Here is a 281,206-nt window from a genome sequence, read left to right on the forward strand (position 1 = left end):
CTCACAATAGCGATTTAAGTACAAAAACCAGACGAATCCCTTTAAATATATAATCGGATGTCTTGAGTTGTGGTAACCATAGTATAAGCGGAATAATTGACTCCGGGCCGTTGAATTATTTAAGATGCCCTAGAATGAAAAATGTAATTAATCTTGCCATAGTTAAATAAAAAGAGTTCAGTACATGGACATCACATACTGTGAATCTTAAACACTATTGCCTCCTCCTTCAGATGTAAACCTTGTTTGTGAAAAAACTGCATGGAAAAACGTACTCGGTTACTTTCGTAACCTCGGTTCCCTGAGAGAGAGGAATGAGTATTACGTATGGGAAAAACTCCTTTTCTCGAGAATGTGAAGCAAAACTTTTAATAAAGGTATCTATGTAAAGCGCAGTGAGCTGCACGGCCATAGCCCAGCGCGAGGAGCGCTCTGATTGGCCGGGCTGCGGCAACTGCAGGAACCTATGGTGAGGCGGCTGAGAGGAACGAACCAATGGGGGGCGTTCCAGAAGCCCGCCGAAAAAGGTGCTTATATTTGCATACAGGAGGCTATATAAGACCCTAATTCGCCATAGGTGTCAGGTTTTAAGATCGACTGAAGCGATACCTGAGAAGCATAAACACGGCACGGAACGTAATACTCGTTCCTCTCTCTCAGGGAACCGAGGTTACGAAAGTAACCGAGTACGTTCCCTTTCGAGAGAGGTTCCTCGTATTACGTATGGGAACACAATGTAAAGCGCCGTGTGTGCTGACTGACCCAGTATACCCAAAGCACATGTTATAAACCCCCGAGACACCGACAGAGGCGGCTTATAAGGGGAATGAAGAACCGGAAGAGTCGGTTCGTTTGAACAGCTGATCGGACATAGTCGGATCTTATGATGAATGAATAGTGCTTAAGGACTAATGTGTACAGGCCAAAATGTAAGGCAATCTGTTTGCCAGGGTCAAGATAGAGCCTAGATGGAGAGAAGCCCTGCTTGTAGAGCTGGAACCTCCAACTTGTAGAATCTGATAAAAGTGGACGGAGAGGCCCAGCCTGCCGCCGCACAGATATCTTCCAAAGAAATGTCACACGACCAAGCCCAAGATGAGGCCATGCCTCTAGAGGAGTGGGCTTAAATGCCTGTAGGACAGGTTAGGTCCTGGACCTATATGCTAGTGGGACTGCATCCACTATCCAGTGTGAGAGACTGTTTCATGACAGCACAAACTTTAGTGCGGCCACCGAAGCAATGAAGAGCTGATCCGACTGCCTGAAGGGGGCGGAGCGCTCTAAATACAATCTCAATGCTCTGACTGGGCAGAATAGGTTTGCGTCTTATTCTCTCTGAGACGCGGGTTAAGCAGTGCAAAGACCTGCATACTGAAGGGGTTGATAGCACTTTCAGCATAAAACCATGCCTCGGTTTGAGCACAACCTTGAAGTTGCTGGACCCAAACTCAAGACAGGAAGGGCTCACGGAGAGTGCAGGTAAGCCACCCACTCGGTTAACCGAGGCCACAGCCAGCAGAAAAACGGTTTTGAGTGATATGTGCTTCAAGCTCGTGTTCTGAAGTGGTTAGGAGGGGGAACCCTTCACGGCCTCCAAAACCATGGCGAGGTCCCAAATAGGGACCGAGGTAGGGGCAAGGCGGGCTGAATCTCCTGGCCCCTTTAAGAAAACACACAATAAGATCACTTTTCCCTAGTGAATGTGCCGCGATCGGAGCGTGGCTAGCTGCTATGGCGGAGACACACACCCCGAGTATGGAGGGGGGACGGCCCGCATCCATTAGCTCTTGGAGAAAGCGAGCGGTTCCGCCAGTTCGCATGAGTGTGCGTCGATGTTTCGCGTGGCACATTGGTTAGAAAACCACTGACCACTTCAAAGCAGAGCTGCCAGATAGCAGGGGCTCTAGCTTCCGAAATAGTGTTCATAACTTGTCAGAGAGGTTCCCGGATACCGTTGATGGGCCATACGTGGAGGGCCCACAGCTCGGGATTGGGATGCCAGACCTTCCCTTTCATTGGCAGAATAGGCATGGGGCTGTGTCTGACAGCTGAAACAGTATGGAGAACCATGTGCGGTTCTTCCAAAGTGGGGCTATTAAAAAGCACAGGCTGCAGCTGGATCGCGATCGGAGGGAACATATAGAGGGAGTCTGGGCCAACATGGGCCAGGGCATCCCTGCGTTTGCAGAAAAAATATTGGGCAGCGTGTGCTGTGCGAGCTGAATTGTTTGCGGGTAAAGGGACCATCCCCCTGGGGACATGGGTCCTCTGGATAACATGTCCGGACCCTGATTCAGAATACCTGGCACGTAAGCCGCCCTTAGGGAGCTCAGATTGTGCTCTGCCCATAAAATGAGATGCTTAGCCATGCAGTGAACAGAGTCTGATCTCGGCTGCCCTAGCGATTTTATGTACATTATCAAGACGTGGTGGTTCTTATGCCGTGAGTCTTGAGTCTATGACAATGACTGTACTGATAAGCCTGCCCCTCGAAGGCGAATCTCAAGAATGGCTTGTAGTGGGGGTGGGGGGTTATCGTAACGTGAAGTATGCGTTTTTCAGATCTATTGAGAAAACCCAATCCCCGGGGCGAATGTGCGCGAGGATTTGTTTCACCGTCAGCACCTTGAAACGAGCGTGTCATAAGTGCTTTGTTCAGATGCCTGGAAAATGGGCCTGAGACCGCCACCCATTTTCGGCATGAGGAATTAGCGACAGTAAAAACCTGACTCGCTAGCGTCGGGTGTACTGTTTTCGCCGCTCTCTCCTTTAACAGTCTCAATGCCTCAGCGAGAAGCACGTGACTGACACTGCTTCTTACAGAGGGCTCGACCACGGCTTGAATCGCGGGGTCTGCGAGCAAAACTGTAGCGAGAACCTCGTTTTATATGTTCAACACCCAATATTATATACCAGGAATGGCCTGCCAGGCCTGGGCTCGTAAAGCCAGGGGTTGAATTAGATTCGGGGGCTGGCCGCTTAGTAATAGGGGCCTGTTAGCCGGGTTGCTTGTGCTGTAACACTGCTTGTAACACTGTGGGGATAGTGTTAGTTTTGGCGGTGCAGGCTTTGCAGTGGGCGCACGCCTCACATTTATATTGTGTGTGCGAGAGTGAACTTTGTGAAAAGTGCTTGGGTGCAGGAGTGCAGACTGTAAAGTGGGCACATTTCCTACATAGAAAGCTCTTTTGTGTGTAGTGTAAACAATGTGCAGTGGCGCACAACCTACGTAGAATACCCACGGTGCAAACCAGTGAGCAAATCCACAGGGGTAAACGCACACAGCATTAGTGTGCAGACGAGCGTGTTTAACACAGGCTAGTTGACTGCAATATTTCATCTCCAGTCACTTAACTTAAGGGAACTGGGAGAATGTAAGGAAGTGCGGGTGGTATGTGAGCCATTCCACAATGCCGTTATGCTCTAGTCTAGACTGAAAGCGCGCATGCAGACAAGCGTGTTTGACCACAGGCTAGTTGACTGCAATAAGGCTAGTTGACTTTATATGGTGTAATCCGGCCGCGGCGGGATTTATTTGTGATTTTGTGAGGCTGAATTAACAGTGCTTATGTAGGGGTGCACACTGTGTAGTGGACACTTTGTCTACAGTGTAAAAACCTTTCCAGCCGCCTGAATAAAGGGGACTGGAAGTGATAGAGTGAAAAAAGGGCTTAGCTTGGCAGCCATTTTCCGACGCCCTTATGCTCTGACAGTGAGCGCGTGCTATGACGTAAGCCGCGCTCTAGTCAGCAACGCGCTGTGGAAGGGGCGCGCGCTATCATGACAAGGCAGCCATTACAACTTCCTTGGCAGTAAGCGCGCGCTGCAGCGACATTGTTCTTGACATACCCAACAGCCCGAGCTCGCTCGTCTAACTTACTCTAGTATTCTCTGTCCGCAGCGCTTCAGCACGGCGGCGGTAGAATGAGCACGGCGAGAGCTTCGGCTCGAGTTTGTTTATTCACTCTAGTATTCTCTGTCCGCGGCGATAGAGCGACAGGACGAGAGAATTGGAAGCGTGAGGTAAAACTCTGTCCGCGGCGCTTCCAGCACGGCGAGAGCTTCGGCTCGAGTTTGTTTATTCACTCTAGTATTCTCTGTCCGCGGCGATAGAGCGACAGGACGAGAGAATTGGAAGCGTGAGGTAAAACTCTGTCCGCGGCGCTTCTAGCACGGCGAGAGCTTCGGCTCGAGTTTGTTTATTCACTCTAGTATTCTCTGTCCGCGGCGATAGAGCGACAGGACGAGAGAATTGGAAGCGTGAGGTAAAACTCTGTCCGCGGCGCTTCTAGCACGGCGAGAGCTTCGGCTCGAGTTTGTTTATTCACTCTAGTATTCTCTGTCCGCGGCGATAGAGCGACAGGACGAGAGAATTGGAAGCGTGAGGTAAAACTCTGTCCGCGGCGCTTCTAGCACGGCGAGAGCTTCGGCTCGAGTTTGTTTATTCACTCTAGTATTCTCTGTCCGCGGCGATAGAGCGACAGGACGAGAGAATTGGAAGCGTGAGGTAAAACTCTGTCCGCGGCGCTTCTAGCACGGCGAGAGCTTCGGCTCGAGTTTGTTTATTCACTCTAGTATTCTCCGTCCGCGGCGATAGAGCGACAGGACGAGAGAATTGGAAGCGTGAGGTAAAACTCTGTCCGCGGCGCTTCTAGCACGGCGAGAGCTTCGGCTCGAGTTTGTTTATTCACTCTAGTATTCTCTGTCCGCGGCGATAGAGCGACAGGACGAGAGAATTGGAAGCGTGAGGTAAAACTCTGTCCGCGGCGCTTCTAGCACGGCGAGAGCTTCGGCTCGAGTTTGTTTATTCACTCTAGTATTCTCTGTCCGCGGCGATAGAGCGACAGGACGAGAGAATTGGAAGCGTGAGGTAAAACTCTGTCCGCGGCGCTTCTAGCACGGCGAGAGCTTCGGCTCGAGTTTGTTTATTCACTCTAGTATTCTCCGTCCGCGGCGATAGAGCGACAGGACGAGAGAATTGGAAGCGTGAGGTAAAACTCTGTCCGCGGCGCTTCTAGCACGGCGAGAGCTTCGGCTCGAGTTTGTTTATTCACTCTAGTATTCTCTGTCCGCGGCGATAGAGCGACAGGACGAGAGAATTGGAAGCGTGAGGTAAAACTCTGTCCGCGGCGCTTCTAGCACGGCGAGAGCTTCGGCTCGAGTTTGTTTATTCACTCTAGTATTCTCTGTCCGCGGCGATATCGCGACTGAAACAGAGAAGAGGAAGACTGAGGAAAAACTCCGTCTGTCCGCGGCGCCTCCTCAGCGCGACGGTATAGTGACGAGAGCTTCGGCTCGAGTTCGCCTATTCACTCTAGTATTCTCTGTCCGCGGCTGTAGCGCGACGGAATGAGAGAAGAGTGGGAACAACTCTGTGGCAGCGGCGGAAGAAGAGCCGCGGCGGCGGCAGAGTGAAGAGAGCTTCGGCTTGAGTGTGCTCATGTCCTCTAACATTCTCTCTTTCCGCGGCGCTATTCAGCGCGACGGGACGAGAGCAGAGGGAGAGTGAGAAGAGCTCCGTCTTTCCGCGGCGCTTAACGACGCGGCGGAACGAGAGAGTCCTCGAGTAGAACAAGCCTGTAAGCTCTAGAAGTGGCGTTGCAGCGGCAACACACACACAAACACATATAACACTCAACATAGACACAGTTTAAAGGATATATAACGCCGGATGGCGTAGCTGGAACGGCAGAGAAGGCGGAGAGGGAGAGTCCGTCGTCCTCAGCTGCAGGTTCCGCTGGTGCCTTTTCAACGGCGGTGCTTCTTCCGGAGACCAGCGAAGGTATCGCTGAAGGAGATAAAATCTGACACCTATGGCGAATTAGGGTCTTATATAGCCTCCTGTATGCAAATATAAGCACCTTTTTCGGCGGGCTTCTGGAACGCCCCCCATTGGTTCGTTCCTCTCAGCCGCCTCACCATAGGTTCCTGCAGTTGCCGCAGCCCGGCCAATCAGAGCGCTCCTCGCGCTGGGCTATGGCCGTGCAGCTCACTGCGCTTTACATAGATACCTTTATTAAAAGTTTTGCTTCACATTCTCGAGAAAAGGAGTTTTTCCCATACGTAATACGAGGAACCTCTCTCGAAAGGGAACAAGTGATTCTCATATAACGCCAACTGTGACGCAATCGCTGGGGTCATTAATATATACGCCCCTAACATTTCAATCAATCAATCAGTCAACTTTATTTCTATAGCCCTTTTAAAATGGCGATTGTTTCAAAGCAGCTTCACAGTATTAAACAGGACAATATTGCAACAAAATTTGATTTGGCTGTACAGTCGTTCTGGAGAAAACAGTGATGTTATCAGCTTATTTTAATTTATCATATAGCGACAATGTTAGCAGATCAGTATTATAGTTTATAGACTTAAATAAGACCTAATTCATTAGTTTTATTTGTATATTTAGCGTGTCAGCCCATGTTCAATGTCAGGCGGAACTGCACAGCCGAATAATCGGGACTGCAGGTAAACAAGCATCACATGAGGATATCGAAAACGGCAGATCATGGAAATGAATGTCATGATCCAGGCTGTGCAGGGGACGTGACGACTTTTCATAGCATTCCCACAAATAAAAAATGTCAACAGTCATGGTTTTGATGTTTATTTACAATCGGATACCGCAACAATTTAATTCAAAGTTGTTTGTTTTCTCTGCCCATTTCACCACGGACAGTTTTTCTAACAGGGACAATATAGCAGGATTCGCTTCAGCATCTAAAACTGAAGAAAGGGCCGATTCCAACCATATTCCTGCAAACAGTAAGTAATGATTTTATCTTCTTGACTGTCTAACCCATTTCTGATTAAATTGAAAGTTTCTTAGTAAGACAACATTAACCATAATAGCCTCTGTTTTGTCTAGATCAGGGGTGCCCAAACTTTTTCCTATGAAGGGCCAAAAATCAAACTTGATTGAGAGACGTGGGCCGAAAGTAATTAAAAAAAAAAATCATAAATCAAACTGTATTAGGCCTACATTAAAGTTGCTATGGGTTTATTCATTTCATAATGTTTACAATAAATATAAAACAAATGTAATCTGATTAACTAATGCAGTTTTATTTGTAAAGTGTTGCATTTTAATGACCAATTAAATGGGCAACAATCCCCAAGTGTTCAATGTAAAATACGGTTCAATGTCAAATACACAATGATCCAGATTCATAATGTTGACGGATATTTTACTCTTTTAAAAAAGGAACAGACTGTTTGCAAATAGGGTTGGGCGATATCCCCTAAATTGGCAGTTGACAATGTTTACAGTAAAACATCGCAATGGACGATGATATCGTCGTTTATTTTTATTTTTATAAAAAGATAAAATACAGAGTATAGTAAATTATATCTCTTTACATAAATACTATTTTCTACTTAAAAACTATAATTTCATTATTTTATTAACCCAAATAAGGACTCACCCGCACAAGTTTCCACGTGATGGGGAAAAAAGGTAGCTTCCTTCCACTTAAGAAGAGTTGTGCACTTTTTATTTTAATTTATCTCTTTACATAAAAACTATTTTCTACTTAAAGCTCTATCTTCGTCATTAACCCAGTGTTTGGTATGTGAATGCTGTTTTACGTGAATATTACCACAGGAGTAAAAGCACAAAACTTTGTTTAAAAAGGAAATAAATTCGCAGATGTAACATTGCAGCCCTGGATGAGAGAGGTGGGCTGAGCCCAATTTAAGATCTGCCAGCTTTTTAATTCTGTTTTGCGTTCTGGTCACCCGATTTGATGGACATCTGGTTTCTTTTCTCAAATCTTCACTCGCGTCGCACTCATTTTCACAGGAAAATATTAATGCTTCTTCCTTTCGTTTGCGTATAATTAAGTATATTATACCCATTCACATCTATGGTAAAGACTGTAGGACGAATACCTTTTGACAAATTTTATTTTATTAAATTTTATGTTTGTGCTTGTTATTAGATTTGAGGCGCGTCAAGTTTATTTGAATAGCGCAGTTCACGTGCACCCAGCGGTTTTACTTTCGCTTTTTCTAGCGGTGCATAATCAAACATAGCCTAAATGTCTTGGCCCTGTGGAAAATAAAATTCACTCTTCAGCCCTTTTACAACAAGTGTTGCTTTGCAACATCATGAAGACAAAGATATTAGAAAAGGTGTCTATCCAGCTCATGTCCCACATTCATCTCAAAGCGCAGACCGGCATAGGACGCATCTTTAAGGGGGAAAAGGCTAGGAATCTATCTACAAATCTTTTTTTAACTAATAATTAATTTTCTTATACTCTTTGGGTTACCATTATTTACTGATAATTGTTTAATTGTTTTACAGGCTGCAGTGAGTTGTTTCACTGACGGAAAATAAACATGCATGCTTATTATAATGTTTGAGCGTTTATCATTTCAAAATGTAGGCTCTCTCTCTCGGACCTCGGTGGGCCAAATCAAAGGTTACCACGGGCCAACTTTGGCCCGCGGGCCCTAGTTTGGGCATCTCTGGTCTAGATCTAACGCAAGTTGCTAATAAAGTAACAATTGGAAACTCCAAGTAGCACACATAACAGTTTGTCAAATGACAAAGGTTTATATTATTTCCTGCCAGTGTTGTCATAAAATACAACAGTAGATACTTATGTCGATCCCTTTTGACGGATTAAATCTAAATGAGCCTATATTTCATCATTAACACATAACTCAGAAACTAACTACGTTTACTACTACTGTTTAGTTGCTTACAGATCGCTCAGTCGATTCTTGTAGCTAACGTCACCTGCTCCACCATCTAAGTTGAAACGATAGTCATTTGACAAGGCTTAGTCAACTTGTTAAATAAATATACATTTTTGAGAACTGAAGTATGATTATTTTGCAGTAAGTGAGTAGTAAACATGACACTGACTATTTTGAGTGGCTTCTACATTACTTTGTTTGGCTAAATAAATCGACTTTTAAATCAGTACTCTACTGTCAAACTGTAATGTTACTGTACAAACAACATACGCGCTACCTAGTTCAGTTTGTGATTCAAAGTTAAGAAGCTATCATTGTAAAATCATTGCCATGACAGATGGTATCGATGTGTTAGCTATGCACTGAAACAGCCAATCAGAGCAGAACTCTGCATTAATATTCATGACTCTTCCAAATATGGCAAAAACAGAGCATTACATCCCAGGAACAATTTCTAGGGTTGAAAATGGACCTGTAAAAGCCACATACCCTCTTTTTAGATATCAGAGAACAATGTAAAATATTGTAATATCCTTCTAGGGCACCTTTAAAAAAAAATATTACGCACACCTGAGGTGTAACGACCGCATCACCACTACCTCTGGAGTGCATTGTTTTTCTAAAAATTGAACGGCCCATTGTCAATTACTCCTTACGTATATATTTTATCAGGTTGTTGTGCATTTTTACATTTATTCTGAAATGAGAAAGTTCCCCTCTTTCCACAAAGAAACGCTCCCTGACTAAGGCCCTTCTGCCCTGATTGCTCAGTTTGGCGGGGCGGTCAGCTCTAGGAAGAGTCATGGTGGACCTTCAATGCTGCAGAAATGTTTCTGTACCCTTCCCCAGGTCTGTGTCTTGATATAATCCTGTCTCGGAGGTCTACAGACAATTCTTTGGACTTCATGGCTTGGTTTGTGCTCTGACATGGGTCTTGGTTTGTTTCATGTTTTTAAGTTTGTCATGTTTTCCTGGTTTGTCATGTGTTTGTCCCATTATTTGATCAATGTTCACAGGTGTGTCTTGTCTTGTCATTATGCTGCCTTCACGTGCTTATCAGAATTATCGTAAATACGAGTTTCCGAGGTAAAAATTGCACATGAACGCCCTCTGATGTCGTGTTTACCACTGGGAAGTTCAGAAATAATTTTGATACCCAAGTTCCCAAGATGGGCATGGCATAACTGTTAAAAATGGCAGATGGGAGACGAATTTCTGCTGTGGCAGGTGTTTTATTAGTTTTTTTTCCACAACAATTTCATTGTCTTGTCTTGTCGTTAAAGTAGTACACACACTGTAAAAATGTTTTGGCGTTTTTTGTTGGTTTAACTTAAAAAAGTAAGTAACCTGGTTGCCTTAAAATTTTGAGTTTATTGAAATCAAAAATTTGAGTTAATACAATGAAGGAAATTAGTTTAATAAATAGAAACTGAAAATATTTTTGTATCTGAACCACATAAAAAAATTGATAAATCATGAAAATAGCACTATTTGGCATGTTTCACTGCGTCATCAGAAATAACACACACACAATTACCCAATATGCTTACAAAATCTTTTAATAATATTTTAATAAAGGTTCATTGTATTAACTTAAAAATTTTTTTTAATAATTTCAATGAACTCAAAAGGCAACCAGGTAACTTTTTTTCTAAATAATTTTTTACAGTGCATTTACATAAATTAATAATCATTTGAAGCATATTGTATATTTTAAACACATCGAAAATTGCGTCTAGTTGACCATCATTCCAGAATAGTGAGCAAGCTGACTATCTAGATAGTGTGGTAAAAGTAGCCATACAATAGGATCATGTATGGCTGAAAACTATTACCATTTTAGTCTTTAAGTAGCCTTTATTGTCTACATTATGCATTTATTGTGAATGTGATTATAAACAATATGCGTTCGTGTTGTGCTGCTATATGTTTGCCAGTGATTCTATGATTTTCTGGGACCGGGAAATAACTGAAATGGTAATAGTGTTAAAATAACATTTTCCAGAGACGCATAAAAGTATGAACCTGGCGTCCTCCATTCTTTCCGACAACAAAGCACCTAAAAACAACATGCTCGTAATCATGACTTCTAAAGCGGGAAGTAGGAAACTTCCGATAGCACGTGAAGGCAGCAATAGTCCTTGTGTATCTGAGCCACTATGTATGCCTGGTTCCATTGTCGCTGCTGGTTGAGTTTTTGTTAAGCCATGCTATGTTTGCCAAGTCTTTGCTTCCCGTTTAAGCCAAGTCAAGTCTTTGATTTATGTTTGGATTTTTGATTAAAACGGCACTTGGATTCTACAACTTGCCTTCAGTGGATTAATTGTTACACACTGTTAACTGTGGGGCCTTATATAGACAGGTGTGTGCCTTTCCAAATCATGTCCAATCAACTGAATTTACCACAGGTGGACTCAAGGATGATTGTCCTGGCAAATATTTATAAATATTTATGTACATGTTTTTTTTTTTCTTTCAGTTTTTTTATTTTTAATAAATGTTTCAAAGATTTCAAACACGCTTCTTTCACGTTGTCATTATGGGGTATTGTTTGTAGAATTTTGAGGAAAATAATTAATTTAATCCATTTTGAAATGGATTGAGAGTTCTTGCAGCTTGTTCTCGACACAGCCTGAGCAGATCCTTTTCTTGCGGGTGTCCGAGAACTATTGTGTGATTGGTCATACATTTAACGTGGGCGTGGTTAATGCTGATGTTCGGCACCTGCTTTTTTTGTGAAGTATGGAATGTACTGACCAGAACCAACTTTGTTCTTGTTCTTGCCACCTCGAGAAAACGAACACATTTCTTGCTGTTCTTGCAGAGTATGTCCCAAGCTTAAGACGCACATTTAGAATTGCGTATGCGCATTAGCTTTGTCCAGGTTGAAAAATGCAGTTGAATCCAGCGTTTATAAACAAAATTTGTTTAGAACAGTTGTTGTCAGATTAAATTTGTGATTTCTAATATGAAATGTATTTTTAAGCTCAGTGAACAGTTTTGGAGAGTTTGACGTTTCCACATTCAAAGAGATGGGACCAACAACTGCATATCTGAGAGGCCTTTCAAAGATGGCCGCTGCATAAAATGACGCATTAATAATGATGCATAACATCGGTTAATGGAGACAGTCATTTCGCAAAAGTTTTGTGAAAAACTGTAATAGAAACGAGGCTAATGTAACACGTTTTTATTCTGCTTGACCAGTAGAGGCAAATAATCGGTTCTGAAGAAACAGAAAAGTTCTGAAGAGAGAAAGACCAATAAATCTGAAAAACAAGGGTGAACATCAGTAGAAGCGAGGAGGAAATATGTAATGACTGAGAAAATCCTAAGTAACCCTTCTTCTTGCGAGTTGCATCATTTTTGTTGGACAGGTAAGGGAATGAATTATTGTGTAGATTAATTTACATTAAACTCACCACACCACCATTGTGGTATTGAACGACAACAACTGAATGCACTTTTAATCTGTCAGCCTTATTATATGCATTGTAAGGTCCAGAGCATTCTATCAACTGGCTGGCAACCACCCATCATAAGTGTTCAATCTACCTTCAAAACCTTTTGAGGCAGTAATAATTTTGTTGACACTTTCCTTTCCTAGTTGTCATTCTACTACATCTTTAGCATGGCATGTTCCATCACACTGTAGAGGATAAGTTATGCCAAGCAGACTGTATATTTCCAAATGTGTTTGGTGGAACGCTTTTGCTTTGCACAGATTGTTTGAATGTCAGAGAAGAAGCAATGTAGATGTGATTGACATCTGGAGGATAGATCTTATGAGAACAAGTGTTACCTGCTGTCTGCTGCTCTACCTGACTGTAAAGTACAGTTATATACAAAACGGCAGTCAAGAATATAATGTGCTATAAATGCTCTACTGTAGACAAGCCTCATTAGCTTCATGCAGACAAGCTGCAATGCTCTCCAATGGGGAGCTTTAATAAGATCTCCTTCAGAATGATGACGGATGCCATGTACCAGCACAAACGGTTTCAATTGATCGTTTTGGAGCATGAAAATGATTTTCATACCAAATGTAATGTCACAAATCGTTCACGCCGCCACCGATGCAGTGAAATGCATGACATTTGGAGGGATGTAAATGACTTTAATGTTGAATTTCTAATCGTTCTAAACAAAGAACATAAAGGCTGACTTTAATTAGAGCTGTCGAGCAGCTTCATTAGCAGAAATCCACACATCTAATGCTGCCGTTTCTCCCCTCCCACTAGGTTTATTTATAGACGTTGTCAATAAACCTCATTTACAAACCCAGCTTTTGTCTCCCAGGCTCCACTGGAGAGCCTCGGTGCTTCATTTTCTTAGCCTAAAACATTTTCCTGCTAAATCGCTCATCTTAATGCAAAAATATGCAGCTCACTGGTGATGGGAGCATGTTTAGTTTTTGCACTTTCTTCTGTGAAATGAGGAAAACTCTTTCGAGAAAATGACTAGCTGTGCGGGTCGTTTAGTCTGACTTCGGGCTCCTGCAATGCAGTGCAATATCTCCGTGCCTCAGGCTTGACCAATCAGGGTGAAGAGCTGCTATGTCACATCACCTGGTTTCCATTAATGCGGAGACAATAGACATGCTGATGGCACCCACAGGACAATTACGACATCTCTGTCTCTTCAACGGTGATGTGAGTAGCAGACAGATGGGATTGGGAACAAAAGAACAAGCTCTGGCTAACGGTTTGGGAGGGATCCAAAATAGGAGGGAAAGACAAGCGTTCAATCTGAGCATGTAAACAGGCCGCTGTGTGTGTTGGTGCCTCGCTGGTCATCCATCACTTAAAGGACGTTGATCGCAGGTAGTATAGATTTCATGGATGAAAATCAAAATGGCCCGGGAAGGAAAGCTGTAAAAATACGCATGTGCTTAATGCAGCTGCCGCGTGAAACCGCAACAAGAGAGTCTCGTTCATTTTCATTTGCTGGCAAAGCAGTTAAAACAAAGCAATCCGTCACATAGGGAAGTGAGGCTGTAATATGGGCTGTTTGGCAGGCCTCATTTCATTGGCCAGCATTATTGCAGCAGCACTATTTTTGTTTGTTGCCTCAGTCAATAAAAATAGCTTGGCCAGACAATGCAAGTCTGTCCCATGCAGCTGTCGACATCAACAACAACTCCTTTTATTATTTTTGTGCAAGCACAAAATACATAATCTCCGGAGAATGAGTTTTGTAACCAGTCCAGCTGTCTTGTTTGCTATTCAGAATGTGAAAATGTCCATACGTTCATTTTTGAACATTAATGAAGCTGTAAGGGTCTAGTAGAATATTAGTTTTATCAGCAGTCCAGTCCAGTGTTGAGTGACCATTTTTTTAAACACTTGCTGCAAATAGTGGGGGCTATTGGGACTACTATAATTGTCCATGAAATGTATGAAAAGTTATATTTTCAGAATATCTGGATGGTATAGATAGGTGGATGGATATGTGGGTGGATGGGTGGGTGGATGAATGTATGATATGGATGGATGGATGGATGGATGGATGGATGGATGGATGGATGGATGGATGGATGGATGGATGGATGGATGGATGAATGTATGAGATGGATGGATGGATGGATGGATGGATGGATGGATGGATGGATGGATGGATGGATGGATGGATGGATGGATGGATGGATGGATGGATGGATAGATAGATAGATAGATAGATAGATAGATAGATAGATAGATAGATAGATAGATAGATAGATAGATAGATAGATAGATAGATAGATAGATAGATAGATAGATAGATAGATAGATAGATAGATAGATAGCATACCATGAAGGATATACTGTTTGATAATAAGAGCTTTAGATTCAGAAGAGCAAACTTTAAATAAAAAACACTTGAGAGCTCAACTGCGCCTAATTCATTTTCCAAGGAAATGTCAGTTTGATCTGATGCAGGAAATCTAAATATACTCCAGGAGGTATTACTGTCTCTTCTCGTTTATTTGTTGTCTGTATAGTTCCAATTTCCTCTCCCACCACCGTGTGTGCTCTTGAAAACTGCTCCGCTGAATATCGAGCCATCATCCTCATTTCTAAACCGAGGCCGATTAAAAGGCCGTGGTTTAGAAATGAAAAGTTGACCTCTGCTTCCTTCACTGTGATCTTATTAACATTTCATTGCAGTTAGTCGGTTTCATTCTCTCTACTGAGGAAATGCAGATGTTACATTCAGAAGAGTAATATCTGAAGTACGCCTGTTTTCAGAACTGATCATAGCACTTTGTTCAATTGTTCAGTTCATGATCTTGACTGGTTAAGATGTTTATGTCTATCCCTTGGATCACACTGACCTTGAACACATTGCTGCTTTGATGTTGTACACTATGATGTACATTGTACATGTTTTTTACTGTATTACGTACATGGACATCGTTTGTTTATAACGACAAGTCTATAAGTCACTTAAATATAAAAATTTTAGCACTTTATAATAAGTAAATGTACATGCAGAACAGGACTGTAAAATAGTTACAATAAGTAGTGAATAACTAGGTACTAACCCTGAACCTAACCTTAACCCATATAGTTTTCACCATATTACCCAGTACTTTTTTAGGTAAGTACACTGTAAGTACAAATACTGTAAAATACTGTGTGTGCAGCCATAAAAGGAATACAAATTTATAGTACAAATTATTAATGCTGAAAATGTAAATTATTTTTCAAATCAACTATATATGTTTGGTTTGCACTTTGCATTCAAGCACTGGCCAACAGTTTTGTCACATCTGTTCAGTGTCTGGCACGCTGTGGGACTTTTATGTTGAAGGTATCGTGTATTGTTCTGTGTCCTGTTTCCAGTGGAGTTTGTAGTTCAATGCTGCGTCCCAATTCGCCTACTTATACTACGTCCTAAAAGTATGTACTCTTTTTGTGAAGAAAAGGTATATACTTTTGAGTGTGTAGCAGAAAAGTATGCAAGCTTCGGGACATACTACTTCGCCATCTTTAACGGACTCTGTCGCTTAGTTAAGTGCATCCAGGTCACCGTTTATCTGCCCTGTCAATCATCGTCAGATTCGTCACAGTTGAAATCCTCCACATTCAATTGAATCTCCTACCGTATCGGAGAGAAATGTAGCCGCTCGTTGATCTGCCATGTGTGGGTGTTTGTGGTCAGAGACTCTCCTCATGTGTTTGCAGTTTAAATATAATGATGCATTTAAAAGTTAATGGCCAAACGTGTCATTAAAAAAGTTCACAATGCTGTAGGTGAAATATAATGTGGACAACACTGAATAAATATATTTTTGACGGGTAAAATATTGCTAGTTGGTCAAGGCAAGACAAGGCAAGTTTATTTGTATAGCACATTTCATACCCAATGGCAATTCAAAGTGCTTTACATAGAAATTAATTAAAACAGTGGTAACAAATGCATGAGAAAAAAAAAAAGAATACCATATGGACGAATAAAAAATTAAAAACAAGCATAGTTAAAACAGTCGTAAAGATAATAATAGAAATTAAAAAAAATATAATAATTAAAAAAAAAATAAGATAAAATAAAATAAAATGGTCAGATCCACGATAATGGTCTGATATAAAAACAAACATTCTTCAGTTTACAGCCTACATACATGTACCATCTTAATTAGAACACCTCTCATTCATTGGTGGTCACTCAAACCCCTTTATCTAAACTTCTCTACTTAACCGTCGAACTGGCACAGCCGCCATGTTTGTAGTTTTTTAACGTTTTTTATCCGCGTTTGTAGTTCTGATCGAATCCTCGTCAAACTCGCAATGGGTTGTGGGCAATATCAGCCGTTAGAGTGCCCATCGATCCATACTACGAATTCGGACCGGAAATAGTAAACCATCCGGGAATCTTTGGAATACTCTTTTCAACATACTATGATTTGGGACATACTAATTCTATTTTCGAATACTATTTAGGATGGATAGTATGCGAATTGGGACGCAGGGCTTGTAATTTTTTATGTTGATTTGTTTTCGCAGGTGTTTCCCATTTACCACTCCCCTTGTTATCTTGTTAGCCTTGTTCCCTGGTGTGTATTTATACCTCTGTGATTCAGTTGTTATCTGTCGGTCATTGTTTGCTGTTATGCAGGTATTTCTCAGTTCTCTGTTCCCCGTGGTTTCTTTTTGTTTGCTCAGTGTTATTTTGTTCCTGATGTTTGATGGTTTTGGTTATTAAATTTCCCCTGCATTTGGATCCTGCTTCTCTGCCTGCCGTCTGTTTATTTCCCGTTCCGTGACAGCTTTCTGATAACTGTTTTTTTTTGTTTTTTTTTAAATGCTATTGGACATGGGAGCAGCCTAGAATTTCCAACTAACTTTCAGACACTGCTGCTTTTTGCAGCAATGCCATTTTGGGTTCCACTAAGGGTTGCACAGACTAGTCGGCTCTAATGCTCTGTCATGAGGCTTTAAGCTTAATGCTGTCTAGTCGCTGATCATCTGACACTAACAACAGAAGACCTTCAGACTGATCAGACTTAAGGTCCACTCACACCAACAATGATAACTATAAAGATAATTATCTTAATGTCCAAACCAGCGGATGATATTGTTCTGTTTATTCTAAGCGCATGCTTGTTTGCCGCTTTAAATGCACAAGATTGTTACATCAGATTTGATTCTGATTGGCTGTCAAGGTTTTTTGTTCATCAGCTGGATAAAATCAATGAAAGTGATTCCAATGATATAATTTTTATCAATTCTTTAATATAAAGAAAGATTTTCAGAACTGTATTTTTATCGTCATCTTTATAGTTATCATCCTTGGTGTGAACGGGCCTTTAATGTGCTAATATCTTTTCTAACTGATTGTACTTGTGGTTTTCGACTTATTATTAAGGCCAATAGTCCCCCAAAATAAATACATCTCAGAGCGCTTTCCTCAAGGTATTTTTGTTTATACTATCTGGATCTGGTAGGTTAAGTCAAGTCAAGTCACCTTTATTTATATAGTGCTTTTTACAATGGCGATTGTGCATTATTTTCCGGTGTTAAACATAAAAAAAAAATTCAACAAAATTTGATTCGGCTGTACAGACGCTCTGGAGAAAACGGTGATGTCATCCAGCTTATTTCAATTATCTGAACGGTGCTGTCTAAAATGTGTCTGCTTCCTGAACAATACTAGGTAGACTGTTCCAGAGTTAGGGTGCTGAAAAGGATCGACCGCCTGCAGTTGATTTAGATATTCTAGGTATTATCAACTGGCCAGAGTTTTGAGACCGCAATAGACGTGATGGAGTATAATGTGTTAAAAGCTTGCTTAAGTACTGGGGAGCTAAACCATTTAGTGCTTTGTAAGTAATAAGCAAGAGTTTAAAATGTATACAATGTCTAATATGGTCATTCTTCCTGGTTCTAGTAAGAATTCGAGCTGCCGCGTTTTGGACCAGTTGGAGTTTGTTTATTAAAGTTAGGATAGGTAGGAATTGGTTAAAAAAAATTTTTTTCCAAATTTGTTTAAACTTTCTTTATATATCAATACATAAATAAAATGTAAGTACTCTGAAAAAGAAAGTATAAAAATTGAGTGTCTGTAGACCTCTCACGACGGTTTTACAGACAGCTCATTATTTCCATTCACTCCACCTTCTCCCTTCTGGGCTCTTTCCAAAGCCACGCCCCCAAAACACATGAACGTGCTACACCGACCAATCAGCTGGAAGAAGCATTATTTACCTCAGAAGAGCAGTGAGTGTGCATGTAGAGACATCATGTACGAATCACATCCAATAAAAAAATCGAACTTTAACACTAATAATATAAACAAATAAGATGACTTTTAGTACTCACTATCAAGCTAGAATACCGGTACTGGTAAAGTTTAAAATATATTTTTGTTTGATTTGGTAAACAAGCTAGTTATATTTATAAGGCAAAGAAAATGGGTAGCATGATGTTTTTTCAATAACATCAGTTATACTGTGATGAAGATAAATTTCATGTAAAATTCATAACATACACTGTGTTTTGCATGTATGAGTTTCCATGATGAAAGCATTGTTGATTAGCAGTAGCTAAAGCTAACTTAGTTCTAAAAAAAAGTTCCTGGATGTGGTGTACTAGCTTTTACACATGCATTTTGTTATCTAAAGTTACATTTTGTGAAATTCAACACAACAGCGATCAACTTGAGCTAGGCATATTGAGTATTTATCATCTCTACTAATGGCTAAGTGTATAACATTGTAACTTTATGCTAAGTAATGTTATGTTAGCTATATTAGACAGCTTTGTGTGCTCTTGATACATGCTTCATGAAAACATAAACCAAAAAAATGTATAATAAAAATGAAAGATTACCTGTCCAGCAGAAATAACCTACAGCCAGCAATGAGTCGTTTTTCAGGTCCCTCAGTTCTCAACATCGTTGAAAAGCCACGTAGATATTTACTCGTTTGATTTCTTTGTTTATCCAAAGACTTTCTGTGCATTGCCTTTTCTCGTACTGTCTTCCTTTTTTGCATTGTTTGCCTTGGCTGACCGTAAAACCCTGCACTGTGAATTATGAATGCTCTTTCTCTGCCATTATTTTGCCTAGGTTTCTTGCCTCTTGAACTGCTCAAATCAAACAAGCGCGCGCATGTGGGCAGATCCTGTAGCAAAAGCGGTGGTCGCCATGGTAGCGAGAGAGAGTGACAGTCGCCCAAGCCAATCATTTGTTTCGTCCCCTAACGAAAATAATGAGCGGTGTTTATTGCAGATTAAAAAGTCTAGAGTCACTTGATTTTTATACTTCTTTTCAGAGTACTTACATTTTAATTATGTATAGACTTATAAAGAAGGTTTAAACAAATTTGGACAAAAGTGTTTTAGATCAGTCCTACCTATCCCACCTTTAAGTGAGCAGGACAACCACCCAGTAGAGCATTACAGTAATCTAGCCTTGAGCTCATGAACGCATTAACTAACTGTTCAGCATTTTGCACTGAAAGCTTATGCCGTAATTTAGATATATTTCTAAGATGGTAGAATGCAGTTTTACAGATGCTAGAAACGTGGCTTTAAAATGAAAGATTGGTATCAAAGAGCACACCCAGGTTCCTCTGACGACGAGGGCTTGACAGAGCAGCCATTGAGTGTTAGACAGTATTCTAGCTTACTACTTGTGGAGTTTTTTTGTCCAATAATTTAAAAATCAGTTTTTCTGATGTTTTTAATAAGTAACAGTGTGTGCAGTTGACACTGTAGTAACAAAACAGGATCAGCAAGGATCAGCAAGTTATGTTTACCACAGACCTTTTTTACTCATACATTGAAAAAAAACTGCCTTATAAAAACCCATAGGAATATCTTGAGGGAACCGGTGGTGAATTAGACCCTGTGACAAATGGCACACCCCTTGGCGGTTGATATGCAGTATCGATGCACACTTTTAGTAGTGCACACTCGTTTAGGGTGCCATTTGGGACAGGGATTTGCTAACATCCCTGCAGAACTCTATATAGAAACTTTATTTTTAAGAGTGCAGTGCACATGAAGTGTTCATTTTTGTACTTTGTGACAATATATCTCAGAATTTTACAACATATTTATTGTTTGTTTGAATTACACATTGCAAATGCAACCAACGGGGTTCACTAAAGATGCAGGTGCTTTAGGTCTTGCATCACCATAATCCTTGATCTTTGTGCATTAACTATTCATGATTCTAACAACCTCAAATAATGCCAGTGCTGGTACAAACAACAATGCAAATGGCTTAGATGGTCTCAGTGGCTGATGTAAATAGCAAATAGATCACATTAAACACACACAGAGCAGCATTCTCCTCCCCTCTCATTCATTATTCACAGCTTGTTATATTCTGGGTGATTAGGGAAGTTCTGCTCCACATTCATGGCAGATAGTTCAGTTGTTTATCCCAGACATGCATCAAAAAACATGTCAGACACAACACTACCAGGCAGCTTTGACACATTCAAAGACAGGGTTGGGCAAGATCCAGAATTTAAGAACTGGCTTCAGTTCACGAGGGTGAATTTAAATTCGCCACAGCTCAAAAGATGTTAAACTGGAATGGCATATATGGAATTTCAGTAGTCGAAAACAACAAAATTCTTAAATGTTCTGTTTTTAATTTTGCTTTCAATACTAAATGTCACCCAAAGCTGGCTTTGATTTCTCCAAGTACAACTGCATTCGATTTTGGATAAATAGTTTAATTGATAAAAAAAAAAAAAACATAATTTACATAAGCAGACCGTTAACAACAGTGCATCAACACATGAAGAGCATGTTACATACATCGTCTACACAACATGGATCGCCTGAAACACAGCAAACTGTCCAAAGAGTGTCAGCTGTGCAACTGTTGTCTATCAGCTCCAGCACTTTGGCCTTGTATTAAATCATTTTTCAAAGCAGAAATCATCTTCACACACACTCTGGCTTTGATAGCGCATAGGGCCGCAATCACACATCTGTGTCCCACATTCAACATTCCGTATTTTCAACCGAGAGGCGTGATATTCCTGGATATCGCCCAGCCTTCAGGGACGACGCCACTGACAGATAAGTTACGCAATCGGCACAGAAGTCTAGAAGGAGCTTTTTCAAGTAAATACATCTGATACTGCGCCACACGTAGACTCTTGCTTCCTCTAGAAAGTCTGCAAGAAAGAGCGACAGTCGTCTGATCTGATCCGAGGCGGTATACGTGGCTGTAGAGCCTGTTGTTTGTCTATGAGGCTCTGGTCCTTCTCGCTGAACCTGGATCAGTCTTCCAGGGGTCCAGCAGCCTCAGCGTCAGTGTATGTGGCTTTGCGAGTCACGCCGACTTGAGAGCCTCAAACCCGCAGAACTTCCAGCGTTTTTCCAACGTCGCTCCAACGCCACTGAACTCCTGCTTGAACATGTTGGGCAGCCGGACCATTAATCTTTCAAGCTCACTGGCCGAAATCTGAAGAATGAGACATGAGCGAAGCAAAGTGACATTTAGATCCATGTTAAACGTTCAGTGCATAAACTGACACAGTTTGTGACCTCGTCTATGCTTGCTTAGAAATTAATCAAAGGCACTAATGTGTTTGCAAGTATATTTGTCATTTGCTTCCTGCAAACAGTTACTGTCATACTGCACTGCTCATTTTTTATATAAAAGATTATATAAACATTTTTATTCAGTTTCACAATACTGCTGGTTTTCTCTTCTCTTAGTTGAAGTAAATGACTATTTAGATTGGGATAAGATAAATCAAACTAAGCTGATCTTATATTAAAGACTCTATGAAATGAGAGCAGGTTTCTTTTCCTTCAATTGAATTAAGACATTTTCAGAAACAAATCCCAGCCACTTCCGTCACAAATGTTTTCATTTAAGTCAGGCTGTTCTTTTTACTTTTCAATTTCTTTTGTTTATTCAAAGATATTAAAGGGTAACTAAACCCTAAAACTACTTTTTTTTTGTTAATGATCTGCAAGACTGGGGCTTTATTAGTGCTGTTCATTGATTTGAGTAAATGTTTTGACATTTGGGTAATTAAATAAAAAATAAAAAGTGTTTTAATTCTACAATATATCATCTAAAAACGAGTCAGGGACGTCGTTAGGCCTATTTTAGGGGGGCTGAACCCCAAAATGTTCCTAAGCCCCCCCAAATTATAATAATCACAATAATAACAATTAGATTTGTCAATAACCGTATCCTCATTCATAAGAAGCAACAAATTATATATATCCAGCTACCAAAAGTAGCTGACATGTCGGAAGTTGGACAGAAGTACAAAGAGTTGTTGTGCTATAAACATGATGCACCGCACCGTCTCGTTGCATTGGTGTGACCTGTGGCAGCTTTCAGAGCGTAAAGACCGGAGCGCTGCTGCATCGTTTGCAGTGCGTATGTGATGCATATTTTTTCCCGTACCGATGTTAAAGGGGGGGTGAAACACTCAGTTTAAGTCAATCTCATGTCAATCTTAAGTACCTATAGAGTAGTATTGCATCCTTCATATCTCCAAAAAGTCTTTAGTTGTATTATATTTATAAAAGAAATATAGGCTGTACCGAGTCTTTCCGGAAAAAACAGAGCGCCTGGAGGCGTATCGTGTGGGCGGAGCTAAAGAATGATGAGTGCAAAGCGCTGACGTCCTCAAGCGTGGAGAGACCCATGGCTATCTCATCTAATAGATATGATCCAGGCTGAAATAAATTGAACAGAGAAACAGCAACACAGGACGTCTGTCTCTGTGGTATGTACTGTATGTAAATGTCAACATTTGTGTGTGTTTATTCGCAGTTTATGAGGACATGATTCGGTTTATGGACAATTGTATGCGACTAACGTTAAACCTTAGCAGTAGCAAGCAAAACGGTTTTGCACGTCAGACTAGTGTAACATACAGAGAACAACAATGGAGTAACGTTAGCGCATTTGAATGATGAAGCACGCGATCGTGTCGTTTAATGATGTTTACTCACACACTTCTTTGGTATGATTTGGTGAAGTCCTGACAGCAGTGAAAGGTGGAGATCCACTTTTAGACGTGACTGACGCGATGTTGTGAAGCTTCCCGTCATTTCTGCGTTCAAATCGATTCAAATGCAGCGCTGCCTTCCCGGAATGCTGTGCTGAAGCGTTGAAGTCGCTCTACGTCACTCATTGGAATAAAGTGGAGCGCGGCGCGACCGTAGGGCCCGTCAGAAGGGTTCACTGGATTTGCACCTGAAAGAGTGTTTATGGGGCGTGCATTTCCTCTCTCACTCTAGTCACGCGCGCGCGCGCACCCTACCGGTAGAAGAGCCCATATGGCCCATACAAGGACCTTCCGATCTATTAATGTCAAACCGACCCATACTCGAAAAAAACTCTCCGAAACTTGTGAGAAACAGGAAGGAGTATTTTTAACACATAAATACTCCATCAAACATCGAACATTAGTTTTTGAAACTTTGTCCATGTTTAGAATGGGAATCCAAGTCTTTAACAGTGTACAAAGCTCAGTATGCATGAAACAGCATTTCACCCACCCTTTAACGGATTACTGCTTTCACACTACAAGTGGACGTTGTCTGTCGAACCGTTCCAGGAGCGGTGCGTATAGAGCAGTGAGGCGATCGTTTCCGCACCCGAGTCTATTTTTTTGCTGTGCTGGATGCGCTGAATTAAAGTGACAGCACAATGTTCACATTAAAGGGTTAGTTCACCCAAAACAGAAATTTATGTCATTAATGACTCACTCTAATGTCGTTCCACACCTGTAAGACCTCCGTTCAACTTCGAACTGGACTACTTTGATGATGTTTTTATTCCCTTTCTGGACATGGACAGTATAGTGTGCATACACTTGGATACGCTCTCGGACTAAATATAAAATATCTTAAACTGTGTTCTGAAGAAGAACGGAGTTCTTACGGGTGTGGAACGACATTAGGGTGAGGAGTTAATGACATCAATTTCATTGTTGGGTGAATTAACCCTTTAAAATAAACATGTGTTGACACAAAAATCTAGTAATTTCATCACAGGCGCATATAATTTGAATACAATTTATAATTCTACTCAGTTTCAAAGTCATCATGAGATGTTTTGTGTATTAGTGATAGGCCTACATGTCATCTAAAGAGTGTATAAAAATTGCAATGATGACAATTAAGCCTTGTTCAGTAGCCTAACTTTTAAATTTGAAATAAAAATAATGAATAAATGCTGTGTTTGTGGTATACAGTCGTGGATCAGTTGCGCTCTGCAAACGCAGCAAATGTGAAAACACAACATCGCGCAACAGGAGATTTTCTTTAGTTTGGTCTGAACTCGCTATTGGTGAAAGGAAGATTGTGTCGTAAATCGTGATAGAGTCAAATTGTAAGTTGTTTTTAATTACCTGCTTACCTTTAGCTACGTTTTCCTGAGGTAAAGGAAAGGGAATATTTTGGTTTTCTATGGAAAACTGTAGCTAGAGTGAACAAGCAATATACAAGATTTTGCAAACGCGTTACAAATCCCTCTTATATTTCATGGGGTATTTAAGGGTCAAAGAGTTAACGAACACATGGCTCATATTACATATTCACCCAAATGAGATTGTTTCTAATCTTTTGTTAATCCTGCATGCACACTCATTGCCATAATGTGTAAATGAATTAAAACTATAGTTCATCCAAAATGAAACACACCCTCAAATTTTTCCAAACCCGTAAGACATCAGTTAATATTCGAAACCTGAAGAGACAATCACTTTAAAAGATGAACAGATTTAATTTAGGCCTTTATTTACATCTAAATGATGGACACACATACGAGCACATCACATATGGTAAATGGAAGCTCAACCGTGCTTTTATGACGCATGAGAACCGACGAGGTTTGTTCTATATGACACATACGCAAGCTTCTGTGTTTACCATATGTTATGCGCTCTATGTAGCCTATGCGGGTTTATATGTGAATAAAAGCCTTAATTAAATCTGTTCATCATATAAATCGGATCACAATATCGCTTCACAATACTTGTGTTACACTGCTAGCTTCATAAGGATTCGTTTTACGATGTCATTATGACCTTAATGGAAGTTTTGGTTACCTGGAGTATTAATGGACCGACAGAAACAATCAGGTTTTGAAGATGACCAAATTCTTATGGGTTTATTGGAACGACATGAGAGTAACGGATTACCGAATTTTAATTTCTGGGTGAAATATTTAACAAAAATAATCACCTTTGTATCAAGTCTCTGGATGTAAGACCACAGATATTCGATGTTGGCTCCAAATGGGTGTACATGGAGAAAGGTTGAAATGATTCCTGTGTAGAGAGACAGACAACAGAACAGGGTTGTAAATGAACGGACTGTATGTTGTCTCTGACTAGTAGTGAAGAAGACAAGAGCCGCAGCCGCATGGTCATAAATATGCCGCCTGAAGCAGAAGTTCCGTCCCTCCCCCACTTAAGCTGATTGCTTTAGAGAGGTCCTGCAAAGGTAAAGCACTGATGCAGAGGCACAGGATATAGTGCCTTGCCTGAAGGGCCCGAGCCAATATTTATTTCCTTGATTTATATGCCGTAACGTAGCCAATTACGAATGAACCTCATTCAATTCCCTCCGTAAGACCTACTTTCACAGAGCCACACTTGGGGAGGGAAGGGGAGTCTCAAGATGTCCATTCCGATTTTAAAATTCAATGCAGAACAGCTGAGGCTGCACCATACGTCTCTGTTCTGCTACAGTGCGTCGTACTTACCGAGATAAACATATCTGTTTTCGCATACTCGTACGAGGAATCTAACCAAACAAACTCATTTGAATGGCCTAACAGCGGAAGCTTATACAAAATTATGTTTACAGAGCAAACTAATCCAATAACTGCATTAGACGGTCTCTTCAGAGCTAACAGTCTAGAACAGGAGCGCCTGGAGACTTAAACAATTTGTTTTCTTCAGTCCGTCCCTTCACTTTGTTCAGCTCAAATGAGTTTGGCTTTTCTGCCGTTCTGGCTCAGGGCCTCAGAGCCTGGCTGACGTTCCCTACTCCATCAATGCGGTATATGTGTCCTCTTTGCGAGCAGCAGTGTTGTGCAGCCATTAGATAGAGCGAAGGCTGTGTGGTCTTCTCTGGACTAGAGCCAATGAAGCGCCTGCGAAAAAAGAAGAACGGCTCCCCTGAGCTGCTCCTAAGGATCATCATCCAAAAACATGACAGAGAGAGGCTGAGTTGTTGCGGAGTGTCCGGCCTCTCTTCCCTCACCTTTCCTGGTCATTGTTATCGTAGAGGTTCAAACATGGGTTGGACAGCCTTGCATTCAACTGCTTGGCTGCTCCTGCACCTGCACGCCCTTCCTGTGCTTTTAAGCTAGGACTCAATCCTCCAAGCCCATCTGGTATTCAACACCCTCAGCACACGGCTCAAGATGTTTTATAGATCAAAACGGCATGAAGCGGAGTTGGAATAATTACCGAGCAAGAGAGCCTCTTTCTCTGATCTCAAAGGACCCCAAATGACCGCGTCGTTATTCTTCTCTCGATGGTGGTAGAGTGCAGCAGTGCCGTTGACTCCCTGTACACACACACATACAAAGGGAAGAGGAAAAAAACACATCAGGATGCAGCGCAACCTCCACGGAGCAGATAAAAGAGTGATGGGATCATACTAACTGTTGAGTTGGATGGGTATGCCTGTTAATCTTTACTGAAAATGCACTGCATTCTGCTGTCTTCGAAGAAATCAATGCCTATTGACATTTAAGTGGCTCTTCTTCCAAGATTCTGCCCAAGATGGCAGGCCATAAGTCACATAGAGGTTGAACCAAATTATAGCAAACATGCTTGCACAGTGCATTTTTGGACACCCTCGGGGACAAACTGTAAATGGAGGCAGCATGTGTCTAAAGCCATATATGACCTATGAAAAATTCCAGTTCAGTAACTTTTTGAAAGAAAACTTCCCAATATGTACACGTATGTCCTCAGACAGAACATTGCTTATTGTTTCTGGAAAAAAACATCACTCCAGTGCACTTATAGAGCACTACTTCCAATCCTTGTTTCAGTGCATGGGGATTGCTGACCGGAGATTGAATGAATGAATAAATGAATGAGGTATTTATGAAATAACCAAGCAGACCTACAGTTTCTTTCTTATCAAATCACATTTTTAAAATGTGGGTTCAGTTTGTTTTGACAAGTAAATAATTAAAAACAGAATGAGATTTGTTTTTAAAAGTTCCTGTCATTGGTCAGAATGTTTTTCTGCCAGGGTTTATGCGTCAGAAATTTCATAATTACAATGTTCAGAGCCTGGGTGACTGAGCAAAGTCATATTCTAGAATCTAGATGATACACACGTTGTGAAGCTGGAAAGGGCATGTAGCTTTGATACGACAGAAACACTGATCTATGATATAGATAACACATATCTGTAATCTGTATATTGTGATCAGAGAGCAGAAAGCAGACAAGTATCAAAATTGTGTAATAATCACTCGACTTTATGTTCCAGTTCACTTCACATTTCGGTGTGATACCATGTGTACATATGTGACAGAAATGCATATTTTCACCTTTTTGAATTCATATGCATGTTTCTATGTAGGACATCTGTGCTGACCCAAACAATTTGTCTCCAAAGATCAGATACTCTCATGGTTGTTATCCATTTTTATATAACATCTATTTTTATCTCCTCACCTGGAATCGATTGGAATATCGGTTTCTTTGGTCTGCTCGGTTGGATTGACTTCTCATTACAAGCAGTCAGTTATAGAGTTGACAGGACCACTTTTTGGTGTGAGTGTGGTTGCTGTATTCATATAGACCTATTTTGTTTTTGTAAACAGCGATGTCAAGTTTTGTGGGTGGAGCCTACCTGGTGGCAGAAAAGGACAGTTCTGCAGTACCTCTACATTGAAGCCACGTAATAAAACAATAAAAAGGCCATGTCCAAGTTTTTATTTCACAATTCTAAGAAATATCAAAATTGCAAGATGATACTCGATATTCTGTCTTTTTCTTTTCAGAATTGTGAGTTTATATCCTTCATTTCTTATTGTGATATCAACTTAATATTGCAAGAAAGGAGATAGGCCTATAACCTTTGTTTAAATGTTATCTATATAAAACGTAATAGGTTTAAATATTATTTCATGCTGGCAACTGTAAATCTATTATGAACTGCATATGTGATTATTATGAAGATCTATTGTTTACATCACATCCATGCTTTAATAGTAGAATAACCAATGCAGGTCTCAGGTTTCATCAGTTCATTCTGTGGCTTGCAAACATAAATGTTAGCTTCTCAGAGTGTCTTCGACAACTAAACTCTCTAAATAAGATTGATTTATTATTATTTTTTTACATCCAAAGCCGCAAGAAGATATTTTTTCACTTATTTTGTAGATTTGGCCAATTTTCCTCCACTTGTTACCACTTGTTTTCCGCCACTGCAATGTACGTGCAGCTGCAAATGATATAAACATGACAAATTGGTTTATACTTTATATTAACATGAACCAATTGCTCCAAATGAACAGAGTGTGAAAATGTCCTTGAAGTGACAGAAATGCAACTGAATAATTTGTGTATCTAATATGTTTTTTTTTGTTGTTTTTTTAAATGTTCTTTTGTTTGATATTTAACAGATTTAACTGTCATCATTGTCACTTATTTCAATTGCAGATATATTTTGCACTGTTAGAAAAAAAATTTGCTAGAAATTCAATTCAGTAATTCCAATATTGCACCTTAATAAAAAGTTAATTTCTGACACTGCAGCTGACACTCTCGGTGGAACTGGTTCAGATTGGAAGACTTTGTATGCAGAAAAGCAGAGGGATGCCATATACTCACTGAACATACAGATCAGTAGGCTAAAATTAACTCCTGCCAGAGAATTCATGGTGTGAAGAGAAATGAAGGGATGATGCAATGTTAGCGGTTCGCATGCGTCTTTTGAAGTGTTCTGATATTTGCAGACTAATCTCGCTGGTGAGTGTGTCAGTGCATCAGTGACGTGCTGAGTGACTTACCTTTTCATGGCCTTCAGAGTTGTGGTTCATCAAGTCTACTGATTCCATGGCATTCAACAACTGTCAAGACAGGACAGAAATACTCACTTACAGACCCAATCCTGTTTTGAAATGCAGCTGTAAAGGAGCCATGCAGACAGTAGCTATGTTTTCATCCAAAGTTGCGAATTTAACTTGTGCACAAAATTGGAATATTGCTTAAAACATTTGGGAATAAAGTACTGTTTCCATCCAGTGAGTCAAAGAGAACAAAATCAAAACTTCCTGATAAACTGTCTCCAAATATCACCAATAAAAGTAGGAGAAGCCACTGTATATAATTTACTTGCGCCTCAAAGTGCAGACGTAACGCAGTAAACGTGGTCGTGTTATCCTTCTTTCAGAGGCGAATGCCTGCTGTTTGGAATTTTTCAAGAAATGTATCCAGTAAATGTGTTTCCATCGTAGTTTATGCGCGTCTTCTTATCTGATAAAATCTGATGTTTGCATTCGTCACGCATGTACATATTGCCGTTTCCATCCAGTGTATTTTTTATGTGATATCCCAAAATGAGAATAAAAATGGCTGGGCGGAATCATAGATAATGTTACTCCTGGGACAGGCTTTGAGTGTGCCAAGTTGATGCTACATTTTTAATGGATGCTTGTGGGAGAAATGAAGTAATGAAACACATTTGTGATCCCACACATTACGGCCAGGGTGTCTCTAGAAGGTCACAGCAGTTTCTTATTTATGAAATATGAAAGCAAGCCCCCCTCTGGTTCTAAAAATACCGTACACACGTCTCCTATCTGCTAGCGGGTTCGGTTAGGAGCGCTAATACAGTATGGGCTCCACAGGACCTCCACGACTATTGATGTTCCTATTATCTCAGTCAAATAACATTCATGCAAACCAATGTCTGCTGTTAGGAAAATAGAGTAAACAAGGCTGGTCATTATTCCCTGCGTCTGGGCAAACCACTTTATGATGAGGTATCATGTTGTTCTGTTCATCAACAGAGAGAACATATCATCTGTTCTCAGACAATAGCTCTATAGACCTTAATCAAGGCAGAAAACACATTTCAATTGAGATGGATGAAGAAGCTGTGGGATGTACAGTCTGTTATATAGTTATGCCTTAAGGCCAAAAGTCACATCTTCTTTCACAACTCGTGACTCTAATTTTTATAAAGATCTATTTTCAGTTGTTCTCATCCGAAATTTGGTGAAATGCCTGCAGAAACAGAACGTTAAGGCAGCCCTTGTGAAAAAGAAGAAGCTTAACTTAAGAGTGTTTTAAAATCAGATATACACTTAACTATTGATTGTGCACCTAGGGCCAGATTTGCTAAACAGGGCAAATTAGCATGAGAGCGCAATTCCATAAAAGCGCCGATGGGAGAGGAAAGTTATGCGTGCGATCAGAGATAGATAGCAACGAAGTTGAACTACTTCAGTACTGTACTTAAGTACTAAAAGGCAGTATCTGTATTTTACTAGAGTATAATTATTTCTCCTACTTCAACTTTTACTTTAGTAGCCTACATATTTTCGATAAGTTTAATACTTTTACTCTTTTTTTTTGTACTGCATAGTTACTCGTTACAATTATAAAAATGCTACGAATCATTTCATTCCATTCCAAATCCACATTACCACTGCCAGAACGGTAGATAACAGGTTTGATGAAGGGTTTTTTAGCCGCCAAAGCCTTATTTGTTCGGTGAGTGATGTAGAATAGAATAACTGCTGCGCTTGTCAGGGCACATATGCGAGAGAGAGCGTGAGAGAGAACGCGAGAACGCCCGGCATGCATTCACTGTCCAACAACACTAGCTCTGCCTTTGTTTTACATAGCTAATGTGCGCTGGGAAGTAACATACAAACAATGAACAGCTGTATTTTTATTTACTAAGATTAACAAAGATTAATAAATACAGCAACGTATTGCTCATGGTTAGTTCATGTTAGTTATTAGTCAAATGCATTAACGAATGTTATGTTAACTAATCAAACCATATTGTAAAGTGTTACAAACAAATATTTTACTGAGAACCCGTCTGAAATAAGAATATAAGTGTGCTTGTATTTGTTTTAAGTAAGATTCATTAATCTTAATAAACTACAGTATTTTCAGGTTATTTATGACAATGTGTAGAAAAATTACCTTAAAAAAATAATTTAGCCTAGTTTAGACTGGAGTGAGGTGAAAATACACAAAAAAGTGCAAAGCAAGTTATCTAGCTGTTCATTTTATTAAATTGTATATGGTAGGAAATTAGACTATTAGTCAAAATAAACTTTTTGGTAATGAAATATGATGTTCAAACTTTCTTTAAAAACTACATACCGCAATACTTGTACTTTTTCTTTCAGTACTTGAGTAGTACATTTTTAAATAAAATACTTGCAATAGTTAAGTACAAAAAATGTTGAATACTTTTGTACTTCAGAATTTTGCGCCTGAAAGGGAAACTCCTACAAATGCATATGCAATAAGGTCAGCCCCAAAAATAACCCTGTGTGTCTTTAGTAAATTGTGACAGTAGTTTTTTTAACACAAAAAGAGGGTTTGTGCTGGCAATATATAGTACTTTTAAAAGGATCGTGTTCTAATTTTTTGTCATGCTTTAAAGAAACACACTTATGATGTTTTGACTACCATCCTAAAGCACATGTAAAGTGCTTGCTTATAATTTTAACTGTTGTGTTATTCAATATTACATTTGAAGTTAATATATTTTAAATGCACTAAACTGCAACTTTATCATGGCAAATATTTGATTACATCAAATATATTTAAATATATGACATGCAAGTTTGACAAAGTATTTTTTAGTTAACCATAAATGCTGTACATGCAGCCATATATTTTAACCTAATTTCAATTCTGGAATTCCATATAGGTCTGGTTTCTACAGACAGAGCTTATATTAAGCCAGGATTAGGCCTTAGATAAATTAAGACATTTAAGTAGCTTTTATAAACATGAAAAATCCTTACTGGTTTGTATCTTGAGACAAATCAAAGGCACTGACACTTGCTTGGAGTTAAAACAGCTCAAACATGCATTTTAGTCTGGGACTAGGCTTGAGGCTTGTCTGTGAATTTTGTTCACATGCAGGTAGATATATGTGTATCACATAGACTGGGCCTATATGTGTGTCTAGTGTAGAAATGAAAAACAACCCGGCTCTCCAGCGTAACCTTGTTTCTCTTCCCCAGCCATAACAAAACATATTCATCTTGAGACGAAAAACTGTCCTACTCTTTTTTGTGTTTCTGCTTACATGTCTCTGTTTTCAGGTGTGTGTGTGTGTGTGTGTGTGTGTGTGTGTGTGTGTGCACCCTGTGCTCCTGCTGCCATGTTGAGTTGTGTTTCTTGCTGAATGCACAGGGGGAGTGAGGACAGTAAGTGACCCCAGGCTGCAGAGCTTCCCGCTGTCACATGAGGAGGCAGACACTGCCAAAACGCAGTATATCTGAAGCGAACAGTGCTCTTAATGGCTTATATAAGGCTTTGTGCACCTCAACAAACTAACTCCCTACCAGTGCTGGGAAGTAACTGAATGCTACGCACTTAACTATATGACACTGCCAAAAGTAGTGACACAATTATGTATTGCATGTGAATTTGTACAGCAGAGTGAGCTAATCAGACAAGCTTGCCTAAAATTTCTTTCAAATAAAGCAGTTAGATATGGAAGCTTCTTTCTACTGCAGAATAAAATATTTAAAAATGGGTACTTTTACTCTTACTCAAGTACATTTCTTGTGAAAAAACTGTACTTTTACTTTGTTACATTCGGTGGTGTTCCTCCGCTACTGTCAAATGGAACTAATTCATTTTTAAGTTAATATGACTTGTTCGCAAGTCTCGCGAAACGTTGGAGAGGCTGCTTTGCGAGAGCTGGCTACACATCACTCGCTTATAATTAGTATGAATTTAGTTGGAAGATGATGACCAAAGCAGAGGAAGATGTGTGTGAGCTACGGCAGGCAGATCACCGTGGACTCAAGTTCAGTCTATGTTTTTTACTCCAAGATGTCAAAAAGAATGCGATGCATGCTGTGTGGACCAAAACGAACTGACATCTCGGCATACAAGACTTCCAGCTCCAACCTGAAAAAACATTTAGCGGTGTCACAATGATGCCCATATTTGACCACTATTAATGGTAATTTGTAGCCTGACAAGCCAGACCCACATCAAGATGTTTGGTATGGAAACTCACCATTGACAAAACTCAATCCGAGCGGCGGGATAAACGGTTGTCTTTCAAACTCCCTCTGTACACAATAGGACAGCTACAACCAACCAGAGCAATGAAGGTCAAGCGGAGCTAGTTGACAGATTAAACATTCGCCGTATTCGGTCAGCAAAACTCTGAACACATCTTCCCTTTTTAAGAATGACTTCAGTGCCGTTCTTTGTTCTTTTCTCAGAGAAAAGCTTAACTCCAAGTCTTTCAGAGTCGCGGTCAAAGCTGATTCGAAAGACCGCCGTTCTCCTGCCTCTGTGTTTACTAGTAGCACGCAACTCTGCTGTCACTATGTTAAGCCCCGCCCACCGACTCTATACACAATATGATTGGCCAGACCAGAGTTTGGTGTTTACAGCTCAGACGTGTATTAAGAGTTGCTAGACGACACTCGCGGCAGATTAGATTTGCTGCCGCTTAAGTGTGTCTAGATTTCTAGGCTAGGCAATTGTTAACTATGGGCACTTTTCACTTATTGTAATACTATTTCAAACACTGTCCGAGTGTTTTCCTCATATGCGCTCTTGTGCAAGCAATGACAAACCATTTGAATCCTCCTAACAACACACAAATGTCCACATCAGCACATTTACATATCTTTTTTTCACATAATGAAACAAATTGAATGTGACATCTTGCATTTATACACAAAATCCGGATGTAGATAATACATACAAATAAAAACGGGATTGTATTTTTGTCCTACCTAAAGAATGGATATACTTATAAAAATATAAGAACAAAGTATGCTACTCCGGTTAGTCCAGCACACCATTAATTTACACTGTTTAACCATTAATCACTCACACACACACACACACACACACACACTGACACACACATATTTGTAGAGGTCAACCTTTCAAGCAGAGGTGTGTGAAAGCTCTCCAAGTCTTTTTGCTTCTTATCAATCAGATCAAAAGTAACCAGGGCTGGACTGGGGCTAAAATTTGGCTCTGGCATACCCAGCACATCCGGCCCATGAGTTCCCCGTGAATGTTTTTGCTGGGTTTGGGGCCTTAAATTAGAGTATATAAATAAAACTAGGACAAGGACAAATAATGATAGATATTATCGAATTTGCTGCAAATGCAGATAAACTTAATATTGCTTTTTTGTCACACAGAAATGCCCTTGACAGTAAAGCACTGATGATTTTGAGCTAGGATCCAGTAAAGTAAATGTGCTTCTTTTAAATGATGTCATCATTTTCTCACTCTCGTGTCGTTCCAAACCTGTATGTCTTCTGTGAAACACGAAATAAGATTTTTAGTGCAGCATTTAAACGCAGCGTACGTTCGTCAGCGGCTGCGTTGTGCAGATATTCACCTTTGCAGTTCCATGCGCTCAAATACTAATAAATAAATACATAAATAGAAAAAAGTGACTAATATTGAGGGGAGGTCTCTCTCGCTTCGGCTTGTCAATTCAGAAGACAAACCAATGGGCCGCTGTCGCTGCATGTTGTCAGGGGTACAAAAAATAAATAAAAATGAAAAAACACTACCGGCCCCAGTGCGTCGGCCCAGCAGACAAATGCCCGGTATGCCAGATTACCAGTCCAGCCCTGAAAGTATAGTAATTAAGTACTTAAATAGTTTTCATCGAATACTTTTCTTACTCTTACTCAAGTAACTATTACAATTGTTACTTTTACTTAAATATTTCCAAAAGTTCTTGTACTTTTACTTGAGTACAGATTTTGGCTACTCTACCCACCTCTGTGGGTGTGTTTTGAATGTAATGTGCAATAAACCAATCAGAGTCTCCTTTCCCATTCCCTTAAAAAGCCAGTTGCGTTTGCACCATGGCAGATTCTCTATTTACATGGCGGAATTTGCGAGCAGAAACACTGAACACTTCTCCAGAGAGGAATCCTTTTATTTTTAATATTTAAAAATGTTTATGTGCTGGTGCGTGTCCCTGTGTGTGTAATAAACTGAGTGTACACGCGTTGCCCTTTTAAATAACACAAAAATTACTGACTTTAGAGAAGGTTTTCATTGGTCAATAGTGCAGTCGTTTTTAGTTGCCTCAAAATAGTAATGCACCTGAACACACCTCGTTTTCAGACAACACGCAAACCATGGGTGAACGGATGGACGAGAGTACATTTGCTATTTAAACATCGTGGCGCTGGATGTGAAACCGATAACTGCGTCTGGCTGAAACGAACAAAAAATACTTGCGTCAATCAATTAAATTAACTAATTAATCGCAATTAAAAACATTAGAGTTTTTATATTTCACAGTTAATTAATCTCTAAATTAATGTTGAAACAACTTAAAGTATTTGTTTGAATATTTGTTTAATGCCATATTTTTATGAATGAAGGCCACTAATACTGCCACTGAATTTTTTTTTAAACATTAATGATAGATCATATAATGTAATGCCAAAGGATGCCAAAGGATGACAGAAAAACAGATGCTGTGTTAATTGCGTCGAAGTGTTCCTCTTGCACAGTGAAGTTTGTTGGTTGAACATAATTTCATTAGAGAACTCAAAAAGATTGATGTAAACTTATTTTTGACCCCATTATTTTTACTATATTTTTACCACTAAAATTTCTGCTCAGTTATATTATGTAAATTATGTTTTAGTTTTTTGTTTTGTTTTTTTCTTTTCATTTTAATGGTGATATTTATAGATAAATGCAGTAGAATAATGTCACCTTAATTGGAATCCTCATTATTTTCTCCCATATAAATGTTGTGATTACAACAACATAATGATCTTGCTGTGTAGCTAAAAGGGTACATTTAAACTGAGTAGCTGCAGCTTCTCGAAGTCAACAAGAATCTGCACACTGCCACTGCTGCTCCCAAAGATTTATTTAAAAAGAAACAACAAAGGGTCGAAGGGTCTTCGTCAGGGTCTTTGGGTCGAAACGTTGTTTCTTTTTAAATAAATCTTTGGGAGCAGCGGTGGCAGTGTGCAGATTCTTGTTTACTTATATGAGTTAAATGCTTCATTTAATCTAGCGGATGTGCACACAATTCTTCTTTGAATTCACAAAGCTGTAGCTTTTCCTCGTAATCATTGTTTGTGCCCTCAAATAAAACTATTATGTATATGGAAATTCAGATTATTCAGCAAAACGGCCAAGAAATCTGTCCAACCTTTTCCCTGAGGCTGAGGACCTCTCCCTCCAAGTAGCGCTGTTCGTCTCTGGCCTGTTCCAGCTCCAGCTCCTTCCCTTTCAGCTCTTCCTGGAGCCGAAGCAGTTGCTGTGGAGACAAACAGCACCGTGAGCAACAGAAAGCAGATGGCTGGAACAATGAGCAGCGTGTGGGGCTGCATGGTGCCCTCATAAACAAACACCACATAAATATTATTGAACGGCAAAGATGATAAACAGGGGTGAAGTGGTGGGTAAGCAATGTTGACTGAGTCAGACCTTTAAGCCTGTTCAGAAGTTCATGCGCTCAGCTTTTTGTTGAAAAGAAAGAGGTAACACTTTAGTTTCGGGTCCGGTTCTCACTATTAAATAGTTTCTTATTTGCATGCATATTGCTGCGATATTGGCTCTTTATTAGTACTTATAGAGCACAAAAATACCTAAACTTAACTACCTTAATAACTATTAAGAAGTAATAATTAGGAGTTTATTGAGGCAAAAGTCATAATTAATAGTTAGTTAATTGGACCATAATCTAAAGTGTGACCGGATAATAATTGTTTATTAATAATATTTTTATAATATAATATAATATATTTATAATATAATATAATTAATAATTTTATAATAATTCATTTTTAAATGTTAATCTACCTCTAGTCCACCAATGGGGATGTATCATATGATAAAGATATGCAATACTGACAAACAATATTCACAATCCAATCAATTCCAGATAATAATTAATAAAACCAAATCTTGTTCTATGATTGGCTTGTTTAGTGTCCTGTGTCACTAAATGTTTTGGAATAGTCTCTTATGCTCGCCAAGGCTGCATTTATTTGTTCAAAATACAGTAAAAATGTAATTATTAATACAATATAAAATAATTGTTTTCTATTTTCATTTATTTAAAAATGCTATTTATGCCTGTAATTTCAAGGCTGCATTTTCAGCACCATTTCTCCAGTCTTCAGTGTCACATGATCCCATAGGCGGAGATTTTTTTTTGGGGGGGGGGGGGGGGGGGGGGGGGGTTAGGGTGCAAGAGCGCTGCCCCCTAGACCAAAGCCAATGATTTTGTCTGAGCTATAAATAATAATAATAATAAACAACTTATTTCATGTTTTATTTGTCTTTTTATTTGTTTTTTTTCTCTAAGCTGTTTTTAGGATGACAAAAAAATGTAAAAGTTAGATTTTTAGACTGATTAAATTTTTAGGCAGCTCTACCTTAGTGGTCTAACGAGTGCTTGTCAATGTCAAAAATTATTAAAAGGGCCAATCAAATAAAGAAGGCGAGTCTTATTGTCACTATTATATTGTCACTCTCACAACGCTACGAGAGTTTGTGGAAAGATGTAAGTAGACAACTGTTTTATGATTTTATGAAATGTTCAACTACGGACAGTAATGAACTAGTGATGCAAACTACTCTACTATACTACTCTACTCAACTACTACTAAAATTGTTATGAAATTTCGCCTTTTTGAATAAATGCGATCATGATTCAGAAAATTCATAAATGAATGTGAGGACGAGGCAAACAAGCTTATCTTCAATGTTGTGCTGCTCAATACTTTTGTGGAAAACATGATACATTTTTTCAGGATTCTTCAATTAATAGAAACTCAAATTTGTATTAAATATTTTATTGCATATTTTATTTTTTATATAAATGTAAACTTTTTTTTATTATTAAATGATGACAGTTCTCTGCTCTCTCTCTATATATATCTGAATATCATCTTTCTGATTCAACAAAAAGGATACTCATTTCTTACATTAGTATTGATCTTGTACATAAAAGCCATTAAAGCAACTGCACAATGTAAAATGATAGTGAGAGAGAGAGAGAGAGAGAGAGAGAGAGAGAGAGAGAGAGAGAGAGAGAGAGAGAGAGAGAGAGAGAGAGAGAGAGAGAGAGAGAGAGAGAGAGAGAGAGAAGCTCACTAGGGCCTGCATTAGTGGCTGCACTATGACAGCTTGCGTCATGAAGAACACTGTATCCAATCATCGTTTAAGCTGATTTGACAGCTAATTAATGGAGGTGTGAGTGTTTGCGTTCCAGATGGAGCACTGACGTGTGCGAGCATGCTGAACACTTATGCATAACTGATGCTTTGAGTATGTTTGAATGTGTCAAATGTGTTTCACTATTTAGGAGGGTCAGTCTCAGCTGTGATGATGTGATCTTTCGCCAGCATCAACTGAGATTGAGTGGACTGTGTAAGATGTTACTTTGCAGACTCTTCAGACATAGGACAAGCATGTCCCACAAGTTTACCAGCGATTTTTAAGCCTTTACGCCTACTGTATCATATAGAAGCAAAATTTCAAGGCCTCTAAATTCATGATCAAAACTTTGCTGAAAAACCTGTTCTTGTAAATGCCTTCGATCGTCTGACAGAACTACAGAGCTTTGATCATAAAAATAAAAAAACGCATCAAATTGAATATTATTATTCAGTTTGGGCCTCTGGATAAAATTTCGTTTTTTGCTCTACTCCATTTTGAGCTTCATATTCTCTCTATATTATAATATGAGCCATAAAAGCTTGATGTATCAAATATGACTGAATAAACACAACATTAATAACATGTTTTTTTAACCTATTTTTACCTAAATGTTTAACTACACACCAATCAGGCATAACATTATGAGCACAGACAGGTGAAGTGAATAACACTGATTATCTTTTCATCACGGAACCTGTTAGTGGGTGGCATATATTAGGCAGCAAGTGAACATTCTGTCTTTAAAGTTGATGTGTTAGGCAAGTGTAAGGATTTGTGTGAGTATGACATGGGCCAAGTTGTGATGGCTAGACAACTATGTCAGAGTATCTCCAAAACTGCAGCTCTTGTGTGGTGTTCCCGGTCTGCAGTGGTCAGTATCTGTGACAACAGTGGTGAACCGGTGACAGGGTCATGGGTGGCCAAGGCTCATTGATGCACGTATGGAGTGAAGGCTGGCCTGTGTGGTCCAATCAAACAGATGAGCTACTGTAGCTCAAATTACTCAAGAGTTTAATGCTGGTTCTGATAGTATGGTTTCAGAATACACATTGCATCACATTTTGTTGCATATGGGGCTTCATAGCCACAGACTAGACAAGGGTGCCCATGCTGACTCCTGTCCTCCGCCAAAAGCGCCAACACAGTGGGCACTTGAGCATCAGAACTGGACCATGGAGCAATGGAAGAAGGTGGCCTGGTCTGATGAATCACTTTTTCTTTTACATCATGTGGATGGCTGGGAACACATGGCAACAGAATGCACCGAGGAACGAAGGCAAGCTGGCAGTGGGATGTTTTGCGCAATGTCCTGCTGGGAAACCTTGGTTCCTGCCATCCATGTGGATGTTACTTAGACACGTACCACCTACCTAAGCAATGTTGCATAAAGGAAAACATTTGAGGAGCACAACAACGAGTTTGTTGACTTGGCCTCCAATTTCCCCAGATCTCAATCCAATCGAACACTTCTGAGAAGTCCGATCCCTGGAGGTCCGACCTTGCAACTTACAGGTCTTAAAGGATCTGCTGCTAACATCCTGGTGCCAGATACCACAGCACGCCTTCAGGGATCTAGTGGAGTCCATGCCTCCATGGGTCAGGGCTGTTTGGTAGCATAAGGGGGACCAACACAATATAAGGATGATGTATCTGATCGATGTATATACGGACTATTTTTTAATTTATCAGGCTTTTACAGGGTTAAATAACAGCACAAAGAAAAGTTATAGAGCAGGATGGCATGCCCGTTCTTAAGTGTGATATAATTGGTCACTCTGTGATTCATGAGTCCGGCCTAATGACTGGACAATAATATCAAACACACTAGCTGGCAGTGTCAGCAGGAAGTTGAGTCGCCGAGGCTGTTAATGCACACCCGCTGAGACACCAATGAGCATGTACATCTGATTCACTTACAACAATAAAAAATATACACTACTGATCAAATGTTTAGGGTCAGTAGTTTTTTTGTGTTAAAAAAAAAAATTAATAGTTTTAATCAGCAGTGATGCATTAAATTGATCAAAAGTGACAATAAATACATTATACTGTTACAAAACATTTAAAATAAAATACTGATCCTTTGAACTTTCGATCCAAATTGAAAAAATGTATCAAGGTTTCCAAAAATGTATTAAGCAGCACAACTGTTTTCAACATTGATAATTATAAGAAATGTTTCTTGAAACTGGTGTAATGGCTGCTGCAAATTCAGCCTTATCAATGAAATAAAGTACATTTTAAAGAGAACCTATAACGCAAAATTTAGTTTTACATGGTGTTTAAACATAAATGTGAGTCGGCAGTAGGGGTTGCACATATACTAGTCGACTTAGTCGACGTTAAAGGGGTGATGAATTGAGGAATTAACTTTTCCTTGAGCTTTTGATATATAAAAGGTCATGGTAATATACAACCCCAAATCAAAAAAAAGTTGGGACAGTTTGGAAAACGCAAATAAAAAAGAAAGTAGTGATTTCTAAATTTACTTTGACTTGTATTTCATTGCAGACAATATGAACACAAAATATTTCATGTTTTGTCTGGTCAACTTCATGTCATTTGTAAATATGCATCCTTTGCTGTCATTCAGACCTGCAACACATTTCAAAAAAAGTTGGGACCGGAGCAATTTAGGGCTAGTAATGAGGTAAAAGGGTTAAATAATGATGTGATTTGAAACAGGTGATGTCAACAGGTGATTGAAATTATGATTTGGTACAAAAGCAGCATCCAAGAAAGATCTAATCCTTTAGGAGCAAAGATGGGCCGAGGATCGCCAGTTTGCCAACAAATACGTGAGAAAATTATTGAAATGTTTAAAAACAATGTTCCTCAAAGAAAGATAGGAAGAGATTTGGATATTTCACATTCAACAGTGCATAACATAATTATAAGATTCAAGGAATCTGGAGGAATTTCAGTGCGTAAAGGACAAGGCCGCAAGCCTAAGCTGAACAACCGTGGTCTCCGATCCCTCAGGCGGCACTGCATCAAGAATCATCATTCATCTATAAGCGATATCACCACATGGGCTCAGGACTACTTTGGCAAACCTTTGTTAAGTACCACAATACGTAGTTACATCCACAAATGCCAGTTAAAATTGTACTGTGCCAAAAGGAAGCCTTATGTTAACAGTGTCCAGAAGCGCCGTCGACTTCTCTGGGCTCGGAGGCATCTGGGATGGACCATCACACAGTGGAAATGTGTACTGTGGTCAGATGAATCAGTATTTCAGGTATTTTTTGGGAGGAATGGACGCCGTGTGCTCCGGACCAAAGAAGAAAAGGATCATCCAGACTGTTACCAGCAACAAGTCCAAAAGCCAGGGTCTGTCATGGTATGGGGTTGTGTCAGTGCCCTTGGCAAAGGTAACTTGCACTTCTGTGAAGGCACCATTAATGCTGAAAAGTACATAGAGATTTTGGAGCATAATATGCTGCCTTCAAGAAGATATCTTTTCCAGGACCTCCATGCATATTTCAACAAGACAATGCAAAACCACATTCTGCACACATTACAAAGTCCTGGCTGCGGAGGAAGATGGTACGGGTACTTGACTGGCCTGCCTGCAGTCCCGACCTGTCCCCAATAGAGAATGTGTGGCGCATTTTGAAGAGCAAAATGCGACAACGAAGACCCCATACTGTTGCCCACCTTAAGACTTGTTTGCAGGAAGAATGGGACAAAATTACACCTGAAACACTTCATCACTTGGTGTCTTCAGTCCCTAAACGTCTTTTAAGTGTTGTGAAAAGGAATGGCAACATTACAAAGTGGTAAATGCTTTACTGTCCCAACTTTTTTTGAAATGTGTTGCAGGTCTGAATGACAGGAAAGGATGCATATTTACAAATGACATGAAGTTGACCAGACAAAACATGAAATATTTTGTGTTCATATTGTCTGCAATGAAATACAAGTCAAAGTAATTTTAGAAATCACTTCTTTTTTGTTTTATTTGCACATTCCATACTGTCCCAACTTTTTCTGATTTGGGGTTGTAAGAATATCCTCTAAGTTTCAGAGCTGAAAACTTTCTTGTTAGTCAAAGAACAGCTTTTATAGACACCAGGCTCAGCAAACAGTCCTGTGCTTTATACTTTATAGACGTCAGTGCACAACGAAACACCACCTCTACAGAATCTACAGCGCCTCTAATCCAGTAGCCCGCCCACCGACTCATGGAGGTGATCGGCTTGCGCTGGTCAACAACAATAAACATACCAAGGAAGATTAAGATATTGCGCAATTCCTAGTTGTGGAAGAACACAGTCGCTCCACTAGCTTCCTTAATAATAATAATAATAATAATAATAATAATAATAATAATAATAATAATAATAATAATAATAATAATAATTCATTACATTTATATAGCGCTTTTCTAGACACCCAAAGTGCTTTACATATAGAAGGAGGGAATCTCCTCAGCCACCACCAGTGTGCAGCATCCACCTGGATGATGCGACAGCAGCCATATTTCGCCAGAACGCTCACCACACACCAGCTGATTGGTGGAGAGGAGGCCGAGTGATGAAGCCAATCAGGATATGGGGATGATTAGGAGGCCATGATGGTCAGTGGCCAATGGGCAAATTTGGCCAGGATGCCGGGGTTACACCCCTACTCTTTATCGAAGGACATCCTGGGATTTTTAACGACCACAGAGAGTCGGGACCTCGGTTTAACGTCTCATCCGAAGGACGAAATCCTTCTGATCCTAATATTAGGAATAAGTGGTTGAACTTTATTTTTAATAATTAATAATAATAATTCATTACATTTATATAGCGCTTTTCTAGGCACTCAAAGCGCTTTACATAGAAGGGGGAATCTCCTCAACCACCACCAATGAAGTTCCAGCTCACGTGGGGAAGACATGTTCACTTCAGTTCACTGCGGGATCGTTTGTAAGCAAATCTCCGGCCGATGCTGGATTTGGATCTGACAGGAATGGTGCAACACACCGATGTGAGTAAAATGTGTTTTATATGTGATAGTACTGCTTTGTTAGAGATCGTTTTGCTTATGTGTACGGGTCTAACAGAGCATACCTTTAGCACACTGGACTCGGCAGGCCAATCAATCTCATTATATACTCGTAATTTGGGTCCATATTTTGTTTTTGTGAGGGCCTTTAATCCCACTCTTTAAACTCCCAAATAAAACCATTTCGTTTTTTCCCAATCCCTGGTGATGGTCTTGATGGGTGCGTCGACTAGTTCAGTAGTCAGGGCACTGATCAGGGAGTCAGCCCATTAACTTATGTCCTAATCAGTGTGCCCTGACTAGTGAACTAGTGAGATGATTGAGACGCACCTGTTCTCCACGTCTGAGAAGTTTTGCTTCTTTGCCGTCTTCCGTGTGTCCATGGCGTAAAATGATAGTGTGGGGGAGGCGGAGACTTGAATATATAGGGGCATGTTATTTTAATGACGATCCTTTTCTGCCGCGGCATTTATCAAGGGCAGGTATTGCGTGCACCTGGATTGCAGAGGTGCGCACAACTTCATAAATCAAGCGGTGAGAGGAGTGTAAGCGTAATCTTACGCTAACATATACACCCGTTTCTACGCAAGATTGATAAATGAGGGCCATTGTCTCTATATGATAAATTGAAAAATGAGCTGATGACAAAATGAGCTGATTTCCTCCAGAACGACTCTACAGCCGAATCAAATTTGTTTGCAGTATTGTCCTGTTTAACACTGTGAAGCTGCTTTGAAACAATCGTCATTGTAAAAGTGCTACATAAATAAAGTTGACTTGACTATAAAATAGCTTAGAAACTTAAAAGTTCTAGCATATATTTCTTGATAACTAAAACCCACAGCTGTATTATTAGTAGAGAAGCCTTCGAGTAAAAATGTATTCACATGCAATTGCTCCCTACCTATTTCATTAATTTATAGATGTAACCTTTATTCCGACTGCTGACAGACTCTGCCCAATTAGCATAGATCCTGCCCTAAATGAGCTGTACACTGTTTTTCTGTTTTTCTTTTGCTGTTTGATTCATTAACATATATAGCAGTAGGTACTGTATATTATGCTGCTTTCACTTTAATACACAGATCTAATATACACATGCACTTTCTTCACCTGCTGTTTACGTTCACAGACATAACTGGCTGTTTATGTGATCTTTTTTTTTTTTTTTGACAACCTTGTGATTATGTGTGTATTACCTGCTGCATGTTTTGCATGGTCTGTTGCAGAAAGTGCAGTTGCTGTTCTTGCGTGTGGTCCTCTTCGGTACGGTACGCCTTGCCCTGCTCCTTCTTCAGCAGCTCTACCTCGTTCCTGTAGGCGTCCAGCTGCCAGCGCAGACTGTCATTTTCCTCCCGCAGAGCACACGTTTGCGCAGACAGCACTGCTCTCAGACAGGAAGGAATAGACAGAGATAGAAATTGAGCTTGGAAGTAGGTTTTCAATTTACAGCTTCCCTAACCTGTTGCACAGATGGGATGCATTCACACTTTGTGCCTGGTAGACCTTGACTCAGCTGGTGAGACCTGATTGAGTTGGTTAACTGTTTCTTAACATGTCACATGTGGTCTTCACCATCTTTACCAACTTAAAGTCAGCATGAAACAGACGTTGTGATAGTCATATCTTCCCTATTGTGACACATATCAAAATGAAACGGCTTCTTGAACAGGAAAAAATGCATGAAGGAACTTGATTTTGTCTGTGGGGAATTGACTGGATCATTAGATGGTTGTGGTTTGCTATTGGTGGATCTCATGGAGTGACACGTTGTTCCACTCTCAGTAAACATCACCAGAAAAGAGATGTCCCTGTAAAAGGGAAGGGAAGTTTCCCCCCAGAAAAATGTCCACATCCAGAAAATAAATCAATATTGTCTTTCATTAATCGCATCCAATCACAGTTTTTTATGACATCTTTTTATGAAAGAAGGCCAGTATCCCTGATACCAATACTGCTTCTGATGTTATGAATGTCTATGAAACAGATTTTTTCCGAGCCATTTGAGCCATTATAGTCATTCAGCATGACATTATAATTGAAAGCTATCAATTTGAACTTTTATTAAGCTTTCAAAAAATACAACGACGTTTAATTTAAGTGAACTTCAAACAATCTTCACCAAAAACCATTATAATAAATGTCCCTATTACCTGCCCTTTCAGGGCTCAATTTTTTCATTTCGCTCAGTCAGATTCTTACTTGCCCAGTCAAAACTCACAAAAGGTTATTGTTTTCATTTTTGGGTGGCCATGTAACCTTGTTAACCGTGCTTTAAGATTTTTTAGGTAGGTCTAACAGGTAGCAAATACACAGAAATTTGAATACAGTTATTAAACACTTCAGTATTCACTGCATAAATATAGGTTAATCCAAGAGCAGTGAGTGATTTGCTTTCTTTTGTTCATTGGTTATCCTGAATGACAGACAGCAGCAGGTTTATTAGGCTGCTGTCACTTTAAGACCTGCTGCTGCATATGTCGCAGATTTTGACACGCATACCTTTTTTTTCTCTCTTTGCATTTATTTAAGACTTAATTTCACTCACTTTAAGGTCCACTATGCAACTTTCCATCCACTGGAGGGTGTCTATTCTAAACAAAGGTGTAGTTTGATGACGCAAAGTTTGAGCGCAGCATCTTGGGACATGTGGTCTTCACCTCACAGCCGGTGGAAAATAGGACTCGGGCAGAAATCATGTTCATTGATGCAGTTATTAACGTTACTGTAGTGTAAAGCAGAGCAGGACCGAGTGTTGTGGAGCTGAGCACGGCCACTGGAGCGATTGTTGCACAAATACCCGCCTCGCAAGCACCGGGACTTTTATTATGACGGGACGGGACACAGTCGCCGGTCGCCTGCAGTATTTCCGCTCTTCCAGTTTTGATTATGAGGTAATGCATCTCTGTTTTAGCCTGACGTGTCATACTCAATTCAAGTCAGAATATGATTCTGAAACTGCTCCATTGGGCTGTGATTATGGGGCGTGTTTCAACCGAACCAGGAAAGACCTCAATTGGATAGACCTACAACCAATCAAAACAACGAAGTGACGCATTGTCAAATGTCAACATAGTTCAACTGCGCTGTGTTGCCAAATCCGCGTTTTCCCCCCCGCGGGTTGTTTTCTATGTCCGCGGGTTAAAGCGACTATTATGTGATATATAGACCCATGAGAACGTTACTGTTTATCATCTGTCCATCGTCGTCTAATCGTCGATGATTTCATTGGTCCGAACAGTTTCTGTTCGGGGATGATTACTCCTCTATGGAGCAAGGCCAGACCGAACTGCCCGACCTAAAAAGTTTGTAGGCGGGGCTAAGTTCGGCTGCCATCCAGGCTATCTCTGTTTATCATATTAGATACATTTAAGTGTGTTGAAAATGATATTATGACGTTACTCCGTGCGTTCACTTGTTCACACTGCTAAGAGTAAAGCGCTCCTGCCAAATAAAACACGAAAACGAGGGTAACGCAGATATGACGCGATTGACAGGAGACTTCCTCAGACGCTATGCTGAAACGTCCCGGACCTTAGTTAAAATAGCAATTTTCTCACATTTTACAAATAGTTGGAAATATTTGGGATATTGTGGGTACTCAACTGAACAAGATATATAAGACTGGCCTAGTGGTTTTTGGATATTTTAATGCAAAAATAGTACATATTGCACCTTTAAGGATGTGCATATTTTGTGTTTTTGTTCCGTTCAAGCGCTGTGTAAAGCAGCTTTCTGCGTGCATGAGTGTGTCACATAGACAGGAGATTCACATGCATGTGCTACCGAAGTGGAGATTTCTGACTCAAGAGTGCAAGAGAAAAAATTTATTTTGAGAAAACAATGTGTATTTTGTGTGTAAAGTGCATTTTCTATGTTTTCTTCTGACTAGTCTGAAACAACACGGAAACTCAAAAAAGCCCTAAATCTCAGAATTGACCAGTGCGTGAATAAAAACTGATTTCACCTGTAGTGAACGACCTTTCTCTGCTAGCATTGGGGCAATGTGATCTGTTACTTCATCTGAAATGCAGCATATAAGACAAGTTCTAACGTCAATCCGTCTGGTTGAATCAGCATATATGCGTTGCAGTCACGGAGGCAGGCTTTAGAGGAAGCGTTATGATTCATAGCTGAAATCGATGATGAAGTTTGCATAACAACTTGGTCACTGTGCTGAGTCTCTGCTGTGTCAACAGAGAATCTTAACTATTAGAAATTCCTTCCTGCCACCGAAAATACTTCTTTTATTGAGCCAGAGCTAGTGTGCTGTGACAGGTCATGAAATATCGCTGAGCTCAGAATCCCCTGACACTTTCTGCCGCCGTTCTCTGCTGAAGCAATATCATTCATAATCAGATTTGCTGTGGGATACACGCAGGAAGGAGAGTGTAATCACTCATGTTGATATCTCAGCACAAATGCTGTTGTACTCAAGGTTATCTGAAGGATGTGATCGCTCCATTTAAATAAACCTAATAAATATACAAGTGGTCACGGCGGAGTTGATTTGATTAGAGACTAAGAGGGTGATTGTGTTTGACATTAAACCAAGTTTATTTTTTTCATTACATCAAGGAATGATTGCAGCAAAGAAGATGTTTTTTCCCCCCAAAGCATTAACACACTTGTACATGATCAGATGTAGTGAAAGTGGAGCACTGGTCCTATAGGGCATTTTAATGTTAATAAATAGTTAACATGTATTGTGAAGTGTTATCATTTTTGTATATAATGTAGCAGGCTAATAATTCTCAATCATTCATTGATTTAAAGGTCCCGTTCTTCGCATGTTGTCGAAGCTTTGATTATGTTTACAGTGTGCAATATAACATGAGTTTATGTTTCGCGTGTAAAAAAACAATATTTTTTACACAATTTACTTATCTGTACAGCGCTGTTTCCTCTGTCCTAAAAAACGGCCTGATGATTTCCATAGACAGCAAAAGAAATGGACAGAGCGACCCCATTGACGTCAACGGCGAAATAATGAAATCAACCTAGGGACACTCACTTCCTGATGGCTGAGCGAACTGCGCAGGCTCAGACTGAGCTTGACGACGTAGATGTGACGTGAGCCTCCTGTCTGACAGCTGTAGGTCTTCTAGTAGTTGTGGAAAGTGAAAGCTGAATCACGTTGTTTAAATATTTTCTCCCGTTGCTTTTGTCTCACTATGGGCTTCTCCCCATTCTTCTCCCTTGACTTTATCTGACTTTATGTCTCCACGTCCCCCCGACTGTCTCATAAGCCTCGTTTCCACCACAGGAACTTTACCCAGGAACTAGGAACTTTGGGTGGTACTTCGTGTGTTTAGACCGCAGGAACCAGGGTATAAATGAAGTTCCGGGTAAATATTTCCCCCTCCAAACGGCCCTGCTCGCGAGGTAGTACTTTTTCAAAGTTCAGGAACTTTCGAGGGCGGGACTTGGGCGCTGAACATGCTGATTGGTTGAGCTCACGCAGCATTTTTAAGTTCAACAGGCATTTTTAAAAGTCTTTTGTGAGGTTCGTTCTGCGTTCAATAAATATCAGTCTTGCTCTCTGTCTGGTGGCGCGCGGTCGTCTCAGCCATCTCATGTTCAATGTCCGTAATAGCTGATAATAATATATTGTCATTTTAAATCTAGCTTTACAAGCTTTCTGAATATGCTGCATGCTGCTGAATCTGCATATTAGTGCTCTTTTCTGTCGTTGTTAATTACCTCGTAAACCTATACATAACCAGCAAAAGCAGCACAGCTTGAATCTCTTCCATACTCCTTATTAATTTTTTTTCACCATGTAAACGACCTGACCGATTACTTTTAAGTGTGTGTCCTTACATGACGTGACGGCGTCAAGGCGCGCGCCGCGCTCATGTTGACAAGAGAGGAAAGTAAATTTTTCTGAGTGGTAAACTTTTTATTTCGTGAGTTATGAAGATAATGTTGGAGTAATGACACAACGTATATTGCCCCGGGCAGTTTTTACTTTAACTGCGCCTGACAGAAGATTTTTTTCTCTGGGATGATTATTACACTTTACAACAAATAGATATAAATAATACTGTATTAGTCCTGGTGGCCGTTAAGAGTTGCTATGGCTACAGTTAACACACTCCAGCTGCTGGAGAAAACAGCGGCGACATTTTTGATGCGGCAGACAAACTGCATGTGACAAAATGATTGCGATTGAAAGTCATCACATGTAAACATCAGATCGGTTTAGATAACGTCTCATGTAAACAGTCCTTTCAATCGGTACACTTAAAAATGATTACATGTCCTTCACTGATTTGGAGGAGCAGTCGCGTGCAGTCCTACATCACCGGACTAATTTGCCTAATCTTCTCGGAACTTTATCGCGGTCGAAACGCAGACAGCTGCAGGTCTGGGGGGGAGAAAAGTTCCTGTAAAAAAGTTCCTGGTACAAATTGTTCCGGGTAATTTTGGTGGAAACGGGGCTATAGACAGTAAAAGATTGCCTGCGAGCGTCTCCTCAGGTCTATACGGTAATTTCTCAACTGTGCGACAGAGTCGCGTTGGTTATGACGCAATCGTTAGCCTATTTTTACAAAAACAGCTTCTGCGGGCCGATAGTGTAAGATACAAGGTAACGGAGCCTTTTATGCATTGTCGTGTTTCTTTAGAAATAAACAATGGACAAATGGAGTCTTTAAACGTCTCAGATGAAAAGTTATTCACTGTCAAAGTGTCTCAAAAATGAATGGGAGTCAATGGGATGCTAACAGCAGATGATGGCTTGGTTAAAAATGGCAGCCCCTAGGGGTGGAGCGCTTTCCGAGCGCTAGATTACCCCCTTGATGATTTCCTTGTTCTATGAAGTCCCTCCTTCAGAAACACGTAACGAGTTCTGATTGGGCCAGCGCTTCCCGTGTTGTGATTGGACAGCAGCTCAGCGCACTTTGCCCGGAAAGGTCCCGCCTCTTACCATAACGGGGAGATACAAGCGCTGAATGCGCGCTCTTCTCCACATGGGAGAGCAACAAGACCACGAACCCTATTTTGCGTGTTCTTGTGGGCGGAGGGTTAGTCAACAAACCGCTCTAGTGACGTCATTCCTGCCAGGAAGTGCAGGGCTGTAGTCCAAACCGGCCGTTCGCTGTAGGCTTTGAAAGGGAACTTCTGTTAAATAAAATATCTCGCTTGGCATTGAACTTTGAGCTTTATAATTTTACAGGTATTATTTATGCTCTAACAGCAACATTTCACACTAAAAAAACTTTGAAAGATGGAATCGCGAAGAAACGGGACCTTTAGTGAAACGTGTTAAAGTAAATGTGTTTAGTTCGGTAGACATAGATGAAGATTGCTGAAATTAAGTGAAACTGAAATTGAGTAATTTGTGATCATGCGTGCCACACACATGTTAAAAACTGAAGCCAAATCGCTCTATCGCCCCCAGGTGGTTTGTCCCAGTATAGCTCATAACCCCCGCCCCTCCATGTATTCTAATGGATGCGAGACAAACTAAGCAATTAAATCACACTTCAAATAATAATTTTAGGCAGTTGTTATCACGATTTCATTTTAAGTGCTCATTTTGAAATAAGTTTGATTTTAGTTAGTTATTTGACGCTATAAAACATCAACTGTGTGACGTCATGGTTGACAGTGAAGTCACTGAGCACTAAATTACTTTTTTTCAGGAAGAGATTGGAGCTTTAACTTCAATTTCCACATTTCCATAACAGTTTATTTCACACCGACATAATTTAACTCTGTCCCAAATCTGCAAAAGATGTCAGCGCCATTTTCGGACCCTGGCAGCTTTACACTCTTAAAACAAATGTGTTAAAAACAACACAACTTGTGTTGTTTCCAACACATGTTCTGAGTGTGCTCAGGGACAACACATGTTGTGTTAAATACAACACAGAATATGTGTTGTGAAAATATACACACAAATGTGTTACTTTAGTAAACACATTAATGTGTACTTTTTGTATACATCCAACACAATAGTGCGTTATAGATTTCTACTATTTATTTTTTACTCTAAAAGATTATTGAAAAAGCTAGATCAGAATACAATATGTACACTTTCATGAAATCACACTGAAGCATTGAATACTGATCATATAGTGTTTATTTAGCTTTTATAAAAAAGTCAATACAAAAATAAGCATTTTAAAAACATGATTCATACAAAACATTAATCAAACACTTCTTTAAATAACAACATACATCAAATATGATTAAAAAACTTAAAAATTGAAGTCAACGAAATCACCACATCACACCACACACACATAATTCATATTTACCTAAAGAGTGCATGTTTTTTCCTTAAAGGGTTACTTCACCGCTTTTTCATATTAAACAGTTTTTTCCTTAACTAAGACGAGTTGACACACACCTCTCTCGTCTCAGTGCGTACACTTAATCTCTCTGACGCGTGTTGACGATCTGATAGCATTTAGCTTAGCCCACTAAGCCCAGTTCATTCACTATGGTACCAAACAGAGATCAAGTTAGAAGCAACCAAACACATCCACGTTTCCCCTATTTAAATACAGTTACACTAATAGCTGAACGACCTAGTATGGTGACACAAAATAAAACGTGGCGCTTTTCTAAGCGGATTAAAAAGGAGAACTATAATGTATGGTGGAATAGCACTTCTGAGAGTACTTCGGCTCGGCGCAGTAAAAAGTCCCGGCTGAAAAATCCTCCCTCACATCCTCCCTGTTTGGTACCATAGTGAATGAACTGGGCTTAGTGGGCTAAGCTAAATGCTATCAGATCATCACCGCGTGTCAGAGAGATTAAGAGCACGCACTGAGACGAGAGAGGTGTGTCAACTCGTCTTAGTTAAGGAAATAACAGTTTAATATGAAAAAGCAGTGAAGTAACCCTTTAAATGTCAAATCAAGTTTTGTATTGACAAAAATATTTTCCAAGCACTTTTGACAGTTATACATCCTCTGTTTAAATTAGGCACAACGCTACAATTTGGCAATTAATTCTATAGCATTTGATCGTTTGCAAGTGGACTGGGACAAAGGCAGGTCACATACATTATAAACTGAAGACAGTTGGCATAGATATTGAAGATTACACAGTCAATAGAATTTGAAAAGTTTGTCTAGAGCACAAGTGAGGCTTTGTACATCAAGTGGAAGAGCAAAATAATAATTATTTGCCACAATTACATACCGTCTTAAAGGGTTAGTTCAGCCAAAAATGAAAACGATGTCATTAACTCCTCACCCTAATGTCGTTCCACACCCGTAAGACCTTCGTTCATCTTCACACACAGTTTAAGATATTTTAGATTTAATCCGAGAGATTCTGTCTCTCCATTGAAAACATATGCACAGTATACTGTTCCTTTCCAGAAAGGGGAAAAAAAACATCATCAAAGTAGTCCATGTGTGACATCTGTGGATTAGTTAGAATTTTTGAAGCATCGAAAATAGATTTTGGTCCCAAAATAACAAAAGCTACGACTTTTTTCAGCATTGTCATCTCTTCTGTGTTTGTTTTTAATCCGCGTTCGCGACTGCGCAGACTCCCTCAGACTATAAACGAAACTTGTGCGCACCCAAAAACACATCAGCAGCGTCACTGCTAAGGGATATAGTCGGTTGATTTAAAACAAACACGGAAAAGAAGACAATGCTGATTAGTAGTTTTCGTAGTGTTTGTTATTTTTGGACCAAAATTTATTTTGGATGCTTCAAGAGATTCTAAAAAACCCACAGATGTCACACATGGACTACTTTGATGATGTTTTTATTAGCTTTCTGGTCCTTCAGGAAAGGAACAGTATACCATACATACGTGTTAAATGGAGATACAGAAAGCGCTCAGACTAAATATAAAATATCTTAAACCGTGCTCCGAAGATGAACGCAGGTCTTATGGGTCTGAAACGACATTAGAGTGAGTCATTAATGACAATTTTCATTTTTGGGTGAACGAACCCTTTAATGTCCTGTAGAGCCGATGGAAACCAGCTGCGGCTGAGTTGACATTGGCGATCCTTTTATGCCTTCTGTAAGCAGAGACGTCACACTGGTACCAGCCTACAACAATGAAACAATGAAAAGCATCAGAAAATGTTTCATGCAATATTGAAACTTTATTAAAAGCTAACATAATGCATACTGGCACCAGTTCCAATAGAGTATGTGGATGATGATGATGATGATGATGATGATGATGATGATGATGATGATGATGAATGAGGATTAACAGTGTCTATTTGAAATTATTACTTTTAATTTATGAATTGAGTGTTACAATGTACATGTCATTGTCCCATTACCACATTTAGAAATGTGTGCACATGCCACAGAAATAAAATAAATCCTTACCATCCTGCTGATTATCAGCTTTCTCCAGTCTGTCTTCTTTCCCACCGGTCATCTTGGAAAATTCAATGTCCACATGCAGTGAATAAAACAGAAAAACAGAAACAATGAAATATTAATATTAACAAATTATAAAACAACCTTTGTGTAAAGTGCTCCGCAGCTCTGTTTAACAAGTATTAACTTACCAAGTGTAACGTAATATGATGTGACTGGATCCTGGTCTTCCATTACCTAGTTAAAATATATAATAATAAAAACAACACCATATTATAATGCTGTAATCATATGAGTCATAATTTAAACCAACGAAAAAACGTAAATGTTAAATGTTTTCATCCCGTAATCCATACAACTTTAATTAACTTAGTCAGTGACAAGCTGCTGGCACAAAGTGGCGCGTTTTTAAACTAACGTTACACAACCATAGACTTTAAAAAATATAACATTACACAACACACGTCGCCACAACGTCGTTTAAACTAACGCATAGTATTTGGTAAAAGCCAAAAGGGACTATTACAAGTTTAAACTAAAGGAACCATGCATTAACCTTTAAGTCTTTTTAAAAACAATAACGTTACCTATAAACACCTTTGCAAAACGTGAGAGCCCGCTGGCCTAACACACAAACATTCGGTGTGTGGGAACATGGAAACGGCATAATAACAGTTAAAACAAACAAATTATATTTCCTAGACAATTAACACAAATCTTTCTCATGTTATGTGGAGAAATATGCACTATTTTACGCGTTTAATTAAATTCACTCACCTGAGGGAGACTGACAAACTGACGGCTGGCCGGCTCCGATTCTTTGCTGGAAACGGAAGCCACCGCGCACGCGTAGGCAGCGCAGCAATGTCATTCCGGCAGTCCTAGTTGTTTTCCCCCGTTAAAATGCGATATTCACATTTGCAACGTGATAAATAAATCCAATAGTTAAAGTTGCCAACACCCATTGACTATTTGCAACAGAAAAGATGCCTTTAATGTAAACATACTACTAAATGGGTTTTACACAGTAATTGTGTAAACAGTTGAACACTATATTTACACATCATGTGTCTGTAGTAACACAAAATGTGTTACGAATCCTTTAACACAAATTCTGTGTTCATTTTTAACACATCATTTTTAAGAGTGTACTTTTCTTCTATGGAAGGTAATTAAGACACGTCGTCTATATTTTTTCTTATGATCAGTTATTATCAGTTACATATTGAGTTAGAAAAATTATAAACAAAGGAGTTTTGCACTTTTCCCAGCATTAATATATATTTTTATTTTTACAACTATTATTTAATTACAAATGTACATTACCATTCAAAAATATAGGTTCAGTAAGTAAGATATGGTAATTTTATTCAGCAAGGATGTATTACATTGACCAAAAATAAAAATAAAAATAATGTATGATCTTTTTTTTTTTTTTTTTTGACTAATAATAATCATTTCTTGAGCATCAAATCAGCATATGATAATGATTTCTAAAGATCATGTGACTCTGAAGGCTGGAGTAATACAGCTTTACCATCACAAATTTACACCACATTACATTTTTAAAACTGAAATCAAAATAGAAAACAGCTATTGCAAATTGTAATAATATTTGTAATGACATTTAACAGTTTTTTTTGTTTTGTTTGTTTTTTGTTTTGTTTTTTGGGCAAGGATTGCTGGTCAAGTAAAAATGATTAAACTATTAAACTACTGGCCTAAAGAAAAAAATCCATGTTGTTGAATTGTAAAATCAAATGTTATTATGTGGGCACTAAATAAAGCTCTCCATGGCACTGCATTGCATATTCCTCTTATTCAGCAATTACCTTTATTATTGATTTATTAAATCAATCCGTTTAATTGCACTGAATATGGTATGTAAATCAGCTCCTTCAAGCATGAAACTACAGTCGATATCAGTGTATATGAACTAGGTGTTAGGTCATCAGGTCTAGGCTTGGTCTCATGATTACGATAATCAGCGGCTGATCACAGGCCTACCCGTATCCTCCATTCGGATCTTTTTGCAGGGGTTTTCCTCCAAGTCTTCATCTGACATCTCCATTTCCTCTTCTCTTCGTATTCCCATGATCTCTTCACTGTGAGCATTTCTTAGCTCCTAAAAGAGCACAATACAGAAATCAAACGAAAACACACACACATACACACACACACACACACACACACACACACGCATCCCATTACTGGCTTCTATCTAAGACCCTGAACGATTAAAGATTGCATTTTGCACACATTAACATTTTCTACATTTGCTGTATAAATGTGGCAGTAACATATGAAAATCACACAATGAAATGTTTTTCCGCAATTCTACTCTACTTTAACCTGGAACATTTTAATCGGATGAAGAACCAGGCAATGATTTGGCAAGCGTCGGCTCTGGTGATTGATTCCTTAACCATAAAATACAACCCAGAGGAAAAACCGAGGCTCTGCCATCTCAGTGCCGTGCAATAGTGTAAGTTCATTTGTCTAGGTCTGAAAATGGAGCGTAAAAATCACATTACACAAACTTCCAAGCCCACTGATCCTCTGATAGCCATTATAGGGATCAGCACAAAGGATGATTAATGCCACCACTGTGAAATCTTGCAGATCGGACTCTATAAAAGAAGTGCGTTTGAGCTTTACTTTATCTGTGATTGAATACATTTTATTCTAGCACTGTGTCGCCTGAACATTCATCTGTTTCTTGAAAGCAATAGTATCGGAGGAATACAAGTGGAGATCTGGATTGTTTCTGATATCATATTTCTCCCCAATTTTCACAATATTATTTTATAGGGGTTCCACACCTTTTTTTTAACCAATGAATTTCCAAGTTTTTTGCAATAGCATTTTATAGTCATTTGGGAAAACACTTGTCTGGCACCAGACAATCTTTTAAGATTGAAAAGATTGGTCTGGGGAGTCTGCTCTGTATTTTCTACTGCACAAGAGGTGTGATCAGCAGGCATATTTCAAATGACTCTATAATCAATTGGATAGTCCTTCAACCAATCAGACCACAAGAGGTGTGATCAATGGGCATAGTTCAAATGACTCTGTTCACAAGTGGATAGACCTATGATCCATCGCTTTTCTATCCATCATTGTGTTAAACCCATCAAATTTGGTTCCTGAAAATTTGGAAGCAGGATAGAAATAAGAACAGGTTTCCAGCCTGAGCTGCAGGGCAAAATCAAATCGCCGGCAGATCGGTGTGGGGTTTAACAAGTCTAGGAAAACACAGTAATGCTTTTCTACTTTCTAGCAGCGATTGTGTATATGCTGGTATAAAATGCCTAGTTCAAAACTGAGTTAAATTAAAATAGATTATTTTTCATATTTTGTAAAAACTAAAATTCCAATATCATATGTTTAGTACAAATGTACAACAAGGTTTCATTTGTTTATTTATTCATCTCAGTTAATGTTAATATCAACATTTACTAATACTACATTATTAAAATAAAAAATAAAAAGTTGTCTCTGTTAACATTATAAGTTAATCTGTTAAAAGTTGTATCTGTTAATGAACCTGAACTAACATGATCTAACAACCATCTTATTTTGTATTATTGTTAACAAAGATTAATATGTACTGTAACTCATTGCTAAAATTATTTAATGCATTCTCTAACCTTAACTAATGGAATTGTAAAGTGTTACCATATATTTTGTAAAAGCTGTCAAGTAAACAATAAAACCAAATGTATTAAATTTATTTTTTATAAATTACACATTAAAATTATTATTTAATTATTAATTATTAATTATTATTTATATAAATTATGAGTTCTGATAGCCAAAACAATGTGTTTTTTGTACGCATGTGCTTAGTTTTTTTTTTGTAACTTTTTGTATGTTTTTCATGTTGCATAATTCATATTTCATAACTGTGTTTCTGTTTAAATTTAGCTGAAAGTTTCTGATATGCTATTTAATGGTAAATTCCCACTTTGAAAACATACAAAAGGTAATTTATTAAATGGTATCTTTTGTCATGGACAGTAACAGAGGAAAACACTTTAACTTAATGCAAAAGTGTTTTAAAGCTTTAAAATATATAGCCTTTTTCCAACATCTTGTCAGAAAACCTGGAAAATATTTACTTAACTTTGTTTATAAAAATGTTTGTCTAAAGTCTTGTTCACACCAAGAGTGATAACTGTAAGAAAAATGATAACTATAACAACAACTCTATTAGTGCACACACCAAAGGGCAATATTTAAAGTATGTGCTGCAGTTTTGTTGTCTGTCACTTTAAATGCTCAAGCTCTTTAAAGGAGGATGGATTCTGATTGGCTGCCAATGTTTTTATCATTCATCAGCTGGAAAAATCATTTGGAAAGTGATTCCAACAATATTGTTATAAATACAATTGTGGTGTGCTATTCTCTTATATTTGGAACGATGTTTAGAACTATCTTTACCGCGATAACTTCCTTCCCAGCAAGCAATTTTGCGATTAAATAGGCGAATAGGCAAAATTGTGTCTGTCAGTGAAAATGTTATAGCCCCAAGAATAGACTAGTCATCTAGAACATGAACATGTCAAATAAATTAAACCAAAAATCCTTGTAACAACTTTTGACTTTGCTTACATGATGGAATATCTTGCATGTTATTTTGGCAAAAAACGACATATAACCAAATTCAAGGTAATTTTTGCTAGAAGTGAGTTACTCATAATCGGACTATATCAGTTCTATAAACGAGCTGGTGAAATGAAGGCTATTGCTTGCTAGGTTGGTGCTAACAAGCCTTAACTCTACAAACAGTGCTACATTTTTTTTTTTTTTTTTATTAAAATCCACAACAGAACTCTTCACAGGGGTGGCATCTCAACTGGCTTTCACCTCTCACAGCACCAAAGACTCTGCCGCGTCACTGATGTCTTACCTCTTGGCGGCTGTGAACTGAAATGGAATCCTTTCATAGACTTGACTCAAAGCAATTAATCAATACAGTTTCTAGGATTAGCTTTCAGTCCTCACATCACTGCTCATGATATACAGTCACGGAAAAAAGTCAGATGGCTGGAGGAAAGACTGCAGCTGGAGTTTATCACCAGTGAGGGATTTGTATATTTCAAGGTTCATTGAGTATTCTGTTTGCACTAACATGAATTTTGCATACTGGTGATGTTCCATATTATGAATATGGAAATTCCATATTGTGCATTCTAGAGAATTGAGGGGTTAGTTTATATGGTTAGTTTCATACAGGCACAATGTAGGTTAACATGCACATCCCTTTTCTTCCTCATAGAGAGCTAATTCAAATTGGATGAGTTATTAACAATTAATTCAGGCTAATCACTGATGAGCATCATTATAATCCTGCCAGTATCTGTTGCCATGGCAGCAATGGAGGTTCTTTCTAGGTGGCAATTTCAAGGCAAGCTCTTCTGCACGAGAGAGCAGAGGCTAGAAAACTGTGATGTTTGCTGTGTGAGGGCCTACAAGTCTGTACAATGAAAAGCCACAAGATACACTGCCATATAAACAGCTGCCGTGTCAGTGTACCATGAAGAGCAGGGGTCTCAAACTACTACTAGCCAGGTGGTGTTCTCCTTCGGGGGAAGTTGAACATTCACAACAAAAACATGAATTGTATTCAATATTACTGCCAAACCAGTCGAACTACAATGTAATTGTAATGAGAAATCTTGGCCCAGAGTTTGAGACCCCCGATGTAGAGTCAGCATGACAAAAGGGGTGGAGAAATACCAACCTCGCACTGCTTTCGCCAAATGTCTATGTTCTTGCGCTGCGCTTTTGAGAAATGGTCCCATGCCTTTTGCCTGGTGGCAGCGGTGAACACAGCCGTAATCTGCTCAACTTTGGTGGGTAAGGAAGTCAGACAAGACAAGCCATTTATGTAGAGCTCAGCATCTGCGCCAGCTAGAGTCAGACACATCAGGACCCTCGCAACACTTCTCTGAGAGGCTCCTGATAGTGTCTGTTGTACTTACATCTCATTAGGTGCTGTTTCAATTCCTTAGGACTGAGGAAGGCAACAGTCTAAAATGATGGATTTGCTAGAGAAGTATTCATAAAGTACTGAGTGTTTGATGTCAAACACTAATTAAGGATTTAGCTCAAAATGTAAAAAGTTTTTTTTAAAACATACTTTACATTAGATTGTTGGATTTGCATTACTATTGTAGGCAGAGGCATCATGCAATTCAAACCAAGGGGGCACTTTCAGCTCCCAAAAGCCACGCAAATATTTTTATATTTGATAATTAAACCTTTAAAACATACGATCACACCGGTGTGATTAGAACATCAAATATGAATAATGCTAGTGCACTCAAATTTCTGTGAATAAGGGAATGTGCATTGTACAAAATGGAGAAATAAGTCCCGCCTTCCCAGTAAAAACTCCAATCGCAGATTGGTAAAGTCACCGTGTTACTACAGCTGCTGTTAGAAGCTCTGTTTCCTATAGAATCAGGCAGTGTTCTGAGACGTGTTTTGCACATTAGCTTGGTCCAGATGGCCCAGTTTTTTTTGTCATTCAAGCATTTAGAAACAAAATGTATGACAGTTTAAGTCAGATTTCATTAGTGATTTTAAATATGAATTTTAATCTAAGCATGGCAAAAAAATCTGCATTTGCATTTTGGCTCATCATATATCACAACTGTTCAGTGTTTTTAACAATATAGGGCCCTATTTTAACGATCTGAGCACATGGTCTGAAGTGCATGGCGTAGATTCACTCAGTCTCTTAATGAGTCGTGGGTGTTTTGGACATAACATGCAATAAGCCAATCAGAGTCTCCCAGAATCTCTCATTCCCTTTAAAAGCCAGTTGCGCTTGCACCATGGTGGATTCTCTATTTACATGGCGGAATCTGCATGCGGAATAACTGAACGTTTCACCAGAGAAAAATAATTGTATTTTTTATATTTTAAAATGCTTGTGTGCTGCTGCTTGTCCCTGTGTATATTATAAGCAGAGTGTATGTGCGTTGTGCACCAGCCATATTACTCCCATACCCTTTAAATAACACAAACAATACTGACTTTAGACCAGATTTTTTGTGTCAGTGGCACAGTCATTTTCATTTGCCTCAAAATAGCAAACACGCTAACAATGTGCCTGAACACATCTTGTTTTCAGACCAGCACGCCAATAGGTGCACATATGGCTATTTAAACAACATGACGATGGATGTGAAAATGAAAACTGCGTCTGGCTGAAACTAGCAAAAAAAACTTGCAGCGCACATGCCGTTGCATTGCGTCAGGTGTATGATAGGCTTATGTAGTTTATGTATGTATGGCTTTTTTAGTTTTTAGCTAAAATATTTCACAAAGCCTATAGGCGATTTGTGCAGAACCATAGATTCTGCTGTCAACAACACCCCCAAGTGGTGCCCCCTCAAAAAAGTGCATGATGCCCCTGATTGAAGGATTTGGATTTGGATCAATTGTAAACTGTTGCCTTCTATTTATTAATTTGACCAATTCTATTCTTTAATAAACAATTATATGATTATCTTCTTCACTTCAACTGGCATAACTCTAAAATACATTTTCTCTTAGTATTTCATGTATATATGGCATCGAAAATGTCTAAATTCTGTGAAGCTGCCAATTGAAAATCTCCATCACACATATTCATTCAAGCAAATTACTTTTCTTGACTCTTTGGTTGAGTTGGGATATTGTCTTCTCACCTGTCCAGGCCGCAAAAAAAGATGAGTGAATCGGATGTTGGCCTACCTTTAAGTTAAGTTGAACATCTCCACATCTGCTATATGGTCAGAGTGCTTCTACTGAGACTGTACTTACCCAGGGCCCTTCTACGGGCTTTGGCTACAGTCACACTGACATGGGCAGCTAGGTCTCAATGCTGTTTGAGCATACATCATATCTCCTAGCGTACATGTGTGTATTGTATATCTGCAGTGAAGGGTTGTGAAGTGTGTAAAGGAAAGACTGTGTGGCTCTTTTCCACTACTTGTGAGCTGCCTTGCTTTCCTAGCTACATACTGTAGCCTACTGCCTTCTAAAGAACATCCGAACCTCAAGCACTTGAGAGATTTAACACGTAGGCCAAATTGATTTCACAATTGACTTTTGCTAAGCTAACAGAAACATAAACATTATATTTTTATTACCCTGCCTTCTAGAATATTAGATTCTGATTTCTTAATTGTTGGATTCAGTGATCAAATATTTTCAAATGTTCCTAGTTATGGCATGACAACTCTGGGAGCGTTTGGCATCATGGGTATGATGTTGGTATGTTTGGTCTTGGCAAAATAGGGTTGCTATACTGCTACACAACACACTGCTGTGAGCGAGTAAGACATGGTGCTGCTGTACAATAGAGCGTACATGTTTTTAGACATGCACAGATCTATACCGGTGGAGCTGGGGAAGGTGGAGGGTTTCGGAAAGTGCACTGCACTGCTAAGACAAATGCTGACAAAGTATTTAAAGGGTGAGCATGCAAGCTCATTGGCTTCTGATACAGCAACCAATCAGCTGTGACCTATAGAGAATGATGTGATTGCAAACAGATTGAGTTAATGACCTGTCAGCCTGTACCATCTTGAGTTCCATGACAGAACTTTGTATTTGTCCATGGCAATATTGTATATCGGACTGAAATCGCTGCTACTTTTAATGTCTCTCATATCACGTATGTTAGATTCACTCTCTTGTTTCATACAAATGCTACTGCTGTCTTTGTGCATCTTAGTTATCAGTTGTAGTAAAATTACCTCAAAGGACTTCAGTATTAAAGGACAACTCCGGTGAGAAATGACCCTAGGGGTAATTAACAGATGGTTACAGAGTAGATCGTTCTCTGGGCTGCGTTTTCATGAAAATCGAATGTAAAGAGTTTTATCTCTAAAAACAGATTGTCTATGGGGCACAGGGTAGACACAGGGTAGTTAAATTATATCGCTAGTTACCACTAACAAGACTCAAAATAGCCTCGCACTAACACAGTAGCATAATAAGGGTCTCTACATACAAACCGAAGCATTGAGAACTTTGTAAGTGTCCAAACAGTTTAATAAGAAGATACTTTATAAACACAGTGCATTACACGTTCACGGACAGGCGCCATCTTGAAAAACAATCTCGACGAGTCAATCCACGAGCGCTGTTCTAAGTGAGCTGGTTGATAGGAATTAAGTTTGTGAAATGTAATAACATGGACATTTTTATTTTTATTTATTTATTTTCTCTGTTGCATTTAGTGTTTTCTTCTGGAAACAACGGACCATATGAGATTCCAAGTCACAGTTCATCACTTAGCAGAGCGCTCGTGGCTCGACGAGTCAAGACTGTTTTCCAAGATGGCGCCTGTTCGTGAACGCGTAATGCGCTCTGTTTATAAAGTGTCTTCTTATTAAACTGTTTGTACTCTTACAACATTCTCAATGCTTCGGTTTGCATGTTGGGACCCTCATTATGCTTCTGTGTTAGTGTGAGGCTATTTTTAGCCTTGTTAGTTGTATTAACTAGTGATTTAATTTCACTACTCTGTGCCCCATAGACTAGTGTTATAACGTAATCTGTTTTTAGAGATAAAACTCTTTACATTCGATTTCCATGAAAACGCATCCCAGAGAACGATCAACTCTGTAACCATCTGTTAATTACCCCTAGGGTCATTTCTCACCGGAGTTGTCCTTTAATAGAACTGCAATATTGTTACCATGCGCATATTGTTGCTAGTTTGGTTGTTTTGTACATTGGACTACTGATTTCATAGCAGAAGATTTAAAATAATATACAGGTAAAATTATAAAATATTTCTAGGCAAATCAATAGTTAATGTCCTTTTAACTATTTATTTGGCAAAATAATGAACAGGATAAAAATGTACAAAACCCCTCAACTCAATGTTGCATCCTGATCACATCATATACTTTTGCAAGAGAATGCAAATGTTTTGCGAGCGAATAAAGTTTCTTGGGGCAACGCAATACTTTTGCAAGAAAGTATGAGAGAATGGCAGTTTTTTTCAGGTGAACACAATAACGGCCTTTGAATTTTTCTTTGAATTTGAATTGAATTTTTGGTCCATCATATTTTTTTCATTAGGCGGAGATCTGTAGACTAACACACAAATACAACATTTTTAAATAGACAGAACTAATGACAGTTAGTTTTATTAACATTCCATTATACACTGCCCGGCCCAATAAAACGCACTGATTTATGCATAATTCTTTGGTCAATAGCTTGTATTGACAATGCAAGAGTCAAACACACAATAAAGTCTCCTCCAGCACATCCCAAAGACTTTCACTGAATTTAATGTCTGGACTCTAAATGACTCTTAATTTTCCCTCCCAACCATTCTTTCACAGTTTGTGCCTGATGAATCGTGACATTGTCAAACTGGAATATGACCATGATGTGTCTTCTTACAGGGTTGTTTAAGAAATGAAAAGCTACACACTCCATCAATTAGGGTTAGAGGAACTGTTGGTCGAAGAACCAAACATATAACATGCTAGAAACATCATAATCACTGCAATAATGATCCTAAGTATTTATAAGTATATAATGATCTTCAGTATTTGCCTATTTAAATACAAACAGCAACTTTTTTCTTTTTGTGTCCAGGCAGTGTAGACTACAATTACATTTATTTTACATTTCTAATCATTGTATTTAGGTGTGAAATTTCACTGACAAAAAAGTCCATTGCCAATAGTGTAGTGATTGTAGTGAAGCCCAGCTCACATAGAGGTCACTTTCAAACCAAGCAGCCAACCTGGCAAATTTGCGTGACCAACTTGAACCACTTGAAATTTTCAATTGCACAGATTACTACTGAATTTACTTGATTCTCTCGAAATTTTACAGAGCAACTGTAAATGTGATGCAATTTAAAAAGGATTTTGTCACAGTGCATCATGGGATTTTATTATCTGTGAAGGATACTTGTGGTGGCTTTTATGCTGCCTACTTTTTTGAACAGCTCTGTGTAGGAAGCGCACCTATGATGCCCATGTAGGCAGCTCTCAAGGTTTTGGAACAGTGCCTGTGTCTTGCCTGTTAAAGTTAGGAGCAGTGTAGTGTATGATGTAGTTGTATAAACAAATACACTCCTACTGGCAGTGCAGTCATATCTATCAATATGAGCGAGAGACGTCCAACAATCAGATCAGAGACTGAGCCCACTTAAGGACAACTATATCATCTCCTCCGAAACAAAGGATGTGCCGTTGTCATGGCAACACTAGATAAAAATCTAATAGTAACCGGTTAGGATAGAAACAGTGAAGGCAGGAGGTATCTTACATTGTGTGAGGATGGCAAGCAGGGAATTCTTAAAGTGTTCTTTGGCCAGCTCCATCTCCTCCTCGTGCTGAGCTTTCTCGTTCATTAGGCGCCGCACGTGGCTGTTCGCCGACTGGATCATGGAGTAGAAATGGTTTGCAGTGCGTCGGTTCACCTCGCCTCTGTCGACCCACGTGAACAGCACTGTTGATGCTTCGCTGAACTTGTTGTCATCTGGAGAAATGAATGAGGAAAACTGTCAAAGGGGAAAGCTGTCATTTTTACTTCAACTACTGATAACGGAGACTGCTGTTACACTAACTTTGTTGGCTTGACAAAGCCAGCGTACAGCATAACTACCTACGGGTTACATACCCTTCTTCACACTTCAAAATCTCCCAGTTTTCACATTATACAAGACTCATAATAACCTTCAAACTTTGAATCTCTTTTTTAGACTGCTCAAGTATTCGAACTACCGTACACGAGTCTTATAACCTTCAGAATTCTTGACTTTACTACAGATTTAGACAAGAATTGTTTTGACAGACTTTACTGTGTAAATACTGTGTCATTGTAAGAGCATATTTTACATGATTTAGATTTAGCACTTCTATAAAAGAGAGTAAAAATAAGGTTTGGGACTAGGGCCACGCCACTACCAATCACCTGACTTCTCAAAACCTTCTTATATCTGGCCAACCTTATGGTGTGTGCACACCAAAGGCAAATTTAATTATTTGTGCAAGTAGATTATATACAAAGTCAATGCATAGACGAACATAGATGTGAACTTGCGCTGGGCGATGCGAATGATGCAATTTAGGGTGACATGCAATATTCGTCTCAATCGCATCTTCTGCGCAACATTTGAATAACATTTGCATGACACTTTATCAAACTGGCCACCCGTCATCCTCAAGTAGTGCTTGAATCGGCTATAATCCAGGCTTTGGATGGTGCTGTAAACCCAGACATGCCCATTAAGACACTTCTCATCGTGCAATGTTTTTATTCATTGAAGTGACAGGAAAAACAAGTAACGAGACTAAGTGATTAATGACTAAGTGAGTAGCGCGATGTGAATATTCGCTTCGCTTTTGGTGTGCACGCACCATTGCAGTACTATTTGTCTCATTCTCTTCCTTCCCATCCCTCTCGCATCAATTCAACCATGCTTATCATCCCCTCTTCTCTCCCCTCAGAAGGTTTCTCCAGGTTGTTTCGTGGGGTGGGGGGTCCTTAGTACTCTGTCTACATTTAACTGAGATGAAGCACGGGTCACCAACACCAGACACCCAGATCAATCTGACCCCTGAATTTTACTCACATCATTGGCAGATAATTTTGCTTGTTTTAAGCAAAAACTCACTTCATTTTCATTTTATTTTTAAGAAAACAGGGAAAAATATCTCATGTCATTTTACTTATAATAATAAATAATAATAATGTGTTCGATTTATATAGCGCTTTTCAAGGCACTCAAAGCGCTTTACATTGAAGGGGGGAATCTCCTCAACCACCACCAATGTGCAGCATCCACCTGGATGATGCGACGGCAGCCATATTGCGCCAGAGAGGAGACAATCAGTGAGGAAGCCAATCAGGATATGGGGATTGTTAGGAGGCCATGATGGACAGGGGCCAATGGGCAAATTTGGCCAGGATGCCGGGGTTAAACCCCTACTCTTTTTCCGAAAGACATAGAAGGATCCGAAGGACCTTGGTTTAACGTCTCATCCGAAAGACGGTGCTCTTTGTCAGTATAGTGTCCCCATCACTATACTGGGGCATTAGGACCCACACAGACCACAGGGTGAGCGCCCCCTGCTGGCCTCACTAACACCTCTACCAGCAGCTACCTGGTTTTCCCAGTTGGTCTCCCATCCAGGTACTGACCAGGCTCAGCCCTGCTTAGCATCAGTGGGAAACCAGTCTTGGGCTACAGGGTGATATGGCTGCTGGTTTTTTTTTACTAGATACTTATCTAGTAAATGCATCTCGATTTAAGAATTTTTTGATATTTAGACTAGAAACCAGACAAAATGACTTGATTTGTTGCATTGCTCTCCATATTCATCCCTAACTTTATTCATAAAATAATTCTCCAACATTCATGGCTGTGGTTCTTCCTCGTGAATAGGTGCTGTACTGAGAGGAAAAGAAAGGAGAGGGAGAAGAGATTAGAACTCATAGGCACACTAAACACAGCTCTAACTTTAAAGCAGGGGTGTCCAGCTTGCCCCAACACACCTACTGGAAGTTTCTAGTAAGCCTAGTAAGACCTTTATTAGCTGGATCAGTGTGTTTAATTAAGGTTGGAGCTAAACTCTGCAGGACAGAGGCATTCCAGGAGCAGGATTGGACACCCCTGCTTTAGAGCCTCATTTAAAGACTATTTCCGTGCATTGTCTTTTCCTATTGGACAAGAACATCAACTCATCAGTGTGTTCAGTCACGGCTCGTGAATCAGTAACTAACCCTGCATTTTTCCTGTCTAAACATGAAGTGTAATTCCAGCCTGAGCAGCTGAGACATGAAGCGTTCAGTGTGGCCTCTCCCAAGCTTCAGTAATCTGCTCCCTGTGGACCTGTGTGAAATACATTACTGAAATTGGAAGAATAATTGAATTTTGCCTCAAAGTCAGTGCAGTAGGGCTGGCAGTAAATTCGATCCCTCCCTTAATGAGATCCTGTACACGGCAACATCATCATTCCCTGCATCTTTGCGCTTTTCACCAGACTGTTATTGCTTCATCTCACCACATAAAAAAATTATTCCAGCCAACAAGGAGAATGACATCATGAGAGATGTAACAGTTATACCAAACATCTATGCCAGCTCCTTAAAATATGTCTTCAAATTGTTTAATTTGAAATGTGATATCTGTTTTAGTCCTTTTTTCAATTAAATAAATGTTATTCCCATGTGCAGTTGGTAAGAGACCCAAAGGACTCAGAGCGATTGAGATCAAGAGCAGGTATGTTATTAAGGTGGCACTCAAACTTCCCAGCTAATTAAAGGAAATTGAATTCCCCCAACCCTCTGGCAAAAATGCCATCTGACGGGAATTAAAATAATTTCCACAGTCAAATGAGCCTGCTCTGCCAATCTCATACCTAATGAGAGCCTCCATAAGAAATGCAAACGTGAAATCTCCTCACTCTCCTTCAAAATTCCCAGCATTCAGTCATCCGACCTCTCCGTAACTCAGACACTATGTAAGCCGCTATGTTACTGCCAATTCAGTCAGTTTCAGTTATGGTCGGGAAATTAGCTTTGTTTTAAACATTGCTCATATTAATTTTTCCATGAAAGCATAATGCGGCAATGAGCATTTACTTGCCAGAAAGCATTAACCAGGGGCTGTCTGAATGAATAGCATTAAAGTGTTTCCAAATGCAAGAGACAGAAAGCAGCAAGGGATAAGAGTCTCTCTTTTTTTTTTTAGCCGAAGAACGGCCAGATTTGAGGATGAGTGAAACAATGCATTATCTATTCACTCTCAAAAATGTTCCACTTCCATCACTTTCAAACTCCTCTTTTTTTCTGAAACATCATGAACATTTTCACAATTTAATTTTTTATTACATCTATCAAAACATTGTAATGTGTTTAAATTACAGTAACATTGTGGAATACAATGACAAATTTGATCCGAAATACATACACAATGCAATAATGTTTTCACACCTTTTACATAATTTGATTGATAAACAAAAATGTATAATATTAATTAATGAACTGTAGAATTGTTGTTTGTTGTGGAACGCTATAATTCAGGGAACAGTCATTATTTGTGTAAAACTAATATAATTCGATTCCACACAATACATTTAATTAATTGATTAGTGATTAAAAAAAATCATAAAATTAAATAATTACTTTTTTTATGATGGATTTTCATATTAGGGCAAACCAAAATCTATACATAAAAAGCTCAAATTAATGATGAAGGTATAGTCAAATGTTTTCAACAAATATATTAAAGCGGTCATTTATGATGTTTTGCACTTATAATGTTAGAATGCTTTTAACATAAAAAAATGTCATAATTTATAAATAAAAGGCATTTTTTCTTAGCCTTAGCCTTCCTTAGCATTTTTCCTTAGATTGAACGCTCTGTTTTAAGGGGCGTGTCTGCTGTGAGACTTCAGTGTAAACACCCACTGCTGTGATTGGCTAACGTTTTTCCATTTAAAATAGCCCATTATTACTCTCTTAGCGCGTAAAAAGGTTGCAGAGATGAACATTAACCAATCGCAACAATTCAAACAAAAACCCCAGAGAAGCGGTGGAAAACAACGAATGGCGAACAACGTCCTCTCAGTGGCTGCCAGCAAACAACAACAGTCCCAATTTTGTAGCTCTGACTGTTAGACTAGTAACAAACATAATAAAATAAAATCTAAATGTAATAGTACAGTTAACATGATTTGTGGGTGGAGAAGCGGCGAACAGACAATTCCAGCGTCCTCTCCCCCTCTTTGCCTAGCAACATCCCAACATCTAATATGTCAAAAGCTCAAGGAAAATTGTATTTCTTAGTTCACGACTGCTTTAAAAAATGTTAACACTTTAGTACGAGGAGCGCATATTTTTTTAGCTTTAACTACTGCCTCAATACACTCCTAATTACTGCTTATTAATAGTTAGTTGTTGGTTGTTGGTAAGTTTAGTTATGGGGATTAAGGGATGTAGAATAAGGTCATGCAGAAGAAGGCATTGCTATGTGTTCTGTAAAAAAAATTTGGTTGGTTTAGCTTAAAGGTGCCCTAGAATGGGTTGAAACAATATGTTAAATTGTTCTCTGATATCTACATAGAGGGTGTGTGGCTTATTTAAGGGCAACATTTGTCCAGATACAGTTTTACAGGTCCATTTACAACCCTATAAATTGTCCCTATAGGATGTAATGATCCCAGCGATTGCGTCACAGTTGGCATTATGTTGAGAATCACTTATTTTTCCGTGGTGCTTTTGATTTACGAGATTTACATAAGAAGTAGGAGGCAATGGAGTTTGAGACTCACAGTATGTGATGACCATGTACTGAACTCTTTTTTTCACTATGGCAAGGTTAATTCAATTTTTCATTCTAGGGCACCTTTAAAAAAAGTAAGTAACCTGGTCGCCTTAAAATTTTGAGTTTATTGAAATTAACATTTTTAGTTGATACAATAAAGGACATTGGTTTAATAAATAGAAACTCAACTATCTGAACCACATAAAAATTGTGATAAATCATGAAAATAGCACCATTTGGCATGTTTCACTGCGTCATCACAAATAAAACACAATTACCCAATATGCTTACAAAATATTTCAATAATAAAAATATTGCACATAAATATTGCACATTCTCAAAAATGCACATTGTATTAACAAAATGTTAAGGCAACCAGGTAACTTATTTTTGCAGTGTACTAATATGCACTAATAAACAGCCAATATATAATATGCATGCTATATATGCATCCTATAATACGCATGCTAATAATGAGAATTAAACCTTAAAATAAAGTGTTACCAAAAAAAATCTGCAAATGTAATAAAAAATGTATCTTTGGAACACAAATCTGCCCAAAAATGTTCCCTAACACAAAGACTGAAGTCCATTTGCATATTATGGATACTTAAAAGGCTGTAGTCAAAAATATTTGTGTAGAACTAATTAGCAGAATGGATTGGGTTTAAACAAAGGTTTTGTTGAAGAGGCAATTAGATGTCAGGCATGAGCAAAACCGTGCCAGACACCAGAATATCGAAACCCCGTCTGAGATGTTTTGTCTGTTGCCTCGTGGGCTCAATAAACATGAGAACATACAGACAGAGCTCTGGATGTGCCACGCAGGGAGAATGGGAAGTGCTTGACATGGGAAGTGCTGTGATTGCTGATGAGGTGGAGGCTGCAGTCAAGTCCCCATCATCGAAATGAAAGCAGTCTCTCCAGAGAGACAAGAGCTCAGAGAGGCATGGAAACCACCGCAGCCAGCATAACTCAACCATCACTACCTTCCTGGAGCCGCTAGCTGTAATCAAATCACACCATGGGAAAACAGCTGTCAGCCAGGAACTGGCTCTGAAATTAAAATGTGAAAGGTGACGTTACAAATATGTGTGAACGTCAAAGGGTGTGATGGATTGGCGTAACTCTGAGGTGGAAACAGAGCATGTGGCAGCTTGAAAATAATCCCGTATATTGAAAATTTGACGTACTGTATGAGCTTTCAAAGCTCTCAAGATTTACAAATAAATGTGGTTAAATATTAAACCTTACACTGCCTATTCCTGTCTGTCTGAAATTGATCTGCAAAAACATTTAAAGCCAACACTGTTGACCCAACTGGCCACTTTAATATCTCATTTTGTTCTTTTAGACAATAATTTGATTAAAAGAAGAGCAAATGGATACTTCCGCTTAAGTCTCCAGCTTCTCAGAGTTTCCTGAGATAATGTTCCAATAAATTTCACCCATATCTTCTCTAGAGTTTGACAAAATATTTCAAATGAAGCACATTTAAGTAGATTAAATCTATTTAGTCAACATTGGAAACCCTTTGGCTTTACAGGAGCCTGGTACTGAGTAGTGTTGTCACGATACTGGAATTTCCAACTTTGATTCAATACCTTGAAAAATATTGATATTCGATACCATTTCCGATACCATGTGGAAAACTGGCATATATATACTTTGCACTAGTGTTGTCACGATACCAAAATTATGACTTCGATACGATATCAGACTAAAATATCGATATATCGATACTAAATCGATACCACAGTAAAAAAATAAATAAATAAGATAAGATGCTTAATATGACAACAGAACTTGTTATTATTCATTGTTATTTTTTACTAAAAATTAATGTGGCCAGCATGTTCCTTAGGGTTGGGCATCGTTTTGATTTGAACAATTATTGATCAATTGATCAATTACTATTAAAATTATCTCACAAATTTTTGTTATCTCAATGTATTTTTTACAATGGGGTAACATAATTGTGTTGCAATAGCTTAGGCTACACACAGCACAAGAAAGCTTGATTTCGAATGGTAAATTGAATTAAAAAAGACGAGTAAACAGTAATAAAATAAGAACAAATAAACAGATTACAAACAATAGCACAAATAAATGCAATAGAATAGAAGATACAAATTAAACAGACTGCTTTATTTTTTCAGGTAGGTCTAACATTCAGATAAGAAACTGAATTAAAAAAATGCATAGTAATTACATTTAAAACAACATTGAATGTTCTTTGTAAAAAATTCAATAGCGTACAGATGAAACTATTAAAGTTACACAAGTTGATCAGCCAAGAGCAGTGTGATCGTTTGTCTTTTTGTAGTTTGAATAGCAAATGACTGCGGTCCCTTTAAGACTAAAGGACGCATGGATCCTAAACAGTGTTCCTGTTCCTCGTTCTTCCTGAACTGTTTGCGACTGTGTTTACGTTAATACTCTTCCAGATGTGCACTGATAATTCTTTGAGTGTATTTGACCAATAATAAGCTGGAAAAAGAAGCAAATGTTTGCACTTGTATCATGTCAGAGGCGGCTTTATTACGGTAGGCTATGTGTGTGTGCGCGCTTCAGATGTGGAGCACGAAATCTGCGGGGATTAGTAGAATTAATTTATGTGCAATCCCACGCGAAATTCAGACCGATCACACACTAACACTAACACACTGTCATGAGGAAAAAGTCCAGCAGAACGCGCGTTCGCCCGCTTCGCCGTGCTCAGAGGTTAACCGGGCTGAGGGAGAATATGCCGGTGTGTGTCAACTCGCTGACGGTCAGAGAGGAGAGCGCAGCTGATATCGATACTGTAAAAACTGAGAATCGTTCAGATATTCCAGTATCGATATATATCGAAATATCGATATTTTTGACAACACTACTTTGCACTATTGGATTTTTTATTGTTTTTTTGTTTGCAATTTGTTTACTGATTCTTATTTTATCACTGACAAAATACAAAATGACAAACAAATTGAAAACATAGCACAAATAAATAAAACAGAATAAAGTGACAATAAACATGGCTTTCAGTTTTTCAGTGGAGGGTTTAACAGTATTCAGGTAAGAAATACTGCAGAAATTAAAGTAACCAAATGTAAAATAACACTAGATATTTTTCATTGTAAAAAATAATACATACAGATTAAGGCTTAGTATTAAAAATACAAAAGTTGAGCGCAATAAGCCACAAAAATGAAGACAATTTGGTATCCACAAGACCTGTGGGAATTACTAAAATTATGCGCAATACAAGCACTATTTGTGAATTAGATGAGCGAGTGAGTCTTTATATTTTAAAGAGTTATATGCCATGAACAACTTAATTATTATACAGTATGACTGATCTGACTGCACAGACACTATTGGATGAGAACTGAACTGAGCTGGACGATGACATCACTGTTTTCCTGCAGAACTGCTTTATCGATGAAATGATTGAAAGCCGCATTTCCACCACAGGAACTTTCCGGAACTAAGGACTTCGGGGTGGTACTTGTTTCATTTCCACCACAAGGACCAGGGTCTAAATTAAGTTCCAGGTAAAAATTTCCCCCTGCTCAGATGGTCCTTTTTCAAAGTTCAGGAACTTTCGGGGTTTGGACTTGGGCACTAAAAATGCTAATTGGTTGAGTTCACGCTGCATTTTGATTGATTGAGTTCATGCAGCATTTTATTTCATTTTTTTATATAAATAAAGGTGACTTCACTTCAAATACTTTTGAAAATCCATTGTTTAGTACATTATTGTTTAGTTCATTGTTTAGATCATGTCACAGTTGTAAACACAGCGTCTTTCTTTTTCCATGAGTGGGTTTGGTGTCAAGAGCGGCTTTATGTCTGCATGGACCGTTAAAGAACACAACACACACACACACACGTCTTTTGGAAATCCTGAAGAATTCAACCAGTCAGACGACGACTTCGAAACTCCTGATGTGTTTTCCACTTTGTGTGCCTTATGCAGAAAGATTGAGGGCAAAGGGTAGGGAAATAAAATAAAACTAAACTTACTTAAACAAGCTGTAGAAAAAATTATATATCATTTGGTTCTCAGAATAAACATAACAAATATAAACATGGTTAAATATTTAAAAAAAAAAAATTAAAGATCTGTTGCTAATGCAACTGGCCACTTGTGCCCATCAAAAATCTCTTTAATATCTAATTTGTTGATTAAGGCGCTTCAGCGCTGGGAAGATGAATCTGTATTTAAACTGGGTCATCAATGTAGTAGAAATGTGAAATTATTTTTGAATTTGGTGCCTTCTAGACTGAGAAAAGACAGAAAATGTATTTTTGTCTCATGGGGATGAAAGACTACAATTCCCAGAATGCTGCCCTGCTGTGAGGCCACTCCCAAAGCCACCAACTTGATTACTGTGACTGAGTTGGAGAAGACACTACAATTAAAAACTGAACGTGTCTGTTCAATATAATGAGTGAGTCACCGAGCGAGTATCACAGCACTGAGCACTAACTGCAGGAGTGAGATAAATGAGCTGATGAGCTCTCGTGATGAGAGCTGAGGTAATCGCGACTACACTCGCGGCATACATTCACAACGCAAGTTCAGTCTGGCGCGTTTCAGTTCATGCCTTTGCAAGCTTAACTTTCATAGAAATTAATCTGAGAAGTTAGAAGACTTACATTGCTCACCATAGCTCCGTTTAAATGAGTGCCAGCTCCGTTTAACTGAGTGCCTGTAGCTACGAGCTGAGCTCTGAGTGTGATCTCCATCCCCCATGCGTGAGTTCAAAACATGCGGAAATGGCTCCCTCTGCTGGCTGTAGTCTTTAGCCTTTGGTCAAACATTCCTCCTATGATGCAAATATAGTCAATTTGCATCAGAGGAGGAATTTTTCCAGAAATAAAATGCATAAATCTCTTGTCTCAGGGGGATATGAGGGGGGAAAGCACAATCATTTGAATATCATGAATATACTCCAGGGTTTCTACAGATACAAAGCCATATGCTAATCGCTGAAGTAAACCCTTTAAATTATCTAAACTGCTCTCCAAAGCTCCATACTTTTAAGGCATGTCAAAAATTTTAGGAAACATCTGAAAGTTAATACTAAAATGAGACTCCAGTGAAACTGCTAAACTAGGTCTCCAGCACTATGATAAAGCACACTATCATAAACTCTTGCACAGTATCCTATTTCTAGATTAGACTCAGTCAAATATCAAATCATTTAAGCACATTTGCATTTAGCAAATGAAAACTATTTAGTCAACCTTGGAAACCCTTTGCCTTTACAGGAGCCTGGTACTGAGTGTTCACTTCATTGGCAATCATTGGTCTCATTGAAGCTGATGAATGGAACTAGCTGATCATATAAACACACCAGTCGCACAGAATAAACAACAGCTGGGGCTGTTCGGCTGGAAGCTGGAAGCTGCAGATGGGAATGAGGACTGTAAGAGCCTCAAAACTATGTAGCCACTCATTTATGTCTTTCACATCATCAGAGAGCAGTTGTGGACAGCTGTGAAATGTCTGAAGGAAAGCAGACCTGGCTGTGTAGGTCATCTTACCACAGTTTGCCTTCATTAGAAGCATAAAAGTCCTGCCTTGAAGCTTTTCCAAAGAACCCGCATTTATTTTCTGTGCACTACATTAATGATGACAAATCTGTGCTTTAAAGGGTAGATGAGATCATGGCACCACAGTCTGTGGGAAAGCTTACCTTTTAGTTTCTCAGCCAAAAGAGCTGCCTCGTGCTCAGAGTAGTGCATTATGGGAGGAGGTGATGGAGGTCTCATGCGCTCCTCATGGATTTTCCGTCGGTGCCGCTCCTCTCGTGCCAGCAATCTTTGTTTGCACTCCCACTCATACAAGTCATCTCTCGCCTGAGCAAAATCTACATGTATGCGGCCCGAATCCTTTTTATCAGTGCTGGAGCCAATGCGCATCCGATAGCCTAGGACAACAAACATTGTTCAGCAAACACAGCTATCATTCAGGATACTTGCATCAAATATCAGTACATGTGCACCTGAAAATGTGAGCTGCTGCGGACTGCCAATCACACGGCACATGGAGCGCATTTACATGCAATGTTCAAAATTAATCATCAATTCAAATTCAAATTATATTAATATATTATATGAATTTGAATTATACATTATAATAATCTACATTAGAGATGCACGATACTACATTTCTCCACTTATACACGTTAGCCGATAGCCTATTATTCAGAATTATGATTTCTACCGATGTTTGATTTATCTTAAGGGGCGAAAACCTATAAAACACTATAATATTAGGTATTATATTTAACAGCTATATATTTTCAGATATACAGTAATTACTAAAATGTACAAAAACTAAAAAAAAGTTGCATATAATGTATATATATATATATATATATATATATATATATATATATATATATATATATATATATATATATATACATATATATATATATATATATATATATATATATATATATATATATATATATATATATATATATATATAATTATTGCACTAAACGTTATATTATGTTGCTCTTGTGACTTAATATTTTTTTAATCAAGTAGCGCAATTACAATTACTGAAATTTAAATACATTTTTTACTTGCTTTATTCTCTTTTGTGAAAAATGAACACTTGCAGACAAGAAGCTCCAATCTAGGCTCGTGTAAAAAAAAAAAAAAAAAGGTAACCTCTTTATTAGACGTTACAGCCATTAAAATAGTTCAGTTTCATTTTTAATGCCAAAGTACTAGTTATATTTCGTTGCATTTATTTATTAAGGTAATTTAAAAATATATATATATATTTAAATGTTTAAAAATTTTTTTTTTGTTTTTTACAATAAAGTTACCTCACATTTAAGGGAGTCAAAAAGCCATTTATATATAAAATGGACAGAATTTGAAAGATGGGACTTTGTTTCTTCAGAAATGTGATTATTGGATGGGATGTGCGCAACAAATTATGTTTGGTGTAAAAAAGCGCAAACCTGGCAAGTTCTGGTTTGAACTATGCAGGTGATTCATGGGGTCAAAATTCAAATAGAGCCTGCTTTTATGAATTCTTTCATTATTATTGTCACATTAACTTGACCTAAATTCAACACAAGAGAGATGTTCTCCACACAGTATGAGTTGCAGTCTGACATATTTTTTCATAGCCTTTTGATTGAAAGGATATAATAGGCCCTGATCATTAGCTGTGTTTAAACAATCGGCCAATGGGTGTATCTCTAATCCATATAACATACATATCACTTTCAACTGCTTTAATTTGGAACGAGAGATATAGAAGGTGTGGCTTTAATGTATAATTTATTGTATCATATCGTATCAGTCTGAAAGTGTGATCTCGCTTCTCATTTACTTTGAATGGGTCATTATGCGTTGCCAAACTGAATTTTGGGTTCCGACATATCGCTTCACTTGCATTGCAAGCGGCAGAATTTGAATATTTCTTAACTTTTCAAGCGCCAACCGCAGGCATCATCCAATCAGATCGCCCTATGCAAATACCCTAGAGCAGATGCTAGCCAATTGCGTTCATGCAACCCTAGAGCAGTAATGTGATTGGCTGTTGTCACTTTGATGGTCGCATCAGCACCAAGCTTCAGCCACGCCCTCTTGTATGAATGTAGCATAACCCAGAATAAAACCTGCTCCAGAGCAGGTCAGCCCTGTTACCATGGTGACAAACACCTTCTTAGACTTCTTGAGCAAACTAATCTCAAACTCAAGCCATAGCAACTGAAACCAACCTCATGCAACATGCCCCAGAGAAGTAGAGAAACAAAACAAAACAAACTTTTACATCTATTAAAAAAACATACACACCAGTGAGAGAAACAAAACTAAAGATTTACATGTAGGCTCTAAACAGAACAAAAGACACACCGGAGAGGTAAAGGGCCTTGTCCACCATGAACTCCTCAATAAAACGAATGTGGCAGAAGTTTTTCTTGCTCTTGCGGATGGCGATAATCTCTCCACACTGGTCAAACACTTCTTTGATGATTTCCTCAGTTGCATTCTCTGGAAGCCCACCAACAAATACCGTCTTGCACCCTGGAGGCCTCTCTCTTGTGGAAGGAGGAGGAAGATCTGCAGAATCCACACAAGTGTCTTAATGCACTCAGATTGCATGACCAAGTAAACTAATTGGTTTCACATCAACTACACTGTAAACATTTTTTGCTGCTTTAAATTTGTAAGTACAATCCACTTGGACAAACAAGCAGTCACATTAACTGACTTACAAATATTTTTGGAATATTGCTTATTTGATGAGTTAAAGCAATGTAAAAACGTGTTGTTTTAACTTATTGATCATTTTTAAAGTGTAGCTTTTAAAGTGTTAAAACAGAAAATTGAGTGTTGTTTACATATAACAGGGTTCAGAAGACTGAAGCTGAAAACTTGGGATTCCAAATGGAATTTAAACCTGGAAAAAATGTAAACATTTGAACAACTGAAATCCCCAATGCATAAATACACGGACATGGAATACTATTTTATTGTTAATTTATTAGCTCTATTTATTAGCTCTAATCTAGCTTTTGTTAAAAAAAAAAGGCATCTGCAAGTCACCAAACAAGAAGATGCAATTATGTTGTGGTATTGTGTATCAGATATTATCACCATTTATTACAATTACATTAATGAATTATCATTAGTTTACTTACATTAACAAAATAAGTAGTTTAATAAAGAATATGAATTTAACTTATTGGAGTCTGTGTGGGGAAAAGTTATTATTATGCTTTAAGTTTCATGTAGATTTATAGTATTTAGGACACAAGCTCTACAGATTCAACATTTCATCTTTCTCTGATTTTCCACTTTGGAGGATTTAATAAACACGGTCCTGTGGTTGCTGTGATTTCAATAACCGTAAAACGTTTGGTTTAAAGTTACAGGTCTTTCAGTGGAACATTTTAGCCCACTGTTACAGGTCATTTAAAATGGCACAGACTGTACTTTATATATTTACCATGACATCAGTAGAAGTAAATAAGGGTTGGCTACGTTTATCTGCACGCCTGCTTTTTTAATGAAACCTCTAATAAATGTGCTGTGGTAAGCTCTTACTGGGGTTCTGCGGGAATAGTGTGCAGCTCTTGCAGTGGATGATTTCCTTAATAACAGGAAGTTCTGCTGTCACAGGATGGGGTGGGACCAGACTGATGCCAGCCATCATGGGGTTGAGTGGGGTGATGATGCCTAGGTTGGGGTCAAACCCCTGTATACAGATTGAGTCTGGAGAGAGAAACAGAAAGAAGGTCTCAATGCAGACATTGATTTGGACCTGAGCACTCTCTCACACACATATACACACAAAAAAGGCAAAGAAATAACAGCAAAGCTGGTGAAAGAATTCACAAAGATGAGAAGAGACCAGGTCACTGCTCCCTCTCTCTCTCCACAGACGACAAAACCCAGAAAATCTACTAAAGATTAGTTTCTTCTTCAATGAGCTTTCATCACACTAAGCTGCACAGGATCTGAGACCGGAACACATTGGATTTATGCAGTACACCGTGTGCACTGTAAACCATGATAGAAGTCCTGTACCTGCATGCACACTTTATACTGTATATATGCAGTGTTGGGGAAAGTTACTTTGAAAAGAAATGCATTACAATATTGCGTTACTCCCTTAAAAAGTAACTAATTGAGTTACTTATTTACTTTGTAATAAAAGTAATGTTACGTTATTTTTGCGTTACTTTTTCTCACCTTTGTTTTTTATAACAAAAGCGTCTCGTTACATATGTAACCCTCGTTCCCTGAAGGAGGTATAATGGAGACGTACGTCGAACGTGACCAACTGAAAGGGAAAGTTTTATTTCCCTTTCGGGGAACTCGAGCTGCGTCGAAATGCTGTGAGAACGCCTCTGCGTTAATGCGTCGTGAAGCGCCTGTAGAACCATTCCATCGGAAAAAAGATTGATCGTCGGCGTGATGACGTCATCGACCGGAAGCTATAAAACGTCCGTGAAAACAAACAGGAACTAGCTTCTGAGCCTTCAGCAAGCGATCTGTGTGAACCTGTCTGTCTATTTGGTGTTTTTGTCTGTCTATTTGAAGAGTTTTTCCAGCCTTTGTTAAATATTCACATATATTTACAAAAAAGAGAAAATAAATAGATAGAAAAATGGCGAGTGAAAGCAGTCAGTTCAAGAGGTGTGTACATCCCTGCCCACGCTATATCACGAGTGGGGATACACACTCTCTTTGTGTTGCCTGCTTGGGAGCGCAGCATGCCCAGGCAGCCCTCGAGGGGGCTGCTTGCGAGCACTGTGAGCGTATGCCACTGAGAACGCTGCGCTCCCGCCGGGCACTCTTCGAGGAGGGTGCCTCGGCTCGTGTTCCCCGCGGCTCTGGTCCCGCTGCCGCCGAGGCGGAGCGAAGGCTGCAGTCGTGGGGATCACAATTGGATGTTGCAGAGGGGTTAGAGACGGGCGCTGCCTTATCTCTGCCCTCACCTGCTCCATCCAGCGGCTCTTCTCGGGGCATGGAAGCACGCATGGCGGTTTCTTCCCCCCCGAGAGAGTCGCCGGTACTTCATCTGTCCAGCTCTGAGGAGGTGGACGTTGAAAGTATCGATACTGAAGATTCGCCACTTCAGTCCCCTGCTAGTGAGGAGCTAGTTGAGGTTTTGACGCGAGCAGTGGCCAGGTTAAACATCGACTGGCCCACTGAAAGATCTGAGGCAGGAAGAAAACGTCATAGTAAGCTAGACGAACGCTTCCTGCCGTCTCGCGCTTCAGAACCTCAGCGACGGGGCCTGCCGTTCTTCCACGATTTGCACACCGAGGTGGCAAGATCGTGGAAGAGACCGGCATCATATCGTGTCTTCAGCCCGCAGACTTCGGTCTACAGCAACATTTGCGGGCTGAGACAGAATGGTTATGGGGCGATGCCAAAGGTTGAAGAGACGCTTGCGAGCCATCTCTCGCCTTCCTCGGCGTCGTCCCTTAAGGCCCCGACTTTACCCACCAGACCTCTAAAAACAACGTCGGCGTTGGTGGGTAAAGCGTACTCGGCGGCGGGTCAAGCGGCTGCATGCCTGCACACGATGGCTATCGTGCAGGCATACCAGGCTGACCTGCTAAGGGATTTGGACGGTAGTGATGCTGTGGGGGGAGATATTATCACTGAGTTAAGATCTTCTTAACGAGGGGCGGCGCTCTCAGACGAGGCCTTCGAGGGGCAGGGCTGATCTGCGGACAGTCCTGATCGCCAAGAAGGCCTCGTCGAAGTGTTCCTGACGCCAGAAGCGTCAGGACGCTGAGGGTGGTTCCCCCCGTAGGGAAACGGTGTTTACCCCTGCCAACGGTACCCGTTTCCCTACGGCACCCTCGGGGGGCCGCGCTGCCAACCCCGCCGCAATGCCGGGGCGCAGTCGGTCTCCGCGGGCCACCCGAGGGTGGTCCGCACCCCCTCCGGGGGGTCCCCGAGCAGTCAAGTCAGTTGTTCCCTGCCGGTCCGCCGCTTCAGGGCACTGCGCTTGTTGCTCAAAATACACCAGAGGCCAGCCTCGAGAGGCTGGTTCCCTTAGTAGATTTTCTAGACGAGTGGAAACGTCTATCAAATATATCTCGTTGGGTCCTGCAGACAGTGGAAAAGGGGTATGCCATTCAATTCAAAAGTCAGCCACCTCCTTTCTGCGGTGTCCTACCTACAGAGGTGGGCCCGGAGCAGGCTCTGGTAATGGCACAGGAAGTAGAGACACTCCTGCAAAAAGGGGCTATAGAGAGGGTTCCCCCTCCCAGCAGGAAGTCAGGCTTTTACAGCCGTTACTTCATCGTGCCGAAGAAGGATGGGGGCTTACGCCCGATATTAGATCTGCGGCTATTGAATCGCTCGGTGGCCAAGCTCAAATTCAAGATGCTTACACTCAGACAGATTGTAGCGCAGGTCAAATCGGAGGATTGGTTTGTCACCATAGACCTCAAAGATGCGTATTTTCATGTCTCCATCCTTCCACATCACAGGAAGTTCCTGAGGTTTGCCTTTGGGGGAGAGGCATACCAATATCGTGTACTTCCCTTCGGTCTAGCACTGTCACCCCGCACGTTCACCAAGTGTGTGGATGCAGCTCTGGCGCCGCTGCGTCTACAGGGCATCCGCATACTGAACTATATCGACGACTGGCTGATTCTAGCGAATACAGAACAGATGGCGGTTCAGCATCGAGATGCTGTTCTCGCCCACATGTCGAAGCTGGGGTTGAGGCTGAACGCCAAGAAGAGTGTGCTTTCTCCGGCTCAGAGAACCACTTTTCTGGGTGTGAACTGGGACTCGGTAATTATGCGGGCGCAATTATCGCCAACACGCATAGCATCGATCCTGGCAGCCGCCAAAGAACAGAAGCTAGGCCGAGCCGTCACTGTGAAACAGTTCCAGAAACTGTTAGGTCTCATGGCAGCAGCGTCCAACGTGATACCTCTTGGCCTACTGTACATGAGGCCACTGCAGTGGTGGCTCAAAACGAAAGGGTTCTCCCCGAGGGGAAACCCGCTCCGCACGATCACAGTCACGCGGCGATGCCTACGTGCTCTGGTCATGTGGAAAAACCCGGGGTTTTTATCTCAGGGTCCCGTGTTGGGGGCTCATGTTCGTCGCATAACGCTAACGACAGACGCCTCTCTCACGGGCTGGGGGGCGACCATGAGTGGTCGCTCGTCCCAGGGTCTATGGCAGGAACATCAGCGGCACTGGCACATAAATCGGCTAGAGATGCTCGCAGTGTTTCTTGCATTGAAACAGTTCCTGCCCGACCTCAGGGGCCACCACGTACTAGTCAGAACAGACAACACGTCCGTGGTGGCCTATATAAATCACCAGGGGGGTCTGAGGTCTCGTCCGTTGGACAAATTGGCACATCGGATCCTCCTGTGGGCCCAAGGGAAATTGCTGTCAATCAGGGCAGTATATATCCCGGGGGCCCTGAATCAGGAAGCAGACAGCCTGTCGAGACAGGGGCCGAGGCCCGGGGAATGGAGACTCCACCCAGAGGTGGTGGAGCTCCTTTGGAAGGTTTATGGGAAAGCAGAGATAGACCTGTTCGCTTCGGCGGAGAATTCTCACTGCCCGCAGTGGTTTTCTCTGACCCATCCGGCCCAGCTGGGGCTGGATGCCATGGTACAGGAGTGGCCGAGGCTGCCTCTGTACGCCTTCCCCCCGATTGTCTTGCTTCCAGGAGTTCTGGAGAGGGTACGCCGGGACGGGGCCCAGGTACTTCTAGTGGCTCCGAACTGGCCGACCCGAGTATGGTTTTCGGACCTGATATCTCTCCTGGAAGGCTCTCCGATGGAGATTCCGACCAGGAGGGATCTACTCTCTCAGGCGGGCGGGAGATTCCTGCACCCACGCCCGGAGATGTGGAAACTGTGGGCCTGGCCTCTGAGGGGGCTAGGCTCATAGAGGAAGGTCTCTCGGCCGAGGTCGTAGAGACCATCCTACACTCCAGAGCTCCGTCCACAAGGAAGCTGTACGCTTTGAAATGGAGACTTTTCTCAGCATGGTGCAGAGAACGCCAGTGGGACCCAGTTAACTGCCCGGTTGGTACAGTGCTGGAGTTCTTGCAGGCAAGGTTCTCGGCAGGGTTGACCCCCTCCACACTTAAGGTGTACGTGGCGGCCTTGGGTGCCTTCCACGTCCCTTGCAGTGGAGTGTCTTTGGGAAGACACCCTCTAATTACACGCTTCCTTCGTGGCACATTAAGGTTGAGGCCAGTTATGCACTCGAGGGTCCCGGCATGGGACTTGGCCATTGTTCTGAGGGGCTTGTCCGGACCTCCGTTCGAACCTCTGGAGGAGGTTTCGGATAAGTTCCTCACCCTAAAAACCATCCTTTTGGCCATCTCATCTCTTAAAAGGATAGGAGATATTCAGTCCCTGTCAGTAGGGCCCTCATGTCTAGAGTTTGCGCCAGGGATGGTGAAAGCATTTCTACATCCCAGGCCGGGTTATGTCCCCAAGGTTCCTACGAGCCCACGGGGCCCCATCACTCTACAAGCCTTCTGTCCTCCTCCATTTATGACGTCAGACCAGGAAAGGTTAAATCTGCTGTGTCCTGTGAGGGCACTGGATACTTATGTCCACAGAGCTGCCCTGTGGAGAAAAACTGAACAATTGTTTGTTTGCTTTGGACCCCCTAAGAAGGGGGCCCCAGTATCCAAGCAGAGGATGAGCAAGTGGGTGGTCGAGGCCATCTCACTTGCTTATGAAGCTACCGGGCAGCCATCTCCACTGGCTGTCCGGGCGCACTCAACCAGGGGTATGGCTGCTTCTAAAGCACTTTTGTCGGGGGCTTCCCTCCATGATATCTGCAACGCGGCCGGTTGGTCGTCTCCTTCTACCTTCGTCAGGTTCTACGAACTAGACCTGGCATCTACAGTAGGGGCACAGGTACTCTCGTAACCGTGTGCGCTTCGGCTTCACACATACGAGACACTTGGTCCTATGGCGATGTGGGTATAAGCGTTCTCACAGCGTTTCGACGCAGCTCGAGTTCCCCGAAAGGGAACGTCTCAGGTTACGTATGTAACCCTAGTTCCCTGAGGGAACGAGACGCTGCGTCGCTCTGCCATACTCCCGGCGTGTCCGTGATCACTTACTTCAGGCTTTATCAGAAGTTAGTTCCTGTTTGTTTTCACGGACGTTTTATAGCTTCCGGTCGATGACGTCATCACGCCGACGATCGATCTTTTTTCCGATGGAATGGTTCTACAGGCGCTTCACGACGCATTAACGCAGAGGCGTTCTCACAGCGTTTCGACGCAGCGTCTCGTTCCCTCAGGGAACTAGGGTTACATACGTAACCTGAGACGTTTTGTGCAAATGTAAAGACCTCTTCACACCAAAATTGAAATTATAAACCTCAGGCCGAGGTAAAAAACTACTTTACTTTAAAGGGAAATTTAGCAGCAACACATTGGTCAATAAAGGTAGATTAAATAAATATAATTGGAGGTTTGCATAGTATTCTGATTTTGCATTTGACTGATTTTATTCATTTTGAGGCTTAATCTTTATTGTGCAAGTGAGATGAATATATGCTCACATTTAGTCTAGAACTACAGTGTGGTGTGCCAGGCAGCGGGGCGAGGGACCGCGAGAGCGGGCCGGTGATTAATGTTCACGAGTGCCAGCTGCGTGGCACACCGGTCTCGTCTCGCGGCCATGTGACGGGAGCATATAAGGAGGAGCAAGGGCAGCGGAAGACGAGAGAGGACCAGGCCTGGAGTTTATGTTTAGTTTTGTTTATGTGTTAGTGGGCAGTCGTCCGTGAGGGGCTGCCCACGTTTTATTTTGTGTGTTCGGTTTTACTTTCGTTTATTTATTTTGAGTTAATAAATGTTGTTGAACGTTCGCCGGTTCCCGCCTCCTTCCTTCCCATCTACGAACCGTATTACATACAGTAGCCTGTTCACACACAATGCCTGTGCACTTTCTCTCGATTTCTCTCAAGAGAGCTGTCAGACAAATAAATGTGAAAAAATAACTTGCGTTAGTTACTTTTTTGAAATAGTAACTCAGATATATGGTTATAAATTTTAAAAGTAATACGTTACTTTACTAGTTACTTGAAAAAGTAATCTGATTACATAACTCAAGTTACTTGTAATGTGTTACCCAACATTGCATATATGTTTGATGATGCGCTATATGATAAAATAAACATGTTCAGTGCCAAAAGTTACTGCTCTAAATGCAACCATGAATGATAATCAATCAAAAAAATTAAAATAATTTATTATATTCCATTATTCCTATTTTACCTTTCATTGGATCATTTTGAATAATGCAATCACATAATTACACATTTTGATTTGTTTCAGTTTATTTAAAAAGAGAGAGCGAAATGAATCTAGTTTTTCCAGTTCAGAAGTCTGAAGCTGAAAAATTGGAATTCAAAATGGAATTTAAACCTGAAAAAAATAAAAAAAAATCTTTGAAAATTTTTAAATATTTGACCAAATAAAAATAAACTTCTTCCCAAATACATAAATACATGGACATGGAATTTTATTTATTTATTTATTTATTGGAGCCAAAATTATTTTATTGTTAATGTATTAATATAGAACAATACAATCATATAATTACACATTTTAATTAGTTGCATTTTATTTAAAAGAGAGAGACAAGTGATGTGCATTGGAATCCATCTTAAGTATGTAGACAAAAAACATGCTTGAGGGAAAGTTAAAAAATCCCCCTGGGAGGACCAGCAATTATTTGGTTACCAACATTCTTAAAAATATCTTATTTTTTTGTTCAGCAGAAGAAAGAAATTCAATGAGGGTGAAACAAAATGAGGGTGACATAATGAGAGAATTATCATTTTGGGGTAAACTATTCCTTTAAAGTTGTCGTTATAATCTAAGAATCTTCACAGGCAAGAGTGCTGAGAGCTTGAGCTAAAACAGAAACAATCTTGAGGTTGCAAGCTACTTTCTCACTGTATGTATCTAGACGATTTGAGTGTTCCTGCTACTACATTTTTATAACTGTAAAAAAGAAAAAAGAAAAAAAGAAGAAGATAAAAAAGTGTAACATTCTGTTTTATCAGTCGTTATGTAATTTTGGCCTCTTAACTAATAAGGTCATATTCAGTCATTATAATTACTGTGTGAGTCAACCACTTAAACAAGCACTCAGTAATTTGTTCTCATTAAAACAGTTTGACATACAGAATAATGAATAGTACTGTGTACAATATGTTTAAAATCGTCACTCATATGAGATAAACACTTAGTAGTGGCCTATAAAACCTTTTTGTTGTTTTGTTATTTTTTCATTTGGCATGTTGAGATCACATGGCCAGACCAATACAACTTGTTTTATTTTGATAGACTAAACTGGACACTTTTGTTTCAGAACTAAATTAATGACAACCGACTGGACTTTTATAATAGTATATCAATAGCTGAAACTTTTTGCATCTGTTTCTAGACGACATTTAGACCAACTCAGCATAAACTAAAAAGACTTTAAGTCCAGTACGGATACAGTAAACACGTTGAATCTAATGAACATGCACAAGAGAAAAGCATCACCACAAAGCTCTTTTCAGTTTCATACTTCAGAAAAGCCCTGCAAATGTTAAGCATATGGGTGTCGGAACCATTGTAGGTGGGTGGGACAAGACCCACCCACTTTTTTTTAAACCGTTTGTGTATACATTCACACATATGACACCACGGTTTCACTTCCAAAAAATCTATGCACACATAAGACACCACTTCCAAAAAATATGCAAAAATATAAGTATATTTTTACTGCATTTGAGCCAACACCAGTGTTGAGGAAAACAACAACAATTGATTATTTAAATAAACTACATTTATCAGTATTGTGACTTTAAAAGCTTAACTGCTTTTAAAATAGTATAGCTTTTTTCCTCTTTGGAAGTTTAATGTAAAAAAATATAATAAAAAAAAAAAAAACAGAGAATAATAATAGTAATGCATTACAATTTAACTAACCCCATTAGATTTTAGTCAACTAAAATCTAATTTAGTTGACTAAAACTAGACTAAAACTAATACAAACAATACAGATGACTAAAATATACACTATATTGCTAAAATTATTGGGACATCCCTCCAAATCATTGAATTCAGGTGTTCCAATCACTTCCAGGGCCACGGGTGCATAAAATCAAGCGCCTAGGCATCTACAAACATTTGTGAAAGATTGGGTCGCTCTCAGAAGCTCAGTGAATGCAAGTGTGATTGGTCGCCACCTGTGAAATAAGTCCATTCATGAAATCCTCACTACTTAATATTCAATGGTCAACTGTTAATGGTATTATAACAAAGTGGAAGCAATTGAGAACAACAACAGACTCAATAGCTACAGGCTTCCAAACTTCGTTATTGGCGTTAAGTTCAAGAACAGTGCATAGAAAGCTTTATGAAATCGGTTTCCATGACCGAGCAGCTGCATCCAAGCCTTATATCACCAAGTACAATGCAAAACGTTGGATGCTGTGGTGTAAAGCACACTTCCAATGGACTCGGACGTGTTCTCTGGAGTGACGAATCACAGTTCTCTATCTGGCAATCTGATGGACGAGTCTAGGTTTGGTGGTTGCCAGGACAACGGTACTTGCCTGATGCCATTGTGCTGAGTGTAAAGTTTAGTGGAGGGAGGGTTATGGTTTGAAGATGTTTTTCAGGGGTTGGACTTGGCCCCTTAGTTCCAGTGAAAGGAACTTTTAATGCTTCAGCATTCTGGACAATTTAATGCTCCCAACTTTGTGGGAACAGTTTGGGAATGGCCTCTTCCTGTTCCAACATGACAAGCATAGCCCATAAAGACATGAATGAGTGAGTTTGGTGTGGAGGATCTCAACCCGATAGAACGCTTTTGGGATGAATTAGGTCGGAGACTGTGAGCCAGGCCTCCCAACATTAGTGCCTGACCTCACAAATGCGCTTCTAGAAGAATGGCCAAAAATTCCCATAAACACACTCCTAAACCTTCTGGAAAGCCTTCCAAGAAATGTTGAAGCCAACTCCTTAATAAGGGGCAGTAGTGGCTCAGTGGTTCATGTAGGTTGTCTACAAACCAGAAGGTTGGTGGTTCGATCCCCGGTTCCACCTGACCAAGTGTCGAGGTGTCCATGAGCAAGACATCTAACCCCAGCTGCTCCCAACGAGCTGGATTGAGCCTTGCATGGCTGACATCGCCATCGGTGCGTGCGTGAATGAATGGGAGAATGTGAGGCAAGATGTAAAGCGCTTTGGATGGCCATAGGGTCTGTTAAAAGCGCTATATAAATGCAGTCCATTTATTAAACCCTAAAGATTAAGAATGGGATGTCATTAACGTTCATGTGCATTTAAAGGCAGGCGTCCCAAGGCTTTTGGCATCATAGTGTAACTCAAACTATAGCATTTTATTCAAAAGACTACGACTAAAACTGAATCAAAACGTGCTGTCAAAATTAACACTGCTTAATAAGTTATTAAGTTATTTTATCGTGATTACTTGTTCTTGCAAGTGCAACACTGTACCAGATGAGCTAAATACTATATTAGAAAATACATACATTATGCGATGTAAAATGTCAAAATGTATGTTCACAAATGGAAAATAGTTTTAAGCCCATAACAGTGTTTTGCAAGGAAATGTGCAAAAGTCTTTAATAATCTGCTCCTGTAATCATTTGTGTGAAAATGAATAAAATTTGTTGGTGTTTTACTGCTTCTATTTGAGATGGAAACTGCTATGAATTGTATGCATATGTACGTTCAGGGTGTTTTGCAGAAATATGGGTAGAGGCACATTTTTCCAATGAACCTGGGTTGCAGAAAAAAGATTTATAGCTTCTTTCATTTTAAATTATGACTAGTTTGTAGATTGACAAAGTTTAAGTTTAAACATAGCTTTAAAATCACTGCTCACCAAAATATTATTCAGTTTCTAAAAGCTCACAATTTTTTAGAGTGTAGTAATATTTCAACCTTAATCAGGACAATCCTGCTTACTTTGTCCTGTAGTGACACAACGCAGTGGAGAACACTAAATCTCACACAAGAGATGCTTGAACTAAAGAAAATCTTAAATCCCTTACTGGGGAAAGAGATGATGAAAATTACGATCCATAAATCTCATAGCGGCTGCAATCATGTGAAACGCATCAGGAGATCCATGCAAAACTCAAATCAAAATGTAAACAGGTAAATTACACACACGCCCACGCATTTATCGTTTCTTAATGTTGTTTTTCTTCAGTCAGAATGATTCAAGAGCTTCTCAAACCTTTGGCTCACAGCACTTGTTTCTTTTCCAAAAACCTGCTTCACGTTTTATTTGTCGTTATTATCTGTTTCCCATAAAAACTGGATTCACTATGAAGTCAGCATGCGGCTCCCAAAACATTGAGTTCCTACAGGACGCAGCTGCTCATCATTTCAGATGTAGACGGCATTAATCAGAGCCCATCACAAACACCATTACTAAATGCAAAGCGGCAACCCCTGCAGCCCCAGGCCCTGCAGTCCAAATGCATAATCCGCAATAAAATTTGTCTCAGCTGTTTTTTTACAGTCTCGCTTTTTGGGGCTTTAAAGATTTCCAGTCATTGCTCACCACAGCTAATATGCATAATTATCCAGAGCAGCCAAAATGACTCTCACAGACCTGAGTCACACAACAAACCTACATTTAACAAGTACTGAAGCCCTTCGTTGTGTACATTAGGGCTGCAAGATTGAGAATTCATTTTTGATTCAATTTCTGTCATGAAGTTAGTAACAAAAAAACTTAGGTTGCAGTGCTTGTTTCATAATTCAGCGATAATTATTATTATGAATATTTAAGAAACATTACATAAATGTAAAATTACAAAACTAATAAGATGCTTTAATTTCTTCATTTTCAAATGTTAAAGGGGTCGTGTTTCATAATGTTCTTAAGGTTAGAAATATTTTTATATAAAAAAACATCATAATTGTCTATCATATTTGAAAGACTTGGAATTAAACGCCCACTTCTATGATTAGGCAAACATTTTGCACATTAAAAATATATTTCAAAATAGTCCCAGGCATTACACATGCAGAATTGTTTGTAAAACAGCTGAAAAATGGCAAACGATGATCCTAAATCAGAAGAAAATAAACCCACACCTAAAATTTAGCCTAGAAATCTAGACGCACCCTAGCGGCAGCAAATATAATCTGCCGCGAGTGTCGTCTCCCAACTCTCAATACACTTCTTATTTGGGTGCTAGTTAAATCTGATTGTGCTGCAAAGAATTAAACAAAGAATAATATATTGAAAATTAATGTGAATATGTTGATATTTTAATAATAATATTAATAATAATAATAATAATTATTATTATTATTATTATTATTATTCAACAAAATATATATATATATATATATATATATATATATATATATATATATATATATATATATATATATATATATATATATATATATATATATATATATATATATATATATATATATATATATATATATATATATATATATATATATATATATATATATATATATATGGTTTTTGGAGTGTCTATTTACACCAAGTGCAAATAGCGTGCCTTGTAGGCAAGTGTTATTTGCACTACCTCCAACAAACAATGCCTGGTTGAGCCAAACAAGATTAAAAAAGACATCTTCAGCGGTGTAGTCAGTAGAGCATAAGACTTGTGAAACAGGGTTTTGATGCGATCGACCCGGGTTCGAATCCGCCTTTTCCAGAGCTTGCTCTTCTCTCTTTTCCCATAACATATTACATCGGAAAGGCATTTACTTCCAATAAAAATTAAGGACATTTTTAAAAGTGGAAATGAATTGCCTAACGAAATGTTTAATAATATTAAAAATATTGGGTAGGGTTAGGAGTAGGTGTAAGGAGGGCTTTTATTGTCCCATTAAGGCTGTCACGGGAATAAAGGCAGAGGATTCAAGAGCAAGTGAACATTATCTTTATTAATAATGAAAGAGTAGTAATCAAAGTCAGATGAAGATGTTGTGATGTCGTCGATAACACCGAGAGCGCAGGGACCCAATGGACAACCCAAATCTCAGAGTCCGTGAAACTTTGTGTGAAGACCGCTGGTGAAGTGCCGAATCCCGTGAGTGTGCTGATCCTCCAGGTCAGAAGTCAGAGATTCACGCGCACGCACACACGCACACACGCATGTACGCACGCACTGTAATCAGCTGCCACGCCCACCACCGCACACAGACACCAACACTCACGTACCACATAACACAGTACAAGGCGAGCAGGTGAATTCATGAACCGTGACAAAGGCACACATTTAATAATTTTAATAAATATAATAATGGACACACTATGCTATTATTGCATCCTGTCAATGTACAACAATACTGAGGTCCACGTCGTTTCATTTAATTAATATTTACACATATTGCAAAGAACTGCTACTTTTATATATTGTAAATAAAATATATATCACTAGTTTTACTTAGTAAATAGCATGTAAAGCTATTTGCATTATTACTAAGAAAATATGTTATTATATAAAAGTGTAATTTTATTTCATAGGCTTGAATTTAAATGAATATACAGGAAAATGATTTAATTTAATTTAAAAGTCTAATGTTAATAATAATACAATTATATATAAAAAACTGATTTAAAATAAGAAATAATAATAAAACATTTAAAACGTCATTTTCGGTTTCAGTTTTCAGCCAGGTGCATTTGGTTTTGGTCCATCCCTATACTAAATATAATATAATATAATATAATATAATATAATATAATATAATATAATATAATATAATATAATATAATATAATATAATATAATATAATTAATATAATATAATATAATTAATATAATATAATATAATATAATATAATATAATATAATATAATATAATATAATATAATATAATATAATATAATATAATATAATATAATATAATATAATATAATATAATAATCAATACTTTTCTGTCCAAATTACATTTAGAATAAATACATAAACATTGTCATGTACTGTATAACATGTTTTTTTCCCTCTGAGATATAAATACAAGCTCTGCCCTTGTTGGCTGTCTTCACAAACAACTTTCTAGTTCCTGGTGCTTCCGTAACCAGCACTCAGGAAGATGTTTCTTTGTCAATACAGAGCAGTAGTTAAATAGGTCATCGTGAATATAAGCAACTGTTTCTGGTGGAGCCTGATTTGGGTTTTAGTTTTCATTTCCTTCTTCTTCTTCTTCTAAGCCACTTAAAGCAGCCTTGGTGAATCTTGTGTAAATCTATGCATTCATACATTCAGAGCTTACACTCATTCTGAACCCAAAGCTCCAGCTTGCTCAGTGTAAAACTCTCACAATGGAGCCGGAACAAAAGCAACTCCAAACTGCAGGAAAATTATCTATATTTAGAGTCGTATTCATTATTGTGCCTCACCAATCCAGCGGGATAATCTGAAAAAAATTCTGACAAAGCATGTCTTCTAATGAGATGGTGCAAATAAACATTTATAATCAATAGAAAATGTGCTGAAATGCTGAGAATGAAACTGCCTGCGAAAATTGTGCAAGTGGGCATCTGTTCTGCGAGTAGCAAATTTATGAGCAGATACGGGACAAAATAGAAGCTGTGTGTGTATGTGTGTGTGTGTGTCATAAGCAATATGTGTGATGTTGAAGTGTGCCTGGAAACCCTGCTGAGGGAAATTAAAACAAAGACTCAGAGGCTATTTCAGCATAATCTGTTATATTCAACAGTCAGAAACCAGACGAATATTTTCCAATCATTCATTTAAAGCTGGAATTCCTGTGAGCGTCATAATAGTCCTTCTGGAGCCAGAGTCTATCAAGCCTGTTTGTTCTCAAAGGCCAGCATTTGTGCTAGTGTGACAAAATCCACTTTCAGGTATCTAGACCTGAAAAAGCCTGCATGTACTACGTGTGTGTATGAAAGAAACACAGAAAGAAAGAGGAAACCGTATATAAAATCCTCATGTGAATTTCTGAAAGTGTTTCTTTCAGCTGTAGCGTATTACCAAAGGCTTTAGCTGGGAAGCTGAGGATAATAGTTTTAATATTCATTCTTAGATGATTTCTGAAATCACCCAAGAAAAAAAAGAAGAAAAAAAAACCTATATGCAATTCAAATGACTTGTGCCTTCTAAAATTCTCATAAATAATCATGATCTGAAATATTGGCTCATGCATTTTAATCCGAGCCTAATTTGCCTCAATCCACGGCTTCCCTTAGCATGATATTAATTATAATAGGATGCAAACCAAGGAGAGAATTTATTTGTCTCAAAAACTGTCTTGAGTGCCCATGCAGGCGAATAAATAAAAAAGTAGCGCTAACAACATTCTCCAGTTTTATGGTTTAAAATGTAATTTTTCCTGTAACAAGCTACATTTATATTTGCAGCATGGGCAATTGAATTACAGTGACATTTATAATGTTACAAAATATTTATTTCCACAAAAATATGAAGCAGCACAACTGTTTTCAACATAGATAATAGTAATAAACGTTTCTTGAGCAGCAAATCATCATAGTAGAATGATATCTGAAGAATCATGTGACACTGACTGAAGACTGGAGTAATGAGCAGGCATAAATGACATTTTAAAATATATTTAACTAGAAAACTGTTAAATGATATTATTTCACAATATGACTGTTTTTACTGATTTTTGATCATATAAATGCAGCCTTATTGAGCATAAGAGACTTCTTTCAAAAACATAATCTCAACAGACCAAGCCTGACGTTGTCATACTCAAGTCAGAATGTGAGTCTGATACTGCTCTATTGTTGTCTGTTTATCACCAGACCAAGCTCAATTTAATATTGAACATTGGTCTGGGGAGTCTGCTCTGTATTTTCTACTGCACAAGAGGCGTGATAAATTAGCATTATTTAAATGACTCTGTACACAATTGGATAGTCCTTTAACCGATCAGACCACAAGAGGCGTGATCAATTGGCAACGATCTGTCATCGTGTTAAACCCACCAGGTACAAAAGTGAAACAGCAGCAGTGGAAATGAATGTACAGGTTTCCAGACTGAGTTGCCGGGCGAAATCAAATCGCCAGCAGATCAGGCTAGGTTTACCCAGTCTAGCTCTATTGGGCTGTGATTATTGAGGCGTTTCAACCAAACTAGGAAAGACCACAATTAGATAGACCTACAACCAATCAGAGCAACGGAGTAAATGGCGAATGTTGAGCGACGCATAGTAGTAGTGGAAAGTTTGAATCATTTTACGGATTCGGATCTTTGAATCTCGGTCAGTAAAATTAACAAATCTTTTTTTTAAAGTCATTTCGTTCATTTCAGCAGAATATAATTAAATGTCACATGTTAAATTCCCCAACATATCTACTTTGTTCTTAAATTGTTAATGTTAACAGCATCAGCATTGCGTGTATTTAGGGTTTATTAGCATTACCAGTAGATTTCAGTTTCTGTACAGTGTATTCTTTTGCTTTTGACTTCGGGTGAATCTCCAGTTGTCACTGATGATTGCCGTTTGTATCTTTCTGGATTACAATCCGTCATCAAAATGATAAGTTTAAATACTCCAGCCGCTGTGAGAAAAGACTATAAATGATCCGCTAAAGAACATGCTCCGCTAAAGAATCACATGCGTTACTACGACTAGTGGGACTCTTTATTTATGGATACAGATGTGATGTAATGACGCAAAGAAATGCTTGAATTTCCCACAGAAATCCACCAGTACCACTCAAATTATAACACACTATTACAAGCTTACAGTTGTGAATGGGGCTAAGGTAAGGAGATAATTTTAAACACTGACTTAAATTGCTCAAAAAATTGATTTTGGATCAATTTTAACCAAAAAAACGTTACAAACTGATAGCCTGGTCTTACCAGACTCTCGTACATTTCATTCATATAGAGTCTGGCCACTCTCCATTGCCAAGCGTTTACTTCCTTGAAGTTGGGTTCTGTTGAAGTTTAAAACTATTGGAGTCCTTCTGGATCTGACATTGCAAATTTCTAATGTTTGATCGTGACATAGGTCATGCACCCTTTGCCTATTTCTCACATGGAAATCCGTAAAAATAAATGTGCATATGCCACCTCAGTGATAAAACCTAAAACTTGTGCATTCGGGTTGTGATTCATTTACGGTGGATTCAGTTTTGTGATCGGGAACGCACTGCTCATGGGGTCCGTAACATGATTGTATGCTGTAAATAAAATGGTATATGCTTGGTTGGTAAGATAATAAATGCTGCTATAAACAACGTCCCAATACTTGCCACCATTTAAAGAAATACAAGTCTAGAAATGCATCCAAATGACAGCAAAGCGCAACGTACGGTGCTCTGCAGTAGTCAAAAATGATTATAAACAGTGAATTTTAAAGTGATATGTTCTTGAAATCTCAGAGATGTGGTTTCGGACAGCAATTATATCACAACACGACCTTGGTGTTTGTCAAAAGCAGTAGATTTTTACGCGGGTGATGGGAGACGGACGGCAACACAATTACTAACTAGCCCCTGTAAATTAAATGATGGCAATACCTTCCGACCCCACGAGAAACAGTTAACGTCCGAATAGGGCTTCAGCAACTCCTTCACCACTAACGGAGCGAGCTGGAAAATCAAACTTTTCCTAAATTCATCGTGTTGGGGAGGACGGCTACCAACAAACCCCAGCAAAGACTGTTCTTGCTCCAGCTTTAACTTCTGGATATTCGGCAGCGACAACTGTATATTGGTCACAACGGAATGAATGGTTTCGTTAGCATCTTTCTCCGCCGCCATTACTGAACTACAACTCAAACTAGCATACAACATCAACGTTATCGTTCTCAGCCACTCCCTCTGTTCACTGATTGGAACGGTAAAAATACACAGCAGTCCCAGACGGAGTACTGAAGGAAAATGAAAATTGAGCGGAAGTACGTATGAGGGCGGATCCAGGCTTACGAACTGCAGCTTTAAAGGACATATTTATCCTGCGCTATCTAGAGTTTCATGACAGATCTTTGTATTTGGCTACTTTGTTAGCAGCTCTTGCTGATGCTAAATACTTCTTTTGAAGAGTAGCTTGACTGTAGCTTAAATACTTCCTCTCTGACTCATGAGTCCTGTCAAAGCAAGAGAGGTGAATTGCCAATATTGAGAAAACAACGGTCAATCATTCCCTTTGTCCACTCGTTGCATCCACAGATGATGTCATCCACACTCTGTGTGTGTGTGTGTGTGTGTGCGCGCGCGTGTGTGTGTGTGTGTGTGTGTGTGTTTGTGTGTGTGTGTGTGTGTGTGTGTGTGTGTGTGTGTGTGTGTGTGTGTGTGTGTGGGCATGTTTTGTGACATATGAGGACACAAATGTGTATAATGACATAGGTATGACATAGGTATTACACGGGGAGGGTGAAATATGAGGACATTGGCCATGTCCCCACTTTTCAAAATGCTTATAAATCATACAGGATTAGTTTTTTTAGAAAGTAAAAATGCAGAATGTGTCCTGTGATTGGGTAGGTTTAGGGGTAGATAGAAAATATGGTTTGTACAGTATAAAAATAAAATCATTATGCCTATGGAATGTCCCCATATGTCACAACATGTGTCACACATATGTGTGTGTGTGTGTGTGTGTGTGTGTGTGTGTGTGTGTGTGTGTGTGTGTGTGTGTGTGTGTGTGTGTGTGTGTGTGTGTGTGTGTGTGTGTGTGTGTGTGTGTGTGTGTGTGTGTGTGTGTGTGTGTGTGTGTGTGTGTGTGTGTGTGTGTGTGTGTGTGTGTGTGTGTGTGTGTGTGTGTGTGTGTGTGTGTGTGTGTGTGACTGGCATTTACAAAAGCTGCAGGCCTGTTATGATGAATGACTACAGATGGCTGCTGACGATCAGCAATGAAGAGAGCTGTCCAGCTCTCGGACAATCTCTACAAAGCTTCAGTGGAGACCAGCGCTCAGGGCTTAAGGCAAGAAAGCGGTGGGTGCCACCGTCACACCAGGCAGTGGTCTTTTCAGAGCCGCAACTATCCAGTCTCTCAGCTGAAGAATAAAGCTCAACAAACTATAACATGCTTCAATGTAAAGTCCAATGCGTGTTTTGCTTCTAAAGGTCACATATTTGGCACGGGAGGCTGGTGCGTGTGCAGCTTGCCAGAGGGGGAATATGGGAACCCCAATTTAATATCTGCCTTTTATTCCCCCTGCAGTGAAAGGGAAGAGCAGAGAGCTGTGGATGAAACACAAGGATTAGCACACTGGAGGGAGGGCGCAAGGCTTTACCTGATACCAGCTGCTGCCCGGTTAAGCCCATCGGCACAATGCCCAGGTTGTTCATGGCGGTGGCCCAGGCACTGGGATCGGCCACGGGAACGTTGATGTGGCTCTGCTCGGTTCCCAAACTGCTGATGCTGTCTGCTGCTGCAAAAGACAATACAGTCTATTAGGCTATGTTCACACTGTGGGATTGACAACCTAATTTACTTACAAGTAAGAGTCTTGAAATGTTCCATTCACACAGCAATTTAGCGTAGAATCAACGGGTGTGAAGACACCGTGGTTGTGTTTACCAGTACTATAACAGCAGTGACCAAAGTATATCAAAGATGGCCGATGTCAATAAAACCATATCCCTTAATTAAAAGTCTTATCACTTTTGACATGACAAGAGTCCATTCAAGCCTTAGGTTCATCCGTCAAATCTTCATTAAAAGACAGCAGCTTTTATATATGGTGATGAGTTGCAGGAGCACCGATGGGACACCAGTGACCAGATCTAAAACCTTCAGATGACACACAGCGCATATCTCTGTCGACCACATTTGAAAACCGGCAGCACATGCAGAGCACACTTTTTTTTTACCGTGAATGCTGTTGTAAGTCCTAAAAATGTATGGGTGTGAGTTTGGTAACACAACGTGTTGTCACTCCTGTAAATAACCGAACTGTGTGTGAATGTAACTGTGTATTTTGGTTTTGTTTCATGTTCATGTTTCATGTGTTTTATTTTTTAAGTTTATCACAGTCATGATTCCTGTTAGTCATGTGATTCCCTTGCCCTCATGTGATCTTGTCATGTGTTGTGTTCTCATTGGTTTGTCTTGTCATGTGATAATATGCTCTGTTTGTCATTGGTTTGTTGTTTAATTGTTTACAGGTATGTCTTGTTTAGTCATTAGTCTAGTCAAATCTATTCAAGTCAAGTCCTTGTTTTTGTTTCGTAAATAAACTCCCCTTGGGTTTTTAAAGCGTGCCTCTTTAAATGACTCAAATAAAGGACTGAGAAAGGTATTCTGCTGTTGTATGAACGAACTTAGACTCTGGCTATATTTCCACTCTGTATTAACACGTGACCTGTATCTGGATGTTGTCCACATACACATTCAAAAGACAAGTGTAAATGCACTTCTGATCGAAATGTTATCCGATCAGTGTGTCCAGGGGCCTGTACCATGAAGCCATTTTAGGTACCATTAAAGTGGCTTGGCTTTAAGCTGTGTTCATCTCGATAGTAACTTACGATCCACGGCTAGCCTGCTCCAGATTAGGTTATGTTCTGGATAAGAGATCTCAAATTGAACCAATCAGCTGTGAGCAAAGTGACAAACATATACTCGGCCGTATTTATATCATTTTTTACCTCAAATACAGCGCTATATCCAACAGCCTGTAACTCACTTCACTTCCAGTTAGGTCAATATCCACGCTCTGGCGTCGTGTACGAGATTCACTTCTGGCGTTGGTGCAAACTACGTTGGCGTTGGTGCAGATAAACATCGATTTTACATTTTTGGGTGAACTAACCCTTTAATGAAGGGCTGCACACAGCATTTATCAATCATTAAATGCGTCAGAATAATTCATCTTTTCATTATACAAGATTAGTCGGGAATCTTAAATAAGTTGACTAGTACTCCATTTATGATCGATTGTAGTTACTTTTGGTGAATAAATCACAAAAATTCGGTACTGTGTGCTGAAAGTTTTCTGTTACTGTGTGCTGAACGCTTTCTTTTTTTATGCACCACAGACCTAATTTAAATATTTTGTAGAAAACAGAAATCCGATCTTTTATCCAGATACATAGGCCACTTAATGTGAACAAATGTAAATGCGATGTGTGCTGATTTGCTAATGATCCGATCTGCTTGATTCGCATATTAATGCTAAGTGTAAACACAGCCTCTCATTCAAAATGACAATACCTTCGAATGATCGAATCACACACAGGATGAACAGCTGCATGTATAGTATGTGTTGACCTGAGCATAACCTGGCTATATGCTTGACATCAGGGGCCGCTTGCACTAGTTGTGCACTCATTAGATCTTACTTTAGTTCAGCTGTGTTTAATTCAAGTCCAGAGATGCCCAGACTAAACGTTTCTTATTCTGTTGAATACAGTTGATTTTTCAGGATTCTTTAACAAATGGAAAATTTAAAAGAACAGCATTTATTTTAAATAGAAATCTTCTGTAACAATAGAAATGCCTTTATTGTCACATTTGGTCAATTTAATGCATCCTTGCTAAATAAAAGTATTCATTTCTTCTTCTTTTTTTAAATCGTACTGACTTTTTTCCCCACTGAGCTCAATACAGTGCATTCTGGGATAGCATTTTCCACAAAGGACACATGCAAGGCAGCCCTAGGATTTGCTATAACGAGATAACAAGAAGAAAGCATAATCGTACTGCCTACGTTTGGAACAGTTTTCACATCATTAGTGAGCTTAAAATGCTGCCCACGTAGTTTTGGAAGCATGTGTGGTTTGACTGGTCTGCTAAACAGAGCAAGTACTGCACATAATTAGAGGAGGTTAGTTACCGCTCGCCATGGCCGGTAGTCAGTGTTTGTTTCTCTGGGTGCCACTGCTGTCACCTGAGCCCTTGCTCTTCCAAGACAGCTGGCCGGGGAGAACGGCACACTCAGGAACTCATAACAGCTTTCAGAAGAACCTGCAGAACACACAAACAACACAACCATGTGAGAGCTGAGACGTCATTCAATAGCTCTGGGAATCATTTCCAAAAAAAGATTTGATTCTGAGGCCTACAGAATCAAGAATCAGTTCCTTAATTGGAATACATTTTCCATTGGCCAATCAGAGCAGAGCAGCTCATGAAAAGTGATTGACTGATGAATATCAATTAGCCTATATTGGACATGGATTTTTTTCTTGGTGTCTAATATATAGAAAAGCAGTCTTATAAACTCCATAATTTAGTTTAAAGGGTGAAACTGGTTTGTTCTGTTCTTGTTTGTTGCGAAGAGATAATAGATGCTGATAACAATCAATGTATACAAAGAAGGTATACATATCATGTAGACACAAGCAGTGGTAGGTGAACATGTTCCTCCAATCTTTGAAAGAATAGAAAACAACAGAACCAGGAATCAGTTGTGGCAATTCCAGACCAAGCATTCATTTAATGCAACTGAGAAAGGCCGTTCAGTTCCCAACGCTCCACCAAACACACAGCTGCAAATGCCTCCTTAGATAGAGCGAAGCTGTAAATAGTAAAGATAATCACTAGAGGAGAAATATCACAGTAACTCTCATTATCGGATCCTAATGTGCAAACTCTTACCCTCACACCGGGTCCAATCATTTTTACAGCTGCGGTAGCAAGACTGCAGGAAAAGCCTTCAAGGACGTGTAGCTCCTTAAAGCCACTTTGAGACATTCTGTCAGTGCAGCCGCGCAGAATGACTTACAGCTGACCCATCAGTCTTCCATCAGAATGACACATGTCATCAGCTGATGGGTCACAGTGTGTGTGTGTGAGATCCACCCCTCCCCCCTGACAGAGCACATCCCATCCTCCAGCACTCTCTATCCTCACGCATTATATCATCCTGGAAATCAAAGTCTGGGAGATGGGGCCATTAAGCTGTTTAATACGGTTTGGAATAATGGAACCCATATGTGGCGAAAGCGCAGTGCTCTATCCCCAGCGGGCTGTGAGACTGAAGTATCATCAGTATGCCAAATGCATTCCTCTCTGCCACTCTAAACCACAGCACATTATTCAAATCTGACACACGGATATCAACTTAGGAGCACGATGCAATTCCCTTTAATTGAGAAACAATCATATCAAAACTTTGATTAGACACAGTGTTAATGTGTTTACGTTTTATTTGCAGGAAATGGATATTTGGTGAAAAAGTGTTTGGATTTTAACTCTCAGAAGAATAGCTGGCATCTCCGGTTGAAAAATATGAGACATGAGAAACATCACAGGTGCCCCACAATGTCCAATTAACACACTTAACTCCAGATCCTACTGTATCACATTTGATATGCAAATTTCTGATTGATAGTTTACACTTTTCTAGCAAATAAAAGGTCTTTTAGTGTAAAAATGTCCACCTTCAGGTCGTGGTACATGAAAAATATAAGAATGACAAAATTATTATTAAAATTATTATTAATATATAATATAACAGTATGGGCCCTATTTTAACGATCTGAAACGCAAGTGTCAAAGCGCGAAGCGCAAGTAACTTTGTGGGTGAGTCTCGGCGCTGTTGCTATTTTCCTGGCGGGATAAATGGCTCTTGCGCCCGGCGCAAATCTAAAATGGGTTGGTCTGAAGTAGCTTCATTATTCATAGGTGTGGTTTGGGCGTAACGTGAATAAACCAATCAGAGCGTCATCCAACATTCCCTTTAAAAGCAGGTGCGCAAGTTCCATTATGGATTGCTATTATTATGGCGTATTTACCAGGCGCACGCCAGGAGCGGTTCACAGCCGAGGAGACTGATGTTCTTGTAAGAGCAGTGAAAGTCAGATGTCCTTATATACATATATGTCTTGCCACTATTGGGCAAACAGGTCTGATCCTTAATTACTACAATTAGCCTGAATAATTTGTAAGCTAGATTTAGGCCTATTTTTTTCACATCTTCGTTTCACAATGATTTCCGTCATCTCATGTGTTAATATTTTTTTAGTGTTACAATTTATGATTTGCAAAAATAACTTGCATCTGTGTAGATTACATGAGCAAAGTGTATGCGCGTTGTGCACGCTATACATTATGGTCAAGCATGCGCCCTTTAAATAGCATAATGAACAACGCGCAACGCGCCACTGACTTTAGACTAGGTTTTTTCTGGTCAGTGGCGCAATTGTTTAATGGAACAGCAAAATAGCACCAGGGATTGTTTGCGCCGGAAAAGCGCACTTTGCGCGGGTGCAAAATAGGAATGACACATGCGTCGGTGTACAAAGTCAATTGCGCTGGGTGCAAGATAGGGTCCTAAGTGTTCATAATAAGATGAACACTTACTGGACTAAAACAACTTAGGTTTCCTGGAATATCCTTATATAATTTGTTAGAAAAATCATGTTAAATTGTACATATTAAACATCAGTTGTCTGAGGAATGTTTTTTATATATATATATATATATACATAATTGCGTAGATTGAAACAACTTTTTGTAAGGTAATAAAAATATATTGGATATAAGAAAATATTGGTTCAGTAAGGTCTTAATACACCACTGAAAACATAGCGATGTATACTATATTGCATTTCTTCTGTCAATAGATTCTTATAAATATTACACACTGCACCTTATACACATTTTTCTTACTATTATTTTATATGTCAGGCTTTACAGGGTTAAAATCAGCATGACATCAAAATTGACCTTATGTACTTTTGTAATGCATTTTAAAAAGTCTTATTGTGCATGATTTATGGGTGCATGGTATTGTGTGTGACATTGCATGCACACACTTTATATTATTTCATCAAATTTTAAAAACTGGCTCTGTCTGTGAGATGACATTCCTATTATAGTAACGCTACTTTACATGATCCAATCATAAGAAAGGGGGGATTCAATCACTTCACGATGCATAAAATCAAGCCCTGCCTTACCTTTTGTCATATTGAATATCCTGTTTCACTCTGAAATGTGCCACATTAAAATAAAACATACAGATTTTTACCTCAGTGCATACATATATGCATGAGACAAATATTGCTTGACGTCTGCTCTGCACGTGTATTGTTCAGAAGTTTTTTTTTTTTTTTTCAAAGCTCACAAAGCAAGCAATTTTGCATTATGCATTTGTGAGTGTAAAAATGTGTTTGTCTGTTGTGCTTGATGTACATCTTTTGGTGTGTCATGGTATTCAAAAAATGTAGAACTCAAAGTTAAAAGTAGTTCAATGTTTTTTTAGTTGTTTTTTTAATGCATCTCTAGACCTTTTCTTTAAACCAAAAAATGCAATCTGTGTGAATGACCCCTAAGAATTCAGAGAATTCTCATTTAGCCCTATGTTTAATTTAAGTTTCAAAATTGTCTTAGATGTTTCTTGTCAATTGTTGACTTACAGTAACATGTTTAAGAAATATTTGAGTTCAAAACCTTTGAGTTTGAAATCTTTGCCGTTTGTTTACAGATTTTGGCATGATTGCATTCTGAGATGTGCATGTGATCTTTTCTGAAACTCTAGTGGTTCTCAATCCTGGTTCTTATCCAGGAATAGGGTTGAGAACCACTGCTCTCAACATGGAGAAACATAAGCAAATGTTTCTATTTGCTCTCCAAATAAAGTCTGGGGAAAGGGTGTTCAATCTTGCTCCTGGAGGTCCACCATCTTGCAGAGTTTAGCTCCAACAAACCAGTCTAGAAGTTTCTGGTGATCCTGATGATTAGCTGGTTCAGGTGTGTTTACAGTAATGGGGGCTGTAGATAACCTCTGCTGGAATGTGGCCCTCCAACAGCAGGATTGGACACCCCCCAGAGGAAAGGAAAATCCAACATGAGATCTCCCTCTCAACTCACATCTTTCTCATAGACAGAAATTAGATCAAGTGAACATCAAATTGAGACATTAGGCTAAGACTCACATGTTTCTTCTGAGACAAAAATGACATTCTCTCATGTTTGTCTCCTCTAAAGTTTCATAAGAGATCTTGGTAGCATTTCACACTGTGCTCAGATTATTCTCCTTAGCTAGAGAGACTGGATGTCTTACATCTGTCTCCTCTAAAGTCTCAGAAGAGATCTCAACAACATCACACACTGTACTTGGATTTGTCTCCTTGGCTAGAGAGACTGGATTGCTCATATTTGTCTCCTCTAAAGTTTCAGAAGAGATCTCAACAGTATCACACGCTGTGCTAAGACTTTTCTCCTCAGCTAGCTATTGGGGAACTCTCACTTTTGTCACCTCTAAAGTTTCATAAAAGATCTCAATAACATCACACATTGTGCTCAGAATATTCTCCTTAGTTAAAGACTCTGGCACTCTCACATTTGTCAAACAAATGATGTGCCCTATGCACATAAACTGTACAGCTTTCTTAATAGGATAAATGTGAGAGGTTCAGAGTCTTTAGTTTATGAGATAAGTCTGAGTACAGTGGGTTGTTGAGATCTCTTCTAAACTTTAGAGGAGACAAATGGCTTTAGAGTCTTACTGAGGGGAAAAACATCTGAGCACAGCATGATGATGTTGAGATCTCTTATGAATCTTCAGAGAAGACAGGTGTGAGAGCTCCAGTGTTTCTTGCTAAAGGAGAAAAGTCTGAGCACAGTATGTGATGATGTTGAGATCTCTTCTAAATCTTTAAAGGAGACAAATATGAGAATGTTAGAGTTTTTGTCTCAGGAGACAAGTGTGAGAAACAGTAGACTTAAGCAAAAGTCTCCATTTAATGTTAATGTATCCTCATTTATGTCTCGCAGTTAACATTTGAATTGTTAAAGGTTGTTTCCCCCTCTGGCTTATATGTGATTCATCTATGTCATTTAAATCAAGCACAATACATGCAAAGAACAAAACAACCTACGTTTACGTGCATGCAAAATGGGTTGTACAAGATAAACGTTTTCATGTTAAACGAAGAACAAAAAGGTTAAGCAGCAACCATGAAGCACTGGTACACTATAGTATTACATTTGTTATAAAGAAATAATTTATCTAGACTAAACACCATGCACTTGTCTGATCATTGTTTGGAATAAGCACTGCATATTAATTTCTGGGTCAATTTTAATGAATAACCATTGATAATCTGAAACACTTAATGCTTTTTGAATGATAGTTTCAGTATTTACAATATTAGAACAAATTTAAAATGTAAGTTTATCCTAAAATAAAATTTAAGACATCTGGGGTTGGTTGAAAACTTCTTATAGTCTTAAAAGGTATTCAAGAATTATTTTTCCCCCAAGCCTGGTAATAACTTATTTAAGTCAGTTACATAAAAAGGTAATTTCTGGAAAAGTAAGATTGATTGCCCTTTGATTAACTACTAGCATAGTTGCATAGTAACTTAGGAACCTCTTTGACAAAGTTTATGCAGCTGGCACCAGAAAGTCAAGCTGATACCTAAATGAGACATATAAGAGATAATAAGCCCTTAGTATTCTGAGCTTAGGGAATGCTTTGTCAGAGAGCCATAGCCTTGTGAACAGCACATCAACAATGAGGAACAGCAGCACCTCAGACAGCACGGGTTCAAGTCCCAGCTAAAGGTACGCTTTCCTGCTCCTGTTCCCTTCTCGTCTCTCCCATTGTTTCTGGTCGCTTATTGTACGGTCCTGTCCATTAAAGATGAAAAACCCCAATGTCATAAAAGAAAGAAAGAAGAAGAAAAAAAACAGCAAGACAATAAAGAGAACGCCCATGTTTCTCATTTTACAATCCTTTTTCTCAGATATATCTCAGTTGTGTCTCTTATTTCTCCTAATGAATTTTAGGAGAAACATCTGAGACACTGCTGATACTGCAACAAGAGCTAAATAAGAATCTCATTTAAGTCTCAGATATTTCTCAAGTCTCAGTTGTGTCTTATTTCTCCTAATGGATTTTAGGAGAAACATGGGAAGACAAAGCTGGCACCTAATTTAGACAATAAAGAGATTTGTCCAAGCTTCTCTCACCCCAATCTCAGTTTTGACTCTCTTAGGCATCTCTCATTTGTGTCTATATTTGTTTCTCTAAAGGAATTTTAGAGAAACATCTGATAAACAGCTGAAACTTAATCAAGAAACCTAGGAGAATTCTAACTATGTTTCCTAAGCTTAGGAAAAGCAACCAATGAGCAAATAGTTTTTCCTCGGGGCCCTGGTTTGGGGGAAACAACTGAAAGATTAACAAGGGCTGCATCTTAGGCAGCTGACTTGTTGCTTAGCTGACCTGTCAGGCATTGAATTTGCAGGCAACATTTAAGCATGAAGGTACCTCCCAAAAATGATTTCGGACAGGCTTCTGATGAAGCATAACATTCTAATGATCTAAAGGCTGGGTCAGCTGAAGGCCAATGTCGGGGCCATTTTAGAGCGTCAGTCAGATTATTTTGTTTTAGTGTGTTCCTCTTTGTCGGCTCTAGTCGGACACTGCCAGGGTTTTAAGGGTCATTTCATTAAGTTAAATCAGCGTCGGGCCATTGGTGAGAGAGAGAACTCTGACTGGCTGCTCAACTTATAGCAAACGAGTCAGTGCACTAATAAAAGTGATGAAAGCGGAAAAAAAGCCAAGACGGTACAGACAGAAGGCTGTTATAGTTTTTCATCTTACCTGAGCATTGGAATTCATGAATATTCTCATAATAACATGGCTGGAATGAAGAACATGATCAGTGTGATTGATATTCAAAATGGTAAGCAAGCGCTGCTTTGTTTACGGGTTGTATATCTGCAGCCCTGGTTTTTGTTTCCCTTTCTGAATGACGAAAATAGACTATTCATACTTGGTGATATAGAGAGATATTTACTTACACCCAGGTATGTGCTAGCTGACAGTCACCTGTAGTCCTTTTGGTGTGTTCAAGCGCAGCTTTTTGGACGAGACGCAGCCGACAAGAGGCGACAACACAGTCAGCTTTCATCGCCACTAGATCTTTGAAGTTGGCTTGGTGCATGGCCATAACCACCACAGACATTGAGGGGAACAAGTTTGAAATGATTACGTCCCAAATAGAATTAGACAATGCAAAATGTCTGCACTCTAAAATTGATTTTATTGACTTAACAAAAACAAATGTTTAGGCTGTTCTGCCTCTGTCAGTGCCTAATAGAATTAGACCTAGAATTTCCTTGATCTGTTTCTTTCTGCTTGACCAAAAATTGTTCCCCCTCAATGTTTAAGATGTGGTTACGGCCTTGGCTTTATGTGATAACTAAGCAAATATTTAAATACTACAATATTAATTTATCACTGAAAAAAGTTTAACGTAAAGTTAAAAAGTAAAAATAAAGCAAAAGTAAGTACAAAAGTAAAAAAAAGCTGGTCAAATTTACATCTCCAAACAAACTGGCTATCAGCAACTTTTAGATGCCATTTTTATTTTTTATCTTAACTGTCATAGAATCTAACACATTTTGGAAGCAGGATGTGGGATATATATCTATGCTGCCTTCAAAAATCTTTCAGATAAGTGTATGTCAGTAGACAGGATGTGCCACAATCATTGGAGTTGGACATGCCTTGTTCCCTTCCTACCTCCGTATGCTCCGTCTGCTGAGGCAGCATTTTTTTTCTCTTTCAAAGATCTCAGCCAAGATCTCATTTGTGATTTTTTTTATCTTTTCTTATCCAAAATATGCATACTAAGAAATAGTATCCCTCCCTCATCTTGCTGCGGCTAATGTGTCCTTAGTGTGAAGGCAATGTAGCATCACAAACACGGCTCAATATAGTATCATCTCCTTCCTCATAAGGTCCAGAACACAGTGTGGGGTAAAGCATTGCCAGCTGAAAAACACCATAACTGCCACATCTCTCCTCAGTCTGTGCTTCTTTCACACTGGTCATTATCAACAAACCCCATGGAGAATCTGGCTCACTTTCACATACCATGAAATATTCACACCACAATCCATGTTGCTCTTTATAATTCATAGACTCACTTGACATTTCTAAATTATTAAGACGGCATCCACTCCCAAACAAGGGGGCTATTTCAAAATTGGAGTCTATTATGATTGAAATGTAAAAAAAACAAAAAAGACAAAAAAAAGGGATCTTAAATGTGCTATGCATGTGCAAGAGTCTTGATGGTTTCCAAATGCTCTTAAAGAAGGAAAACACAATAGAGGCCAGCGCTCAGGGTCTTTTCTCATTTTTTCCTCGTTCTTTTGCATTTATAATCAACAGTTTTAAATTTTCCATTGTTTTATTTCAATTAAAGTGGGGGTCTAATGCTAATTCACACATTCTGACTTTTTACACTGTTAAAGAGTTGAATTATCATGCTAAACATGGCTAAAATAAAATAAAACAAGCTGGACATATGTCCAAATGTATTTCTGTGCCAAATACACTCCTTCAGGATTCAAATAAGTTTCGGAAAGGTTTTTGTTTTGTTTTGAGTATGGCCCTGTATGAAGTCAAAAAGGATGGAATTCCTTGTATGTGCTCTTTGCTTAAATTTCGCCAAAAGTAAACATCATCTGAATTGTCTCTCACAAACGTCTTCATGGTTACAAGTCACGCTCTCTTTGCAGGCAGATTGCCATGCTGGTTATATTGACAGAAATTTGCCTATCAGGCGCTGTGCAATATCCTTGTAATATCAATGCTGATGGTCTAATATGATTCAATGATATATGCTAAGCTATGCTAAAAGTGCTACCTGCCAGATACAGAGATCGGCCGAATGGATTCAAAAAAGGTGAAACTCAACTGTTTAACTCTAAGGGACTTGGAAAATGAGCCTATTTTCAAAAAAAGTGGAGTGTTCCTTTAAATGATTGTCAGGCTGCATTAACTAGGTCAGCCGGAACCGGGAACACTTCCCGTAACACCTGATGTACCCATTACATCATAAGAAGAATGGCATCTACGCTAATGTTAGTCTCTCTGTTTATCCTGAGGTTTACTGTAGTCAGCCGGATCCGGTCCGTATCCAGATCGGATGGTGGACCAGCGCTAGACTTGACCAATGCAGCCCTGAAGTGTCTGCAGAGAGTGTGTAAATTAGATTCTCATCTGTGATGGCCTCATCGACATGACATCCCGTCTCCGATGTAACGACTCCAATTTTTAATCAGATGGAACTGGACAACTACTCTGAATGTTCTGACCTAATATGACTTCTGACTTGTAATGCTGCCTGAATAATAATCATACACTGTTTGTGCATTGGCCAGAGGAGAACTGGCACCCTGACTGAGTCTGGTTATTCCAAGGTTTTTTTCTCCATTCTGTCACCTGATGGAGTTTTGATATCTTGCCACCTTTGCCTCTGTCGCCGTTAGCTTTTGGCTTGCTTATTTTGGGACACTCGTATTCAACTAAATTACTGATCTGCCCACATTGTCACTATATGATAAAAGAACTGAGCTCGATGACATCACCGTTTTCTCTGGAATCAAATCCTGTTGCATTATTTTCCTGTTAACACTGTGAAGCTGATTTAAAACAATCGGCACTGTAAAAAGCACTATAAAGCTGACTTGACTTGACTTGACATGAGTTGAAACCGCAGGCATTGAGTGAAACTGCATCAAATGTCTGTGTTTTCTTGGCAATCAGTGCATAAGTGCATGTAATGTCAGCAACACAAACATATCAAAAGTTATTAGGGAGTGTGTGTGCTCAATAATCTTTAGCTCCGCCCGCTGCATGCCTTCACAAGTTCACCTATTTTCGGAAGAAACGGTACGGTGTATCTGTCTTTTATGAATAAAACCAAAGACTCTTCAGACATATGAAGGATGTATAAATACTTAAGATTAACATGAGATTGGCGGAAAATGTTTTATGCCCTGTTTAAATTGAGTTTTTAATGTTGTTTATATGTCTATGTTGTTGTATTTTCTCTTTTCCAGTGAACCGAAGACAGTCTCAAAAACATGGTTTGAAATCGACAGTGTTTCTTATGTCACAAACTACCTTGTATCCAATCATGTCAACGTGTAGGCAGGATTTAGCATATCCTTCCATATACTTCCAAAACCATGGTAGCTTAAAAAGTGGTTAGCCTCTGTTGCTCTATTTCAAACACATCTAAAGTCTTATCCATTGTTGTGTTCTTCTGTCTACATCTGACGGATCCAAAATGCCGAACATTCCACCTCTCAGAACATCATGAGTATGTGCTTTCAGTCATCCAGCATGGGAGATCTATTTATTCGCCTGAGGCCATGGAACAGATGATACACGTCCCACATGCTTCTCATGATAAGACCAAATGCATTCTATGCACAGACAGGTTTAAAAAGCTCAGCACAGCATGCTATACGTCAGCAAATAGTCTCACCTACGCAGAACTTGTGGTTGATTATATCAATGCTTCATAATAACCCACCCATGGTGTATCTAATGTTTTGGTGCAAACACAACATATGCAACATTAGATTTATGGCACAATCTAATGCAATCTAAATGATGCCGGCAGACTTTCCAAGCATAAACCCCAATAAAGGAATTCCCTCTGCACTATTCTATGGAAGCTTGTTTCCGCCACAGACAATTGCAACTTTACACTTGACAAATACTGTAATATAAAGAAAGACAGAGTTGTGAGTTGGCATTGTCACAATTTTGTATTTATTACAATGCTTGCAGCCAATTTTTTGTAATTTTTTGTGAAGAATCAACAACAAGTGGGACACAATCATGAAGTGGAATGAAATTTATTGGATATTTTAAACTTTTTTAACAAATCAAAAACTGAAAAATTGGGCGTGCAAAATTATTCGGCCCCTTTACTTTCAGTGCCTCAAACTCTCTCCAGAAGTTCAGTAAGGATCTCTGAATGATCCAATGTTGACCTAAATGACTAATGATGATAAAAAAGAATCCACCTGTGCGTAATCAAGTCTCCGTATAAATGCACCTGCACTGTGATAGTCTCAGAGGTCCGTTTAAAGTGCAGAGAGCATCATGAAGAACAAGGAACACACCAGGCAGGTCTGAGTTGTGGAGAAGTTTAAAGCCGGATTTGGATACAAAAAGATTTCCCAAGCTTTAAACATCCCAAGGAGCACTGTGCAAGCGATAATATTAAAATGGAAGGAGTATCAGACCACTGCAAATCTACCAAGACCTGGCCGTCCCTCTAAACTTTCAGCTCATACAAGGAGAAGACTGATCAGAGATGCAGCCAAGAGGCCCATGATCACTCTGAATGAACTGCAGAGATTAGGGTTAGGGTTAGGGTTAGGGTTAGTACAGCTGATGTGGGAGACTCTGTCCATAGGACAACAATCAGTCGTATACTGCACAAATCTGGCCTTTATGGAAAGAAGAAAGTCATTTCTTAAAGATATCCATAAAAAGTGTCGTTTAAAGTTTGCCAAAGTCACCTGGGAGACACACCAAACATGTGGAAGAAGGCGCTCTGGTCAGATGAAACCAAAATTGAACTTTTTGGCAACAATGCATCATGGTTTGGGGCTGCTTTTCTTCAGCAGGGACAGGGAAGATGGTTAAAATTGATGGGAAGATGGATGGAGCCAAATACAGGAATCTGCAAAAGACCTGAGACTGGGACGGAGATTTGTCTTCCAACAAGACAATGATCCAAAACATAAAGCAAAATCTACAATGGAATGGTTCAAAAATAAACATATCCAGGTGTTAGAATGGCCAAGTCAAAGTCCAGACCTGAATCCAATCGAGAATCTGTGGAAAGAACTGAAAACTGCTGTTCACAAACGTTCTCCATCCAACCTCACTGAGCTCGAGCTGTTCTGCAAGGAGGAATGGGCAAAAATTTCAGTCTCTCGATGTGCAAAACTGATAGAGACATACCCCAAAGCGACTTACAGCTGTAATTGCAGCAAAAGGTGGCGCTACAAAGTATTAACTTAAGGGGGCCGAATAATTTTGCACGCACAATTTTTCAGTTTTTGATTTGTAAAAAAAGTTTGAAATATCCAATAAATTTCGTTCCACTTCATGATTGTGTCCCACTTGTTGTTGATTCTTCATAAAAAATTACAGTTTTATATCTTTATGTTTGAAGCCTGAAATGTGGCAAAAGGTCGCAAAGTTCAAGGGGGCCGAATACGTTCGGAAGACACTGAATATATGCTTTTTTATTCTCCATACACATATATATATATATATATATATATATATATATATATATATATATATATATATATATATATATATATATATATATATATATATATATATATGGAGGTGCAAATTTAATTTTCATTTTTACATTATTTTTGGATTCTCCTTAAAAATGGGTCATTTCTACACTGATCAGTACAGCGGTCTGTTCTTCGTACGTCGCTAACTCAATTAGCTGGATTTGATAGGTCACAATTTGACATGATCTTAGCCAGCAGCAATATCACCCTGTAGCCCAAGACCATGAGCCTGGTCAGTACCTGGATGGGAGACCAACTTGGAAAACTAGGTAGCTGCTGGTAGAGGTGCTAGTGAGGCCAGAAGGGGGCGCTCACCCTGTGGTCTGTGTGGGGCCTAACACGCCAGTATAGCGATGGGGACACTATACTTTCACAGAGCACATCCTTCAGATGAGACGTTAAACCGAGGTCCTGACTCTCTGTGGTCATTAAAAATCCCAGGATGTCCTTCAGAAAAAAGAAAAGGGATATAACCCCGGCAATACTGGTCAAATTTACCCATTGGCCCCTGTCCATCATGGCCTCCTAATCATCCCCATATAATGATTGGCTTCATCACTCTGTCTCCTCTCCACCATAAGCTGGTGTGTGTTCCGGAGCAATATGGCTGCTGTCACATCATTCAGGTGGATACTGCACATTGGTGGTGGTTGAGGAGATTCCCCCTTCCATGTAAAGCGCTTTGAGCCTTGAAAAGCGATATATAAATGTAAAAAATTATTATTATTATATCTTGGATTGTTTGGTTCTTCTAAGCTTATCCTGGACTTGATGTCATAACAACAGGTCCATAAACCTGCTCGGGAGGCTTATTTCATGTACACAGGATTAGATTGCATCTTGAGGTGATACTTATAATCTTTCCCAGCCACTGCTACTTTATTACAAGAGTTTATTATTGAACTTGGGGTAATAATAATTTTAAATAATAATAATAATTTATTTGAAAATAATATTATAATGTTGTGTAAAAGGTGTATAATACTATAGACACAGCCACATGATTGAGAGATGTATTTGTGATGGAATAATTATTTTATAGTTGTATTGGAGGTTTACACACGTTGTACAGTAATCTGAGCCGTGCATTCATATGAGTGATGACAGATATTATGAGAGTGGCTTGATGCAGTGCAGGAGAAGCAGAGAACCTGATCTTTACCCAAGAACATGAATTATTATAGTTAATTTATAATTATAGAAAAGTTAATAATTATAGAAACATTATTTAATGGTGTCACGTAACAAATCTGCTTCATTTTGACTTACAAATTTTGTAGGTTGTAGGTTTGGCTTATACATTTCCTTATAAGGGTCCAGAAATTTGTGGGGGGTTTTGTGTAATTTGTCAGGTTTTTTGCCAGGTGTCTTTTTTAATTATATGATGTCATTTCATTGCTGTCTTGATGCCAGCCAATTGCTGCTTTACTAATCGTGGTTTTGAATATCAATGCATCTGTCCTCTTCAGAAAAACACTAGAATGCCCAGGAATCTCAGAAGCACGATCATTTAAATATACTCCAGGGTTTCTACTGATACAAAGCCATATGCTAATCGCTGAAATAACCCTTTAAAGGGTTAGTTCACCCAAAAAAGAAAATTCTCTTTTTAATTTCTCACCCTCATGCCATCTCACACCCGTAAGACCTCCGTTCATCTTCGGAACACAAATGATGATATTGTTGTATATTGTTGAAATCCAATGGCTCAGAAAGGCTTCCATTGTGACACCAATGTTATTTCCTCTCTCAAGACCCATAAAAGGCACTAAAGACGTCGTTACAAAGCCCATCTCACTACAGTGATTCTACAATAATTTTATGAAGCGACGAGAATAGGTTTTGTGCGCAAAAAACAAACAAAATAGTGACATATAGTGATGGCCGATTTAAAAGCAAAGCTTCAAACCGCTATGAATCAGCATATCGATTCATGATTCAGATCGCATGTCAAATCGCCAGACTGCTGAAATCATGTGACTTTGGCAATCCAAACTACTGATTCAATACACTGATTCATAATGGCTCGAAGCTTTGTTTTGAAATCAGCCCATCACTATATCAGTCGTTATTTAGGGTTTTTTTTGAGCACAAAAAATATTCTCATCACTTCATAAAATTATTGTAGAATCACAGTAGTGAAAAGATCTGGGATATGTCAAATCATCTCAGCTATATTAAGCGAGGTACGAAGAATAGACCCCAGTTTTGAGTTTTACCATTCAGAGCTGGGTCAGAGCTGAGTCCCGCCCCCATACTCACATCATCAGTTGAGTCAGTGCTGCTGTGTTGGACTGATTCGAATGCATAACAGAGCAATGCTTTGACAGCAGCACATAGCCAGTGTTTATGCTTTTGGGTGAATCAACCTACAAAAATGGCTTACTTACAGTTGTCTCTGCTTATTAAGACTGGATAGCAGAGGAAAATATTTTAGCATCGAAAAAATTACACACATCATCTTTAAGTTAAGCCTCAGCTTGTCTTCTCTTGTCTGACGTCTCACAGTGTCCTGGTTTTCCCTCCTGTTTCGCTGATGGACTAACATTAGGCACAAATATCACAGCACTCTGATCTATATGAGAAGAACAGAGCTATGAAAAGACCGGCACTAACACCAGCCTTTCCCTTTGATGGAAAAGAGGTCACAATATCATTCAAAGCTTATAGTGCAAATTGTTCTAATAATACCATTAGCAAGGCACCATTAAACCCAGGTCCACTCATGGAGGAAAAAAAAACATGTTTAAGAGGAGGAAAATTATAGAATTGATTCATGCCTGTGACTATCAACACCACACTGATCGGTTCAAAAAGACAAATCCAGAGGCAGCTAGTCAACTGACACTTTAAAATGATCATATATATAAAAAAACAAGGCAAGTTGTTATAGCAATTTTACTATCAGGATGCAATAATGCAATGCTCAGAATCAGCACTCATATCTGCAGCTCCGGGTAAATACAATACTTAGCGTATTCACTGAATGAAATGCTGAATGACACTACATCCCGACAAAGGGAGACAATTCTCCTGCTCATCCTGAACGGATTCAGAGGAGCACGAATGGCTGTATAGGAGAGGAGCTCTTAAGATCACTCGCTGTACGACTAGACCTCCTCCAACTGACAGAGGGGAACGCGAAGTGCTTGCGTTTAAGCACTGCCAACACACGGAGCAAAGACACCGACACCACATCCTAGAGGAAGCATGTGCACTCACACTCAGCAACAACAGAAGCGTGTGAGGAAAGACGCCGATGTTTACGCTGGAGAGCTGTTCTTTTGATTGTGCTTTCTAAAGCCCGTCTCTCCCTCCCACACTGTTCCTCGGAAGCATGCACACCTTTGCATTATCCTAATCCCATTAGTGAGATGAAAAAGCAGGAGAATCCCTCAGTATGTATTACAGAAATGTAATTCCTGCCGGAGCGTTGGTTAAGATCCGGTGAGGCAAAGCTCTGATGGCTCTCTCTAATCTTTTTTAGTGCTGTTGGGGATGAGTGGTCATTGAGATGGGAATGAGAGCCGGTGGGAAACCAGTCCATATTACATTTATAGGACAAATGAGACTGCTAATGGTGCTGACCAATAAATTCCTTCCTGAAAGGTGTGATTACGTTGGAGCCATGTTTTTGGCTTTTGAGTATCAATTACTGATGACACAACCGCATTACCTCACTGCGTTTAAGTGATGTTACTCGAGCTGGGTTCATTATTTTTATTAAATTAATAAATCATAATAAATGACGTAGGCCTATTATACACTTTTATTTGCAAATTGCTTGATGTTCATACTCTTGTGAAAGAAATAAGTGTGCTTAATTGTTTTGAATGTGTAGTGTTCTTTAAATCTTTAAATACCATTTTTTAAAAGCTGTACTTGCATATAATATAATATTCCTTAAATAAAAGCCACTTTAAAAAAAAAGACATGCACCTGTTCCTAGCTTCCTGGACCTTGGTCAGCGAGGAAAACAGGAAGCATCAGTTGAGCCCCTTTCACACTGCGATTCCGGCAAATACACGGATAATGCGACCCGGCATTTGTTCCCGGGCCGCTAGATTTGGTCCATTCACACTGCCAGCGAAATACCGTAATATGAGCACTTTTCACACACAACCCGTAACGGTCCCGGGTCGAGTTGACACGTGACATCCTGATGTGACGTATAATGGCGAGCGATCTCAGCTTCAGCGCGGATAGTAAGGAGCTCCGTGCTCTCGACTTGTGTCCAGTTTGCGCACATTTTTGCTTGTTTAATTTTAGTTTCTTTTGTATACGAACACTCTCTCCGTTTAAAACACAGACGAGCTCTTCTGGCACTGCAGGGTTGTATTATTGAAAAAACAAGCTCTAGGAGTCGCACGATAACTACGTACAGGTTGCGGCATTAGTTTCGGCTTTTGTTCACACAGCGCTCGTCCAGGGTCCAATACCGCAATATTACTAGGTCCCCGACCCGGGTCGAATTCGGTAATCAATCCCGGGACGTGGTTGCTTTCACACAGAAGGCGACCCGGCAATGTTCCGGGAATATTGAGGGTCCGACGTGCAGTATGAAAGGGGCTTTAGAGTAATGAGAAATACTTCCCGAAGACTGATGTTTTTTGTTTTGTTTTTGTTGTTTTTTTTAATGTGTGAAATATGATCTGGGGTGAACACAAGCTCAAGATATTTACATATTTTATTCTACAATATAAAATACACCGGTATTACCCGCTTGCGATTTTTTTAAGCTTTTACTTGTCTTGTTGAAGGTGGTTACTAAATTATGTTTTATTAGCAAAGTTTGGAAGGAACCAAATTGCCTAACCAATCAGCAAGAGATGAGGCCTATATATATACAGTACATGGCCGACTCACCTACTCTCTTAAAAATAAAGAATGAAGAACCTTTAATATCCAAAGAAACTTTCCATTGCACAAAAGGTTCTTTGTAGAGCAAAAAGGTTCTTTAGACTAATGGTTAAAAAAAATGGTTCTTTAATGAACCTTTCACAAAAAGGTTCTTTGGGGAACCAAAAATGGTTCTTCTATGGCAGGGGTCCCCAGACTCGGTTCTGGAGGGCCGTTGTCCGTCAGAGTTTAGCTCCAACCCCAATCAAACACACTTGAACCAGCTAATCAATGTCTTACTTTTGGTTCTTCCTGGCACCTTTATGTTTAAGGGTTCCTCAAAAGTTTTGCTTCCCACTACCACCCCGTCTTATCACACTTGACAGGTTATTATTCTAACCAGAGATAAGGGGGGAAGTACTCTGGGTTCAGGCCAAAATTCAGGCCTCCCTTCAGACAACACAGCAAATAAACCTATGTTTTATTCTATCTGATTTTCTGTACATGTAAACTTGTGAAAAGTGGTTAAATGGGACTACAGAGGACTACTTACTTCTGATTGTATTTATGCATCAAAATGAAAGTTGTTCACAATGACCAAAACATGTAAGAAGCTTTTGTTAGGCACAGACTGTATTATCTGCTATAATTTAAAAGCCAATGGAAAAATCCTACTGGGTTTTTGTCCAGGGAAATAGGGTGAAGCTAACTTACGGGTTGGCCTACAAAAATATGTGGGCTGCTTCTGAAACGGAACACTTTCCTAATATATTGTAGGTGAAAAAGTGTGTGTGACAAAATAAGTAAGTCAGAATTCACAGTTCTCATAAAAGAGTAGGTAAAAAATACCTGGATGACCGTAGCCAGACAAGCCAGACCAACATCAAGATGCCTGACTAGAGTTTATTTTTTTCCAAATCGCAAACCAACTAGATGCTAAATGCCTTGGCTCCAAGTTATATTTTCTGCCGCTATTGTCCATCTAGATTTCTATAGGATGAAGTACCACTTTTGGTGAGACAAAAAAAAAACAGGGTTGTTTTTAACCTATGTTTGGGTCAAATATGGCAAACCCAAATGTTGGTTTAATTTTTTTAATTACATTTTTAAACCCAACAGATGGGTTTGTCCATATTTGACCCAAACAGTTTTTCTTAAAGTGTATGTCCAATTTACATTCATACACACATTCAAACTAAATAGGACATTAGCGGTTGTGAATTAATGAAGTACTTACTCAAAAGAGTGCGATTTCTGATTCAGACGCATTTATTTTATTTAGATATGCATCTTTTAACCCAATGTTAGTGAATAGATAATACAGCCACAAAAGTCAAAATATAAATAATGAATACAGCCAAATTCCATAGTACAGCTGAAGTTTAGACATGAAAGACAAAAAACAATTGCCTCGCAAAATGTTTCTCTTACTTTGTTCAACACATTTGTAGCTAAACAGGCCAGAAAAATGAGCAGTTGTCACCAGTGAGGACAAATGGGGTAGTGGCGAAATTCACAGTAGAGATATCTTAGCTCATATTTTCCTGAGTGTAAAAATGAAAAAGCATACAGTGACTGGCAGTTGATGCCAGAACAGAAGCCAAGAGCTATGTCTGATCCTCCCTGACTGGCTATTTCATCTCGCTGCCCTACAACTTCCACCTAATTGGCATTCACTATGAAGCATATCCATGTCTTTCAGCTGCCCTCTATCCACTCTGTCGCACCAAGGTACAATCTATGTCAAAGCAGAACAGACATTCATCTGTGGATTATTTCTCTTTGTTCTGTCTCTGGGCAGCACTGGGCATGGCACTGATGGCTCTGCCGTATACGACAAACAGGAAACCAGGCCTGTGCGTTTCTGTCGTAAGTCCCCTACACGAGGACAAAGTCGTTAGTCTGCCATTATAGTGCAAAGTTAATTAGTGTGTCTATATGGGCCTTTGGAAGCGTCCGGGAGGATTCGGTGTGCCTGTAGGCAGACAGCCTGCCACTGTCAGACCAGAACGCCTCTCAACTGTTAATGAAGACAAATGTGAGCGATTGTGTTTGCAGACACCCAACACAAAGGAGCATGCAACGGAAGTCAACTCCTCACATGCTTGCTTCCTTTCCTCCAGCCTTTCAGCCACGATCCCTCACTTCCTACAGCCATCCTTTCTGCACGTGTCTAACACTCACTCTGCCTATTTTTCTAACGCCAAGCACACTTTCTCAAAGCACACTTTTCTCAGAAAGTTTGTACAGTCACTCTCAAAGCTTTCCAATTTTAGATGTGATTTTTGTGTTTCTCACGGCATTCAGGCTGAAAACCAATGCCAGTGTTAAACCAGTCTTTTTGCCACTCAGTGGACGTAACCACAGTCACTCCAGCCGAAGTAATGCACATACCCTCTTTATGTAGAATTTGAAACCCTTGTTATTAGCGACACCAGTGGCCGTTAAATGAACTGCAACAATAAGTCAGAAACATATTGCTCGTGCTCGCATTCGTCACATACAAGAGACTGGCACGTCATCCTCAATAAACCCGTCTCCGGCACGATGACTCTGAATCTTCAAATCTTCATATTTTGGTTTAATTGGCACATGACCCCTCAATGAACCCGTCTCTTGCGTGATACCCAGAAATTTTGAATATTCCGATCTAATATGATTTCTGACCTGTAAGGTTGCCTGAATAATAATTATACACTGTGTTAATAGGCCAGAGGAGAACTGGCACCCCGACTGAGTCTGGTTTCCAAAGGTGGATAGTAACTAAGTACATTTACTTGAGTACTGTACTTAAGTACACTTTTTGAGTATCTGTACTTTACTGGAGTATAATTTTTTCTGGATACTTTTACTTTTACTTCACTATAGGGCTGGGCGATTTGGCCAAAATGTCATATCCCGATATAGCTCATTTGATATCCCGATAACGATATACATAACAATATAGCAATTTTTCTGTTATTTCAGTTTATGAATAGTCTATACAAAATTGCAATGTGGAAATGCAGTTTGAAATGATATACAAAACAAATAAAGGTAGTATGGACTACATTTTTATTTTATTTTATTTTTTCAAGCAAGACAGTTGGTAAAGTTAACACCTGCCTAGGGATGTTAACCGATGACCGTTTGACCAATGGTTGACCGTATCAACGTTAACCGATCAAAGTTGTCGGTAAAAAAAAAAAAAGTGATCTCTAAATTAGGCTATTATACAGTGGACTAAACGCTACTACAGTTAGCCATCTCATTCCAAAATCTTTTTTTGTGAAGTGAACATATCCCTCGCACTCAATGTTTCATAACTCGTTTGTTTGTACTTAATAAACCAATAAAAATATTTGACGCGAGGTCACAGCGTTTGGGTTTGCGCGCTCACAAGGTTTGCAAAACACTCAAGGTTTAGAGCCAGGGCAGATGACAGTATGAAGCGTGCATTTCGCTTAAAATGGGCTTACTTTTGGAAATATATTATATCTACATTTCAGTGGTAACACATAAGGTGTTGATCGTCTTACTTTATTATTGTTAGCACTACCTCGAACTAAAGCGACGTCTCTTCGGAGCTGTCATTTTCTTAAATGAGCCGCGACAATGTTTCAAATGCCTTTATTTTCAACGCGATCACCTTGTACCCATACCATTTTTAAAACTAAGGAGCCACTGTCCTCAGATTACAAACAAGCTCATCGGCGGCGCGGTTGCGGGACTCGCGTAAAAGCCCGTTGCAGCGTCTGTGTCTGCGTCTGAAGTTTGTTTTGAGCGCTTATGCCACCACTCTGGCATAATTACTCTGAGAATTACCCTGGTCTGAACCGCGTCTACTACCGTCTTCCTCCATGTTTGTTTATATTGCAGCATGCATGGGCATGCAGTAGCGTGAGGTGCAACTTGACGTAAAATTCTCCCATAAACGCCTTATCGTGGCGTGAGTGATAGAGCTTAACATAAAATGATAGACATTATCATTTAAGTGTAAGTTAGTCGTATGCTAGTACGTCAGATGGAGCATCACTGAATGACTTAAACCATGATGACAGTGTCCATTTATACAACAATAAATAAATTATGCATTGGCATAAAAAAGGAAATTTACTTTGAATCTTAAGTACTTTTGAAAACAAATACTTCTGTACTTTTACTTGAGTAAAAATCTATTTTTACAACTTTCACTTGTAACGGAGTAATATTTGACCAGTAGAACTTTTACTTTTACTCAAGTAATAGAGTTGTGTACTTTGTCCACCTCTGCTGGTTTCTCCCAAGGTTTATTTTTCTCCATCATGCCCTGATGGAGTTTTGGTTCCTTGCCACTGTCGCCTTTAGCTTGGCTTGCTCAGTTGAGGACACTAAAATTATGATCCAAATTATTCAACTAAATATACAAATAAAATGAATTAATTCTTATTTAATTCTATAAACTATAATACTGATCTGCCAATATTGTCGCTATATGATAAATTAAAATAAGCTTATGACTGATTGATTGATTGGTTGATTGGTTGATTGGTTGATTGATTGATTGATTGATTGGTTGATTGATTGATTGATTGATTGATTGATTGATTGATTGATTGATCGATTGATTGATCGATTGATTGATCGATCAATTGATTGATGAGACTGAGTGTTTTTCAAGGCCTCGATATACTCACAGGAAGTTCTTTGTTTAGAATCCACGCTGCTGAGAGTGACTTTACATGAATATGTAAATATGTGCTGAGTGCTTTCCTCACTACTTAAGTGCAAACTGAATGTAATGTTTTCAGACACTTAAATGTTAATTGCAATTAAATGTAAATGAGTTACAGTGTAAAAAATATTAGATGTGATAAGCTGAACTGTACATTTACTTTAAATGAAATATTGAATAACATACAGTTCAAATTATAATCAACTACTTTACAAGAGCTTTAGTATGTTAGTCAACAAAAGTACTAAAACTTGACACTATTACAAAGTGTGCTTTTTAATTAAGTGTGTTATGGAACAGTCATAAAAGTGCTCTATTTAAGTATACTTAAATGTCCTTTGATTTGATTATATGGAAGAAATAAAATACTTTTAATATTTGAAGTATTTTAAAAGTAGACATTCAATACAGTACAACACTCATCACCAGTCTGTGAGTAGTCTACGAGAAAAGCCCCATATCATTACTACTTTTCAGTATGTGATGTCACTGATTTCTTCTTGTGAGTCCATTAATCGCTGACTGTATAATACATTTCAAACTGGTGTAGCATTTGGTTGACCAATTCTTACTAATGAGACTGTGGTAACGAGCAATGGTCAATGAAATTTGAGAGAGAGAGACTGCAGGGGGACAGAAAGGCATAAAAAAGTTATCAAACTCCTGCCTACTTTCTGAACTGTATTTTTTGCTCTTTTTCACATTCTTTGCAAAATTAAGCACATGGCCTGTTGACATTGTGTCAGGAATGAACTTAACACAATGAGATTATGTGAGAACGATTGGGACAATAACCAACATTGCAATATGAGATAGGTAGTCGTATAGAAATATCACAGGCAGTCGAAAGGAGCATGGTCGCCATCACTCTCACTTGAGTTGGGGCAAACAGGTGAAAAAACATTCCCAGAAGGCTGTAATTTACCAACAAACAAAAAAAAAAAGTCAGAAGCTTCTTTTTTTTTAAGGTTGTCTGAAAACAATATGAAGCTTTGTGGCAAAATAACAGGTAATTGTTTTGAGAGTATTGCACTCAATTAAAAAATATGTCTAATCATGTCTTAACATATTCAGATGCATTCAAGGAATAAATGGCCATACTGTTCAAAATTAACGATTCATTCATTCATTGCTAAAATGTAAATGTTCTGTTGTCTGACTGTTTTTCTTAAAACTATCACTTAATTCCTCATCCTGTAATTCCAATTCAATATCCTGTTGGTTATGTTCAATGTATTTCAAAATTTCATTTAATAAATTAAAAGGGAGCTAATTCGTACATTTTGCCTAACCTGGGAGAGAAAATTATGCCATGACAGAGATAGATATAAAAATAGAAATTGTGTACATGAATTAAGAATGTTTCCTATTGAGAGTGGCTTTACATGAATATGTAAATATGTGCTTATAGCTTTACCTTGACATTGACATTCAATACAGTAGAGAAAGGCTTTTTCAGCATTATAATGAGCATTGTAAGAATTCGTTTCATGTGTCATAGAACATAAGAGAGCGTGTGTAAGCGTCTCATCCTCTGGATTTTCTTTGCAAAAACGTCCCAAGTCCTTCACATAAAAATAAAGTCAGGTAAGGTCACGTTTTCGTTATAAGCTGTTCACATATTGGAAATAAAAAAGTGATTAATACATGAAAATTCTAGGGCTGTAATCAACCAAAGAAAATCTTGGTCGACAGAAGTCCTGAAATTTTGGACTAAAAATCGACTAAAAATGACATTAGGGAAAAAAAATATGTTCAATGAATTAACTGCGCAATTTGCGCAGTACTTGGTAGCATTGTTGTCTGCCTAAATGAATTATAAGTAAATATAAAAAAACTAGTAGGCTGTTTGCAGTATATTAAATCGTTTTTGGCCTGATTAGTTTGCACTGAAATCAGTCTGACGGCTCTGAATGCGTTGCATACGTGCACCTGCGCAATATCATAGCCTATGATTTCCGAAAATATAGTCAACTAGTGATATCATTCCAAGAACTTTTGAGAAATATGTAACATAATTTAGACAACTTTTTTTGTCATATGTATTACTGACAGACACTCATTTCAGCCGCTCGGTGCAGCTTGAACATGAGCTTAGCTCAGCTTTGCGGCTGAGACACGAATAGACTCCTTACAGTTTTTTCTCTTAAACACAAAAGGCATGTCCACTTTAATAAAAAATAAATATTTATTTAACAAGCCAGATCAAGAGCAGAAACAAAATAAAGTCCATAACTGAAAAATAAAGCATAGGCTCAAAACGTCTCAGGTTACGTATGTAACCCTAGTTCCCTGAGGGAACGAGACGCTGAGTCGAAACGCTGTGAGAACGCCTCTGCGTTAATGCGTCGTGAAGCGCCTGTAGAACCATTCCATCGGAAAAAAGATCGATCGTCGGCGTGATGACGTCATCGACCGGAAGCTATAAAGCGTCCGTGAAAACAAACAGGAACTAACTTCTGATAAAGCCTGAAGTAAGTGATCACGGACACGCCGGGAGTATGGCAGAGCGACGCAGCGTCTCGTTCCCTCAGGGAACTAGGGTTACATACGTAACCTGAGACGTTCCCTTTCGGGGAACTCGAGCTGCGTCGAAACGCTGTGAGAACGCTTATACCCACACCGCCATAGGACCAAGTGTCTCGTATGTGTGAAGCCGAGGCACACACGGTTACGAGAGTACCTGCGCCCCAACAGTAGATGCCAGGTTTAGTTCATAGAACCTGACGAAGGTTAAAGGAGACGACCATCCGGCCGCGTTGCAAATATCGTGGAGGGAAGCCCCCGACAAGAGTGCTTTAGAAGCAGCCATACCCCTGGTTGAATGCGCCCGGACAGCCAGTGGAGACGGCTGCCCGGCCGCTTCATAAGCAAGTGAGATGGCCTCGACCACCCACTTGCTCATCCTCTGCTTGGATACTGGAGCCCCCTTCTTAGGGGGTCCGAAACAGACAAATAATTGGTCAGATTTTCTCCACAGGGCAGCTCTGTGGACGTATGTATCCAGTGCCCTCACAGGACACAGCAGATTCAATCTTTCCTGGTCTGACGTCTTAAACGGAGGAGGACAGAAGGCTTGGAGAGTGATAGGGCCCCGTGGGCTCGTAGGAACCTTGGGGACATAACCCGGCCTGGGATGCAGAAATACTTTAACCATCCCAGGCGCAAACTCTAAGCATGAGGGCCCTACCGACAGGGACTGAATATCTCCTATTCTTTTGAGAGATGAAATGGCCAAAAGAAAGATGGTTTTCAGCGTGAGGAACTTGTCCGAAACCTCCTCCAAAGGTTCGAACGGTGGTCCAGACAAGCCCCTCAAGACAATGGCCAAGTCCCATGCTGGGACCCTCGAGTGCATAGCCGGCCTCAACCTCAAAGTGCCACGGAGGAAGCGTGTAATTAGAGGGTGTCTTCCCAAAGACACTCCACCGAAAGGGACGTGGAAGGCACCCAAGGCCGCCACGTACACCTTTATTGTGGAGGGGGTCAACCCTGCCGAGAACCTTGCCTGCAGGAACTCCAGCACTGTACCAACCGGGCAGTTAACTGGGTCCCACTGGCGTTCTTTGCACCATGCTGAGAAAAGTCTCAATTTCAAAGCGTACAGCTTCCTCGTGGACGGAGCTCTGGAGTGCAGGATGGTCTCTACGACCTCAGCCGAGAGACCTTCCTCTATGAGCCTAGCCCCCTCAGAGGCCAGGCCCACAGTTTCCACATCTCCGGGCGTGGGTGCAGGAATCTCCCGCCCGCCTGAGAGAGTAGATCCCTCCTGGTCGGAATCTCCATCGGAGAGCCTTCCAGGAGAGATATCAGGTCCGAAAACCACACTCGGGTCGGCCAGTACGGAGCCACTAGAAGTACCTGGGCCCCGTCCCGGCGTACCCTCTCCAGAACTCCTGGAAGCAAGACAATCGGGGGGAAGGCGTACAGAGGCAGCCTCGGCCACTCCTGTACCATGGCATTCAACCCCAGCGGGGCTGGATGGGTCAGAGAAAACCACTGCGGGCAGTGGGAATTCTCCGCCGAAGCAAATAGGTCTATTTCTGCTCTCCCATATACCTTCCATAGGAGCTCCACCACCTCTTGGTGGAGTCTCCATTCCCCGGGCCTCGGCCCCTGTCTCGACAGGCTGTCTGCTTCCTGATTCAGGGCCCCCGGGATATATACTGCCCTGATTGACAGCAATTTCCCTTGGGCCCACAGGAGGATCCGATGTGCCAATTTGTCCAACGGACCAGACCTCAGACCCCCCTGGTGATTTATATAGGCGACCACCGACGTGTTGTCTGTCCTGACTAGCACGTGGTGGCCCCTGAGGTCGGGCAGGAACTGTTTCAATGCAAGAAACACTGCGAGCATCTCTAGCCGATTTATGTGCCAGTGCCGCTGATGTTCCTGCCATAGACCCTGGGATGAGCGACCACTCATGGTCGCCCCCCAGCCCGTGAGAGAGGCATCTGTCGTTAGCGTTACGCGACGAACATGAGCCCCTAACACGGGACCCTGAGATAAAAACCCCGGGTTTTTCCACATGACCAGAGCACGTAGGCATCGCCGCGTGACTTTGATCGTGCGGAGCGGATTTCCCCTCGGGGAGAACCCTTTTGTTTTGAGCCACCACTGCAGTGGCCTCATGTACAGTAGGCCAAAAGGTATCACGTTGGACGCTGCTGCCATGAGACCTAACAGTTTCTGGAACTGTTTCACAGTGACGGCCCGGCCTAGCCTCTGTTCTTTGACGGCTGCCAGGATCGATGCTATGCGTGTTGGCGATAATTGCGCCCGCATAATTACCGAATCCCAGTTCACACCTAGAAAAGTGGTTCTCTGAGCCGGAGAAAGCACACTCTTCTTGGCGTTCAGCCTCAACCCCAGCTTCGACATATGGGCGAGAACAGCATCTCGATGCTGAACCGCCATCTGCTCTGTATTCGCTAGAATCAGCCAGTCGTCGATATAGTTCAGAATGCGGATGCCCTGCAGACGCAGCGGCGCCAGAGCTGCATCCACACACTTGGTGAACGTGCGGGGTGACAGTGCTAGACCGAAGGGAAGTACTCGATATTGGTATGCCTCTCCCCCGAAGGCAAACCTCAGGAACTTCCTGTGATGTGGAAGGATGGAGACATGAAAATACGCATCTTTGAGGTCTATGGTGACAAACCAATCCTCCGACTTGATCTGCGATACAATCTGTTTGAGTGTAAGCATCTTGAATTTGAGCTTGGCCACCGAGCGATTCAATAGCCGCAGATCTAATATCGGGCGTAAGCCCCCATCCTTCTTCGGCACGATGAAGTAACGGCTGTAAAAGCCAGACTCCCTGCTGGGAGGGGGAACCCTCTCTATAGCCCCTTTTTGCAGGAGTGTCTCTACTTCCTGTGCCATTACCAGAGCCTGCTCCGGGCCCACCTCTGTAGGTAGGACACCGCTGAAAGGAGGTGGCCGACTTCTGAATTGAATGGCGTACCCCTTTTCTATTATCTGCAGGACCCACTGAGATATATTTGATAGACGTTTCCACTCGTCTAGAAAATCTACTAAGGGAACCAGCCTCTCGAGGCTGGCCTCTGGTGTATTTTGAGCAACAAGCACAGTGCCCTGAAGCGGCGGACCGGCAGGGAACGACTGACTTGACTGCTCGGGGGCCCCCCGAAGGGGGCGCGGACCACCCTCGGGTCCCGCAGGGAAACAGGTACCGTTGGCAGGGGTAAACACCGTTTCCCTACGGGGGGAACCACCCTCAGCGTCCTGACGCTTCTGGCGTCAGGAACGCTTCGACGAGGCCTTCTTGGCGATCAGGACTGTCCTCAGATCAGCCCTGCCCCTCGAAGGCCTCGTCTGAGAGCGCCGCCCCTCGTCCCCGCGCTGAGGGGGAGCTCGGGTAGCGACGCTCTGCTTTTGTTGAGCCCTGTGTGAGGAGCTCGTACTCGGTTTGGGCTGCTTGATTGTGTCAGCAGCAGCCTCAGGGACCTGGACCCGGAGAGGGAGGAACTGCTTGAGCGCCGCAGCTTGCTTTTTCGACTCCTGGAACCTCTCGGTGACAGTGTGAACTGCGTCACCGAAGAGGCCTCCAGGAGAAAGCGGCGCATCAAGCAGGAAAGCTTTCTCCCTCTCCTTGATGTCTGTGGGGTTCAACCATAAATGCCTCTCCGTGGCCACCAATGCTGCCATAGAGCGGCCAACACATCTGGCCGTCTCTTTGGTGGCCCGGAGAGCTAAATCAGCGGAAGATCTCAATTCTGCTACAATATCTCCCCCCACGACATCACTACCGTCCAAATCCCTCAGCAGGTCAGCCTGATATGCCTGCACGATAGCCATAGTGTGCAGGCATGCAGCAGCTTGACCCGCTGCCGAGTACGCTTTACCCACCAGCGCCGACGTTGTTGTCTGGTTGGCAAAGTCGGGGCCTTAAGGGACGATGCCGAAGAAGGCGAGAGATGGCTCGCAAGCGTCTCTTCAACCTTTGGCATCGCCCCATACCCATATTGTTTCAGCCCGGCGATGTTACTGTAGACCGAGGTCTGCGGGCTGAAAACTCTATATGATGCCGGTCTCCTCCATGATCTTGCCACCTCGGTGTGCAAGTCATGAAAGAACGGCAGGCCCCGCCGCTGAGGCTCTGAAGCGCGAGACGGCAGGAATCTTTCGTCTTATTTGCTATGACGCTTTCTTCCTGCCTCAGTTCTTTCAGTGGGCCAGTCGATGTTTAACCTGGCCACTGCTCGCGTCAGAACCTCAACTAGCTCCTCACTAGCAGGGGACTGAAGTGGCGAGTCTTCAGTCTCGACGCTTTCAACGTCCACCTCCTCAGAGCTGGACAGATGAAGCACCGGCAACTCTCTCGGGGGGGAAGAAACCGCCATGCGTGCTTCCATGCCCCGAGAAGAGCCGCTGGATGGAGCAGGTGAGGGCAGAGATAAGGCAGCTCCCGTCTCTAACCCCTCTGCCACATCCAATTGTGATCCCCACGACTGCAGCCTTCGCTCCGCCTCGGCGGCAGCGGGACCAGAGCCGCGGGGAACACGAGCCGAGGCACCCTCCTCGAAGAGTGCCCGGCGGGAGCGCAGCGTTCAACACAGAGAAGGTGTGTGTCCCCACCCGTGATGTAGCGTGGGCAGGGAGGAACACACTTTCTGAAATTGCAGCTCTCACTCGCCATCTCTATCTATTTTATTTTTCTCTTTTTTTTGTTAATCTACTGATATTTAACAAAAAGGGTGGAAAATCTCTGGATATAGACAGACAAAAACACCAAATAGACAGACAGGTTCACACAGATCGCTTGCTGAAGGCTCAGAAGCTAGTTCCTGTTTGTTTTCACGGACGCTTTATAGCTTCCGGTCGATGACGTCATCACGCCGACGATCTATCTTTTTTCCGATGGCATGGTTCTACAGGCGCTTCACGACGCATTAACGCAGAGGTGTTCTCACAGCGTTTCGACGCAGCTCGAGTTCCCCGAAAGGGAACTAATACAAACAGTGGGCACACCGCATCGCGCATTAGGCTCCAAATAAAAAATCCTACTAAAACATTGAAATATTGAAATTCTGATATGTTCATATAGCCTACATTAAAAACAGATGGGGCAACCTAACGCAGACAAGTAAGCTTACTAGTTTTAGGTGATATGGCATGTTTGTTGTCCAGCTGTGATATGCAAACTTGCAAAATTTGCATTTGACTTTTTTTCTATTAATTTTTTTTTTTGACACACTGCCGATGTCTTTGTTGACATGGTAAAATAAGACTGACTGTGAAAATACTCTCACAATTAAATAAATAATTAACAGAAAAGTAGCCTATTTCAGTCTCTCTTCTCCAGTGGGTTGGGCTCATCCAAAAGAAGTGAAAACAAGGGGGGTGTTCTGAAGACAGACTGTTACCTGTGAAAAAGGGGTGCTGTCAACCCCATTAGCAATTAGTGCTTTCCACCTGATGAAATGAACCCAGCAAAACTGATGAAATGAACGCAGCAAAAAATCAAGAATTTTGGTCAAGCCAGGATGTATCGACTAATAATCGACTAATCGACTGGGAGATTACGGCCCTAGAAAATTCTTATTTATAGCCCCTTTAAATGGCAGCCACATTGTACTAATTCATACCCTATTTTAATTTTGTTAAATCACAGATATTATGCAAAACGTGGGAGTAAATTCTTAATTCAAGGCCACAAAACAAATTTCTTCCATTATGTCATGCGCAGGCCTCAGTAGAAATGTTGGCCTCCAAAATTGTTTAAAGTCCTTACAGGAATGCTCTCTTAGTGTGTTCTTTATGTGTAGTCTAATGTGACAAAGTAAAGACTTGATTGAGGCACATTGCACAGCAGGTCACCCTCTCCTGCTCCTCAAAATGATAACATGTCTCCACTTTTCCCCTCCCCCTTTCCCAACACTCCTCTCATCTGTCTGCTTGCTCCATCTGTTGCCCCTGTCTGTTGACACCCACTGTCAAGAGGGTCAATTCTTGGCTGAAGGTACAGAAAACTATCCCATGACAGATCTTTTAGGGCCCGACCACATGTGCGCTCATGCACACATGAGGAGAGAAAACCTCCAGTCACTTTTCAGGATTTGGCACTGCATGCATAAGCTTTAATACTCTGAGTTTGAGAGCATGTTAATCTATGTGCACATAGATTTAATGTGTGATAAATCCATATTTATGGGTCAACAGACTCAGCATGCATTAGATGTTTTCTATTCTGAAAAAGATTATCACCACTCACTTTTTCCCTTCCCTTTTTAATTTAATTTTCACATTTTCCTTTATGAGATAGCACCTGCAATGGGAACAAAAAAAGTATGCATGTTGCACACATTTTCACGCCCAGAGACAGTACACAAAAACTATATATTTACATTTTCTGAGGAAAATCTGGTGCTCGCCTATGCATGCAGCATTCCCCACAATGCTAAACTCTTAAAAGAACATTTCTGGGTTCCCAAAGAACCTTTGAACAGTTCTTAAAAGAACAATTTTCACTATAAAAACCTTTTGTGCTCGGGAAAGGTTTCATAGATGTTTCTTCATGGAACCAAAGACGCCAACAAAGAACCGTAATGCAGGGCTGCAGGGTCAAAATCAATTCACATTAGTCAAATCAATTCACATTAGAGAAATTTCATGGGCAAAAAAGGTCCATTGACTAAAGGGGCTTTCGCACTGGATAGTTTTAGGAAATTAGTTATAGGAACTAGCCACCTGGGTGGTTCCCTGAGAACTAAAAGTTCCCTATAGGGCCGTTTTCCTGGTTGGATTCGCACTGCATGTAGAACTCTGAAGTGATGTACGCCAAGCTTGTTGTTGTAACTTTTATTTTTGATGGTGCGACTGACTTTTTCTCTTTAGCGTTAAGTTTGAGAGGTTCATATTACTATTTTAAATGTTTGTACAGTTAGTTCATGGAGTAAATATATAGTCTATAATCTCTGTGTGTACACAGCTTTTTTAAAAAATGGCGGGTACTGGTGTTTCGCATGCGTTTGGCCAATCAGCGTACACTTTTTTCACTGGTAGTTGCTATTGTCCTCGGTTAGACCCTACTCTGAAGTAGGAGCTTTAGTTCCCCCAAAATATGATTCCATAAAATCGTTCCTAGTTCCTGCGGTGCAAAATCGGGCTACTTCAGGCAATAGGGGAATGCGAAAGCATGTTTTTTATTCAATGTATACTACATACATTGAATAAAAAACGTGCTTTCGCATTCCCCTATTGGCTGAAGTGGCCCGATTTTGCACCACAGGAACTAGGAACGATTTCACTTTCAAAAAAAAAAAACCTTTCTGTCAGTCAACATGATGAATTTGCGTATCCAACTTGAACCTGTTGTGAAATGGTGTGAGGAAATCTTCCCCCTTGTGCAAAATTCTCAGTTGCATGGATTCTTTTTGAAATTACTGGATTTCACACATGAATATTTGCCAAACAACAGTAAATGTGACCCAATCTTTACACTGAAGGAGCGACCCAAGCCCTTTTCCGTTTTATCACCCTGTCACAAAGAGTGTGGGATGTTTTGCACAGTTTAATACCTAGTAAACAGCAGTGCACGACCATAGCAGACATCACATTGCAACATGTTAGAGTATGTGTGTGCTCTAAAACATGCTTTAATGTGCCCACTGCCCAGTCCCCAGCTTCCTGTTTCTTATTTCTTATTCCTCTCTTTATTTAATTTTTTAAAGAAGCCAGACGAATGGATGAAGACTCGCATCTCAAACGAACTAATCTCTAAACAAACTAATCACCCCCTCTCACCCTGTGCATCCCTCCATCATGGCAGCCTGAGCACAAGTCACCAATTTTATCCATCGCTGGCCGCACAACCTATTTTGGGGGTTGTAATCACATCTCTGTGACTAGAAGCGTGAGTGTATTATATAAAGTGTAAAGTGGAAATTGAAGTTAGTACACAGTCGAGACAGTGCCTGTCTGGGCCTGTATAGAGGGTTTTAAGCTCTTTTCCAAAAAATAGTGAGCATCTAAGTCACCATCTACTGGCGTTATTGCATGTATCTTAGAAGAAAAGCTCTATATAAAATATGCATTGCAACAAGCTCAGTAAAAAAAATATTCATCCAAGATGGCGGATAAGAAAGATTTCTGGCATAAATAGCTTGGCTTAGCAAGATGCTATTGGCAAACTCAGTTAAAATGAACTAGGAAAATTAAGAAGCACTATTTGTGTGATGCCTGCAAATGAAAAAGCATTAGAATGATGCCTATGCTGGTACTACAGCGAGACTAGACAGTTCACAACAGCCTACCATAATTGCGTGAGTGTGTGTTTAATTGTATTGAATGTGCACTTGTACTTCAAATCTTGAAAGTTTATTAAAAAAAACAGTACTTGCAGATAATATAATATTAATGAAATAAAAGACCTACTTAAAGAGAGTTTCCTCAATTAATCTTTTATTGTGCTGTTAAAGAAGTACACTTATTTTGATGTGTTGACTAGCATAGTAAAGCACGTGTAAAGTAATCATTTTAAATGTACATATATAATGGCAACTTCATCATGCATGCTTGTCAGTACATTTGGCAGCACATCCTTTAAAAGACAATTAATTATGTACTTAAAGATGTGCTTAAGTCCTGCTTTCGGGTCAAAAATATTGTTAACCTCTAATATAATATATTTTAATTTAATTGCAAATAATGTTAAATTAATTGTCTGAAAATGTTGCATTCAGTTTGCACTTATTAAGGTATATTGTTTCCATAATAAGTACCCCTTTTTTTAAACGTATGCTAAAGTGTCCCTTTTTTCCACAAGGGTGTGTGTGTGTACCTACTTAACCATTTTTTGGAACAATTTTTTCCCAATGCCAAATGTAAGCAAAACGTTTGTAAAACTGGTTTAAAAATAATGTATGTTTTTTCTTTTTTTATGTCAAACTGCAAAAAGATTTCTATGATGGGTACACTAAAAAAAAAAAAAAAAAAACAAAGTCTCCAAATGAACATTTTGTGACTGATCACATCAAAAAATGTCAGTTAACCAAATTGAATTTCTATGAATTTATGCAATTTAATTAACAGAAATTCAATTTGGCCCTCTAAATAAATAGATATGATCAGTCAAAGAAAATTTTCAATTGGAGACCTGATTTTTTTTTTACAGTGTAGGTTTTGGGTGTATGTAACGGTTAGGTTATAACATTATATACAATAATCTGTATATAAAACAATAGAAGTCTATGCAATGTCTTCATTTAGATAGATAAGTAAACGTGTGTGTGTGGTGCTGGTAAACCCTACGTTGTGCCCTTCTCCAAATCCAAATCCTTCTCCGTGTAGGGACATGTTTTGGTCCCCATAAAGTTTTCTGCTGGGTAGGTCTAGGGCTGGAGAATAAAATATACATTTTGTGTGTACAGTATAAAAAACATTATGTCTATGGAAAATCCTCATAAAAAATGAAACCACAACATGTTTGTGTGTGCATGTGTGTGTAAGTGTGTTTGTGTGTGTGTATGTGTGTGATGTGGCAGCTAGAAACGTGTGGTGGGGTGATGGTTCTAAGTCACAGTGAAAGTGACCAGATGGCGAAAGCGAACTGAAGCATTCCTCTAGCCGCGACTGCTCTGCATTTTAAACAGCCTGCCTCACCATGATCCCACATCACACACACACACCCAAACACGCAGGCAGGCAGAGCCAATTAGCATCGTGCTGCATTTCACACATTGCCTATAAACCTGAACCATGAATATTTAGAGACAGTGGTCCACAGAGACAGGGTGAAATAGCACAGGATGTTATTACTGTCTCAAAAGATCCTCCATGGCCATTGTGTTCATCTAACCACCTGCAAAGTATAAGTGCTCAGAAGGAAAGTGTTGTTAAAGGAGAAGTGTGTCATGTCCAATGTTTAAATAAATTATCCTTTCACAGTTTAATGTTCAGACTCACCTATAATATATAACTGGTAAATCATTACTGACCAATCATACCTACAATGAAATAACAACATAACATAACACTAGGAAAATAATACAATCAATCACTCACAGTTCTCAGACGCAATCGAATGCCATAAGCTTGATAGAATTAATAAGTCTTCAAGTCTGTTTTAAAAATGTCCATGCTTGACAAAGATTTAATATGCAAGGGCAACACATTCCACTGTGTTCAACAAAAATGATGTCTGCTTAATTTGTAATTATGCATAATTATGGATCTCCTTATCACAAACAAAACACTGGACTCCAAGCTCATATACATAATATTCTGTAATATAACACATGTCTAATAATATTTGAATAAAGGGTGAAGATGTCAATTTTCTTAGGATGGACATAACTTTTGACCACTACTATATGTCAAAATTATTCCCAAATATGAAGTATTTATAAAATAATTTCTAAAGTAAACCTCTAGTGGACACTATAATGAGGCCACGGCAGAGAACAGTGACATAATAAATAACATGACAACAATAATAATAATAATAATAATAATAATAATAATAATAATAATAATAATAATAATAATAATAATACTAATAATTGTAGTTGTTTTGACATGCCTCTTTCAGTTCAAAACGCTTACACTACGCCCTAGTCATACATTGCACCATTTACGCTTTTTTCATAAGTTGAATAAGGAAGACGATCCGCTGGAAGCCAGATATTTTACTTTATAAAGTTTTAAATATGGATATTTTTTCTTACACAAACACATGGCTTCGCTTCAGAAGGTCTTTATTAACCCCCTGGAGCTATGTGGAGTATGTTTATGAGGGATGGTAGAACTTTCTTGAGCTTCAAACTCCATGGACCCGTCACTGCCATTATAAAGCTTGGAAACATCATTCAAAAAAAAAAAAAGCCATGGCTTGAATGTGAATAAATCAAAGGGTAATTTTCATTTTAAAGTGAACTTCTCTTTCGTTGACTGTCGGCTTATGATTCATTCCATGTTTGGCGACCCAAGTTGGGTGACCCAAACGCAGATGTAGAGATGAATACGTGTGGAGCGGTATACTTCACTCTGAATCACGCAGGACATATATTGATTTAATTAAATTAAATCACACTATTTGTTATTTGACAATCGCACTAAGCTTTTTCATGATTGCAGTTTTATTTTGATTAATTAATCATATCGTCCTATTCTGAGAGAATCATTTTTTTATTATGTTTGCAGTTTTATTTAGTGTCACTAGTGGTGCAGAAATGACACATCTCACTTTTAATTAGAGCACAGTTAGCGAAGATACATAGATACACAAAGTGCTATGGCTTTTTCTGCACTGTGTTATTATTACAGATTAAATGTCATCAATGTGCCAAACCATGACAACAAAATACCAAGATTGCAATCTAATCCCATAATATACACAAGGGAGGTCGAAGACTCGCAAATGACCATAATATAATCCCCATAAAGAGGAGCACTGAACTCTGGGATGCATATCATATTTGAGTGGAATCTTCCCCAGACCTGCTAATGAATCTCACAGCTGTGCTGACTTAACACTCACACAGGCCAGCGTGATGATGAAGTCTCTCCTCGCCATGCCGTTAGAGAATATATGCGCACGTCAGACGCAACACAAACCCCATACTGGCTTACATCCACAATGCCCAATTCCTGCCAGAGGCTGTTTGTTAAAAAGAGCTGAACCCAATTCCCGGAGGCGTTGGGTACTGCAGTGCCCTACTGTCCCATGCACAGATGCTCCACAGTGAGGCATTCCTTAGGGCCAGAAAAATCGAATACAAATGCAGACGCAAATGCTTTACAAACATAATGCGTGTGTGGTCCTGTTGAAGCTACATATGATACAAGTATGGTACATATGGTACAAATCAATATTCACAAACAATTTAGATTTTCCAGTGTACCAAAAGGTTGGGGTTTTTTTCAGACTGTTGTTTTTTTGTTTTATTGTTTCTTCTAAATCTAAATATTGCAACAAGCATTTAAATTAACCAAATCACCAAAACAACTTTTTTAACAGGAAAAATCCGTATATGCACTTTTGAAATATTTTAACACTGATGGTATGCATTGACATCAATTTCTCAGCCGGACAGAAAAGCTGCTGCCTGAATGGATTTATTATAGGAAACAGTGAAAAAAAAAACAAAATAGTGATCAGTATAAACTAAAGGCTGGACTCAGTATGGTTCCTTTTGTCTGGCTATCACCAGACCAAGCTCACTTTAAGATTGAACATTGGTTTAGTGAGTCTGATCTGAATTTTCTACTGCACAAGAGCATAAACGAGCATTATTCAAATGACTCTGTATGCAATTGGATAGTCCTTCAACCAATCAGACCACAAAAGGTGTGATCAAAGCAATATTATACTATTCGATCAAAGGGCAATGACCCATCGCTTCTCTATACTTCATTGTGTTAAATCCGACAATACCCCGGCAGTCTGTGATTGGTTCCCGCAAAAGTGTAACAGAAGCAGCAGAAATGAATGAACAGGTTTTCAGACTGAGCTACAGGGCAAAATCAAATCTATTTATAAAGTCAGTCTCAAAGTTTAGATGTGTTTTGTGAGTTTCTCGCAGCATTCACGCAAAAACGTATTTTTGCCACACAGTGGGCGTAACCGCAGTCACTTCGGCCGATAGTGATGTCACCTGCATACCCTCTATACTTTAACACCAATGTCAAAAGGTAAGTGAAAAATGTTCGGTAACTGTACAATAAGGGTGTACTAATATGCATTAATTCATGCTTAATTAATGCACAGATAATCATGAGTTATTACTTAAGGTAAACTACCCCATTTATTAATGATTACTGCATCAGCAACTATGAAGATTCTACGTGATTAATTGATTAAGTAATCATTAAATTGTTATTAGTTAAATATGTCATAATGTATTAATTCCTTAGTAACATATTATATTCACTAATAATGTAAATTAACGTGTTAAATACCACAACAGGTCAAAGCCATGCATTTCAACTTCCAGTTGTCTGCTTTAATTAATCATTAGCTAAGGATTTATAAAGGTATTATTCATAACCACAATATTACTTAATAAGTTAGTTAATAGTCATGTGCCCCAACAAGTAAAGTAGCGTAAAATGCAGTGGTCCGCTATTTGAATACCACTGATTTAAACAATATATACAGTATATATGAACTAGCTATAAACTAATAGTTTGTTAATGATTTGCAAGCACTTTGTTCCACCATTCGCTTACATACTTGCATAGAGCAAGTATCCAGACAAAGATTGCTCTTCATGGTCCAGGTTTCTCCATCCACACCCATCTCGTCTAAATCCACTCAACCATCAGGCTTTATTACAGGCCATTATGTAAGGATGTGAGGAAGGCCAAGGCTGACTGAAATTGATTCCCTTTCTTGTCAGTCAATCAGTCCTCCCCTAAACATTATAAATGGATGATAAATGTTCACTTTCGTAAGGCAGTGGAACAGAGCAAGAATGCGCTTTTATCTCACTCTCGGGTTCAAGACCTCTCACTGAAACCCAACTGCATTGGTAGAACGATTCTGTATCCTTGACCTTGGTTTCATATGGCTGTTTACTGTTGATGGAGTATGAAGCTCCCAACCCTAAAGCAGCGCTGCTGTTCCTGGAACAGGGCCAATGGCCTTACACCATGCAGAAAGCCCAACAAAACAGAAGGAGGGGGAGGAATCCAATAAGAGGAGGTGAGAAACACTGTCTGCTCCAAAAGTAAACATCTCCAAATGAATCGTCTCTGTTATCTTAATGAACCAATGAAAGAGGCTAATATTGCATTCCTACTGCATGGTACGTGACAGACCTGCTCTGAGTCTGGACTCTCTGCCATTTGCATGCAGCAATGCACTGTGGGACTTTACCCCGTGACAGAAAATCTTCAGGCCAAGTGTCACCAGGAGCAGTGAAATATTACTACAGCATTTGCTGCTGTATATCAGGTTCTCTGCAAGGACATTATACCCAAGACCATGAGAGAGATAAATTAGCTGACAAACATCAGCAGAAAGCATGGCAGCCACTACAGAGGACCATTCACCATAGGGCTGCACAATATTGGAAAACACTGACATTGTGATATTTTGTTTTTCTGCAATAGATATTGTAATGTGAAAAATAAATAAATTACTTTTTACTCATTTTTCTTTTTTTCACCAATCAGATGATTTGGGAAAAACCTAAAAAAAATGTGTTCACAGTTGGGTTTACTCTTTACAAGGATAATTTTTATTTATTTTTATAGTTCACATAAAAAAAATATTGTTAAAGGTCCTGTTCTTCGCAATTCCATCTTTCAAACTTTAGTTAGTGTGTAATGTTGCTGTTAGAGCATAAATAATACCTGTAAAATTATAAAGCTCAAAGTTCAATGCCAAGCGAGATATTTTATTTAACAGAAGTTCCCTTTCAAAGCCTACAGCGAACGGCCGATTTGGACTACAGCAGGAAGTGCAAGGATGTCATGACGTCACTAGAGCCGTTTGTTGACTAACCCTCCGCCCACAAGTAAACGCAAAAAAGGGTTTGTTGTCTCGTTGCTCTTCCACGTGGAGAAGAGCGTGCATTCAGCGCTTCAATCTCCCCGTTATGGTAAGAGGGGGGACCTTTTCGGGCAAAGTGCGCTAAGCTGCTGTCCAATCACAACACGGGAAGCGCTGGCCCAATCAGAACTTGTTACGTGTTTCTGAAGGAGGGACTTCATAGAACAAGGAAATCAGGCCGTTTTTAGGACAGGAAACAGCGCTGTACAGATAAGTAAATTGTGTGAAAAATACTGTTATTTTACACGCGAAACATGAACTCATGTTATATTGCACACTGTAAACATAATCAAAGCTTCGAAAACACGCAAAGAATGGGACCTCTCAAAAATACATAGAAAATGTAAATATTGTAAATAAATAATTTATATATATATATATATATATATATATATATATATATATATATATATATATATATATATATATATATATATATATATATATATATATATATATATAATTTAGTCTCAAATCTATAAAATAATAACTATTGTGGTTTTATTGTGACTATTATTAATTAAAAATATTAAAAAACATAAGAAATTGAGTTTTATACAAAACTATGTTTTATAGCAAACTATACCGTTACAATACTAATATTTATATCTTAATTTCTTTCATTTTATAATGTTAAACTATCATTTTGCTTTTATTTTGGCGAGTTGCCAGCAAAAACTATATATGTGATGCCAGTTTTGGCACTGTGTTGTTTGCTCATTTAGAAGCGTGCAGCTCATGATTCACAGCAGCTCTGAGAAACAAACATTCAACCATGAGCTGCATGCAAATAAATGAACACACTTCACTATGAAGCTACTTCACTGTCGGTAGTGCGCATATTTATTTAATTAGCCATATTGCTATATCAATTTTATTTTGATATATTGTGCAGACCCCATGCACCATAACGACGCAACCACTGCAATGTAGTGAGAGAGAGAGAATCTGTATCCATAAGCTAAGGGTTTTTCCAAACAGGAAGTCAACCTGTTCTACACATTCATACCTGTTTGACACAGGCCTGCATATCTTCACTAAACAGCATGATTGACGGAGTCACTGAGCTATAGCAACTCCGTATGTTCCCTTCCCTTCCAATTAATTTCAGACTTAAGCATTAATTGGTGAGCCTCAGAGGTGTGCACACTAGAATAAACAACACATGTTTACCATCGAATCTATGAATAATATCCTGATACAGGCCCACCCTTAGCTAATGACAGGCAAGCTCGACTCCAAGGCAGACCTGATTTAGAAGCAGTCGGGACTAAGTGTGATCCAGGCGTGTCTGCTTGGTTTCAGTTTCACTGGGTTAATGAGAGACCCAGATGTTTTGGCTTTTACTTCAGGGCATCCCGGGTTGAGCTGCCTGCAGGTCTAGTTTCTTCAACAAGTCAGAAGAGTGAAGGCAGCAAATTAATCGCAGGTTGTCTGTTATTATTCTCTGCACAACTCAAGAGCACTTGGCTTTTGTTGTGAGCAAAGGAGCTCAACATTTTCCATAGTCTGGCTAAGACTCTGGCAGCATCCCTGTTAGAAATGGACACATTCAAAGTCTTTATCTTGCAATGAAGACACCACTTAACCTAAAAGTGTTTTATAGAAATCACCAAATAAAATGAATATTGTTACTTTTTGTTAATGTGTTTCCATCCACATAGTCTAGACCAAGATCTACTTCAGTTCACCTTTAAAGTAAGCCATTGACATTCTCGGTTAACTCTATTGTTTCCGATGTGAACAAAGTGGGATATCTTAAATATGTTCAATGACTTTGACCTCACATCTATATTCTCTCTACCGTGAGTAAACATGAAATCTAAATACACTATACACCGATCAGGCATAACATTATAACTACTTACATGTGAAGTGAATAACACTGAATATCTCTTCATCACGGCACATGTTAGTGGGTGGGATATATTAGGTAGCAGTTTAATTTTTTGTCCTCAAAGTTGATGTGTTAGAAGCAGGAAAACTAGGCAAGTGTAAGGATTTGAGTGAGTCAAATTATGAAATTGTGATGGCTAGACAACTGGGTCAGAGCATCTCCAAAATTGCAGCTCTTATGGGGTGTTCCCACTCTGCATTGGTCAGTATCTGTCTGAAGCATAGACTGTAAAAAAATATGGACGTAGTGTCCGTGACATCACCCATAGGATTCCGATAAGCCGTTCTGAAGCTTAAAGTAGGGTCGAGCTGGATGTTGCCATCTTGTGAGCGTGTCATCGCGTGTCACTCCCGGAAAACAGAAAATGGGCAAAAAGGCGGGATGTGCGCGGAGCTGAGGTGACGCAATGACTATAGACGGCAGATAAATGGCTATCCACTTGTAACCAGGCCCTTAATTATGCAGAATTTTAAGGCTTTAGATAACATAAACGAATGAGTTATAAAAAAAATCACCCCCTCACAGTTGTCATGAAGATCAAAATTAGCCGTATAGGCCAAAACCACAATTTGTACCAGGCTGTAAACATGTTTTTTTTCTGCTGTAAAGTTGACAATTTTAAAATGGTTCTCAATGAGATTCTGCTCCGTTCTGGAGCCTGCCTCTAGTGGCCAGTTAAGGAATTACAGTTTACAGTACTTCCGTATTGGCTTCAAGAGAGATCGCGGGATGTTGCCGCTTGGTCTGAAGTGATCCAAGAAAGGAACAGTGGTGAACCGGCGACGGGGTCATTGGTGGCCAAGGCTCATTGATGCACATGGGGAGTGAAGGTTGGCACAAGTGGTCCAATCAAACAGATGAGCTACTGTAGCTAAAATTGCTCAAGTTAACACTGGTTCTGATAGAAAGGTGTCAGAAAACACAGTGAATCGCAGTTTGTTGCATATGTGGCTGCATAGCCACAGACCAGTCAGGGAGCCCATGCTGACCCCTGTCTACTGCCGGAAGTGACAACAGTGGGCACGAGAGCATCAGAACTGGACCACAGAGCAATGGCAAAAGGTGGCATGGTCTAATGATTCACTTTTTCTTTTATATCACATGGATGGCCGAGTCACTTACCTGGGAAACATATACATCAACATCCAAAATTAAATCTTAATGCAACCCTATAGTTGATTTAGTGTCCACCACACTTAAATCAGATTCTTGGAATACATTCTTAGGTTAAAAACAGAGTCTGATAAGAATAAAACAGAATGAAATATAAAATGTTTTTAATAGTTGAACTGTTCTTAAATTTTAACCAAAAGCATTGCTCATGGCAAGAAACACTGAAAAACAGCATGAAACAAAGCAATGGCCTAAAATATGCAAGTTTAAAAAAATATTTTAAACCTTTTGTATTGCGTCACAAAATCCTCCTCCTACTACTACTACTGCTAACTTGTTTAAGCAATGATATATTTAGCTGGAAGAAACAAATGATTTGAGCTGAAAGCCTTCAGTGATTTAGGTTCATGTATTCTTCTGAATCGAATGAATAGTGTAAAATAAACCAGTTTACAGCCAAATTGTGGCACTTTCTTGCTGAGAGTAAAGACTGCTTTTCATAAAAGTTGAGCACATTCAATAAATAGATGAGGCAATTCATAAAGTTTACTTAGTTCATATGAATAAACGCTTGATACACCAGCTGAAATACAGCAGCACTTTTCTCCCTTTAGAGAGATTTGCTCTGTGCTAGCATTAATAGAACTGCTGTTGCATGAAGATTATGCATAGAATCAGGAGAAAAAACATCTGATATGCGCCCAATTAAAAATAGAGAAAACCAGCAAAGGAGAAAAAAGACTTTTTTTTCTCCCCGGAGATGCAGACACTATAGACACGGTCTTATTCACCCCATGAGTTGTATAAGTTGAGTTGTATAAGCAGATGAATGCTAGATAACAGCTCAGGTACTATTCAGCTTTTTTTGTCAAGAAATCACTTAACATTATTCATCAGTAATCCTGCATAAAAACTTCACAATATGTTCTCTTACGTAAGTGATAATTGCTTCAACACATGTGACAAACATTGATTTCACAACATAATCAGTTACATGCTACAAGGCTGATGATGAATCCAAATCTTATTTTCTCTGTTTACCTTCATTTGACCAAAGCACTGGATGAACAAACAAGCAAATCATTGCATAAGACAATAATTCACCAATTTACTAATGTGCTCTCTTGCATGGAGTGCGCTGGATCCTTAGGGCTGTTAACAAACAGGATCAAAATAGCAACATAAGCTCTGAGCCTTAGATATTTTAGCCCATAGTGTGATTTTTGAGCCTTGAGTTATGCTCTGCAGCTGTGAAGATAACAACATGCAATTGAAATTCTCAAATCTCTGAGTTTTGAATATGGAAATCTTTGATGCTTTTTAAGCTCTAAAGACGGCTGATGAGAGAGACAAAGGGAGAAAATAATAAAAGGAACAAATGCATAGCTGAAGGGTACAGAATAATGTGCTGAATTTTAAAAAGCCTGTATTCCGAGAGGGAGATTTGGTTTAAATGTAGGTGGCGGCCCAGCACATTTAACACAGTGAAAAAAGAAACACTTGAACATGACATGCCCTTCTCTTCTTTGCTGGTGTAAGGAGGTATTAGCGTTGCCCTGGCCACAAGATCTGACAGCGGTTCAAAATGTATGGTGCAAAAATTGAGCTTTAAAATGCCTCCTGCTTAAATCTCATTCGATTAAGTATGTAATACCACCAGCGGGAGGTCACGGCAAAGCTTTGAGTATCTCCATAATCCACCTGCACTAAACAACCTGTGATGTACATGGCGGTGTTTCTCTCTAGAGCTGCCTTGTGCTTCTGTCAGACTACCTCAGGTTTCCCCGTCAAACTCTCAAACTTCTAAGTACTTCTAAGATTTCCTGCCCTGAACTTATTCTCCTTTCTAACTGACCTTTTTGACATGGCGATTTTAATGCGTGGGAGAAGAAATTTTTAACTCAAACTATGCACTGAATTATCATTTCAACCCAGTGAACCCACATAGTTCCATATGAACTAACATTTTAGAAATGGAAATGACAAAGTGGCCATTTAGGTGGTATTAAGACATAAAGATGGGACAAAAAACTGAACAAAACTGAGTATTTATGAGTTAATTAACGAACAACAAGTGAACTGACAAAATACTCCTAACATGTTTGTTATATGTTTATACCTATGCAACATATTGATATGACAGGAATCTAATAGTTTCTACATCAACGCCCATCCATTTACATATGCAAAACATCATGCTCAAAGGCAAAGGGTCATAAACTTTTCCTCTGAAAGTTTAAGCTACCATTGCATCACTGACCCCCTGGAGGAGTGACCTCCACAGAAGTTTAGGCCACTGTCCCAGTCATGGCTCTTTTTCCTTCTTCTCCTGATTGCTGTTCATGTGAAAAGACTGGAGATATTTCCCCCACGTTACAACTTCATCGACCATAACAAAGCCAAACTAACACTGCAAGTTCACCATAATATCTCCATTCAATGCAGAAGAACTTGCTAGCAACTTTAAAACCTACGACTCAAAGAACCATCAAGACTTTCTTTGCAAGTTTGTACATTTGACTGAGGTTTAGTATAAGCTGTATGATCCCTTATTTAAGGGGACCTATTGTGCCCCTTTTTACAAGATTTTAAATGTGTATGTGAAGTTTTAGCTCAAAATACCCCATATATCCTTTTTTATAGCATGTTAAAATTGGGGTGAGCAAAAACTCCTGGCCCCTTTTCAAGAAGAGGGTGGAGCTTCAATAACTTATTCTCCGGCATACTATAAAACAGGACAATCTCACGCACTGAAAAAGTTTTCAGCTTTATATGTGCGAATAATGCATATAGAGCCAGAGAAAATATGCTGCATGGGGACAGAACAGGTATAGTTTAGTGTAATTACGGTTATGAATTCTGCTGTCATCTTGCTTAGCTAGGGTTGGGTACCATTCACATTTTAACTGGTACTGGTACCGGTACCCAATGATAACTTTTTTTCTGTGCTTTAAGGATGTTTACATCAATAACTGTAAAAAAAACTGTTAGTCATTTATAAAAGTATTGACATTATGCCAGAACTGCCTTGATAGCTGTCTGCCATTGTCTGTGATGTTTGAATACTGTAATATTTAACTGTAAATAGTAGGCTGCTAGATACTTAAATAATGGAATTCATAAAAACAACCAACCTCAAAATTGTGTATCTTCTGTATGAATTCTGTATGAAGACATAAAACATCAATGTAATTCTTTTTTCTTCTTTTTTTTAAATCAATTTTTGTTCATTTTACATCCAACAACAAAACACCCGAGTTGCTTACAAGATATTTTTGCTAGTACAGCTGCTCCAGCCTGGAGAAAATGTTGGACAGTGTACAACTCGCTCAGGAGGGGGTCTTATTCAAATAACTAGCTGTCTACGTGGAAACTGTCTGCAAAATAGAACTCACTAGATGACAGTTTCAGACTCTGACAGCCCATAACAAACTGGCTGCATGTTTTCTTTTCAGCTTTTCTGAGCTGGAATACATGCCAGAAACTAAATGCAAATTTCATCCAATCTCCCCTTTAACAAATTCACTTTCACTTTCTATTTTTCCCATGTTTGTATGATTCTGTGTATGTGTTTGATTAGATTAGCTTAGTGCTCATGATTTACTTCCATAACATTTTTTAAAGTGTAATAAAAAGCTACAACGATTTATTTTTCTGTGGCCATAAAAAATATCCTTTCTGAGAGTTGATAGACGATCAATATTGAGTGTTTGCTGCAAGAACACATTAATTGTCATTTTAATTCAGCTACATCAAGTTTTTTCAATTAACTTATCCAAATATTTATAATTAATTATAACAAGTTATAATTAATTATTCATATTTCCCAATTCAAGCTAATTTGCTACAACCAAAAACAATGTTCTTCTGCAAAATGGACCAAAAGTGACCCTTAACTAACGTTAACATAGAAAGATGAATAAATACCGTAACAGATTTATTGATCATTGTTACTTAACATTATGAACTAACAGTAAATAATGGAACATTGATGTGAAGATTTACCTAAAATTACCATGATTACAAATGGTACATTTCTAAAAACTTACTTGGTCAAACACAATTTTTAAAATAAAAGTTTATTTGCTCTTAGTTGTCATTGATGCATGACTGTTAAAAAGCTTTTATAAGATTCAGGGCCCCATTTAATTCACAAGAAAGACAAAAAAATCTATGAATATGCTATACACAGAGGACCTCAGTGGCCTCTCTTGTCTTAAGGCCCAGGACAATTACCCATGAGGACTCTGACTACATATATAAACAAAATTTAGTTCTGATAAAAAAAATTGGGTTTTGGAAAGCAAAAAAATAATAGATGATGCTTTCAACAAAGAAATTACTATATTGCACATACAGTATCTGGGACAAAAATCATATTTGTCAGTGTCATTGTTTGTGGTTTTTCTCCATGAAACAAAGCCATACCAAGATGATCTATATATCCACATCAGCAGAAGGTCATGTGAGGCCCCAAAGGAGCCTTTAAGTTCCTAGTTTCCCATTAGTTCTTTATCATTTGTCACATATGTTTTCTTTTGTCGAGTAAGAAAAGAAGAGAGTGAAGGAGACGCTGTTATTTTGTCTGTTGAAGGGATTTATATTGTTTTGTCTCATAAAGAAGGGAGGGAAACTGCATGCAGCACTCCAGTGGAATCTGTCATAATCTGACCATGTTCGTGAGATGGATGTTGTGTCATTTAAGCACAGGGAGTTTTAATTAAAAGGGAAAGATGATTCATTGCCACTGCAAATCTTGTCTCATAGCTGGAGTTCAGCTCAGACGTGAGCTTCGATTTGAGAGCAAAATAAATTAAAGGTGAAGTGTGTAATTTTTGCGCCATAGACAGAATAGCAATCTGGTTTTTGTGTGTTTTAACTGGCCTGACTGGCTTGAACATTGGCTTTAACAGTAGCATGAGTTTGGCTGAACTATAGAATGGCAGATGATTCTGCCGCAACTGGAACAGAAATTACTCACTTCACTATTAAAGAGTGATATTACAGATCACAGCTAAGATATATAGGCATTAGATTAAGGCCAGATTGCCTCGAACAGGGCAAATTATAATGAGATCGCAATTCCACAAAAGTGCAGATAGGAGTGGAAAGTTCTACACCTGATCTATTTTCTATTGCAAATTTAAAAACACAGACGCAGATAACGACCATTACCCATTTCATGACCATTTCAATAATGACCAACACAATCTACCAAGAGCAGCGCAAATTAGCACCTGGTTTAACACATGCTTTTTGGGGCGGTAAATAATGGTGCAAACACCAGTAAATTGACAAGCGAAGACCTTAGTAAATCACCTTGCATGATTCGTTTAAATTAGAGCTGTCCAATTAATGAATCGCAATTAATCACATCCAAAAGTAATATTTGTGTTTACATATTTGAGTGTGCTAATCACGATTAATAGATTTGACAGACAGATGTCTGAAAGGGAAACTTATAACCCTGTTAACGCATTTTCAGCGCTCAATTTTACTGTCGATATTAGTAAATCTGGACATTATTGGCACTTGTGGTTGGTTTTTGTCATGGTTGTCAGCATCACAGAAAAGGGAAGATGACTTTTCATTCAACGCTCTCACAGTCTGATGATATCGTGCATGTCTCTAGAGTTCAGATATACACAAATTTAGCTGAAGTCAGAGATTTCATTCACTGAAGGCCCATATGCAAAACGAATCAGAATTTGACCTGTAAGCGATCTCTGACTTCACCTATTATCTGGCTCATAGTTAGAAAATTCATGGATCTGTTTGCCTTTGAGATCAAAATCTGACTGTGTTAACAAAGAAAAAAATGGTGAGGTAAACATAGAATGCATCAGCATGAATCTCCATTATGTCTTCATCTTGTCAATACAAATACAGTTAAAAATATCAATGACAACAAAGACGAGATAAAAAATATTAAAGAATTGCAAAGAGAATATATATATATATATATATATATATATATATATATATATATATATATATATATATATATATATATATATATATATATATATATATATATATATATATATATTGATAATATAATACTATGAATGGTATTATAATGAGATATATTGAATGGATGCACTTTTTGGGGATTCAAATCCTAGGCTCCCATTCACTTTAATTGTATTAGCCTGAAAGAAGAATGTCATATACAAGATGGATTGAGGGTGAGTAAATCATTGGATAATTTGGGGGAGAACTATCACTTTATTATCTATGGTGATTATGGCCCTGCATAAAAGAGAGAAAGCAGAAGAAGATTGCACCTCAGTCCACAGGCATTTTCTACATACATCAGTCAACATAACCATTGGGTAAAATGCTTAAAATGAGCACCTTTTAAATGAAGACAGGAGTGTCATATTTTCCCTTGACTCAAAGCTTGATGCCATTGAAGGAAGTTCAGTCAAAAGTGCTGGCAGCTGACAGCTGGACTAGATGTAAGAGCACGAGACACGCCAATTCAACAGAAAACCAAAAAAGATCCCTAAAGCCTGAGAGGTTGACATCCTCTAGGACTCATGAACTATTGCAATTACACCCACTTACTGAAATAAATGATTACGATTGGAGTATCCAGACACACAGAACTACAATAATATGCTTGTTCCATGGAATGCTGGAAGCTTATTTATTCTTTGGTAAAATACTTTCTCCTATCCTGGATTAATGTGACAACCATAAGTGGACCATTCGTAAGTAACATTTTCCCGATGGTGCGAGTTAGGGCTCAATCTAATTTTCAGGAAACCAGTTTGAAAACAGTAATGTTTTCTTTTGGTGATGCCAGAACAGAAATTACACTGCCGCTTTAACAAAGATAAACAGTTTCTGGTAACTGTCTCAGGGAGACATGCAACTTTTTGAGTTTTTTGTGACAAACTGCAACCCACAACAAAAACCCTCTCTTTGTGTCATGCACACACACATATGCATTTACACAAACACAGCAAGACAGGGAACAGAGCGTTCATCCAAACATCCTATCTCACTAACACAGACACATAGAACAGCCTTGGGCTTTGTGTTGCTATATGAAATCCTCTCAAAACATCTCTCACTTTTTCCCTGCTTCAACCTCTCTCTCTCTCTCTCTCTCTCTCTCTCTCTCTCTCTCTCTCTCTCTCTCTCTCTCTCTCTCTCTCTCTCTCTCTCTCTCTCTCTCTCTCTCTCTCTCTCTCTCTCTCTCTCTCTCTCTCTCTCTCTCTCTCTCTCTCTCTCTCTCTCGATGTGGTCACTGTTGTGTGGGATCCTACAGGGCTTTATAGCACTCATAGGTCTTGTCGGGACAGTTGAATCATGGAAATCATATTCATGCCCAGGCCTTTATGCCAGCTGAATGAGACACAGCACCCTGGCAAAGACGCATGAGCGACACGGTCCGTCGCTCCAGATCTTCACCATCTCGTGTGAGATACGATCCAAGCAGTGCCAACCTGGACAACAGCAGCCCTTAGCTTGGGCACAAAGTATCCTTACCTCTGTGCTCCTGGTCCTTTCTCATCGTCTGCCACCACATGCGTTCACCGGCCTCGGTTTTTCTACTTTTGGTGTCCCTATCTCTTGCTCTCCTCCTATATATCAACAAGATGAAGTGGCCTTATAGTGACCATCTCAGCCTTTAATAGCCTCCGTAAATCACCACAGGTTTAGCACAGCAGAATAGCAGCAGTGACCCATTCATCACCTCCACACTACAAGAGTCCTGACATATCAACATGTTAATTCCAACACTATTACTACACCATGTTCACTAAAGTATTTTTTAATTAAAATGAACTTTCACAAAATCTTAACCTTCATAGGTCAACAATCTGGATTTGTGTGATTTTTTTTTGCAAAACATTTTTAATAAAATTATAAATAAACAAAATAAAATTATAAATAGACAAATAAATAAATAAATAAATAAATAAATAAATAAATAAATAAATAAATAAATAAATAAATAAATAAATAGATAGATAGATAGATAGATAGATAGATAGATAGATAGATAGATAGATAGATAGATAGATAGATAGATAAATAAATAAATAAATACATACATACATAAATACATAAATACATAAATAAATAAATAAATAAATAAATAAATAAATAAATAAATAAAATAAAATAAAATAAAATAAAATAAAATAAAATAAAATAAAATAAAATAAAAGTAACAAAAGTACTAAAGTTGAATTTAAATGTATATTCACATTTTTGCAATGAGGTAAATCATGTGTAACCCAACCAACCATTATTTGTTTTCATAAATTAATTTCCTTTTGGTAACACTTTAGTTTAGGGTGCAATTCTCACTGTCAACTAGTTTTTTATGAGTATCCATATTACTAGGATATTGGCTGTTTATCTGTATTTATAATACATATATTACTGACTTTCTGCGCATATTCTACATATCCAATCCAACCCCAAATGTAGCAATTACCTTACTTACTATTAATAAGCAGTAATTTGGAGTTTTTTGATGCAAAGGTTGCAATTAATAGTTAGTTTTTAGTGAGAAGTGGACCCTAATCTAAAGTGTGACCATATTTTCTCATAACAAAATAGCTTTACTACCATAAACTGAATAAAAATTTGACAAATAACATTACAGCTGTTGCATGATTTTAATGGTTGAATACAGTTAAGAAGGGTTAAACCTCTGAGGGAGGTGATAGTTATTTCATATATGTGCCATTAACAAGTAAAGTCTACCCTGTTCATGGAAACTTTCATGCTTGTGCGTTTTCCCTATAGGAATATATTTAAGTGTGTGAAGTAGGTGAAAAAGCAGAGTGAAGTGACAATCAGTTAATCCAGCACTAATCCACTTTTATTGCTTCTGCGCTCTGGTGGCCATCACACACCTGATGCTCTCTCTCTCTCTCTCTCTCTCTCTCTCTCTCTCTCTCTCTCTCTCTCTCTCTTACTCTCTCTCTCTCTCTCTCTCTCTCTCTCTCTCTCTCTCTCTCTCTCTCTCTCTCTGTCTCTCTCTCTCTCTCTCTCTCTCTCTCTCGGTGCTTCATCAATATCTCCACGATCAGCTGCCTCAGCTAGACCTTCATATCAACCTCAGATGCCAGACTCTCTAATGCATATTGCACAGAAACTTACAACCCCTATATGAAATTTATCAGCTCTAATCTGATTGGCTGGCTTCTATATGCGGTTTCCTGAGTGCATTAGTCTGCCTGGAAGTACCCGTTGATACAATGACTGCATTCACATGCACCTTCATAATGTGATTATATATATATATATATATATATATAGCTTCACAGCAACAAATTAAAAGTTTGGTTTAACTTGACAGAAGATGACAACAGATACTTTTGACCCAAAGACAAAATGTGCCGCATAAAGAGTGAGTACCAAGCAGCGTCTCCAGGTGCTCTCTTGAGAATCAGACCCAAAAGCCAAAAGCACCCCTGAATATAATGCAGTTGAAATGAAGGTGTTTTAGGCTTACAGGGGTATCCTTATAAATGTGTTTTGTATTTGATATAAGTAGATTAAAACAGTGACACACCTACTGTATGTGAATTCATCATTCATGCTGGGCATTGGGGTATGTGAATAATGGCAGTAAAACTAACCACATGAATAGAGAAGAATCAGAAAATTGCATGCAAAATTGCAAGGAATAGGAAAAAGAGGTTTGCTTGTGCCATGTAAACAACTTACTGCGAGTCCTTACTCTGATTATTTGGGTAATCACAATATTGGTGCACATGTAAACATTGTCAGTTACAGCTCTTGAGAAAGAAATCTGAATTTGTCTTTCTAAAGCTGGTTAGCCAAGGAAGTCTTGCTGGTTAATCTAATGAAGCAGCTTGATGGAGACACATCCTGAGTTCAACATATTAAACATGACATAAACAGTAAACACTCAAATCTGATTGGTTGATTGGAATGTTGTTCCAGGATCAACAAAGATGAAATAAGGTTCTGCGATGGAACACCAGCATTCCATGCTGTCCAAAAATCAAACATCGTTTAAGAATAAAGCAAAAAGCCCCAAGAAGCGGTGGTTTACAGTGAATTTAAAACAGCTAAGGGGCGTTGTTAGGCACGGAGCGGAGCAGAGTTCGCTGTAAGCCACGGCTTCGCAGGGCTTATTGCTTTTATAAAACGGTTACCACACAATAGCCAAAATATACGTATCAAGCCTTCCTTCTGCCGGAAAAAATAGTCCCTGGCCGAGAGCAGCAACCACTGATCTATATAAATGTAGACTTTTATATTGAAAGCACTAAAACGTGTTGTGTGAACACAAGAACAAGACGCAACTGACAAATGAGCACTGTCACTGTCAGGAACCCTTTCACTTTAAAGGACAAGATATCGCAGCGGACATTCAACAGATTTTCTTATGAACATAGGACTGCCCTTAAGGAACAATATAGTACACTTGGCCACTCAGTTTCTCTTTGCACAAGTGTCAATGAACAATATCAATGCGAACAAAGAATGGTTGCTAAGGGAACGTTAAAGGAAGTTTATGTAAGATTGTGGCCAAAATTGGTTCTGCAATCTTTTTTAAATGACTGTAGAGCGGTGTATCCCCTCTCCCCCTCCCCCTGACTCGAGGTTGCCAGATAGGCTGCAGGATCCACAGGAACGTTTGTAGCTGCTGCTGTAGTAACTAGAGCAGAGCTGGCAACCCGGATGCCCAAACACTACTGACTTCATGATTGGTCGATAGGTGGAGGGTGGAGCTTCAGGCCAAAACACATGACATCATCAACATCAGTTGAGGGCTGCAACAACAACTTTTAAATGACAATATCCTGGCCGGACTACTGTTGTCAGGAATATAAGTATTTAAAATTAACATGATTTCTTAATTTCTATTGACATATCAGGGTCATTTTATGATTAATTGGAATTCATTTCTTACATGCAGTTCCTTTAAGTGAAGTGGTCAGAGCCGTGTTTTATCGTGAATAAATCAGAATCAAGGACCAGAACTAACCATTTTATAAGGATGGTTTGAAAATGAATTTAAAAAACAAACTGTTATATACAGTAACAATGAGGGACTATATAAAATACAGATGGAAACATTAAGTTAACTTTAGCCATGCTGATAAGCATGAGGGAAAAGCTTTCAAATAGAAATGATCAATATTTCTCCAACTTCCTTGAATGATATTGATCTTGGTGCTCAGCAAGCCGTAATGCTGCAGGGACAGGTGGCTGTAATTTGGTCATGTCTGGCCTGTGTTCTCACAGATGTGTTCTGCTATCTGGGTCAGCTGTAAGCAGCGCACACGCACACCCATTCTGACAAAAACCAGGACTGCAAAACCCACAGAAGGTTTTGGGTGCAGTCAAGGAATCTGTCATAGCAGGGTGGGATCCAGAAATCATTGCATGACATCATATTTACATCCTCCATGGCCCACAGAGAGCAAGGGTTGTCAGACTTTTAATTTGAGACACTAACATGACCTTAGTAAAAGCTTACAATTGTGTGTCAATATGCCAAGCCTCCAAAAAGTTCAATTAGATAATGATATTGCAATAAAGGATTTACTACGAGTTGCGAATTACATTATTCTTTTGTATGACTGGTAATAATTAACAGAAGTGTTACATTATTTTAATTTATTTGACTTGCTATTTTTTATGTTTATTTGTATAGACAACATTATAAGCAGAGTGTGTCATTTAAAAACTGTAATTAAGAGGACATCAACTGGCCAAATTAGAGGCTTAGAGTTTACCAACAAAAACAAAAAAAACACTTGAAATTAGAAGTTTATGCACAAATAAACAGATTTCTACTACCGTCTAAACAAGCGTCCTGAATGTTTTAACAAGCATTTTCCTTTTTGCATGCAGTTACTTTTCTGCATGATTTATTTTTTGTGTGCATATGACCAGAATGTAATCTGTCATATTCAAATTATGCAGCCTTCTCTTTGGTCTATTTCTGTCTCCTGTATGGAGATCAACTGTGTTTTGCTGTTATTGCACAAGACTACCCTTACGAAAAATAGCATGGCATAAGTATACTAATATGAATGTAGTATTAAATTAGATTAGTAAATTAGAAGTATACTAAGTGTACTTTTTCAATAATACTTCGGACTAAATTGGCCCAGTTTTTATGTGTATAAAAGTATAATTTTAAGTATACTTTAAGTGTAACAGTAGTAAACTTTGAGTATATAACTAGTTTTTCATATGTACTGCAACTGTACATGAACTTATAGATAAATTGATAGTTTACTATAGTCAAATACTTGTAGCACAGTTTTTAGATATGAAGTCAATGGTGGGTAAAGAGTATATAAATTCCTAGGTACACGACCAGTGGACTAGCCTACACAAAAAGTTTACTTTTATGATGGACTTTTATGGATTTCAAAACAGAAACAGCCATTTACTGCCATTTTAAACCTTGGAAGAACCAGGCCATTTTTAATACAACTCATTTTGTATTCGTCTGAAAGAATAATGTCATATACGCCTAGGATGACTTGAGGGTGAGTAAATCATGGGCCAATTTTAATTTTTGGGTGAACTAACCCTTTATGTCTAGTCGCAGACTAAAATTAATGTTTGAATTGTTTTAACTGAAAATAATTTGCACGGACAAATCTTAAAATATGTCAGTGCCATTGTTTTGTCTCAAGATGCACATCAGTAATGTTTTTTTTTTTTTCTGAGGCACATTTATAAAATCTACTTAAATGTCCTAAATAAACTAAGGCCGAATTTCTGTGAAAGCAGGCCAATGTATTGTAATTGAGATCTGGAGATCAGAATATTTGCTTATGTCAAAACAATGTCAACAGTTTAACATCAAGTTATGATTACTTCATTCTTATTCTATCCAGAATATCCCTTGTGAAAAGGAAGTACCCTTCAGCATACTTTTAAAATGAAGTGTTTATGCGACGTTACATTTAATTAATGTTAATTATATATTAAATGACATTAGCTGAACTTTAGTGCTTTTATATCATTTCATAATTATTGTCTTTGAAATCAATGACGATCATTTATGATAAGCTAAAAATACTTTAATGTTATTTCTATTAAAACTTGTATGTTGTAACATAAAACTTTTAACTCTGCATTATTGCAACTTTTTAAAAGTGTATGTAATTGTGTTAAGAAACATATTAATGAGTGAGTTCTCGTTAAGCCTATTTCTTTAAAATTATTATCTATACGTTTTTAAAAATATAGCTTTAAGATATAAAAGAACACTACAAGTGCACATTCAACACAGTAAAGCACACTTCTTGTAAACTTAAAAGTTTGAATACTATATATTCTGTTTTTTGTTTTGTTTTCCTTGCACTATATGACTTAAACTATATTTGTCTACCTTGTACTTTTTGTGCCATTGCCTGGAATAAATGGGGGGGGGGGGATGAAATGAAAGTAGCATTTACAACAATATTTTATCCATTTTAAATGTTAAAAGCAAACTATGGTTTATAACAGAAATGCACTTTTAATACAATATAAGTACATATTTAAATTTCAGCTGATTAAGTTCAGTTTATGCAGGCAAAAATGTCCCACCTGATTCCTGCACCCCTGCTAAGGAGTGGAAAATGTCTTGGCTGAATTTGCAAGTGCAGCATAGGGAAGAAGTGAAACGAATGTGATGAGTGGCAAAATGTAGGACAGACAAGTTCAGCATGTCATGGAAAGAAAATCAAAAAATACTGCTGTTGAAGCAGAAACAAGTGTTGAGGATATGTTTGCCAAGATGCACATATGGTAGAGCGGTCATGTTCAGATAACCCACTGCTAGATGAGTGAAAACTGCATAGCGTGGCTGTACATATGGTGGAGAGCAGTGGGTGCTCTCTGACTCTGAAGGGAACGGATCATTAGCTGGAGGACTATTGGGTGAGAGGCGCATTCTTTAGTCGTGACTGCAGGGAAATTCATAAACACTAATGAATGAGAGTCATAAGTCGTAGAAAAAAACAACGCCTAATAGAAAATCATTCAAATAAAATGTAAACATAAAAAAAAACGTAAAGCATAAAATAGTTCAACCCAAAATGAAAATTCTGTCATAATTTACCTGTGTGTTTCCATCTTCAGTTGAACACAAAATAAAATATTTTGAAGAATGTTGGTCAGTAGAGAGTTGATAGTAGCCATTGAATTCCATAGTATTTTTATGTATATTTCTGGTTACCAACATTCTTTGAAAATATCTTAGTTCAACAGAAGAAAGAAACTTACACAGGTTTGGAACAATATGAAGATGATTTTGACCTTTAAAGGGATAGTTAAAATTACCCCATACTTTATTCACCCTCAAGCTATTTTAGGTGTATATGATGAATACAATCTAAGTTATATAAAAAAAAATGTATTTTTTCTTCTCTTCCTAGCTTTATAGTGAATGTCAGCCCTTTAAAGACCAAAAAAGTGCATCCATCCATTATAAACGTAATCCACATGGGTCAGGGGGATTAATAAAGGCCTTCTGAAGCGAATTGATGGGTTTGTGTAAGAAAAATATCCATATTTAACACATTATAAAGTCAAATATCTAGCTTTCGGTGGACCGTCTTCTATACTCAACTTAAGAAAGTGTAGCTCCTCTCAAAGGTCAAAATGCTTACGACATCATCCGTAAGTTCAATACGGAAGGCGGACCACCGGAAGCTAGATATTTTACTTTATAATGTGTTAAATATGGATATTTTTCTTACACAAACCCATCGATTGTCTTCAGAAGGCCTTCATGAACCCCCGAAGCCGTGTGGATCACTTTTATAAAGGATAGATACACTTTTGTGGGCTTCAAATTTTCATTCAAAGTAGAATGTCATATACACCTAGGATGCCTTGGGGGTGAGGAAATCGGTAATTTTCATTTTAGGGTGAATATCCCTTTAAGTGAGGTTTAAACAGGCCTTACTTTTCCATGTAATATTGCTTAAATTTCAATTTATTTTATTGAAAAAAAAACTGATTATAAATTGGTAAATCCCTTTAGCAGCGTGATGATGAACAACCTGGGCATTTTTCAAATGGCAGTGCAGACAAGCTGATTCACTGAGTTCAGCGTGTGAATAGAATAGACTTGTGAAATAGCAGAAGAGCCTTGTGATGTCAGGCTCAGGGCAGAGGAAGTGTTCACAGATAAACAGCCATCCGCCTGAGGTGCTGTGTCCTCCATTCATCATGATGTCCATGAACAGAGACACCTCCTCTAATGAGCACCTCTTGTGGCAGGGCTGACTTCCTCTCACAGGCTGCTGGATGGAGTGTATCTAAGAGATGCGAAGTAGGGATGAAGCTTTTGTCATGATCAATCACCTTCAGCTAACAGGAACCTGCGGCTCGCCGTTATTCTTGTTAGCATCATTTGTCAACACTTTCACCAAATACAAATATCAGTCACCCAGGTGAACTGTTAAATGACTAGTTTAATAATAAGCAGAGACTACAAAAAGTTATTTAATTCCCTTGAAAAGTGTAAAACCTCTAGTGCTGTCAAAAAAAAACTTTGTTCTAATTGCTTGCCTAAAGCATCTGTGATTGCATGTTCCTTCATTACCAATCTGATAAATGACTCCATATTTCCCAAAACTGTGATTCCAAAGAAACAGCTTTATTGCAAACTTGTGTGGTTAGAACTACAGGTCTCGACCTGTGGTTAGAAGCATAGTTTCTTGTTACATGACACGTGGACTGAAATAAAGCATGTTCTTGAAAAAAATAAGCAAGAAAATGCGTAATAAAATCTCAACCCAGGCTCATTAAAAAAGGTACCTGTTTGCAAAACGCAAATTCACTGCAGTTTCCAGCCTTAAATGAACACTGGAGGCAGTAAAACGCTAACAACTTTCATTCCATTTCGCTTAAATTATGATTACAGGTTCCTTCCATAATACTTAAATTATAGTGCAGGATTTGTGATCTAATACATTTTGACATCTGCATCACATAATCATCTCCATATGACTTTTCTGATGTTGTAAACTTGCTTGGTAGCTCATCTGGTACAACAATGCAAATGCGATGTGGAGCACGCGGTAATATATTATTTTTTATTATATTTTTAAAATGGTATAGAGCAGGCACCATTTACCAGGCAATTTCTCTTCTGCCACAACCAACTTAATACATGTTGCCAGATTCACATTCATCTGTTTCAGATCAATCAAAAAATCCACCATCACTGAACATTTCACTGTGAATGTGTCAAGAAGGTGCAAGAAGAAATGTAAAACAGCTATTTTCTCCAACGATGCATCATACAAAAACCTGGTTATTACATGTATTGGAGAGTTACTTTGAATTTCCGAATGAATGTGAAGTATGTGCTTAAAATACTTTTTTTCACCTTTGTTCATTAAAGTACTCTAAAGATTGATTATTTAGTTTTTATATGTTGTCAAATATGGTTTTATGACTGAAATAGGCTATTTGAAAAGCTAATCTCTCATGAAATGAGTGATTGACGTGACTACGCTGGTTGAGGACTAGCATGAGTCAGAGCTCATTTGACACTACATGTTCATGCAGACATTGGTGAACAATGTCATCGGTCTTGATCACAGCATTCGTCTGTGTTAGGGCCGCTCACACAGATCGCATTTTTTTCATTTGACTGTGACACTACATTTTTCTATGTAAATGCTCTAAACGGACCGTTAACCGATGCGCTCAAGTCTTTTACAAGACACAGCAAGACACCACTTCCTAAAAATGCGTCCCTGTAGATAATTCTTCTAAAACACACATCTCTAGACCTTGCAATTTTTCCCCAATCCACTGCCCACGTCTTGCATTTTTGCGTTCTGTGTGAACCGAACTCTAACTCCTGAGCTCCAAACTACATTAGAGTATTATAAGGTAAGACGCAGAAGCAGATACTGCCGCCGTGTAGTAAAATATTCCGAGCATTCTCACATAATTCTGTCCTCATTAATTAGTATGTTCATCTGTAAGTGTTGTTGGGCTGTTTAATATTAGGATTTTGTTTCAATCCTGCACCAAGGAACCGCCCCGCAACATCAAGCCCCACCCTCCTGATAAAATATGTTCCCGCAGCTATGATTGTAGGGGAAACATACCCTAGTCTGGCAACACTGGCTAAACCAATGGCATGTGTTTGGGACAGGACTATAAGATTGCCTTATCAATGGAGTGTTTAGGAAACCTGTTTGAAAACAGACAGTGCAGTGTTTCCCACACATAGACTAATTTGTGGCAGCCCGCCACAGAACCGGTCGGCACATTTGATTCGTCATTCAATTTATTACGCTATTTAAAAGACGCGTGCATATTTGTTCAACTGCATTTCTCTCTCTCTCTCTCTCTCTCTCTCTCTCTCTCTCTCTCTCTCTCTCTCTCTCTCTCTCTCTCTCTCTCTCTCTCTCTCTCTCTCTCTCTCTCTCTCACTCACTCACTCACTCACTCACTCACTCACTCACACACACACACACACACACACACACACACACACACACACACACACACACACACATTCAAACAACAAATAGCACTTTTGCGCACATAGCAGTGAAAACCAGAGCCGTTGAATAACAGTGCTGCGACATGCGTTCATCTCACGTCAGTGCACGCGGTCACTTGATCACGGCGCTTTCAAGAGTTCTAAAAGAACCAGCGCTGTGTCAATCAATACATTTGAATTTTTGGTAAACAGTACAGCATAGTATGCATTGATTATTACATCAACTGCATTTACAGTGCCATTTTAAAAATGGAGAATGATGGAGATGCAACATTATAATCATTAATGTTATGCTCTTCTTGCATTACCCACAACGTGCCTATATGGCTCTTTAATAATAGTCAAGTTGCTTAAAGTATTGCAGATCATAACTGCTTACTTATTAGTAGGTTTTTACATTTGAATAAATGTTAGACATATACTTGATTTCTTTAAATGTGAAATTTTAAAATGTTAAAGGGTTAGTTCACCTCACAATGAAATGGATATCATTAATGACTCACCCTAATGTCGTTCCTCACCCATAAGACCTCAGTTCATCTCAGTTCATCTTCAGAACACAGTTTAAGATATTTTATATTTAGTCCGACAGCGTATCTAAGTGTAGACACAAATAAAGATTCAAACGATCATGAATCAGCGGATTGATTCATGATTCGAATCGCCAATGTCATGTGATTTCAGCAGTTTGACAGGCGATCCAAATCATGAATCAATACACTGATTCATGACCGTTTGAATCTTTATTTGAGGTTTGAAAACAAACGCAGAAGAGAAAACAATGCTGAATAAAGTCGTAGTTTTTGTTATTTTTGGACCAAAAATGTATTTTCGATGCTTCAAGAGATTCTAATTAACTAACTGATGTCACATATGGACTACTTTGATGATGTTTTTATTCCCTTTCTGGACATGGACAGTATAGTGTGCATACACTTGCATACGCTCTCAACCTAAATATAAAATATCCTACACTGAAGATGAACGGAGGTCTTGCGGGTGAGGAACAACATTAGGGTGAGTCATTAATGGCATCAATTTCATTTTTGGGTGAACTAACCCTTTGATTTCTGTCCAATTATTAGAAATTGCATCATGTTAATTGATGCATGCATGAAAATGTAAAAACAAAATGCACACAGATTTTAGTCAACATAAACTTGAAAAAGGCACCAACATTTTATAAGGTCAATGTTTATTGCTATCCAGCAAAAGAAACAAAGAAACAAAAAGAAGCTAACACTATTTACACTGCCAGCTTTGTAAATTTAAGTATAACTTTGCCTGCATGGCTAATGACACAATACTTTCTCATACTCTCATAAGCTGTATTGCAAGCCTTTGCTCTATCCACAAAACATGTTTTATAAACACTGAAAATAGCATTAGCCTGATCCGATTTAAAGGGACAAAAAAAAGCCAGATGGGCATGTTTTCATTCCAAGGCAAACTGCAAAATGTTGGCTTGAATATTTGGTATCATAGATCGCCTCAGATATCAGCCAAATGGAAGGAACATCAGCCAATTCCAGATAACATATTTAGCATGGAGATTGGCTGCTTCCAATCTATAGGCTAGCTAATCAACTGACCACCCAAACCAATCCCCTAGCTAGTTTACAAGAGTACTTATGTCTAGATATACAGCAAGTAAATACATTTTCTGATTGTGTTTATGGATATCATACTCTAATCATACTTAAATCATTTTCAGACCTTTCAGAGACATTGAAGTTAAGTGCCCTCATAGCATAGAAACAACCCAGATTCAAACAGTTAAAAGTATCAGAAGCTATAGTTTCAGTGTTTGTTGATCAATATACAGAGTCCAATTAATTCAAATGACCTGGTCTGATCAATGCAGCTTAACTTGAAACCACCTCTTACTTTGTCACACTATGTTGTGAGTAAACTGTAGATATCTTCACCTGTCCTTACTAGAGTGAGCTCAGAGATCTGGAAGGCCTGCTAAGTGTTTGTTCCAGAGGTGCGTAAGAAATATTTACTGCATTATTTGAGAGTTCCAACTTTTCTATGCAACAAAAAACAGATGGAGTGGTTTTGTGTGCTTGTTAACGTCTATGTAGCATATCCAAATAGAGAATACAAATTAGGCATTGTTTTCTGTAAACACCAGGTAGGTCGAAACATTAACGCAACTGCGCAAGCCTATTCTATGAATGTCTCCAACCCAGGAAATCTGGTCTAATTTCTCCCCTAGGCTCTAGATGTGCTATTGATTTGTGCATCTCCAGAGTCCTAAACCCAGTCTAAGTAGAGCAGAATACATCAAAGCGCATTTACATCTCACAAAGACTGCCTTGAAGATGCGCTTGGTTGCTTCTTTGTTATCTCATCATGCTGAGAATTTCCTTTTTGAAGCACTACTTTTATGTGTGCTGCACAGATGGACCTTGTGTTATTAGAGATTTATTAAATGCTACTGACCTATATGTGCTTAACATATTTATATCTCAGATCACCACTGCATTTAGAAATATCGCAGTAGACGTCAATCTAACCTGCTTTCCTACACTCTAAAAAAAGCTGGGTTAAAAACCCAGAAATTGGGTTGTTTGAACCCAGTGAATGGACCCATTCAAAAAACCCAATTTCTGGGTTTGTCCATTTTCAACGTTACCCAACTTGGGTTGTTTTAAATCCAGCATTTTTTAGAGTGTAAGTGGAAATGCTGTTTGTGGCTATTTAAATGTGAAATTAAATACATCCATTCAGGGGTGATTTCATGTGACTAATTTCCATATAATTCTTTAGAATATCTCATTAAATTGATTGTAATGAACCTATTTTTATGATAGATGAGATAAAAAGCAGTATGGATACACCAAACAAAGAAATTCCACAGGCAACCCCCATCACCATCCTGAGCACGCAGCAGCATTATGGAGGTGGACGTCCCGTGAGAATACAACGAGACGCCATCCAATAAAGAGGATTATAGATTCCAGCCTGTGCACCCAAGTGTTTCCAATGAAATAACCACATCCTGCAAAAGTCATTAAAATTTAAACCATCCTTTCTTAGGGATATCACCATACAGCACATATTACCCGTAGAATGAGTGGAAAACAATCTCTACCTTGACGTGCATTAGGCTCACACTGGACTGAAAAGTGTGCCTTACGCTGGAGGACTGTGTGTGCGGGGGTTGGTAGCGTAGAGTGTGAATGTGTGTTTTCTGTGGAGGGGGGGGGGGGGATTTCTGGGTTCACATTGCTGGGTACACATTTCAAATGGTGACTGTAAGCTGCCGTGAGAGGGAGTGGGATAATGTTACACATATTTTTGTAGGCTCTATTTTTGGCTGATATTCAATGGTTGATTAAACATTCATGGGGAAACACCAGTGGCCAATAAGAAAAAATCTTTGTCTAAGCCATTTGGGCCATTATATATGACGTCAGTCTTGTATTAAAGGAACACTCAACTTTTTAAAAAATTTCCAAACGTGCTCATTTTCCAACTTCCCTAGAGTTAAAAAGTTGAGGTTTACCGTTTTTTAATCTATTCAGCCGATCTCCGGATCTGGTGGTAGAACTTTTAGCTTACCATAGATCATCGAATCTGATTAGAACGTGAAAAAAGCCTGTAAATAGTCCCCAGCATGTTCCCAGTGTAAGCCAAGTATAGCAGGTTTTCATGGTTATGTTGACGGAAGTTAGCCTATTTTCATGCGCTGTGTCATATCATTGCACCGCTGCACCCATGGTATGGCAAAGTTCCTTGATTATTCCAAAGTTCCAGCAAAGGTCATTGTTATGCAGGAATGAGAGTGTAGTTCCTATAGCCATTTCGGTCAAGAAAATCGCAACTTATTATTTTCCGTCTGTCTTACACAACGTAACTACAGAAGAGTCAAGTTTTAAATAGGAAAAATATAGGAAACTCTTTGGTTATTTTTGAGCAAGATGCTAACAGTCTAATTCGTTTCAATGATCTATGATAAGCTATGCTAAAAGTTCTACCTCCAGATCCTGAGATCGGCTGAATGATTTCGAAAACGCAAAAACTGAACTGTTTAACTCTAGGGGAGTTGGAAAATGAGTCTATTTTCAAAAAAGGTGGAGTGTTCCTTTAATGCAAAACAAGGCTACTGTGTCCTTGAAAATCACAGCAGTAGCATTGTGAACCGAGAACAATTTCTTAGACAAGTTTAATAAAAAATATATATATTTTCATGACATTTTGTTTTGCCTTTCATTCGTTTGTTACCATGGCTTCTGATTAGCTTTTATTATTTCAATTATTATCCAGTCTTTCTCTCTCATCACATTTAATTCAGGCACAAACTCACTTCTTTTGTTGTGCTGCTGTAGGTTCAGTAGCAGTACCAGTAAACACCATTAATGAAACGAAATGTCATTAAATTATTTGGTTCCTGTATTTATTTTATTCCCAATCAGAGCACATTTGAATAAATGCTAGATAGAGTTTCCATGATCAAAATGTGGAAAAAGTGAGTGGCACCTCGACAATGATTTTTCATTCAGCGTGAGGCATGCTTCAGGAGTGAAAGTACAAAGGCAGTGAGGTCTGCACCTCAAGCCTAAACCCTCAGAACGCCTGAGATCTTCAATGCACTGGAAAACACACTCTGTAGTCCTCAGGTGCTGCAGCTGCAGCTCTTTCATGCTTGAGGGAAAACTGAGTGAGTGTGTCCATATAAATAGTTTGAGGTAGATTGAACAGCTAGGGAGGTTTGCTCATGTTTCATTTATGAAGCTCCAACATGTTTTTTCTTTGTTGGTCTTCCTACTTGTGACCTTGTCATCGAAAATAAATAAATAAATAAAAAACGGCTGACCAGTCAGCCCAATTAAGATTCAAGCCTTCCAAGGAGGCTTGTGCTTGTTGCTTAGCAACCTGTTAAATTCCCAGTTGAGAAGGTGTCAGATCCATGGCAGGTACATGTGTACATCAGCCTTTACGTTCTGATTTCTTCCTTTCATTGATGCTCTCCTTGCACTGATCTGCCAAAATAAAAGGCCATTTAATTCATCCACCATGCAAATACTAAAATAAATCACATGAAAGCACTATGACAGTAAAGTCAAGATTGGTATTCTCAATCCATTTTATCGCAGGAATGTGACATTTACTCTTAAATTAATTGGATGGTGAAATGTCCATACAAGCCAGAACCGAGCCAGAACATATGTGAGATGTGTCCAAACTGTGCTCTACCATCTACATTGTAAAAAATGATATGTTCATGTCTTATGTAATTTAAGTTGAAATAACATCCAAGTCGATTGTGCTTAAAAATATCAAATTGTGCTTTAAAACTATAGTGTATGAATTTCATACGGTTATTTTTGTCATCCAGCATTGGACTGTGACAGTTGAGTGCATTAAGTGTCCAACATTGCACAATATTTAGATTTTAAGTTGTAAGTGCATCATCTGGCTATTTGAAGTGCAATGCTTCTTCTTTTTGAACTTTTCAATCTAAGCAAACTACTCACACTATTTGAACTACAAGATCACACAGAATAGAGCATAAGTGTGTTAACTGGGATACACCTAATGCCTTTTACATATATATATATATATATATATATATATATATATATATATATATATATATATATATATATATATATATATATATATATATATATATAAGCTTTTTCATTACATTTTGATTGAATATTACGATGACAACCATTTTTATTTTCCCATGGAATTACGTGCAGTGATGACTTATTCAGAATATGACCTTTTAGAAAATGCATTCGGAAAGTTAATAAAGTCTGATTGTTTTCCAGATAACTTCACTGTGCCTTTACTTTTATTATTGGAGATAACAGGGATAACTGATTCATAAGAAATGTATATAATATAATGGAACTTTTGCTTCCGATCAATCGAGCAAGTTATTGTTTGGACTTACTGAAGATTTTGCTCAACCTTTTGTCCAAAAGAGAATAAATTCATAACATTGAGATGGGCGGTTTGATGTTGCATTGTACATAACCTCATTGGAACTATCTGTTTTTTAATGTTAGTAATAATTATGCTTGAAGGACTCATTGGCCATCTCTGACTAGTGTGCATGTCATCAGGTTTAAGGAAATGGGTTGGCTGAAGTGGTGCAGTGTTAAAACGTCAAGTATAAAGCTTATTCCTGATGCAACATTCACTGTGCGTGCCAAACCTCTGTGCCTGAACAATTGTCCCTCTCAGAGATAGAGAGAAAAACACTAGAGCTTCAATCTACAGATGACTCACTTTGTTCCCTCTTTTCGGTATTCGTCTGGCCCTTTCAGGTTAGATCTATCCTCGAAGCAATCTAGGTAAGAGAAATGGAACTGAGATGAGATTTCGACTGCGAGGTGTACCCTGCTCCAACACTATCAGTGCTGACGTTGTTTCATTAGAGAGTTCAATGCAAAAGGCTGTCTGTGTTTACTGAGGCCGTAGCCAGAGACTCTCCTCTGATCAGTCAGCAGTTCAGCTGGAAGAGAAAATGCGGCCTGTACAGCCTTTCTGCTTACTGGCCATTAATGTCTAGAGAAATCCCCTCATCCAACATGGAGCTCAGTGCTGTGGAGCTATGGGCTATTCACAGACCCGTCTTCATCATCTCTCAACACCTGCTGCAGAGCGGAGGATGGTGTGAGAGGGGTTCAATCAGGAAGAGCCCTAAAATCTAGTTATCTGGCTGATATATGACATAACCAGCAGCCTTTACAATGTCAGAGCGCTGACTCAAAGGAAGTATAATACTTATAATGATGGATTTTAAAGTTTTTATTGAGCAAGTACACTGGCATTCAAAAGTTTGCCGTCTCTACGATTTTTTTTTTAATGTTTTTGAAAGTCTCTTATGCTTACCAAGGCTGTATTTATTTGATATATTAAAATGGAGTATTGTGAAAATATTATTACAAATTAAAATAACTGTTTTCTATTTTAATACTTTTTAACCCTAATTGCGTGAATGTTTTGCCAATCATTATTACATATTCGGGTCTTTAGCGACCTGGATCTCTATCTAAACCTCTCCTGATATAGTAATAACAATTACAGAAGAATAAAATAAAGCATATTTCAATACCTTTTGGAACTTCAGTTTGAGAAGATACTTTTGACCATAATCCAGCTGCAGCCCTGCAGCACCGCAGTTTCAGAACCGCAGCCAAGTATTAATTATCAATTAATAATTATGTAATATTAAGACAAATAATATTGTTTGACAAATGCAAAAAAAAAAAAAGTTTAATAGAAAATAACGTGCGTATGGGTAGTGCCACTCACTTCCGGTTCTGTGGATGTACATTCAGCATCTGGCTCATATTCCCGATCTCATACTCTCAAAACTATCATTTTCAACGTCTCCACAATCAATATTTCGATCGCTGACAGCCACTTCACCAGATCCACTGTCAAGTTCCAGTAACACATTTGATTGCTTCTAATACTTTCTCTGCAGTAAATCACTGATCCATTTCAAGTTTGGCTGATGATACTTCCTATTCTTTTGTTTTCTGCCTGCATTAACTGTGAGTGAAACATTGTGTTGCATTTATTGAGTCATTAGTGATTCAATTATTTTTGCACAGAAAAAAATATACTTCACTATTTCATACCTTTATTCTTTTAAAATAGTATATCTTCCTTGTTTTATAGTTTATAATGAATAGATTGAGGAATAATAAAAAAGGTTGATGTCTAACTTTAAAAAATGAAGGAGGGGGAGGGGAGTGAATGATGTCACGGGTAAAGGTTTTTGTTTGTGTATCAGGTATGCGTTTAAGGGTTAAAATATAATTTATTCATGTGATGCAAATCATTTTCAGCATCATTACTGAAGTCTTCAGTGCCACATGATCCTCTAATATGATGATTTAGTCAATCTTGAAAACAATAGTGTTGCTTAAAATTTATTGTGCAAACCGTGATACATTTTTTCAGGATTCTCTGATCAAGAAAAAAATCAAAACAACACCATTTATTTGAGATAGAAGTCTTTTGTAACATTATAAATGTCTTTACTGTCATTTTGATTAATTTAATGCAACCTTGCTGACCCCAAAATGTTGAACGGCAGTGTATACTTGCTAAATGCAGTTAAATGTATGAAATGGGGCAAAAGTATGCATTCACCTATGAGTATGTCACGAGCTGACGATGTGGACGTGTCAGTGGTCCAGCACTTCTTATATCTCCATTGTCTCTCCTCCCCCACCCTTACAAGCTTTTGTCCTTGAACAGGACAGAGACAGAGAAGATGAAAGCCATCCCTGAAAGGGTTTCATATCTGAGTATATCTGTGCAATCATGCAGTGCCTGTCCATTGATCCATCATACATGGCAAACATCTAAACCGTTTCAGGAAGTGAGAGATTTACAGCCATTATTTGAACATCTACTTACTCTGTAAAAATGCAAGGGTAATAAAAGTAAAAGTTGAAAAGGGTAATACAAGTAAACATTTTCTAATGGAAATGCAGGGCAAAGAAAACCCTTTCTTCTATTAGTTCATTTAAAGAATAAAAAAAAATAATGGAGAGCAATCAATGTCTTTCTAAAGAGAGATATTTGGCTTTGGACACAATGAGGACAGAAACATTGTTTGTGGACCCATCTAGTATTTGAATTGTGCACAAGTGATTGTTTCCCACACCGTACAGTATCGCCAAATGGAGATTTCCTAATAAATATCATATTATTTAAAATCCTGCTGCTTAATTATGTCCTAATTTTCTGCATCAAAGCAAATATGTTGTAAATATACGTATATGAACCAGCAATACTGTATTTGTGCTTAGAATGAACTCCCTTTTTCACTTTGTGTTGATCTTCCAGATCAGCTTAAACCAGATTACTTGAGCTGTGTTTCAAGCTCTAAAGCCTGGAGTAAAACCAAGACCTAATGTAAAACAAGGCAATAGCAGAATCTGATACTCTCCGCCTGAAGAGATACTATCTTATTCAATCTATGCATGATGCAGTGCAAGGTCAGGCCAATGGCTGCCACAACATATGTGTGGAGGGAATGAAGCTGGAGCAAAGGAACCCACACTAAATACACATTCAAAATATTTTAATGTGAATTCTGACCAAAACTGTTCAAGAGAAGATATTATGAATAACTGTTTTTGTCCATACAATGATTTAATGCGGTCTAAACTTCTTTCACTGTATACAAAATTTTATTTTATTTTATTTTTGTTCAAAATATTAGACTGACAGCAGAAGGTCTGGACTCTATGAGCTTTCATTGGCCAAGCACTGCCCAGAGGCCCCTGACTGACATGGAAAGTAACCAATCACAGTTAGTTCCTACAATAACAGACTGGTGTGTAAAAACTCCTGGACGTAATTTAAAAGTACGTCTTTGCCGCAAACTTTACATACTTCACATACTTTTTCTGTCGAATTCAACCAATCAGATGATGACTTTGAAACTCCTACAGTGTTATCTATATCCATATGCATTCAGCCAACACATGGCCATCTGAGGCTAAGACTATATTTGGATGAACTGTCACTTTATAGTCAAGTCAAGTCAAGCCAACGTTATTTATATAGCACTTTTACAATGACAATTGTTTCAAAGCAGCTTCACAGTGTTAAACAGGTAAATACTGCAACACAATTTGATTTAGCTGTACAGTTGTTCTGGAGAAAACAGTGAGGATATCAGCTAATTTCAATTTATCATAGAGCGACAATGTGGGAAGATCAGAAATAAAGTTGATACAGTTAATTTAGTAATTAATTTTATTTGGATATTTAGTTAAAAACATTACTTTAAATTTTAGTGTCCCCAACTGACCAAGCCAAGCTAAAGGCGACAGTGGCAAGGAACCAAAACTCCATCAGGGCATGATGGGGAAAAATAAACCTTGGGAGAAACCAGACTCAGTCGGGGTGCCAGTTCCCCCCTGACCTATTAACACACCGTGTATGATTATTATTTTGGCAACCTAATAGGTCAGAAATCATATTAGATCAGAATATTCAAAAGTTCAAGGTATCACGCAAGAGACAGGTTCATTGAGGAGCAATTACAAAAATATGAATATTTGAAGGATCGGAGTCATCGCGCTGGAGATGGGTTTATTTAGGAGCCCAATTTATAGCCCAAAGTATTAAAAAAAAAAAGTATGCATGCGCACATTGGCCCGAGTTTAATTTTTATCCGTCTTTTTGGAGAAAAATCAAACAATCACGTTCGTGTGGAGAAAAAATAAAAAAAACTAACATCACACAAGTAATTATAAACGGAGCAGGTTTCTCGCACCCTAACAAAAATGCAATGACAGAAAAGACCTAACCTGCACTGATTTCACAGTAAAATCCTACCACGGTAAAAATACAGTATTACATACATCATGCTGAATAAAAAATAAAAAGAACTGACAATGAAAATAATTATATCAAAAAAAGTCCAAATATAAATTTCCCAGCAGTATAGCAGCAGACCTATACTGATGATGTTTTTCATCCCTTTCTCAGCCCTCTCGCAGTAAAGCATGCACAATGAAAGGATTGGATATCCAAATGAGAGAGACACGCACAACAAAAACCATTAACCCCCATTCCTGAAGGCTTCTGCATCACTGCCTGCTGCACTGTTTGCAGGCAGAGGTTTGTGTGTGTGCGGATGATAATCTCTCTCTGGCCACAGGCTGGTAATGGAGAGACAGGCGGCCTGTTCCTTTCCATAGCACCCCTGTCAGTGAGAGACTAAGCAAATGCACCTCTCAAGGCAAAGTAACATAGCTGAAGTCACGCAGCACTCTCTCCTGAAATAATAAAAAAAGATTCCAGTGCAGTCACCAAAATCTTGACTTTCTATATCTGACATGAAAACCCAAGAGAGACGGAGGAAACCCGTCCATTTTAACAGCCAGACCCCTTGCGTTCAGCAATCAACGAGAATGAAATAACACTGTAAAAGCCACCCATGGACAATTAACTTTAGCACTTCAAATGTGTAATTACAACAAAAGCTAGTTGAATAGAAGGCAAATACAGTCATTCACAGCTAATTATTGTAAACAGCTCTCTTTAAAAAGAAAAACATTTATCCCATTTCTCCCCATTGCTGTTTAATATAGCTGTAGTTCTTTACTGGGTTTAATTCAGAATGAAGATTTTACAAAGAAGGCCGTCAAGTGGCAACTGGCAAAATGAAACAAAAAAGTCCTATAAATAAATAAATGATATATTTGTTTCTAAATGTCTCTTACATTCAATGGTTTTGTACTCTTATAGCTGCCAATAATTCACTGAACATAATTGCAAAAATAAATTTTAAAAAAATCAGCTGGACTGCATAATATAAGTATTCCAGAGAGCCATACGATAAGACTATTTATCTTGCTTTCATGACTAGTTGGTTAGCTCTTTAGTTGCATTTAAATGCTTGCATTTAGCATTTCCCCCATGCTGTCTGCAAAACAAGTTTTTTTTTTAAACTAATATTATTACAGTACATTTTATATGATAATACTCATTCTTTCTAGTAAAGATTTTTATTTTTAATTCAGTGTGTTACTTGTCGTTTCTTTGTAATTATTAGTCAAATTGACTAGCAATTTCTGAGTAAAAAAGTAAATCCTTCACCATTTTTTGAATAACATTGAATAAAGTTAACGTAAACTAAAAATTACTAACATTTATTCATCTTAGTCGATGTTAATTTCCACATTTACTAATACATTTTTTAAAACCAAAGCTGTATTTGTTAACATTAGGTAATGCACTGTGAACTAAGTTACTATGAACAATCATCACTGACAAAGATAACAATACATAATAAACATAATGTTATCTAATATTGTTAGTCCATGTTAGCTAGCTACATTATGTAATGTTTATAATGAGACCTTTTTTCTTAGTAAACAACTAGTCTGCAACCCATTTTTGGTTTGCGACCCACCAGTTTGACTCTTACTGAAGCGGCTCCTCATGTCCTGCACTAACCCAGCCATGTTTATTCAGAGATCTGAAAGGCAGCAAATTGCATTTCCTGCTCGCTTTATTCCATGGATCTCCGTATAAATTAAATTATAACTTGATTTATTGCCAGGCTTTACTTCGGGGCTCACGGTCCCCCTCCGAAGGATAACGCAGCTTATTGTGGCAGAAAAGCCGTCCCAGAAAAACATCCTAACATCAAAGGAGGCTTTCATAACTGCTGCTTTGAGATGCAGTGGGATACAGTGGCTTCAGACTTCAAGTGTGACCAAAACCATTCGGACACGGCACATTGGGCCAATTACTGCCTCGTCAACAGTGGTCATGATCATGTGTTAAACAAAGTACAGGGGGTCTAGATGAAATAAATCTAATGACGGCTAGTACTGCTAAACTGAGGAGACAGCTGGTATGGGGGCCAGCTGAGGAAAAGCATGTCATGCAGAACAGCATCAGCGTCACAGTGCTCTATATCTGTAAATGAAAGTGTGACATAAAATATGAAAGGAGTAGAAAAGATTTAGCAGTTATTTTTTTCTGTAGAAGATTTGTCTGCACATGAGCCTAATTGGACTCACTTTTGATACTTTTTTTTTTTTTTGCAGAAATACTGGCCAGCAGTGAGAACGGTTCACTCTCACAGATGATTCAACTATTTAAAAAAACAGAGCTTGGAAAGTATTGGACAACACTGCAATGTCAGTTCATTCATTGAGGGTAATTTCATTTGAGAGGGAAGACATCAGTATGGTATTCTTTTGGGTCTGCATTTGTAAACAATATGAACGTGTGAGGGAATGTGCCAGTATTTTCTGAAGCTTTGTATGAGTTTTCAAATCTAAACTGTAGTACTGGCATAATGCTAAACAACTAGTCTGCAACCCATTTTTGGTTTGCGACCCACCAGTTTGACTCTTACTGAAGCGGCTCCTCATGTCCTGCACTAACCCAGCCATGTTTATTCAGAGATCTGAAAGATCCCAAATCATCACAAAGTGTAGCTTTGCTTCATTTCCATGAATCTGCAATGAAGTCAATACAGATGGGAATGCTTATAATGCCATGAATTAAGTTTGGAGAAACATGTGCAATCTGTTTTTTTAAGTAAAAGCAACTACAAGCAGAGGCACAAATACAGGGTATGCAGAACACATGTACACACTAAGTAGTTGCCTGATATTTCTATCAAACTCAAATTCCACAACAGTACATTTCAGTCCTTCTCTGTACACGGTGCCTTTGAAAGAAAAGCAGCCGCAGTAAAAAATGTTGTGACTATCATCAGAGGCTTTTATGAAGAGGGTTAACCTACTTAAAACAGACTACCTCATCATCCTTATGGGACATTTAAGAATCTCACTTAAGGATCCCCTTCTAGAGATCCATCTAAGATGTATTTTTTATTTCTGTATTTTCTATTATCACCTTCACACATGGATTTTAGGCTCTAGTAAGACTAAAAGGCAACACATTTTTTAATATATGCACTTATAAATAAATAAATATACAAGTCTTCACATTACATTCAATGTAATGTGCAATATATCCATCAAAAAAGGGGATAACAAAACCAGATTTGGGCCCAGAATCAAATCTCTTGTGCTTGTTGCACCCCTAACTACAAATATATTATTCACGTATCATAATGAATAGCTGGCCAAACATTCATAAAGTCAGTATTAAATATCATTATTCCTTTTGTCTTCACAGCTCTTTACTGCAGGCCCAACTGCCAGCTCTGATTAAAGTGTGGATTTGGCTATTTTGTACTGATTTTGCTTGGCCATCCATAAAGAACTCATTTGCTATCGTTTCAAAAACAGTTCTTGTTGAGGTACTTCACTGACCCAGAATGGAAAATAATGTTATAACAAACGCGTGCCAAGTTCAGTGCCTCATAAGAATGATTTTTAGAGCACTTTCCCCCACTGTAACTAATAGCTCAACAGAAAAGTACAGGTTGTGGACTTTTGTTTATATTCTAATCTGAATTAAATCAAACTAATTTTAATCCTCCATTTTGACATCCTGAATTTCGACAGAAGACTGGCTTCTTTGTGATACATTATATGTTGACCGTTTTGCATTCTTTTGATCTAATACAGCCATGAATCTTTTTGGGAAAGATGCAATATCTATTAATTAATCGATTAATCTATCTTAGTCACCGAATCATTGATTCAACTGATTCATTCAGAAAGCTGATTCATTCAGTAAAGAAACACTGTGTGTTGCTCAGAGACGCGATTACAGAGCTGTGACTTTGTTCTGAACTATTCTCGTTGGCGAGTAAAAATGGGCAATGTGGTGTCTAAAATGTAAGTCACTTAATATTAAATTCTTGTTTAGTAAACTGTACATTTTACATTTTACTTTACTTTACAATACATCACGTATTGTATGCGCACACACACTCACTGGGTGTGTGTGTGAAGCATATACTCGATTATGTCGGATCGATCATCGTTAAAACAACATTTACGATATTATCGCAGACTATACATATCACACACCCCTAACTTGGCCACATTCATCTTTCCCTCAATTCCAACCAGTCGTCCTCTCCCTGCAGCTGAAAAACACCCCCACAGCATGATGCTGCCACCACCATGCGTTACTGTTTGGACTGTATTGGACAGGTGATATTTTTCTCCACACATACCACTTAGAATTGAGGCCAAAAAGTTCTATCTTGGTCTCATCAGACCAGAGAATCTTATTTCTCACCATCTTGGAGTCCTTCATGGGTTTTTAGCAAACTTTCATGTGTCTTGCACTGAGGAGAGGTTTCCGTCGGGCCACTCTGCCATAAAGCCTCGGCTGGTGGAGGGCTGCAGTGATGTTTGACTTTTTACAACTTTCTCCCATCACTCGACTGCATTCCTGGAGCTCAGCCACAGTGATCTTTGGGTTCTTCTTTACCTATCTCCCCAAGGCTCTTTACACCGATAGCTCAGTTTGGCCGGACGGCTAGCTCTAGGAAGGGTTCTGGTTGTCCCAAACGTCTTCCATTTAAGGATTATGGAGGCCACTGTGCTCTTAGGAACCTTAAGTGCAACAGAAATATTTTTATAGCCTTGGCCAGATCAGTGTCTATAAGTCTAGTCTCTTATATAGACAGGTGTGTGGCTTTCCTAATCAAGTTCAATCAGTATAATCAAACACAGGTAGAATCAAATGAAGGTGTAGAAACATCTCAAGGATGATCAGAAGAAATGGACAGCACCTGAGTTGAATATATGAGTGTCACAGCAAATGTCTGAATACTTAGGACCATTTGATATTTCAGTTATTCTTTTTTTAATAAATGTCAACAATTCTGTGTTTTTCTGTCAATATGGGGTGCTGTGTGTACATGAATGAGAAAAATGTAAGGGGGTCTGAATACTTTCCATACCCACTGTGTGTATATATATATATATATATATATATATATATATATATATATATATATACATATATATATATATATATATATATATACATATATATATATATATATATATATATATATATATATATATATATATATATATATATATATATATATATATATATATATTTTTTTTTTTTTTTTTTTTTTTATTTAAGTGGACTTAGGGCGGGCTGTGGTGCACGTTGTCTGTGTTCACTCAAACTGATTTGCTGAAATCAAAACAGTGAAGGTAATAGATGAGCACCAGCCAATGAGATTTGAGCCCGCCGTTTGCATATCAGTCTGCTCACTAAACCGCAGGTCTTTTGTTATTTTGACAGAAAAATAAATAGAAAGAGAGAATCTCAGCGCTCTCTGGAAAGCGACAATGAGTTGTACGCCTTCACACTACAGTTTAAGGTATGTCAGATACAGGCATGCTGCGCATCGCTAGACGGAGAGAGTAACTCTAACATACACACTGGCTGGTAAAATCTAAGCATTTATTTGCCAATGGCTAATGATATATATTATTAAGTGCCCAGAGTGAAGATTTACTCGCATAATGGCTTGGCCAATGAAATATTGAGAATCGGCTTCAGGGAAAAAATGTTAAATAAATCACATGTGGTGTCATTGATAGGCGACACACGTGCATGGTCAGTGTCCTAGTTAAAATTGCTTATTTCTCTGGATTTAAACATTCTTGGAAACATTTGGGATCATGCAAGTACACAAGTTAACACAATATATAACATTGTTCTAGTGGTATTTGAATCAAAAAATCGTACATATCGTGCCTTTAAACAAAAATAAAATAGAATAAATAATTGATAATAAATACTACAATAGGCCTAAAAAAATAAGAATGGAACTTTAAATGAATTTATACATTTCTGTTTTGCTTTGTTTGTATAAGTCAAGTCACCTTAATTATAGCGCTTTTTACAATGAAGATTGTTTCAAAGCAGCTTCACAGTGATAACAGGAAAATATTGCAACAGAATTTAATAGAAAGTAATGTAATTAAATATTTAGTGTCCCCAACTGAGCAAGCCAAACGCAAAGCAACAAGGGCGACGGTTGCAAGGAACCCAAACTCATCCGGTGAAAAAATGGAGAGAAAAACCTTGGGATAAACCAGGCTGATAAGATTCGTGTCATATCAAACGTATTTATAAACAAAGAATAGTGTCACGACAAACATAAGACAAAAGTTGCAAATCAACAAGCTAAGAAAACGAACAGAGGAGACAGAATAAATAACTTTGGTTTGTTGCAGCGTTGAGCCGCGAACTCTCTCCATGGTGCTGAAGCGGTTGCCCAGGTGACATGACATCAAGGGCATCGGCGTTTCTACAGAGCCGCTCAACCATCTGACGCTCACCATACAACAGTGATTAATACACCAAATACAAAAATAACACGACATTCAACACTTATCAACAGAATTTAACCAACATATCTTGTCTTCAGCCTGTTTCAAAACATCTTAAAGCCGAGAAACTTGTGACCGTCTTTCGTTTCTTAACACGTAATGCACGAAATAAGGTTCTTCATTGAGTCCGTGTAGCTTTCTTTCCAGTGAACTCAGTATCCAAAACAAAACATTTCCGCGTGGAACTTTCAAAACTGATATAATATTTAACATACAACAGCTTATAATAATAATTCTGTCTCAACAAGTATTTCAACAAGTATAATATGAATATTCAGTCTCGAGTGAAAGGCGCGCAATTTAGAAAACAGCAATGTAAACAATAATGTAGTAAACGCGCCGCTCGTAAATGTTACTGATGCTTGAAAAGCGGGAAACATAGTGAAGGAGCTCCTCTCATTCTGATGAAATGAGAAGAATGGGAACTAGCAGACGCTATCAGGACTGGGACGCACATAAGGAGCGAATACAGACAACAGCAACACTGAAGAATGAAGAACGACTCTTACCGGTCTGAATAAAGCCTCCTCCGAGCCTCGGTGCGATTCGGCGTAATAATCCTGCAAAATAAACGTGAGTGAAGCTGAATGGCGAAATGTTGCCCGTCGTTGCTCTTCAGTGCTGCTGCATTTGACGGCACAGCTGCTGCTTCCACGCGCTGAGAAAACGAGAGACTGACTGAGGCGCGCGCGACACGGATCAGCGTGCACGAGTCCACAGCGAACTGCCTCCAATGAACGAGGACAGTTCGTGTGCATTTTTATAAAAAACTGATGTGTAGCTATTTGCATGTCTAAAAACTGGCAAACAATCTAAAGTCACAATGGAGTCAGTTGTCCGACCCCCGGTCTGCGGTCAGGTAAAATAATAAAGTTGATTATTTTTAGTTCTCAGGCCAGAATTTTTTCTTTTAATCATTTTTTTAACACCACCGTCACTATGGTGTGATTCAGATATAATAGTAATATCTTAACCCGTTGTGACAATATACACTGCATGCCTTTAATAACCATGATATAAATTGCTGTTCTTTGGACACATTCAGAAACTTTAAGATTTCGTATTGCGTCCTAAAATTAATGTGATGCACGTAGCTATATTGCTCAAAATATATTCCCAGATCACAGTCAGAGCACCATGGCTGATCAGGGTAAAAGCAAAATCATCTGGTTATTGTACTCCCTCTGTTGGCCACTGGACATTATGGTATTTGGTATGTTTTAGTTAGCCTATCAAATGATCAACTCGTCACTATGACACGTCATAAAATTACCGGGAAGTGATTGAATCATGACGTCTAGGTATAAAACAGGTGTTTTATTTGGAATAATAAGCACATTCTGTATTAAAAAATAATAATAATAAAGTCATTATTTCATATTAATTGATTTTGTAATGATATAGTTTTTGTGGGACATGAAGGACACTATATTGCCAAAAGTTTTGGGACGCCTGCCTTTACATGCACATGAACTTTAATGACATCCCATTCTTAATCCGTAGGGTTTCATATGGAATTGGCCCGCCCTTTTCAGCTGTAACAGCTTCAACTCTTCTGGGAAGGCTTTCCACAAGGTCTAGGAGTGTGTTTATGGGAATTTTTGACCATTCTTCTAGAAGCGCATTTGTGATGTCAGGCACTGATGTTGGACGAGAAGGCCTGGCTCAGAGTCTCCGCTCTAATTCATCCCAATGGTGTTCTGTCGGGTTGAGGTCAGGACTCTGTGCAGGCCAGTCAAGTTTCTCTACCTACACCAAACCAACTCATCCATGTCTTTATGGACCTTGCTTTGTGCACTGGTGCGCAGACATGTTGGAACAGGAAGGGACCGATCCCAAAAGTTGGGAACATGAAATTGTCCAAAATGTCTTGATACACTAAAGCATTAAAAGTTCTTTTCACTGGAACTAAGGGGTCAAGCCCAACTCCTGATTAAAAAAAACAACCCCACACCATAATCCCCCCTCCAGCAAACATTACACTTGGCACAATGCAGTCAGGCAAGTACCGTTCTCCTGGCAACTGCCAAACCCAGACTCGTCCATCGAATTGCCAGACAGAAAAGCATGATTCGTCCCTCCAGAGAACACGTCTCCACTGCTCTAGAGTCCAGTGGTGGCGTGCTTTACACCACGCAGTTTGGAGGTCTGTCGATTTTGACTGCAGAAAGTTGGTGACTTCTGCACACTGTGCACCTCAGCATGCGCTGACCCCACTCTGCGATTTTACGTGGGCTACCACTTTGTGGCTGAGTTGCTGTTGTTCCCAATTGCTTCCACTTTGTTATAATACCACTAACAGTTGACCGTTAAATATTAATTAGTGAGCAAATTTAGCAAATGGACTTATTGCATAGATGCCAACCTACCACGGTACCAAGCTCAAATTCACTGAGCTCCTGAGTATGAACAATTCTTTTATAAATGTTTGATGATGTTTTTATAAATATGATATTGCAATTATTATCTTGTGAAGAGATTTAATAATTATTTATTTGATTTGATATTGATATATCTTGTTCATTCTGTGATTGACACATTGAAACATTTTATCATTTTGCAGCTGTCCTCATTCCGATTGTTCAGCTTATATTCAGACCCAGCTTTTAACTGTGCTTTAAAAAAAAAAAAAAAATTTCTTCTCCTATGTAAAATTGTATAAGGAATACTACTTAATTCATATTTAAATTTAACATTTTAGATGATGTATAGGTAAAACAGAAAACAGTCGTTTCCTGGCGTATTGGCCTTTAAATAAGCAGGCGAAAATCAAATGCAACAGTTATTAATTATCATTCTGAAAATGTTTCATCAGTATGTATTTGATCAAACGTGTACATCTAAGAATATAGGCTACAATTAAATTCCACTAATAAATATAAAAGCCCTTCTAATGCCTATATAATGAATATAACATTAATCCTTTAATCTAAATTGCATTAACCTAAATTATATTTTCCTGTCCCACGTTACAGTAAATAAATTCAGGTAAAGTCCAACATATTTAAAAACTGTTTACTTTTCTTGATTTACCACAAGTACCATGTTTTACTAGCCTGACGTGGTCATACTCGATTCTAGTCAGAATATGAGTCTGAAACTGCTCCATGGGGCTGTGATTATGGGGCGTGTTTCAACCGAACCAGGAAAGACCTCAATTGGACAGACAGCCAATCAGAGCAGCGAAGCCACGCATAATGTTGTCAAATGTCAACTGAACTCAACTGCACTACGTTGCCAAGTCTGCGTTTTTCCCCAAAGGGTTGTTTTCCATGTCCGCGGGTTGAAGCGGCCTCAATTATGTGATATATAGACCCAGGAATGTGAAATTTAGCACATTAACTGCCGAGCTCAAATGTTGTGGACAGGGCTGAGTTCGGCTGGCATCCAGGCTAATGTTTTACCATGCCATCTAGCTTACTGCATTGTTCAACAAGTGTCTCATAGTAACCGCAGAGTGAATGAATAGAGTAACAATTATAACATAACTTTCAACATTCAAATGTATCTAATATGATAAAAATAGTGCTGTGTTGAAGTCTTCGTCTGCTACATAATAAAAGCTCTGCAAAATCAAGCCGTCATCAAGCTACGCCTTTGTTTTGAATAAATGACATAGAGAATTGCATATTGTGGCTTTAATCATCATGTTATTAAGAAGTAGTCTAGACTGCCTATTTCCTATTAGCCCATGACCCTTCTGATGGTTTTAGCTGGACCATAGTGCTCATTTATGGAACAGATGGTCAACCAGCTGGTGAGGCCGAACATTTCTACTTTTACTGCGCAAAAAAGTAGTTAATTGTATTAAATGTAAGTCTATTTTACGTTTCATGTGGAAAGTTATTATGGTGGAAACCTGCTGTTTATTGATAGGCCTACTGATTTGAGTATACTAATAACTTCTTGGTGAAATTACATGAAATTAAAGTAATAAAAAGCCATTTGACCCAACACATCTGGAAAATAGGCCTATATAGACTCTAAAAAAATGGTGCTATTTAGCACAAAAAGTGGTTCTTGGTTTGTAATCATAGGGGAACCACTTTTGGTGCCAAATAGCACCATATCTTTAAAGGTGCTCTACAGCACCTTTGTCAAATGGTGCTATGTAGAACCAATAAGTATTTTATTTATTCCTCAATAATGGTGTTAAACGGCACCAACAGTAGTTATTTGGTGTGTAAAGAAGCTTTAAAGGAGCTTGAAAGGTTCTTTGTACAATCGTGGTGCTATATAGTACCCTTACCACCCCAAAGAACCACTAAAGAACCGCTGAAGAACCATACAGGGGCTTAACAGGTTCTGTATATGGTAACGGTGCTATAGCACCTCAGTCATCCCAAAGAACTGGTGAACCGCTGAAGAACCAATGAATCATGACGATTTGGTGCTATACAGCACTTATGATTACAAGCCAAAGAACCTCTAGCACCGTTTTTTTAAATAGTTTATACTTTTAAATATTAAATTAAACATGTAAAGTTGAATTCAATTTAGTGTTTTTGTTATACAAACAGGCCTGAATCAGTGTTGTTATACTGTTTTCACTTGTTACCCAACAGCTACAGAAATATAATGATATTGTAGTTTTAATTTGGAGGATAGAATTGACAAAAGACCGTTTTTATGTGTTTTTAACATCCACTGCTAAAAACAAGCATTTGTGTCACATTGTTCTCCATAAATGACCTTCTATTCAAATGGTGAAATGATGCAGGAATGTCTGTGAAATATAGGAAGAACACAATAACTTCTGTCGTTATTTCCTGGGGTTTTCTCTAAAAGAGCAGTACATTACAACAAAATAACTCCTAACGATAATAATCACGCAATCACTAATCTAATAGACAGGCAATAATCAAACAATGGAGTGTAGACTAAGTAAATATAATAGCACAAAACATCACAGAATTGATCTACTGATAATGTTCAGGATGTTGTTTTTCTACAAAAATAATGTCACTTTCTGAAAAATGATGCCGAAAGATGAAAGATGACCTACAGCTATTTGCAACAAACTCTTCAAGTAAAAAAAAAAAAAAAATACCTTCAATTGTAAGGACAATACTGAGAGCTCTTTCATCTTTTTTTGCAAGTGTTGGGGTTGTTAGATAAATACACTGAGCCTGATTTCTCCCAAGGTGTTTTTCTCCATTCTGTCACCTAAAGGAGTTTAGATTCCTTGTCTCTGGCTTGTTTAGTCGGGGACACTTAGTTTACCCAAAAATTAAAATGATGTCAGGAATTACTCACCCTCATGAAGTTGGATGATGTTCTTCTTGGGAACACAAATTAAGATATTTTTTATAAAATCCAAGCGCTCTCTGATGCCTCCATAGACAGCTATTTAATTAACACTTTTAAGGTCCAGAAAGGTAGAAAAGATATCGTTAAAATAGTCTATGTGACTCCAGTGGTTCTAACTGTCTGTAATGTGGGTGCAAATGATCAGGCCGGGCAAAGGATCTAAACGTAGGAATATTTTAATAAATCATGGATAAACACTAGGAAGAGGTAAACGTGTGGAAAAGCCACACATAACAACCACAACGACTAACAAAACACAAGTGTAACACCGGGGAACACTGTACCATGAGGGTTTAGCTGGCTAGCCAAATATGTTTAAGCTTAGTTTGTGCCAATCCTGGGTTTTAGGTACCATTAAAGTGGTAGCCATAATAACCTGAACTCCATAACCTGCTCCAGGATAAGAGCCTTCAGGAGATTCTGGATAAGAGAGCTCAAATTGAAATTGACTAATCAGCTGTGAGTAAAGTGACACACCTCTAATGCAATAAAGTCTCTCCCCCTGTTTCTACTCCAAATTAAAGGTCACATAGCAAATGGTTTTTAAAGACTAAAGCATCTGGATTCCATAAAGCATGCAAGGTTAACTTACCACCCAAACCTTGCTTACTCGAGGTGTGCTGGTTCCAAAAACGAGTCTGGGAGTAAGTTCAGACAACTCAGAGTATGTATGATTCACCATGGAAACAGACGCTAAGAAAAAGCACGCCATTCTACTTCCTCTTCCTTTTTTGTTTAATGGCGATTTACATAACCTAATTAAAGGGTTAGTTCACCCAAAAATTAAATTGATGTCATTAATGACTCCCCCTAATGTTGTTCCACATCTGTTCATCTTCAGCACACAGTTTAAGATATTTTATATTTAGTCCAAAATAAAGGGAGAAAGGGAATAAAAACATGGCCAGAAAGGGAATAAAAACATCATCAAAGTAGTCCATATGTGACATCAGTTAGTTAATTAGAATCTGTTGAAGCATCGAAAATACAATTTTGGTCCAAAAATAGCAACTAAAAAAAAGCCCCGGTAAAGCTACGACTTTATTCAGCATTGTCTTTTCTTCCGGTTTGTTTTCAAACCTCAAATAAAGATTCAAACGATCATAAATCAGCGGATTGATTCATGATTTGGATCGCCAATGTCACGTGATTTCAGCAGTTTGGCAGTTTGACACGCAATCCAAATCATATGGACTACTTTGATGATGTTTTTATTCCCTTTCTGGACATGGACAGTATAGTGTGCATACACTTGGATACTCTCTCGGACTAAATATAAAATATCTTAAACTGTGTTCTGAAGATGAACGGAGGTCTTACGGGTGTGGAACGACATTAGGGTGAGTCATTAAAGACATCAATTTCCTTTTTGGGTGAACTAACCCTTTAATACACATCACAACCTATTGGCTGGTTGTACAATTTTTTTCAATGTTTTTTTTTTTTTTTTTTTTTTAAGTAATCTTGATTCACTGAGAATAAGGATTATATTTTTTGATTGAAGGAATTTAATTGAATGCAAGGTCCATGTGTGAAATGATAGTAGAATAAATAATCAATATTTGAATTGCATTAACATTTAAACTTATTTTTATTTTATTTTTAGAAATTACTTTAGAATTAATACAATATTGTATATTATATAAATGAAACAAATTTAGTTATATTAATGAATATATTAATTATATAACACACATCTGGATAGAAAAATGAAAATTCTGTCATTGATTAGGCTACGTACCCTAATGTCGTTCGACACCCATAAGACGTAATTTCATCTTCTGAACACAAATGAAGATATTTTTGTTGAAATCCGATGGCTCAGAAAGGCCTTCATTGACACCAATGTTATTTCCTCTCTCAAGACCCATAAAAGGCACTAAAGACTTCATTACAAAGTCCATCTCACTACAGTGGCTCTGCGGTCATTTTATGAAGCAACGAGAATAGTTTTTGTGCGCAAAAAAAAAAAACTGAATAACGACTTATATGATGGGCCATTTCAAAACAAAGCTTGAACGGTTATAAATCAGTGTATTGATTCATGATTCGGATTGCGTGTCAAACTGCTGAAATCACGTGACTTTGGCGATCTGAGTCGTGTGTGTGTGTGTGTGTGTGTGTGTGTGTGTGTGTGTGTGTGTGTGTGTGTGTGTGTGTGTGTGTGTGTGTGTGTGTGTGTGTGTGTGTGTGTGTGTACTATTGCTCTTATGGCGGGCACTGTGCAAGGTTCATTGACTGCCAATTCAGTCACAGAACAATGCTCTTTAATGGGGAAGCTTATGAGGAAATCTGACAGTAGGTCTAGGTCTACTATGTCTGGAAACAGCAAACAGGCAAAATGAACAACAAACTGTAGCAACGGGCTGGAAATTCTGTATCTGAGAAATGTCACATGCTTTAGCCTACTATGAGAAATAAATGTCTGTGCAAGCTCGTCTGGTGAGGAGTTTCCACTGAGGGCGGCGCTACACTCTTTTCAGGAAGTGCTGGGACAGAGGAAATTTTATTTTCGTGGTAAATAAAAAAAGTTCCTCGTTCATGAGCCCATAAATAATCAGGTGTGTGGTATGTTTGCGCGTCCACATAACTTCTGTCCCAGAGAGAGCGAAGCCAGCGCGTCTGCGTGTGATGATCCGTTAACGAGCAGAGATGGCTGCGGTTTGTCTTGTGGATCTCACTCATGTCCGCTGTTCACAACACGACATCTGTGTGAAAAGACGCATCAGCAAGTTCTGTGCACTGGCCGGGAATGGCTCACAGGAACCGGTCTTCTTCATAGCGGACCCAGAGAGCTCCGTGGGGACGGACCTATTTCTGAGAAGAGATGTTTATCGGCTTCAGCAATTCCCCACAGGTCCTGTGCGAAAGCTCTCTATCAGCCTCATTATACTCATTCAAACAGGCTATAGACAAAGAGGACATTAGTAATGTGAAGATCATGACCTCGAGCCACGGCAGAGGATTGTTTCAGGTCTACCAAGAGCTCCTCTTCACTTCTGCGTATAATTTTGAGTACAGTCTGATATTTGACAGTCTGTCCCGTGACTCGTGTCCCCTGGGTGTCTGCTCAGACATCAGCAGCACTCAGCAGGCAGAGGCAGAGGCAGCTCACGCTAAACACGAGCTCGGCACGTTTCTACAGAGCCTCCCAGCGGTCAAAGGAGATATTACAGTTCTGAGATCTTCTAAAATTTCAGGTTGGTGGTTAGATGAGTGTATTTTAAACTTAACGTTTAAAGCTACACTACGTGATATTTTCCCCCATCTAGCGGTGAAAAGGTATATGACCATCCAGTGAATATTAGTTTATGTTCCTCTCAATTCTGATTTTGTGGCCGATTTAGTCCAAGATTAACATGGCAATCCCCCTCTTCACATTCGACATGGTGCCATTGAGTGTTAAAACGCGAAAGGCGAAGCTTAAATTTATGGGTATGTCCCTCTTCGGCTAATGTACTTTCAAGATGGAGGGGCAACGTGGCGACCAGTATCCGAACCCCTCACCCGTTTGTATTTTCAATGGCATATTATAAACTTACGAGAATACTTTATTACTTGAAAGAAGTAAATATACTTTAATGGGACATACAATTTTTGAAAGAACTATGTGTTTTTAGCTAAGAATAAATTAACACACACACACACAAATAAAGCCCCTTTTCAAGATTTACGCAATTAATAGTAAAATTCCATCAAATTGAATTGAATAATAAGAATTTTAAATTATTTTTTTTTAAAAAACTAGCTCTTAAAAGCCCACTGAAGTGCTATGAAATGCGCCGCATTATTCAATGTGTTGACGTAATTTCCGCTGAAACGGCTCCAGCTGTTAGCAGCTCCTCCCCTTTTTTGTAACAGCCAATAGAGTTTCGTTAATATACAGTTTGACTAGAGCGCAAGAGCGGACCTTTCTGTTTGGTAACCTTTTTGGTAAAGATGCCATCGTAATTTCCTCCATATCACTTTGAAATGCAGAATTCTGTGCAGAATTCAAATGGGTCGATATGTTTGTTGTCGGTGCCGACTCGCGCATATGATCCATGCTGCGCTAGACCAGAGCCATTGGGCTATGTGAGTTGCGGTGTGTGAAACTAACGTGAAAACAGACTTCATTCGCCTCAAATGAAAGCATATTTACACTGAATCATTTCCTATCACATATCTAGTGTGCTATGTGCCTTTTACCATGTAAAAATGAGTAAATGTGTGTTAACAACTGACCGATTTCAGCCACAGCTTCAGCAGTGTAGGGGGCGGGCTTTAGATTCTATAGAGCATTTTGATTGGACAGAAGATTTGACAAGAAAGTGATGTCTGCAATGATGTCACCAAAATCTGAGATTCGTTTTAGCGGAAGTGGGAGACTGTAAATTTTGAATGGTTATATCTCCTAAATGCAAATTTGGTCATATTTTTGGAACGTACCAGCTTATTCATAACTTTAAGGCTAACACAGTCATACTAAAAGCTAAAAAACTTAAATTTTGATTTCAGTGGACCTTTAAAGGTGCCCTAGAATGATTTGAAACAATATTTGAATTTTTCTCTGATATCTAAATAAAGGGTATGTGGCTTATTAAAGGTCAAAAATTGTCCAGATACGGTTTTACAGGTCCATTTACAACCCTACAAATTGTCCCTAGGATGTAGTGCTCTGTTTTTGCCTTATTTGGAAGAGTCATGAATATTAATGCTGAGCTCTGCTCTGATTGGCTGTTTCACTGCACGGCTCAATGACAGCTAACACATCTATACCATCTGTCATGGCAATGATTTTACAATGATACCTTCTTATAGCCTGACAAGCCTGGAAACTCACCATTGACAGGGCTCAATCCGAGGGGCGGGATAAACGGTTGTCTTTCAAACTCTCTTTGCACGGCGTGCACGCAATAGGATAGAGCTACAACCAACCAGAGCAATGAAGGTGAAGCGGAGCTAGTTGGAAGATTAAACTTTCGCCGTATCTGGTCGGCTAAACTCTGAACACATCTTCCCTTCTTAAGAATGACTTCAGTGCCGTTCTTTGTTCTTTTCTCAGAGAAAATCTTAACTCCAAGTCTTCCAGAGACGTGGTCAAAGCTGATTCGAAAGACCGCCGCCGTTCGTCAGTTTCTGTGTTTACTAGAAGCACGCAAACGCAACTCGGCCGTCGTCATTATGGCCCCGCCCACTGACTCTATACACGATGTGATTGGCCCGACAAAAGTTTGGCGTTTACAGCTCAGAAGGGTATTGAGAGTTGCCAGACGACACCCATGGGCAGATTAGATTTGCTGCCGCTAGGGTGTGTCTAGATTTCTAGGCTAGGTAACAGGCCTATCCTTCCGTTAAAAATAATGTCTATTGTGGCGCTGGGAAACTTACCAATTTTATAGACTTTAGTCTGGGTTGTCTTTTGTTTTTGTTGTTTTGATTACCCACATTAATCAGTGATGCGCGCCAAGGGTTGATCCAAAATGAGCGGGTGCCTGCGGTCATCACCCGCGGACGAGTCATCCAAAAAACTTTTTTATGATATTCAGGTCGCAGTCGGTCGGGTCGTTTGAAATAAAGATGCCAATTAAACCTTTGTAATTTATAAAGTCCTACTAGACATAATTTACTATGAAATCCATTGATAAAAATAAAAATCTCCACATTTAACGGAGTTCACATCAACGAAAGCAAAAGTTTCATGATGCATTTTATTCAGCAGCACATTTCAAATTCAATATGAGAGAGCAACCTAAGCACTGGTAAGATCATTTAGCCTCATTAATAAATATATTTATATATTTTATTTATTTATTTAGGTCATTTATCTGTTCTGTGTTAACTTTTCGATAAATTACACAGAATACTGCTAAATAATAACTGTAAAGCATGTTTGTTTGTGTCAAAATCGTGATTAAAATCGAAACCGGGAAAAAAATAAAAAAATCGTGATAGGTTTTTTTTGTCCATATCGCACAGCCCTAATGAGGAGGCAATGGTGTTTGAGACTCGACGTATGTGATGTACTGAACTCTTTTTATTTCACTATGGTAAGGTTTTTCATTCTAGGTCACCTTTCATTCTAGGTCACCTTTACATCTTTGGAACAAGGGAATGGATTATTTAGTTTGTATTTTTGATTCGTAATGTATTAATAAATTGAAATGTGTTTAAATTTAAGATTACAGAATGTGTTATTAAATTAAAATTTAAAATTCTTAAAGGTGCACTATGCAACTTTCCGTCCACTGGAGGACGCCTATTCTAAACAAAGGCGTAGTTTAATGACGCCAATTGTGAGTGCAGTATCTTGGGACATGTGTCTCATTTCAGAAGGCTACGTCCTCCGGAGGATGCCTTTGAAGGGTGCAAGGCCGTCTCATTTCAAAAAAGTGAGAAGAACAACCGTCATATATATTTTTTTATATCATATGAAAAAACTGCACCACTGCCAGATATACATGCGAGCGTAGGTGTGGTGTTTAAAATGTAAGTTCAGACTTGTTTTTATTTTTAAGCTCTGTTACCTCAAACAGATAGTTGTGGTTAACAGGATTACAACACTTTAGTGCTTTTTAAACGTTTAGAACAGTACATTGCTGTCAAGACAAGAAACATTTCATAGTAATTTTCAAGTTATAAATAATTTTCATTCATATAAACTGGCGTGAGAGTGCAACGAGGCTGAATGTGTTGGCATAGCAACGTGATACTTCCTGCCTGTGTGTCCTACAAAGGACGTCTAGTATAATTCTGATTGAGGACACTCCGTATACTGCATCCTACACAGGACGTGTCCTCCGGAGGATGCAGCCTTCGAAATTTAACGAAATGAGACACAGCTATGGGCTTCACCTCACAGCCGGTGGAAAATAGGACTCGGGCAGAAATCATGTTCATGGATGCGGTTATTAACGTTACTGTAAAGCAGAGCATGACCGAGTTTTGTGGAGCTGAGCATGGAGCGATTGTTATACAAGCACACGGCTCGCGAGCACCGGGACTTTTATTATGACGGGATGGGACACAGTCGCCGGGCGCGCGGACTTCCGCTTTCTCGGGTCATGAGTAAGGTAACTCAGCTCTGTTTATCATATTAGATACATTTAAGCGTGTTTAAAATGATGTTATGACGTTACTCTATGTGTTCGCTCAGCGCTGCTGTGACATGTTCACACTGCTAAGAGAAAAGCGCTTCTGCAGAATAAAACCAAGAGTTATCCGCAGATATAACACGATTGACAGGCGACTCGCTCAAACACTATGCTGAAACGTCCCGGTCCTTAGTTAAAATAGCAATTTTCTCACAATTTACAAATAGTTGGAAACATTTGAGATATTGTAAGTACTTAACTGAACAAAATATATAACACTGGCCTAGTGGTTTTTGTATATTTTACTGCAAAAATACTACACAGTGCACTTTTATTTCATAATATGAATAATATATAGGCCTAATATGTAAGGATTATTCAATTCAATTCAATGGAAATATACTATTAACTGAAAACTTAAATCTTGAAAAAAAAGGCTTTTTTTTTTTGAGTGTATGTACTATTCATTATATTATTTATTTTGCTTGCTTTTTATTGAACTATTAATATAGTAAAATGTTTCCCCAAAAGCCTGTTGTATCATATTTAATATTTCCCATTTTAAAATGCATTTATTTTTCAAATTAAGTAAAATTAAGTTGCTTCGGTCCAGTAAGTGTTCATTCTGAAATATTTATACAATATAAAAGTTTTTTTATTTAGTTTTTTTAATTATGTTTTTTTTAAAATTCCACTACAAAAAGACACGTGTAACAACCTGAAGGGGGACATTTTTGCAATTACACTAAAAAGCCTTTTTTTTGCTTCCTGGGAGGGCAGAAGGCATGTAGATTCATTGTGTACAACAGCTTTTCCTGCTAATTTTTCATCATGTTGATCATTTAGCGGCCTTAGAAATTCATGTATTTATTGTGTAAAAACTTTTTTCTTTTTTTTTTTTAATTATGACATGCCTAATTTAGTGAACCTTCAGTCTTAGTAAGTGTTCATTTCGAAATAGTCAAAAAATATATTAAAGTTATTACGTTTTATAAGATATCACTGCAAAAATGCACGTGCATTTTTACAATTACACTAAAAAAAGCCTTTTTTTTCTTTCTGGGAAAGTATAAACTATTTAAAGGGCAGAAGGCATGTAGTAGATTGTGTACAACTGGATCCCTTTCAGTCGGTCAATTTCGGCCCTACGTGGATGTCACCAACTTATTGGGATCACAAAACGTCAGTGACCGACTGAAAGGAAACGTCTCGGTTATGTGTGTAAAGAAGCGAGTAAAGAAGCAGCTAATTGATCTAGTTTCGTCTCATTCAAAGACTGTTTTGGTCATGGCTTCACCACACGCACTGGAGGAATCTCCTACATCCGGACCCTGAGCTCACTGAACCTCTTCTCTAACCCTCGGCGCAAAGACTCCAGAGCTGAGGTGGCCGAGAACCTCCGTCGGCTCGGCCTGCAGGCTGGATTTCACCCTCGCCAGTTCAACCTCATAAAGGTACTTTACCACAAAGAAAATATGAGGAAGTCAGCCTAAGAGCGAGCAGCATATCATAACTTTAAACACTCCACTGCATTTCCTGTTGCATTCTACCTTCTTGCTCACTCATTGATCTTTCTTTCACACTAAACATATTTTGCGTAATGCTTCCACATATTGATTGCATGTGTGTTTGTTATTGACTTCAGTGCAATCATGCTAGTGACGTGTGGGTGATGGGCAAACCTGCCCCCGACAGTTATGACGGAATGGTGACCAATCAGGTGGGAGTTGTCATAGCAGCACCAGGAGCCGACTGCATGCCGCTGCTCTTCACTGACCCCGTGGAAAAGGTCACTGGCGTGGCCCATGCAGGTTAGACACATCTCCGTAATATATCATTTCTACTTTCGTTCTTTTGATTTTAGAGTAAAACATGACCAAGATATGTTCTTGACAACTCGCTCAAACACGCTCAGTAATAATGTAATTGATAAATTATGGTTAGATCTGCATAACCGTACAGTGATTTACTTGTTCTGTGAGTTCTGTGAGAAGAATGTGTTTATATTGGGAAGGCAAAAGGTGCGTTCCAGTCAACCATCTGTACTCGTTCGAATAGCACTGTGAACGTCATATAGAGAATATGAGAACATCACTTAAGAAGAAGTGGAGAAGGAAATTAACCCACCGGTTATTGCACATCACTCAAGTATGAAAGTAGTTTGAACAAATTAAACGCAGTTAAAATGAATGGAATTGAGCTTATTGATCTCCACCAAACTGCATATTTTTGCTCAGTTTGGGCCGTCCAGTTTATTATTTTTAATAAACAGTTCCATTTAAAATATTTTTTTGTTACCATTATTTCATACATATATATATTGCTGACTTTTTTCTCAAAATTGTGAGATATAAACTTGCAGTTATACTTTCTTGTGAGTTTTAAAGTCAGAATTGACTTTATTTCTTAGAATTACAAATTTCTGTCAGAATTGGAACTTTATATAGTCAGAACAATTCTGATAGTTTTCCCACAATTATGAGTTTATATCACACCTTTTGGCCTTTTTGTCAGAATTGTGAGATAAAAAGTCACATCTACCTTTTTAATTTTTTTATTCCGTGGCAGAAACAACCTTCAATAGTTTTGCACACTGTTGTTTGATGGTGTGATAAGTGCATAAGAGAAGCAACAGTTACAGTACAATTATTATGCTCATACTTGACTTATATGACTATAATGACATGCTTATCTAACCAAATTGCAGTATTATCATATTAGACATCAGAGCAGACATTTATCATGTGTTATATTGTCACGTCCACTAGCTGGAGTGTCCATGATATCCACCAGAGGGCACTCCTCCCTAGTCCATTGCTATCAGATCGGTATAGCATTTCCCATAACAGGGCTTGACATTAAGCATGTTCACGTGCTTGTCCTTCAGATAAGTAAATCGTTCATTCACTTGTCCAAGTAAAATGTTGCTTGTCCAGAAAAAAGTTCGATTTTTTTTTTGTGTGTGTGTGTGTGTGTGTGTGTTGTAAATATAATTTATTCTGAAGCAATATTCTTATCAATGTTCAATCAGCTTTGACATATTTAAATCTGCATATTTGTGATGTGTGTGTATATATATATATATATATATATATATATATATATATATATATATATATATATATATATATATATATATATATATATATATATATATATATATTTGTGGATATCCAGGTGGATGCTGGTCATTGGTGGTGGTTGAGGAGATTCCCCTTTCTATGTAAAATGCTTTGAGTGCCTAGAAAAGCACTATATAAATGTAATGAATTATTATTATTATTATATTTTATAATTTCAAATTTGAGATGTTTTGAGATTTGTAGTTTTGAATCGACAAAAAAAAAAATGTTTAAAGCTACACTGTGTAACTTTTTTAGTTTATTCTTTAGCTAAAAACTCTTAGTTCTTTCAAAAATATATGTGCTCATTAATGTATATTGACTTCTTTCAAGTAATAAAGTATTCTCGTAAGCTTATAATACGATATTGAAAATACATACGGGTGAGGGGTTCAATATGCCGGTCGCCATGCTGCGCCTCCGTCTTGAAAGTACATTAGCCAAAGAGGTGGCAGCAGACGGCCGTCTTAATAAATGATTCATTAAGTTCATTCAAACGGTTCGTTCAATATCTGAATCATTCAGTAACACACTTGTTGCTTTGGGACGCGTTACATTTCTGCAAATGAACAACTTTCGCTGCTAACATTTTAGATGCAAAACCCTCAATATTGCATCTAAAATGTAAGTGACGTTAAGTGAATGTTAGTGAATGTTAATTAATTGTTAATGGAGCTGTCATATGAAATCAGTGTCATTTTCAGTCATGATGTATTCAGGAAACAGCTTAAACGCTCTAGTGTTGTAATTTCTCCTTGAGAGGCTGCATGAGCGTCAACACCGCAACCTTTTTATCATCAGTTTATTATATATTATCATCCACTATCGATCCCCACTTACACTAAACTAATGCACAATCATTCTTGCATTTTGGTGATTCGCTAGTTATTTTTTGTTTCGATCCGGCGCTTGTCCATCAGGCAAGAAAAATTATCTTTCAAAAAACCCACTTGTCCCGGACAAGTGGACAAGCGTTAATGTCGAGCCCTGCATAAGTCATTTCCTGGATTTATGTTGTGATTATGTTTAACTATGTCTCATTATCTTTTTAAACTCTGCCTATATAATCCCTGTATCTTCACTCGTCCCTTGGTGAAGTCTTGTAAGTGTTACATGCCTTTCTGAGCACTTGCCCGCTGGTTAGCCATGTTTTGGTTTTGTCTTTATGTCTGGTTTCCTGGACTTGCCTGTTATTTTTTTGCCCTGTTGTCTTTTTGGACTGTATGCCCTGTGTTTTGAGCTGATTTATGGATTATGATTCTGGATTGCTCTAATAAAGCTGCATTTGGATCCTCAGCTGTGTAATGATCCTCATTATGTAATATATACAGTACAGTACACACGTACATTAAATGGAAGTTTTACAGAAGCTTATGTCATTATACCTCAAACTACAATAAGGGTTTAAGTTTTGTCTGTGTGATGGCGATGCAGTCTGTTCCAAATGAGTGCGTTTTGTCAAGTGAAGTGAACAATTGATATCCCTTGCTTTGGGAACAGGGAGATGTGTACACTGCACATGGACCTTGTCATCAGAACTGACAGAGACAATTCAGTTGGAGTTTTCTGGGAAGGATAAATGTAATGGAGTTATTCTCAGTAATGTTATGTGTTGCTGTGTTCGCCTTGTTCCATAATATCTATACCACCTATGGCATTATGTATAAATTGTTTATCTGGTATTTCTTGTGTGTGTCCCAGGCTGGAAGGGGACCCTCATGGGAGTTGCCATGGCAACAGTGAAAGCCATGGTGTCAGAGTTTGGCAGCAGGCCTGCAGACATTGTGTGTGTGATCGGGCCTTCTGTTGGGCCTTGCTGCTTTACTCTGGAGCAAGATTCGGCCAGAGAGTTTCATGCCATACATCCCGACTGTGTTAGAAACATGGACTCATCTACACCTTATGTGGACATCAGACTCGCAACCAGGTAAAGTTCAAAGGTCAGTCCTGGATTGACTTCAGCTGTACTCCAGAGATGTGTTTTATTGATCCCTCAGTCCTCTGTGTCACTCACATAGGTCAAATCATTCCCTGAAGTGAATCAGTAATTAAATGAAGGTTATATATATAGTTATAAATATTTAAGACGTGATCTCACATGATCTTTGATAACAAAACGGATGCTGTGTCCTGGGGTGTATTCTAGAAAGAAAGGTTAACTTAGCGTCACATATACCCTGATCTTTTGATGATTAACACAAACCTTGCTTACTCAAGGTGTGCTGGTTCCAAAAATGAGTCTGGTAGTTAATTCAGACAACCCAGAGTATGTTAACTCTAAACAGACAAGACATTTTTAACAGAAAAGATGATCCACCATGGAAACAGACACTATGAAAGAGCACACCATTCTACTTCCTTTTTTACTTCTACTTACATTCTTCTGTTTAATGGCGATTAACATAACATACTTAGTGCACATAACTACCTATTTGGTGGCTATGCAATAATTTTTTCATTCTTTTCATTTAATAAGTAATATTTATTCACTGAGTATAAGAATGATATTGTTTGTTTTAATGCTTATTAATTGAATGCAGATCCATGTGTGAGATGACTTAAATAAATATATCTGAATTGAATTAACATTTAAACATTACCTTGTTGTAATCGTGCTTTAGAATCAATATATAACATTTTATATTGTATAACTGTTATATTAATGTATTAAGTATATTAATTATATAACACGCATCTGAATATCTCTTAAGCAAACTATCCATTGCTCCGGAGCAGGTTATGTTCAGAGAGCTGCTATGGTTACTTACATACCCTGAAAGTTACCTCCGTTTTTGGAACCGAAAGTTGAGGATATCCACTTACTTACTCTTAAACATACCCGGGTATGTCACATAACCTGCTTTCTGGAATACCCCCCTGGCAACTTATCAATACTTATTATTTATAGCAACAAAACATGCAATGGCTGCAACAATGTGTAGTAGAAAAGAAAATCGTTCACTTTTCACAAAAGAGAGTAACGTGAAAAACTCATTTAAATTTCAGTAATTGTAATTGCGTTACTTGATTTTAACAAAATAATATTGAGTTACATGCACGTTACCTCTAAAAGTAGTGGAATTAAAATCTTGTCTAATTTACCTTGAATGCCTTGTTTTACCATGCCTAATATCAATCTGGTTTAGTGCAGTGTGAACAAGAGTCCCATTGGATTCTTTTCCACTGGCTGTAGAGGTGAAGACAACAACTCCCATGATTCCACGAAATCAAGGCTTCATCAAGCTACGCCTTTTTAAATAAGAGACTTCTAATGCGAAAATGACATATTGTGCCTTTAAATTCACCCCCACACTACAAGATAATCAGGCAGATTTTGGGCCCAATTCTCCCTATCCGACAGTCTTAGGTAAAGTCCCAATTATCTTGATGGTTCCACAGATTATTTTATCAGATTTTCCTGTGGTGTGAGGTGTGTTTAGAGTGATCTAAATCTTCTCAGAAGAACGTCGGGCCACACCAATTTCAAATTGTAAATATCATCATATTTAATATTTATGATAAGAAATCCTGCTGTGTGGGGAACCCTGAGGAAAAATGCACACAAACTCCGTCTTGTCACATGGAACGAAACAATACTCAATCAGCGAATTGTGGCATATTAAATACTGTTTTTATTTTTATGTATCGTCATATTTGTGGTCTGACATTTTGATATAAAATATAAATAATAAAAGAATTAAAGGTAGACTAACTGATTGAATGTAAGATTGATTTGATCTTTTAACACTGTATACTCCGAAGTGTAATCTTCCCTCTTCACAGATTTCACAGCGTTATTATAGGTAACTAAAACCATAAAAATAAAAATAAACATTTTTGTTACTTGGAATATATATATATATATATATATATATATATATATATATATATATATATATATATATATATATATATATACACACTGAAAAGCCATTCAGATATATATAAGTTTTTATTTCCACTAGTTGCCAAGAAAAATTAAGAAATGTTCCACAACATTTCTTAATTTATTTGAACATGATGTACTAAAATAACTAACAAAAACTGAAATAAAAATTAATAAAAACTGTAGACATTGTTATCTATTAAAAATGACAAAAATACACAAATGAAAACTAAAATTAAATTGATTAAAAATATTACTATAAAAGTATCTCAATAATACTAAAATAACACTGTTAAGGTTGTTTAAACTATGTAAAGCACTTTGTGTGCTGTATAAAAATTTAAGCTTATGATATAGATTTTTTTTTAATATAATAATTAAAAAATATAAAGCCTATTCTAAGAATGTCAACCAACCATCATACCTTGGTGTTTTAGAATTCTGCTGGAGAGAGGCGGGATTAAACCTGAACACATCGAGGACATCAGGATCCCACAGCAGTCAGATTCTACACTGTGCACCTCCTGCCATCCTGAATTATTCTTCTCCCATGTAAGAGATGGACTCAACTTTGGGACACAAATTGGCTTTGTGTGGATCAAATAATCCTGCATTCAGCTCTGATCGAATGTGCAGAAAAATCACATCTACATGACTGTGTTCTAAGATTGTCCAGTACTAGTGCAGCCATACTAAATTAAACCACAACCATAGACTGTAAAAAAAATAAACCACAACACAACGGTAATGCTCCCGACCACGAGGGGCTCTCGGAGTGCAAAATAGTTAGTTTTCCTTGCCATTGCTTTCTAGATTGGCCAGTTTACAAATATATAAACACTACGATCAGTTTTAAGTGTGTAACCATTATCGACATGAAATATCAATTCAAAATCACCTACATGCATATTTATACTTGTGAACGTTTTTTTCTTGCGATCACGGTGCTTGATGCCTAAGGGAACGCCTTCCACAAAGTGGTTGGAACGTATATTATGAATTAAAATTACTTTTTTTGTTTTGTTTAAAATGTTCAAATTCCAATGTTGTGCAATATTGAGTCAGTTTTTTAGAAAACAACAAATTCCAGACATGGAATTTTAACATGTCTGTTTTTAAATGTTAAAAGTAATTTTAATTCATACAAATGATGTTTCAACTGCATGGTGAAATTGCCAATGTTCCCTTGGGCATCAAGCACCGTGACAGCATGTAAAAGCGTTTTCAAGTATAAGTATGCAGTTATAATGCATGTAGGTGATTTGAATTAATATTTCATGTCGATATATAATGGTTACACACTTAAAACTAATCGTAGTGTTTATATCTTTGTAAGACTGGCCAATCTATAAAGCAATGGCAAGGAAAACTAACTTAACTGCACTCCGAGAGCCCCTCGTGGTCGGGAGCATTTCCGTTGTGGTGATTCCGTTTTGTTGTGACTTGTTTCCGTTGTGTTGTGGTGATTCCGTTTTGTTGTGACTTGTTTCCGTTGTGTTGTGACTTCTTTCCGTTTTGTTGTGACTTGTTTCCGTTGTGTTGTGGTGATTTCGTTGTTTTTCGTTGTGGTTTTTATTTAGTACAGCTGCACTACTGGGCCACCCTAGGTGTTCATTTAAGAAATGCATCTAAGAGCCAGTATAAACGTACTAGTATAATACATTTATTTGTATGGGATTACCATTTATGAATATGACGCAGTCGTGAGTCGTGGTTTGATGTAGTGACTTACAGGCTCACGCAACATAAAACCAAGGGGGTAATCTAGCACTTGGAAAGGGGCTGAAGGTTGGAAAAACCACAGACAGTAAAAGGAAAAACGGGTTTCCTGGAACGCAGCATTGCACTATACATCTGCATCCTACGTCATACACTGGAACGCCAGTCTCTTATGAACGCATGTATGACAGCGGAAGTTTTAAATATGAATATTTTTCTTTACACAAACCCATCAATTTGCTTCAGAAGGCCTCTGGAGCCGTGTGGAGCAGTAATATATGATAAATGTACTTGTATGGAGTTCTAAACAGAAACAGCCATTTAGGTTACTCTTTTGAAGGGTTAAAATAGACTGTGAATGTACACAAGAGGTAGCCAATCGTTTCATTTCTTCCATCTTGGCGTGAATTTTAAAGGTGCACTATGTAGTATTTTTGCAGTAAAATATCTAAAATCCACTAGGATATATTTTGTTATATATTTTGTTCAGTTGAGTACTTACAATATCTCAAATGTTTCCAACTATTTGTAAATTGTGAGAAAATTGCTATTTTAACTAAGGACCGGGACGTTTCAGCATAGCGTTTGAGCGAGTCGCCTGTCAATCGCGTATACATGTAGTGTGAACATGTCACAGCAACGCCAAGTGAACGCACAGAGTAATGTCATAACATCATTTTAAACACACTTAAATCTATCTAATATGATAAACAGAGCTGAGTTACCTTAAAATCATAACCGGAAAAAGTGGAAGTCCCGCGCGACTGTGTCCCGTCCCATCATAATAAAAGTCCAGGTACTCGCGAGCCGTGTGCTTGTATAACAATCGCTCCAGCGGCCGTGCTCAGCTCCACAACACTCGGTCCTGCTCTGCTTTACACTATTAATAACCGCATCCATCAACATGATTTCTGCCCGGGTCCTATCCTGATTCTTTCCCACCGGCTGTGAGGTGAAGACCACATGTCCCAAGATACTGCGCTCACAATTGGCGTCATCAAACTACGCCTTTGTTTAGAATAGGTGCCCTCCAGTGGACGGAAAGTTGCATAGTGCACCTTTAAATGTTATGAATGATAAGTAAAATACATTGAAAGTTTGCTGTAATATTGTACTAAACAAATCTTTCCACAGAAAGCAGCTGCTTTTTGTTTTGTGTATAATAAAATGAATGGTGAAATGTGTAAATCCGCTTGTTTAGCGTTATTATGTGTACGTATATTGAATGTGTCATCGTTTACCTTCTGTATTTGTTTGAGAGGGGACACTAGAGGGCGCTCGCGTCACTGTATCCAGCGCGCGCTCTTGTTTATTATTTGAGACACTGAGTGTTGGCTGCTTGCCACGAGCCCTTCAGCATCACACATACACACACACACACACACACACACAATATTTTCTATCCCCCTACACTGCCCCTAAACCTACCCATCACAGGAAACATTCTGCATTTTTACGTTCTCAAAAAACTCATTCTGGATGATTTATAAGCCTTCCATAGGCGTAATGGATTCTATATGATTTATAAGCCTTCTGAAAAGTGAGGACATAGGTAATGGCCTCATATTTCACCCTGTCCTTGTCTTACCTATTTCATTATACCCATATTTGTGTCCTGATATTGCACAAAAACAAGCACACACACGCGTTTTCATGATATATCTCGGGACTTGAAATAATAAAAAACGTGAAATATTAAAGCATGCCTTTCTCTAGTTCCAAAACAGACCTGGTTATGAAATATTTTCCTACCAATGCTTCAAGGAATGATATGTTAAGATTTTATATAAGGCTATATTTTGGGCAGACCAGATTTTTATGCTACTTGTAAGGACATGTTTGGGTTTTTGTGACTTATGAGGTCATGGCATCACACACTGTCATTTCATGCTTAAAGGGTTAGTTCACCCAAAAATGAAAATTCTGTCATCATTTACTCTCCCTCAAGTTTTTCCAAATCTGCATGAGTTTCTTTCTTCTGCTGAATACAAAGGAAGATATTTGGAAGAATGTTTGTATATAAGCAGATTTTGAGCCCCATTGATTACCATAGTATTTTTTAGTATTTTAGTCATAGTACTTAGACAGAATTTTCATTTTTGAGTGTTTTGTGAGGCCCATAGACACATTCAATTTTCAATGTTCTGGCTGTCTTCCTCTTCCTTTGAGAAAATGGGTGCTTCTCAATATCCCTCCTCGTTTCCTCGCTCCTCCGTCCTCCATCCTATGACCCGGAAACCGATGGAGCTCAGCCATCTTGTAGGAGATCTCAATTCTCTAATTGCATCGCAAGGAGGCGAGGAGTGAGGAGGCTTCCTGAGGAGTCGTGAGGGAGGATACACTGGAGTATCCTTTGCGAAAGTGTTTTTTTCGACTAAACATGACACAAGCATTAATTCTCTTCCCCCTTCACATCGTTCCACAGTTTATTCATTATTATTAATATGTTTACATGTACGAGACACAAATGTTTGTCAAATAACAACACCTGACAGCTGCAGAATTATATCAAAGCACAAGAAAATAAAAGAAACTAATAGAAACTAATACTATACAATGAATAAAAAGCAGTTAATAACTGGAATTCGTTGTTAATAATAACTGGTAATATTCGTTAAAATATGGACAAATGTGATATTTTGTGGATGTTGAAGCTTATAATATAAATAGTAATCTCTAATGTTCAAGAATCTCGACTAAATCCAACGGTGCAGAGTCATCATTAATTGACAACGCTTTAAAGTGATGTTAAAGGGAGCGAGGATATATCATTCCACTTGATTCCGCGTCCTTCCCTCGCATCCTGAAGGGGTGGAGCTAAGGCATGAGGAAAGGAAGGTAGGAAAGGAAACGAGGATGCACAAATAAGTATTGGGAAGCACCCAATGAGAGCTCAGCTTCCCTTGAGCTTTTGATATATAAAAGGTCATGGTAATATAAGAATATCCTGTAAATTTCAGAGCTGAAAACGTCATTATTAGTCAAAGAAAAGCTTTTATAGACACCAGGCCCAGAAAACGATTGTGTTCGCATCTTGACGTCATCAACTGACGAAACATCTTCTCTACAGAATAAGAAGCATGTGTATTTCAGTAGCCCCGCCAACCGACTCACAGTCACACGCATAAGCTTCCTTCGGATCCTAACATTAGGAATGTGTGGTTGAACTTTATTTTTAATGAAGATCCAGCTGATGTGGGGAAGACATATTCACTTCAGTTCACCAGGAACCATGGAAACAATGCTATTTTCTTCTATATTGGATCTGACAGGAGGAATGGTGCAACACACTTATGTGAGTAAAACGTGTTTTTTTAAATGTAATAGTATTGCATTGATCGTTTTGCTTATGTGTGCATATCTAACAGAACATAGCCCATAGCACGCTGGACTCAGACATGTATGGGCCAGGGCTCGCAAAGCCCAATGTGCTACCAAAACGGAAGCCCGTCGGCAGGCAGAGCAATCTCGTAATATTCCTTTCTTGTTCTGCTATTCTCTTTCTCTTGACTTTACATTTGAAGGGCGCTCGCGCACGCGTATATGTGTGCGCGCGGTTCGCCATAGATTTCAAAACAACCCCTCCCTCATGTAAACTGAACTGACAGGGGCGTAGATATGACAGGAGCTGAAGCTCATTAAATATGCAAATCTTATCCAATCCTAGCCGTGGGCGTTTACTTCCAAGTCTCCAGTGCAGCACACTCATCAAAACCCAGCATTTTAGAGAGCCTAAAAACCAGTGTAGAAAATAGCCTATTACTTATGATGTTTTTGAATGTGAAAACCACACAAATGTCATTAGTTGACCACAGACAACCGTATAAAAAATAAAAAAGCCAGTTCATGACACCTTTAATTGTTGTGGTGAAAGCATTTTGTGAGAGAAATAACGTTGCAAAGTTCACTCATGTTTATTAAGAGCTCTCAGATACAAACAAAATAAACTCGCGCTCACAGAGCCCTTAACAACTTGGTACAATAACACTCTCATCAATCTTTCCCCAGCTCTCCGTCTCTCTCTCTGGACTGGCAGTGCTGCAGCTGCTGCTTGTGCCTCACTACCTCAATAAACCACACCCCCTCCGCCACATAATCTCATTTCAAATGCAAAGATGTCAGTCAATCACAACAGTGGGTGTTCTCTTTCATAGGTTCACTCGACTCTGCATTGTGACACAATAGTTATTATAAAGTAAGTATGGTTTTTACATTTAAAAAAAAATCATAATTTAGAAATAAAAGGCATTTTTTCTATACTGATATTAGCCCTATGGCTGGAATGCTCTGTTTCCATGGGTGTGTCAGATGTGAGACATCAGTGAAACCGAATAGGGAACAAGATGATGCGTAGTGACGCAATAGGGGAACGCCCTCTGGGTGTGCCAATTGTCTGAAGCCCTTATAGAATCACGCCAATTCATTGGCTGATGGCGCAGCACCGGCACCTCGCTCAAAACCTTGAGCCTATACTAGTGCGCACACGCGCACCCTCTTATCTCCAGATTTCTCTGCCTTCATGAAGTGGTAGCATTGCTCCATTCGTGTGATTCTTCTGACCCAAAACTATCCTGGATTTTACCAGCACACTCAACCTTCGTCACTTCAGCGTCTACGGATAGTGGAATTTTGTTCTCCTTTTTGTGAAGTGCTATGGAGTTTCGTTGTTATCCCCAGTTGTGACGTCGCTTTATTTTGAGTGATAACGGCCCTGTTGGCTCGGTACTGGAGTTCTTACAAGAGAAGTTTACGGCCGGCGCAGCAGCGACTACACTCACTGTGCGTTCACACCGCTGCTGGCGAGAGCGTCAAAATTCGCTCTTGCCACCCTGCCAACGACGCTGTAGAAAGCTTCGTGGACGCGCTGCTGCTCTGATGTAGATCGAATGTTTTTTCTTTTTTAAAACTGTATTTAAAGAGGTCGCAAATCAAACAAGCATGTTGATGGATAGACTGACCACAAATAGGGTATAAGTTAACCTCATGAAATCGTTTAAATGGGAAAGTAAAAATGAATTGTATTCCTGCTGAAAAAAAGAGCATTCTAGCACCTATAAAATAGTGTTGCGTGACTTCTTAACAAATTACACATCACTATGAATGATCTCGTCATAAATGATAGGGAAACCCGCACAGCAATGATAAACTTCTCTTACATTTTGCTTGGGAACTAATTTGGTCGGAACCAAAGTTTACAGGCCTGCGTTCTCTGGATTTTTCTCAAGCGCAGCACTTCTACATTCCAATTGGTTTCCAAACCGCGTCATAGCTCATTACCATAAAGTTGAGCTGATTTTAACTCTCCTCGATGCCCAAATCACCCAAGACGCACCGTACCACTCTCGCCGGAGCTCGCCGCCCGGCTCCCATTGAAAATAAATGACTTCCGGCCACTTTGCCTCTCTCGCCGCCGGTGGTGTGAACGCACAGTTAGGGTGTATATTGCTGCCATGGCCGCTCATAGGGAGATGGACCAGGTTCCTTTGGGGAGGCATAGATTAATTTCGTCCTTCATTATAGGGGTCAGGCGCCTGAGACCAGTAGGCCCCCCTGGTGTTCCTCCCTGGGACTTTTCAGTTGTCCTGGAAAGATTGTCATAGGCTCCCTTCAAGCCTTTGGAGTCAGCACCAGTTAGGATTCTGACTCTTAAGGTGGCTCTATTTGTTAACTTTGACCTCTTTGAAGCGAGTAGGGGACTTACAAGCTCTCTCTGTTAGCAAGACTTGTTTGGATTTTGCTCCTGTGTTAGTTAAGGTTTCTTTAAGACCCAGGCGGGTTTATGTGCCCAGGGTTTTGTCAACCTCCAGCCCCCAACCTTACATTTTTTGATGTAAAAAACATTCTAACGATATAAGTACACCACAGAAAAAATTATAAAATAATAATAAAAAATCCATGCCATGGGACCTTTAAATTTAAGTTTGAAATTTATTTCTACATTTAAAGCAGTGGTGTACAATACAGGCATGCTCAATGCTCAGTAAACCTTTTTCACATTTACAGGTGAATGAAATCTAGTAAAACTGAGTGGCTCAGAGATATATAAAAGCTAACTCAAAAGGGGTCATAGGCCATGAAAGGTGCACAGAGTTCCTTTGTGCCACAAATGTCCTTTAAAGACTATATTTAGCATCATTCTATAAACAAGAAAATTATGAATACATTATTCAAGCTAACCAGTTTAATAATGTCAGAATGTACATCCCAACGCTAATAGCATTTAACACACAATGGGCCCTATTTTAACGATCTGAAACGCAAGTGTCAAAGCGCGAAGCGCAGGTAACTTTGTGGGCGGGTCTCGGCGCTGTTGCTATTTTCCCGGCGGGATAAATGGCTCTTGCGCCCGGCGCAAATCTAAAATGGGTTGGTCTGAAGTAGCTTCATTATTTATAGGTGTGGTTTGGGCGTAACGTAAATAAACCAATCAGAGCGTCATCCAACATTCCCTTTAAAAGCAGGTGCGCAAGTTCCATTATGGATTGCTATTATTATGGCGTATTTACCAGGCGCATGTTCTTGTAAGAGCAGCCCTTACGAAACAAAAATATATTGCAGTATATTGGAAAATTTCATGCAATACATTAGGCAATATATTCACATATATGGGAATTAATATTTATATCTTTCAATTAGGGGTGTAACGGTTCACAAAATTCACGGTTCGGTTCGATACGATACACTGGTGTCACGGTTCGGTACATTTTAGATACAGCAAAAATAAAAAAAATGGCAGATAAATTACCTTTTTTTATTTTTTAAAACTAACAAAATATGATTTTTTATTTTTTTTTACATTGAACAAAGATGAAGATACTTTACCCATCTTCTATGTAGTTACAGAAATAGACATTAGCTCTTTACAATAGCTCTCTCCACACACTACTGCTTCTGTCATCCCTTTGGCCAAATCCTGACTTCTGTGACTCTCAAGGGGACGTGTCTGAAGAACGTGGCTGTTCAGCTCCCATTCATCGGTAATGTGCTGTTACATTCAGGTAGCTTTGTGTAGCCCTTGACGTCCAGCCGTCTGTTGTCAGAGCAACCGCTGTTGCTTTTGCCATATGGTTCTCTATTTGGGCTTTTGTTTTTTAGTTCAAAGCAGGAATTACTGGCTGAAATGGGCTCGTGAAGGAACATTGTAACGGGGCTCAATTACTTTAAGCACGTTCTTAAAACTCCGTCTGCAGTGCGTATGCGGTGCGTTTTGCGCTGCGTATGCGGTGCAGGAGCCGCACGCCCTGTTGTCCTTTCACATATTTTGCGTTTTCATTCCGCAACTGTTAACATGGGTATAGAAAAAATACGCACCGCATAGACTACGCACTGCAGACGGAGTTTGTATGAAACGGGCGTAAGGTCTCATATCCGCGGCTATAAATGTCTTTTGCCATTTGAATAAGTTGGAAATGTCGGTCTAAATGCTGCGGGGATAGTTTGTGGCTGTTTCTTCTTTTTATCGTCTGGTTGTCGGCGTTAATGAGTTGATTGACATGACATGAATTATTCCCGCTGCTGTAGGCTACCATCATGTAGCAAATGCGACATACCGTTGTTTTTTTAATCCATCACTCTTGCCAACACCATCATAGCTTACAGAGAATCCAAAGTTCACCAACACCAGACCCGTTGGTTATTGGAGGATCTTCTATTTCTGGTCTGTTAAACGCAATAGCCATGTTGCAATGAGCATTCAGCGTGTACTGAGTAAGCGAGCACCTGACGGAGCAGTCTAAAAAATATTTGTTTTTTTTTCTCTTAGTCAGGGGCATTGCCTGTTACGTCGTTTTGGTTATTGGCTTCCTTGTTGAACGCATAATATTATATTTTACATACTTTTTTATTTTCCAAATCTAATTAATTAGACCAAGAACCGTTCGGTACATAATGCGTACCGCGTACCGAACCGAAAGCCTCGTACCGAACGGTTCAATACGAATACGCGTATCGTTACACCCCTACTTTCAATATATTGCAATATATTGAAAGCGGCAATCATTTGTATAGTTTGCAATATATTACATGAATATATAGCCTAATATATTTTATAATACCATCAATATATTAAAATATATTTCAAGTAATATATTGGTAAATATATTTTCCTTTCGTAAGGGAGTGAAAGACAGAGAAGTTGTGTTGTAGCCTATGGGGATAGGAGAAACCCACCCAAAATCAGTTTAGTCTATTTTTTTTCCTGGTTCTTGACGGACAAACCAATTTGTCAGATGTCCTTATATACATATATGTCTTGCCACTATTGGGCAAACAGGTCTGATCCTTAATTACTACATTAAGCCTGAATAATTTGTAAGCTAGATTTATGCCTATTTTTTCACATCTTCGTGGCACACCACAATGTGTTAATATTTTTTTTAGTGTAACAATTTATGATTTGCAAAAATAACTGTTGCATCTGTGTAGATTACATGAGCAAAGTGTATGCGCGTTGTGCACGCTATACATTATGGTCAAGCATGCGCCCTTAAAATAGCATAATGAACAACGCGCAACGCGCCACTGACTTTAGACTAGGTTTTTTCTGGTCAGTGGCGCAATTGTTTAATGGAACAGCAAAATAGCACCAGGGATTGTTTGCGCGGGAACACACCTCCTTTTTTGCGCTGAACCGCCCAGGGAGCGCAAGTTCATTCACTAGTTTAGCGACGTGCTTCTGTGGAGGGAAAAAGCGTGCTTTGCGCGGGGGCAAAATAGGAATGACACATGCGTCGGTGTACAAAGTCAATTGCGCTGGGTGCAAGATAGGGCCCATTGCCTATTAAAAGTAACACCTACTCAGAAGGATTTTTCAATAGCTGAAAGTGCACATTAAACAACTTGTGTAAAAAACAAAGCAACAATGAAAACCTGGGAAATAGGTGTAAAAGTAACAATCACTTTAAGTACTTGCTTGTTGACTCTAAGGATTACATATACTTTTAAACCTTATTCTATGAAAGAAATTATGTCAGCTATTTGAAACCATGCATTATGGTATGATTCTGAAGTAGTAAGAAAAAAGTAAATAGTGTCTGAAGGGTGGGGATAATGTAACGTAGGTCCACTGGAGGCAAGTTGAAGCGATGGACCCATGTGCAGTTTATTTCCAAATGTGAACAGATGCAACTTGACTAGAACAGACTTGAAGCAGGAACGCACCTGAAGCAGGAACCATGAACGGACGTGACTTGGAACAGACATGAAGCAGGAACCATAAAAAGACATGACTTGGAACTGACCTGAAGCAGGATCAGATGTGACTTGAAACGGACATGAAGCAGGAACCATAAAAAGACGTGACTTGGAAAAGACCTGAAGCAGGAACCATGAACAGACGTGACTTGGAACTGACCTGAAGCAGGAACAGACCTGAAGCAGGAACCATGAACAGTCGTGACTTGGAACTGACCTGAAGCAGGAACCATGAACAGTCGTGACTTGGAACAGACCTGAAGCAGGAACCATGAACAAACGTGATTTGGAACAGACCTGAAGCAGGTACAGACCTGAAGCAGGAACTATGAACAGACGTGACTTGGAACAGACCTGAAGCATGAACAGACCTGAAGCAGGAACCATGAACAGACCTGAAGCATGAACAGACCTGAAGCAGAAACCATGAACAGTCGTGACTTGGAACAGACCTGAAGCAGGAACCAGGAACAGACGTGACTCGGAACAGACCATGAAGCAGGAACCATGAACAGACCTGAAGCATGAACAGACCTGAAGCAGAAACCATGAACAGTCGTGACTTGGAACAGACCTGAAGCAGGAACCAGGAACAGACGTGACTTGGAACAGACCTGAAGCAGGAACCATGAACAGACGTGACTTGGAACAGACATGACTTGGAACAGACCTGAAGCAGGAACCATGAACAGACCTGGAGCAGGAACCATGAACAGACATGACTTGGAACAGACCTGAAGCATGAACAGGCCTGAAGCAGGAACCATGAACAAACGTGACTTGGAACAGACATGAAGCAGGAACCATGAACAGACATGACTTGGAAGAGACCTGAACCATGAGCAGACATGACTTGGAACAGACATGAAGCAGGAACCATGAACAGACATGACTTGGAAGAGACCTGAATCATGAACAGACATGACTTGGAACAGACCTGAAGCAGGAACCATGAACAGATGTGACCTGGAACAGACCTGAAGCATGAACAGACCTGAAGCAGGAACCATGAACAGACGTGACTTGGAACAGACCTGAAGCATGAACATACCTGAAGCAGGAACCATGAACATACATGACTTGGAACAGACCTGAAGCAGGAACCATGAACAGACATGACTTGGAACAGACCTGAAGCAGGAACCATGAACAGACATGACTTGGAACAGACCTGAAGCAGGAACCAAGAACAGACATGACTTGGAACAGACCTGAAGCATGAACAGACCTGAAGCAGGAACCATGAACAGACATGACTTGGAACAGACCTGAAGCAGGAACCATGAACAGACGTGACTTGGAACAGACCTGAAGAAGGAACAGACCTGAAGCAGGAACTATGAACAGACATGACTTGGAACAGACTAGTCAGAGAACTCACCAGCAGCGGGTAGAAAAAACAATCACAATACTCTACAAGAGACTATGGAAATATGAGTTTTTATACAGGACTAGCGGGATCACATGACTACAACAACCAATAAGAACAAGACACATGAAACAAGGGAACAATCATATGACACAACTAACGAGTTTACAAAATAAGAGACATTAAAACAAATGTGAAACCAAACATGAAAATCAACTTTGACAGATACCCACCCCCAAAAACATAATTAATAGACCTCATGAATACATGCCAACATGGCAGCTTCAGTCAAAACTAGGTGGCATGCTTGTACAAGAAATCATCAATGGCATTCCTTGAATGAAAATGAGAATATCAAAATGAAACCCATTCCAAACATTTTTTTGGGTGTGCTCTTTGATCCTGAGCCCCAATTGGCATGTTCTAGTTCCATCTATTCATATTCCTTTTCATTGATATGATTCTGTTGTGAATGTAGTATTTGATTGCAACCCAGTCTCTGTCTTTCAGAGCCACTGGTTCTGCCTGGAGGCAGGAGTCACAGTCCTTTTTACCTGGCACCTTGCAGCTAGTTATGAAATTAATCATGTGCCGCTCCACAGCCTTCACTTCATTACCTGTCCACTTGCTCCTCACCTTCCCAGCTGTCGAATGTAAACAAAAGAAATGTATTAAAGATAAAACAATGGCTCTGCTAAAGTAAAACATTGAGGATTTGATAAAATATATATATATTTTGGTACATCCGTTCTCTGATATGTTATGTTTTTTTTCTCTGTTTAGTATTTCCTTATTTTATTTCACATGTCTGTCCCTATTTGTTGATGCTAGTTTGTCTCCTCTGTATCAGTAAGTGTTCCAGCATCATTTGTTTCTCAGTGTTAGTCCCCTAGTGTTATATTGAAATTTATTCCAAGTCCAAGCCTTGCGATTTGGACATCTGACTGCCATTTCCAGTCCTGATTATTTAGTAGTTGTGATAGAATATGGCATTCATTAAATTTAATTAAAAAAATGTAAAAGTGTAATGTGGATCCAACATGCTTATAGTACTTACCTTGCTTTGCAGTGGAGCACTTTGAAGAAGTGTGGGATGTAACCACTTGAAGTGCTGTGTTCTGCTGGGAATCTGAAAACCGTGAATTTAAATATATTTCAGATAAAAGCTTCACATATTGCCCTCTCTGTGAAGGCAAGAATAAATAATTGTTTTCATTATGAACGCATTCACTTTTTTGTGACATTTTTTATTTTGATGCATTTTATATTTTACCATGTCTTGGTTGAGTGTTGCTGACATTTATGTTGTCCAAGATGGTTGAGGCAGAAGTCCCCATCAAATGATCCAGGGTGGTTGAAGCATGCAAGTGCCTCAGAAATGTCCGATCCCCATAAGTCTCAGTTCTTGAGCCTTTGAAAAGTAAAAATTAAATGAGCAGTAAATGAAGAGATGTCACAACGATCACAAGTTCAGTATGGTGTACCGCAAGGCTCAGTGTTAGGACCGTTGCTCTTCACCCTGTACATGCTACCACTTGGAGATATCATTAGGAAGCATGGCATTAGTTCTCATTTTATGATGACGATACTCAGCTCTATATTTCTACCCGCCCAGACGAAACTTACAAATTCACAGGATTAACAGAATGAATAGCTGATATAAAAAACTGGATGACCAGTAATTTCCTGCAACTTAAGTCAGAAAAAAACTGAGATTATAATTACAGGACAAAAAACTCTGCAAGTAGTAACCTAGAATACTGTCAATTGCTGCTCTGTCAAGCCCTCGTCGTCAGTGAGGAACCTGGGTGTGCTCTTTGATACCAATCTTTCATTTGAAAGCCACGTTTCTAGCATCTGTAAAACTGCATTGTACCATCTTAAAAATATATCTAAATTACGGCATATGCTTTCAATGTAAATTGCTGAACAGTTCATGCGTTTATAACCTCAAGGCTAGATTATTGTAATGCTCTACTGGGTGGTTGCCCTGCTCGCTTAATAAACAAACTCCAGCTAGTCCAAAACACAGCAGCTCGAGTTCTTACTAGAACCAGGGATCACATTAGCAAAGTTCTGTCAACACTGCACTGGCTCCCTTTTAAACATCGTATACATTTTAAAATATTACTGATTACTTACAAAGCACTAAATGATTTAGCTCCCTAGTACTTGAGCGAACTCTTAACACATTATAGTCCATCATGTCTATTGCTCGAAATTCCGGCCAGTTGATAACACCTAGAACAGTGGTTCCCAAACTTTTTTACCTGCGCACCCCCTTCTATGTCCCGAACGGGTACGGGATACCCCCAATACCCACTTAAAAAACAACAACAAAGCTTTGTTTTATATATATATATATATATATATATATATATATATATATATATATATATATATATATATATATATATATATATATATATATATATATATATATATATGCATCATTCATATATGTTTGGAATGAATGATGTGAGTTGGCACGCATAGAGATGTGACGTGTGGAAATTTTTCCGCCGGTTAATCAACGTGTGACAACACCAGTAATACCAGTATAACCGACTGGGCTTTCAAATCACTAATTCTATCTAACCGAAAGGAACATAATGCACACGGCTACTCCGGTATTAATAACGGAGCGGAGCAAAGCGAGTACTTTCAGTGAATTCCTATGAAAGTTAAGCTTCCATACACATGAACTGAAACCGCGCCAGTGCGCGCACACCGTGAATGACAGCTCCTCAGCACCTCCGCCTGAATGACACAAATGTAAAAGAGTAATGTGGATCCAACATGCTTATAGTACTTACCTTGCTTTGCAGTGGAGCACTTTGAAGAAGTGTGGGATGTAACCACTTGAAGTGCTGTGTTCTGCTGGGAATCTGAAAACCATGAATTTAAATATATTTCAGATAAAAGCTTCACATATTGCCCTCTCTGTGAAGGCAAGAATAAATAATTGTTTTCATTATGAACGCATTCACTTTTTTGTGTGACATTTTGTATTTTGATGCATTTTATATTTTACCATGTCTTGGTTGAGTGTTGCTGACATTTATGTTGTCCAAGATGGTTGAGGCAGAAGTCCCCATCAAATGATCCAGGGTGGTTGAAGCATGCAAGTGCCTCAGAAATGTCCGATCCCCATAAGTCTCAGTTCTTGAGCCTTTGAAAAGTAAAAATTAAATATGAGCAGTAAATGAAGAGATGTGACACAGATCATAAGTTCAGTATGGAGTACCACAAGTCTCAGTGTTAGGACATGCTCTTTACCCTGTACATGCTACCACTTGGAGATATCATTAGGAAGCATGGTGTTAGTTTTCATTTTACAATGACGATACTCAGCTCTATATTTCTACCCGCCCAGACGAAACTTACAAATTCACAGGGTTTAACAGAATGAATAGCTGATATAAAAAACTGGATGACCAGTAATTTCCTGCAACTTAATTCAGAAAAAAAACTGAGATTCTAATTACAGGACAAAAAACGTCTGAAAGAGGGAACGGAGACGTACGTCGGACATGGCCAACGAATTGGGATCACTTCTGAGAGCCCCTATCAGCTTCGAGATATAGAAAACGTGCCAATGAACATTGGCATGCGTGCTTTGCATATCACACCCGCCCTGCTGCGCGGATATAAAGCAGAAGCGATCGCCACGCACTGTTGTTTTTCACTGAGGAGCCAAACCCATGGCTCGAACTGTAGTGATGGTACAACAACTGTGCACAGGGACGTACGTCTCCGTTCCCTCCTTCAGGGAACGAGGGTTACATATGTAACCGAGACGTTCCCTTTCAGTCGGTCACGATCGACGTACGTTGAACTTGACCGACGAATTGGGATCCCTATGGAAAACGCCACAGCTACTACCACTTCCAGCAGGAGTCCCTCGGATCCCGTCTCAACGGGCGGGGAATTTCCTGCAGGGAGAGTCACACTGCCATCCCACAAGACCCAATCAGTGGACTATTGGATAACGCTGGGAAAGCGTGCCCCTAGAGGCCGCTGTGGAAGCCACACTCCCCCGAAGGGGATAACATGTGGAATTTACACGTATGGACTGGCTATGGGCAGTACAACATACGGGAGTCCCAGGGGTGGCTTGAGCATATAAGCGCAAGTATCCGTTCCATGAGGAAGGGAATGGCGCAGCAAGCCGACACTAGAACGGGCCCTTTGGTGCTACCGACTATGAGAAGTGAGTACACGGGAAGATACCGGTTCTACATGTATGCTACAAAATCTAGCGAACGTGTTGGGTGTCGCCCAGCCCGCAGCTCTACAAATATCTGTCAGTGAGGCCCCACGAGCCAGCGCCCAGGAAGAGGCTACACCCCTGGTGGAGTGGGCTCTAATCCCGAGCGGGCAGGACACGTCTTGGGACTCATACGCCAAGACAATGGCATACACTATCCAGTGGGCCATCCTCTGCTTGGAGACAGCCTTTCCCTTCTGCTGTCCTCCGTAACAGACGAAGAGCTGCTCTGAGGTCCTAAAGCTTTGCATTCTGTCCGAATAAGTCCGAAGTGCTCGGACAGGACCGAGAAAAGCCAGGGCTGGGTCTGCCTCCTCCAAAGGCAGCACTTGCAGGCTCACCACCTGGTTCCGGAAGGGAGTGGTGGGAACCTTGGGCACGTATCCAGGCCGGGGTCTCAGGATTACATAAAAGTAGTCTGGCCCGAATTCCAGGCATGATTCGTCGACCGAAAATGCCTGCAGGTCCCCTACCCTCTTGATAGAGGCCAATGCAGTCAGGAGTACTGTCTTTAGAGACAGAATTTTTAACTCCACTGACTACAAAGTCTCAAAGGGAGGTCTCTGAAGACCAGTCCCAAGAGGGTATGTGGGGGGGGGCAAGGCGGATTGAATCTCCTCGCACCCCTCAGGGACCTGAAGATCAGGTCCTGCTTCCCCAAAGACTTACCTTCTACTAGTTCGTGATGGGCAGCGATTGCGGCCACATACACCTTGAGGGTGGAGGGAGAGAGCCTTCTCTCCAACCCATCTTGTAGAAAGGAAAGCATGGCCCCGACCGAACATCTTCGGGGGTCTTCTCGATGAGAAGAGCACCAGTCGACGAACAGGTTCCCCTTCAACGCATAGAGGTGCAGGCCACCTAGAACCTCCGCGTCCCGTCTAGGGACCGGACATAAAGTTTCCAGAGGTCTGGACAAGGGTGCCAGAGGGTGCCCCGTCTCTGAGTCAGTAAGGTCCTTCCTCAGAGGAATGGGCCAAGGAGGTGCTGTCGCAAGGAGCACTAGTTCCGAGAACCATGTCCTGTTGGGCCAGTATGGCGCCACCAACAGGACCTGCTCCTCGTCCTCCCTGACCTTGCACAGTGTCTGTGCAAGAAGGCTCACTGGGGGAAACGCGTATGTGCTTACGCCCCGGGGCCAGCTGTGTGACAGCGCATCTGTGCCGAGGGTCCCCTCGGGTCAGGGAATAAGACAACTGCCAATGGGCTGTGTCCGGCAAACAGGTCTACCTGTGCGGCCCTGAAGCGATCTCAAATCAGCTGGACCCCCTGGAGATGGAGTCTCCATTCTCCCGGAAGCACTGGCTGCCGTGAGAGCTCATTGGCGCTCCACTTTATTCCTATGGGTGACATCAAACGACTTTAACCCCGGCCGGATAGCATTCCGGTAAGGCAGCGCTGCATTTGAACCGATTTGAACGCAGAAATGACGGGAAGCTTCACAACATCACGCTTCAGTCGTGTCGCAAAAGTGGATCTCCACGGTCACTGCTGTCAGGACTTCACCAAATCAACAGTTACGAAAGAATACATTTAAATACATTTGTTTAGCTGACCAATATAGGTGTCAGTTTGTTTATTGTAAAACCACCCAAACATAAACCTAGCGTTCTCACAAAGCGTGCTTCGTCATTCAAATGCACTAACGTTACTCCATTGTTGTTCTATGTATAACGTTACACTAGTCTGACGGACAAAACCGTTTTGCTTGCTACTGCTAACGTTTAGTCGCATACAATAGTCCATAAACCGAAACATGTCCTCATAAACTGCGAGTAAACACACACAAATGTTGACTAATTACAGTACACACCACAGAGATGGACGTCCTGCTGTTGTTGCTTCTCCTGTTCAATTTATTTCATCCTCCGGATCTGATTCTGGATCATATCTGTATTAGTTGAATCTGATTGATGGCCATGGTTTTTTTAGGGTAGCGTTTTCTTCTCCACGCTTCAGGACGTCACCGCTTTGTGCGCGCTTGTCATTCTTTAGCTCCGCCCACTCGATACGCCTCCAGGCGCTCGTTTTTTTTCCGGAAACACTCGGTACAGCCTATATTTCTTTTATAAATATAATAAAACTAAAGACTTTTCAGAGATATGAAATATGCAATACTACTCTATAGGTACTCAAGATTGACATGAGATTGACTGAAACTGAGTGTTTCACCCCCCTTTAAAGAGAATCAGGTCCGATATAGATAAAATAAATAAACACGAGGATCAATCTGAAACTTTTCAAGGGCAACATCAAACATAAAAAATGTTTCACTATTCTCTCTGTCTCTTTTGCCTCCAAATCCTCACTCTCTCTTGGTCGCTCTCCTCCTTACTAGATCTGATGAAGGACCAGCGCCAAGACATGACAACAACGCATTCCTGAAGTGTCAGCAAGTCTCTCCTCTTTTCCTTTACCTCTATACAGATAAAACGTTGTCGGGATAATTCCAGTTCGCGTGGCTACGCAGATGTGACAAAATTCCTGCATGATACATTTTTAAGGCCTAACAAGTAGTTTGTTGAGCATTGATTTGTGAAGGACTACACACCTGCACACATATATTCAAATGCACATTTACATTTATCCATTTGGTAGATGCTTTTCTCGAGAGAAACTTTTCTCTACTGTTTGAGCAAAAGGAAAGCTCACTATCGACCGAGCGCGCATCTTAGCGGCCCCTAAGTTAATGACTATGCTAATGCTAATTTCTATTGTTACTGTAAAGCTGCTTTGAAACAATCCATACTGTTAAAAGCGCTATATAAATTAAGGTGACAACTTGATTGTATTATTCTATGAAATCAACCTCAATGTCAGACAACAAATGAGCTTAGTGGAAGTCTGAACCAGTTGGCTTGAAAAGGCCCAGTCATATCAAAAGGTATACTGTATATCTCTCCTCCTGGTGGGATATCAAGAGGAAGGCCTACCTCTCTGTTGTTTTCTGTATCAGAGTAATCTTTTAAGCTAACTATTCCTCTACTCTTACTTTACCTCTTACTTTAAATGTTCAAAGTTACAGTTTTCCTTTTGACTTAACATCCCAATAAAAGGTTTACTCCTTACTCCTTCTGTACTGCTAACCAGACTTTTTGCAAAACATTAATTACCTTTATTATGTACTATTGCTTTCTTAGTTGTCTTCTCTCATTTACTATTTCTTTATTTCTTGCAGCTGTTTAGACTAAATTGATTAACCTGTCCACTTTCTTTCTAGTAATGATTCTAAATAATTCAGCACCATGTTTATATATAATCTCTCACATCTTTTTACATTTATTTACCACTGATCCTTTAAGCCCATCTAACACTATAATCAGCTCTCTACTGTCTGTCTCCCTGTCCATCATAAACCAAAGATCTTATCACATAAGTCAGTATACCTTCATTTTGATGTAGGTCAGCAATGGTTTCTTCACTGGAATCATCGTCACTCATGCCTACTTCATCTGGTTGGGTAAAAAAAAAAAACACAGTTTGGACCAAGTATTTAAAGCTGCAGTCCATAGTTTTTCCTCTTTGTCGCCATCTCTGTTCGAAAACTGCAATTGCAGTTATTCGCGGAATTATCAACTCTACGTGAGTAGTGCCCCGGTCGGCACAGCGCGGAGGAATCAAATGTGCAGTTGTCAGGAGAAGCGCTGTCAGTCACCAGTGTGGATACTGTCATTAACAATCACAGACTTTACTGTTTGAAAGTATGACCGACATAAGAATGTCATCTGAACAAGTATGTAGCTCATCCTCTTTTGTTCTGACCAACTAAGGAGAAAAAAGCATTGCAATACATCGCGCTGATTAATCTAACGATCGATTATCAATTATCATATCGCGTCAAACTGCAAATTATACTTTTTCAAACTGTTAATGTTATCAGGATTGCGTGACTACATTTAATGTGTATTAGGGCTACCTGTAGTACAGTTTCCATTTCTATGCAGTCTAATTTCTAATCGTCATATACCAGCACATTAATGTGGAGTAGAGGTGAAGCTCCCTCTCAAAGCAAGCAAAATAACTGATGTTACCATAATGCACATAGCAAAACGAGAAAGGCACAACAAAGGAACACTCCTTAACTGCATGAATTAAGCGAGCAGGTGTGCTACTGTTACATAGCCTAATTCAACCATTGAAATGTCTTACCGGTCCAGCAGAAAAAAAGCTGAAAAAAACCTTCAAAACACGGAGTTCATGCCACCCTTAATTATCCTTGTTTTCGCATCGCCCGGGTGAAGTCTCTTTTTTTTCACTCCAAAGTCCGAAGACTTTTGCATTTTACAACAGATGAATCTCCAGTTGTCACTGGTCGTTTGAACCTTTTTGGATCTGCCATCAAATTGATAAGTTTAATTATATCAAGTGGTGTGAGAAAAGGCTATCTCCACTCCTCACATGCAATAGCCTGCTAACCGGGACTCCTTCTTTATGTGTACAGATGTGAAGTAATGACGCAAACATATGCTTGAATTTTCCGGGGAAATCCACCAGTAACACTGGAATTAAAAATATTATTACAAGCTTACTGTTGTGAATCGTGCTATGGTAAGCAGATAGTTTTGAACACTGGCTGGTAATGTACTTGCTCACAAATTTAATTTGGATAATTTATTTTGGACTGCAGCTTTAAATCAAAGACTAAATACAAGTATATATGTGATATAAGAAATACTTATAAACTATATTTAAAACTGAATTTTACCTTCAGGATTGATCTCAATGTCATCCAGGCCTTTCCCTTGCAGATCAGACAGTCTTCCTTTTTCCATTGCTATCAACAGTTTGCTTACTTTTGCAAGCTGTAGGGTATTCTCTGGAAGCCGATAGAATTCCCTGTGGACCCTTATATCATGTCCTAGAAAGGTAGCAAGTTGATCAATTTCATTTTCTTTTAAGTTTAGTACTGTTGACAAAGTGGCAACTTGTTTCCTTAATCTTGTTGAGGTGAGTGACTCTGGGTTTTTTGCACCACATCGTTTTGAATACTTGCGGAAGCAGTCAGAGCCTCTGTAATGGGAAAGCACACATGGGCGTGCAAACAAGTACACATTCTCTGTGTGAACTTGACACTCATTCCTCTTTTTAACAAGGAGATCCATTGCAGTGATCATGTCAGGTGTGAGAAGCACGGGCACCATTCGTGACCTTTCACCTCGAATCTCAACTCTGTCAAAGTACTTTACAACCTTCCTCTCAAACTCAGTAAGGCCCATCATAATGTTAGGATTCAACTTTGTACGATTTCTGGATGTGAAAGCCTGGAGTTCCATTTTTGAAACTTCCCCTTGCCTTCTTCTGTTAAATAGTACCACCTGCGTCAAAGTCACTTGTGCAAGATTCCCAAAGCTTTTGATGTTGGGTTCTTCCTCAAGGTCCTTCATGCACTTAGCCCGCTCAGTAGCAAGAAACTTGTGCAGCAGGGACACATCTTGTGTAAAGGGCAAAACATGAGGTTTATTCCATTTGGCTTGATGAAGTGTACCCAGTGCAGAACTTGAAATGCATTCCGCCCATCTTTTCTCATACAGAGTGGAGAAATGCTTGGCAGACTCTGCGACGGCATTGCGATTTGCAGTGATGGCATTGCATTGTACAATGCCTGCAACCTTAGCCAGACTGTGACCCAATTTTAAAGCCAATGATGGGATTTTATACGAGTTGCTATCTAAGTCATAACCAGCAACATATCTCACTGCTTGTATCACGTGGGGGAAATTACTGGGCATAACAAGGTCTTCAGTGCTCTTCAAAGGTGTTGTAGCTCTTGCAATTATCAAGAGTCTTGCCATCTCTCTCATTTTTTGACGTATGTATTCATTTCTTTTCTCATTTGGTTCCCTGCCATTATACATTGACTCGCCAAGACTAAGGATGTCCCTTTCACTCCTTACAACTAAAGAAATGTCATCCTGGTTCATTTCACAAGCAATCTTCCAAACAGCATCCTGAACTGTATCAGCTTTTGGTAGGTCAATGTGGATCCGTTTTTGCCCAACTCTAGTCTCCAGCTCAACCTTCTGAGGACAGTTTCTGACATGTCTCCATAGACTATCTCTTGCATAGAGTCCTTGACAAAACTTGCAGTGACTGAAGTCATTAGATTGTCTGACTCTAGTGGGTCTTCGACAAGCAACCATTTCTCCATCACCACTGCTTGCCACAGTGGCATTATGGTTAAAGTTTCCCCTCTTCTTAAGAGAGCGTAACAAATCTTTTCTTTCGCGAGATCTTTTCTTAAAACTGAAAGCCTTTGCGACATCAAGCTGTGTACTGTGAGCGGATTCAAGGTGTCTTGCCAATTTAGAAATGGCCTTATTACAATATAGACAATATTGTTTCTTGTTGTACTTTCTTCGCTTTGCTGTTTTTGGCAACGAAGTGACATTTATGGAGCTGTGCGAGGTCTTCTGTGATGAACTGTCACTGCAACTTATCACTGAACTACAATGGCCGCTGCTCATCTTTGAAGAACTAAAACTTCTCTGCTCCTTGGAACTGTTGGTACTATCCGAACTGTGGGCTGTAGCTATCCCCAATGATTTTTCCTTTAACACTCTGTGTGGAAGATGATAGTCTATGATTTTTAGATCTCTGCTAGAACAACTTGTGTCAGAGGAGTTGCCACTTGAATCTGTAACATAGATGGCCTCATCATAGTCCGTCATGGTGTCATTAGAGATCTAAAGGAAAATGGAGAAAAAAGCATCTCATTCCATCAATAAGTTAAATATTTAATAATAGCCAAGAATATTGTTATCCTAGTACCATCATATTGTGCATAACACAACATTTAAACATATTAATAAAAAAAACATAAAATTAAAAGTAATATTTGAGTTTCTTAAAATGTTTTGTGTTTTACTATTCCATTATTTGATATTTATTACATGGTCATTTGACCTTGTTGAGTTTCCATCATGAAATCCCCCATCATCGACTGAGGGAGGTCCAACCTTTGAAATGATTAATTTTCATTAAACAGAAATGTTCACCCCAAGTTATATCCACTTGCTGAATGCTGATTATCCCAAATTTACATCACACCGTTTCCATTCAGACTGCAGCCGAGATAGTACTCCCCAAATGACTATGCGTTTTATGCGTAGCTACTAGCTAGGAACCTGTTGTCAATAATTTGCATCATATCTATTCTACATGTTATATACAAATTAATACTCTCCACTTAATTTAGCATCAGATTAAAAACAAAACAAATATTTTTAAATAAAACTGTAAATACATTTAGATGTCAATGTTTCTCAGATCTGAGAAACATTTCTTTAAAGTTTTTGGAGTAAGAAATTAAGCTATTCTTAAAAGGCTAGGCTAAATTATGTTATATAAATAATGTTCTTGTAACATTAAAACACTAAATATTAATAATTTTCTTATAATTACAAGATGATTTGATTTAGGCTTGGGTGTACATTCAGCCTCTCATAACGATTCTCACAACAGTCATGATGACGCTTCAGATTTTGCGAATGCTATTTTACTCAAACTTTACTATTAACTGTTAAAGCTTTATAACTTTACTATTAAAGATATTCAAATCAAACATCATGTGTACAAACCCATAGTCTCACCTGGAATTACACTATTTCCTAACAGTAAATATTCGCATTAGTTAAAGAAGAAAAGTAACTTTAAATGTAGCTGTCTCACCTGCCCTGCAGTAAGTACATGATGGTAAGTACATGATGTATTTTTAAAAATACAAGTTTTACAAAAATACAAGTTTTACAATAAATGTTTGTTGTAGAAAGGTAAACATGGGTGTTATTTACATGAGGACCAAAATAATTATGTAACTTTTAAAGAAAGAAATCCAGAGTAAATTTGTAGTAACCTGTTGGAAGGATGAACTGGATCTCTCGCTCACTTCTGGGTCTCCTGAAGTTTGAGACTGGGATCACGCCACTTGGTGTCTGCAATGAAGTATAACAACAATTATCAGTCAGAAATATTGAGAACTATAACAAACTAATGATCCTACCTATTTCACTTCAAAGAAATCCGACCCCCATTCTATCATAATCCCCTTTGGGCTAAGATTCATTGCTGAAGTCAAGAAGGGCTGCATCAAATTTTCATTTAATGAACACAAATTGTATTAAAAATAGCTAATGTGAGGACCTGGGCTTCTCATTCAAGACTCTATGGAATTTTTTTAAACTAACAATGTCCTCATATTGTGGGTAACAAATATTGTACAAACACACACACACACTATAAACGTTGAAACGTACAATATCAGGACATCATCTGAAACACAGTTCAGTCTTTCACAGCCTAAAGCAAAATGAGGACATTACGTCTGAACACATTATTAGTGGTGCTTGCGCAGTAGCAAGGCATCGCTATTGTTATTCTCCATACTTATTATTATTCTCACTGAAACGTAAAGTAGAGAGAGCTGGCTGTTGCCACATCCGGATAACAGAAAACGGCAAAGAGGCGGGACGTGGGCGGAGCTGAGGTGACGCAATGACTAACAGACAGTGGATTAATGGCTATCCACCTGTCAATCAAAGTGACCATTCCCTTAATTATGCAGAACTTTAAGGCTTTATATAATGTAAATAATTTTTTTTTAAAAATCACCCCCTCACAGTTGTCATTAAGGCCAAAATTAGCTGTATAGACCAAAACAAAATATCTACCAGGCTGTAAACATGTTTTTTCTGATGTAAAGTTGGGCATTTTAACATGGGGCTCAATGAGATTCTGCTCCCTTCTGGAATGGTCAGGTGATGAATTAAATAAATTAATCTTGCCATAGTTAAATAAAAAGAGTTCAGTACATGGACATCACATACTGTGAGTCTCAAACGCTATTGCCTCCTTTATATGTAAATCTTGTTTGTGAAAAACACCACGGAAAAACAAGCAATTCTCAACATAATGCCAACTGTGATGCAATCGCTGGGGTCATTAATATAAACGCCTCCAACATTTGCATGTCAGCCCATGTTTACTGTCAGGCGGAACTGCGCAGCCGAATTATCGGGAATATCGAAAACGGCAGATCATGGAAATTAATGTCATGATCCAGGCTGTGCAGGGGACGTGACAACTTTTCATAGCATTCCCACAAATAAAAAATGTCAACAGTCATGGTTGATGTTTATTTACAATCGGATACCGCAACAATTTAATTCAAAGTTGTTTGTTTTCTCTGCCCATTTCACCACGGACAGTTTTTCTAACAGGGACAATATAGCAGGATTCGCTTCAGAGCAGAACTCTGCATTAATAATCACGACCCTTCTAAATAAGGCAAAAACAGAGCATTACATCCTAGGGACAATTTCTAGGGTTGTAAATGGACCTGTAAAACCGTATCTGGACAATTTTTGCCCTTAAATAAGCCACACACCCTCTATTTAGATATCAGAGAACAATTTAACATATTGTTTCAAATCATTCAACAGAAACTGAGAGAGGTTCCTGCTTGGTCAGAGACAAAGAGGGTGGGCTCAATTTACTACCAATCACTATCTCAGGATCATTGAATTAACTATTTAACTATTAAGCCACGCACTAGCAACCATTTAGAGCTCCTTAGCAAATGATCCCATACACTTCCATTTGAAATAGATCAAAGGGATATATTTGAATAGAAGTGTCATAGAAATATCATAGTGGGTTTATTAGACTTAGGGTATCAACAGCCAATCACAAATCATCCAGCCACGCCCTAGCAACCATTATCAAGCATCCTTGCAACCCAAATCCACAGTGGATATCTTCATATCTGAATGTCATAGAGTAATGGGAGTTGATTTAAATCATTCATACTGTCAAGGAGCTTTTGGAGTTTCGTCATGGACGCTGCCAAGCCACTCTATAGCAACCAAACAGAGTACCCTAGCAACTAGAACATCATAGAGACATGGGGGGTTGGTCTTTTGACTCATGCTAGCAAACAGCACTTGTTTGTTGTTACACATGATAGCAGTGAATAGCTACATGCTAATGGTGATTAGCTTAGGGTTAGAACATGATAAAAAAAATTGACTGAAAAAAGTCAAAATGTGGAAGCATCATGCTACCAAAATGCTAATTGTGTTTACATAATGCAAGCATCATGCTAATTGTATTAGCATAATGGTAACAACAAGCTAATTGTGCTAACAAAACATGTTAATCGTGTTAACATCATGCTATCAACATTCTAATAGTATTAGCATAATGCTAGCAACATTCTAATTGTGTTAGCATTATTGTGCTAGCAAAACATGCTAATTGTGTTAACATCATGCTAGCAACATGCTAATTGTTTTAGCATTTTCTTCAAAACATGCCAGCAGTGTAGGGTAGAATGTTTAAGCACACCATAGCAACCATATAGAGTACCCTAGCAGCCATACAAACACATGAATAAGTCGTATCTCAGCACCAGAACATTGTACAAACATGGTGGGTGTTTCGGGTGAGAAACCAGTATACACAACATAGCAACCGGGTCCAACTTACAGTTTTCATTCAAATAACTCAAAATTTGGAAAAATCCCATTGACTTTCATTGATGGAAGGTTCAAATGAGCCATGAAAGTTCAAAGAACAACTGACAAAATTCATATCTAAACTCTGAAGCTCATTACACTCCACTAGCTGCCATTGTATGAACTATATCTTAACCACTGAGACTCACTTAAACCATTGTATCTAATCTATCACTCTATCTATCACTCTATTTATCACTTATCTATCACTTTGTTTATCACTCTATCTATCACTCAATCACTTTATTAACTCGCTATCACTCTATTTATCACCCTAGCTATAACTCAATCTATTTGACTATTTCCAGAGCTGTTGAAAAACTGATACGACTCTCCCATAGACTTCCATAAGAACTGAGGAATGCGGAAGTAATGGGTCCTGCACACTGTGCGATTTTTCAAAATCCTTTGCGAATGTCCCTTGTCAGACTGTACGAGCATGATCGCCATGTCACACTGTAAGATCTCAGTTGACATTAATGTCAGACTGCACAATAGTGAAGGTGCGTTAAAAAAGGCGCGCAAGAAAACTCACCCGGAGTTTTATATCATCAATGAATGAGGCGTTCGGTGACAGTGAGCTGCATTACACGCGGGACTTAAATGCTGGCTGCAAAGAAATCTCTAGCGCTCGTTTTGGTCATAGTTTGTCTTAAAAAATGGAGATATTTGACTGTCGTCGTAGGAGAAGTCACACTGCAGGATTGTGTGCCAAATCTTCTGACACTGCCAGAATTTCGTCTGAGGTAAAATTTGATCGGAGCACTCATTAATCGGCGGCCGGTGAACATGTCAAACTAACGACCAAAGATTTCAGATTTTAGCCTAGGATCTGAGGAATCTTTTAGGATTTGCTACATTTGTCTCAGACGGCCAAATCGTGGCCAAAATCGCACAGTGTGCACCCGGATTAAAGTGTGTCACGGAGCGACCAATAGTTCCAGCACTGAACCCCATTCATTTCAGTGCATCTCAAGCACACTCGCTGGCAAATATTGCATATTTTGAGATTTTATGGCATTATTGACCTCTCAGGAATATTGATAGAAGATGTATTTTATGAAGCACATTAGAGTTAATGTTTATTGTTATATAATAGATCGTTAGACTCTAACTGCAGTTAGATAACATGAGAGCACTGCTAAAGCTACTATATCCAGATGCTACCTGTCATCCGTTTTGGAGAGAGCCTCAAAACCAGTGTAGAAAATAGCCTATTACTTATTAGTTATGATGTTTTTGAATGCAAAAATCACACAAACGTCAAAATGTCCCCACATAGATGGCAATATCCGAAATCCTTGTCCTTGTGGGGACTTTTTTTGGGCCCCATGAGGAAAACATCTTATAAATCATACAGAAGGAGTTTTTTTTTTTGAGAAAGTAAAAATGCAGAATGTTTCCTGTGATGGGTAGGGGTAGGGGCTGTGTAAGTATGAAGGTTTGTACAGTATGAAATCCATGCCTTTGGAAAGTCCCTATAAAGCATGAAAACACTGTGTGTGTGTGTGTGTGTGTGTGTGTGTGTGTGTGTGTGTGTGTGTGTGTGTGTGTGTGTGTGTGTGTGTGTGTGTGTGTGTGTGTGTGTGTGTGTGTGTGTGTGTGTGTGTGTGTGTGTGTGTGTGTTTATTTGGCAAAATTGCAGAATGTTTCCTGTAATGGGTAGGTTTAGGAGCAGAGGCAGTGTAGGGGGGTAGAAAATACGTTTTTTACCATATAAAAACCATTACGCCTGGAATGTCCCCACATTTTACAAAAACAAACGTGTGTGCGTATGTATGTGTTTGTGAAATATCAGGACACAAATGTGTATAATGAGATGGGTAAAACAAGGACAGGGTGAAATATGAGGCCATTACCCATGTCCTCACTTTGCGAAAGGCTTATAAATCATACAGAATCCATTACGCCTATGAAGGCCTATAAATCATACAGGATGAGGTTTTTTTAGAAAGTAAAATTGCAGAATGTTTCCTGTGATGGGTAGGTTTGGGGGTAGGGGCAGTGTAAGGGGATAGAAAATACAGTTTATACGGTATAAAAACCATAATGCCTAGGAATGTCCCCACATTTCACAAGTATATGTGTGTGTGCGTGTGTGTGTGTGTGTGTGTGTGTGTTTGTGTGTGTGTGTGTGTGTGTCTTTATTTGGCAAAATTGCAGAATGTTTTCTGTAATGGGTAGGTTTAGGAGCAGGGACAGTGTAGGAGGATAGAAAATACGTTTTTTTACCATATAAAAACCATTACGCCTGGAATGTCCCCACATTTTACAAAAACAAACGTGTGTGCATGTGTTTGTGTTTGTGAAATATCAAGACAAGGAGAGGGTGAAATATGAGGCCATTACCCATGTCCTCACTTTTCAGAAGGCTTATAAATCATACAGAATCCATTACCCTATGAAGGCTTATAAATCATATAGAATGAGATTTTTTGAGAAAGTAAAAAGGCAGAATGTTTCCTGTGATGGGTAGGTTTAGGGGCAGGGGCAGTGTAGGGGGATAGAAAATACGGTTTGTACAGCATAAAAACCATAACGCCTAAGGAATGTCCCCACATTTCACAAGTGTGTGTGTGTGTGTGTGTGTGTGTGTGTGTGTGTGTGTGTGTGTGTGTGTGTGTGTGTGTGTGTGTGTGTGTGTGTGTGTGTGTGTGTGTCTGTGTGTGTGTGTGTGTCTGTGTCTGTGTGTGTGTCTCTCTCTCTCTCATCTATATATCGCATAGCAACCACCCAGAAAACCCTAGCAACCATAGAAAATCCTAGCAACTACACAACAACCACCCAGAACACCATAGCAACCACTCAGAATGCCTTAGCAACCATAAACATCCTAGCAACTGCAGATCAACCACCCAGAACACAATAGCAACCACCCCAAGTACCATAGCAACCACCTGAATGCCCTAGCAACCACCTGTTAAACCACTTGGGTGGTTGCTAAGGTACTTGGGGTGGTTGCTAGGGTACCCAGGTGGTTGCTAGGGCACTCACGTGGTTGCTAGGGTGAGTTGCTACACAGTTGCTAGGATGTGCTGCAGTTGCTAAGGTATTTTGGGTGGTTGCTATGCATAGCAACTTCATAGAAACCACCCGAGTACCCTTGCAATAACTCCAAGTACATTAGCAACCACCCTAGCAACCACCTGAGTACCCTAGCAACCATGTAGAAATAACTTTTCAAACTTTCTGGCTATGCTTTTTCAAGCCAACTTAAAGTTTGTCACAACAAACGTTTTAATCTTATAATGAATAGACTGAGAAATAATGAAAAGGTTGATGTCTGAATGATGAAATGAATGAATGATGCCACGGATTGATGAAGTTGTTTTTTTTCCGCTAATATGCTAATTTAGTCCTCAAGAAACATTTCTCATTATTTTCAACAATTGTGTTGCTAAATATTTTTTGTTTAACCCGTGATACATTTTTTCAGGATTCTCTGATCAAGAAAAGGTTCAAAACAACAGCATTTGTTTGAGATAGAAGTCTTTTGTTTAGAAGTCTTATAATTTAACATTATAAATGTCTTTACTGTCACTTTTGATTAATTTAATGCATCCTTGCTGACCCCAAAATGTTGAACGGCAGTGTATACTTGCTAAATGCAGTTAAATGTATGAAATGGGGCAAAAGTATGCATTCACCTATGAGTATGTCACAAGCTGACGATGTGCACGTGTCAGTGGTCCAGCACTTCTTATATCTCCATTGTCTCTCCTCCCCCACCCTTACAAGCCACTGTCCCTGTCCTGACCAAAACTGTCCAAGAGAAGATATTATGAATAACTGTTTTTGTCCATACAATGATTTACTGGGGTCCAAACTACTTTCAATGTATATCATTTTTTGTTGTTGTTCAAAATATCAGACTGACGGCAGAAGGTCTGGACTCTATATGAGCTTTCATTGGCCAAGCACTGTTTTGTAACATGTCATGTTTAGGGGCATGAACATGTAACTTCAATGTCCCTACAATAACAGACCGGTGTGTAAAACTCTTGGACATATTTTAAAAAGTCTTTGCCGCAAACTTTACTTTTTTCAAACTATATTTTTTCTATCAAAATAAAAAAGTGGCAATCTGTGACTAAGACTACATTTGGGTGAACCTTTATAGCCCAAAGCATACATTTTATTTATTTATTTTTTTCATACACTTAAAAAAAAAAAGTATACTTTGTGCTTATACTTATAGTTTCTCCATATAACACAGAGTAACCAAATATGTTACTTAACCTAAATAAAATAAAACACAATTAAATAAAGTCAAATTTTCAGCCAAACACGAAAAAACAAGTAATTATAAACGGAGCAGGTTTCTCGCACCCTAACAAAAATGTAATGACAGAAAAGACCTAACCTGCACTGATTTCACAGTAAAATCCTACCACGGTAAAAAATACATTATTACATACATTATGCTGAATAAAAAATAAAAAGAACTGACAATGAAAATAATGTAAAAAAAAAAAGTCAAAAAAAGTCAAAATATAAATTTCCTAGCAGTTTAGAAGCAGACCTATACTGATGATGTTTTTCATCCCTTTCTCAGCCCTCTCGCAGTAAAGCATGCAGAATGAAAGGATTGGATATCCAAATGAGAGAGACACGCACAGCAAAAACCATTAACCCCCATTCCTGAAGGCTTCTGCATCACTGCCTGCTGCACTGTTTGCAGGCAGAGGTTTGTGTGTGTGTGTGTGGATGATAATCTCTCTCTGGCCACAGGCTGGTAATGGAGAGACAGGCGGCCTGTTCCTTTCCATAGCACCCCTGTCAGTGAGAGACTAACCAAATGCACCTCTCAAGGCAAAGTAACATAGCTGAAGTCACGCAGCACTCTCTCCTGAAATAATAAAACAAGATTCCAGTGCAGTCACCAAAATCTTGACTTTCTATATCTGACATGAAAACCCAAGAGAGACGGAGGAAACTCGTCCATTTTAACAGCCAGACCCCTTGCGTTCAGCAATCAACGAGAATGAAATAACACTGTAAAAGCCACCCATGGACAATTAACTTTAGCACTTCAAATGTGTAATTACAACAAAAGCTAGTTGAATAGAAGGCAAATACAGTCATTCACAGCTAATTATTGTAAACAGCTCTCTTTAAAAAGAAAAACATTTATCCCATGTCTCCCCATTGCTGTTTAATATAGCTGTAGTTCTTTACTGGGTTTAATTCAGAATGAAGATTTTAAAAAGAAGGCCGTCAAGTGGCAACTGGCAAAATGAAACAAAAAAGACCTATAAATAAATAAATAAATAATATATTGATTTATAAATGTCTCTTACATCCAATAGTTTTGTACTCTTATAGCTGCCAATAATTCACTGCACATAATTGCAATAATTAAAATAAAAAATAAAATAAACAAAACAGCTGGACTGCATAAACACAATTTTTCTCCAAATTCATTTCATACGAAATAATATAAAATATTCATTTTTTTTAAGGTCCTTATTTTCTCAGAACTGTTATGATAACAATATCAGTAGTACATGATCTTTTTAATGAAGATAGTCTTTATATCTATGGCAAATTTTTGAAAAAAAATAATTTCCCTCTCATGCCTGAATTTGCCATTGTCTTCGATGCTATACCCACAGGAGTTATTACATTGTTTAAAGGTTGTGAAAGGACTCTTTTTGCTGTACCACCTCTGCTTGATACCATCCATACTGGTGAGCAAGATTTGTCTGGTTCCATAATCTAGCAATAAGTCCATTCGTGCTCTCTTCAAAGAGATATTGTTACCAAACCTTATGTAATTGCCAACTGGAACAATTTTGCCAACATTGTGGACTGGAAAAAAGTTTGGCTATTGCCACATAAATATCTTATTGTGAATACATTTAGAAACGTTTCTTTTAAATGAATTCATTCTATTCTGCAAAAAGTTATCTTAGAAAGTTTAAACCTGACATTGACATAAAAAAATGTAAGTTCTGCAATGCAAAAGATGAGACCACTGTACATTTTTTTTGGGATTGTAACATAGAAACATCTTTCGGAAGAGCTTTTATGGGTATATTATCTATTTTGTGTACCCTCATTTTTCTTTATTTTGGAAATATGTTCTATTTGGTTTTAAAAATACAGATAAAACTTTGAAAAATAATTTTACCTTATAAATCTATTACTTCTCTTAGCGAAATTTCATTTTCATAAATGTAAATGTTTTAATCATAAGCCACTTTTGAACGTTTTTCTCATTTAATTTAATTTAGTCTCTTTTGGGGCTATAACATGCTTCAATTGCTTAGATATTTTTACTTGTGCTTTCTTTACTTTTAAATATCTTTGTCTGCTGTTTGTTTTCTTTTTTTTCTTTTCCCTTTTCCTCTTGCTGTTGTTCCTGTTCATGTTCTCCTTTTGGTGCTATTTATTATCTTACATGTATATTTATTTATATAATGCTTAACTGTTCTTAATTTAAAAATATAAAAATTAAATTAAAAAAATTGGCCGCGGGCAAAAAACAAAATCGCCACTAGATAGCCACTAGGCGGGCCAGAAAAGTCAATACCACAGTCGATAATATAAGAAATACATTGACGAAAAATACAACTAGAATTGCCTGACATACTGTTACAGTGTTTTTTTTTTTTGTTGGTTTTTTTTTTGCAACTGGTAGTGAGCTGTTACTCTGTAAAAAATTGGATAAATGAATAAAGCAGTAATGTAACCTGGCAAGTTGGTCCCATCTTCATTCACCAACTTGCAACACAGATTCCCATGCTAAAACACACATATGTGGGAGATGCGGAACAGATAAAAAATAAAAGAGAACTTGAATAAGCCAATGAATGGCATGCTTGTTGCAATGGATCATGCATAACTTATAATAATTACTTGACGTACTGTTAAACGCGTAGGCTGTGAAACTGCATTGTGTAATTATTTGCGTGCTGGAGGTAGCCTACACTTAGGCTACATTGCGTGTAGATTGATGTTAACATTTAAGCTAGCACTATCAAAAAATCTAAAGAGGAAAGTTGACAGCGAAAACGGCATACAAAGAAGAATGGACAGACAACTATGCGTTCATACCTGGTTTTGTCAATGCAAAGCTGTCTAATTTGCAACAAAGTGGCTTTTTGTAAAGAATTTAATGGCACCAAAGTGTCACAAAGTGAGACAAAGCATGGCAGCTTTTTTGTTGGTTGTTTTTTTTTTTTTTTTAAGGTAAAATCACTAAAGACAAATTGATTGTGAGCAACTGTTGTTGTAATTTCTTCAGTTTGCACCGACCGCTCGAAGTATAGTGCTCAAATTCGGGTCTTTCCGCATGGGAGTCTGACGCTCTAACAATGGGCCTCATTCATGAAACTTTTGTAATATATGAGCAAATATATGAGTACAAGTGGGATTGTTGGTCGTGTAGTTTTTGTCCCACCCCTCCTCCACTGTGATTGGACAGCCTGTTAAAAAAGAACAGTGACGAGCGCTGCTTATTACCCAACGTTAAACAGTACAAACAAAACAAAAAAGACGGGGTAAATCAACTCCTGAAATATTATAGTAGGCCTGCCCTACATGGTGCATCAAAATGCAATGTCATCAGTTTGCCTAAATTAGAACAGAATGTTCAAATGTTTTACGCAGTCATTTACTGGTGGTAGGGAGCAGGTGTAAATTTCTTTCGTACCAACTAACATTTTGAAAATACGAACATTTTCGTCAATCTCGTGTTTCATGAATGAGGCCCAATGTGGCTAAAGCCTGTTTGCGTAAGCCACTACTAGAGCGTCTCTTGACATGAGGGGCGTTTACCTGCACAGCTCTTACTAGCTGGCCTCCATTTCACAGATATATTTCAGAACCAGCCGCTATCAAAACAAGGTGGCTGCGGGCGTGGGCCAGATATTATCGCTGGTGGGCCAATTTTGGTCCGCTAGTTGCAGACATGGCAGAAATAAAAATAAATCACACTGTCATTGATAGGTGACGCACGCACATGGATGGTGTACTGGTTAAAATTGCTTATATCTGGATTTAAACATTTTTGGAAACTTTTGGAATAATGCAGTAGCTACACAGTCAACAAAATATATAGGCTAACATGTTCTAGTGGTATTTGAATCCAAGAATCTTACATATTGTGCCTTTAAATAAAAATAAAATAGAATAAATTAATTAATAATTAATGATAAATACCAGGCTACAATAGGCAATAAAAAAAGAATGGAACGAACGGAAGAGTAAATAACTTTGGTTTGTTGCAGCGTTGAGCCGCGAACTCTCTCCATGGTGCTGAAGCGGTTGCCCAGGTGACATGACATCAAGGGCATCGGCGTTTCTACAGAGCCGCTCAACCATCTGACGCTCACCATAAAACAGTGATTAATACACCAAATACAAAAATAACACGACATTCAACACTTATCAACAGAATTTAACCAACATATCTTGTCTTCAGCCTGTTTCAAAACATCTTAAAGCCGAGAAACTTATTTCTTGTGACCGTATTTCGTTTCTTAACACGTAATGCACGAAATAAGGTTCTTGAGTCCGTGTAGCTTTCTAGAACTCAGTATCCAATACAAAACATTTCCGCGTGGAACTTTCAAAACTGATATGATATTCAACATACAACAGCTTATAATAATAATCCTGTCTCAAGTATTTCAACAAGTATAAATATGAATATTCAGTCTCGAGTGAAACGCGCCCAATTTAGAAAACAGCAATGTAAACAATGTACACGCGCCGCTCGTCAATGTTACTTTAAACATTGTAAACATAGTGATGGAGCTCAGCTCAGTCTGATGAAATGAGAAGAATGGGAACTAGCAGACGCTATCAGGACTGGGACGCACATAAGGAGCGAATACAGACAACAGCAACACTGAAGAATGAAGAACGACTCTTACCGGTCTGAATAAAGCCTCCTCCGAGCCTCGGTGCGATTCGGCGTAATAATCCTGCAAAATAAACGTGAATGACGCTGAATGGCGAAATGTTGCCCGTCGTTGCTCTTCAGTGCTGCTGCATTGACGGCACAGCTGCTGCTTCCACGCGCTGAGAAAACGAGAGACTGACTGAGGCGCGCGCAACACGGATCCGCGTGCACGAGTCCACAGCGAACTGCCTCCAATTAACGAGGACAGTTCATGTGCATTTTAATAAATAAAATAAAAAAACGATGTGTGGCTATTTGTATTTCTAAAAACGGGCAAATAATCTGGTCACTGTTGAGTGCTGCCCCTTTAAGCATGTTGTTTCGGTCGGCTCACGTGGTCGCTTAGGAAGGGGCACAGACAAAAACTGTACTGAGAGAGAACTGAGCTAGAAAGCCACGTTGATCTCAAAGTGCAGATTTGAACTCTTAATTCCAGATGAATCCAAGTATACATACATTCGGCATCTAGTCATAGTTTGGGGCGTGGTCTGGCGTGGCGAGGATGGAGTCGGCGTGGGGGAAACCACCGCAATTAAATTTTGTAAGGGCTTGCATTGAAAAGTCAAAAGAAAGAAAGAGACCCCACATAAATCTCTTTTATTTGCTATCCATCTATCCATTCATTCATGCTGTAGTAGCAGTAGAACAGAATCCATCAAAATCTCTGAATAGAAAGCTCTGAAGATCCCCTTCATTCCATTGCCACAGTAGTGGTGTTTTTGTCGATGCACCCACAGCCATCACACCTTGTGAGCTCGAACTCCAATCTGTACATCTTCCTCACATCTGGACTGACAGACTTCCAGCCAACTATTGTCCCCTTTCTTGAATATGGTAACGATTTGGGCTTCCCGGCTCTGAGGGGAGCTCTTCCCTTTCCCAGACCTTAATGAGTAGATGCCACAGCCTTGGTTCGCCTTCTTTAAAATTTCCATGGGGATCCCATTAGGACCAGTGGCCTTGTTGTTCCTGAGATTTGTGATGGCATTGTGAACCTCACTTTCGGTAGGAAGTTCCCCCATTTCTTCTATGATGGGATTCTGCGTGATATGGTAAGCAATGTCTGGTTCGGCTGAACTGTCACGGGTTCAGAAGTTCTTGAAAGTGCTCCTTCCAACGTGCGCTGATGGAGCTACTGTCATTCAGAAGAGTCTGTCCATCTTTTGGCCACAGGGGATTTAAACTGTGGTGCGGCTATAGGGCCATAGACAGCCTTAAAAAAACCTCTGGTGTTACCTGAGTCTACCAGTCTGCCAGGAGTTCTAGAGACTTTTCTGTCCACCAGTTGTTCTTGAGCTCCCTCACCAATCTCTGAACGTCAGCTTTGGGTCTAGACTAGAGTATACTGCCCTTTTGCCTGTCATTCTGCCACACTCTGCAACAACACATGCTACATGACAGGAAAACAAAAGTGTCTACAAACACAGGGAATTTATAACAGATGAGAAGAATTTGTTGAATAAAGTTGTTTTTGTTTTGTTTTTTGCACAAAGAAAGTATCATCGCTTCGTAAAATTAAGGTTTAACCACTGAAGTCATATGGACTATTTTAACAATGTTTTTCTGCGCCTTAAAGGTGTTAATTAAATAGCTGTCTATGGAGGGGTCAGAGAGCTCTATGATTTCATTAAAAATATCTTCATTTGTGTTCCGAAAATTTAAAAAACAATGACATCACTGTTTTCTGCAGAACTGCTTTATAGACGAAATGAACTTAATAATTGAGGATCTTTATAACGAAACTGAATAAACACTGAACTGACTTCAGCTGAACAACAGCCGAAATGCATCCCTTTCCCTGTAAAGCTGCTGTGAAACAATCTGTATCGTATAAAGCGCTATACTGTATAAATGAAGGTCCGTGGCTTGACTTGGCACTAGACACACAATGGACGGTGCACGGTGAAAGGAAAAACCTATTATTATAATAACCTATTATAAACCTATTTTTTAGCAATTAAAACAACATTAAACCGTTTTATTGTAAATATTTTGATCAAAGAAAGGAAACAGTGAAGAACCACCTGGAATATTTGCCTAATTTTCATGTATGAAGTTCAAAGGGCAAAATCCCCTATAATTCGCAATTTTCATTCAATTGTGAATAATCATGATTACATACCGGTCAAAAGTTTGAACAATTACTATTTTAAATGTTTTTGAAATGTTATGTTCATCAAAGCCTGTAGTTGTTTAAAAGAAAAAAAATACAGAAAAAACAGTAATATTGTGAAATATTATTACAATTTAAATAAATGGTTTACTATTTTAATATGCTTTGAAATTTAATTTATGTCTGTGATTCAAAGCTGAATTTTTAGCATCATTACTCCAGTTTCCAGTATCATTTAATCCTTCAGAAATCATTATAATATGCTGATTTATTATTAGTGTTGGAAACAGTTCTGCTACTTAATATTTTTTTGTAACATGATCTTTTTTTTTTTTTTTTTAGAGTTTTTGATGAACAAAGTTAAAAAAGAACAGCATTTATTATACTACCTTATAATCTATCCAAGTAATTTATAATTTTCCAGTGAATAATTAATTAATTAACCTAGCACTGTGCCCATAAAAGCAATATAATATATATAGCTACTGCTCTTATGGGCACAGTGCTAGGTTCATTGACTGTTGTGTGTGTGTGTGTGTGTGTGTGTGTGTGTGTGTGTGTGTGTGTGTGGGCGGGGGGGGGGGGAGGAGATACGGTTTGTACAGTATAAAACTATTACGCTGGAATGTCCCCATATGTCACAAAAGCAAATGTGTGTGTGTGTGTGTGTGTGTGTGTGTGTGTGTGTGTGTGTGTGTGTGTGTGTGTGGCGCGCGGGCTTGTTTTTGTAAAATATCAGGACACAAATGTGTATAATGACATGGGTATGACAGGTATTACAAGGAGAGGGTGAAATATGAGGCCATTACCCATGTCCCATTTTCCAAAAAGCTTATAAATCATACATAATGAGTTTTTGGAGAAAGTAAAAATGCAGAATGTTTCCTTTGATAGGTTCCTAGGGGATAGAAAATATGGTTTGTATGGTGTGTGTGTGTGTGTGTGTGTGTGTGTGTGTGTGTGTGTGTGTGTGTGTGTGTGTGTGTGTGTGTGTGTGTTTGTGTGTGTGTGTGTGTGTGTGTGTGTGTGTGTGTGTGTGTGTGTGTGTGTGTGTGTGTGTGTGTGTGTGTGTGTGTGTGTGTGTGTGTGTGTGTGAGAGATCTTGTTTTTGTGAAATATCAGGACACAAATGTGTATAATGACATGAGAAGGGCACAGGTATTACAAGGAGAGGGTGAAATATGAGGCTATTACCCATGTCCCATTTTCCAACAGAATTCGTTTTTTTTTTGAGAAAGTAAAAATGCAGAATGTTCCCCGTTGGGTTTAGGGGCAGGGGCTGTGTAGGGGGATAGAAAATATGGTTTGTAAGGTGTGTGTGTGTGTGTGTGTGTGTGTGTGTGTGTGTGTGTGTGTGTGTGTGTGTGTGTGTGTGTGTGTGTGTGTGTGTGTGTGTGTGTGTGTGTGTGTGTGTGTGTGTACCATTGCTCTTATGGGAACTGTGTAAGGTTCATTGACAATTCATTGACTGTCAGTTCAGTCTCAGAACAATGCTCTTTAATGGGGTCTGTGGGTCTACTATGTCTGGAAAAACAGCAAACAGGCAAAATGAACAACAAACTGTAGCAACGGGCTGGAAATTCTGTATCTGAGAAATGTCACATGCTTTAGCCTACTATGAGAAATAAATGTCTGTGCATCCTCGTCTGGTGAGGAGTTTCCACTGAGGGCGGCGCTACACTCTTTTCAGGAAGTGCTGGGACAGAGGAAATTTTATTTTCGTGGTAAATAAAAAAAGTTCCTCGTTTATGAGCCCATAAATAATCAGGTGTGTGGTATGTTTGCGCGTCCACATAACTTCTGTCCCAGAGAGAGCGAAGCCAGCGCGTCTGCATGTGATGATCCGTTAACGAGCAGAGATGGCTGCGGTTTGTCTTGTGGATCTCACTCATGTCCGCTGTTCACAACACGACATCTGTGTGAAAAGACGCATCAGCAAGTTCTGTGCACTGGCCGGGAATGGCTCACAGGAACCGGTCTTCTTCATAGCGGACCCAGAGAGCTCCGTGGGGACGGACCTATTTCTGAGAAGCGCTGTTCTGGAGATGTTTATCGGCTTCAGCAATTCCCCACAGGTCCTGTGCGAAAGCTCTCTATCAGCCTCATTATACTCATTCAAACAGGCTATAGACAAAGAGGACATTAGTAATGTGAAGATCATGACCTCGAGCCACGGCAGAGGATTGTTTCAGGTCTACCAAGAACTCCTCTTCACTTCTGCGTATAATTTTGAGTACAGTCTGATATTTGACAGTCTGTCCCGTGACTCGTGTCCCCTGGGTGTCTGCTCAGACATCAGCAGCACTCAGCAGGCAGAGGCAGAGGCAGCTCACGCTAAACACGAGCTCGGCACGTTTCTACAGCGCCTCCCAGCGGTCAAAGGAGATATTACAGTTCTGAGATCTTCTAAAATTTCAGGTTGGTGGTTAGATGAGCGTATTTTAAACTTTAACGTTAAACTTAAATACACACACACACACACACACACACACACACACACACACACACACACAAATAAAGCCCGTTTTAAAGATTTACGCATTTCAGTAAATTTTACTGATTACGCATTTTATTAGTAAAATTCCATCAAATTGAATTGAATAGCCTAATCCTTACATATTATGAATTAAGAATTTTAAATGATTAAAAAAACTATCTTGTATCCTATACATCTTAATGGAACTAGGGAATTGACTATTTAGTTATGTGATTCGTATTACAGTTTTTTCAACTGCTTACACACATTTTCCAAAGGTTTCCTCTTTTTTTCAAAACTTAACACACAAATTCAAAAATTCCACACACAAGATGCAGAATGCCTCACATCTCTTTCAAAATGAAACAACACAGTCAAAATATCACAAACATATTTCAAAAGCAAACATTTGTCTTACGTTGTAAACACCTTTACCATAATGTTATATTTTTGATTATGTCATATACACACTGTTATTCAAAACCTAAAGCTCTTCTTTTAAAAGCTCACATGTACATGAATGAATGTAATTGGGAGAGAGCTGTTGAATATAGAAAGTAAAAACAAAAGCAAAATTTAAACCAAAACTTTTATTTATGTTTTTATTTATTTTTTGCTCTTTGTGGTTGTAAATGTAGTATTAGTGTAGACAGTTTGAAAAAAAAACAAAAAAACATCAAAAATATGTAGTGTTGTAGCATGTAGTGTAAAACCAAACATAATGTGTGTGCTTGCATGTGGAGATGGTTGGGTGTATCTAGGCTCCATCTCTCCTCCGGGCTGGGTCCGGCCACAATACTTCATCCACGTCACATGCTATATTCTCTCTTGCCAGACACCGTGGAAAGAACCTTCTTGTATGGCGTATCCAACCTTGGATGGAGGCTGCATCAATGTCTCCACATATCTCCTCCATTGTCCAAAAGCTATTACTTGACCTTTGGCCTATTTATAGGCCACTACTAAAGTTATGATTGGTTGTTGTTAAGTAAAGCAACAAGTGTTTGCACATGTGAGAAGTTAGTGTGAGGCACTGATGAATTAGTGTGGCATTTTGATTGGTTGTGTTTATAAAAGGAAATCAAGAAACTTCCTGTCAGATTTTTGTGTGTTGCATAGAAAATTGTGTGCTGTGTTTTGCAAAAAGTGTTTAATGAAATTGAAAACTGAGTAAAAGGCCAAAAATTAGTGTATGGTTTTGCAGATTTAGTGTGTGGTTCTGGTGTTTGAGTGTCAGGTTTTAAAAATTGTGTGACAAGTAACAATTTTGTGTGTAAGCAGTTGAAAAAAACTGTAATAAATTGAAAATGTATGTTTAAATGTAAGATTACAGAACGTGTTATTAAATTAAGATTTAAAATTCTTAATTCATCATAATATATAGCCCTAATATGTAAGGAGAATTCAGTTTTTATTTAGCCTATTTTTTATATATATATATATATATATATATATATATATATATATATATATATATATATATATATATATATATATATAGGTATGGGTAACCCAGCAGTTTTATTTGTGTGTGTGTGTGTGTGTGTGTGTGTGTGTGTGTGTGTGTAAAATAAGTTTTCTGTAAATTATAATAATAATTAGTATTAGTATACTGTTATATTTATTCTGACACACTATTTTTAATTTGTAATTATGAAAATGTTATTGTAGGCTAATGGTTATATTTCTTATTTTTAAAAATATTTTTAGCAGTAATAATAATCATAATTATATTAGTCATATTAATATATAAACACAAATGTTATATAAACACTTCATTTGTAAAAATAAATAAATAATAATTGCATTTTAAATCGCAATTTTAACCAGAATAATCACAATTATATATTTTCCCCAAATCGTGCAGCGATATATTTCATGATTTTCATTGAACTATTAATGTAGTAAAATGTTAAAGTTATGTTCCTCGTCTACAAAACAAAAACTATATGAATTTGAGTTTTTGCTCAAATTCATATAGTTTTTGTTTATAGGCATATAGGCTATATCATTTTGGTATAATAAATATAATACAGTTAAAATCCTTTTGAATTTATGCTTCTTATAATCTTTAAAACTTTTGTTTTAAATGCATATACAAGAATTAGTTTAGTGCTCAAATATAAATTGTCTATGTATGAATTTATTATTTTTATTTACAAAACTTAATTTTTAAAATCTAAATTATTATTAAAGCTGTAAAGCCTGACATATTAAACAATATTAAGAAGAAAAAAAAAACATTTTTAGGCTATAGGAACAAAGTGTGTTTTGTGTATGTTTTATGGCTCTTGTGTAATATTAGTAAAGTAATGTCAGACGAGGACACAGAGGGATTAGTGCAAAGTTTATTATTCAGAGGTTTCAGACACAGGTGATACTTAATGGGAAGGTGTCAATGGGAAGGTCACTCATGAAACTCACTCATGAAAGGTCACTTCATCACTCAGATGAAGGAAGCGATGAAAGTGAGGCGAAGAGGACGTTGATGATGAAGACAAAGATAGGTGAAGGCTTCTAGGCAGGACAGGTAGTCAGTGACGGGAGCGGTGCGAGACCAGACAATGGGAGTGAAGGTGAGCCGGGTTGATATAGTGGTGGTGACTGGTGATGATGCCCAGGTGTTCAGAATGATGGTGATGGGGAACGAGTGGGCGTGGCAGTGACTGATGATTGTGAAAGTGTTACAAGTACAATATGGAGATCCCAATGAGGAGGAAATAAAAGACCAAAATTGAGAAAAAATATTTATATGGCCAAAATGTTAGTCTGGTTAAAATCAGACCAATCTCAGTAGTAACTGAGTTACTTGCAGAGCAAATCTAAATTTGCCGGAAGTTGTCTGGGTGTTCTCAGGCTACCAAAATGTAATAATATTTACAATTATTACTTATTTATTTAGTTACTTATAAATATTTATTTATTAAATATTTGCAAATGATCACTATATCATTTGTCACTCTAGTCTATACTCTATATTTTTTAAATTATATTTAAATGCTAGTCAGTGTAGTTTTATATATATATATATATATATATATATATATATATATATATATATATATATATATATATATATATATATATATATATATATATATATATATATATATATATATATATTTAAGTCAACCTAAGTTGCTACGGTCCAGTAAGTGTTCATTCTGAAATATTCATACAATATAAAAGTTGTTTTTATTTTTTATTTATTATGCAAGTAACTGGATCCCTTTCAGTCTGTTAATTTCGGCCCTACGTGGATGTCACCAACTTATTGGGATCACAAAACGTCAGTGACCGACTGAAAGGAAACGTCTCGGTTATGTGTGTAAAGAAGCAGCTAATTGATCTAGTTCCGTCTCATTCAAAGACTGTTTTGGTCATGGCTTCACCACTCGCACTGGAGGAATCTCCTACATCCGGACCCTGAGCTCACTGAACCTCTTCTCTAACCCTCGGCGCAAAGACTCCAGAGCTGAGGTGGCCGAGAACCTCCGTCGGCTCGGCCTGCAGGCTGGATTTCACCCTCGCCAGTTCAACCTCATAAAGGTACTTTACCACAAAGAAAATATGAGGAAGTCAGCCTAAGAGCGAGCAGCATATCATAACTTTAAACACTCCACTGCATTTCCTGTTGCATTCTACCTTCTTGCTCACTCATTGATCTTTCTTTCACACTAAACATATTCTGCGTAATGCTTCCACATATTGATTGCATGTGTGTTTGTTATTGACTTCAGTGCAATCATGCTAGTGATGTGTGGGTGATGGGCAAACCTGCCCCTGACAGTTATGACGGAATGGTGACCAATCAGGTGGGAGTTGTCATAGCAGCACCAGGAGCCGACTGCATGCCGCTGCTCTTCACTGACCCCGTGGAAAAGGTCACTGGCGTGGCACATGCAGGTTAGACACATCTCCGTAATATATCATTTCTACTTTCGTTCTTTTGATTTTAGAGTAAAACATGACCAAGATATGTTCTTGACAACTCGCTCAAACACGCTCAGTAATAATGTAATTGATAAATTATGGTTAGATCTGCATAACCGTACAGTGATTTACTTGTGAGTTCTGTGAGAAGAATGTGTTTATATTGGGAAGGCAAAAGGTGCGTTCCAGTCAACCATCTGTACTCGTTCCAATGGCACTGTGAACGTCATATAGAGAATACGAGAACATCACTTGAGAAGAAGTGGAGAAGGAAATTAACCCACCGGTTATTGCACATCACTCAAGTATGAAAGTAGTTTGAACAAATTAAACGCAGTTAAAATGAATGGAATTGAGCTTATTGATCTCCACCAAACTGCATATTTTTGCTCAGTTTGGGTCTGTCCTGTTTATTATTTATAATAATCTAATTTATAATAAACAGTTCCAGTTTAAGAAAAAATATTACTATTATTTCATATATCAGGATTTACCGGGCTTAACAATTATAAAAAAATAAAAAATAAAAAATAAAAAAAAATTATATATATATATATATATATATATATATATATATATATATAGTAATTTTTTTAATAAAAAAAAGTATGTTTTTTAAATAAAAATAATAAATGAATATATAGACAATTTACATTTGCACACCAATTTCGAGCATTTCAGCATACAAAACCATTTACAACAAAAGTTTGATAAAGATCATAATAATCATAAATTCACAGAATATTTTTAACTGTATTATATATTGTGGCAGGGTGAAGGATCACGCAACAATGAAATTGGTGCAAAGCCCCCAGAGGGTGGATTTATTTGGATGAACAGTGACAAACGTGGTGATTTAGGTGCAGGTGCGCTATGTGTCCTTCTTCCTGGTGCCCTGGTGCTAGCGGTGACGTAGGTGTGGCGGGGTGGCCGGAGCGTCACAGGCTGCAGTCTGGGTGAGAGAGAGAGAGACAGGTTAGCGTAGTGCTGCATGGAGATCGTGCTCCAACTGGTGTCCCAGAGTCAAGGCTTTTAAGCCCGGGCCTGATGGCCTGCAGCTGTGACGATCCGGCCTGTGCTGATCGTGTGCAGGTGTTTTCCATCAATTGCCAGGGCGACGCTGATGAGAGCTCGGGAGACTTGTCACAATATATATATAATCTAATGTTATATCTAGTCAGAATTGATGATGATGTTTTTTTATTACCTTTCTGGTCCTTCTTGGAAAGGGACACTACTGTGCATACATTTTCAATGGAGAGGCAGAATCTCTCGGACTAAATATAAAATATCTTAAACTGTGTTCCGAAGATGAACGGAGGTCTTACGGCGTCAATCCTCTGTAAGTGTAGACATTGTGAAAATAAGAGATTCATAGTATACCAGTTTCACTGTGGAACTTTGTGAGATTGCGTTTATTGAATGAGTGACAGCTTTCAGTGATTATAAAAGGAGCACTCTTTAGGCGCTGTCTAGGCAATATAATGATCATTCATTAATAGGGCTATAATATATTCAGAATTTGAATAAAACTTTTGATATATTTTTGATAACTCTGCCTATTAAGCCCTGTATTTTGTATCTTGGTGAAGTCTTGTGAGTGTCACATCCATTTCTGAGCACTTGCTCTATGGTTAGCCATGGTTTGGTTTTGCCTTTATGTCTGGTTTCATCTGTGTTTTGAGCTGATTTGTGGATTATGATTCTGGATTGCTCTAATAAAGCTGCATTTGGATTCTCAGCTGTGTAATGATCCTCATTATGTAATATATACAGTACAGTACACACATTAAATGGAAGTTTTACAGAAGCTTATGTCATTATACCTCAAACTACAATAAGGGTTTAAGTTTTGTCTGTGTGATGGCGATGCAGTCTGTTCCAAATGAGTGCGTTTTGTCAAGCGAAATGAACAATTGATATCCCTTGCTTTGGGAAACAGGGAGCCGTGTACACTGCACATGGACCTTGTCATCAGAACTGACAGACAATTCAGGTGGAGTTTTCTGTGAAGGATAAATGTAATGGAGTTATTCTCAGTAATGTTATAAGTTGCTGTGTTCGCCTTGTTCCATAATATCTATACCACCTATGGCATTATGTATAAATTGTTTATCTGGTATTTCTTGTGTGTGTCCCAGGCTGGAAGGGGACCCTCATGGGAGTTGCCATGGCAACAGTGAAAGCCATGGTGTCAGAGTTTGGCAGCAGGCCTGCAGACATTGTGTGTGTGATCGGGCCTTCTGTTGGGCCATGCTGCTTTACTCTGGAGCAAGATTCGGCCAGAGAGTTTCATGCCATACATCCCGACTGTGTTAGAAACATGGACTCATCTACACCTTATGTCGACATCAGACTCGCAACCAGGTAAAGTTCAAAGGTCAGTCCTGGATTGACTTCAGCTGTACTCCACGATAATGTTTTATTGATCCCTCAGTCCTCTGTGTCACTCACATAGGTCAAATCATTCCCTGAAGTGAATCACAGTAATTAAATTTAGGTGATCTATATATCTGTTAGAATATTAGCAGAAACAAAGGCTGATAATTTCCCAAGGGAAAGTAGTATTCAAACTACAGCCGGGGGGGCTCAGACTCCAGGCATTTTGCGTACGCACTACGCACAAAAGAAGGCGTACGCCACGCAATAATTGGTATTTATAAAAAGCAACCTTGACAGGAAAATGTGTAGTCCTTCACGCAAGCTTTGGCCCAGGCTTATGCACAAAAACGGGTGAAATGAAAAATGACAGATGGAAGAAACACGTGAAAGTGTGTGTAAAAGAAATGGCAATACTGCCTCTCATAAATAACATGAAGACTTCACAAAGCAAGTCTTAAAAAAACAGCCTACACGAACACCCGCTTGATCGATCTGCAGTGTAAAAAAAACAAAATCAAACGAAAATTACAAAAAAAATTAACACATATTTGCAAAAATAAAAGTGAAATGTTCTGCAATAATATTGGCTTATGCAATTCATCCTCATAAATAATATGGTAAACTGAACGAAATAATGTACAAAACTGATATTCTCGTCAAAGTATTCGTCTGGCGGCGCACATATAGATGCAATTAGATAGACAGATGGATAGATAATTTGGGAGATTAGACAGACAGACAGACAGACAGACAGACAGACAGACAGACAGACAGACAGACAGACAGACAGACAGACAGACAGACAGACAGATAGATAGATAGATAGATAGATAGATAGATAGATAGATAGATAGATAGATAGATAGATAGATAGATAGATAGATAGATAGATAGATAGATAGATAGATAGATAGATAGATAGATAGATAGATAGATAGATAGATAGATGTATTAATTGTCCACTGGGGAAAGTAGTTTTTATAGTAAAAAATGATTCATCAGCTACGGAAATATGGTATTCATGCGCATATGCCTTTAGTTTGTTTTATTTTTGATAAAATAACGTATAACGTATGATGTACCCTTAATCTCAACCATTCAGAAAGAAAATTAGAAATTCTCATCAAGAGGGGTCAGCTCCGGTGTCCCCTTTCCCCCACCCGGGGCAGACTCTGGCGATAGAGCACCTCATTCACATTGAGTAAAGTTACTTTTTGCTCTGTGTTTGCCGTGATTTCGCAAAAGATGAATATTAACTTATGGGCGTTTCACAGACTATTTATGGGCAACTATGGGCGTGACATGAAGCTGCAAAAGCTGCGCTACATTTAGAACTGAATGTGATTTATTAAGGGGAAAACTGCATAGGATGTGCGTGCGCACGGTTTTATAAATCCGAATATTTCAAATATTATAATCACAATATGCTAATTTCTTTGAGAAGGACCTGTATACTCCGAAGTGTAATCTTCCCTCCTCACAGATATCAAAGTGTTATTATAGGTAACTAAAACTAAAACCATTAAAAAAAAAAAAAAAACATTTGTTACTTGAAATAAAATTAATTTTAACTGAAATAAAATAAAAAATATATATACAACTTTAACTTTTTATTTCCACTAGTTGCCAAGCAACATTTCTCAATTTATTTTAACTAGATGTACTAAAATAACAAACCAAAACTGAAATAAAAATGAATAAAAACTGTATAGACATATTGTTATCTATTAAAAATGACAAAAATACACAAATGAAAACAGAAAACAAAATGTATTCAAAATATTAATATATTAATATAAAAATATTAAAATAATACTAAAATAAAAATGTGTTATGGTTGTTTAAACTATGTAAAGCCCTTTGTGACACTTGTGCTGCATAAAAATTAAGCTTATGATTATATATATTTTTTTTTTATTAAAAAAATGCAACATGTCACCCAACCATCATACCTTGGTGTTTTAGAATTCTGCTGGAGAGAGGCGGGATTAAACCTGAACACATCGAGGACATCAGGATCCCACAGCAGTCAGATTCTACACTGTGCACCTCCTGCCATCCTGAATTATTCTTCTCCCATGTAAGAGATGGACTCAACTTTGGGACACAAATTGGCTTTGTGTGGATCAAATAATCCTGCATTCAGCTCTAAACGAATGTGCAGAAAAATCACATCTACATGACTGTGTTCATTTAGGAAATGCATCTAAAAGCATAAACTTACTAATATAATAAATTAAATCCATGGGATTACTATGTATGTATATGACGCCACTATGAACAGCGCCGTACTGTCCACCGGGCTTTGTTTACATCTATCTGCCACAATTCCTAGCACTCAGGCGGTTTGGCGTGACTTTACCTGGAACGCTGCAAAGTCATGAGTCGTGGTTTAAAGCTACACTGTGTAACTTTTTTTTGTTTATTCTTTAGCTAAAAACACTTAGTTCTTTCAAAAATAGATGTGCTCATTAATGTATATTTCTTTCTTTCAAGTAATAAAGTATTCTCGTAAGTTTATAATATGCCATTGAAAATACATACAGATGAGGGGTTCGAATGCTGGTCGCCATGTTGCTCCTCCATCTTGAAAGTACATTAGCCAAAGAGGGACATACCCATAAATTCAAGCTTTGCCTTTCACGTTTTAACACTCGATGGCACCGTGTCGAATGTGAAGAGGGGGATTGCAATTTTAATCTTGGACTAAATCGGCCACCGTAGGAGTTAAAACGAAATCAGAATTGAGAGGAACAGTAACTATTATTCACTGGATGGTACCTTTTCACCGCTAGATGGGGGAAAATATCACACAGAGTAGCTTTAAAGTCGTGACTTACAGGCTCAAAAACCTGCCTGGAACGCAGCGTAAAACACAGCATCTGTAGAGGCCATTGTTGTTTCGCAAGCTATGTAAAGTTAGAGCTCGTAACTGGGAGTACATCAATCTAGTGTGAGTTCACGGGCTGAAGGTTGGAAAAACCACAGACAGTAAAAGGAAAAACGGGTTACGGGTTTCCTGGAACGCAGCATTGCACTACATACATCTTCATCCTACGTCATACACTGGAACGCCAGTCTCTTGTGAACGCACGTACGACAGCGGAAGTTAGAGATTACAGTTTGTAAATTTTTAAATATGAATATTTTTCTTTACACAAACCCATCAATTTGCTTCAGAAGGCCTCTGGAGCCGTGTGGAGCAGTAATATATGATAGATGTACTTTTATGGAGTTTTAAACAGAAACAGCCATTTAGGTTATTTAGTTTTAATGAAATATTTTTCATTAAAGGGTTGAAATATACCGTACATGTACACAAGAGGGAGCCAATCGTTTGATTTCTTCTGTCTTAGAGTGAATATTGCATGTTATGAACAAGGGGGTAATCTAGCGCTCGGAAAGCGTTCCACCCCTAGGGGCTGCCATTGCTAACCAAGCCATCACCTGCTGTTAGCATCCCATTGACTCCCATTCATTTTTGAGTCACTTTGACAGTGAATAACTTTACATCTGAGACGTTTAAAGACTCCATTTGTCCATTGTTTATTTCTAAAGAAACACGACAATGTATAAAAGGCTCCATTACCTTGTATCTTACACTATCGCCCCGCAGAAGCTGTTTTTGTAAAAATAGGCTAACGATTGCGTCATAACCAACGCGACCCTGTCGCACAGTTGAGAAATTACCGTATAGACCTGAGGAGACGCTCGCAGGCAATCTTTTACTGTCTATGAGACAGTCGGGGGGACGTGGAGACATGTCCTGGAGACTAGTCTGATAAAGTCAAGGGGGAAGAATGGGGAGAAGCCCATAGTGAGCCAAAAGCAACGGGAGAAAATATTTAAACAACGTGATTCAGATTTCACTTTCCACATCTACTAGAAGACTCACAGCTGTCAGACAGGAGGCTCACGTCACATCTACGTCGTCAAGCTCAGTCTGAGCCTGCGCAGTTCGCTCAGCCATCAGGAAGTGAGTGCCCCTAGGTTGACTTCATTATTTCGCCGTAGACGTCAATGGGGTCGCTGTGTCCATTTCTTTTACTGTCTATGGTTATGAATGATCAGTAAAACTAATTTTTTAGTTATTAAAAGTTTTGCTGTAATATTGCACTAAACAAATCTTTCCACAGAAAGCAGTTGCTTTTTGTTTTGTGTATAATCAAACGAATGGTGAAATGTGTAAATCCGCTTGTTTAGCGTTATTATGTGTACGTATATTGAATGTGTCGCCGTTTACCTTCACATCCGTTCTGTATTTGTTTGAGAGGGGACACTAGAGGGCGCTCGCGTCACTGTATCCGGCGCGCGCTCTTGTTTATTATTTGATACGCTCATATGAGTTTTGGCTGCTGGCCACGAGCTCTTCAGCAGCATCACATACAGACAGGCTTTTTTTCTCCTACAGCACTTCTGCAATGTCACAAAAACATTTCAGCTATTTCTTATCGCGTGCTGTAGAAATGACATCAAGTCATTAAAGATGTCCAATAGTGACGTAACTGCAGAAAAGACCCTTGTCAGCCCTATTGTCGACACAAGCAGCAGCGTGCAAGTGAGTGTTTTCGTGTTAACTGAAAATGACTGTGGTATTAAATGAAAATGCCTGTGGTAAACCAAACAATTTTGACAATAACTCAACAACACCTCTGCTAACCTACTAAAGCAGGGGTTTTCAAAATTGGCTCCAGGGAGATTCAAATAAACACAATTTATTAAATATTAAATTAACTTATAATAAAACATTTTAAAAAATCATAAATTTAAAATAAGTAAATAAATAAATCTGCTTAATTTACTTCTCATTTCTAAATTTGCTTAAAAATCTAGAGGAAAAATAAATTAATAAATTATAAAATGTCAAATTAACATGATAAAAATGAAAGAGATTCAAATAAATAGATGTGGAAAAGGCCTAGAGTAAAACTTTAAAAATATGAATAGTAAAAATATTAAAATAAGTAAATTAGCTTAATAAACATGCAACATTTTGAGAATTTTTTTTTTTTACACAAGCACAAACATGCAGTACACAGTTTCTAATGTTTTATATACACTATATATATATATATATATATATATATATATATATATATATATATATATATATATATATATATATAGCAAAGTACATAAATTAGATTAAAATAAATAAGTGATTAAATGTTATATTAACATACAATGAAAAAGTAAATACATAAATAGTGATTAAAATATTAGTATTAATCTATTAAATTAAAATCTGTATTTTAATCACATTTTTATTATTTTATTTTAATCTAATTTATTTGTTTTCAAAAATATATATATGTTAGTTTAACATTTAATCACTTATATATTTATTTATTTCACACACTTATATTGGATTGAAATAAACAAATAAATTATACATTTAACTTTCCGTTTATGTTACTTTAGCTATGCACAGTTTACTGTCATTATTTGCATTTTCCCTGCCTTTCATGACGCTATTAGAACAAATCGATCTGAGTCTGCTTTTCTCACTACCTTCTGTGTGCCTTCAACTGGCATTAGAGATTAACAGAGCAGGTCAAGTATTTATGTGAACCACGAACTAGCTGCATCTTAACTGGGTCCCGTACTAAAATATAGATTTACATGCCGTACAAAGACTTTCCTGCATGTGAGGTCCAACTTCAAATTAATAAAGTGTTTTTATGTGGGTCATGCAAAAAAACAAAAACAGATGGGGAACTTCTAGGTATGGTTAAAATAACTTTTCTCCATTTCAGTTCATAGGTTAAAAAAACATTTGTTTTAGATGTTTTCGAGTACATACTGTCTTACAGGTATTAAAGCCAGAGCCACATTATCATTAACACTTCCGGTAACTGATATTGGGCTTTTATTCCACTTTAGACGATAATGTTTGCAGAACCACAGGTCAGGTTTTTAAATGACAGGCACAGTTTTCCTGATTTATAACTTCCGATCACGCCTCAGCTTTCCTGTAACTTATTAAAGTACTCGACTCGCATATCCTTTGTGCTTGAAACATTGTAACTTCCAAAGAAATTGCATTTGCAGACTTGTAAACAAATAAGAGTGAGTTGTATTGTATTTAGGAAACGGGATAGGGACGTGGTAGGTGGTTGCTTAGTCCAGCGGTATTGCAAAACTCGTCTGGGAACCAGATGCGCAAGTCTTGGCCGTTGCAACTCCTGTGCCATATTTTGTTTTATTAACCTGAATTCCAACCTAATCTACATTTACAATGAGCAAACACAACACCATCAGCCAGACTTACTGGAAATCACGTGATCTGACCATAAAGGGGTAGATGTAAGGAGCCGTTTGATCAGAGAATGGGTGTGCTTAAAAGTAAAAACTATAACGATTCCTTTTCTTCACAGGAGAATTGATTTTTAAAGCTAACTTATAAACCCTTAATGGCTGACCTACTGTGAGCTATGAGGAAGTTAATCAATGGTGTGTGCTTTTGTTCAAGACATCGGCCTGCAGTTTATTTCAAAATAATCACGTTCAACAGCGGAATTCCTGGTGCACTAAAATTGTATGACCCATGATTCTGCGTACAAATTTTTTTTCAGACCAGACCTCACCAATCAGAAAATTGTGTCAAGCAAATTGTATCAAAATATTTGCCCACTCCCATTAGTCTCACTCACAAAATGCATACACTCACTGACCCCTTTATTAAGCACACCTTTCTAGTCTCGGGTTGGATCCCCTTTGCCTTTAAAGGGGTAGCTCTGTGTTTTTTTCTAGGCTCGGTTGTGTTTATGGGGCGCAGTATAACATGTCTTAATACTTCTTTTTTTTCTTATATTTGACCTTTATTCCACACCGCTGTCTCCACTGTCCTTTGAAGATCTCGTTTGCTTCCTGCTTCTATGAAGCCCATCCCTCTGAAAAACGCAATGGTCTTAGATTGGTTAGATGGCCAAATTTGCAAGGGTTTTTGGTGTTACCAACCCGGTAAGAAGCTCACTGTAGTCCAAACTGGCCGTTTTTGTACATTTAAAGGGCAATATCTCCGTTTGCATTGAACTTTCAGCGCTGTAACTTTGCAACATTACACACTAACTAAAGTCAAAAAAAGTGAAATCGCATGCAACCACCCTTTTAAGAACTGCCTTAATTCTTTGTGGCATAGATTCAATAAGGTGCTGTAAACATTGCTTAATGATTTTGGCCCATATTGACATGATTGGAACATGCAGTTGCTGCAGATTTGTCGGCTGCACATTCGTGATGTAAATCTCCCATCTCCAACTCATCCCGAAGGTGCTCTGTTGAATTGAGATCTGGTGACTGGAGTCAGTGAACTCATTGTCATGTTCAAGAAAGCTGTTTGAGATGATTTAAGCTTTGTGACGTGTGTTATCCTGTTAGAAGTAGTCATCAGATGATAGGCCCACTGTGGTCATAAAGAGATATGGCCAACAACAGTGCTCAGGTTGGCTGTGGTGTTTAAAAAGTGATTTGTTGGTACTAAGGGGCACAACGTGTGCTAATAAAATACCCTTCATACCATTACAATTTACCAGCAGGCTGTAACGTCGATTCAAGGCAGGATGGATCCATTCTTTCATGTTGTTTATGCCAAAATCTGACCCTATAATCTGAATGTTGCAGCAGAAATACACACTCATCAGACTAGGCAGTGCAAGGTAATTTTGGACTAGTTTCCTGTTCTTATCAGCCAGATGTGTGTCTTCTGCTGCTGTAGCCCATCTGCTTTACGGTTCAACATGTTGTGGGTTCAGAGATGCTCTTCTGCAGACCTCAGTTGTATCGAGTGGTTATTTTAGTTACTGTTGGCTTTCTTTCAGCACAAACCAGTCTGACCTTTCTCCTCTGACCTCTGGCATCAACAGTATTTTTCGCCCACAGAGCTTCTGCTCACTGGATATTTTCTCTTTTTCAGACCATTCTCTGTAAACTGTAGAGCTGGCTGTGCACGAAAATCCCAGTCGATCAGCAGTTTTTGAAAGACTCAGACCAGCCCATCCGGCACTAACAACCACGCCAAGTCACTTAAATCCCCTTTCTTCCCCATTTAGATGCTCGGTTTGAACTTCAGTAGATTGCCTTGATCATGTCTGCATGCCTAAATGCATTGAGTTGCTGCCCTGTGATATTTGCATTATCAAGCAATGACACTTCAAGCTGTACCTGTATGCATATATATATAATATATGTGTGTGTGTGTATATATATATATATATATATATATATATATATATATATATATATATATATATATATATATATATATATACACACACAGTACAGGCCAAAAGTTTGGACACATTACTATTTGTAATGTTTTTGAAAGAAGTTTCAGGCTTTTTTAAGCCTTAATTTATTTGATAAAAGATACAGAATTTTTTGTGATTGTGATATAATATTACAATTTTAAATATTTGGTTTTCAATTTAGTATACTTTTAATTATCATTTATTTCTGTGATGCAAAGCTGAATATTCAGGATCATTCCTCCAGTCTTCAGCGTCACATGATCCTTCAGAAATCATCCTGATATGATGATTCATCATGAGTGTTGGAAACAGTTCTGCTGCCTAATATATCTGATGAATAAAAGGTCCAAAAGTTTATTCAAAATGAAAACATATTTTCAAATAATATAAATCTCCTTTACTATCAATTTTTATCAATTTAACACATCCTTGCTGAATAAAATTATTGATTCATTTCAAAAAAAGAAAGAAAAAAATGACTGACCCCAAATGACTGACCAGTAGTGTATATTGTTGTTACAAAATATTTCTATTTTTAAAACATTTGCTTCTTTTTTTATTTTGATTTATTTTTTACTTTTTATTCATTAAGTATTATTAAAAAGTATCACAGGTTATGAAAAAATATTAAGCAGCAGAACTGTTTCCAACACTCATGATGAATCATCATATTAGAATGATTTCTGAAGGATCATGTGACACTGAAGACTGGAGGAATGATCCTGAAAATTCAGCTTTCCATCACAGAAATAAATGATCATTTAAAGTATAATAAATTGAAAACCAGTTATTTTAAATTGTAATAATATATCACAAAATTGCATTTTTTTTTCTGTATTTTTGGTCAAATAAATGCAGGCTTGATGAGCACAATAAACTTCTTTCAAAAACATTACAAATAGTAATGTGTCCAAACTTTTGGCCTGTACTATATATTATATTATTACTATATATATATATATATATATATATATATATATATATATATATATATATATATATATATATATATATATATATATATATATTATTAATATTATAAAATTGCACAATGCACTTATATTGAAGAGAATGTTATCATGCATGATGTGGATGCTAACCTTGTTATTTTTCTATAATTATTTTCTAGTTCATTGGTGTGAAATAACTTTGATTTTTCATTGGTGTGAATTGGACTTAAGTCACTATTCCTTGAGATTAAGTATTGTTAGACAACAGCTTCTTGAACTAATCCAAAGCTTTAACTGCATATGTCTGTGATGGCTGTGTGTGACCGGCCCATTTGATTTGCCTCAATGAGGGAACATGGCTTAAAGAGATTACAAAATACAGATATGCAAGCCTTTTGTTATGGAAAAAATAGCACATCCTCACAACCAGCATCCATTTCTGCACGTAGCCCTGTCAGCCATCAGTTATTTATAAGAGTGATTTACTGAAAACAGGCTCCCTGGCCTTTCTAAATATTCCGTGTCAGAATGCACGCAAGATATCAGACATTCTTTCAGCCCATGTAAAACATCACTTGATATAAAACAACTAAAATATATGTATTGTTTTGTCTTCTTGAAATTAAAAGACGGGGACCCTTGATTTTGCCATTTACCATGACAGTGTTAAAACAATTTTTTTTTAAAAATTTAATTTAAGGAAAAATAAAAATCACAGAATTTTCTTTGGCCTCAGTCTTTTGTACACCACGGTATGTTGAGTTGAGATTAATTCTTTTCTAAGTTAGATTTCCAGCCGAGTCAGCTTATGCAACTGTGCCGATGACTCTTTCCCCATCATACACTTTTTGCATTCTATAAACATTAGTGTTTATATCAGCTGGTTGCTGAAGCAGGACCCATTATATCCTGTCTGTACACAGATAAGAAAAAAGAACATATTTAACTTTAAAAGCTCCATAAACATTACAGATCCCTTTCAGATAAGTGAATCCCAAAGCTACTGAAATATTGTCTTATTAAAGACACGCTAATATTCAAATATTAGCTGCTGCTTGAGGCGAGAGCTTTTTCATGCTTCATGAGCCATGCACCCCCACCCGCTCCCTTCTTATCTTTGATGTGGGCGGCTTGGGTTTGCTCTGTCACGATTACTCTGTGGATATGAAAACAGGGGCTTGCTCAAAATACAAGTAGTTTTGGGTGTGGATATTTTCTGACTGTCCTTTTCTGATTTCTTTTGTTGAGTCATGTCTGCAAACATAACATCCTAAATGGAAAGGGATAACTAGGAAGAAGAAAAAAATTGGTCAGAGGGCGAGTCAGACCCAGAGGCAAAATCCAGTTCCATCCGGATCTACAGTTCAGACGGCCCTAGTTTTATGTGGTTTGTGTCTCCCTCCTACGTCCCATGGCATGATAATACATTTATGATGCAATATGTTCTGTTTTTACTGTATATGACTCAGACATAAGTCATAAGGAGAACTGTCTTCATATCGCCTTTCAATCTCTCCCTGTTTGAGTTTATGACCACTATGAGCAATATGGTTTTATGATGTTGATTTCTGAAGAAAATGGCGCTTTCCCATGCAGAACTTACTGGCACAATGCTATGTTTTGAATGGTTACTATTATGTCACTCTTGGTTGGCAGATTGTTTCTGTGTAGTTTCTGTGGTGTTCAGAGTGCTTGTTAAGATGCTGTTATGTGGTTGCTATGGTGTTTGAGTGGTTGCCAGGGTGTTGCTATGCAATTCATACAGTGTTCTGAGTGGTTGTTGGCACATTAATATGCAGTGTTAATGGAGTTTGAAGGGCTGGTTGCCAGAGTGCCTCAATATAGTTTCTATGGTCTTCAGAGTGCTTGTTAAGATGTTGATATGTGGTTGCTTCTGTGTGTGGGTTGTTTCCAGGGTGTTGCTATGCAATTCCTACCGTGTTATAAGTGATTGTTAGCACAGTAAAATGCATGTGTGTGTGTGTTCTAGGTGTTTGCCAGAGTATTTCTTTGCATTTGCTATGGTATCCAGAGTGCTTGCTAAAAAGTTTATACTGTATGTGGTTGCTAGGGTGTGTGCTTGGTTTTCAGGGTGTTGCTATGCAATCCCTACAGTGTTCAAAGGAGTATTTCTAAGCAGTTGCTACACACGATACAATCTGAATACAACTGTATTCAGTTGCTAGGGTGCTCTGTGTGGTTGTTCGTGTGTTGCTATGCAGTTAATAGGGTGTTTACAGTGATTGGCAGAGGGTTGCTATGGTATGTGGTTCCTGTGGTGTTTGGAGTGCTTCTTAAGACGTTGATCTGTGGTTGTTAGGTTGTGTGGAATGTTGCCAAGGTGTTGCTATGTTGTTGTTCCAGGTGGCTTGCTATATGGTTTCCTGAAATCCATCTATCTTAAATAAACCACATTATTCAAGTACCATTTTTGTAATTGTTGCTTGATGTTAGCTCATATTCCTTATAAAGAGGCTTCTGCCTCCTTAATCGATGGGTACAGAAGAGAGTGGACTAAAGTTCTATGGGAGAGAGAGAGAGGTGCAATGTGATGTTGCGAGCCACATTTGAATCGGTTTTGCTAGCACGAGCACCACGGCTGGTGTGCTATCTACTGCACCCTGGGTTCAACAAAGTCTAACCGTATTAAAAGCACACAATCACATTTTTAGCACTGCAGTGTTTGCTAATTAAAAAGAAACATTAGCAAATACCAATTGCTGGGCCCTGTGGCATAACACTATTTCCATTACTCTTTCCCTGTCTGCTATAGCTGAGTCAGAGGAGGATCCGAGCCCAAGGGTGATCCTGGAGGGAAGATTCAGAGCCAGTGCAGGTCTGCAGTGCAGAACAGTGTTGGCTGAAGTGTAGTATGGATTGCATATGTTAATGCTGATGCAGCAGCTTTCTCTCACCTCCAGATGCAGGCCTGCCGATAGAAGAGTTTACAGAGAGACAGACACATTCCTGGCACCGTCCACCCACTGCTGTCAGCACAGGGCCACCGGCAATGAGGCTATAGCCTGGAATACACTCTACCAATGTACATTACTGTACAAAAATGTGGGGTCAGTACCATTTTTTTAATACAATTTTTATGAATGAATGAAATTAATACTTTTTCTTCAGTAACGATGCATTAAAATTATCAGTAGTCACAGTAAAGACATTTATAATGTTACAAAAATGTATATTTCTGTCATGATATCTCTCAGAGTGATTGGCATGATAATGGGTATGACAATGTTGATATGTTTGGTCTTGGCGGAATAGATCTGCTACGCTACTGCTGTTATTGCTGCTTCTGCAGAGCAAGTAAAGGACTTTCTACTGTCAATACATACACGACACGCTGCGGTGAGCGAGTAAGACATGCTGCTGCTGTGAAGGTGGAGAGTTTCTGAAAGTGCACAGCAAATGCAGCTTCAAAATATGAAGATATTAAGATATTAAACAGTTTTTAATGTTGATAATAATAAGAAATATTTCTTGAGCAAAAAATCAGCATATTAGAATGATTTCTGAAGAATATCAATCAATCAATAAATCATATTTTTTTATATAGCGCTTTTAAAATTACGATTGTTTCAAAGCAGCTTCTCAGTGTTAAACAGGACAATATTGCAACAAAATTTAATTCGGCTGTACAGTCGTTCTGGAGAAAACAGTGATGTTATCAGCTCATTTTAATTTCATTTAGTGACAATTTTGGCAGATCAGTATTAAAGTTTATAGAATTAAATAAGACCTAATTCATTAATTTTATTTGTATATTTAGTTGAATAACTTGGATCATAATTTTAGTGTCCCCAACTGAGCAAGCCAAGCCAAAGGTGACAGTGACAAGGAACCAAAACTCCATCAGGGCATGATGGAGAAAAATAAACCTTGGGAGAAACCAGACTCAGTCGGGGTGCCAGTTCTCCTCTGGCCTATTAACACACAGTGTTTGATTATTATTAAAATTATATGATGAGTAATTAGGGCTGGACAATAATTCAATATCAATATATATCGCGATATAATTTTTTTCAATAACGGTGATATGATTTTTAAACACATTTCCGATATTTCGATATATACATTACAGCATTCCTCACTGTCTGACGTTCAAGGGTGCAGCCGTCAGAAAGAGCAGAACATGATTGGCTACTTCCGCGATGACGTACACCACAGAAACGCAGTCAGTGCTCAGCAGTAGTAGGCTGATAGATCCAACGCGGCAAGTTTTAGCTGCAAAAAGAGTTTCCCTGACCGCAACACAAATGTGACTGAACGAACTTCCACAAGTAAGGAGAAAGAAATAGTTGATAAGAGGAGAAAGAATTCAGTGGGGTGGAAGTGTCGGCGTGTCCCCCGCACTTTTAATAAAGTGTATTTTCATCCCCCGCACTTTTACTGGGTCTCACCGGTCCTAGTCGACCCGCTCCGAGCAGGATTCGAAACGGCGTTACCTGGAGCGAGGGCGGGCAAGAGACGCTAAAGACCGCTTTCTCTAACCTCGGTTGATTGCGCGCTTCGTGAGATCACGGGCAAGTGTATACATAGAAACCAACGTGAATACATCAAGATTTAAATTCAGAGACAAAAAATAATCTATGCATGACCTGTCATTTTATTCGTATCTAATATGAGGAGTGCGCTCTCACAGAAAGTCCAAAAGCGGATTCTTAGAAACTTACTGTCGCGCTGGAGCTGCAGCTGAAGGAAAACAATCGTTATGAGCTGAAAAGTGACGACGACAGTCAGACGAATGCGACAATATATGAAAGCAATGAAGGAGCATCATGAGCAACAAAACTGTTTTCAACACTGGTAATAGGCTAATCATAAATGTTTGTTGAGCATCAAATCCTAATATGAGAATGATGAGTGACACTGAAGACTGGAGTAATGATGATAAATTCAGCTTTGATCACAGAAATAAATGACACTTTACTATATATTCACGTAGTGAACAGATGATGTAGATCAGAATAATATTTCACTGTATTACGTTTTTTACTGCATTTTTAATTAAATAAATGCAGCATTAAATATATCCTATAGTTTTGCATAAATAGAAAATAGAGCGCTATGAATTGTTCTTCATTGAAATTTAAAACTTAAAAGAAAATGCTCAATAAACTGTGTCTGCGGCATAGGAGCACTGAATCCTGGCTGAAGCACTTTTATTAAGAATAATATAATCAGCCTATGTTGTAGTTTAAACTTAAAGATATTAATATTAATAAAGTGAGAGTTATTTGATGTTGATATCACATTTCTTTTTCATATAAAGGCTAAATACAAATAAAAGGTGAACATTAATTTATTTGTACTGGTTTTATTTCTAAAATATTATATAGTTTTATAGGAGGACTATTCATAGACTTGGCAAATACATTTTTCAGAAGTTTGTAGGTACAGACATCCTATGTGGCAGTTCTTAGTAGTTCTTTCTAAAGCTTTTATATAGTTCATATCGATATCGGAATTATATCGTATCGACCGAAATTAAGAAAAATATCGTGATATGAATTTTGGCCATATCGTCCAGCCCTATGAGTAATGATGCTGGAAATTCAGTCACAGAAATAAATTATATTTTAAAATGCATTAAATAAAAGTTATTTTAAATTCAAAGTTATTTTTTTTTTAAATCACAATTTTAATTTTTTTCTTTATTTTTGATCAAATAAATGCAGCCTCGGTGAGCTAAGCAAAAATCTGGCACTCTTTACATAAAACCTTTATATAATGCATATAAAAGCATTTTTGCCTTGTAAATGCACCCTATAATGCAATGTATTGTCTTATGAATAACTGTAACCAATACATTAGAATATTTGTTGCACCTTTGGAAAGTATATGTATTAAAACACATAACAATAATGTATTTCATTTGTAACAAAAATCTGCAAATATTATATATATGCATTATTAACGTGTAAAAAAATTACACTTATTTATAAAACATATATAGTGCATTATATGGTACATTATGAACACCTTTTTAATACATTGTACATACTGTAAAGACTGTTACCAAAAATCATAATGACTAAAATAAAATTTGAAAGGCAGTGTACATGAATGCAGTTCAGTTTCATATGTTGTCACATGTGGGTTTGCATTCTTCACCGCAGATGTTTTTTTTTTTTTTTTTTTTTTTTTTTTTAGTAAATAGTGCAAAAGAAACAACAAATTATTTATTTTTCTTACTCCGTTGGCAAATATTTGAAAATGGAAGCAATCTTGTTTTGAGAATATATCTGCAGTTTTGGATTATGTAAAGTATGTTTTTGGCCAAAGCGGCTCGTCTGCTTCTCTATATGCTGCTGAGAAGCTTGACTGCTTTCATCATGTTAACAGGGATTATTGACCCTGGATTGACCTTCACCCTCTCTCTGTTCTTGAAACATGATGCCCTCTCTTCTCTAATCCCTCCATTTTGTCTGCCCGCTTCTGAGATTCGACCCGATTACCAAGAGCTCTGGACAGTTTAAATCATCTAGCCTCTTATCATGCTATGATTGAAACTAGCACATCACTTTGATCTTCTACATTTAAACAGACTGCTGTTACAGTTTCCTCCTGTGGCTGCTTAACTTCATCTCAGAGTGAATAAAAGCTTCCTTTGGCTCTTTTCTCCTTCTGGCCACAGTCCTGGAGTAATGCTGACGGTCCCCTTCAACTTGGGCGGCAGAGGCGGTTCAGCAGGTTTTGTGGCCACCCTAAAACACAACAGGAGGGAGAGACAATTAATAAGCCTCAGATTTCTCACTGCCAAGAAATCAGCCGCAGTGCCCTGTTGCCAGCTGACCCACTGTTCCACATCCACATCCTTTCACGTTTTTGAGTGGACTCGAGTGATAAATACAGCCTTAATGTGATTGAGTTCCCCTCCCAGAGGGGAAAATTGCTTCAGTGTCTAGAGACATCTTTAATGAGCCCCAATCATTTTAATGGCATTGCTAATAGACTGCAGGATTCACTCAATTCAGTCAGTGCCATAATGCTAAATGATAAGGCAAAAAAAGTTTAGCAAAGAAATGTCCCTACTACCTTTATAATGACCTGTTGGTGTGATTCAGGTTGATTCAGACATACTATATTTTGACTTAAATAAATAAAATAATAGAATCTTAGATGTTACCACATTAAGCAGAATTGAGGTTATTTATACCTAATCCAGTTTGTCATAGAGCAACTTTGAATCCGCCGTGTGACAGTAATGACTGTGAGAAACCTCCTTTCCCTCTTTCGCTTTGGCTGTTCATCTGATTGGCATTCTAATTAGGAGCTGCTTTAAGAAATAGCTGTTATGCTATCAGTTCTTCAACTCTTTCTAAAAATACAACTATGAGAAATCATTTGTAAATGTATTGTTAGTGTTCGTCTGAGGAGAGGTGCAAACTGAGAACATGTTCGTGCTGACAGTGAACCAATGTGGGTGTAACAGGTTGGGAGCTTAGCTTAGTTGGTTGTGTTAAAGGTGGGCGAGAGAAAGTATTTCAAGAATTTAAAAAAATAAAAAATAATGCACATCACCTTTAACATTGTGCAAAATACACACATTGAATGTGGTGATGTCTACAGTGTTCATGTTACAAATATAAATATACAACGATAATACAAACACAAGTTCCAAAAAAGGTATTAGATGTTAAAGGATGACATTTGTATTTGTATAGTATAATCCTTGTAATAATAATAATAATAATAATAATAATAATAATAATAATACAATTATTAAAAATATTTTTTATTACAACAATTATATAATAATAAAAATATATCATAATTATTATTATATTTTTTCTGCATTTTTCTGCACATTGATTGGATCGCATGACTTTGATTTAGCAGACAATTTTTTCTTCTTCAAATAGTTAATTATATTTTACGCTACTGCTTTTTTTAAAGGGATACTTTTCATATTAAACTGTTATTCTCTTAACTAAGACGAGTTGATGCATTCCTCTCTCGTCCGAGTGGGTGCACTAAATCTCTCTGACGCGCGGTGATGATCTGATAGCATTTAGTTTAGCCTACTAAGCCCAGTTCATTCACTATGGTACCAAACAGATATCAAGTTCGACTCGGCGGTGTCGGCGCAGTAAAAAGTTCCGGCTGAAACATCCTCCCTCACATCATGTAAAATAGTCACAGAGATGGGAGGGAGGATGTTTCAGCCGGGACTTTTTACTGCGCCGAGTCGAAGTACTCTCAGAAGTGCTATTCCGCCATACATTATAGTTCTCCTTTTTAATCCGCTTAGAAAAGTGTCACGTTTTATTTCATGTCATCATACTTGATCGTTCAGCTATTTGTGTAACTGTATTTAAATAGGAAAAACGTGGAGGTGTTTGGTCGCTTCTAACTTGATCTCTGTTTGGTACCATAGTGAATGAACTGGGCTTAGTAGGCTAAGCTAAATGCTATCAGATCGTCACCGTGCGTCAGAGATTAAGTGCACGCACTGAGACGAGAGAGGGATGCATCAACTCATTTTAGTTAAGGGAATAATATAGTTTAATATGAAAAAGTGGTGAAGAAATCATAAATAAAAATATTAAAAACAAAGATTATGCAAAGCTAGTTGATCATTTTATTTTAAAGAATTACACCTGTTTAATTAATTAATTTGTCTTCATTAAGATGTCTTTTAATGTTTGAATGTACCCCCCCCCCCCAAAAAAAAAAAAAAAAATTTATATTGTCTCTACAGATAGATGTGTATGCCTGCTTCTGTAGCCCCACACACACCGACTCGTACAGCTAAATGAGCAATAAACATGCCGAAGATAGCAAGATAAGAGTTTGTAGACAAGACACATGTCGACACTGGATTTGCAGACATATTGAGATTAAAACACAATGATGTGCCTTCTATATTGGATCCGACAGGAATGGTGCAGCACACTTATGTGAATAAAACATGTTTTTTTATATATATATATATATGATAGTATTCCATTGTTACAGATTGTTTTGATTATGTGTATGTGTCTAACAGAATATACCGTAGCATGCTGTCACAGGCTGGAGAATCCTTTATTTGCTGTTTCATTGCATTTTGGGATCAGACTCTGATTTGTAATGGGCCAGGACTCGCAAAGCCCAACACTATGCGTTTTCCAGACTGTACCAAAACGTAAGCATGTCGGCAGGCTGGTGAATCTTAAATAGAGAAATAACATTAATTTCTTGATCTGCTTTTCACTCTCTTGACTTGATATTTGAAGAGAGCGCTCGCGCCTGTGTGTGTGTGTGTGTGTGTGCGGTTCGCACTTATGTCCATCGATCGGCGGGTCAAGTAATAGAAAAATAAATAAATCATGGGTGGATAAGAAATAAATCATAGTGTTTGTTTGATAAATACATTTTGAGAGCCCTGTCAGATACATTTTTTTCGGTTGCCGCTTTCAAAACAATACCTCCCCTGAACTGACAGGGGAGCTAAAGCTTATTAGATATGCAAATCTTCTCCAATCCTAGCCGTGGGCGTTTACTTCTAAGTCTCCAATGCGGCACGCCCATCAAAACCCAGTGTTCATGAGAGAGCTTCAAAACCAGTGTAGAAAATAGCCTGTCACTTATTAGTCATGATGTTTTTGAATGTATAAACAATTTGAACGTCATAAGTTGACCTCAGACAACAGTATACAATTTTTTTTAAAAGCCAGTTCATGAGACCTTCAATTCAATGCAAAAATACTGTGATATAAAGTTATGTTTTATAGGAATTACATCTAATGTAAATCGAAAAAAAATCAGTTCTTATCAACAGCCCATCCCAACAAGAGTTATAAATCTGAAACTGTTTATAATATCAGATGAAATGACTTCTTTGGAATCTGTCAAAGAAACCGGTCGGATCTTGCTGCATATTGACAGGAAGTGAGCTGAGCTGAGCCAGCCAGCTGTTTTGGAGGGAGTATTTTTTTTCCTGGCGATGGTGAAGGAAGTGCCAGTTGTACTCAGGTGATCTCAGCAGATGGACTGAATAGGCTGTCTGTTATTCACGTCTGTACATTTGCACAGTCACAGCTCTGAATCTATAAAGAGTGCAAACAAGCTGGGGGATGTTTTTATTCCCTCACATTCTGCAGATTCGGTAGCCCTAGGGAAGACTAGTGAGGATCTCTCAACCTGGCACAGTTGACCCATATACTTGTACCGGCTCCTTCGAGACCGTCTGAGCCCTGTGTTCTTGAAGCCGACTGGGTCTCCACCCTCTGAGAGGCCTCTCTGCTTTACAGCTGCCAACCATTTGGCCAAATATTTTCCTCACATGTGGAGTGTGTACATGTGTACATATGGACTGTGGGAAAAAGCGGGGCCTTCAGAGGGAAAGAGAGAGGAGTGTTCAAGAGACAGAGATGGTGTGTTGTCGGCTGTTTAAACAGCCCTGTTTGGTTTGGCTGCACCGGAATCTGTTTGATTGATTCTGCTTGGCTCAAACCAATGCTGAGGATGAGCCGCTCATTGCCTGAGCTTCCTAACTGGCAAAGATAGGCTTGCACAATTGATTCTTTTTGAGAAGTATTTGTTGCTAAGTTCTCTCCATAGTCTCCAAACATAGATAAATGTATTTATTTGTCTTCAAAAAGGAAATTATTTTCCACTGAGGAGCATACATAAGACTCATACAAAATTATAGGGTGTGTTCACACTTTTTTTTTAGTAAAAAACAAAAACAAAACAGTAGTGCTGGTCTGGTCTACATTGGCATTTTACCACACAAAGGATATGTTCACAACCTGATTGGTCGAACTTATCGAACATCCAAAACAATGCTGTGTGCTGGGCTAAATAGGCTCGTTGCATGTGCGTATCTACATATAATGGTATTTTGACCAGTGAGAACTCGCGAAGAGCTTATAAAATGTCAAAACAGCGGCAGGAATCCCTCCGTCTCACACACACAAATGAAGATCTGCTGTGAGGAGACGCGGTTCTCATGTCTGTACCGAACTGTCATGGCAACATCATGACAATGACGAGAGAAAAAAGACAGGTTAAGCATTCTGTCCTTTTTAGGGTCGCATCTTGTGACATCATGTCCTGTTTTTGGTTTGGTTATATGTCTTTGGTCTGTGAAAACCATCAAAACCATTCAACAGTAAACATTTAATTATTATACCATGGTCTGTTTAAATACTCGATTCTGATTGGCTGGAAGGTGTGCAGTAAAACCGTTTTGCACAGGTAGTTCCAGTCAGTTTGATTACAGTTCGAAATTAATCCGCAACTATAAACACTGGTAACCATAGTAACAGTTATGCTTGCAAACAGAGTGACAGTGGCATATCCAACAAATAAAATCCAGATATAATACAGATGAACAAATGATAGAGCTCGGATTGCTGAATATTCAATCCCTTCCTCCAAAAGCGCTTATTGTTAGTGATATGATTACAGATCATAACCTAGATGTGCTGTGTTTGACAGAAACCTGGCTAAAACCTGATGACTACATTACTTTAAATGAGTCCGCCCCCCAAGATTATTGTTATAAACACAAGCTGCATCTGAAAGGTAAAGGGAGAGGTGTAGCTGTATTTTATAATAATACCTACAGTTTTATAGTCTCAAATATACTTCCTTTGAAGTTTTGGTGCTTTATGTAACATTATGTAGTGTAAATGATAAATCCCGTTTGATATTTGTGTTGGATACTGTATACAGCCACCAGGGCACCATACATACATTATCAAAGAATTTGCTGATTTTCTATCAGTTTTAGTACTGGCTGCAGATAAAGTACTAATTGTTGGTGTTTTAATATCCATGTAGACAATGAAAAAGACGCATTGGGATTGGCATTTAGAGACATTCTAAACTCTATTGGAGTTAGGCAACACGTGCCAGGACCCACTCATAGCCATAATCATACTCCAATCTTAAATTAGACCTAATCTGTCACATGGAATAAATGTTTATACCATTAAAAATCTGCAGCAAAGCGATGACATCTCAGATCATTACCTAGTGTCATGTATACTTAATTTAGCGAAAGCTGCAAAGCCGTCCCCTCGCTCCAAATATGGCAGGACTGTCACCACTGCGACTAAAGATTGCTTTGTAAATAATCTTCCTCATCAGTTCCATCTCCTCAGCATCCCAGATAGCCTAGAGGACAACAGAAACAATTGACTCTCTCTTTTCCAGCACTTGAGACAGTTGCAGCCGTCTACTACAATATCACATCAGACAGAGCATTGTAGTTTCACTGAGGAAAAATTACACTCATTCGCTGCTATAGGAGGAGAAGAATTGGCTAAACTTGTTAAATCATCAAAACCAACACCATGTATGCTTGACTCTATACCGACTAGGTTATTAAAAGAGATATCAAGTTCAGTATGGAGTACTGCAAGGCTAAGTGCTAGGACCATTGCTTTTCACCCTGAATATGCTACTAAGATATATAGCAGCTACCAAGATATATGGCAGTTACCAAGGTATATGGCAGTTAAGAGATCGTCACTTCCGTTGTGAGAACGCTAGGCACACCTGTGCTGCTGCTTCACGCTGGTACCTGTTTTTATTCTGTCGTCACGCGTTTTTTGGGGGGGATGTTTTTTGCATCAACCTTCTTGGATTATTTCACTGGACTATTTTAAACCATCGAAACAACTCCTGGACTATTAACAGCCTGACCTAGCTGTTTTTGTGATCCTGTCACACAGATCGGCTACGAGCCCTCTCCATTTCTTTCCTCATGTCTCCCCTCTCTCTATCATTCTGTGGTTTAAATCCTTGGTATGGTTGGGTAGCCTTCCCTTCTGTGGATCAATTTGCAGGCTTTTTTTTGGCCTTTTTTTGTTTGTGCTGTCATCGAATGACGTTTATCAAATTAGTTTCCCCGAGATGGCTTTACAATTCTCTGCAGCTCATCTCAGAACATTTAAAGGGTCGTTTCGATTGGCTCTGGACACCTATAAATGGTGAGAACAACTTGGGGTTTTAGACCGACCGCGCTACATACATCGCTCGCGGAAGAAACTTCTGACTTATCACCACTCGTCCTCCAATAATATTTTGGTTGTCTCTACGATAAAAACTGAGGGACGCCACCTAGAAAGGCTATGCAGGAAAACTGGGCTTATTGTACACTCTTTGGCTTTTAAAGAACACTGGCATAAGTACTGTACTGCCCTTAACGATGCAAAATCCTTTTATTTTACCTCTACCATTAGGAATTCTAAGTGCAAACTCAGGTTAGCAAACTCACAAATCCACCACAATTTATGTCCGGTTCTGTGGGGCATGTAAATAGCTTTTCAAAATTCTTCTCTGACAAATTAAAGTCAATCACTTCATCCATTTGCCAAAAACACTCCTCATGCACGTGATTCAGATGTTTACTTAATGTTTGCTGATTTAGCTCATTCTACAAACTCTCTCTCTGCTTTCACTCTAACTAATCCAATTGCCATACGGGGTTTAATTGTGAAGTTAAATTCCACATCCTGCCAACTTGATCCTGCACCTACTGTTCTGCTTAAGTTGTATTTCCCTGAGGTTGCACCCTTCATAACACATATGATTAAATGTAGTTTGTCGTCCGGCGTTGTTCCAGCAGATCTAAAAATGGCTGCGGTGACACCAATTCTTAAAAAAACAGGCCTAGACCACCTAAACATGGACAATTACAGACAATTATCCAACTTACCATTCATAAGCAAAGTCCTTGAAAGGGTTGTTGCTTCGCAATTGTGATCACATTTGGATATAAATGGCCTTTTTGAACCTTTTCAGTCTGGTTTTCACATTTGGATATAAATGGCCTTTTCAGTCTGGTTTTCGCCCTTCACACAGCACTGAAACGGCTCTTCTCCGGGTGGTTAACAACATTCTTCTGACCATGGATGCAGGGCTGATAAACATCTTGCTGCTTCTTGATTTAAGCACTGCTTTTGACACAGTCTGCCATAAATTAAAGGTCCCGTTCTTAGCGATTCCATCATTCAAACTTCAGTCAGTGTGTAATGTTGCTGTTAGAGCATAAATAATACCTGTAAAATTATAAAGCTCTAAGTTCAATGCCAAGCGAGATATTTTATTTAACAGAAGTTCCCTTTCAAAGCCTACAGCGAATGGAAGGTTTGGACTACAGCAGGAAGTGTAGGGATGTGATGACGTCACTAGAGCAGTTTGTTGACTAAACCTCCGCCCACAAGTACACGCAAAAAAGGGGGCGTGGTTTTGTTGCTCTCCCACGTGGAGAAGAGCGCGCATTCAGCGCTTGCATCTCCCCGTTATGGTAAGAGGCGGGACCTTTCCATGGACCTTTCCGGGCAAAGTGCGCTAAGCTGCTGTCCAATCACAACACGGGAAGCGCTGGCCCAATCAGAACTCGTTATGGATTTCTGAATGAGGGACTTCATAGAACAAGGAAATCATCAGGCCGTTTTTAGGACAGAGGAAACAGCGCTGTACAGATAAGTAAATTGTGTGAAAAATACAGTTTTTTTACACGCGAAACATGAACTCATGTTATATTGCACACTGTAAACATAATCAAAGCTTCGAAAACACACGAAGAACGGGACCTTTAATGATCTCTAGGCTTTTTGACATTTGCATCACTGGCTCTGCACTTTCTTGGCTCATTTCCTACATTAGTGACAGAAAGTATTATATCACTATACAGGGAGTGCAGAATTATTAGGCAAGTTGTATTTTTGAGGATTAATTTTATTATTGAACAACAACCATGTTCTCAATGAACACAAAAAACTCATTAATATCAAAGCTGAATATTTTTGGAAGTTTTAGTTTTTAGTTTTAGCTATTTTAGGGGGATATCTGTGTGTGCAGGTGACTATTACTGTGCATAATTATTAGGCAACTTAACAAAAAACAAATTTATACCCATTTCAATTATTTATTTTTACCAGTGAAACCAATATAACATCTCAACATTCACAAATATACATTTCTGACATTCAAAAACCAAACAAAAACAAATCAGTGACCAATATAGCCACCTTTCTTTGCAAGGACACTCAAAAGCCTGCCATCCATGGATTCTGTCAGTGTTTTGATCTGTTCACCATCAACATTGCGTGCAGCAGCAACCACAGCCTCCCAGACACTGTTCAGAGAGGTGTACTGTTTTCCCTCCTTGTAAATCGCACATTTGATGATGGACCACAGGTTCTCAATGGGGTTCAGATCAGGTGAACAAGGAGGCCATATCATTAGATTTTCTTCTTTTATACCCGTTCTTGCCAGCCACGCTGTGGAGTACTTGGACGCGTGTGATGGAGCATTGTCCTGCATGAAAATCATGTTTTTCTTGAAGGATGCAGACTTCTTCCTGTACCACTGCTTGAAGAAGGTGTCTTCCAGAAACTGGCAGTAGGACTGGGAGTTGAGCTTGACTCCATCCTCAACTCGAAAAGGCCCCACAAGCTTATCTTTGATGATACCAGGCCAAACCAGTACTCCACCTCCACCTTGCTGGCGTCTGAGTCGGACTGGAGCTCTCTGCCCTTTACCAATCCAGCCACGGGCCCATCCATCTGGCCCATCAAGACTCACTCTCATTTCATCAGACCATAAAACCTTAGAAAAATCAGTCTTGAGATATTTCTTGGGCAGTCTTGACGTTTCAGCTTGTGTGTCTTGTTCAGTGGTGGTCGACTTTCTGCCTTTCTTACCTTGGCCATGTCTCTGAGTATTGCACACCTTGTGCTTTTGGGCACTCTAGTGATGTTGCAGCTCTGAAATATGGCCAAACTGGTGGCAAGTGGCATCTTGGAAGCTGCACGCTTGACTTTTCTCAGTTCACGGGCAGTTATTTTGCGCCTTGGTTTTTCAACACGCTTCTTGCGACCCTGTTGACTATTTTGAATGAAACGCTTGATTGTTCGATGATAACGCTTTAGAAGCTTGGCTATTTTAAGACTGCTGCATCCCTCTGCAATATATCTCACTATTTTTGACTTTTCTGAGCCTGTCAAGTCCTTCTTTTGATCCATTTTGCCAAAGGAAAGGAAGTTGCCTAATAATTATGCACACCTGATATAGGGTGTTGATGTCATTAGACCACACCCCTTCTCATTACAGAGATGCACATCACCTAATATGCTTAATTGGTAGTAGGCTTTCCAGCCTATACAGCTTGGAGTAAGACAACATGCATAACGAGGATGATGTGGTCAAAATACTAATTTGCCTAATAATTCTGCACTCCCTGTACAAGTTCAAGTTCAATTTTATTTATATAGCACATTTCCCACAGCCCCCAGGCTGACCAAAGTGCTTTACAGAAGGTCAAGAATAGCATACATACATAAAAAATAAAACCAGAAGAGAGTAAAAAATAAAAAGCACAACTTTTAAAAGTCAAACACATCAGGGTAATCAGTACGCTAAAGTAAATAGAAAAGTTTTTAACAGTGACTTAAAAATAGACAGGGTAGGGGCCAGCCTGATCTCTAAAGGCAAGGTATTCCAGAGTCGTGGCCCTGCTACCGCAAATGCACGCTCACCTCTACGCTTCAGTCTAGCGCGTGGAACGACCAGCAAAGCATGATCACAAGAACGGAGTCTTCTGGAAGGAGTATAGGAGTGAAGGAGTTCTGATAGATAGACTGTACAAGGGTTTAGATCTCCTACTGCTTCACTTACACTGGGTGTTCCTCAAGGTTCGGTTCTTGGCCCACTATTATTCATCATCTACATACAGTATATCCACTCTGTGATATCATATGCAGGCATGGACTTCAGTTCCACTGCTATGCTGATGATATTCAAATCTACCTCACCACCAGCTCTGATAGGCAATCTCTGCCTGACTCACTTACTGCATGTATCAAGGACATCAAGTATTGGATGTGCCGGAATTTCCTTAAATTGAATGATAAGAAAACTGAGATATTATTGATTGGTTCTGCTGCCACAGTCAAAAGGATGTTCAGTCTTTTGATGTTCATGGAACTCACATTAAGCCTTTGTCATTGATTAGAAACCTTAGTGTCTTATTTGATTCAAATCTATCTTTTGGCCCTCATATTGCTTCTCTTGTTAAAAACTCTTTTTTCCATCTTCGTAATATTGCTCGTCTCTGATCTTCTCTCACCATAGCTGATACTGAAACCTTAATTCACGCATTAATCACTTCACGTCTGGACTATTGCAATGCCTTATTTCTTGGTCTTCCCAAAAAACGTATCGCAAGATTACATTATGTTTAAAACTCAGCAGCCAGAGTTCTCACCTGCACTAGGCGCTCTGTTCACACTACTACTACTCCTCTGCTTCATGACCTTCATTGGCTACCTGTGGCATCACGTAAACACTTTAAGGTATTGCTTATAACATTCAAAGCATTAAATGATCTTGCTCCCCAATATCTGTCTGACTTACTTTCCCCTTACCGCCCTGTCCGGTCCCTTAGATCAGCTGAACTTGATTTGTTGTCCGTCCCTCATTTCCGTTTGTCTACTGTTGGTGGAAGGTCATTTAGTATAAATTCTCCACAATTATGGAATTTGCTACCTCTTATACTACGAAATACCTCATCTGTGGGTGCATTTAAGTCCCAGTTAAAAACATATCTATCCAACAAGCATTTCGGATAATGCAATTGTATGTTTTATATAACGTGTATAGATGTATATGTAGGTGTCTAAATGTACTGTAAATGTGCAATGTAAAGCAACCTTTTAGTTTCTTCTTCTTCTGGGAGATATCATTAGGAAAAATGGCGTTATTAATTGTTATGCCGACGATACTCAGCTCTATATTTCTTCACTTCCTGACGAAACATACCAATTCACAACATTAATGGAATGTATAGCTGATATAAAAAAAAAATGATAAATAGTAATTTCCTGCAACTTAATAAAAAAAAATTAAAAATGATTTTTTGATTATTGGACAAATAAACTCTAGAATACTGTCTAACACTTGATAACTGCTCTGTCAAGCCCTCGTCGTCAGAGGAACCTGGGTGTGCTCTTTGATTCCAATCTTTCATTTGAAAGCCACGTCTCTAGCATCTGTAAAACTGCATTCTACCATCTTAAAAATATATCTAAATTACAGCACATGCTTTCAATGTCAGTTCTGTACAGTCAAGGCTAGATTATTGTAATGCTCTACTGGGTGGTTGCCCTGCTCACTTAATAAAGAAACAGTCCAAAACGCAGCAGCTCGAGTTCTTACTAGAACCAGGAAGTATGATCACATTAGCACAGTTCGGTCAACACTACACTGGCTCCCTATTAAACATTGCATACATTTTAAAATCTTATTACATACAAAGCACTAAATGTTTTAGCTCCCCAGTACTTAAGCGAGCTCTTAACTCATTATAATATTACTTAATTAACTGTATTACTAATCTGCCCACATTGTCACTATATGATTATATGACTATATGAGCTGATAACATCACAGTTTTCTCTAAAATGATGGTACAGCCAAATCAAATTTTGTTGCAATATTTTCCTGTTTAACACTGTGAACCTGCTTTGAAACAATCGTCATTGTAAAAGCGCTATAGAAATAAAGTTGACCTGACTTGACTTGTGTTGCGTGCATATTTCATTCTGAGACACATCTTTTCTATTGTTTGGTGCGCACTAGAGTTCAGATGACAGCATTCACGCTATCGCACTAACAGACCAATCGTACCAGGGATCATTTTAATCAAACCAAGCATGCCAAGTTTGAACACACCCTAATAAACAAACTAAATCACAAAGAATGACAAAGGCATAGCACAACCAGTGGCTGATCCTCTATGTGCATTGAAAGGATTGTTTGTTTATAACTGTCTGGCTGTAGGGACGATGCTCAACTGGTCTTCCCATTTATAAGTATTCTGTACCTGTGGCCAGAAGGGAGGGGGTAAAATTTTGATGAAGATGATGATCTGAATCATGTTTAATTGTCAACACTCTATGGATCATCAATGATGACTTAACACAGTCAGATAAAATGGGAGTTGAAACACCAAAAAATGTTTGCTGGCCACCTGAGTTATCGTTTGTCTGTTCTTATTAGTGACTGAAAGTATATAAAAAAAACTGATGGCACCATATAAAATAACTGGTTCAATAATAGTAAGATGGAGAACAAGAAGAAGATGAGGTTGGACAGACAGGTTTTTTAATTTCCAGATAACTGTCAGTCTCTGTTAACAACGCTTAAAAACACCCAAAGAATGCTGCGTGACGTTGAGATCTGTATCCAGTGTGAAACAAAGGTATCGGTTTATCCTTCTCTCTTTTTTTATGTTACGCATCTCCTGCGTGAGACGTAACAACCCAGTGTTTGGGTAGTTTTTGTGTAACCCAGATCCTGGATCATACTTTAACAACCCAGTGTTTGGGTAGTTTTTGTGTTACCCAGATCCTGGATCAATCATAACAACCCAGTGTTTGGGTAGTTTTTTTTGTAACCCAGATCTTGGATCAGACGTAACGACCCAGTGTTTGGGTAGTTTTTGTGTAACCCAGATCCTGGATCATACTTTAACAATCCAGTGTTTAAGTCGTTTTTGTGTAGCCCAGATCCTGGATCAGACGTAACAACCCAGTGTTTGGGTAGTTTTTGTGTAACCCAGATCCTGGATCAGACGTAACAACCCAGTGTTTGGGTAGTTTTTGTGTAACCCAGATCCTGGATCATACTTTAACAACCCAGTGTTTGGGTAGTTTTTGTGTTACCTCCTGGATCAGATGTAACAACCCGGTGTTTGGGTAGTTTTTGTGTAGCCCAGATCCTGGATCAGACGTAACAACCCAGTGTTTGGGTAGTTTTTGTGTAACCCAGATCCTGGATCAGACATAACAACCCAGTGTTTGGGTAGTTTTTGTGTAACCCAGATCCTGGATCATACTTTAACAACCCAGTGGTTGGGTAGTTTTTGTGTTACCCAGATCCTGGATCAATCATAACAACCCAGTGTTTGGGTAGTTTTTTTTGTAACCCAGATCTTGGATCAGACGTAACGACCCAGTGTTTGGGTAGTTTTTGTGTAACCCAGATCCTGGATCATACTTTAACAATCCAGTGTTTAAGTCGTTTTTGTGTAGCCCAGATCCTGGATCAGACGTAACAACCCAGTGTTTGGGTAGTTTTTGTGTAACCCAGATCCTGGATCATACTTTAAAACCCAGTGTTTGGGTAGTTTTTGTGTTACCTCCTGGATCAGATGTAACAACCCGGTGTTTGGGTAGTTTTTGTGTAGCCCAGATCCTGGATCAGACGTAACAACCCAGTGTTTGGGTAGTTTTTGTGTAACCCAGATCCTGGATCAGACTTAACAACCCAGTGTTTGGGTAGTTTTTGTGTAACCCAGATCCTGGATCAGACGTAACAACCCAGTGTTTGGGTAGTTTTTGTGTAACCCAGATCCTGGATCATACTTTAACAAACCAGTGTTTGGGTAGTTTTTTTTGTAACCCAGATCCTGGATCAGACGTAACGACCCAATATTTGGGTAGTTTTTTTTGTAACCCAGATCCTGGATCAGACGTAACGACCCAATATTTGAGTAGTTTTTGTGTAACCCAGATCCTGGATCAGACATAACAACCCAGTGTTTGGGTAGTTTTTGTGTAACCCAGATCCTGGATCATTCTTTAACAACCCAGTGTTTGGGTAGTTTTTGTGTAACCCAGATCCTGGATCATACTTTAACAACCCAGTGTTTGGGTAGTTTTTGTGTTACCTCCTGGATCAGATGTAACAACCCGGTGTTTGGTTAGTTTTTGTGTAGCCCAGATCCTGGATCAGACGTAACAATCCAGTGTTTGGGTAGTTTTTGTGTAACCCAGATCCTGGATCAGACATAACAACCCAGTGTTTGGGTAGTTTTTGTGTTACCCAGATCCTGGATCAGACTTAACAACCCACTGTTTGGGTAGTTTTTGTGTAACCCAGATCCTAGATCAGACGTAACAACCCAGTGTTTGGGTAGTTTTTGTGTAACCCAGATCCTGGATCAGACGTAATGACCCAGTGTTTGGGTAGTTTTGTGTTACCTAGATCCTGGATCAGATGTAACAACCCGGTGTTTGGGTAGTTTTTGTGTTACCCAGATCCTGGATCAGACATAACCCAGCGTTTGGGTAGTTTTTGTATTACCCAGATCCTAGATCAATCATAACAACCCAGTGTTTGGGTAGTTTTTTTTGTAACCCAGATCCTGGATCAGACGTAACGACCCAATGTTTGAGTAGTTTTTGTGTAACCCAGATCCTGGATCAGATGTAACAAACCAGTGTTTGCATAGTTTTTTTTGTAACCCAGATCCTGGATCAGACATAACAACCCAGTGTTTGGGTAGTTTTTGTGTTACCCAGATCCTGGATCAGACATAACAACCCAGTGTTTGGGTAGTTTTTGTGTAACCCAGATCCTGGATCAGACATAACAACCCAGTGTTTGGGTAGTTTTTGTGTTACCCAGATCCTGGATCAGACATGACAACCCAGTGTTTGAGTAGTTTTTGTGTAGCTCAGATCCTGGATCAGATGTAACAACCCAGTGTTTGGGTAGTTTTTGTGTAGCCCAGATCCTGGATCAGACATGACAACCCAGTGTTTGAGTAGTTTTTGTGTAGCTCAGATCCTGGATCAGACATGACAACCCAGTGTTTGGGTAGTTTTTGTGTAGCCCAGATCCCGGATCAGACGTAACAACCCAGTGTTTGGGTAGTTTTTGTCTAGCCCAGATCCCGGATCAGGCGTAACAACCCAGTGTGTGGGTAGTTTTTGTGTAGCCCAGATCCTGGATCAGACATAACAACCCAGTGTTTGGGTAGTTTTTGTGTAGCCCAGATCCTGGATCAGACTTAACAACCCAGGGGTTGAGATCCTTATCACGTCTTTCACAGGCTTTTTTGCGACCTCTTCAGGAGAGTGCAGTGCAGCTCTGTAAAATTGGTTCATGTCTTTGATAAAATACGGGTTTGTATATATTTTTTATCTATAAATTCGTTATTGTGCTCTATATCATTTAATTTTATCCAAAGCAACTTATAGGGGCACGATGTGAGTCACTAAACGAGTGTCACGTCTGCCTTTGCATGATGACAGCGCCTGATGCACATTTTATAATTTTATTAAAAGAGATACAGAATATAAATACTCAGGATATTAAAATACTGTATCTCATGAACTTAACGGACACGTACATGGCAGCCATTGTAGGTCCACAAGACCGAAAGAGCATATGAAGTGCGCCATTTGGGACAGGGCCAGTATACAGAAATGGACTAAGTACAAACACCGGTGATGAGAACAATGGTGGGTGATACAGAACGATCAACCCTTACCGCTTAAAGTCTATTAGAAAGATAATTGATATGGACCCAGTGTGTTAATGGTAATGTAACTTGCAATGCTTTCAGCGCTAGTCTAAAACAGCATGCTCAAATGCACCAAAAAAACTATTTTTAATGTTAATTATGATTGCATGCAAAGTTTTTTAAGGTCAAAAAGTGTATAAAGTGTACACAACCTGATTTATGCTGATTTATGTGTATATTTATGCTCAGACTGAAGTGCAGTTTACAAGCGTACGCCATTGTCACCCCACAGGAAGTGGGCGGGGAAATTTCATTTACTCTTCCGTCATTGTGGTCCACCTGAAAGAGAGAAAGCATTTCAACATTTCAACGTTAATGAAGGGAAATGTGAATGCAGCTTATGTGTCTCTGGCCACATGTGGTGATGCCATATGTACAGGCTCAGATAGTCCTGAGGTTGTGAATGTTTGAAAAGCTTCTCGGAAATAATTGACCCAGGTCACACAGATCTCAGAGTAATTACTCCAGTATTGTGAGTAATTGCCATGGACACCTTGAGACCTGTTGAGCGTGTAACCCGCAGTACCAGGAAGATTCACTCTATCCTCACTCATTAATAAAAAGCCCACATGATCTAACCTTACGTGACAGTCTCTGACTTCCATCGCCTTTCCAGTGCCTGCATGTAAGATTTGGCTCACTTTGAGTCTCGAGCTGTGTTGCTTTTCAAAACAATCGGATCATTGTCAACAGGAATGTGGCTTTGGAAGATGAAATTGTGCGGACTGAACCATCATGACTTCCCACGCCAGACTCTCGTTACGCTCTCAGATCGGTGACGGCGTCAGGTGACACATCAGAGACGGAGACGCAGGGTTTACTGGAGGCAAAACAAACACAATCCCGCAAAGACCTCAGCCTGTGTGTTTGCTTTGAGCTGTGGCTGTGTCACCTATACGGCTGAATAACTCTGGTCTGACATAACACGGCCTTATATGTGCTTGCGTGACAAGGTGCCTATTACTGAAACTATCAGGTTTAGCAGAGGAACTCAGGATGAGTGCTGAGAACATCTGAAGGGCTTCAAATGTCTTCACTCTGTAAACATACAACTGGACATAACGTGAGGCAGAAAAGTTGGTTCGGGTTTTATATATCACAAATGTAAAAAAGATCTGAACTATTCATTTCATATCATAATGTTTTAAACTGTTCTGAATCCTAAAATATTCTGTTTATTTCCGTTAATTGTTTCAAAGCAACTTTACTGTGATAAACAGGGAAATAATGGTTAATAAAACAGGGGAATGGTTAATAAAACGGGAAAAAAACTATTGCGTAATGATGACTTTTCTATTAACCAATGTTATGTGACTAAAACTTACTTTTTTCTCTCTCAGTGTAATTATGCCACGTACACTGTAAAAAATTATATGTTCAATAAGTTATGACAACGTATGTTTTTACATTGTTTTAACTCATCAAACTAAGTTAAGAAATGTTAAACTGTTTTTTTATTAGTTATACAAAATGTAACTAATTTTAAAGTCAGATTAACATAATTTAAGTTGAAATAACTTAAACATCCAAGTCGATTGTACTGCAAAAGTTCAAAATTTGCCTTTTATTTACAGTGAATGATTGACTTACGTACGCCAGGTGACCAGTGAGTGCAGAAAAACATTTTCATAGCAGTTTTGCGAAAATTTTCTTTTTCAAATTGCCTGAAAAACCAACACTTTTTAGTTATATATGGGAGTTTTTGCGATATTGGATATTAGAAACGCGGCTACTAATGCAAACAGAATAACATTCTTCTGTAATTCTTCTGTCATTATTCCGATGAAGTCAGTTCAGTGTTTTGTTTTAATCGTCCAACATTCATGTGAGTTCAATTCAGCCTGAGCAGGTCTAAAGACAATAGTGTCGAGTCAGTTCAGTGTTGATTAAGTTCAATAAGTCTTGATGTCCCCCTCACTCTCTCATTTCTGTCACTAGGGAGATGTGAGGAAAGATGTTTCGGCCGGGACTTTTTACTGCGCCGAGCCGAAGTACTCTCAGAAGTGCTAATCCGCCATACATTATAGTTCTCCTTTTTAATCCGATTAGAAACGCGCCACGTTTTATTTTGTCACCATACTTGATCGTTCAACTACTCGTGTAACTGTATTTAAAACGTGGAGGTGTTTGGTACTTCTAACTTGATCTCTGTTTGGTACCATAGTGAATGAAACTGGGCTTAGGGAGCTAAGCTAAATGCTATCAGATCGTCACTGTGTGTCAGAGATTAAGTGCACGCACTGAGACGAGAGAGGTATGTATCAACTCGTTTAAGTTAAGGGAATAACAGTTTAATATGAAAAGGCAGTGAAGTATCCCTTTAAATTCTTAATACTGTGTGTCTTCACCTAAATGATCCACGGCTTTGTAAACTTTTGAACGGGGTAATTTTTATAAATGCAGCAATTTTTTGCCTTGTGGACTATATAAACATATTTTATGTAAAATATCTTATTCAGGACAGAAATAAATAAAAAAAAACATGCATGTTATTTGTATGAGCCCTCTTATTTTGTTAAAATTCTTCACATTTGCACATATTCTGCAAGGGGTGTGTAAACTTTTGAGCAAGACTGTATAAAATTTATAGTGGTATCTCAAAGGTACATATTACTAGCCTGACGTGGTCATACTAGTGGTCAAGTATTATGTGATGTATAGACCCATGAGTGCGAATTTTAGTAGGCAACCTTGCCAAATAACACACATTTTAGCCCCCAAACACCGTTTTTCCTCCAGAGAACCCCCCCCCTGGAAAGCTATTGTTTAGGGCTAGTAGTTGGCGGTTTTGTTGTATAAACTTGGCAACCCTGTCTGCACGCACGCTGGAATCAGGCTGGGATTCACAATCTTTGCCGGTGTTGTAAAAAAATTAAATAATTTAATGATACACAGAGTACTTACCCAACATGATCATCATTTCTGAGAGAAATTGTGAAGGTAAATGCACATACAAACAAGCTCTCCGTTTAGGATTCGAAAAAATATAATCCAAGCCCCTTTGATGACGTGCATGATTACGTTACTGTTTATCATCTGTCCGTCATCGTCTAAAGCCCGCCCTGATGATTTCATTGGTCAGAACAGTTTCTGTTCGGCGATAATTACTCCTCTATGGAGCGAGGCCAGACCGAACTGCCCGACCTAAAAAAATTGTGGGCAGGGCTAAGTTCGGCTGGGATCCAGGCTAACATATTACTATTCTAAGGACTAATATAACTTTTTTAGCAGTAAAAAAGTTAAAGATATACTTTTTAAGGGTATACTGCCCCAGTGACAATCTGTTTTTGCGCTTTTTTTTCTGACGGTGATAAACTAAAATAATACTAATAATAATTGATAACTTGTAAATCTGCTTTAATAAGCTCTAAGCATTATTTAAACACTGAGTTGAACACGTCTCAAATGCTTAACAGATTTCATTATAATCAGATTGAAATGTGCTGCTTGCCAAGCTGAAATAACTTCCAGCACATTTAAACCATTACGGGAGCTCGGCGTGTCTGTATGTAAACTGCTGTTGACTTTCACCTGCATTCCTGCTCTGACTCATGAGCTGCAGGCTTCAGCAGAGACAATGGCTGTCGCATGCTTCTGTGAAGCCTGCCCTTCACCCTGTCACTTTGCGAGGAGCGTTTTTTACTAACGCTTCCATGGGGAATGCCCGCCTCAAACATTACATCATTAGTGACAGGCTAAGAATACCAGCAGGCGATATATAGATGAACTGCTCAGCTGTGTGTGTTCAGGACTTGGCACGAAGGGACAAAATGTCAAGCTCCTGCATAGACACGTACACTAAAACACACCTGACCTGTCCTGTAGATTCCTGGGTATTCCCATTAACAGGGTGCACTCTGATGCCATGCTACTTTACAGAAATACCATGTATTTTGTACACTCTTAAAATAAAAGTTTCAATGGGATTAAACCTTTAGGTTTAATTAATTTAATTCAGAAAATGTAATCAATATTAAACATTAAAAAAGCATGAATTAATAAAAACTTATATTTAAGAAAAATTTGCAGGTATATACTGTGTATATATATATTTATATACATTTTCTTATATAATAATATACATGTTTTATATATAAATATAACATATTTTTCTGAAATATATAATGCATGTGTATGTATTTTTACACATAATAATTATATACAGAACACACTCGTATATTATGTAAACACAAAATTGTATTTTGGATGCAATTAATCGATTGCCCAGCACAAATTATTCACGTGATTATGGGCCTGTTGCCAGAAGTGGAAAATTTGGATATCATTTAATTTGTAACAATATAATATATAACATATGTTAATAATATACCACATAATTTGGGCCCTTTCTACAACATGCAAGAAAGTCTATATTAATGGTAACAATAATGATACATTGTTACATGATACATGACACATTGTGGTGCTGATTAATCCAAGCTCAGCCATTCAGATGTTACTATATTATTGTAAGAAAAATATTAAATAAATGGTTTTCTTTACTGGATCAGAAATATAATTAGATATATTTACAATAGACCAACATACATAGCCCTTAATGAGTAATGGTTGCCTTATTTGGAGTGTCTGTTAGTGTTCACATCAAGTGCAAATAGTGTCCCTTGCTGGCAAGTGCTATTCGCACTAGCTCCGCTCCGCCTAACAATGCCTGATTGTGGTGCAATCAGTAAAGCGTATGGCTAATGGATTATTGTTTTGACACGATCTACCTGGGTTCAAATCCGCCTTTTACAGAGCTTGCTCTTCTCTCTTTTCTCATCACAAATCACATCGCAAAGGCATTTACTTTCAATAAAAATTAAGAAAATGTTCTAAATGTGGAAAGGAAGTGTCAAACTAAATGTTTAATAATAATAAAAGCATTTATTGGGTAGGGTTAGGGATAGGTGAAGGGAGGGCTTTTAGTGTCCCTTTACAGCGGGACACTATTATTCCATTTAATCATTAAAATAAATATAATCATTTACACTCTGTTACACAGTATTGTTAATGTACAACAATACTGAGGTGCAAATAGTATGTATCTGTCAAAATAAAGTATAAATTACACAATTACTATTTACACACAAGAACTACAAGTTTTATATGGTGTAAATAGAATATATCACTATTTTCATCTACAGCTATTTGCACTCGTAAAACATGAGGACACAAATGTGCATAATGACATGGGTATGACATTACAAGGAGAGGGTGAAATATTAGGACATTGGCCATGTCCCCACTTTTCAAAAGGTTTATAAATAATGAGGATTTTTTAGAAAGTAAAAATGCAGAATGCTTCCTGTGATAGGTTTAGGAGCAGGGGCAGGGTAAGGGGATAGAAAATACGGTTTGTACAGTGAAAACCAATACGCCAAAGGAATGTCCCCTCATTCCACAAAAACAAATGTGTGTGTGTTGTGTGGCCTATTTTGTGCTCTATTAATTGAAAGTGCTTTTTTCTTGAAATTTGTGTGTAGTGCAAGTCTCATGCGAAGGCAGCCCTAAACCGGGAGCGTTGTTGTCACTCCACCTCTGTTATTCTCCAGACTGCAGTTTACATTAAGATCACTCTTCACTCGGGGAACTCCAACACCACACCCACAAACCTAAATAAAGTCTAAAAGTAGACTGTGCTTCACCTGGCAATGTTGTATCAGACCCGTGACATCACAAAGCTGACGTGGCAAAAGATAAGGTCACCATGGCGCATGTTTTCAAAACACCACGGCTGGAGTTTCGCATGAAACTTCAGTGCGGCGGGATCAGCCGTGCACGAGCCCTGTAAACCTAGGCTGCTTGTTTTTATAGGCAGGGCCGTGAGGAACTAATTGTGGTACAGTCTCAAAGTCTCAATGACATGTTTGAGGAAGCTTGAGTAAAAAAGTAACTGCTTTTGATCCTCTCTCATTCAGAAAGCTGTTTGGCTTATCATGAGGTGACCCACTTTCCGCTGCCCTGAATAGTGGCACAGGGTGGCAAAGATGGCTTATTCACAAAGGCTGGCGTTTCAGGTCACACTTCTAAACTTGTGTATGGCTCAGTTTAAGCGTGTGGAAGGAAACCTGACTTGCTTTTTTTTCTTCTTTTTTTCCCCTGTTGACTTTGGCTACACGAGGCTGGCTTGGCTACTTTGAAAATAATTGAATGCCCCTGGAGCGGCTGAAAGGCAGCAGTTTTCGCTTGTTTATCTAAATAAAATCTACTTTGGTTGTGGTAAGGGTGTGAGGGAAAGCCAAGTGTATAAATATTGGTATTCCCGCACTGGAATGTGTCTTTTGAACTAGTTAGGCGAAGTTCTGTTCATTAGCTTCTGTTTGGCCATGTGTGTTTTGCAGGCGTGTGAGGGTCGTTGAGCAGAACAGACAGCACAAACACATGCACACGCTTGCACAGTCATAACAGCTCTGTCGTGAGTGTTTGGAGACGCAAAACAGCGCTGCAAGGACGAGCTGGACAGCGGACAAGCCAGTGTGCCATTTAATATCCACGAGGGCTGTAAATCAGAGGCCTCTGCAAAGTCATTAGAACAGCGGTGAGAGAAAGAGCCAGAACCGAGTCCGGATCCCTTCTCTTGATGAGAAAACGACATAAAGATGCTTTATTATATTTTTAACACTACATTTTAGTGATATAATATTAAAAATATTAAAGAAACGAATGCTTTTATTAAGGAAGAATGCATTAAATTGATCAAAAGTGACAGTAAAGACTATCCTGACGTGGTCATATTCAGTTCTAGTCAGAATATGAGTCTGATACTGCTCCATTGGGTTTCAACCGAACCAGG

General features: G+C 38.8%; 4 protein-coding genes and 1 long non-coding RNA gene across 6 annotated transcripts; 2 read left to right on the top strand and 3 right to left on the bottom strand.

Moving 5' to 3' along the window:
• Positions 1-20,227: 20,227 nt before the first annotated feature.
• Positions 20,228-177,342, bottom strand: enox1 (ecto-NOX disulfide-thiol exchanger 1). The gene is made up of 15 exons (XM_067443351.1): positions 177,130-177,342; positions 100,500-100,630; positions 97,956-98,093; positions 79,259-79,426; positions 78,065-78,271; positions 75,874-76,107; positions 65,179-65,391; positions 59,624-59,730; positions 55,885-56,002; positions 44,761-44,945; positions 36,549-36,656; positions 29,179-29,238; positions 26,609-26,708; positions 25,374-25,459; positions 20,228-21,618 (listed from the first exon to the last, which is right to left on the bottom strand). Exons 2-15 carry the CDS (start codon positions 100,507-100,509, stop codon positions 21,487-21,489), a joined length of 1,866 nt encoding a protein of 621 aa, XP_067299452.1. The 5' UTR covers positions 100,510-100,630; positions 177,130-177,342; the 3' UTR covers positions 20,228-21,486.
• LOC137075111 (uncharacterized) lies at positions 52,934-54,753 on the bottom strand. The gene is made up of 4 exons (XR_010904996.1): positions 54,655-54,753; positions 54,069-54,114; positions 53,884-53,935; positions 52,934-53,592 (listed from the first exon to the last, which is right to left on the bottom strand). It is a non-coding gene; the product is annotated as an uncharacterized lncRNA (long non-coding RNA).
• Positions 177,343-183,901: 6,559 nt separating the features above from the next.
• On the top strand, positions 183,902-196,633 carry LOC137075992 (purine nucleoside phosphorylase LACC1-like). Its single transcript, XM_067444928.1, is given in 6 exon segments — positions 183,902-184,749; positions 184,751-185,130; positions 190,279-190,457; positions 190,649-190,814; positions 193,827-194,052; positions 196,449-196,633. Coding segments are annotated over 6 exon segments (1,287 nt in total). The 5' UTR covers positions 183,902-184,582; the 3' UTR covers positions 196,618-196,633.
• A 10,804-nt stretch (positions 196,634-207,437) lies between these two features.
• Positions 207,438-232,300, bottom strand: LOC137075112 (uncharacterized). The gene is made up of 9 exons (XM_067443353.1): positions 231,955-232,300; positions 220,414-220,492; positions 217,267-219,244; positions 215,948-216,013; positions 211,326-211,463; positions 211,108-211,179; positions 209,565-209,702; positions 209,349-209,420; positions 207,438-208,935 (listed from the first exon to the last, which is right to left on the bottom strand). Exons 3-9 carry the CDS (start codon positions 219,227-219,229, stop codon positions 208,715-208,717), a joined length of 2,670 nt encoding a protein of 889 aa, XP_067299454.1. The 5' UTR covers positions 219,230-219,244; positions 220,414-220,492; positions 231,955-232,300; the 3' UTR covers positions 207,438-208,714.
• Positions 232,301-235,624: 3,324 nt separating this feature from the next.
• LOC137075114 (purine nucleoside phosphorylase LACC1-like) lies at positions 235,625-246,204 on the top strand. 2 transcript variants are annotated; one of them, XM_067443360.1, is made up of 5 exons: positions 235,625-236,514; positions 239,943-240,121; positions 240,313-240,478; positions 242,647-242,872; positions 244,853-246,204. In XM_067443360.1, the coding sequence occupies exons 1-5, from the start codon at positions 235,956-235,958 to the stop codon at positions 245,019-245,021; spliced, it is 1,299 nt and encodes a 432-aa protein (XP_067299461.1). In that variant the 5' UTR covers positions 235,625-235,955; the 3' UTR covers positions 245,022-246,204. The 2 variants fall into 2 exon arrangements, with proteins under 2 accessions (XP_067299461.1, XP_067299462.1); XM_067443361.1 differs by having other exon boundaries at positions 235,626-236,514; positions 242,647-242,885; positions 244,853-244,978.
• The last annotated feature ends 35,002 nt before the right edge of the window (positions 246,205-281,206 follow it).

The sequence above is a fragment of the Pseudorasbora parva genome, chromosome 5 (assembly GCF_024679245.1).
Source record: "Pseudorasbora parva isolate DD20220531a chromosome 5, ASM2467924v1, whole genome shotgun sequence".
Classification (NCBI taxonomy): domain Eukaryota; kingdom Metazoa; phylum Chordata; class Actinopteri; order Cypriniformes; family Gobionidae; genus Pseudorasbora; species Pseudorasbora parva.

Coding starts and splice junctions, on each gene's coding strand:
- LOC137075112 (XM_067443353.1), bottom strand. CDS start 219,229: ATGACGGACTATGATGAGGCCATCTATGTTACAGATTCAAGTGGCAAC. Junction 211,180..211,325: donor CAACACTCAACCAAGACATG/GTAAAATATAAA, acceptor CATGGTTTTCAG/ATTCCCAGCAGAACACAGCA. Junction 209,703..211,107: donor GTGCTCCACTGCAAAGCAAG/GTAAGTACTATA, acceptor TACTTTTCAAAG/GCTCAAGAACTGAGACTTAT.
- enox1 (XM_067443351.1), bottom strand. Junction 79,427..97,955: donor CGGGCAGCAGCTGGTATCAG/GTAAAGCCTTGC, acceptor TTCTCTCTCCAG/ACTCAATCTGTATACAGGGG. Junction 78,272..79,258: donor ACTATTCCCGCAGAACCCCA/GTAAGAGCTTAC, acceptor TGGATTCTGCAG/ATCTTCCTCCTCCTTCCACA.
- LOC137075114 (XM_067443360.1), top strand. CDS start 235,956: ATGGCTGCGGTTTGTCTTGTGGATCTCACTCATGTCCGCTGTTCACAA. Junction 240,479..242,646: donor CACTGGCGTGGCACATGCAG/GTTAGACACATC, acceptor TGTGTGTCCCAG/GCTGGAAGGGGACCCTCATG. Junction 242,873..244,852: donor GACATCAGACTCGCAACCAG/GTAAAGTTCAAA, acceptor TTGGTGTTTTAG/AATTCTGCTGGAGAGAGGCG.